A 243,793-nucleotide genomic window follows, 5' to 3' on the forward strand; every position below is an offset into this window, starting at 1 on the left:
ATGATGTAACCAATTTAGAGAGGTTTTAAAAAATAGAGATGCCTTGCCCCCATGTGTCAACACCACCTACAAGATGAAGATGCAGGAGTTTAGGGGGAGTTTGACCATATGGATTTTCCAAACCCTCCAGGTGGTTCTGATCATTGGCCAGGTCTGGAATTTATTGGCGTAAGCAATGCATTGGTTCACCCTACAAATATAAAAGCAAACAAAAAGTCACAAAACTTCTGTTTTTTAAAAAGGCCCAACTTCTCCTTTCTAGGACACCAGATATAAAATAAATGATATAAAAACCTGTGCTTAAGGACTTCCAATACTTCAGTTTATAGTTGCCCTGGCTTGCTACCAGATTGCAAATTTTCTCTGTTTAGCAATAACTAAAAGGCATGCCAGTCTAGAAGCAAGATGAGGGGCAGAGCCCTCTCAGTAGATTCCAGATATCCAGGCCAAGCTTTTGCTTCCAAAGAACATTGCTGTCCCTCCTATATTTAGAATCAATTCCATCTTGGTTGTTCTCCAGGAACTGGGCAGTGGCCAAACATCAGTACTTCTTCAGATTTGGGAACGAATCTTGATTGTTTCTTCATAAGTCGCCATAGAGCTCAGATAGTCAACTGCAGCTCTTGGGGAGGATTGAAATGTGAACTCAGCTCACCACTCCCGGGCTATCTGGAAGCCAGAAAACTGTATTTACAGGTAAAGAGGTTTATATTAATGCTCTCCTCAGTGACCCACAGGCTAGAGTTGAAAATAAGCACCTTGTGTTTGATGGATGGTACCAGATTAGGTGGAGTTGCTAACAGCCCCCTCTGTGAGAACTAAACTCAATGTGACCCTTTCAGATTGGCCCTGACAAATTTTTAAAAGATGATTTATACCACAAATACAAGATGAGAAATGACTCATAAGAGCAACTGTGTGACAGTACACAATTAGTCAGCAATAGAGAAATGATTGGGAGAACACAAGAACACGATGCTGGAACGTTAATGAGGGAAAGATAAATAAAACTCCTGAATACTTTTCCCACATATGGTGTTGGGCAGGCCTTCACTGGAGAACATGCCTGTCCAGAATGGGCCGTCATCATTTGCGAACTCTATCTGAAAAAATAAACTGTGCCCTGAAAAATGCGGGTGGCTTATGAGATGGGAGGAATGTCTGGGGGGGAAATTTTAACTAATTGGAATTATTATTTTTTAATTGACTTTAGAGAGAGAGACGAAGGGAGGAGGGAAGAGAGAGAGAGAGAGAGAGAGAGAGTGAGATTTCTTGCTTCACTTATTTGTGTACTAATTGATCCTGACTGGGGATCAAACCCTCAGCCTTGGTGTATTGGGATACAGCCTTGGTGTATTGGGATACACTAACAAACTCAGGGCCCTAATTGGGATTATTTAAACTGCAGAGAAAAAAAAAACCACCTCAGAAACAACTGTCTTCACAGATTCATGGTGTGATGACAGAGTGCTGAATATCTTTTTTTTCTCTTCTGTAGAGGACACAACTGGAAACCAAGAGGTAAGTAGGTAATAATTCAGATTAAGCTAGGTCTAACGATGTGTTTGCTTGGGGCAGGCTCGTGTCCCGGGCACTTAGTGTGCAGGGCCTGGAGTACAGAGCGTGGACTCCGGAGCAGATTGCCTCGGGTTAATCCCAGCTCCCCCACTTACGCCCTGTGAGGCCTTGTGTGCGTTACTTACCCTCAAGCTGATTCCCCTGTCCCCATGTAAGTGAGAGGTCAATGGTGTCTGCCTCATAAGGTTATGGGGAGGAGAGTATGTGATGACGTGTGCAAAGCCCCAAGAAGTGTGTGGTTATTGGCTGATCACTAAAGATGGTAAAACTTCTGGAATGGGCTCCTGGGTGGGATCTTGAGTTTATTCCTAGATATTTAAAAGACTCAAATTTATGGTTCCATTTGTAGTTCTAATTGGAGTCAACTCATTCAATAACACACGATGTGTATGCTAACTATCTCACACAACATTGTAGTCATAATTTCAAAATTGCCTCATCCTATCACATTCATATGTCGGAAAATTATAAATCTTGTGCACCCAGCTGTGGCTGCCCTGCACACAGTATGTACATGCAATCACATGGATTGTGAGCCTGGATGTGGCTGATGAGAATATTTGCTCCTTCGCCATTTGATATTACAGAGACATTGTCAAACAATTTTCATAACTCACCATGGAATAGATTCATTCCTGAATTTTGTGTCAGTGTGCTCATTTCATTTGATTCAAATAAATTCCACTCAATTCAACTGACAGTTATTGAGTACTCCTGCTAGGCCCTTAGAAAGACAAATAACTCTTGTCCCCTGCCTTTAGTGGCCTCAAGGTGTAACAAGAAAAAACAAAAATAGCTCATTTTACTATCATGTGACAGATGACACATTTCAGGTGCAATTTGACATGGAAGCATAGAGCCTGGTTGATGATTTTTGCCTGGGAATCACCAAGAGCTCACAGAAGCCCAGACGCGTACATCACCCTGGAAGAAAGTGGGGAAGGCAGAGCGTTCCTTGAGGCGAAGCTGAGAGTAGGGAGTGACTCTGCGGGGTCCAGGGCCTGGCGTCAGTGTGGCGGAGTGAGGAGCATGGTGGTATAGGGAAGAGGAGGCACAGTGAGGGATGGGGCCATTGATTCCAGGGGCTGACAGTGTTGGGTGACTTCCTGGCGCTGCCAGAGCCCTATTCCAGCTCGATGTCTACTGTAGGCAATTGTGGGAAGGAACGAGGTGGTCTCTCCCAGCTCCTCTCCCGCCCTCCGTGTCGGCAAGAGAGTCGTGTCAGCTACAGGGACTCCATCTTCCCCAAGAGGAAAAATCCCACACTTCATAGTTGTCTTAGGGAAGTAATGCACCTCCTTATGTAGCAGGAAGGGTTGAACGGGCACTGGATTTAGAGTCATGTTCTAGGCCTGGGTTCCAGTTTCAGCTCTGCCACTTACGAGCTACGTTACTCTGGGTGGCTGCTCACTGGCGCTCAGTTTTTCTGGCCAAGGGCTTCATAGGCCCAGTTCAGAGGACCCTGGTAAGGATGAAATGAGAGATTGCATACGAAAGCAGCTAGCTTAGAGTAGAGGCTCCAATAATGTTTGAGGGGTTTATGTTATTGTTAGTATTATGATTTTGCCTAGGAGTGTTGGCATGGAGCTGTGACATCGCTAGGCGGACACGAACATGAAGCAGTATTGGAGGCAACAAGAAGTCAGAAGCCGTGGGTTTAAACTGCACCTCTGCCTTACAGAGAGATTTCAAAAGCACCACTGACAACTCAGTAAGAAACCTATGTATGTGTGTGTGGGTGGGGGGGGGGGGGGCGGGGGGGGAGTATCTATCTATTTTTAATAATTCTTAAACATCATCTAAATAGTAAAACAGTAAATGCCAGAACAAGATGTCCTATCTGTGAGCAATGGAATAGAAAGGACTCTTTCCTCCCATCCTGTGTCTAGAGATTCTGGTCTTATCCGCCCAAATCACAGACATATGTGAGAAGGAGGCACTCATCCCACTTTATGTCTCTGTTCCTAAATGCTGGAAGTGTGCAATACTCCACAAGTGCTGTGGGAGAGTTCAAGGGATCCCACCTCCTGAATGCTGCCGTGACGGTTTCCAAGACAGGAACAAGGAGGAGAAACGGTGAGCAGAGAGAACAAGGGCGGCCGGGAGGAGGACGCAGTGTCCCTGCAGATTCCGGCCCAGCGGCGGTTAAGGGCTCTCTTTTAATCTCTCTTTTGGCAGCAGAGAAGCAGAATTCTGTTTTTCTAAATAATCAGAAGCAGAATTCTGTTATAAATCACCCCCACCCCCGGGTTTACAGGGAAGGCAGCGCTGGCACCATTGACCAAGCACTCCCTACCCAGCAGGCTCGGGATCCCGAGGGGACAGAGTTGCCTGTGTGTTCCTGGGCACCAACTCTGGGCATAGCAAACGGCCTCGGCACCCCTGATGGGACGTCTCAACTTTCAGGGCCGAGCTGGGGAGAAGCAGCTGAGTGAGGAGTGTTCAGTGCTTTCCTATGGCACTAGGTCAAGGCTTTTTTCAAAGCAGCCAACAGATCGTCCTTTGTCCATTCTCGCTCAGTGCCACCCGAGGCCCCAGCAGCAATCGTTGGTGCCCGTCACGAGACACCGCACCCTCATCACATGCCTGTGTCAGTCTCTAAAATGAGCCACGACGAGCTGGCCCAGCGGCCCTGCCCCTGACCTCTGGCCAACAACTACTCTCCCCCCCTTCTCTTCTCTGGTGTCTGGTTTCACAGATGCCAAAAAACCCCACACCTCATTGATTCAGCGTGTGGGATCATCAGCGCTGAACAAACTGAAGTTTCCTCTGCAGTACCTTCAGGGAAATATGATAAATAAATGAACAAGTAAGAAGTTGTTAGAGGAAGGGGGTCATTTAACCCGATTAAAATAATGACTGTATTAAAAAGACTTTCAGTAGGGTTGATGTGTTAGTCCCTGGTGATTTTATTGCCCCCTAGATTTTATATTTTGGCCCATCTCCACTGAGAAAGATTATACATAAAAAAAAAAAAAGAAGGAAGGAAGAAAAAAAAGAGTTTATCTAAGTTAATGTTTTGTTTTTATTCTAAGTTAATTTAAACAGCCTGCCAGGCTCTGAAAGGAAGGTAGGTACAGATGGTGGTAAGTAGGCCAGTCATGTGCCTCCTTGGTAGTGCCAAAAGCTCTTTTAGAAACAGAACTATGTAGAAAGCCAGCAAGCAAAATGAAAAGACGTAACATTAAAGAAACAGTTATGTTCTGGACCTATTCTAGATACTGTAATAATTTTTTCATTTGCTTCTCATTGCACTCTCAAAAGTAGTCATGATCAGCCCAATGTTACAAATGGGGAAATTGAATCCTGTAGAGATTAACAAAGGTCACAGTTAGTGGCAGAACCTAATTTCAAATGCAGGTTTGGTTGACTCCAAAGTCCATGCTCTTTATTTTTTATTTTTTAAAGATTTTTTTATTGCATTTTAGAGAGAGAGGAAGGGAGAGGGGGATAGAGAAAAACATCGATGTGAGACTGAAACATCAATTTGCAGCGTCCTGCGTGCTCCCTACTGGGGATCGAGCATGTGCCCTGATTAGGAATCAAACCGGCAACCTTTTGGTGCATGGGACTATACCCAGCCAACTGAGCCACACCGGCCAGGGTGAGGTCTTTTTTATTTTAAAGATCATGCACTATACCCTAGTCAGGGCACATGACCAGGTTTTGGGCCCAATACCTACTAGGAGGCCTACAGGAGACAACCGATCAATGTTTGCTCTCACATCGATGCTTCTTTCTCTCTCTCCCTCTCCCTTCCTCTCTTCTCTAAAAAAATAAATTAAAAAATATATATCTCTAGTTGACAATACATTAAAAGAATCGGTATGTTAGAAGGTTTCAGTGTGTATCAGAATACTTTCAATTAAAACATTTAAGTAAAGTTAAAATGGAATAATAAAAAATACTAAATTAATGCAATAGAATGCAGGAAAAGAGAAAAAATGAACAAAGAAAAGATGTGACAAATGGAAAACAACTAGCAAGAATCTAGATTTAAATGCAACATATCAATAATTATGTTAAATTTAAATAGTCTAAACTGCTCCTAGTAGTAAAAGGCAGAGGTGATCAGATTTAATAAAAAATTAGACCCAACTATATACTGCCTATTAAAGAACACTTTAAATATAAAGACACAAATAAATTAAGAGTAAAAGGATAGAGCCCTGCCCTCGTAGCTCAGTTGGTTAGAGTGTTGACTTGTTAAGTCAAGGTTACGAGTTTGATCCCCAGTCAGGACACATACAAGAATCAACAAATGAATGCATAAATAAGTGAACAACAAGTCAATGTTTCTATCTCTCTCTCCCCATCCCCCCTGCCTCCCTTGCTCTGTCTCTCTAAAAAAAAATTAATAAATAAAAATTAAAAACAAGAGGATGGAGATAAATCATGGAGATAAATAAAACTAGAAGCATAAATTGTGCTAATAATAATAAAAATAATGCCAGAATAGAATCCAAAACCAAGGAATATTAGGGATAAAGAGATACATTACATAATAAAAGAAAAATTTTTATTAACAAGACATAGCAATTCTAAATGTATATATACCTAATAACAGAGCTTCAAAATATCTAAGATAAAAACTGATAGAAATGTAAGGAGAAATAAGAACTGAAAGAGAAATTCATTATTACAGTTGGAAATTTCAACATTCATCTAGCTGTAGCAAGATAAAACACATAGACAAAGCTGTCAGGAAAATAGTAACAACAGAGAAGACCCAAATAGCACTATTAACTAACTTTACCTAATTGACTCACCAGTAGATACCCATTTTTTTCAAAGACACACAAAATATGCCCCACTATAATCTGGACCATAAAATAAACCTTAGCAAACTTAAAAGAATTGAAATGAAATTATGTTTTCTAGACACAATGAAATTAAACTGAAAATCCATATGAATGAAAAACAAAGATATCTGGAAATCCCTTCATGTTTGGAAATTAAACAACACATTTCTAAATAGCCTATGGGTCAAAGTAGAAATCACAAGGGAAATTAGAAAATATTTTGAATTGAATGAAATAGTCTAAAATGCTGACATTTTGCAAAGTCCATCTGCTCTGAATTAGTGCGGTTTGTCTGCAGGTTATAAGGCAACGTGCCACTGGGGCAACTTTATTGAAATACAGGAGCAAGCACACTGCGCTCGCATCAGTCTCTGAAATGAAGAGCAGATGTGTACTGTGTGGGGAGCACCTTCCTCTCCTTCTCCCCTCTCCCTGCTGCCCAGGCTCTGCCTGCGTTTCAAATCACAAAGTAGACACGGACACAAGTGTCTTTACTCCAGACTCCAGACTCGTGTTGAGCATTTCTGGGAGAACATCTTGCCCATGATACAGCACTGTGCAGTGTGGATGACAAAGGGGTTCTACAGAAAGTGACCTCACAGGGTGATTTGATCATGGATTCCTAACTGGGCAGGTCTTGGTGGGTCGTCATGCACCAGGCATATAACTTCTTTAGTAAGGGGTTTATCTTTGCCATGTCCATTGTTTCTGTGCATCTAGGTTAACACACCCTTTTAATGTCTCTATGAAGATCTCCCCTCCTCAGTCACCTGGATGGTGTGGCTCAGTGGTTGAGCATCAACCTATGAACCAGGAGGTCATGGTTCCATTCTTGGTCAAGGCACATGCCCAGTGTGGGGCATGCAGGAGGCAGCCAATTGATGATTCTATCGTACCATTGATGTTTCTGTCTTTCCCTCTCCCGTCCTTTCTGAAATCAATATATATATATATATATATATATATATATATATATATATATATATAATTTTTTTCAAAAGACCCCTCAATCAAAATGACCCTCAAGAGAGCGTGTAATCTTGTTAACTATCCTGTAATCCAATCCCTGACTTGCTTTCTTCCACCTCCATGTAACATTCCTATGATCCCTCCTTAATTCCAGATGCAATATAGAAGCTGAAAACTGCCATCTAGGAAGTATTTTTCTCAGTCTGCTGAGATCTTGCTTCCAGGTATATCCTGTTTGGCTCAAATAAAATTTTATAAAAATTCTCTGCATGTTTGGATGTTCTTACCTCAACAGCAATGAACCAAGAGCTGGGAGGTTCTCTCTTCAGTGACCAGGAGTTAGCTGTCTTACTGGGTTTAAACACCTTCAAATATAGCACCAACCATATGGCTTGTCCTATTGCGAACTTCTGAAGAAAGTCAGAGGCCTGCATGAAATTCATTCCACCATCATGGGAGAGACAGCTAGAAAACAGGAAAAGCCAACTGAGGTATGGGAATGTATAGATTACATGCTATTACTAGTAATTATAACATTATGTACTGCTTACTCTGTCTCGGGCATTAACTCTTTAAACCCTGCAGTAACCCTATGAGAGGTCCATTCTGCAGAGAAGAGATTGAGGTGAAGCAAGTTAAATAAATTGCTTAGGGTCCCACAAACAGCAAGTGACAGAGCTGGGATTCCATCCAGGCTGTCTGCTCTGGCAACTGAATGGCTCTAAAGGCTTCATATTGAAGTACATGGTCTCAATTAGTCCCCACAAGGACCCCTGAGGGAGGCCTCATAATCAAATGGGGAAATGGATGCTAGAGGCATGCCAGTGCCTGGACAGAGGATCTCACAGGCCCAGAGAGGTTAAATGACCCAGCCCCTGGTCATTAAGCTGTTGGTGACAGATCTCAAGCTCGGACTCAGACCGTCTAACCCACAGGCCACTGCCCTTTGCTCCACACAATGCCGCTCCCTTACCTGGTGCCCCAAGGAAACCACTCATGTTTTTTACTTTCCAAAGCACCAGTATGACCAGCTGTAGATGCAGGTATGGATATAATGAACAGAGCAGAGATAGTATTTCTGGCGCACAGTTCCAAGAGCTGTGTGGTATCAGGGAGAGGGAAGGGACTGGGAATTACTGGCCTGTGTGGGCCCATATAATATGGCTCTGTTTATGGAGGCCCAGTTAACACATATGAGCTGTGTGACCTTAAGCAAGTTACTTAACCTCTCTGAGCCTCTATTTCCTTATCTAAAAAATTGGGTTAATAATGCTAACAACCTCAAGGAGCCACTGTAAATACTAAATATTAGAGACAATAAAGCACCTAAGGCAGTGCCTGGTACACTGGGAATGCCAAGGCAGTGTTGGCACACATTTCCTAAGGATCGCTCCTTGAGTCTGCCTAGGAAGTAATTCCTTGAGTGTACACTCCTATAGCTATAACCTCTGGGTGAAAAAAGAAACCAAGTCATGTTTTTCTCTTCCCTTCTTTACTCACTTGAGAATGATGGTTTCTACCGTGTCTTCCCCAGGTGCTCACCTGCCTGGGACTTTGAGACAGTTGCCTGTCAGCACCTGCCTCATAGTCCAGGTCAGAGCTTCTCTTTGCTTTTAGCACACACCTAGCATTTAGGAAATTCCTTTCTGGATCCAGAGAGGGTGTGTCTAACCGTGCATTTTTTCTGAAGTTCAGAAATGGGAGGATTCCATCAGAATGCTTTGTAGGCCCAGCTGGCGTGGCTCAGTGGTTGAGCATCAATCTATGAACCAGGAGTCACAGTTCAATTCCCGGTCAGGGCACATGCCTGGGTTGTGGTCTTAATCCCCAGTTTGGGGCATGCAGGATGCAGCCGATCAATGATTCCCTCTTATCATTGATGTTTCTCTCTTTCCCTCTCCTTTCCTCTCTGAAATCAAGAAAGATTCTTTTAAAAAAGAGAATGCTTTGTAGAATACACACACACACACACACACACACACACACACACACACACACTCATTTATTTAGCAGAGGGAACAAGGATGCCTGAAAGAAGATTGCTTTTTGCTTCCTGGTGTTGTATGTTCAGTTTCTGCTAGAGAGGGTTAGGACTCCAAACACCTGGCCTATTGCTTCATGGAGTGTATAGTACCAGGAAGGACTCTATTTTGGAGGACACTCTCACAGCTGGCATCCCAATGGCCATCTTCCATTTTGAGATCCAAAATGATGGGACCACAACTTCTTCCTCTTGGATACCTCCCACTCCCATAGCTCCTCTACGCGAAGCCGCCCAATGACTATGTTTACTGAATCAGGTCATTTTTATTCAGTTGATTTAGCTGGGCAAAGGGAAAAGAGCCATGTCTTGATGTCAGCACCAAGAGAAGGGGCAGGGACCATGACCCCAAACGTCTCACAGGCTCAGAAACCTCTGCAGGCTCCTGTGAAGTCCTTGGAGAGAGAGCATAACTGGCCAAACCGCTGGCTGGTCCAGATGGGAGCACATGCTTCCTCACCTTCCTGCCCTCAGTGCCTGTACATCCAGGGGATCCATTCTCATTCGGCTGGTTCTGCCACCGCAGCACGTCCATGGCTTGGATTCTGTTCAAAGAGAACTAGCCATTCTGGTTAAGACCTGGCCCATCTTGCTCAAACGGTCTTCACAATGACTCACTTTATGTTTGCAGACCATGCTCTTTACCCTTAATCTAACTTCCCCACACCAAGAAGAGAGCTGAAGAAGCTTGGCATCCCTGTGCCTTCTAGACCTGCCACCCACCACAGGAAGTGGATGTGGTCCTGAGAAACCAGGCTGGCCCTGCCCACAACACACAATTCCTGGGTTTACTATCGGGACGGTCCGAGCCAGAGCCAAAGCTCTTGCACTTGTAGGAGCCAGGACATAATCCCCCGTCCTCTCTTCCAAAACAAACCCAGGGAGCCTTTGTTCTCTGCGCTGATTTCTTTGATGAGGTTTCCCAGTGACTGATGGATGACTCTGTTCCCTCACCTTGGCCTCTAATTACTGCCCACACTTGCTGCCATGTGTTGTGGTTTCTGAGCTAGGAATGGAAGTGCACTTGGGTGTTTTATCATCGCTTTGGAGCACAGGCCTAGAAAAGCACAGTGTTCCCTGTAATTTCCACTCCTTTCTGCTCAGCCTTGGGTTTTGCTGAAACAGCACATACGGCAAAGACTAGACAAGGTGTGGGTCCCTCCCCGAAGTTCCAGCTACCTCCCTGTCTTATCAGGAGTGAAATCAAATGAGGGAGCAAGTTTCTGTCATTAATCAGCAATTAATCAGCAAGGAAGTACAAACTTACCACACATCACATGTCAAGACACAGGGGCCGAGGGAGTTCCCAGTGGTAGAAGCATACCCTCTGCCCCAAGGAGCTTGCCTTGTGGACTGTGCACTCACACACATTCTCCACGCAGACCCACGTGGCCAGTAATGAGCAGGTCCGTTCTCAACCCAGGAGCAGACACAAAGGCAACACAAGGTGAATTTGTTGCATATTCAGTGACTGTTCGTCACACTCAGAGCAGCTTGAGGTCACCGTGGACTAGAGGACTCAGGGAAAGGGACCTAGAAGAGGAGCTATTTGAACTGAATCTAAAAAATAAGGAAGAGTAAGGGGAGTAAAGAAGAAAACAGTACTCTACTCTGCATAAAAGTTAGCGTGAACCCAGCACCTGCAGGGACCCATGCTGTGGTCCCCTTTTCCTTTGAACTTCTTCCAGACTTTTTCCTTCAGCTGCTTTAACCGAGTAAGAGAATCCTGGTAGACTGCAGGCCTACCCCTAAATAAAGAAATCATCAAGATCCCTGAAGGTGAAGCTCCAAAATTCAGCTTCCCCATGCCCACCTCAAGTTGCCCAATGTGTATGTGTGTGTGTATATATATATATTGAAGTAAAAATCACTAATTAAGAAGCTTACCCGACTGGTGTGGCTCAGCAGTTGAGCATCGACCTATGAACCAGGAGAATACGGTTCGATTCCCAGTCAGGGCACATGCCTGGGTTGCAGGCTCGATCCCTGTGCAGAGGGCAGCCGATCAATGATTCTCTCTCATCATTGATGTTTCTATCTCTCCCTCTCCCTTCCTCTCTGAAATCAAGAAAAATATTTATTTTTTTAAAAAAAAAGAAGCAGAAGGGTGTGGGGAAGAGGGAGTTGAGGGAAACGCCACAGGTTGCCCAAGGCTAGTGGGGATGAAAGGGGAGAGACCCCAGAAAAAGCAGCTGAAGAAGGCTGAAGGTCAGTGCCAAGACTTGTGTCGGGTGAAGAGGTCGGACAGCCCGACAGCTGTTTGTCTTGTAGGTGTGGGTAGAGGCAACTGGAAGGAAAGAGCCGAGGGCTCTTTCATAAGGAAAATACCAGGAAAGACATGTATGGTGAGCTCTGTGACCTTGGGTACCTGGAGGGTCTCAAAGCATTCCCCTGCACTTTACCTAGGGTACCCCAGTCACTGCCAACTGGAGACAGCTCTTGCCTCAGCTCCTGGCTTCCCCACCCTGCATTCCCCTGCAGCACTTTCTCCCCTTGATTCCTGTGCTAACAACAGCCCAGGGAGTGTCCTGGGCCTGCCCAGGCTCTTCCCGTGGTCAGAACCAGGGAGGAGGAGGAAGCCCAGCACCTGGGAACAGTGAACTCAGAGGAGGATGCCAGGATGGAACTGTGCCTGAGATGGGGGCCTGGGGCTGTCCACCTGCCTGGGAGCTGGGAGTTTTTGAGTCTGAGTGTGGGAGAAGCTTTTTATTGGTATCCATGTACTCATTCATCAGGATTGCACTCTAAGAGTGCGTGTCTGCTCTTCACCATATTTCCCTAGTAAGAGGCATTGGAACAGCACTTCCAGGAGGAGGTCCATGAAGGTTTTGTCAATGAAAAGAGAACTTAAGCCCCAGGAGGGCAGGAGGGTCTGTTGTTTTGCTTGCTGCTGTATCTCAGTGCTTGCCACATCATAGGCACTAAATAAATATGTGTTCATTGAGTGAATGAATGAAGCATTTAAAAATTACTTGATCAAGGCTGGAAGCTTTTTTAAAAATTGCAATATGGCCCTAGCCGGTTTGGTTCAGTGGATAGAGTGTCAGCCTATGGACTGAGGGTCCTGGAGTCGATTCCAGTCAAGGGCACATACTCCAGTTGCACCTGGGTTGCAGGCTCAATCCCGGCCCAGGTTGGGGCAAAATATCCTTGGATGAAGATTAACGTCGTCCCCGCCCCCCCTCCCATATGTGCAATCTGGGTAAAGCCAGGGCAAAAACTTTGCAGACCCTGACTTCACGATCCATCCATCTATCCGTCCATTTACGGAGCACCTACTCCATGCCAGGCTCAGTAATATATGTTTGAGATACAAAAATGAATAAGATACAATCTCTGTCTTCAAGAGGGTCACAGGAGACTTAACAAATTAAAAGCCAAAAAACACCACTCCAGTTGGGCAGGATCAGAGAAGAGGTCTAGAGAAGGGGGAAAAAGCATGGGACCTGGCCTCAGAGAGAGGGTTTTAAGATTTCCTCTCCATTTCAGTGTCCGCATCTGTAACTGGAGGACACTAATTGTTTCTATTCACTATATGGTTGTTGGGAGGATAAAACGAGCTGAAGCATGACGTTGCTGGGCACAGGGCATGTGGTAACACAGAGCACAGGCGGGACCCAAAGGAAGAGCATGAGTTTCACATGGGAGGTGGGGCTAGGCTACGTCGTCCAGGATGAGTGCATGTTGGCCAAGAGAGCAGAGAGGAGGGTTGAGTTAGATGGGATGATGATAAGAATGATATCAGTCCTTCTAGGTCCAGCTGATGAAGGGCCTGAGGAGGACATTGAGAGAATGCTTAAAGCAAGAGCAGGGATCACACATCACATCACCCCACACTCGACCACTGGAGGGGCCTGCTCTTCCCCACAGTGTCATCTTTGCACGTAGGACCCTCCAAGGTACTGCGCTGACCTCCAGGACGTGCTCCAGCTGCAAGCCCAAGCACACAGACGACACCCACACAGTTCAGGTGCGGGTGACCCTTGCGAGCTGTCAGTCTGCAGGAAGGAAGGGCCAAAGACCACCGAACACTGCCCTGGTGCCAGGCTCTGTTCCAGGGGTCCTCAAACTACGGCCCGCGGGCCAAATGCGGCCCGCCGAAAACATTTATCCGGCCCGCCGGGAGTTTTTGCCGCCGCTGTGTGCATAGGAATTTGTTCATAGTTTTTTTTAAAACTATAGTCCGGCCCTCCAACGGTCTGAGGGACAGTGAACTGGCCCCCTGTTTAAAAAGTTTGAGGACCCCTGCCCTGTTCTAAGCACGTCATTAACTGGTTTCACCCTCCCAACAGGCCAAGGAAGTAGGTGCTTCATTTGCCCCGTTTAACAAGTGGAAAAACAGGGATGTAGAGAGGTTAAGTAATGTGCCTGAGGTCATCCAGCTGGAAGCGGCGGAGGTGGAGGTAGGCTTCACACCTCGCAGTCTGGGCCGGAGCGGGAGCTCTTAGGCACCACTGTTAGAAGCATGATGAGTCTCAGTCTTTACAGTTTATATAGGTGTAAAAACCAGTGAAGTGTGCTTTGTTGGGAATATTGGAGACCTACAGACAGCTGAGCCTTTTCACTTCTAGGGCCCTGGAGACTGAAAATCGGAAGGCTGTCTGGAAATCTGGGGATTTGTGAGTCCTTTGAAGTCCATCCATAGACCCATTACAGGCCTGTGAACTTGAAGTTAATGGGTCCAGGATTTCCAGTTTGGGGTGGAGATGGGGCAGGGGCGGGAGGTGGGTTTGCTGGAGAGGAGCAAGCAGGAGGCCGACAGGTTTTGAGTCAGAACCAGGTTCAGCTGAGCCAGGGCGCCGTGCTGCTCAGGACGCCGACTGCTTGCCGCCCAGCACAGAGCTTCAGAGACTAGAGCACTCCTTCAAACTCTGAATCATCCCTGGCTATTTCTTTACATATTTTTACAAGAAGAGAAGGCTTTACTTGGAATGATTTGCCGACATATTATAAATCAAGAGGCATACAAAACGGACTTAAAAGGCTAAGAAACTGACGGAGACCCAGGAGCCATAAAAATAAATGATTTCCAATGTTCCCACACCAGGCATGTAAACTCAACTCCAGAGAAGAGAATAAATGAAATCAATTCACTTTTCAAGAGGTTACAGATCGAGCTAAGATAATGCCCAGCTATTTTCTCTAAACATTGAACCAAGGCAATATATGAACAGGATTAAAAAGTAAAAAATTTGGTCCTAGCCGGTTTGGCTCAGTGGATAGAGCGTCAGCCTGCAAACTAAAAGGTCCCGGGTTCGATTCCAGTCAAGGGCACATGCCTGGGTTGTGGGCTTGATCCCTAGTGGGGGACTTGCAGGAGGCAGCCGATCCATGATTCTCTCTCATCGTGGATGTTTCTCTCTCTCTCTCTCCCTCTTCCTTCCTCTCTGAAATCAATAAAAATATATTTAAAAAACAAAAACAAAAACAAAACCCCACAAATGTATTATTAAAAAATAAAAAAGTGCCCTAACCGGTTTGGCTCAGTGAATAGAGCGTTGGCCTGCGGACTGAAAGGTCCCAGGTTCGATTCCTGTCAAGGGCATGTACCTTGGTTGCGAGCACATCTCCAGTAGGAGGTGTGCAGGAGGCAGCTGATCGATGTTTCTCTCTCATTGATGTTTCTAACTCTCTATCCCTCTCCCTTCCTCTCTGTAAAAAATCAATAAAATTAAAAAGTAAAAAATTAGGAAAATCCAGCAATGAAAAGGAATAGCTGCATCTCTCCCCACCTTGAGTCCCAAACTCTAAAGGTTCTGTTTTCACCCCTCTTGGAGCTACCACCTTACCTCTGAATATGCTTGACTTCTGTTGTTCTTCTCTCCTAGCAAGGATTTAGATTATGTCACCACCCTGATGACATCCTCTCTCATTTCTTTCTAGTTAAATTACTGTTTTCCACTCTGTAACACTGAAAAATATATACATAAATCCCTCTGTCTTGCGCATTCAACTTCTGACCATCTCTCTTGGTCCCCTACTTTACAGATGAGAAAATGGAGGCCTGAAAAGATCTTCGCTTGCCCAAGACCACACAGATGGTAAATGGTGGAGTCGGGAACAAACCCAGGTCAGCCCCCAAGCCCGGCTATGAGTGCTGTGGTCCCGGAAATACTTTTCTCTGGCACCTATCACCGAAGTGGGGTCACCTGCTATTTTTACACCCGTTACTATGCAACGGGAGCCGTCTGTCCGAGGACTCAGCTCTGTGGCTGGGTGAAATGCCGTGTTAGCTCTCGGAGGAGGGGTGTTTACAGAGTGGACTGCACGCTGTGATTGGTCCTGGAGGTCCGGGCCCCTTCGCGTTCCCTCGTTCTCTGGCTGCAGGAAAGCAGGATTAGAAGAGCTAGTCGGGGTATTTGATGGTAATAGGGATTGTTAGGTAGAAGCCAGCCGGGAGGTTCCCTGTTCAGCGCTGTTATTGAATATTGGCAAAAGAGAACACGCGCATTGAGGTCAGTAGCTATTTGCTTAGTGTCCCGCCCCAGATCTGGGAACGGGTGGTGGTTTTACTGGTGCCACTCTTCTTGGGTGGCTCCCTCTTCTGTGGAGCTGTGGCGGAATGAGTTAGTTTTCATCGCTCCTTGATGGTTTCAATCCCATATCAGACACGGGCACACCCAGTACAAGTTGTTTCTCAAGCCTTTTCAGTTGATCCACCTCTATCAGAACGAAGAACCCAAGGCTCACGCCTGCATGTAATGGTGTGTTGGTAAATACTTAACAACTGGTTCTCCTTGGGGTGGGGGTGGGGGTGGGGCGCTGATGTGTGGCCTTGGCCAATTTGCAGGCTGTAAATCTTCCCACCCGAGTAGATTCCAAGCTACCAGCTGACTTCCCTGAACATAGAATTGGGAAGAGATGCAGAGTAGCAATTGGTTATAAAGCATTTCCACCCTACAGCTGTAGTATATATAAATAATCTCAAAAGCACAGATATTAGCAAAATCATTAGGAAGTGATTATTCTTGAGTTTATTTATTACTTTTTAAAAAACATTTAATTGGTCGGATCATACATTTTTATCATTTAATATTTAATAGCTAGAGGCCTGGTGCACGTAATTCATGCATGGGAGGGGGGGGGTCCCCTCAGCCCAGCCTGCACCCTCTCCAATCCAGGACCCTTTGGGGGATGTCCGACTGCCAGTTTAGGCACGATCCCTAAATCGGCAGTCGGACATTCCTCTCACAATCTGGGACTGCTGGCTCCTAACTGCTCACCTGCCTGCCTGCCTGATCGCCCCCAACTGCCTCCCTCCCACCCCCCACTGGCCTGGTCACCCCCAACTGCCACCCCCCTGCCGGCCTGGTTGCCCCACACAGCCTGCTGTTCAGCCGTTTGGTTGTCCCTCACTAACCCCCCTGCCAGCCTGGTCTCCCCATGCAGCCTACTGTTTAGTCATTTGATCGTCCCTCACTAACCACCCCCTGCCTGGTCGCCCCACACAGCCTGCTGTTCGGTCGTTACTCTGACAGACAATTTGCATATTCCTCTATTGTTAGTATAGATAGCCGTGTTTAATGACAGGCTCACAAAATTCCTGAAGATTCAACAGCCAGCACTTGGGAACATGTATAAACCAGCTCAAGCGTGCCACTGTCCCTCAGACAGCTTAGGAATGTTACGGACTGAAGGGTCTGTTTGCCTGAGTGCGTCAAAGCCCAGTAGGACACGGGCAGGAGCTTGTAGCAAAGAGAGTAAGGGTTTATTTTTAGGAAGTGGCCCATGCCCAAAGACGGGTTAGCTAATGCTCAAAGACATGGCTCCCCGAAGGCTTCCAGGATGGGCTATACAGGGGAAGATCATTAATTATGGAGACTGAGGGAGGGAGAGTCGTGGTCAGGGCCATGGTGTCTACTGATTGGTCAGCACTGGGCAGGGGATCATTGGTCATTGCAGCTGGTCCTGAGGCAGCCATGGCGTAGCATCAGTCTGATTTCACTGCTTTTCTGGGCCTGGAGCTGAAACACAACTGAGGCCTAGATGTTAATCTCTGGTTTGACTGAAACTCTGTCTCTGAGGTCGACAGACCTGAGGCTTTTAGGTCGACAGACCTAAGATTATTTAATGCTGATCAGAATCTCACTGTCCTGAGAGTTTAATGATTGAGGGAGTGGCCAGGGAGAAGGAGGCAGGCGAGTCAGGGTGCTGGATGAGGCCAGTTTGAATCAAAAGGAGAGAAGGTCATATTAAAGAAAAGTATTCCCTGGCCAGTGTGGCTCAGTTGGTTGGAGTGTTGTCCCATAAACCAAAAGGTGGAGGGTTAGATTCCCAGCCAGGACACATACCCAGGTTGCCGGTTTGATCCCTGGTCAGGCGCGTGAGGGAAGCAACCAATCAATATTTCTCTCTCACATCGATGTAATAAAATAAAATAAAATAATTTCTACAAGGCTACAGGAACCCACGACCTTGACTAAAGCAAGGAGTGAGAAGGCTGGGCTCTATTATAACACTATGATATCATCATAAGTGTCCCATGAAATCATAAACCTTATCCATGAGGGTGGGCTCTGGCCACACACAGAGCAGGCCTGGGAAGGCTAAAATGTGGGAGGTTTGAGTAGAGCCGGGCTAAACTGAAATCTTTTTCATTATACTCAGATGTGCAAAATAGGGCAGTGCTTTTCGTAACTATTCTTTCTTTAATCTTCCTCTAGTCTAAGGTCTGAAATTGAGGGTATTTATCTCTCTCTTGCAGGTAGGAATATTAGGGGAGGTCTTAGGGGAGGGTCTTAATAGAATATTCATCAGTTTTCCAAGTGTGCTCTTCCAGGGTCTTGGTCTCCCCTGATTGGTCATTAGTCAATGCAACTGGTCCTGAGGCAGCCATGGTATTCCTCTAGGGAGGAAAGGTCAGGGGGCCCAAACCTCAAGACCAGCGATATGCTCGGAGAGGAAAGGTAATGCGGGGGGAGGTCCTTGTTTTCCAAGTTTTGCCCCTTGCAAGGCACCAGGGGCTTTCTACCCTGGTGGCCTTCTGTACCTGTTCTACTCATGTCTAACTGCCCATTACAGTATGGCCTCATTTTGTAACTAATTATATGTGCAGCCATCTATTTCCAAAAAAGGTCACATTCTGAGGTCCTTAGGGGTGTGATATTGTGATTTATAATAAAAAATAATATATTTAGTTTTTATACTGTTTCTGGCACAAAGCTTCTAAAACCGTTGGAATTTCCTGAATGGTGACAGCTATAGGGTGTCTTTTGTCATGTTAATAAGGTGACTTGGGGAGAACCAAGATGGCGGCATAGGTTAACGCCGGAGTTTGCTGCTTTGAACAACTACTTCAAAAGTGAAACCAAAAAACGGAAGGGACATCACCCAGAACCACAGGAACGCTGGCTGAGTGGAAGTCCTACAACTAGGAGGAAAGAGAAACGCATACGGACACTCAGAGGAGGCGCAGTGCTGAAGTCAAATTTTGAGGTGCGGAGTGCGCGGAGGCTGGCGGCGGAGGGCTCGGTTGGCATTTTCAATCGGGAGGGAGTCGCAGACTCTGAGCTCCAGATCCGGGCGAGTCTTTAGGGACCCAGACTCAAACGGGAGAAGCGGGACTGTCTGGCTTCGGTCAGAGCGAGTGCAGCTTTCTCTCCGAGCTTTGCAGCGGGTGCTGGGACTCAGAGAGGCAGAGCCCCTGGGGACAGGACTGAGAGCCGCCATAACTGCTCTCTCCGGCCCACCCTGTTGATCCTGTGTGACCCGCCCCGCCCAAGCCCTGCACAGAGGCTTTTGCTGGATAGCCTCAGGCAAAGTCTAGATTAGCACCTCCCTAGAGGACAGAAGTTCTCTCACTGCTGACACAGCTGATTCTCATAGCCACTTGGCCTGGAGGTCAAACCCTCCCTGGAATTAGCTACAACAATCAAGATTTAACTATAAGACTTCGAACAGAGACCACTAGGGGGTGCACCAAGGAAGCATAACAAAATGCGGAGACAAAGAAACAGGACAAAATTGTCAATGGAAGATATAGAGTTCAGAACCACACTTTTAAGGTCTCTCAAGAACTGTTTAGAAGCCGCCGATAAACTTAATGAGATCTACAAGAAAACTAATAAGACCCTCGATCTTGTATTGGGGAACCAACTAGAAATTAAGCATACACGGACTGAAATAACGAATATTATACAGACTCCCGACAGCAGACCAGAGGAGCGCAAGAATCAAGTCAATGATTTGAAATGCGAGGAAGCAAAAAACACCCAACCGGAAAAGCAAAATGAAAAAAGAATCCAAAACTGCGAGGATAGTGTAAGGAGCCTCTGGGACAGCTTCAAGCGTACCAACATAAGAATTATAGGGGTGCCAGAAGATGAGAGAGAGCAAGATATTGAAAACCTATTTGAAGAAATAATGACAGAAAACTTCCCCCACCTGGTGAAAGAAATGGACTTACAGGTCCAAGAAGCACGGAGAACCCCAAACAAAAGGAATCCAAAGAGGACCACACCAAGACACATCATAATTAAAATGCCAAGAGCAAAAGATAAAGAGAGAATCTTAAAAACAGCAAGAGAAAGAAACTCAGTTACCTACAAGGGAATACCCATACGACTGTCAGCTGATTTCTCAACACAAACTTTGCAGGCCAGAAGGGAGTGGCAAGAAATATTCAAAGTGATGAATACCAAGAACCTACAACCAAGATTACTTTATCCAGCAAAGCTATCATTCAGAATTGAAGGTCAGATAAAGAGCTTCACAGATAAGGAAAAGCTAAAGGAGTTCATCACCACCAAACCAGGATTATATGAAATGCTGAAAGGTATCCTTTAAGAAGAGGAAGAGGAAGAAAAAGGTAAAGATACAAATTATGAACAACAAATATGCATCTATCAACAAGTGAATCTAAGAATCAAGTGAATAAATAATCTGATGAACAGAATGAACTGTTGATTATAATAGAATCAGGGACATAGAAAGGGAATGGACTGACTATTCCTGGGGGGGAAAGGGGTGTGGGAGATGCGGGAAGAGACTGGACAAAAATCGTGCACCTATGGATGAGGACAGTGGGTGGGGAGTGAGGGCGGAGGGTGGGGCGGAAACTGGGAGGAGGGGAGTTATGGGGGGAAAAAAAGAGGAACAAATGTAATAATCTGAACAATAAAGATTTAATTAAATAAAAAATAAAAAAAATAAAAAAAAAAAATAAGGTGACTTGGACCCCTAACCTAAGGATAGGGGTTGGTTGCCTGCAGAGCCAACCATGTGATAAGAGGGTTGGAACTTTCAGTCCCAAATCCCCACCACTGGGTAGGGGAGAGTGTCCAGAGGTTGAATCATCCCCAATGGCCGATGATTTAACCAACCACACCTAAGTAATGAAGCCTCCATGAAACCCCAAAAGACCGGGCTCGAAGAGCTTCCTGGTTGGTGACATCTGGGGACAGTGGTATCTCAGAGAGGGCCTGGAAGCTCTGTGCCCTTTCCCCATATCTTGGTCCATGCATCTCTTCCATCTGTTGGAAATAGTTCTGAGTTATATCTTTTCATAATCAATGGGTGATCTAGTGAGTAAAATGTTTCTCTGGGTTCTGTGTGCTACTCTGGCAAATTAATGGAACCCAAGAACAAAGTATTGGACCCGCAGATCTATAGCAGGTGAGTCAGAAGCACAGTTGATAACCTGGGCTTGCAATTAGCATCTGGAGGGGGGTGGGGAGCAGTTTTGTAGAACTGAGCCCTTAACCCAGTGGTTCTCAACCTTGGCTGCACATTAGAATCACCTGGGAATCTTTTTAAAATCTTGATTTCTGGGCCTCATCCTCCAGAAATTCTGTTTCTTTGTTACCAATGATGAGGCCCAGAAATCAGGATTTTAAAAAGATTCCCAGGTGATTCTAATGTGCAGCCAAGGTTGAGAACCACTGAGTTAAATGGTAGGATACCCAGCTGGTGTCAGAGAATTGCTTGATGGTGTGTGGTAAAACCTCTCTCCCCACATTGAAATTGGGTGCAGAAGTCTTATTAAGGGGCTAGGAATTCAACATGAATCCTGGAGAGACACAATGAAACCCATAATAAATAGTACGAGGTTGTAGAAGCACCGAGTGGAAAGGGATATGTGTGTGTCCTCATGAGGGTGGGAGCCTGCGAGCTGTCCTCCTGGCCCTCACTGGAGAGCGGCTGGGTTCTGAACGCCCAGTGCCTGCCAAGGGCTCACTCAGGTGAGGCTAGTGGTCTCACCTGCCTCTTTTGGCTCCTGCCTTGGTAGCCCCTCTGGTCATTTGGTTCTCACATTTGTGGCCTCTCATCCTTCCTCAACTTTGTATAACCTCCTGGTTCTGAGTATGTACTCAGCCCCCTTGGAGGACTGGTTCCCTTGGCGGCTGCTGCCCTTCCCTGGCTGCCCTCCTGGGGCGCTGTGAGACCACCAGGTAGCCCACCAGTCTCCAACCACCTTCAGCCTGGGCAGCCCTTGTTGGATATGGACCTTCCCTCAGGTGCCAGGGGAAAGGAGTAGCCTCACTGCTCTGGGAGTCTCTCACCAAGCGCAAGCGGGGAGTGGGACAGGATCCCCTGGCTATTTGCCTCTCTGTCTTTCCTCTCCCCCGCTTGCCCACTAGAGGTGCTATTCCATGGTCGGCAAACTGCGGCTCGAGAGCCACATGCGGCTCTTTGGCCCCTTGAGTGTGGCTCTTCCTAAGCCTTAGGAGTACCCTCATTAAGTTAATAACAATGTACCTACCTATATAGTTTAAGTTTAAAAAATTTGGCGCTCAAAAGAAATTTCAGTCGTCGTACTGTTGATATTTGGCTCTGTTGACCAATGAGTTTGCCGACCCCTGCATGAGTGGTTACTTGCTATCTCTCCCTGCAATTTGTGGTAAAAGTCAGCCTAGGGACCTCTAAGCAATGCTTTTGATAGTTAAAGGGAGCGTTTGGAAGTTAGGGGTGGGCGGGAATCTCTCCTAAAACACAGCGGGCTTTCAAAATCTGTGGTCTCCATTTTTGAATCATGCATCCCCAGAAGTAAAAAAAACTGAATATGTACATGGATACTTGATATACAAGAACATCATATACAGGGTGGGGCAAAAGTAGGTGTACAGTTGTGAGTATGTGAAACAGTTTACCCATGTATTATTAATTATTAATTATCGTATCATTTTCCATACAAACAACTGTATACCTACTTTTGCCCCACTCCTGTATATATAGTCTTAGAATTCTATACATTTAATACTGTATAATGCAATACATGCTTTATCAAACATACATCAAAAAATAGACATTTAGCCGAGACCGGTTTGGCTCAGTGGATGGAGCGTCGGCCTGCGGACTGAGGGGTCCCGGGTTCGATTCCGGTCAGGGGCATGTGCCTGGGTTGCGGGCACATCCCCAGTGGGAGATGTGCAGGAGGCGGCTGATCGATGTTTCTCTCTCATCGATGTTTCTGGCTCTCTACCTCTCTCCCTTCCTCTCTGTGAAAGGTCAATAAAATATATTTAAAAAAAAAAAAAAAAAAAAAAAAAAAAAAAAAAAAAAAAAAATAGACATTTAGCCTAGCCGGTTCGGCTCAGTGGATAGAGCGTCGACCTATGGACTGAAGGGTCCCAGGTTTGATTCCAGTCAAGGCCATGTACCTTGGTAGCGGCACATCCCCAGTGGGAGGTGTGTGGGAGGCAGCTGATCGATGTTTCTCTCTCATCGATGTTTCTAACTCTCTATCCCTCTCCCTTCCTCTCTGTAAAAAATCAATAAAATATATTTTTAAAAATAAATAAAGAGGAGGTTCCCTTTGTTTGGAATGACCTTTAGAAAAATAGACATTTAAAGGCTAAGATAAAAATGAAAATAGAAGTGCTAATATTTTCTTCCTGCACCCCAGAGAGTTGTCTTGGGAGCACCCCACTTTGTTTTCTTTTTTTCAAGCCATAAGGGAGAGTTTATTTAGAAAGTTACAGAGGTAGGAAAATGAGCCAGCTGGGAGTGGATAAGAAACAGGTTACCGAGGTGGGAAAAGTGAGCCAGCTGGGTGTGGATAAGGAAACAAGTTACCGAGGCAATAGAAGGGCCCTTGGAGCTTAGGAGAAAGAGAGAAAGGCGAATTAATGCATCTGGGGGGAAGGAAAGGAGGAAGGGAAAGGTGCTCCTGAAAGGGAGGGCTCACCTAGCACACCCCACTTTGGAGGCCAATTCACTTCTGTTGTCTTGCAAGGAATTTAAAAAAAAAAAAAAAAAAAGAGTTTGGCGGCCAGAGTTGAGCAATAACCTGGTTGCTCTCATTGGAGTCTTCCTTTCCCTGCAGCATGGAAACCTGTTAGGTGGGTGGAGAGCCACAGACTATGATGATTTAAGTGGAAAGAAAGACACACCAGTTTAATATATAGACGTCCTCGGGTTATGTCAGACTCGACCGTATGTCGTTTCATGGTTAGTCGCCATCTCCCATTTATTTATAAAAATAAAAAGTTCTGTCATTTTGACATATGTACCTATGTGCTTTATGTTTTTTATTATTTATTTTCCACAAGTAAAGGTCAGGAATTGTTATCTTTCTTTTAAATATCTTTTACTGTTTCACTTCATTACTGCTGTGTATGTGCTCCATGTGAGTGACGAAGGTGCTTATGTAGGTGGGTTCTGACTTACGGCAAAAATCATGTTACGTCGCGCTGTAGGAATGGATCTCCGACGTAGCCCGAGGACCTACTGTACATTCAAAAGTACATGAGAACTGTGCCATGGGCTGCTCTGATCTCCAAGGCCGGAGAGCCAAAACAAGCTGCCTCTTGGTGGCCCACAACATTCCCTGTGTCATCACTTGAAGACCGAGGGGGGAAGGCTGTCCCCTACCCTCCCTGGGGCTACGGGACAGCTAGGGCATCTGTCAGCAGGAGCATGTGAGCACCAAACTGTGCCAATATGTCGGGGTGGGAGCCGCCAGGAGGTGGATGTGGAGCAAGGTGAGAAAAACCAAGTCCTATGTGCTGGGAATGAAAAGGACAGGGAGTCCGACGCAGGGCTTAGCTGTGATGACTCTGTCCCAGAGGCTGACCAAATCCTCCTTTTGCATAGAGTATCCAATTGCATGGAAGTCCCCCAGTCAGGATGCCAGTCCTGATTGTAGAGGCAGAAATAGAAACTCCTCCTAAGGCTAGCATTTCTCACATGGGCACATTGAGAACCCAGGAAGTCAGGGGAATAGATTGTACAAGTGCTGTCCTGCCTTTCAGTGAAGACCTAGGTAGGCAGCCCTGGACGACTTGGCTCAGTGGTTAGAGTGGGAGGCAACCAATTGGCGTGTCTCTCTCACACTGATGTTTCTTTCTGTCTCTCCCTCTCCCTTCCACTCTCTCTAAAAATCAATGGAAAAATATCCTCTGGTGAGGATTAACAAGATAATAATAAATTGAGAAATAAAAACAAAATTTCTAGGACTGTTGAGCTATCTAATTAACCTTAAACTTAATTTAGCTTTTGTATATAAAAATGTTTAACACCGTCATTAGGGAAATGACCAAAGAGTTTCTTACCGTTTCTAGCTATACTGTCACAGCACCAGCGCCCCTGAAGTGGCCACTCTCCACTTCCACAGTATTTATACCCCCGTGTGGTGTCCCTCGCACTACATTTACATGTGTAGTAGGAAGCTCTTGAAAACGCGACCATTTTAAAAATCAGAAGTGCCTCCCCAGTCCGGAGACTTCAGGCTGTGTAACAGATGGTAGAAAGAAATATTTATATGAAGCCTGTTGAGTGGGAGGGAAGACACTTCTCACTGTTGCTTGGAGTTGAACCTGCAGTTGCTGCCTATCGGACCTGCAGGCACAAACCTGGGAAGGCTCTGTGAGCCGGGCCAGGTCCCCCTCACAGCAGACAGCCGCCACCTTCGGTTACTAGTCTGGGCACCAGGGTTCTTCTCAGCCAGCCTCCCTCCCTCACAGTCTCCTCCAGGAAATGCGCTTGGTTCTCCCAGGAGAATCACAGCTGAAAATGACAGCCGAATGGCTGGCGCTGGCTCACAGAGCCGGCAGCAGGCAGGCGGGTGAGGGAGGGGTGCTGGGACAGGCGGTGACGCTGAGGATTGGAAATCATCTTCCCTGGGTGTTTCTGAGAGGACAGATCCATGGGGAGCATCACAGAGAGTGGCTTGGGGAGCGAAGGGCAACGGGTGACCTGAGGAGAAGGGAGGTACCTCCTCTTACCACTACCTTTTTTACAGAAGCCTCTCCTGCTTATTTTTAGTAAAAGGTTTCAAAAATAAAAAGCAGAAAAAGGCACATGTTTAAAAAGTATGACACAAGCAAGTGATATGGTCTTTCTGCCCCCACAGATTTGTCTTCAGGTCTCCTCCCGGGCTCTCCATGCAGACCCTGGTGGGCTCTGGCTGCGAGGGAAACACTGCCACCTGCTGGGCCTTTGAGAATGTTAGCGGACCCTGCCGGTCAAATCCAGCCCCGTGCCCCCCATGTCTGTCAGCACCTCAGCCCCTAGAGCTGGCTTTTCCAGTGGCTCCCGGGAGGAATTACTCAACTGGCCAGAATATAGAGAAAATCAGCTAGGCTTTTTTTAAACCTTTAAGAGAACTGTATTAAATTAAAATTCCAATGCTTGCTTCCTGAAATGACCTAATTTGCCCTACATATATATCACCTCCACGACCAAATAGCTTTGGATTAGATCAGAAAAAATGATCCTTTTCCTAGCTTTACCTTTACCAGCTGTGGCACATGGGGGGGGGGGGGGCTCAATTTAATAATTATCTATCCCATAGTTTTGTGATAAGGATTTAAAAATCTGGCACATAGTAGGTGCTTAATAAATAGTGGAGCTTACTGTTTTTTAAACATGTATTTTTATTGATTTCAGAGAGGAAGGGAGAGGGAGAGCGATAGAAACATCAGTGATGAAAGAGAATCAGCATGCCCCACGCCGGGAATCCTGGTTCATAGGTCGCCGCTCAACCACTGAGCCACGCCAGCTGGGCGGGTCTTACTATTTTTAATTTGGTTCTAAAATTCTATGAAACCTGGAAAAGTGGTAACATATTAACCCAGTACTTTTGTCAGAGAATGTTTTTCAGATGAACTTTGTTCTCTTCGGCTAAGGTCCAGTCCTAAGTGAAACACAGGTCATGGGAATATTCCCTACCCGCTCTGTTATTTCAAGGTTACCCTGCTGCACCAACCTGGGTTTTCCCGGAAAAACAAACAAAAAAACAACAACCACAAAACAAAACACTCCCCAACACACATGCACACTAGGAATTCTACCAGAATGTGCCCAGAACTACAGTTGACACAGTGGACGGGGGGAAAGGCAGTAAGTAATTTTTTTTTCTTGGGCCCTTGCCGTCTGCTTTGCCTTTGGCACTTCCATCCCCTATTTCTGGCCTTAGAATTTTAACTGAAATCACTGATGAAAGTTCCGAGGTGATTCAGCAGAACATTGTGGGGGGTGGGGGAGGCTTAGAAATATGCTGAAGCAAAGTAAAACAAAACAAAAATAGAAAGGTCATCCAAGGAAAAGTCCTTAGATTGTGGGTAGGGGTGAGGAGTGGGAAAAGGGGCTGTGAGAAGTGAGAAGGTCTTCTGTTAGGAAACTCTTAGCTAAACATCGCTAAGACACTGAGAGAGAAGAACAGAGGAGGGGAAAGAGAGAATAAAGTTCCTAGAGGTGACAAATGACTTCTTGAACCCAGTCCTCCTTCCACAAAGCCTTCCTACTCTCCCTTCCCCCTCTCTGCTAGACTTGGGCTGGGGGTGTGCAGCATGACCAGATGTGGCTCCTCTGTAGGGAAACATGGGCCGCCCAGGCCGGCGTGGCTCAGTGGTTCAGTGTCATCCTGCACAACAAAAGGTTTCAGGTTCAGTTCTGTCAGGGCTCATGCCCAGGCTGGGGGTTTTCAGGGAGTGTTTGGGAGGCAGCTGATCCATGTTGCTCTCTCACATCTACGATCCTTTCTCTCTCTTTCCCTCCTCCTCTTTCTCTCCCTCCCTTCTACTCTCTGAAAAGCAATGGGAAAAAACATCGTTAGGTGAGGATTGAAAAAAGAAAAAAGAAAAACCAATCTTGAGTAAGAATAAAGTTAGAAGATGTAAATTACTAATTTTTAAGCTATCATAATTAAAATTATGTGGTCTCCATGAATGGGTAGACAAATAGACCAAAATAATAGAATAGAGTCCTCAAATAGACCCACATGTATATAATCGTCTCAATTACAACAAAGGTATAACGCAATACAGCAGCGAAAGGGGGTCTTTTCAGTAAATGGTGCTGACCCATTGGATATTCCAATGGAAAAACCTTGACACCTACATCATGCCAAACACAAAAATTACAGCAAAACCATAGGCCTCCATGTGAAAGGGAAAACAATCAAGCTTCCAAAAGATAGCAAAAGAAACATAGACTGTCTCCATGATTTGGGGATAGATAAAGATGTCTTTAACAAAAAGCACTACCCTATAGTAAAAAAGATTGGTACTCCACATTTTATTAAAATTTAAAACTATCCGATACAATAAAGAGGGAATATGCAAATTGACTATCACTCTGCCACAAAGATGGCGGCGCCCACAGCCAAGTTCCTGTAAGGAGCCTCAACGAGCAATCAGCAGGGACCTGAGGCTGTGCCCCCTCCCTTCACCCCTGTGGGGCTTAACAGGGGACCTCAGGTCATGCCCCTGCCCCAGCGCTGGGCTGGGCAACCTGAGGGTGCACTGGGGGATCTGAGGCTGCGCCCCCCACCTGGCGGGGCTTGACAAGGGTGGGGCCGGCCGGGTCTGGATCTCACCCAATGGGGGTGGGGCCGGCTGGGTCTGGGTCTTGCGTGATTTTGAGACACCACAGGTGTGTGGGGACTTAACTCTGGGTCCCACAGCGCACCCCAGACTCTGAAAGGAGGAAGATTTTCATATACATTTTACTAATTTTCTTTCATCTCTGACACTTCTATTATAGAGAAAGGGCAAATAGTAATATTAAAATATTTTTTCTACTGTGGTACATCTACACGATGGAATACTATGCTGCTCTAAAAAGGAAGGAACTCTTACCATTTGCAACGTCATGGATGGAACTGGAGAGCATTATGCTAAGTGAAATAAGCCAGTCAATGAAGGAAAAATACCACATGATCTCACTCATTCATGGATAATAGAGACCATTATAAACTTTTGAACAATAATAGATACAGAGGCAGAGCTGCCTCAAACAGATTGTCAAACTGCAGCAGGAAGGCCGGGGAGGGTTGCGGGGCAGGAGGTAGGGGGGTAAGAGATCAACTAAAGGACTTGTATGCATGCATAGAAGCATAACCAGTGGACATAAGACATTGGGGGATAGGGGAGGCTAGGGGACTGTCTAGGGCGGGGGGATAAAATGGACACATATGTAATACCCTTTGTAATACTTTAAGCAATAAAAAAAAAAAAAAAAAAATCTGATTCAAGTAGGAAACAAAGGATGAAAAAAAAGAGAGACGCTCCTCAAAAGCTGATCTCCATAAAAATGTTTTGTTTCCTGGTACTTTAAAAAAAAAAAAAAAAAATATTTTTTCTAATTAAAAGGGGTTTTAATGTGCATGAATTTTTGTGCACCAGGCCACTAGTTTTTTATAAAATAGCACCATGAAGGCAGTGAAAAGACAAGCCACAGAGTGTGAGAATACAATTGCAGTCCATATGACTGATAAAGAATTCATATCTGAAATAAGAAAAAGACAGACTACCCAAAAGAGAAGTAGGCCGAAGACGAACAGGAAATTCTCAAAAGAGAATAAATACCCAGGTGTCCAATGAGCCTTTAGAAAGACGCCAGCTTTTGCAGGTGCCTTTGTCATCTGCTAAAGGGTCTTGGAAAACAAGGGTCGAGGGCTTTTCTCTCCTCCGTAGACCTGCTGCCCTCAGTTTGAAATGACATATGTGCTCAGTCTTCACATTCAGGGCAGTTTTTCCAGTGAGATGTATGTAATTCCTTTCCTCTAATGGCATGTTCCATTATCTTCTCTCTGTCTCATAATTATCTATGTTTAAGAGAATTTATGGAGCCTGATGAATAGCTTAACATTTTTTTTTTTGTTTGAGCTCCCAGATGTTCAGACCCGCTTCCAGCTTGTAGTTGACATTCCCAGCCCTTCACCAGAGCTGTCTGGTAATTTTCTAACCCTCCCCGGGACATTCCTATTTCCTGCTGAGAAACAAGAAAACAACAGTGTGTCCCAAAGGATGGTATGCGTGAGCCCTGAGGCTGGAATCTCCATTTTAGGAAAGTGTTTACAAGGCTCTGAAGCTCTGAAAGGAAATGGGCCTGTGAGTCTCCTGAAAATCCCGGATAAAGAATATGAGAGCCTACCCTAAGGATTTGCTACAGGTTTTTGCTGCATTCCTCAGAAGTGCGGGCTGTTTAGGAAGTTCATTTTGATTGTAAAATATATCAAAGAGAAAGTGTATGGAACAGATCTGATAAAAAGAGAAAAATAAAGGAAGTGAGGGAGAAAAGAAGAGAGGTTAAGGGCAAATAGTTCTCTTTACTTGCAAAAAGATCTCTTCAATGTAATTGAATTTTTTATTAAGAAAGTATTCAAACATATAAAAAATAGAGGCAATAGTGTCATGAACCATCACATACCTGCCATCCAACGTCAACAATTGTCAACATTTTGCCAGTCTTTTTCACCTATCTGTTCTTCTTTGTTTGGTCTGGAGCTGGGATTGGCACTTTACGCCCCATGAGCTAAATCCAGCTTGCCTCCTGTTTTTGTAAATAAAGTTTTATTGGAACACAGCCACACTCATTCACTTACGTATTATCTATACCTGGTTCCATACAAAGCTGAGTAGTTGTGACTAAAATTTTATAGCCAGAGGAAGCCTAAAATATTTGCTATGTGGCCTTTTACAGAAAAAGTTGCCCGTCCCAACACTAGAGTATTTTAAAGCAAATACTAGACATCATATAATTTCATCTGTAAATGCTTCAATATGAATCTCTAACAGATAAGAGCTCTATTAAAGCCATATTCATCACAGAATGATTGTATCTAACAAAATTAATAACATCTTAATTTCATGTATCTCCCAATCTGTGTTTAAAATTCCTCTACTATCAAAAAAAGAACTCTTGCCCTAACCGATTTGACTCAGTGGATAGAGCATCAGCCTGCGGACTCAAGGGTCCCGGGTTTGATTCCGCTCAAGGGCACGTACCTTGGTTGCAGGTTCCCCTGCCCTGGTCAGGTGCATGCAGGAGCAACCAATTGATGTATCTCTCTCACATCAATGTTTCTCTCTGTCTCTCCCTCTCCCACTCACTCTCTAAAAAAAAAAAAACCATGGAAAAATATCCTCGGGTGAGAATTAAAAAAAAAAAAAAGACTTTTTTACAGTTGGTGTTCTCATATCATGATCTAAATAAGGTTCACACATTGCATTTGCTTAGTACGTCTCTTCAGTGTTCCCTTGCCGCCCCCCTCCCATCCCCCCACACTTTCTTTTGATGACATTTATTTGTTGAAGAAACCAGATAATCTGTCCTGTAGAATCCCCACCTTCTGGATATGGCTGTTTGCAGCCTCACAGTGTCATTTCACATGGCCACCGTGCATCTGTTAGTCTGGGCCACAGGAGGTGACGTGGAACTCCTTGCCCTCCCGCGAAGGTGTGTGGAGAGATGTGGCTGAGCAGTCGGCCTACCAGACCCGGTGCTGCCACTCTGGGGCGAGGAGGAATGTCCGTTTTAGCTACATTTAAGTCTCTTGTAAGTCCTCTTAACTCCGTGGAAGCTTATGTTGCACAAGGGGTGAGAGAAAATCATATAATAGTTGTACCATCCGTAGAGTGATAAAAGTAAGAAACAGAATGCTACCTAGAATGATTCACCATTTATACAAATTCAAAGTACAAAACAAATAAAAACGACTCCGCCTACTGGACGCGGGCCCAGGCCTTCCCAGGACCTATAGCGAACCCAAGGAGGCAGGGACGGAAGAGACCACTGATGAAGAAGGGAAAGGCCAAGCCCCAGACAGTAGGCAGGGCACTGAGCCTTGTAGCGGATCGCCCTGAACTGGAGAGAACGGTTAACTCAGCCCTGCACCAAACAATCAACCGGCCAGGAGGGACTCTTGTCCTTAAGAGAGACTAGGCTGTACGATTGCCAAGAAAAGCCAAGTGCTCATTTTGGAGTGATTTGCCAGGGTTGTTTTTAAGTGGTGAGCAGATCTATCACCCCTCTAGCTGGTGAGGAGACTGAACTGAAATGGACCCCCACTATGTGGCCACCCTGTCCCTCTAGAGCAGTGGTTCTCAACCTTCTGGCCCTTTAAATACGGTTCCTCATGTTGTGACCCAACCATAAAATGATTTTCATTGCTACTTCATAACTGTAATGTTGCTACTGTTATGAATCGTAATGTAAATATCTGATATGCAGGATGGTCTTAGGCGACCCCTGTGAAAGGGTCGTTCAACCGCCAAAGGGGTCGCAACATTAGGAAGGTTGAGAACCGCTGCTCTAGAGTGACAATGGCTCAGCAGAGTGGCCTTCCCTAGCAGGGAGCAAGACCTCAGAAGAGACCTCAGTAACACAGGGCAGGGCACAGTTTCCAGGGGAGGTATAGGAGCTCTGGACCAGGGGATGCGGAAGAGGCAGCTACCTGGAAAGAGGGGAGTTTGGACTACAAAGACAGCAGTTGGGAGAGAAAGCAACCCCACAGGACAACCTTCTCTTGAAGGCCTAGGTCTGCAACTGTTATGGATTGAATTGAATCCCTCCCCCCGACCCCCATCCCCCCCAAAAAAGATATATTTGAGTCCTAACCCCTAGTACCTCAGAATACGACCTGATTTGGAGATAGGGCCTTTACAGAGGTAAGCAAGTTAATAATATAAGGTCACTGGGAAGGGCCCGAATCCCCAATGCCTAGTGTCCTTATGAAAAGAGGAAATTAGAGACATTCACAGGGAGAACACCATGTGAAACTTGTCGTATTGCCAAAGGCCAAGCCACTAGGAGAAAAGCCTGGAACAGACCGTTCCCTAGAGCCTTTGGGGGAGCAAAGGTCCTGCTGACACCTTGATCTCGGACTTCTAGCCTCCAGACTTGTGACGCGAGAAATGTCTGCTGTTCTAAGCCACCCAGTTTGTGGTGCTTTGTGACCACAGCTCTAGGAAACCACCCCAGCAACACTTTCCTTGTGTTATGTGAGGGGGTGACAACGTGTACAGTCAGACCCTCTGGTCCTTCCATGGGGCCCTCCTCTTAGATGAACCCCCGGACTGTCCACAGAAGACCACATCTTGGCAGCCGGAGGAAGACAGGCCAGGCAGTCTGCTTGGCCAGAGGCACAGCCCCGGGGGGGAAACAGGAAGCTGCGGTATCTCAAAAACCATGAGCAGTGCCCAGGGAGAGGCAGCAGAACAGCACCAGGGAGATCACAGACACATGTGAGCCCCGGGCCCCTCCTCCCAACTCACAAACACACGTTTTCTTTCCCTGCAGAGGCGGGAGGAATAGCTAAACTTACAGATCGCAGGCCCAGGTCTCGCTTCAGCAGAAGAGACTAGAGCAGTGAAATCCAGCGCTGCCCGTGCTGTGTCCCCGCCTGTGCCCCATGGGCTGAGGTGTCCCGGGAGCTCAGGCTGAGGTGGCCTGGGAAGCTCAGGCACCTGCGTAACCGCAGGGAAGCCAGGCCACCTGGGAGCCAGTGTTTTCATTATCTGCGGGGACATAACAAATCACCCCTAAAACGTAGAGATTGAAAAAGTATAGTAGATGTTTGTTATAACACACAGGGCAGGAACTGGGGAGTGGCTGAGCTGAGGGTTCTGGCCTGGGGATCTCTCATGAGGTTGCGGCAAGCTGTCAGCCAGGCTGCGGGGTCCACTTCGAAGGAGGCTCACTCACGTTGGGTGTTGGCTGCTGCCTGGGGCCTGGGTTCTCGCCCACACGGACTTCTCTGGAGGGCTGCTGAGTGTGCTCTCGGCGTGGCAGCTGACTTACTTGCGAGCGACCGGTCCCACGGAGCGAGGTAGAGCTGCACTGTCTTCCAGGTTACAGGCTCAGAGGGTCTGCTCTTTCCGTTCCGCGTTATCCTTCTGTTACACAGTTCCTTCTGTTCAGTGTGGGAGGGCCGGCGCGGCGTGCATTCCGGGAAGCAAAGGCTCATTGGGGCCTTCACGGAAACTGGCTACGACACGTCTCAGCATGGCTATATCCAAAGGAAGCACGTTTCACATCCAAAAGCTCCAAAAAGCAACCGGAGTCTATACTGACGTCCCTGGAAGAGGCCAGGGAGAAGGAATTACATTGCAGGGTGCCCAGCGAAGGTTCTAAAGTTCCTCTCCGCTCGTCTGTTTCCCCAAAGTCACACTCATCACAGCAACTGCTCTCCAAAATCTCTCTTCTTCTAAACGTGCTCGAATCTCCCCATCTCTCCTGTCATCCCGTCACAACCCCAGGTACATAGATCAAGTTTCTCCTCTTGCCCTGGCCCATGGGGCTCAGTGGATAGAGTGTCGGCCTGCGGACTGAAGGGTCCCGGGTTCGATCCTCAGTAGGGGGTGTGCAGGGAGCAGCCGATCAATGATTCTCTCTCATCATTGATGTTTCTATCTCTCCCTCCCTTCCTCTCTGAAATCAATTAAAAAAAAAAAGTCTCTCCTCTTTACCTTGGAGCCCCAGGCACCAGGAAGGCAGGCATAGACACTTTGAGTGAGACACATAGAATGGAGGAAGGGGGGAGGTAGGGACGAATATGTTAACATTTTGTGTCTGTATCACATTTATGTCCTGAGCACCAGTGTCTAGAACAGGGGTCCTCAAACTACGGCCTGCGGGCCACATGCGGCCCACCGAAAACATTGATCCGGCCCGCCGGGTGTTTTTGCTGCCGCTGCCTGTCCTGCTTAGCAGCCGACTCGTCCCAGGCCCGCAGTGCGCATGTGTGGAATGTCGGAGGGACAGTGAACTGGCCCCCTGTTTAAAAAGTTTGAGGACCTCTGGTCTAGAACATAGTAGGTGTTCAATAAACGTTGAATTAGCAGATGGAGGCATTAAACAGATTCTAAAGGAAAATGCTGGTGTTCGGTGGTAATACTATAGCAACAGGTTTCCATATGGGAAACAAAAGTGAGACGATACCTACTATCTTGTTTTAAAAGGTTCATGATAAGGTCGTGATGTTGCCACTTTTCCATGTATGTACGCTTTGTGTGTGCTCTTCTGAATAAGCCTCTTGAAAGTGGGGTCTGTGTTTTATTCATCATCATGTCTTCAAAGACTGACAATGCCTGGGTTGGGGCAGGAAAGAGTTTTTTATTGAACACTTACAACATATGCCAGGCACTTCTCTAGGGCCGATATGTGTATTAACTCACTTGATTCTCATGGAAACTTAACGAGGCAGGTTATAGTATTATCATTCCCATTTTTCAGATGAGAAAATGAGGCACAAAGGATTCAACTTACGGAGGGCACAAAGCAAGAGCTGGGATTTGGACCAGGGTGGTCTTGTCAGTCTGCAACCACCTTTTCTACCACATCCACAGACTTGGTGGAATTGAATTAAAGTCCAGTGAGGAGATCTATCGGACTTCTTGCGGGGAAAGCCTGTACATTTATACCAGGCACATCTAGAGAAACACGGAGGAAGTCTTGGAAACCACCAGTGCGCTCTAAGGTGACTCATGGAGGGAAGAGAGGAAGTTGGTTTAGAGAAGGATGACATGTATCTGAAACATCAATGAACACACAGAGGATTTATTAGGGCAGTGAAAATACATTGCCATATGCTATAATGATGGCTACCTGTCATTATACCTTTATCTAAACCACAGAATGGACTTTGGGTGCTAATGAGATGTCAACGCAGGCTCATCGCTTGTAACAAAAGCACCGCTCTGGTGGGGAGTGCGGGTAGCGGGAGGCTGGGCACGTGCTGGGCGGGGGGATCTATAACAAATCTCAATACCTTTCTCTTACTTTTGCTGTGAACCTAAAACTGCTCTAAGAAAATAATTATCAGCAAGAAAAAACGAAAATCATGAACACAGAGAATGCCAAGCAGCTTTGTTCACGTTAACATCAAAACAGAAACCCGGCCGGAGCGGGCCTTTCCACCCGTCCCCCACCTGCTGTGACCGTGGCCGGGTGACTGACTGAGTGGGTCCATCAAAGGTGCGATAGCTCCGGTCACCACAAAGCTCTGGGATGTCGGATTGTGTTTATTCTCATCTGGATGTCAATGTTTGAGGGACATTGAAAAAATCACCATGGAAACCAGGAAGCAACACTTCTATTTGGGGCACCCACTAATGGAAAGTTGTATAAAGTCAGTGACACAGCGTATGCTCCAGCCATGGGTCTTGCAGCATCTCTCCCAGGTTAGGCAGCTAATGTCCACGTCGTTTAGCACCACTTAAGCGTACTTTTTGCCTTCAGGATTTTGCAACTACATAACAGTTGGAGAAGTTGAAAGGAATGAGACCACAATGGTTTCCCGAACAAGTAAAGAGAGTGCACTGCTGAGGCAAAGGCAAGAAGAGCTATGGGGAAGGGAGGCGGGTGGCACAGGGAGGATCCAGGCTGGTGTCGGGAGGCGTGGGTTTGAATTTCAGTTCTGCCATGGACACACTCTGTCTTTCCACGGGGCACTTAACCTCTCTGAGTCTTACTTTTCTCCTCTGGAAGGTGAGAGGGTTGCCCTAGATAATCAATCCTTAAGGACCCGCCCAGGGGGAGGTCCGAAGCCACAGGACCGCGGTGGGTGCGGTGAAGGTTATGGTGCCAACACCCACAGGGTTAACACACGCAGTGAACCCCACGTGCAGTGTCGGCTTGCAGAGGCAGCTCGCACCCTCGCAGACGTGGAATCATCTGCAAAGGAAGCCTCCTCCGAACATGCTCGCAGCAGGTAGAAGTGGGGGTGGGGTGGAGGACGGGGAGACGGGAGCTTGTCTCTGATGGGCGGATCCACCTGCCCCAGCACTGACCAGGTTTCCCTTTGCCCCAATTCCATGAGCCCTTTATTCCCCTTTATTGTGTGTATTTTTTCTAAACACCTAAATCCTTTCGTGGATTGAAGTGGGGTAGAAAATCTTTGAGCCCTTTGGATGATGGTATTTTCTCCCATTATTCTTTTGTTTTCCCAACCATTTTTTTTCTTGCCTCCGATTTTCCTTTCCTCTCTTATATCAGCTTCATTTTTTTTCTTACCCAACATCCAGCTCTTTGGTCTTCCAGCTATTTGAGAACACACCTGTGGGGTCTTACCCTCCTCTTCAAATGGCTTGTTGAATAATTCCTTCCAGCCACTCAACTTCTCTCCTTAAGGGGGGTCCTACAAACCAACCTGTTCTGTCCTAATTACGTTTCCAGAGGTATTGCTCCCCTCATAGACCAGGTGAGGCCCTGCCCGGCTGGCCCACTGGTCAGAGTGGGGTTTGTCGATCTGGACAGAATTCCAGGCTCTGGACATGACTCCAAGTCCTTGGTTAAAAGTCCCTCTCTGTTTACCAGTCATGAGACTAATTGATGTCGTGTGCCTTCTAATATGATGCCGTGAAAAGAGCACACGTCATTTTTGTGGTATGCCTGCCCACAACACATAAATCATGAAGAAACATGAGACAAACTCAAATTGAGGGGCATGCTGTCATGTATCTGGCCTGTGCGCTTTAAAAAACATCAGTCATGCCCTGGCCGGGCATGCGTCATGCTGTTCAATTGGTTAGAGCGTCGTCCCCAGAAGCCAAGGTTTCGGGTTTGATCCCCAGTCCGGGCACATACAAGAATCAACCAATGAATGCATAAATAAGTGGAACAATAAATTGATGTCTCTCTCCCTCTCTAAAATTAATAAATAATTTTTGTAAATGTTAGTGTCCTAAAAGAGAAACTCTCTAGATGGAAAGAGACTACAGGGACATGATAACTGAATGCGGCCGTGATCCTGGCTTGGATGCTGGATCTATAAGTGACGTAATTGGGACAATCAGTGAAATTTGAGGTCTGTGGAATAGATGATATTATCGAATGAGTGTCAACTTCCAGGTTGTCATGGTCATGCACAGTTGTATAGGGGCATACCATACTACTTGAAAAATACGCACTCAAATATGAAGTGGAGAACAGTCCCTCTGCCTTTAAATGCAGGATGTCAGTAAAGAGGGTAAGAGGATGAGCTTTGGAATCCAATATACCTGCCTTGCAGCCCAGTCCAAGTCTCAGTTTTCTTATCTGTAAAGTGAAGCTAAACTGCCCACTACAAAGGGCATTTTAAGAATTTGATGACAGCATAAGGAATATAGTCAATAATCCTACCTAATAAAAGGCTAATATGCAAATTGTCCCCTTGGGAGTTCGACCAGGAAACCGGGAGTTCTACTGCTCGCTATGATGTGCGCTGACCACTAGAGGGTGGTGTGGAACAAAGGCAGGCCCCGGCCATCAGCCGGAAGGCCCCAATCGGCCCTGATCGCAGGCCAGGCCTAGGGACCCTACCCGTGCACAAAATTTTTGTGCACTGGGCCTCTAGTATTGTCATAACCATGTATGGTGTCACATGGGTCCTAGACTTATCGGAGGGAACACTGTAACTTGTATAAATGCCGAATCACTCTGCTGTACATGTGAAACTAATTAATATTGAATGTTAACTGTAATTGAGACAATTTTTTAAAGACTTTGATGAGATAGTGTTTTCAAGAGCTTAGCCTGGTGCCTGGCACTGGCAAGCCCTCTGTTGCCCACACGTGTTTCAAGAGGGGGGTCAGTTTTCATTGTACTAAACACTGGCTGCGTGGCTGGGACCCTCCCAGAGTCTCTCCTGGCAGCTCTGCTTTGGGAATAGATCACCATCATCGTGGGCATGGCTGTCTTTGGGACTAGCCCCCGGTCAGAATTTTCTTTGGCCTGAATTCAGATTCCCAAGTTCAAGTGTCCAAGTCTGAAGGAAAGCTCCCAGCAGGAGCCTTGCTCGGTGACGACCCGGGCTTCCTGTTCCTGTGGCGGAGCGCTGGGGACTAGCTTCTATCTCTTCCTGGACAGCCTGGGGCTTGATTGGGTTTCCTCTTGGCCTCCGGAGGGCTTGACTCTGCATCCGGAGGGGGCCCATCTACACCTCCTCCTTCCAGAAGACTTGGAAAGCTGCCAGTTCCTCCTGGCCAGTGGCTTCTTCGTCAAAGCTAGCCACCAGTTTCTCTTACATGTGGGCAGTGTGGATCAGAGGTGCAGGTGGGAGGCCAGGCCCTGAGGGCCCAGGTGTGTAACCACAGGGAAGGGGATGTGGCATCTTAGAGGGTGTCGTTTGGGCTCTCCTCTGCCTCATCGCCTAAAGCGCCTGTTCAGGAAATCACTGAGGACGGGTGTATCACTCGATTAGGGAGGGTGTGTTCATTTTCCACAGATTTGACAGCAACGCCTTCATTGCAATTTAAATCTTCGCCGTCCTTCACCATCTTTATAGGCCTCACCCATCTTGGTCTTTCAATTACAGAATCATTTCCATTAAAAAAATGTGAAAGAACTCTTGCGGCAAAATTACATAACCATTTACAATCTCCAGGTCTCTGCTGGTTTGGAATTCAGACCAAACCCAGTGAGGACGTCTAAGGCTTTAGATGGCAGATGTTGCTGATGTTGAAGGTTGGAGTCATTCAAAGGCTCCTTCACTCACATGTCTGGTGATTAACCCAGGCCACCCACTAGGGGCTTCACTGGTGGGAACATCCCAGGTGGCTTCTCCATGTGGCTTGGGCTTCCTCAAAACATGGTGGCTTCTTTCCAAAGGCAAGTACCTAACGAAAAAGAGAGCGCAGAGTGAAGGCTGTACTGCCTTTGATGACCTAGTGTAACTACATACGTATATACAGTTGCAAAGAGATTTATTTTTAGGAATTAGCTCATGAGAATATGGACATGGAAACTTGTACACAAATGTTAGTAGCAGTATTATTCATCAGAGCCAAAAAATAGAAACAACCCAAATGTCCAGCCACTTATGCATGGATGAATAAAATGTAGGACATCCATACAATGGAATATTACTCAGCAATAAGAAGGAATGAAGTACTGACACATGCTACAATATGGAAGAGCCGTGAAGACATTAGGCTAAGTGAAATAAGCCAGATACAAAATGGCAGATATTACATGATTTCTCTTATATGAAACTAGAGGCCCGGTGCATGAAATTCGTGCACTAGGGGGAGAAGTTCCTCAGTCCAGCATACACCTTCTCCAATCCGGGACCCCTCGGCGGATGTCTGACTGACAGTTTAGGCCCCATCCCTCTTGCAATCCGGGACCACTGGCTCCTAACCACTTGCCTGCCTACTGGCTTGATCGCTGCCTAACCACTCCCCTGCCAGCCTCATGGCCCCCAAATGCCCTCCCCTACTGGCCTCATGGCCCCCAACTGCCCTCCCCAGCCAGCCTCGTGGCCCCTAACTGCCTCTGCCTTGGCCCCCACCACCGTGGCTTTGTCTGGAAGGAAGTCAGATGGTCAGATGATGTCCGGTCTCCTGGTCTAATTAGCATATTACCCTTTTATTAGTATAGATGTCCAGAGCAGGCTACTCCATATAAAGACAGAAGGTAGGTTAGAGGTTGCTAGAGTCTCAGGGGAGGAAGTAATGGGGAGTGACTTCTAATGGGATTTCTTTTTGTCACAATGGAAATGCTTTGCAATTAGCAGCGAGTGGTGATGGTTGCAGCACATAGGAATATATACTTTAAAACATTGAGTTGGAAACTGGTGAATTTTGTTATGTGAATTATATCTCAATTTTTTAAAAATACTGACCTATTCATCCCTGGAAAAGGTGCAGGTTCAGAGGACTCTGGATCAACTCCAGGTCTTTCTGGATTTTCCTGCTGGCCATGGTTCGTGAGAAAAGTCGGCCTCTAGAGACTGCGGAGCTGGCTCTGTGTGTGAGAAAGGGGCGTGGCTGTGACTTCTCATCTGTGACTGTGCCCGCTCCCGGCTCCGTGCTGGGTACGGTCAGTTGCTGACATTTTAATTAACTTCAGGAGAGGATGTTGGAGAGGGAGGCTTCCACCCTTTTCACTTGGAACCGATTTCTGAGGTGTGTTAGATTCATCACAGTGTCCTGGGTAGCGAGGCCCAGTCCACCATCCTACTCGTTAAGAGAACAGGGGCAGGTGGCAAGTACTGGAGCTGGAATTTTATCACAGGCTTCGGAAGGTTACTCAGAGGTGAAAGCAAACCAGCCGGTGTTATCTGGGCCGTGGTTTAGAGCTGTCCCGGATCCAGAGAAATGTGCTCTGTCTGTAGCTGAGACCCTGGCGGGACGGGCGTCAGGAGGGGTGACACACTCCACTCATGAGTACACAGGGCGCCCTCGTCAGTCTGGTTGAACAGCGGGGCATTTTCAGGGTTTGTCCTTGCAGACATTTGTCCTCGGCATGAGAAGGGGAGGACGGGCCCTTTACCAGGTTATCTTGAGAAGCAAGGAGATCCAGAGAAACGCTGATTTGGAAAAGGGAGAAACCGTGCTTGCAGGAGAGACGTGGCTACAACCAGGGCTGCTCTGATGCTTTGCTCTCACCATCAGGTCCTGGCTCTTGAAGGTCAGGATAGACCCACAGTTACACAGGTTGTTTTTGTTTTATTGATTTGAGAGAGAGAGAGAGAGAGAGAGAGATTTGTTGTTCCCATTTGTGCATTCATTGGTTGATTCTTGTATACGCCCTGTCGGGGGATCAAACCCGCAACCTTGGCGTACTGGGACGGTGCTCTAACCAACTGAGCTCCCTGACTGTTCTTTCCAGTAATAGACATTTTGCTCTTTCTGGCCAATCTTTCCAGCAGCTTGTTTGCTGCTGCCCTGCAGTGCCTGGGTGTTTTTGTGGATTTTGTTTTTGTTTCATTTTAGTAGAAACAGGAGCTCATTACAAGGGCAGTAATTATTCACTCTCCAACTGCAATCAACCGAAGTGTCCAGCAGGGCCACACTCTGCCCTCCTAGGCCCCGCTGGTCGGGGTAATTTCTGTGAGGGCGTCTGTGAGGCCTTGGTCTGCTCTGGGCCCCTCATCCTGTAGCCTCAAGCCCAGGGGGCCACACCCTCCGGTGGCAGATGAGGAAACCAAGCAGAGAATGGGTAACCTGCCCAAAGTTGCACAGCTAATGAGCAACAGAGCTAGGGTTTGAAGACTGGTCCGTCTGGTTCCAGAGTGAGTTCAGGATTTCAGAAGCCCTCGTCGTTCTGGTTTCTCGAGAGCTTTCCTTTTCTAAACCAGCTTCACTTTCCCCAGGGCCGTTGTGTGAACAGGAAGTGGACTTCACACTCCACACTCCAGTGAAAAGAAGGGTCCTACAGGGAGGCTGTGAACACAGATGACAGGGACACGTGGGACCCCAGGAGGGACCCCGGGCTGCTCCTGGCAGTGTGGTGAGCAGGGTAGCAGGAGGGGGGTCTGTGCCTCTAAGCAGGCCACCTAAGGCTTCCCTGTGGCCTCTTGACAGGAGGTTGGGGTGTGGCAGAGACAGAAAGGGACCCAGGAATCTGGGAGCAAGAGGCAAACTTGAAGAGTATTCACCCTCTCGTTACAGACGGGGAACCTGAGGCCTGGGAGAGTAAGTGAAGTATGCCCTGTCTGCAAGCACAACCTGGATCTCCTGGCTTCCACACCTTTTGGAAAATGGGCCACTTTCTAAACTAGGAGCCCAAGGCCCTGAGAGGTGATGTAATTGACCACGGACAGGGACCCATCCTCGACTCGCACGGGTCCGCCACCTGCTGAAGTGGCAGTGGGCTGTGGATGGCAGGTATTCTGCACACACTTGTAGGATGAATGAGTCATGTGCATCTGTGTTTCCCAAACTTGCCTGATCGTAAGAATCATCTGGGGCATGTGTTTAACGTGAGCGCTTCAGTCCTGCCCTTGATACTGTTCTCACTGCTGGTGCAAAACAAAACGCAAAAAAAACCCCACCAGGTCTCACCAACTTTCCATGAACTAAAGGGTGTTCCTTTTTAGTTTTGTTTCTGGCAGGCCTGGACCTGCCCAGATTTTGAGCGCTTTTTAACCACTGCCTCCCTCCCTGTATTCTCAGTGTAGACGGCGTCCTCTAGGGGGCAGAAATGAGCCACTTGTTCTGTATTTGGGCTGAGGCATCAGACTTCTCCAGGACTTGAAGGAGAAAACTCCCAAAGGTAGCTGGAAAGGAAGCAGATCTTAAACACACACGCCTTTCTCACTAGACTGAAATGTGATCTAGAATCCTCTAAGGGGCAGAATACTGGTTCAGACAGACCCAGGTCCATGGCTCTAATGCACAGCATGGTAACTGTAGTTCACAACACTGTGTTGTATATTGGAAATTTGCTTAGAGAGAGGACCTGCAATGTTCTCACCACACACACACACTGGTAACTATGTGAGGTGATGGATGTATTAACTAACCTTATTGTGGTAATATTTTTATAATATATATGTCTATCAAAGTATCGTGTGTATACCTTAAATTTCCACAACGTTATTTCTCAATTATGTCTTAATAAAGCTGGGGGGGTGGGGGGGATGGGACACAAAATAACAGACCCAAGTTCACACCCAGAGTCCGTCTTTGCGACCCCTGCTGGCTCGTTCAATTCATCAAGCCTCAGTTTCCTGTTCTGTAAAATGGAAATAATAATAATACCCGCTTAACAAGATTGTTGTGGGCCTTACATCATAATTGCGAAAACATGCTTGCTGTTATTATTACCTCAGCGTTTGCTGGGGCCCTCCAAACAGCACAAGAATATCAAGTCTGCAGGGAAGGTGGGCTCTACCTTCTTCAATGGTTGGCGAAAGCTCTAAAGAGGCGTCAGCCCATCCTTTTCCAGGCTCTGTCCTAGGATGACATTTCACATCCTGGAGACCAATAATATGAACAACACAGAGGCCACATTGGATGGAAGGAAACGTGTTGGCTTCCGTAACAACATTAACCCCACTTCCTCCAAGGCCGACCCCGGCTGGCTGCCGGGAGATGCGCAGCATGGGAAGGGCGGCTGATCTCTTGGCTCCCGTCCGCCAGGAGTCACCTTCCCTGGGAGATTTCTCCCTCATCTCACTGGTGCCATCAAGGCTAAGGAAGGCTGCACCCCTTCCCCACCCCAGGGAGAATTTCGCCATCACTGCCAACCTTGGAGGACCTGAGTTTGATTTTACTGAGGGTATCAGTAAGTTTCTTTCCCTTGAGACTTGGGGACTCTCTTCTCTTTAGCTTTACCTAGAGTAGCGTGAGATTTCAGAATCCTTAGACCCTAACCAGTCATCATCATCATAGCAGCTCCATGTTTTTTGAGCCCTTCCCATGGCCCAAGTACCTATGAATTCTCTCCTTCCATCTATAACCCAGTGGGTTAGTTCCCATGAACACCTTCATTTTACAGATGGAGAAACTGAGGCACTGGGCGGTCAGGTCACTAGCTCAAAGCCTCATGGGTGGTCAGCGAAGGAGCTGGGGACGAAAACCCGGCAGTCGGCCTCCAGAGCTGAACTCCAAGTCACTTGGCTGTGAAAGGAGTTGAGTAAACACAGACGCGGCCTTCCCACCCCTCCTTTCCGTTTGTAGTGATAAAGCCTAAGGTCTCTGATAATACCAGCTTCATCAAAAAGATTGACTGCAGGCTCCCTCCGGCTGGCCCCCGAGGCAGGCCAAGATGTCAGTGACACAGGGAGGAGTCTTATGCGGGGAGAGAGCTAGCCTCCCACAGCCTGGCCCTTAACTCTCTCCCACCCGCTTCCCGCTTCCGCCATCCTCGCCCACAGCAGGGCCCCTCCCTGCTTGAGACACAGGGAGATGCTCAGTTCTGGGCACAGTCCTTTGCAAAGGCTCAGGCAGAGGAAGAAGGCGGGGGCTGCTCCTGGAGGTGCAGTCAGCTTGCCCCTGGCTGCCACAGGCGGGAAGAGACACCTCGGAGCCCTGCCCTCAGCACCAGGGCCGTTCTCTCTTGTCTCACCTTTTCACCTCCTTATTTCTGCACTAGTGCGAAGGCACCACCCACGGGCATGTGAAGACACCGTCCCTGCCCTGGAGACTCAGAATCTGGCCATGGCAGTGAGGTGAGAGGGAAACTCAGTGCTGAGGTTTCTGGCTTGTTTCTCTGTGAGAGAGGAAAACCCCAACTGTCAACAAACCCCAAACCCATCAACCAGATGATGCTGGGAGGCTGCTCGGCAGCCGGTCTGCCTCTGTGGCTAATGAGGTCACACGACAGCCTGGGCCCAGAAACGGAGGTGACAGGAACAGAGGATGAGAAGGAGAGGAGGGAGCCTGGGAAGAGGGGTGCTTGGAGCTCAAAGGGCATGAGGCCTGTGTGCATGGGCTCCCAGGGTCCCAGGCTGCTGGGCCTGGCAGGGCCAGGAGGTGAGGAGGACAGAGGGAAGGGAGGAGGGAGGATGTGAAGAGAGGGCTTCTGGGTCCCAAGAGGCGGAAAGAAACAATTTGGAAAGAAAAGCAAATGTTCCAGAGGACCCACGAGATTAGGATGTTACATATCCAGACCCGCTGACCCCGGGGGAGGCTCGCCTGGGCCCCTGTCCCTCACAGGAGTGGAACGGTGGGGAGGCGGCCGGGGCTGCGTGACCGGATTTGTCCCTATGAAGCCATTTGCAGAAGAGGCGGAGTGGGGGAGCAGCAGGGAGCAAAGACAGTTAAGGAGAGATGTTTAAAGGTTTAGTACAAAAGGCTACATTCTGGAAAAGGCAAAACCACTGAGGAAGAAATCAGGTCAGTAGTTGCCAGGAGCTGTAGAGGGGCACGAGGCCTGGACCTGGCCTGTATTTTCAATAAGGTGACGATCACAAACCTGTACACACTTGTCAAAACTTGCTGAGATGTATACTTTAGAAGGTTGGATTTTACTGTAGATAAGTCGTGCCTCATTAGCCTGACTTAAAAATAAGTTGGTGGGAGTGCCAAAAGTTACATATTACAACTTAGCTGCGGAAGACAAAGAAAAGACAAAAATTCCGCCTCTTGCCCTGCCAGGCAGCTCTGTCGGTTGGAGCATCGTCCCAATAGGCCAAAGTTGTGGGTTCGATCTCCGGTCAGGGCACATGCCAGAATCAACCAATGAGGCATAAATACGGGGAACAACAAATCAATGTTTCTCTTTATATATATCCCTCTCTTTCTTAAAAAAAAAAAATCAATAAATAACTTTTAAAAATTCAGCCTCTGAATATTTTAGAACAAATATAAACTTCTTCATAATTCTCATTCCCATTAATATTAAGAGGAAGACTTTAAACTTGCCAATTAAAGGAAAACTAGTGTTTTCCACTTTAACATAGTTTTATTAAAGTTGTTCAGTCTCTTTTGAATAAATATTCAGTCCAAGTCCTGCCTGGACTATTACCTGCTCTCTGGGTGTACCTCCTCTTGGTTCCCCCCTCTCCCCCCCACCGCCATGTACAAGTCTGGGGCAGTGGGAGAGGGAGGTTGGCCTGGGTGCTGGACCCTGTGCTGTCCTCTGGTCCGAGGTGGCCTCTCAGCGATGTTCTTCACCCGCCCGCTCTGCTGGCATTGTGGTTGAAGTCCTGGCTGGTGGGGCCAATGGTTCACCGGGTTCATTTGTCCTGTCTCAGCCCTGCGGGTTCTGTAGATGCAAATGTGCACCTGTTCGATGTTTCCGTATATCTTCTGTTCTCTAAGGTCAGTCCACAGGCTCTTGACCCTCAACCTCCTTCTGCCTTCCCTGGTGGCTCTGTGACTTCCAGGTTGTTCCTGGGCCACACTCAAGCCAAAGAGAATGGGGGTGGGTGGGGTGAGGGCCAGGGGACCTCTGCAGTCCCTCTCCCAGGCTGAACATGCCATGCAGGTGTCCACTTCGCTGCAGCTGCCCCAGGTGGTCTTATGGGCACACCACCTGGGGACTGTCCCAGGGCTGCAAGTGAGGAGTGGGGCGCAGCTCTTCCTGTTTCTGGCGTGCTCTCAACCTCTGTGCCAGCTGTCAACTTCTCGCAGCGCCATTAAGGTGGGGTGTGGTGGGAGAGCACTGGCTGGGCCTCCCCAGCCCCTCCCTGTCTCCCTCCAGATACCAGAGAGTTTGTACTTCCTCTTTCTGTTTCAGAGACTGCCTTTCTGCCCTGTTTTCCTTCCTCCCCACCCTATCGATTTTGTTCTAGATGGTATCCATCTCTCTCCTTCCCTGGGACAACAAGCCCCATGGTGCCAGCAGTGAGAGGAGATAGCTCACTGAGAATGAAAATACCTCGGAAAGTGTTTCAGAACAGCATCGTCATTACAGCAGGATTTTAGAATAAGGCAGTCATTTCCCAGGGAGTGTTTTGCTGGCATATGAAGGGACTGTCTTTCAAATGATACAAGTTTTCTCAAAATGATGGAATGCCCATCCACTCAGATACACTACACGCACTCCATTATCTTTCCCAAGTTTGCCTCACTATCTTTTTCCCCAAGCTTCTTCCTCTTGTGTTTCTAATCTACCCAGGCACCTAAGTCAGCAGTTGAGACTTCTAGACTGGACATAAAATATCCAGTCTGTGCATCCTTCTTCCTTAAAACTGGAAGAATTCTGGTCTCTCTCCCCGCTCCCATCCCCACGGCTGCTGCCGCCTTAGTTCCGGCCCTTGCATTTCTCCCCTGGGTTATTGGAATGGTTTTCTGATCGGTCTTTCTACCCCCACACTTGTTGCTGGCTTTCCTCTGCCATCCTCCTTGCCACTGGCATGATCTCCCCAAACACACATCGTACTGTGTATTCCTCGGCTTAAAATCCTTCTGTGGGGTCCCCGTGCCTCGATGACCTGGCCCCCGACCATTTCTCACGTCTCGTCTCCTCCTGTGTGCCTTTGCACATTCTGTTCCCTATGGCTGGAAGATCCCCACTCTCCTTCTTATGTGACATTCAGCTCCAAGATTTCCTCCCTCCCTGAAGCCTTTCTTGTCCCTCCAAGCAAGAACTCTATGCTGAAGTCATCATGGTGCCGGCTTGCCTCTCTTAGGACACTGACCACACAGAATTGTAGAACAATGCTAGGCTGAGAGCTCCTTGGGACCGGTGATACCACCATAATACTGTTTCCCCAGCACGTAGCACAGTGCCTGGCCCATAGCACATAGCACAGTGCCGGTCGATGATGAGCTTCAGCCCTAGCGTGGGAAGAGATCTTGAAGGTCGTCGGGTTCAATGTTTGCATTTCCGGAAGAGTCTCAGAGAAGTCAAGTCCCTAGGCTTACCTCCCACAGCTTAGACCTGCCTCAGGTTCAGGGCTCTTTCCACCTACCATCTTTCCACCACTCTGCAGGGCCTCTAGACACAGGGGAGGGGAGGGCAGAGGGGGGGCCCAGGCCGTGGGCAGTGGTCGGTGAGAAAACACCAGAGGGAAAAAAAAAAACCTTAACTCAGGGCCTGGGATAACTTATTCTCAAGCAGGAAAATGGGTCAGCCCCACAAAGGGTTTTTGTAAAACCCTCTCACCTGTGCAATTGGAGAGATGCACACAGTGTCAGCGTGAGCAGCTGGCACCTGAAGTTACAATCACGATGCTGTGGAGACTTAAGCAGGAGGCTTGCTTGTTCACTATCAATTTGTTTGAGGCGCAGACAATTTAGCCCGATTACGCCACCATCACCACAGGCCTTGTATGGCTTTATTTCCTTAAAAACAGAATCAGTATTTTACAATTTTTAAAAAGCAGCCATCTTTTCTAAGCCCTTACCTTGCTTCCTCCTGTAGTCTCAGTGTGGGGTGATGGAGGAGCGTGAGCTTTGGGGCGCCTGACCCAGATTGAATGGGGTCTGCGGCTTACTTACAGCATGACCTAGGACAAGTCACTGAACCGCTCTGTGTCTCAGCGGTTACATTTGTAAAAACAGAGGTCATGCCCTGGCCGGTTTGGCTCAGTGGATAGAGCGTCGGCCTGCGGACTCAGGGGTCCCAGGTTCGATTCTGGTCGGGGGCATGTGCCTTTGTTGCGGGCACATCCCCAGTGGGGAGTGTGCAGGAGGCGGCTGGTCGATGTTTCTCTCTCATCAGTGTTTCTAGCTCTCATTCCCTTTCCTTCCTCTCTGTAAAAAATCAATAAAATGTATTAAAAACAAACAAACAAACAAAAACAACCAGAGGTCATGCTGGTCTGCCCATGGTTGTCATGGGTGGGAAAGACGGCACCAGGGAAGCAGCCAGCAGAGTGATGAAGGCTGGCCCTGCAGCCAGGGAGCCTGGGTTCGACTTCCCCTTCAGCCCCTCTCAAGGTGTGACCTCAGACATAGTCCTTCTCCCTGAGTAGCTGAGTATTGCTAGTGTCCAACGTGGCACTTGGACAGGGCCTGGCATGTAGGAGGCACCACCTAAGTGTAAGCTAGTGAAACGCTGAGCACTATGCCAGGCAGTTAATACACAGGGTTCCTGTCTCCTCTCCGTCCCAGAGAGCCCAGCCTGCGCATCTGTGTGGTGGATGCCCATGACCTACCGCCCTCCTGAATCAGCTCAGGATGAATCTGGAGGGACCCCCCCCCCACTTTCCTCTGTTGAGCCAGTGACAAATGGACTCTATCTGTTGGTCACTGGAGTCACCCTACATTTGGAGCCTGTCTCCCACCCCCAGGCTTTGCACATCAGCAATAACAAGGGCAAGCCGTGCCTCGGGCGGCCCCTCTGCTCCCAGGCCCAGGGCGTGCGTCTCCTGCTGGGCTGGTCTCGGTGCTTTATTCAGCACTGCGGCCTGGGCCCTGGTCACCGAAACCTCCCTGCGGCCTGTTAGGACCTGTTGTTCTTGGGTTTATTAGTCTCGGCTCACTTGCTAGACTCTCAGCACTGCATGCCAACCCCTGTGACCGTCCCCATTCAGACACATCCCCAGGTTCTGAGAAGAAAGCTCGGCCCCAGCCCTGGCCATATTCTGGGAGCAGGTGGAAGGAAGCGGGTGGGGTAGGGCCAGACCCTGAGAAGAGCAGGAGCCTGACTCCTGCTCCTGCTGGGAAGGTGAAGCAAAGACAGCAAAGGTCGGCAGGTCCTGCGTCTGAGTCTCTTAGAATCCCCTCGGCCCCGTGACAGCTCTGGGCCCAGGATCCTAGAGACTGAGGAGACCCGAGAACTCCTCCAGGCCCTCTCTTGCCTCAGCCTGACGCAAGCGGCCACACTCCGGCATCCCAGACGGCTGGTCCCCCAGGCCCTGCGTCAGTGAATGAATGCGCTCTGTCTGATGCTCACTCCCTTTCCACCTGCTCCCATGGCACTAAGCCCCTCCACTGGCTGCAAATGTGGCCTCTGGGACTTTGACCCAGTGCTCCTGGTCCCTCTTTCAGGTACTAGGGGGTTTGAACAGTCATCCCACCCCCTCCACACAAGCACACACACCCTCCTCCACTTCTCCAGGCTAAACACCCTCATGGTTCCTCATATAACATGATTTCTAGGCCCCCTCCCCATTCTGCCTGCTATCACTGGATTTTTTTTCTGTCCACAGAGAAGCAACTGTAACCATAACAATGACTCCAGCAAATATTTAGGGATCTATTGTGGGGTGGGCACCTCACCAGGTGCAGGAGGGGGAGGGGCACAGGGCTATCACACCTGGTCTCTGTCCTCAGGCTGCTGACCACAGAGGTGAGAGGGAGACAACTTACCCTCATATTCACAGGCGATGGCGGCCAGCTGCCATATACCTAAGTATTAAAAGTTTAAGAGTTAGGGGAATAATAGCTAAAGGACAGAAAGTTTCTTTTAGAGGTGATGAAAATGTCCTAAAAATGGGTACTGTGAAGGCTGCATATAATCTGTGAACACACTGAATTGTGCACTTTAAATGGATGAATTGCATGGTAGGTGACTTACATCTCAATAACGTTGTTTAAGATTTGAAAAGTTTGCTAAAAGACATTCCATCTCCTACCTAAGAAAAGTATCCCATCATAAGGAACCTGCAGGGCCAGGTGTGAAGTTCTCAGAGTCCTTGGAGTTCTGCACGGGAATGTGGCCGCGCAGGGAGAGCTGGTCTGGCCCTCACAGCTCCCCACACCCACGCTCCCACCCCAGCTCTGTCCTGCACCCCGAGAAGCCTTGTGAGCACGCCTCACAGGTTCCAGCTCCATCCACAGCCCCCGCCAGCACCCTGACGGCGAGGGGTGTGCACACTGGTAGTGGGTCTACCCTTGGATGGTCAGGCTCAGAGGAGACACCATCCCAGGCCCTGGTGGAGGAGGAGCCTCAGCCAGGGAACTCCGGAGCGCGGGGCGCGCGGGGCAGCGCTCTCCCACAGAACATCCGAGAAGCCGGAAAAAGCCTCCTATGGCATTGGGCACTTGGAATGTGGCTTTGGCACCTGAGGAACTGAATTTTTGATTAAGTAACATTTAAATTCAAATTGCCACATGTGGCTAGTGACAGCATAGGTCTAGAAAGTGGAGGGGAGGGTCTGACTTCGTCCTAGGAGGAGGGGGTGAACCAGAGGAGGATCAAGTGGGGCTCCCAGGTCTCAGGAAGATCCTGGAAAGGGAAATGAGGTTTGTTCTCAGAGGGAAACTGCCATATAAGGCAGCATGTTCCTGTCCAGCCGAGCTGAGCTCTCCAGATCCCGGAGGAGGGAGAGGCAGATGGCTGGGGCTGGGGGAGGGGGAGTGACTGGAGGGCACCCCACACAAGTCCTCCTGAGGTATCTGAGCGGCCGGGTTTCACAGAGGAGGCTTGCTTTGGTAGCTCAGGCCTGCGGGTCTTGGCAGAGGGAGACGGCCCGGTTATTTTTTCTGCCGAGGCCATGTGAACGGGCAGGCCGTGCACATAGTTTCCATGGCAAGATCTGGCTATAAAGCCCTGTGTGTCTGGGAGGGAGGGACAAGGAGAGGCCCTGGTCCTGGCCTCAGTCAGAACTGGGCACAGGCCCAGGAGGCACATTCCCTCCGGATTCCTGCAGGGTCCTGGGCCGTGAGGACGGGCGGGCAGGGCGTGCCTGGCTGGCCCAGCCTTTGGGAGCTCATTTGGTGGCTGATTGGGGTGAGGGTGTCGGCTCCCCCCGGAAGCCTGGACTGAGGTAGAGGAAGAACTGGGCCGGGGCGAGGTGAGGCGAGGCACAGAGAGCACAGGATGCGGATTCACCGGGAGGCAAAGCCACGGCGGGCCAAGGAGGGCCTCCTTGTCTGCACTTGGCCACCAGCTCCCACCTGCAAAACAAGCTGCCTCAGGCTGGCTGGCGCCCCGGCTCCAGGAGGAAATGGAACAGGTTCGTTCACTGGAGAAAGGATGTCTCTAAGGAAAAGATGCCACTTGGCCAGCAGAGAAAGGTACTCAGTGAACCTGCCTAGAGTCGCTCTGGGCCCGTGATCCTGTGCCATGTCCTCCTGGGCTCGGCAGGTGGAAGCCAGGGATGCAGAGCACAGGCTAATACTTATTCATCAACTACTAAGCACCAGGCTCTGTGCCAAGCGTTTTGCACGTTTCATCTCATTTGGAACAATACAGATTGATAATCATTGTAATAGCAAACAGTTCTTGAGTGTCTACCAAGGGACCAGACATCGGTCCGTTTAATTCTCATCACCCCGCTCCCCCGCTCCCCCCCTGCCCCCCGTCTAGGGGGTGAAGGAACTATGCTTTGTGGATAATTTTGCCCCAAGGCACTCAGCCAGGAAATGGTCTAGACAGAATTTGAACCCGCATTCTGACCCCACACTCCCTGCTCTTAACCATCAAGTTCAGACAGACGTCCTGGCTGTAGGTTTTCTGAGGCTCTTCCCCCAGGGCCTGGGAAATGGACCCTCAGCTCTGAATTATTCAAATTTCCCCAAAGCTCCTGCTTCCTGTCTCTACCCTGGCTCCCCTGGGGTCTCGGAGCCTGTGGTCTCAGAGGGGCTCTGTCCTCAAGAGTGGCTGTCCCTTCGCCTGCTCTGAGTTCGTTGAGTGGCTGTCCCTTCCCCGGCTCTGAGTTTGTTGTGACGTGTGGGGTGGCAGCCCCAGGCCAGGAGGTTGCCCAAGACAATCCTGCCTTTCTGAGAGGCGAGCTGAGCCTCCAGCCACAGGCCAAGGCCAGCGCACACAATGCCCTCTGTCTCCGCCAGGGCAGAAAGGCGCATTATTGTGGTCGGGTGACTCGGCCCTGCTGGGGTGAGGTTTGCGGCCTGCACATCCCCCACAGGGTGCTGCCCAGAGGCTGGGTGGGACGGTGAGGGGCACCAGGGCCTGGGAGTCCCTTCCTTGGAAGCACCTGCCTTGCCTCGCATATCAGACTTGTCCCCTCACCTCCTGTCCACCCATACGTCTCTCTCTGGATCCACACCTCACACTGCTGAGCCTTCGAAAGCTCTCATTTAAGTTATTCTGGAAAGCATTCTGGAAAGCACACGGTACTGTGCCTGATACATCGGGCTCTCCCCAAGCGTGACTTTCCTTCCGTTTTCCTTTTCTGGTTTCTCATGTTTGGATTTTTTATAAGTTGGAGATAATTCTGTTATCAGAAATTTTGACAGAGACCCCGAAAACAAGTGAGTTCTCTTTAAAAATATATATATTTTTATTGATTTCAGAGAGGAAGGGAGAGGAAAAGAGAGATTGAAACATCAGTGATGAGAGAAAATCATTGATCAGTTGCCTCCTGCACACCCCATATTGGGGGATCGAGCCCTTGACTGGAATCTAACCTGGAACCCTCAGTCTGCAGGCTGATGCTCTATCCAGTGGGCTAAACCAGCGAGGGCACAAGTATGTTCTTAGCAGCAGTAACAGCTACAGTTTACTAAGCCTTAGTATGTGCCAGGCACCTGGCCAACCCAGATCCTCACAGCAGCCCCGGGAGGGGGTGCCCTTTCTAGTCCCATGTGAAATGTAAGAAATGGAGGCTCAGAGGATTTGAGTGTCTCACCCGGGATGGCGAAGCCAGTACCCGGTGCAGCTGGGCGTCAAACTCAGTCCTTTTTCTTTCTTTTTTCATGTCACTTTTTATTATTGTTATTTTTTGTTTGTTTAAAATATTTTTATGTGCAATATTATTTTATATTAGTTTCAGGTGTATAGCGTAGTGTTAGATAATCATATACTTTACAAAGTGTACCCTCCCCCCCTCCCCCGATATTTCCAGTACCCACCTGGCACCACACATAGTTATGACAACAGTATTGACTATGTTCCCTGTGCTGTGTTTCCATCCCCGTCAACTCTAATGACCTTATTTGAATTTGGTCATCTGCAAAGGTCTTATTTCCAAATAAAGTCACATTTACAGGTTCTGAGGGTTAGGACTTCAACAACTCTTTTTTTGGGGGGTGCAAATTCAGTCCTGACTGAGTTCAAGTTCTCCTGCTTGACTGTTGTGTCCCGGTGCCTGGTTAGTTTCCCAGGGCTGCCCCAACAAAGTACCCAAAACTGGGTGGCCTAGAACAACAGGCATCTACTGTTTCACAGTTCTGGAGGCTTGAAGTCCAAGATCAAGGCATCGATAGGGCTGGTTCCTCTTGAAGGCCGTGAGGGCAGGATCCGCCCAGGCCTCTCGCCCGGCTTCTGGTAGTTTGCTGGCAATCTTCATGTGGTCCTTCCTGTGTGCGTGTCTGCCTCTGTGTCCAAATTTCCCCTGATTATTAGGACACCCATTGTGTTGAATTAGGTCATAAGGATTTGAGTGTCTCACCCGGGATGGCGAAGCCAGTACCCGGTGCAGCTGGGAGTCAAACTCAGTCCTTTTTCATTTTTTTTCATGTCACTTTTTATTATTGTTATTTTTTGTTTGTTTAAAACATGTTTATGTTCAGTATTATTTTATATTAGTTTCAGGTGTATCGCGTAGTGTTAGATAATCATATACTTTACAAAGTGCACCCCCCCCCCCCCCGATATTTCCAGTACCCACCTGGCACCACACATAGTTATGACAACAGTATTGACTATGTTCCCTGTGCTGTGTTTCCATCCCCGTCAACTCTAATGACCTTATTTGAATTTGATCACCTGCAAAGGTCTTATTTCCAAATAAAGTCACATTTACAGGTTCTGAGGGTTAGGACTTCAACAACTCTTTTTTGGGGGGTTGGGGGGCGCACAATTCATCCCACAAAAACACCCTTCCCTGCTTAACATTCTGGTGGCCCAGGGTTTCTTAGGAGTATTGAGAGGAGATAACGCTTCCTTCAGCTCCCAGGGTAAGAAAATCCCTTTTCAGGACCTCTTTCATTTGCTCACATGATACACACACACACACACACACACACACAGCTATGGTCAGGACAGAGGCTGGACTGCCCCATTAACATCTGGACCCCATGGAGACAGTGGCACATCTGGTCCAGGTGAGGCATGGAGGGTGCCAGGCGCTCCACCAGGAAGAGGAACAGCCCGCAGTGCAGACACAGCCCTCTGAGCACAGCAGTTTGCACACAGCCACACTGACTGTTCTTAAAACACCCCATTTCCCTTGCCGTCCCTGTGTCCTTCCCAGATGCATCCTTCTCCACCGCCCTTTCAGCCCCAGTCCTCTCTGCAGTCTGAGTGAGGTGGGGGCAGGGGCCTGTGGGTCTATCTCTGGCATTTGGGGCAGGAGGACTATTTATGGAGCATGGGAGTGGGTGTGTGTGGGTGAGGGGGGTGGGGGGGAGCAGCTTGCCAGCTGCAATGTGGACTCTTCCATCTGTACCTGCATCAACACCCAGGTTATCCCGCCTGGTTAGTTACCGCTTCTGCTGGGTCTCACCTACCATAGCAAGTCCCCACTCACCTGGTGTAGGCAGGGCCAGGGAAAGGGAATGTGTGTGTGTGATTCGGGGCTTCCTAAGCCCCTGGCCTGAGGAATAAGGGCCTGAGGACTTTCAGCCCCCACGCACCATGGTCTTCTAGCTGCCTGGCCAGCCACAGCCCCAGGTCTTCTATCCTGGCTTCCCCTCCCAGCTCCACCCCTACCTGTCCCAGTCTCCTCTTCCCACTCCTGTACCCCACCCCAGGGCCTCCTGGTCAACTTTCTGTCTCCTTAGCTTCTTGCCCACCTCCGTGATTGGTTTTCTCCATGTCAGGCCTCCCGGGCCTCAGTGCATACACTCATACACATGTTACACAGTTACACACACACATGCTCACACACAACCGCATACACATGTTCACACACACTTTACAGACTCACAAATATTCACATAACCACGCTTTACACACATATTCACATATACCCACACCCTTTATAAGTCATAGTCACATGCTCACACACTTTCACAGAGGCTTATACACTCATAACGATAATACTGACACACACACACACACACACACACACACACACACACACACACACACGGCCTCATACAGGCTCCCAGAACCTCCCTGACCAGGGCACTGCTGTGCCTAACAGGGACTTCCTTGAGTCGGCTCCTTGCTGGGCTTATAAATCGGGCCCCTGGGATAAAGCACCCATTGGTCTTGCTGGGAGAATGAAAGCTGAGACAGAGGGGCCTCAGAGAGAGCTGGGGGCGGGGGGTGGGGGCGGGGGGGGCAGGAAGCCTGCCTGACCACTTCATGGTTGTGTGAGCTGAGGCACTTGCCTTATTTCGCCCAAGCTCATTTTCTTATTTGGAAAATGGGGGTATGTTACCCATTTCACGGAGCTGTGCTAACACTAGATAACAGATTTGAAAGATATAGCCTGGCATCAAAGGGGCAGTTATTATTTATTTCAAAATTCAATTGTTAAATTAAGTAACAGTCACATGACTCATAACTCAAAAGGCAGAAAAGGGTATACGGAGAGGTCTCCCTCCTCCCTATGCCCACCACTACCCTCCTTCCCACCACCAGGGTTACCAGAGTCTTACATTTTTTTCAGAGAGATTTTTACATACATGAATAACTATATATGCATGTACTATTTTTCTCCCTTTTTGCCACAGGTACCATGTACTGTCCATGCTGCTCTGTGCTTTACTTTTCTCACTTAATGTGCCTTGGAGGGTGCTCCAAATCAGCGCATTAAGGGCTTCCTCGCTCCTCTAGAGCTGCTTTGAATTCCATTACACGGAGGCACCCACATGGGTGGGACATGCAGGTTGTTTCCAGTCTTCTGCTATTTCAAACCAAGACGCAGTGGAAAATCTTGTACAGACATATTTCCCACGGGTGTGAACATGGCCATGAATACTGTAAAGGTTGCAAAATGGACACCAAAAGCTGCTTTTCCTGGCACATGGGCCACTCTTCCTCTTCCATAGGCACCCACTTCTTCTTTTTTTTAAAATATATTTTATTGATTTTTTACAGAGAGGAAGGGAGAGAGATAGAGAGTTAGAAACATCGATGAGAGAGAAACATCAATCAGCTGCCTCCTGCACACCCCCTACTGGGGATGTGCCCGCAACCCAGGTACATGCCCTTGACCGGAATCGAACCTGGGACCTTTCAGTCCGCAGGCCGGTGCTCTATCCACTGAGCCAAACTGGTTTCGGCAAGGCACCCACTTCTACAACCTCGGGCTGCGAGAAGTCCGATGGGCAAGACCACACCTACTGGAGGGCACCAGTGCCCTACACCAACCCAAGAGACCGGGCTGTGGCTGAAGAGACAACCCTTTGCGCTTCCATTGGATTCAGTCCACGGGGGATGAGCCAGCACTGCCTGCATGTGGAAGGACAGTGACGAATAAGTTGGAGACGTGCTGAGGAGAAGGGCGTTTGCCAACCAAAGAGCACAGTGCTCATGCGCTCGCCTGTTGCTGCATGTAGTCAACAGGCAGTCACCGGACACACGTGACCCGCCACGCACTGCGCGGGGAGGAGGACCCAGTGCAGTCAAGCCAGGGCAGGCCCGGCCCTCATGGAGCCTGCAGTCATATGGTGGAGACGGACACAGAGCAAATAATGCACAAATGGTTATCTCTCTACCTGTCGCCTCCTTTCCTCACACACTCTGGGCAGGTGAGGGCCTGGGGTCTGGGTTGGGGTGGCGGATGCTGCTGATGCCGACCACCAGCCTCACGGCCTTGGAGAAGTGCTTTGGTCACGAGTGACCATGGGAGTCATACAGTGAGGAAAGCTTAGCTGCCACCCACTCCCCTTCCAGGCAGGGCTGGCCTGGGCCACGGCAGCTGCCTTGGGCCCGTCCTTATGAGAACCAAAGCTGGCTCACCCTTCCTGCCACACGGGAAAGCAGCCATCTGATAACACGGGGTTGCACCCAGGTGTCAGCCACTTAATGGGTGGCCCTCCCAGGACGACTTGAATATCAGATGACACATGGGGAGGGTTTTGCTTAATGCAAAGGAGTGAATTCTCAATTATAGAGGCTGCCCAGGTGGGAAGATTTTATTTGGATGGATCACAGGGGGCCTTCCCGTATTAGCAACAGTTTTACTTTATTTAGGAAGGTATTTCCCCAAATCTGCCCTGATTTTATTTATTTTTATTTTTGAGAGAGAGAGAGAGGGAGAGAGAGAGAGAGGGAGATCACTTTGCTGTTCCACGTACTTATGCATTCATTGGTTAATCTGCAACTTGGTGTATTGGGATGACGCTCTAACCAACTGAGCTCCCCGGGCCCAGCAGATCCCTTTCAGGCTGCAGGCTGTGGGTGGAGCCCTGTCACTCCTGCTGGCTGGCCTGGATGGCTTCCCACTGTGTTAGGTGACAGATTGTTCTTGGACAGGAAATCATTTAAGTTCAGCTTTTCCTCTGATGATCCGGGAGGCACTCAGTCAACACATGTGGAACTGAAATCCCACGGGACCTGGTCACTCACAGACCTTTGAGCTGGGGTCCTCAGGCACAGCGTGAGATACTTCCCACGGTGACGGGGGAGTGTGGGATATGGGATCTCCAAAATCACGGGGTTGGCGGGGGCGGGGGTGCTCCTCATTGGGCTACGGGGAGGCGTGGAAGTTACTTCCTTCCTCACTGTACTGTGGCTTTGGGGACACCTGGTAGCCTCAGATGCCCCTGTGTGAGGTCCTCTTCAGAGGCCGCGGCTCTCAGAGGGAGAGGCTGGGTGCTGACAGTTGCCAGCGTTCGGGCAGCTGAGGTCTGTGTTTAGGAAGGAGGTTGACCCCAGGGGTCTTCCCTGCTTCCCATTCTACACCATCTGCCTTTCCTGATGTAGACGGTTGATGGGGACACTCCATTCCAATTTATCCTGTCTCCCCCCCCCCCCCCGCCCCCCAAGCCCGGAGATGGTGGAGGAAGGATGTTCTCTAAGGCTCGGTGTCTAACACAGAGCCACCAACCACACGTGGCTATTGGAATGGAAATTCAATGAAATAAAATTAAGCCCTGACCGGTTTGGCTCAGTGGATAGAGCAACGGCCTGCAGACTGAAGGGTCCCGGGTTCGATTCCGGTCAAGGGCATGTGCCTTGGTTGCGGGCACATCCCCAGTAGGAGGTGTGCAGGAGGCAGCTGATCGATGTTTCTCTCTCATCGATGTTTCTAACTCTCTATCTCTCTCTCTTCCTCTCTGTAAGAAATCAATAAAATATGTTTAAAAAAAGAAATAAAATTAAAACTTCAGTTCCTCCATCGCACTAGCCACATTGCAAGTTCCCAGGAGCCACAGGTGGCCAGTGGCTCCTGCGGTGGACACTGCGGTCTAGAAGATTCCCACCATCACAGGAAGGTCAGTCGGATGGCACTGCCCTCAGCCCCCTCTCTCTTCTTTATGATTCCTATCTGGAGAGACTGGAAGCTGCTGCTCCCTAGTCTGGGACCCCAGACTGTGCTGCCGACTGAGAATTCAAAAGCAGAGCCTGAGCAAAGTGGAAATAAACGCCTCAGTCCTCACTCAATGTTGAGTCCAGGACGGCCTTGGGCTCAGAAGTCTTGCTTTTCCTGAGGTTGCCACCCACCGTCCTGAAGCTGCCACCCCACCCTTTCAGGGAGCTGAGCCTGCAGCAGGGGTTCTGTTCTGCTCACCACCAAATCCACTGCACGCATTTTTCAGGGGGTCCCAGCCTCACCTGGTCTTCCGATCCAGATCTCTCTCCTAAAACAGCACATCTCCTTGGATGTTTCTCCGGTTACTAACCCTGCTGCAGGGTCCTGGAGAGAGAGAGCTGTTGCCTGTACACAGGCTCTCTTGGCCATTAGTCGTTTGCCTGTGAAAAGAGGCTGGCCGTTAGGGGTGGGAAGAAGTGGGGACGGACGTGTCTATCTGGGAAGACTGAAACAGAGGATGAGGCTTCTAGAATAGGGCAGCACGGCCTTCCCGCCTTCCCCGGGGCATTTAAAGCCTTCACTGCTTAAACTGGTTTGTATTGACGCTCTCTGTCACGCGCAATCAACAGAATCTTAACTAATATAGAGCCATTCGGTCTGAATGTTTGGGAGGGGAAAGCCTCTGTTTGAAGACCAAGTTCCAGTCATGCTAAGACACCTGCAAGGAATGACGCGCCTGGAAAGAGACACGAACCAGAGGCTCACAAACACCAGAGACCCGCCCTCCCAGCGCTGTTTTCTGCTTCTGCTATTCCCCCTCCTCTTCAGCTCTCCCAAAGTCTCCCACTCTCTCAAGACCCTGTTAGATGGGGGCGGGGGGAGGTGGGCAAAGGGGGTGGGGGAGGGAGATACCTACAATAATGTCAAAATTAAAAATTTTAATTAAAAGTAAAAGACCCTGTTAGATCCTAGCTCCTCCAAGAAGTCTTCCCTGACCACCCCAGCCTCTACCCTCTGGCTTTCAGTACTTATTATATTACCCAAGGACGAAAAACATCTAATATCATGTCTGCTTTCATTGTTTGGAATGGCTCGTTATATATTTGCAGTTGGAATGGGATCTGATGCTTTTGTGTCCCTGACAGGAGCCGGCATAATGCCTGGCACAAAACAGAACCTCAGTGGATGTGTGTGGGTTAGAAACCTGTGGAAACCAGTGTGACACTCAGGTCCCCCTGCAGCTCCTCTCAGTGGGAAGTGAGCGCTCGATGTCAGTGTCGGGGATGCATTCCTCTAGCCAAGTACCTGGTCTCTGACCAAAGGACTCTGTTTCACATCAGGAGGGAGGAGGGAGGAAGAGGAGGGACAGGGGAAGAGTGTGGAGAAGAGGTGAGAATGTCGACCTTTGCCTGATGGCTGAGGCCTGCAGGAAGCTTTTGTGGGTCACCCAGGAGAGTGGAGGAGAGAAGTGGCGCTGTGTCTCAGGCTTCTTCCAACTCCCCAGGGGAAGAGTGGGCGTGGGGTGAGGACAGGCTCAGGTCTGAACCAGCTCCTCTGTGGAAATACCTTCAGAGCTGGCTCAAGAGCCACATGGGAGAAACTAGCGTCCTCACGCCACGGTCACACCTCACTCTCAGTCCATTTCAATGCAGCTAGAGTTGTACTTTCCACCAGACTTGGGTCAGAATGGTATTCGGCTATTTGCCAAACATACTCCCCCAGCCTTGAAAGCCCAGGATTTGCCAGCATTGAAGCTGTTATAATAATTTAAAGGCCTTTTGAGTGATGAGAAGATATTTGACATAAGCACATATCCTCATTCTTTGAAAGCCAACATTATTTGAATATATGCATTCTTGAGTCATACATCATGAGGGAGAGAATCTCTTTCCTCCCTTCAGGTGTGATCATTGTCACATCTGAGAGCAAAAGAAAACTATTCAGTTAGGTCCTCAGCTGTTCTCTGCTTGTCTTCTGGCTTCTCTCTTTTTCATTTGGTTATACATTTCCCTCATGGGGGCAAGGCCACCTCTCACGTCGTCCAAAAACCAGGACACTCAATAAGTGACTACTGGATGAACAGATGGATGGATGGATAAATACTCAGTAAATTCCTACTTAGACAAATAACGACAAAACCCTGTATTAGGGTTCTGCAGAGCAACAGAACCAATAGGGTATCTGTATGCCTACCTATCTATTTAATCTTATTTTATATTTATTATTATGAGGTATTGACTCATATGGTTATGGAGGCTGAGCAGTCCCATGATCTGCCATATGTAAGCTGGAGACCCAGGAGAGCCTGGGGTGCAGTTCGAGGGCCGGAGAGCCACAGAGCCATGTGGCAGATTCCAGGCTGAGTCTGAGGCCTCAGACCCAGGGTGCTACGGGCAGCAGAAAACTGACATCACAGCTCGGTCAGACCAATTTTCCCTCCACCTTTTGGTTCTATGCAGGCCCTCGATGGATTGGGGAGGGCCATTGGCTTCACTCAGTCTACCAATTAAATGCTAATCTTTCCTGGAGACACCCTCACAGACACACCCCAAATTTAACTAGATATCTGGGCGTCCGGTGATCCAGTCAAGTTGACACATAAAAGTAACTATCACAAACCCTAACACTTATTAAGCATTGACTGTATCCCAGGCACGTGCTGCTTTACTGATATTATCTCAGCAAATGTGTGTGTGTGAAAATTACCTAGAGAGAAATATTCTAATACTAGGTGACTTCTAGGGCCTCCTCCAGTTAGAAGATTCATTGGCATGGTGAGGCATTAGCGAAACTAGGATGTTGAGGTGGGGCTTGGGAACTTAACACTTGGAAGCAGAAATAAAAACTTTTGTTACTCGTTACCTCTTTCTGCGGACTAGGAGCTGTGCTAAGTACCTTTCAAATATTTTCTCACGTATTCCTGAGTAATACCCTATGAGATAGGTACTATTACTTACCCCAATTCAAATGAGGAAACTGAGGCACAGAGCGATTAAATGGCTTCCCTAGCATTCAGGTGTGTTGACTCAAAAGCCTGTGCTCTTAGCAGCTCCCTGCTTCCAGGGGCACTGCAAAGCCCTCTGGCCAGGATGGAGGGCCTTGCCTTTCCACAGGGGTGCAGGCGAGCTGGGGGAGGGCGCGGGAGCATTGCCAGGGAAACAGCGGCTGTGAGGAGGGGTGGCACCCCTGGCATCTGTGGCTGAGGAAGGTTCTGGAGGCAACTCTACAGGAGTCTCTGAGCCAGCAGGAGGCCAACGCCCACTCCTTTCAGCAGCACTTGGTAAACCACAGCTTTGCTCCCTCCGTGTCTCCCAGGGGCAGGCGGGACAGGATGTTCTGAGTTCTAGCAGCAGGACTATTTCTTGGGAACTATGATTCGGACTCAAAAGTCTGTGGTTGCTAGGCAAAGGCCCTGCCTTACCTTTTATAGCTGTCTGGCTGAAATGTCACAAATATTTACAGACTTGCTTTTTTCCTCTCTCATCAGCTTTGTGACCCTGAACACATTCTCCCTTGTGTGGTAGGCAGTTAGGCAGGAGCAGAGCTAGGATGATGGGCCAGGTACAGAGGTCACCAGGCAGAAAAGCTCCAGGTGTCTGGCCAAGGACAATGGTAGGGTGGCACCTCGCCCCCACGGGGCCTTTCCCCGCTTAGCAGCATATGGTTGGTCATGCGATTTGGACCCTCTGACCTTTCTTTCCTAGAGATAACATCTAGGCCTCAGTTACATTTCAGATCCAGGCCCAGAAAAGCGGCAAAACCAGACAAGCGATACCACCAGTGACACCAACACTGACCTCGGGACCAGCTGCATTGAATAATGACCCCTGACCTGGTGCTGACCAACCAATCAGTGGAGACCTGGACACACCAGGAAAGCTGCTGAATATTCTATTGCGACCTTCCCCTGGGACTTCCCCTAAAATCTCACCCTTAAAATCCTTAGGATTTGGACCCAAGGCAATCTCCCTCCTGGGAACACACCCAAGCCTTTCCCTTTCCTCTTCTCCCTCTCCTCCTCTCCCCTCCCCTTCCCTTTTCTCTCCCCTCCCTTCCCCCTCCTCCAGTTTCCTTATTACCTTCCTCACTCCCAAGCTCCGAGGACCCTTCCTTTACCTCTATAACTTGTTTTCTAAACCCATTTCTTCAACAAATTACTTCTTCCTCTGTGGTCTTAACGTAAAAAACATTCAAACCTATAAAGAATTTTTGTGAGTTTATTTGAGCCAAACTGTCCAAAATTGCCGGGAAGCAACATTGGGATTGGGATAGTGCTCCAGAGAACGGCGGTTTCTCATCTATTTGTATACGTTGCAATCAAAGGAGGGGGTTTAGGTGGGTTACATGAAATCCATTGGTGATAGACTAGAGAGGTGGGAGAAAGCAAAGCCAGGAAACCTCTGCGACTGGATAAGAAGTAAAATGATAGACACATTCTTAGGTGGGTGCAGGAACAATTAACATGATAATGAAGGAATTTGTGGTATCTGTCCTGGTGCGCAGGCACATTAGGTTGTGCCCCAAGGGGTCCAGAAATAGGGAAGTTACAAGTTACCCAGACATTTCAAGGATATGTTATCATAGATGCAAAAAGACAGATAAGCTCAGTTAAGGTAAAGGTTGACCTTGTCAGTGAAGATACCGGCCTAGGTATCTTCCCACCATACCTGCCCACCATAACTGCTTTAGTTAAAGTTTAATTTCAGACCATCTCTGTGGTTACTTTAGGTGTTTGAGTTTGAAAGACTCCCTTTCGTCCATAATGGTTTTCCAAATAAATGTGCTCTTATAGATTGAGTCTATAAGATTTTTTTCCTAGCTGGAACTCAAGTGCCGAGATTGCTGAACCCCAGGTTCAGTTCTGACCCCAGGGGTCTCACACCTGGTGCCATTCAGGCTGCCTACAACACTTTTCTTCCTATTATTCTATTTACCAGCCCCAGGAACAAACTTGTGAGCCCATAAGACTTTCTGGTGAGTTGCAAAACAATTCACACTGGCTTGGTTGGGCAGAGTGGGGTGGGAATATTTCTTGGGTTTGATTTGGTTAAGTTGCTCTCACTTCCTCTGCTCAGGTCTATCTGCTCCTAGGAATCTGGGATGGGGAATTTTGGTGGCCGGATGCTGGGTAAGAGCACGAGTTCAGGCTGCAGAGGGCCTGCACATGTCTCGAGTTTGCCGTTAAAGAGCCACATGACCTGGGACATGTGACTTGGCCTCTCTGAGACTTGATGTTCTTCTCATCTGTAAAATGGGAGAGAACTGTTAATTGCTTCAAAGGATTGGTGAGGGTGAGCCAGGCTAGTAAGACAGGACAAGCAGAATAGGGACACTGAGACAGTTAAGCAGTTTGCAGCCATCTAGTAAATCCTATCTCCCCTAAACTAGGGGCACTTAAGAGTAAATGGTTTGCACTTCTCCCCAACCAGAGGGTAAATAGCGTAAATCACCCTATGCAGGGAGACAGATAACAGAAATCCAATTAATGCTATTTGCCAACCACACCCAAGCACAGAGGAAGTTAAAAGAATTGCATTGGTACATGAGCATAAAGCTGATGAATTTCCTGTTGATCCTCCTCTAAGACTTCTCTTAAATGCCCAGCCTTTAAACACCCTGAAAAGGAAGGTCAAGGTGCACTATCTCTGCTCTCCCTCCAGTATACCCTCACCTTTCTCCTTCCCATCCCCCTCTCCTTCCCTCACAAGCATGCATCTCCTAAACCAGTGATGGGGAACCTATGACACGGGTGTCAGAGGTGACACGTGAACTCATTTTTTTGGTTGATTTTTCTTTGTTAAATGGCATTTAAATATATAAAATAAATATAAAAAATATAAGTCTTTGTTTTACTATGGTTGCAAATATCAAAAAATTTCTATATGTGACACGGCACCAGAGTTAAGTTAGGGTTTTTCAAAATGCTGACATGCCGAGCTCAAAAGGTTCGCCATCACTGTCCTAAACTCTAAGGGGCCCCACCAGGCTTGCTACCAGGGCAGCGATGGGCCTGGGCAGCTTGTCCTGGGCAAGTCCCCTGACCCAGTCCCCAAGGCCCCCTTTCCTTTGACTTTTTTTTGTTTGTTTCACTTATTTATGCATTCATTGGTTGCTTCTTGTATGTGCCCTGACTGGGAATCAAACCAACAACTTTGGACAATGCTCTAACCAACTGAGCTGCCCGGCCAGGGCCTTCTGTGGCTTCTTAGTGACCTAAAGCAGACCAGCCTAGGCCCATTTCCTCACCTAGTTATTCTGTAGGCCTTCCTTGTTTCACTGTCCCCAGCTTTAAAAAAAAGTTGTTTTTTAAATATCCTCATTGGAGGACATTTTTCCATTGATTTTAGAGAGAGTTGAAGGGAGGGAGGAGGAGGAGGAGGATGAGAGAGAGAAACGATGTGAGAGACATAAGGATTGTTTGCCTCCTCCACTCACGCAGGCTGGGGTTGAGCCTGCAACTGAGGCACATCCCTTGACCCTTCGGTCCATGGACTGATGCTCTAACTACTGAGCCAAACTGGTTAGGGCTCACTGTCCCCAGCTTTAATAAATGTCCTCTAAAATTCACCTGGACTTGTCTGGCTAGTGTGGCTCAATAGCTGAGTGTGAACCTATGAACCAGTAGGTCACAGTTCAATTCCCCGTCTGGGCAGATGCCCGGATTGCGGGCTTGATCCCCAGTAGGAGGTGTGCAGGAGGCAGCCTATCGATGATTCTCATTATTGATGTTTCTCTCTCTCCTTCTCTGAAATCAATAAAAATAAAACAAAAATAAAGTAAAATTCACCTGGACTCATGTTGTGAAATTTTTCCTGCACCAAGTCAAGAATCTACACTATCCGGTTGGCCCTAAGCAGACCCACTAGGGCCAGGTCCCCTTTCTGGTAACAGGAGGATGGAGTGAGAACGCTGATGGAGCACTTAGCTGTCCCCATAATCTGCCTGGCAGGACAACCGCAGGCCTGGGATAAGGGTACTTGGATCATAGCATCGGGGGTTATGAACACAGGCTTTCCTCTCTAGGCAAGCTTGGAGATGAAAAGAGAGCTTGTTGTAGCTGAAAGGTCCAATTTGGGGTTTCTTAAGATGGTAGAATCCAAGGTTTCTAAGATTGCAAGAGACGCTGGGATTCCTCTAAGACGGGGAGGAAGGCAGTTACATAGCAAAAGAGTGAAAAAGGAGTGAACCCGGCGACCTCCACAAAGCACCACACATGGGGAGATGTGAGGTTTTGATGGGAGTGCCTGGCAGCCAAGAATAGGAGGGGACTGGTGGGGTGTGTGAGCCTGCTCACTGCTCAGGTAAACAGTTAACCCCATTCACCTTGGGTCAATTCCTCATTCCCCCTGGAGGGGATGCTAGTGACTTCAGAAACTAGACGGACTTGGTCCCAGTTGCCCTAATCTGGTTACAGCCAACCCATGTTTCCTCTAGGGTCTGGCACAGAAACCAAAGGAAGGGTCTGCAGATCTGGGCCCCGCTGGTTCCTTGGCACAGCTGCTCTGTCCTCTTCCCCGACGACGAGATAGAGAAGTCAGGGCTGGGAACCCGTGGGCCCCAGTTAGGAAGAAAACATCAACAATCGAAATTACAGCCTGGAAGAACTGCCTCGTCTGCAAGTAACTGGGCAATTACCTCCCATTAAGCTCTCGTTAATTTGTTTTCTGAGGGTTACAGTACAGTCCTGGGTGGGTGTACCCACCCTGCTGATCACCAAGGTGTTGAAGAAGATTAAGTCTTTCAAATGAATCATGGTGGAACTCTTCCATCTGGTTAACTATAATAGCCGTACTTATCCAGCAGTATGAGCCAGGCCCTTTTATCTTTGGAGCCGTGGGAGGGATTGCAGGGTTTTTATTTTGAGTCCTGTTTCAGGGGAGGAAGAGGAAGCACCAGGAGGGGAAAAGAGACACAAGGCAGAATTCAGGCCAGTGTTTTTCAAAGTGTGGTCTGTGGCTGGATCTCTCTTGCCTATGAATCACTTACTATTAAACAGGCAGAGTCCTGAGTCAGAAACTTTCCAGGTGATTCTTACAAATACTCGTGTCTGAAAATCTCAGGTAGAAGTGGAAAGCCTCCTGACATTGGGATATTACTGACAGTGATAAATGAGGTACACAGGCAACATCATTTCAGCCCATAATTTCTAAACCCACCCCAGAAGATCTTTCACGTTACCATTAAGCTGGGTAAAGCTGAACTGTTTCATGTCACACTTCATCCATCTACTAGTACAGCTGGTGGTGCAAACAGAAAAAATGTCCGGCCCAAAGGCTAGAAGTCAGAGATGAAAAAGCTTATTTCATCGTCTCAAAGGCTGACGTCTTAGTTTCAACTTCCTGCTCTCAGGTGTTGTAAATGCTGATACACCGTCCCTTTATCTTCTGATAACGAAGGTGAACATAAGTGATCTCCAGAAATGGTTCACACGTGGTTCCCAGGTTCTTGAAAAACCACAAGTGATTGGCAAAGGTTTCTGTTACAGACAAAAACTCAAACAAACAGCTCATTTCCTTCAAGGGCTCCTCAGGCAGTGGCTGGCAGCCTGAATGCAGTAAGGAGGGAAGTCTTCCCTTCCCTCCTCCCACATCTTCTTCCCCTTTCTGATGTCAGATTTTTCTGACACTATGGAGTCCAAACTGGGAGAAAAAAGCTATTGATAAGGAATGGGACTCCCACCCTCACCCCACCTCTGAGGTCAGTGCCCTCTCAGAGTTGGTTACAGACATTTCATTTTATTCATTTCAGAAAGCCCGGGGGCCACAAGGCTCTGAATCAATATCTTGTAAGGCATACATTACATTGAACTTCGTTCAGTGTGCTCCGGGGAAATGCAGACTTGGGTTCTGATAGGATTCTGTTTACAAGTAGACTGGGTAACTCTGGAACAGGTGGGAGTGACCCACACATTTTTACCTTTTTTTTTTAAAGAAATAATCTTTTTTTAATTTTTTTTTTTTTTTTTTTTTTTAGAGAGAGGAAGGGAGAGAGAGAATGAGAGAAGAAGAGAATGAGAAAGAGAAACATAGATGCGAGAGAAACCTCGATCAGTTGCCTCCCACAGGTGCCCCCTGGGGCATCAAACCTGAAACCTGCGTATGTGCTCTGACCGGGAATTGAACCCATAGCCTTTTCATTGTATGGGATGATGCTCCAACCAACTGAGCCACACTTCCTAAAAAAATAACAGATTTATTGAGATATATTTTACATACCACACAATTCATCCATTAGCATAGTCAATATTTTTAGTATTGTATTACTCCTAAAAGAAACCCCAAACCTGTTAGCAGTCATTCCCCTTTTCTTTCAAACTCCCCAGCTGTAATCTTTTTGTTAAGATTTGCCTGTTCTGGACAGTTCATAAATGGGATCAGTCAGACATGTGCAGTCCTTTGTGACTGGCTTCTTTCACTTAGCATAACCTCTTTAAAGTTCACCTATGTTGTAGTAGGAATCAGCACTTCATTCCTCTAATGACTGAATAATAGTCCATTGTATGGATATACATTCTGTTTATCAGCTGAAGGACATTTGGCTTGTTTCTACCTTTTGGCTATTATGAATAACGCTACTATGAACATTCATGTATAAGGTTTTGTGTGGGCAGATGTTTTATTTTTCTTCTTTTTTTAAAAATATATTTTATTGATTTTTTACAGAGAGGAAGGGAGAGGAATAGAGAGTTAGAAACATCAATGAGAGAGAAACATCGATCAGCTGCCTCCTGCACACTCCCCACTGGGGATGTGCCCGCAACCAAGGTACATGCCCTTGACAGGAATCGAACCGGGACCCTTGAGTCTGCAGTCCTATGCTCTATCCACTGAGCCAAACCGGCCAGGGCTATTTTTCTTCTTTTAATATATTTTTACTAGAGGCCCGGTGCACAAAAATTTGTGCACTCGGGTGGGTCCCTCAGCCCGGCCTGTGCCCTCTCACAGTCTGGGGCCCCACGGGGGCCCCTTCCCCTGGCTGCTGGCACCAGTTTTCCTCCAGTGCCTGGAACCCAGGCCTTCACTCTTTGCTGGGAGGGGCCGGCGCGGCGGGTGAGGGGCTTTGCTCCTCGCTCACCGCACGTGGGCCCTGGGGGCGGCAGAGGCCGGGGCAGCAGGCTTCCCTCTTTGCTCTTTGCTCGCCACGCCGGCCTTTGCTCGCTGCTCCTGCCCGGGGCCAGCTGGCTTCGCTCTGTTGCTTGGCATCTACGTATGCAAATTAACAGCCATCTTTGTTGGCAGTTAATTTGAGTATCGCCCTGATTAGCCAATGGGAAGCATGGCGAAGGTACGGTCAATTACCCTTTTTGTCTTTTATTAGATAGGATTGATTTCAGAGAGGAAGAGGGAGAGATAGAAACATCAATGATGAGAATCATTGATCAGCTGCCTCCTTAGTTGGGGATTGAGCCCGAAACCTGGGCATGTGCCCTTGACTGGAATTGAACCTGGGACCCTTCAGTTTGCAGGCGGATGCTCTATCCACTGATCCAAACCAGCTAGGGCCTGGACAGATGTTTTTATTTCTCTTGTGCAAATACCTAGGAGTGGAATTGCTGGGTTGTATGTCTAACCTTTTCAGGAACTGCCAAGCTGTTTTCCAAAGTTCATTCATCATCGGTGTATGAGAGTTCTAATTTCCTCATGTTCTCATTAACCATTATTATGTTTTTGTTTTAACCATCCTAAAGGATTTGAAGTGATATTTCATTGTTTTTTTTAAATATGCATTTTCATAGAGGCTAATGATGCTGAACATGTTTTCATGTACTTATTGGCCATTTGTATATCTTCTTTGGAGAAATGTCTATTCAGATCCTTTGCCCATTTTTAAATTGGGTTATTTGCCTTTTTATTATTGAGTTGTAGGAATTCTTGACATGTTTTAAATAAAGTCTCTTATTAGATACTAGAGTCCCAGTGCACAAAATCCATGCACAGGGGGAGTCCCCTCAGCCCAGCTGGCACCCTCTCCTATCTGGGACCCCTTGGGGGATTCCGACTGCCAACTGGCAGTCAGACATCCCTCTCACAATCCTGGACTGCTGGCTCCTAACTGTTCACCTGCTTGCCTGCCTGCCTGCCTGCCTGCTCGCCCCTCACGGGCCCCCTGCCGGCCTGGTCGCCCCACGCAGCCTGCTGTTCCCTTGTCCGTCCCGTTTTTCAGTCCTGACGGCCTCTGGTTTTTTATATATTAGGGTATGATTTGCAAAACATTTTCCCCATTCTTTGCTATCCTGATATGTCCTTTGAGGCATAAAGGTTTTAAATGCTGATGATGTTCAGTTTTGTTGCTTGGGCTCACGCTTTGAGAAACATTGCTAAATCACAATTGACAGGAAATCTCCAAGTGTGGGACTTCGTTTCCCCACCCCAGCCAGCTGAGGCTCCTTCTCTGGGCTGGATGCAGAGTCCCAGGGGACCTTCACCATGTTTACATCTCCTCCCACTCCTGAGGTCTACCACAATAGAGCAGCTGAAATGACAGTTTGCAAATGTCCTTTATTGTGAAAACTCAATGGCCTTTGTCTCTGGAATTTGAAATTTTGATGCACATGTTGGCAGCCAAGAGCTTGGAAGGAGGAGGGGAAGGGCCCCGAGAAGAAACCACGCCATTGATTTCCATAGTGAGTCATTTCTACTCTATGTTGTCTTGGTTTTTCTCACCCATAAAGTGGGGGAAATACCTCCATCTCCCCATGTCAGTGGGGGTACTATGAAGAAGAACTCTTTGAGATCTTGGATTAAAGGCGTCACTGAGGCACGAGGTATTATTATAACAATAAATTATTTAATAGCAGGGAGAGTGAAGCTACTAAAGCAAGAATGGATAGGGGCAGGAAGGAGAGAGGCTGTGAGTTGTGGATGGAGGAGCTGCAGCCTACAGCTCCTGGGTCCAGAGACAGGTTTTTATTCTTAGAGGTGAGACTGTAGGTTTCTCCCAAATGGTTTGCGTTATTTCATTTGATTCAGCATTGCTTTACTGAGTGCTTCTGTAAGAAAACATGACACTCTTTTTTGGAAATAAACTCGATGTATATATACATTAAAACCATTAAAAACAATGCAAGACATTATAATCAAATGCTGAATTGAATATAATGAGTATCAAAAAGAAGACTAGACGGTGAAGAGCAGTGGTCCCGTTATGCATCCCAGGCCTGGCACACTCGTGTGTGATCTTGGCTCCTCAGTTTCTTCTCTTTCTGTGACTGCAACTGTTCACTTAAAAGGCTTAGAATAATGGCTGGCTAGCACACAGGAAGCACCCAATGTGGGATCTACCTGGGATTTCATCTTGCACTCCTTTTGTTGGTTACACAATCTTGGCCAAGTTGCTGGATCCCTCCCATCCTCAGTTATCCAATCTGTAAAATGGGCATACAGATAGTTACTGGCTCCCTAGGCGGCTGTGTAGACGACGGGAGACAATGTAAATCGCATAGTACCTACAAATGGTAAGCATTCGCTAAATGAGTTATTATTACAGTCATTAACACTATTTCCCGCCCCGGTGGAGGGGTAAGGGGTGCGCTCAACGATTAGCTGAATCATCAGCTTTCTCAGGAAGCTGGAATATGAGATGGGCAGGAAGGTACTGGTAGGATTCCGGTGAGCAGAGAAGAAAGCGGGATCCAAGAAGACGGAGGCCTGAGGACGGACTGCCGTCTGGAAGGCAGGGAAGGACCCGGCCTTCTCCAAGTGTCCTCCAGCCCGGAGCCCGGCCGGCTGCATCTGGTCGAGCCGTGGCGGCTGTTTACCTCCGAATCCCCGTCCACGTTCTCGACTCTCACCTTCCCCGTCGGCCGGTGCAGGCTCAGCAGGGCAGGCGCAGACCCTCCCTCCCTGAGGAATGTGGGTCCGCGTCCCGGGCCCGCGAGGCCCAGCGCATACCTCCTCCCCCGCAGGCAGGAGCCCCGCTGTCTTCACCTCACCCTCCGCCCGGATCCTGTTTCAAAGTCACCTGAAAGCCATTTCCTTCCGCGTCCGCCCCTCCCCTCCCAGTAAATCTGCTGGAGCTTGCTTGTACCTGGAGCAGCTTTTTTTTTTTTTTGGTCGGGGGGAGGCTTGTTTTGTTTTTAAGAATTCTCTAAGTACCGTTGACTATACACACTTGTCTACCCCCGGATCTCAACTATACCAGTGGTTCTGATCCCAGCGTCCCTTCCCTCCTTCTTAGGAACAGGTTTGAACGCCTAACCAGTAGGACCTCCTCCAGGCTCCCAGCCGGGCTTCTCCCCTCTAGCCGTGTGCTGGGACCGCATCTTTTATCCAGGACCTTTATTGCTGAATTATTTCGGGTTTTCAAATGTACGATCTTGCTCAAAACCCAGCCTGCCCCTGTCCCCTCCCCCCTCTCCGGTGTGTATCTTCCCATGCTACAAAACGGGGTCCTCTATTGCCGTAGGTTCTGCATCTCCCCCTCGGCCCCCCCAGTCTCGTGGTGGACTCCCTCCAAGCAATCGGCTTCATCTCTCGTCAGCTTCTCACAGGCTCGGATTTACATCAGGAAAGGGTCACGGGAACCGAGTTTCGGGGAGGAATTCAAGTCGTGCCTCTCGGACTCAGAAGAGCCGAGCGGACCAGCTCTGGTGGGTTCAGGACCCCCAAATCGGACCGCAACCGGAAGCCCCCTTTCCTGTGCGTGCCACGGGGGACGTTTTGGGGGGGGTCCGGAGCCCTCTCGGGAGGCGGTGATATCAGGTATGTGACACCAGGGTGACCCCACCACGTGCGTGTTTGCATCTTGGAGCCTGGAGGCTGCCCGGGAGCGGCCCGCGCGCTCGCCCACCTGCAGGCGGTGATCGCCCGCCGCGCGCGCTCCGCCGCAGCCTGCACCCCCGGCTCCCGCTCGCAGCGCCGCGAAGCTCCCCGGGCCCCCGCCGAGCCGCCAGTTGCTGGATTCCTGCAGCGGCCGAGCTCCACCCACTGGAAAAATTCCTGGGCCGCCCCTCCCTCTCCCCTCCCTCCCGCTGCAGCCCGCTCGGCCCCGACTTCCTGCCGGGCGCTGGGAGCCGCGCAGGCCGGAGTCCCCGGGGGCCGCCAGGGGCTGGCAGTGGGCGGGCGCGGCCGGCAGCCTCGGTTCCTTCCGCGAGCGGCGTTCAAACTCGCGCCCGCGTCGTCGCCGCACTGGGCAGCCTCGCGCGCCGGGCGTGCGGGACCCGGCGGACGGCCGCCGCTTGGTGAGTGTCCTTCGGCCGCCCCCTCTCCCTCTGCCGCTGCAGCCGGTGGAGTGGCAGTGCCCGGAGTCCCTCCGAGGTCCCCACTTTCCCGGGACACCCGCCCAGCCCCACGCGGGTGAGGACGCGGACTCGGTCGGCCTAGGGGGGCCCCGGGCTGCCTTGGCTCTTTCCAGGGCGACCCTCCCGGCTCAGGGCTGGAGCGCGGGAGGCTCTTGCAAGGAGACGTTTTCCGTCCTCCAGCCCCCACCCCGGAAACAAAAGGAGCGAACGCGCGCGGTGGCTCCGAGAGGCTCCGGATGAAGCCCGGGAAGCCCGCGAGGCTGCGCCCCCCTCCCCGCCCCCCTGCGCGCTCGGTCGCCCGAGGTGTGGTCCTTGCCCCGGACAGAGGGGGGGCGGCGGGGCGTTATCTCCCGGGAGGGACCCGAGCCGCCTCGTCCTGGGAGCCCGAGAGGCGCCAGCAGCCGGTTCCGGACTCCCAGGCTGGAGCTCCGGATAGTGCCACACGGTGCTGGCTCGTGGGAATCAGCTCATGCCCTGGTGGAGTGAGAGTAGGTGCCAGGAGTGGGGTGTTCGGAGCGGAAACCACCGTCTACCTCGACCTCACCCACCCCTGAAATCGGGTTGGCTCATTTGCTCCGTATTCGCAGCCCTTTGGGTTGGAAAGCTAGGATAAGGCGTGCACACTTGAAAATTTCAAGACGTTTTTCAGTAGCTGCGTTCACTCTTTGGAGCTGCTTTTGAAAACAAAAGGAAGAACGAAGTGGGAAATGTAATGGTGGGAGGCTGGAGAGGTGTGGCCTGGGGGGGGGGGGGACGGTGTTACTGGCAGTTGTTAGAGTTTCATCTCTGAGGTCACTCTAAACGGTCGGCAGACGAAGGAGACCGTGCCCTGCTCTGGGGCTCCCAGGAGGGGACCTGGACTGCAACACCCTACAGGGAACCCTGGACTGGGGTTCCCAGAGTCTCACCGGTCCTGCCTCTGCACGCAGCCCAATCACACTGACCTTGCTCAAGAAATAATAAGCAGGGAGAGTGGTCACAGCCTCAGTGGCTCCCTGCTGAGCAAATCACTCTGCTGGACGGGGAGTGGACTGCTGAGTGACTTCGCTGGGGTACCTCACCTCCACCATCCCCAGCAGAAAACCCGGGGAGTAAGAACCAGAGGAAGGTGTACCCCTTCCCTCTGTTATTCACCCCTTCCCTTCGGTCCTGGGACACCACATCTCCTTCCACACCTGCTGGTAACACTTTTGCTGCCCCCCTCCCCTTTTCAGGAGGGTTGGGCAATCCCTTGGCTCCCTGGGTATCTGATTCTGGGTATGGGGCAAACCAAGAAGCAGAGGGAGGGGTTTGTGTAAGAGCTTGGGGGCCTTTCTACTGCCTTTTATTAGAAGTGGCATAGGTCTCTCTCTCTCTCTCTCTCTCTCTCTCTCTCTCTCTCACACACACACACACACACACATCCAGAGCCCCATCACGGCAGGAATTCTTAGCTAAGGAAAAAAAAAAACACAAGTGGTTATAGCAGGAGGATGGAAAGAGCTCTAGCCTGGGAGTCCAGCACAGGATTTTGCTCGAGATTTAGTTCTGTCTCTACTGCATCCCATCAAAGACTGATAGAGTCTCTTGGGCTGGAAGGCATCTCTAATTGGCCTGTTCCATTGACATGAAGGCAGCAGAGCCCAGAGTTGGGAGGTGATTTGAGCCTGATCCCTGTTGGCCAAATAGGGACCAGCACTCAGGTTTCCTCACTCTTTCTAATTGTGATTTTCCCCACATGACTTGGGCAAGTCACATGTCTTTTTTACTCAGTTTCCACCTGGGGTGCTTGCCTGCTCTTCCTCATAGAGGCTGGGGTGAGAATCCAGTGAAGCCACACATGTGGCGAGTGCTCCATAAATTCCTGTACAAAATAAAGGGCTCCACTGTGGCTAAATGGGGCTCTTTCTAGAGCCTTATAATTTCCTGGGGTCGTCCCACATGTGCCACAAGGAAGGGTAGACACCAGAAGCCAACGGTGAAAGTTTACACCCTTGGCCTGTAGTATCTCATCTCCAGAGTAAACATTTGTTTCACCAAATCTCAGGGTCACTGTTTACACTGGAGGAGGCCAAAGGCCATGGCCTGGGAGATGACCAGAGTTGGAGGGGAAAAGGACTGTGCCCCCCCCCCCCCCCCTCAGAACCTTGTGAAGGCTCTGGCTCCAAGCCTGGAGTGTTGCTACAAGCCCAGGCTGGAGCTGACCTAGCAGGGTTAACTGTGGAGCCATCTAGCTATTTTCTCTTGTGTTGGGGGTGCAGGGGACTCTGCACTTTGGGAATGTGCTGCCTTTCCAGCTGCACTGAGGGCTGTTTTCAGCTCCTCGTTTGCCCCCCTCCCCCCATCCCAGGCTGCCCCTCTGGCCCAGGCGGCTGCTCTGGCCCGCCTCTCTGGCCAGCTGCAGGTCCGTAGGCCTTTGTTCCAGGCCCGCCCTCCCTGGCAGAAGCCCTCAGGCTGGGGCCTGGCAGCTGGAACTCACTCCTGTCAGCAGGAAGCCTCTACTGGAGTCGCAGAGGGCCTGGCAGACCCTCATTTCCTCCTGGGAGGCTCATGTTGGGGCCCCCAACTGGCCCCTGGCCAGATTCTCGCACTATCTTTTCTCACCCCCTTTCTTCCCCTGAATAGTTGGATCGTTCTCTTTTTCTTCCATACTCTTGCCTCTTAGTTCTGTTTTACAGCATTCATGTATTCATTCAACAGTTATTTATTTGGCACCTACTATATACGGATGCTAGACGCAGGAGACACAGTGCTGAACAAAATATGCAACGATCATTGACCTATGCAGTGGACTTCTAGTGGGGGAAGCTGACAGTAAGCCTGGTAAATAATTAAACTAGAAAGCATTGTAGCCCTGGCCAGTGTGGCTCAGTTGGCTGGAGAGTAGTCCTGTGTACAGAAGGGTTGCGGGGGAGGAGGAGTGGTCCATCACCAACCCCTGGGCAGCCGTGTGTAAGGGAGGCAACCAATTGATGTTTCTCTCTTACATCAGTGTTTCTCTCCCTCCCCCTTCCTTTCTCTCTAAAATCAACAAAAACATATCCTTGGGTGAGGATTAAAAAAAAAAAAAAGCATTTTAGTGATAAGCAGAAAAATATGATCGGGAAGGTGGATGTGAATTTAGATGATGTCTAAGATGGAGTGGCCTGGGAAGCAGCTGGAGGGAGGGATGTTTGAGAGAATGCCTGAAGGCGGTATTTCCCTTCATCTCTGACTTCCTTTTCTTGAAAACCTTCAAGCAACACACTGCGAACTCAGACGCACCTGTGTGCAGATCCCAGCTTGGCAGCCTGTTAGCCCTGTGGCGCTGAGCTCCTTTGTGCCTGTGTTTCTCACATGTAAAATGGAGTTAGTCATCATACTTACCACGTACGGTATTGTGAGAATGAACAAGAGATGATGGATGTTAAGTGCTTAGCAAAGCCTATCCAGGTGTTCAATAAATGACAGTCTTGTTATTTCTCAACAGAATCCTGCAGGGGTAGCCTAAGATATTTAATGCTAAAGACTGTAGATGAGGAGTTTTTTATTTCAATTATTAGGTGGGAATGGGGAATTCGAGGGAGATGAAAATAGAAATCCTAGTTAGTGCAGCTTTTTCTACAGGACCCTAGGCTCTGGGTGGGTGAAGATGTGCGGGGGAAGGTGGATGCTGTCTGCCCTGGCGACTGGCTGGGTTGGGGGCAGCTCTGATCCTCTCTTGCTCTGGAATTCCCTGTGTTTTCCACCAGGGACTGATTCACACCTTAATCTCTGGCTTCTCTACTCTGCCCCAGGCTGGAAAGGCTCGCAGCCCCTCTCCCAGTGTCTTGTAGATAAGTTTGATGGCGTGGGGGTTGGGGGTTGGGGGTTGGGGGTGAAGGGGGTGGGAAATGAGGGAGGGCTGCGGAAGAGCTGGGCAGAGGGAGGGCGGAACTGTTCTAGGGAGCCTGTGGAGGTGGTAGAGGATTGGGATGGAGGCTCAGAGGCAGCCTGGAAAAATGTTTTAAGAAGGTTCCACAGGGGCCAGAATGTAGAGTCACGGAATAGACAGACACTGTGAGATCTCAGCGTCTAGCTGCCCCCTGACTGCTCAGCGCTGCCCAGCTCCCACCCCGCTTCCACCTGCCAGCCCGAGGAGGTTCTACCCCTCCCAGCTGGAACCAGGACCTCAAAGGGAGGGGCCCATCGAAAAGACCGCTGTCACGGGCTGCTCACGGGCTGCGGTGAGCTGTTTCCTGGGGGCCCTGCCGGCTCCGGAAGTGGGGTGGTGGAGGGTGGGGCCCAAGGAAATGGTCATGGGCCAGACCACTCCCCTGGAGAGCCCGCTGCGCTCGCAGGCCAGCCAGGCGGGCCCTGCGGGGAAGGAACTTGTGCCCGGAGACCAGCTAAAGCTAGATATGATCTGACCTCAGAGGAAGTTGCAAAGAGGGCCCTGAACAGCCCCAGACAGTTTTGTCATAGACGAGAGAACAGTGGGCAGGGTCAGTTAACCTGTGATTGTACGGAGGTGTGTATGGAGATGCTGGCATTCTCTGGGGGTTAGCTGTCTGGATAAAGGCTGGTCTTGGCAACCGGTTTCTGCTGTGTTCATCTTATTTTGGTTAGAAGCTCTCTGAGGGCAGGAACGCTGCTTGACTCATCTTTGTTCTCCTGCAGACGGTAGAACAATAGAAAGGAATCAGGGCAGCTGAGCTTGCCCTGGGGTCCTGCCCTGAGGGATCTGGGCTTAGTGGTCTCAACTAGGCCAGCTTTTGCGCCAGGAAGTTGGGGGGGGGGGGGGCAGGGAGGAGAAGGATGGGGGGATGTCAAGCCCGGCCCCTATGGGCTGTTGCTATCTGGAAATGCAAGCTAAGGGAGAGAGGGTCTTTTGGAGCCCCTTTGCTGGCCTCTGGGGAGGGAGCTTTGGTTTAAGCTCAAAGAATGGATTTTCTGTTCTGTGCTGACCTGACTGTGGGGCTGAATACGGGACACGATGGTGGCTGTGCTGTGCATGAGCCTTTGGGAAACAGGTTGAGGAGGGTGGCTTTGATTATTGTTAGGGTCTGGTGGAGAGTGAGCGGATGCAAGAGTAGGGAAGTCAGTTTTACTGTGGTAATAGTATCCCAAGAGGAGAGGTGGGCTCTGCAGGTACTACCAGGCTTTGAGACTGTGTGTGTGTGTGTGTGTGTGTGTGTGTGTGTGTGTGTGTGAATCAGAGGTTCTTGAGCAATAGATGGCAAGTGTTTATTGAAAGGAAAAGGGAACCAGTATTCAAGCAGCCTCTATGCATCCTGCACATTGCTACATCCCCTGTGCTTGCTGGATTCCAATAGATGGTTTGTTGAATAATTAAAACCTTACTGTGTGATGAAACCTTAGGAATGAAAGACATTTTCACAGTCTTCACAGATGTTCTATTCCTGTCTGAAAGTGCCCAGGATAGAAGATTCTAAGAAGGTAACCTGTGGTCAGCCTGGAAAAGCGAAAGGGACCAGTCCTCCCACTCCTGCTGCATTTTGCCCCCAAGCAGACTGCAGGGTGTGCTTAATAGTTCTGAATATAGTTCATCCCATCACATGTCCCATAAAATGCATAACATCTCTCCTACCTTATTCAGGACTTGGCCACCCAGCAGCCATCCTTATCCGCATAAAGCCAGGTAGGTCTCAGGTCAGCCAGGACTCAAGTTACTACATTTCTTTCCACGTCAGCCCCCGCAGACCCTGTTTAACTTTTGTACATAAGCTGTGTCATCCTATTTCCAAGCCCACAGCTGAAAGGAAGCAGCAAAGGAGAGTGTAAAGAGAGGAAAAATGACCACAGTGCAACTAAGCGTTGAGAGTAAGTGTGGATGGAGATCAAAGGCTATAAAAAGGCAGTCCTAATAATGTCAGAGTCGGGAGTCATTTATTTAGGAGGAATGGCTTGGCACTCCTGGGCCCTTGTGGGAAATCCTCATTTTGATAATTGATGCGATGATGTGGATCGACCTTGAGAGTATCATGCTAAGTGAAATAAATCAGTCAGAAAAAGCTAAGAACCATAGGATTTCACTCATATGGGAGATATAAAACTGAAACTCAGACACAGACAACAGAATGGCGGTTACCAGAGGGGAAGAGGGTGAGGGAGTAGTAAAGGGTAAAGGGGGTCAAATATCTGGTGATGGAAGATGATTTGACTGGGTGGTGAGCACACAATGCCATATACAGATCGTGTGTCATGTACACTTGAAACATATAATCTTATTAACCAATGTCACCCAATAAATTTAATTTTAAAAAAAAGGTAATTGATGCTTTGCTGGTAATTGTGACCCTGAGTCATCAAGAAAAGGTTAAATTATATCCCTTGGTCCTGTTTAGGAAGGAGGTGGAGTGCATGTTTTTAAAAGATTCCCAATCAGATTGACTGACATTTTTTAAAATGTTGATATTGCCCGGCCTGTGTGGCTCAGTGGTTGAGCATTGAGGTATGAACCAGGAAGTCATGGTTCCTGGGCATATGCGCCAGTTTCAGGCTCAGTCCCCAGTAGGAGACAGCTGATCAATGATTCTCTCTCACCATTGATGTTTTTTCTCTCTCCCTCTCCCTTCCTCTCTGAAATCAATAAAAAAATATTTTAAAAAAGTTGAACCCTAGCTGATTTAGTTTAGTGGTTAGAGCATCTGCCTGCAGACTAAAGGGCCTCGAGTTCGATTCCTGGTCAAGGGCACGTACCACGGTGCAGGCTCCATCCCAGCTCTGGTCAGGGCACATGTGGGAGGCAACCAAGCAATGTGTCCCTTTCACATCTATGTTTCTTTCTCTTTGTCAACTTCCTCTCCTTTCTACTCTTTCTCGGCTGAGGATTAACAAAAAAATGTAAAAAATGTTGATACTTAGATAATAATATCACTAATCCTCTCAACAAGGTGAAATGAGTGGTGTTACCCCATCCACAGATAGGAAACTCAGAAGGTTCACTCCGCTAAGACTTGGGGGTGAGATGACCTTCTGAGAGACTCGCGTGCATGCTGGTAGCTTTAGGACCCTAGGCTTTTGAAACTCCCGACTTTCTTAAAAATGGGGCTTTTTGGACAGCTCTCTCCGCAGGGAGTCAAGGTCTCACTGTGTTAACAGTAGAGCCAGGCAGGGTCCACCTTAATTCAGCTCTACCCAGGCAGACTGCCAGTTAGCCCCAAAGGGCACTTGCCTGGGTGAAAACAAGAATGTTTTCAATACACTTACCCTTGCAGCACCTGCCTGGGTGCCACAGCCCTTTCTGAGGCCAGAGAATGACAGGGAGGAGCTGCCCTTCCACAGATCCCAGGCTTCTGTCCATTAGGAGCTCTGTTCCTTTATACTGCTGAAAGATGCTGTGCTGTGCAGTCTTGTTCTAGCCAGTATCCAGGGTGACGGGAGCTGCCCCATATGGGAACCCCTACCCCCATGTTCCCCCCATCCAAATCTGGCAAATGGTAATTTTATCAGGTCCACTGCTCTCATCTATTATTGAGATAGAATGTGACATACATTTGAAGCTTCCTTTGTTTTTCTCTCTAATCCCATTCTCTTCCCTCCCTCCCCAGAAGTAGCATTCTCCTGAATATGGTGTTTATCATTCCTATGCATATTTTCGTACTCTTTACTGTAATCTGTAAGTAATTAATATTTTGTGTTGCTTGAAATTTGATCTATACCATATTGAATGCATTCTTCTTGAACTTGCATTTTCTGGATTTATCCATGTTGATATATTTAAATCTAGGTTATTCATCTAACTGTATCTGTTGGTATGTATTGTACTAGTATAAGTACATCACAGTTACCTTATTAACCGACATTTAGGTTGTTTCCATCTCCACAGCACTATAAATAATACTGTATTGAACATTCACGTGCCCGTCTTCTCTGCTGTGTGTATCAGCAGTGGGATGACTGGGTCAAAGTTGTGCTTTTTAAGATACTGCTGACCACGTAATGCCCCCAAGTGATTCCTAACCAATTTATATTCTTACCAGAAAGATGAGAGCTCCTGTTTCACTGACATTTGGATTGCATCTTTTAACCTAGTAGACATGAAATGGTATTTTAAAATTATTTTATAAATTGGTCTTTAAGGTAAGCACTTTGATTACAGGAAGGGATGGTCACTTTTCCTGTTTATTGGCCAAGCATGTTTATTATTCTGTGAATCTTTGCACTTCACATTACGTTTTTTTTTAAAATCAGTTAATACATCCACGTGATTCAAAACTCCAAAGGGAATACAGTGAAAAATTTCCCATCCCTGCCCCCCACCTTACCATCTCTGCACCCCATTAGAGGTTCTTGTGTGCTTTTTCACTTTTAATTGCCATCATCTTTTGTTGATTTTTAGGAGTTAAAAATATGTTAAATAACTATCTTTTGCTGATGGTATTCATTACATATAGTTATGGATTGTCTTAACTTTATTAATGTCATTTTTCATAGGGAAGTTTTAATGTCAGATTTGCTAATCTTTTGTTTGTACTTTGTTTCTTGTTCAAGAAATTCTACTCTGAAAAAAAGAAATCCTACTCTGATTTAAAATTTTTTTTTGTTTTATTTTTCCATCACCATTTATCCCCTCTATGCCCTCTTTGATTTCTAAGAAATGTTTTTTCTTAAAAAAATTTTTTTTGTTTCTACTCTGATTTTGTAAATCTGTATTTTAATGTTTTGTTTTATAAATTTAAGTTTTGCTTCCCATACTTAATTTTGAAAATGTTTTTATTGATTTCAGAGAGAGAAAGGGAGAGGGATAGAGATAGAAACATCTGCGAGAAACATTGATGGGCATGGCATGCCCCCTACTGGGGATCGAGCTCCCTGACCAGGAATCGAACCTGTGACCTCCAGGTGCATGGCACAACACCCTCAACCAACTGAGCCACAGGGCCGGGCCCACACTCAGATTCTAAATTCACCTGGAATGTATGTGTGTGGCTATATATATTTATATGTTTTTATTGATTTTTTAGGGGAAGAGAGAGAGAGAGAGAGAGACACCTTGATTGGCTGCCTCCTGCATCCATCCTGAGTGGGATCAAACCCGCAACCTGGTGTGTGCCCTGACCGGGAGTTGAACCTGGAAACCTTTTGGTGGACAGGGCGACACTCAACCAACGGAGCCGCACCAGCCAGGGCCTTTTTTTTTTTTTTTAAATATGACACGGGTTCTCAACTTTGGTTATACATTAAACCTCACGAGGAGCTTTTAAAAAATGTACCGATGCCTCACCTCAGATCTGACCAATAAAATAAAAATATTTTGGGGTGGGATCCAGGCAGGATTATGAAACACGTCTGGGGTGATTTTTATGGTCAGCCACGGGTGAGAACCACTCAGCCTTATAAGATGGAACTGATTTTATTTATTTTCCAGAGGAATGGCCAATTTTCCCAGTACTAGTTATTGAATAGTCTAAAGTTCCCTTCCTCTCTGAAATCAATAAAAATAAAATAAAATTCACCTGGACTGATGTTGTGACATTTTTCCTGCACAAAGTCAAGAACCTGCACACTACCAGCTGGCCCTGGGCAGACCCACTAGGGCCAGGCCCCCTTTCTGGTAACAGGATGACGGAGTGAGAACGCTGATGGAGCTATTTGTCTACTTTTTTGTGGCCTTCCCAACTGGAGCATTAGCTCCGTGATAGCAAGGATTTGCCTTATTCATTGCTATGTGCTCAGCACCTGGCATGTGGTTTAGAGTGCCAATAAACATGAGTGAGTGTGAGCAGTCCTGTTTCAGACAGGAAGTCAGCTTAGTCCGAGTTCTGCAGCTGCAGGCAGCAGAGAAGAGGTGAACAGTTTGGCTCTCATTCCCAAACCTTTCTCAGCCTCCACTGGGAATGTCTTTTTCTCCCATCATAGGGACCCAGAAAATACCATTCATCTGGCGTGTGTTACCGCAGCCGCCAAAATCAGTACTAGGAATTTGAATGCCGGAAGCCCTGGGGGAAAACGGGGTACAGTAGCCCAGGGAGATCTGGTCCTCCTTACCTTTAAGAGGCTGTAATTGAGTTAAGTAGACAGGGCACTCACGGAAAACAAGATACCCGCCACTCACTGAGCCGCTGTACAGATTAGTGCTCCCCTGTGAGAGCTTACAGGTGAGAAAGGTGGTCTTGTGCCTGCTCCCGGTCATCTTTCTTTTCCTTGAAGGTGTACACTTGACTGAACTGGGGTCAAGTCAGTGTACAGGTAAGCCCTGGCTGCCTGCAAACCTCAGTCCACTCCCAGGAGACCAAAAGTCTTCATACAGCTCAAGTTGGGGGACAAAAAGGGGGCCATGATGGCTGACCATTGTCCCAGGTCATCTTACGTGGTGACATAAGTGGTTTGCGGAGGCATCTATGGGTGACATCCTGGGTGATCCTGTTTTGGCGTCTTTCTAAGGTTGCCTCACAGTGTAGGAACATGTTCTGAGCAAAGTGTTATTAGTAACAGCAAAAGTGCCCCAGGGCATTCCCACAAGGGGGCTGCGGGATGGCACCTTCCTATACCATCCCTAAGGGACCTGGTGTTGGGGAATGAATTTCCCTCTGACCTCCCTGTCCAGTCCTGGGTAAGGGAGCAGGTAGCTCTGGATCACAGGGCTGCTGTGAGGAGATTGTATAGAGAATGTGTTTAGTGCAATGCCTGGTACATCCAAACAAAATACTAGTTGGTATTATTCCAGTCTGGCATCTTGGGAGCCACTTGTGCCTCAGTTTCTTAATCTGTAAACCTGATGCTCACCTGCCCCTCTCCTCTGCCCTGGCTGTTGATAAAGACGGAAGGGTTAATATCCTCAGGCTTTGAGGGCTGGGGTGGGGGAGGAGCCGCATAAATGGAGTATTATTGTGCTGGTGAATGAGCTGGCTTTGTTCGCCGCCCTCTGTACTTGACTTCCTGCAGTTAGTGTCCCCGCAGTTTAAATTGCTGGAGATATTTGCATGGCCTCCGCAGTGTGGTGCTCACCTGCCTGGCTCTGGCCTGGGTCCCCAGCCAGTGGGGCCTGCTGAATTGGAGTGGGAAGCTGCATTTCCTCTGTGAGGGGCCTCCCAGGCATCAGGAATGATAGAAATGCAGAAAGTATGACCCACACGCAGAACTGGTTCTGAATAGAACATTTATTGGTGAGGTTTTGCGGGAGGCGCAGGCGCTTTAATTCCCCAGGCTGTTGGTGGCAGCTCTCTGCTCGCCCCAGGCCTGTTAACTGCTCCTCTGCCAGTGGGAGAATGCCGCTCCCTGGTCCCACACGGCCCTCCCGGTGCTCAGATGGGAGCCCTTTTGAGAAAAGCAGTAGGTACCCAGCTGGGGCCAGGCCAGGGGGGCGAGTGGGGTGTGGTCAGGACTCTGTCAACGCCAAGCTTCCAAGCCTTGCCAGGCGTCCCCCCCGCCTCCCCCACCCCCACCCCGGTGAAACCTGGCCAGCTACAGGCTTTGGGGCAGAAGGTAGGTTTCTCCTTTGGGGGCTCAGAAACTGAGGCCCTCACAGGTACAGGGGTAGGACAGACAGCTGGGCCTTTTCATCCTGCCTGGCTGCTGCTTGTGGATTTGTCCATCCTGGCTGGGTAAGTGCACGGCAGGCCTGTGTCCTTTGGAGGTGACTGCAGATGATTCTGGTGGGGGCCTTTGGAGGCCTGCTGCTCTCTGAGCATTCAGAGTTGGGTGGTTAGAGGAGGGGGCCTTCCTAGAGTGACCCAGCGCTCGCACGCAGGCACTCACGCACTGGGAAAAGCAGAGTTAATCTCCCTCTTCTTCCTGGAGTTTCCTTTTCCCAGAATCCACAGAGCGTGGTTATTAGAAAATCAACAGTGGCAGGTGGAGCAGGTGAAAGGCAATTCTCCCCCGCCCTGTCTTGTCCGTGATGGACGGACGCCACCAGGCAGGGGCAGTCCTCGCCACTCTGGGGCAGGTGGCCATGCCAGTGCCCCCCACTTCTGGAGGGAGCTCTGGGCTGCGGGAGCAGGGGGGTTGGAGGCAGAGCCTGACTTGGCTGTGCCTTTCAACCTTGAATCAAGGTCTTGCTTTTCCAGAAGCAGGACTCTGGGCCAAGCCACTCTGTGCCGTGTGTAACCCTCGCCCAGAACCGGGGTTTGGGGACAGCTGCCCTCCTGTCCAGCTGTGTAACCCCTCAGCTGAGGGAGAAAGCTCCTCTCCTCCCACTTGGGAACTGGTTGGATGAGTTTTCTGGGCCTCCCTGGTGAGGCCCCTTAGAAGGAAAGGCAGGGACCTGGGGGTGGGGGTGGGGGTGGGGGTGGGGCAGGTGCTAGTGGGGAGTGGGGCCCTCCTGGGCTCTGGGTCAGGGATCCCTGAGGGGAAGTGCGTGGTCTGCTGTCTGAAGGACTGGCTGCCATTGAGAATTGACCGTTGTACGTGAGTCTGTCAGGTCTGCTTGGGAAATCCATGTTCCTATGTTTTCTGGGTCAGGCACCAGGCCCAAGGTCAGCGTCCAGGACAAGAATGGGTGTTCCTTGGGGCTCTTCTCTTGCTGAAGTGTCTGAGGGACGGGGAAGGGCAGGGCTGGTTTGACGGACCGAAGCCACAAAAGGGGGCTGCGCACATTGATACACTTTTCTGGATGCTGATGCTTGGAAATGGAGAGGAAGCGTCCTGCTGGCGGCTGTGCCCCCTGAATCTAACTTGCTTGGGGAGGGAAAGTGAGGATTTGGGCAAGGGAATCCCTCACATGCAAGGGGTACCTGGCCCCTCCCCCAGCCGTGGGGGGAGCCCCTGGCCTGAAATTTCCATGGGAAATTCCCTTCCGGGTAAGCCCTGTCTCAGTTTTCTAGAGGAGGTGTTCTCGTCCTGCTTTTAGAGGCACTTAATTAATTCTCAGGTCGCTTCATAGCTTCACATGTGTTTGGGGCTTGTCCCTTTCCTCTTCACGGGGGTTGGAACATGTCTCATTCTTTCTCCTGGGGCTCTTTCTCCTCCTCTAAGCTGTCAAAAGAGTCAGCACCTTTTCGGGCCTCCGGGTTCTTGAACACTCCGGTTATCTGGACTCCTGCTGCCATAGCCCCACATGGCGGTTTCTCACACCTCGTCTCCTAGAGCCCCATCTCCACCTGTCTCGGTAGTTGTTCCTCCAGGCCTGGCTCACGTGTGTCCTTTTCCTAAAGCCATTGCCCATTCCTTCCGTCTGTCCTGGGCCTGCCTTTCAGCCTGGCCTCTCGCTGCCAGCGGCCCAGGTCCTTGGGTGGTCCGGGGTCTTTAGGGACTCAACTGTCCCAGGCTGCTGTCTTGCATCGAATGCCCTCAGAGCTCTTCACCTGGCAAAAGCTTACTCACCATCCAAGACTCAGCTAAAATGCCCCCTCCTCCTTTAAGTGGGCCCCGCCCCTCAAGTGGTACTTCTGTACCAGCATTCAATGCACTGCTTTGTGGATCATCTATTACGTGGCTGTTTTTCCTTCTGGAATTCGGTTCCTCAGAGACAGGGACAACATCTTATTTACTTCAGTGTCCCCAGGGCCCTGCAGGCATCATACTCAGGAGTGTTGCCCCAAACTGGAGGCAATCTGGGATTCCCATACTGCCCACGACACCACTCTCTTCCTCCTGTTATTGATGCACGTGCCTTGTTTCGCTGATAAACATCAGCTCTGGGGAGCGGGTTCTGTGTGTGGTTTATTTTTGTTCCTCCCACAAGGCTGCCACGATGTCTTTGTGCAAAGTGGGTGCTTGACAATACTTGTCCAGTGACTTCTGAAGCTACTTCGGTAGGAAGGGCAGTCCTGTCATCCCGAAAGAGGGCAGGCACTGGGGCAGAACCCCTGCCTTGCTCCTTCTATCCAGCTAGTTAGAGCAGAGCGAGGACTGGTTCGAGAGATGCTGGCTGGAGCCCCTGGGCTTATTCGTACACATCCTGCTGCTTCCCCCTGTTTGATATTCCCTGGGACTTAGAAAATGGGTGAGTGAACACCAGGGCTTTGCATCTTTTTGTCTTACGTCCTGGCTCTCTCCGCATGTCCACCATGAAGCTGGTTTTTGTCTTTTCTTTAAAACCCAAGGATCAGTGTCAAGGACCACTTATTTGTGATCTTGCTACCTCCCATTACCTTAAATTCTGCTCCTACTCAGGCCTGTTCTCCATGCCTCTGTCCCTCTCCAGCTCTGAGCAGGACATGCCGTCTCTCCCTGTGGAACCCTGAGGATTGCGTCTTGCCCGCCACAGGGAGGGCTCGGAATTATTTATACTTCATCTTCTGGTTTGACCTTCCGTTGGGCATGGATGTTAGACTGTTTTCCTTTCCAGCTGAATTGCTTTATATTTGCCCTTTTAAGAGCTTGGGCCAGATGGATGCTGGGATCATAGATGATGGATGGTCAGTGGGGAGGGTTAGGCCATGTTGGCTCATCAAGTTTAACAAATATCTTTGTTATTAATTTGAGATGTGGTTCAACATTTTAGGTGCAAATCAGAAAAATCTTGTCCTGGTTGCTTGTGGAACAAATAATAATTTAGCTATCATTATCATCATTGCTACCATTTGTGGTGGCCTTTCTCTGTCAGATGTCGTACAAATAGCTTTGCTTGTATCATCTCAATCTTGGAGATCAGCCAGGTTGGTGGTATTATTATTATTATTATTATTATTTTAAATATACTTTTATTGATTTCAGAGAGGAAGGGAGGGAGAGAGAGATAGAAACATCGATGAGAGAGAATCACTGATTGATTGGCTGCCTCCTGCACACCCCCTACTGGGGATCGAGCCTGCAACTGGGCCTGTGCCCTTGACTGGAATCGAACCCAGGACCCTTCAGACCGCAGGCCGACGCTCTATCCACTGAGCCAAACCAGCCAGGGCCAGGTTGGTATTATTGCTCATTTTGCAGAGGAGGCACTTGAAGCTTGGCCAGATCAGGTGACTTGCCCAAGGCCGCACGCAGCCCGTGAAGCGGAGGAGCTGGGGCTTAAGCCAGGTCTGCCTGACTCCAAAGCCTGTAGATCCATTTAGTGCATCGAACCTCTGGGCTCTGTGGGCTTGCTTGTGTATTCTCTCTTCCTCTGCTGAGAACTCTGGGGACCCAGCGGGGCCCCTCTGTTCCCACTCGGTGCCAGCTGAGATTCTCCAGATGCAGTAGTAAATGCTGCAGCTCTTGAAGGTGTGGCTCCTGTTTCCTCTTCAACCCCACCCCAGCCTAGAGGCCTCGAACCTGGCAGCCCCTGCGGCGGGAAAGGGGCAGCAAGATGGCTAACTGGCAGGGCTGGGTCCCTGGATTTGCTGATAAGGAGCAGTGGTCCTATGAGCCTTTTTGACCTCGAGGTGAGAGGGGTGGGCCTCTGGGCACATTGGCTCTGTGATTTCTAGCACCGGATTGGGCCACTCCATCTTCTGGGATGTGGTGTCATTTCCCTGCTTGATGACAGGTAGTGCTGGCAGCCAAGTTGGCCTACCCTGGCTGTGAGCAATATCAATTTCTAATCAACAGCAATTGCTCTCAATTGCCTTTAGCACACGTCTACGAGAAACGTCCTGCTGGCCTAGAGGGACCTTATGGCAGTTCCTTCTCCAAACTCCAAAGGTCCCATGGGGACTTCCCCCGCCGCCCAGTTTCTTGTGGCTGGTGTGTGGCACGGCAGGGCAGCTGTCCTGCTCTAGTCCTCCGCCTGGGGCAGGTAGGCCGGGACTGGCGGGGTGAATGGGCAGTCACCACCCTGGGTGCCTCTTGGCTGATCAGAAACTCGCTGGCAGTGACTAATGTGGAAACCCATTAGTCAAGGAGGAACCGGCTCAGATCTTGACGTTGACCACTGTTGACTGCTCACCTGACTGAGGGAGTGGTGAGAGGTGCTCCGAGCACACTCCCGCAGTCCTTCCAGCGAGCAGGTATGGAGCACCTCATGTGTGCATTGCCTGCTGGGGGTGAGGGGAGAATAAGGGAGAGAAGGCCCAGCTCACGGGGTTTTTTACTATTTAGTCCAGAAGAAAAGCTTACATATGTGAGACCAGGAGGACCAGTGTTTTAAGCGATACTCGGGGCCATTAGAATGGAAAGAAGTGTTTGGTGACCGTGTCCTCTGGTTGCTGTCAGAGCTCCACAAACTCAGCGGCTTAAAACATTTACTTGCAGTTCTGGGGGTCAGAGGTTAGCCTGTGCTCCTTCTGGAGGCTCCAGGGGAGAACGTCTCCTTGTCCTTTCCAGCTTCTGGAGGCTGCCTAGGTCCTTTGACTTGTGGTCCCTTTCCTCCCTGTCAAAGCCAGAAGCGTCTTCCCATCTGTCACTGTGTCCCTCTGCTTTTGTTGTCACATCAGTGTGAGTTCCGCGGGATTACAGGGGGCCCACCCAGATCACCTAGGACAGGGGTTCTCAACCTTCCTAATGCCGTGACCCTTTAATACAGTTTCTCATGTTGTGGTGACCCCCAACCATAAAATTATTTTTGTTGCTAACTTCATAACTGTAATTTTGCTACTGTTATGAACCGTAATGTAAATATCTGGTATGCAGGATGTATTTTCATTGTTACAAATTGAACATAATTAAAGCATAGTGATTAATCACAGAAATAATATGTAATTATATACGTGTTTTCCAATGGTCTTAGGCGACCCCTGTGAAAGGGTCATTCGACCCCCAAAGGGGTCTCGACCCACAGGTTGAGAGCCGCTGACCTAGGATAACCTCCCTTCCCCAGGTCCTTAACCTGAGCCCATCTGCAGTCTCTTTTGCCATGTAAGCTAGCGCCCAGGTTCCTTAAATCTGGGGATTAGGATGTGATAGTCCTACAATCGGGTGTGCGCTGGAGGGGTTGGAAATGGTTGAGGAGGCCTTTCTGAGGAGGTGGTTTGACCAGGTCTGTGTAGAGAGGAGGGTCTGGGACGCAGTCCAGGTCTGAGGAAGAACAGGAGCCGTGAGTGAATGGGGCTGTGGGCTGGTGGGAACGGTGAGGTGTGGGCCAGCGAGCCTCCCACAGAAACGGCGCTTTCCTCTCCTCCCAAGGCCAGGCTGAGGGAGTTTTCTGGACTTGGTTTAGGCCCAGACTTCCTCCCGGATCCACTGGAGAGGGCCCGTTGGGAGTCACGGTCCTTTCCCTCCCGCAGCTGCAGTCCTGCTCGCAAGACCCAGCCGCACTTGGTGGCCCGCTGCTGTGCTGGGCGGTGGGAAACGGAATTCATGAGGGAAAATGAGCCTGAGCCAGCTGGCCAGGGTTTGGGGGGCCCAGAAACGCTGGTCACACTGGCCGCACAGCCTCCAACAGTCGCCTTGGGCACATTCCCTCCCCCGGGAGCCTTCCCTTGTCTGTGCTTAGGGTGCGAGGCCCCTGAGTCTCCTGGGAGGCAGGAGGGGCCAGCGTGAGGAAACTGCTGGTGAAAGGGGCCCAGAGCCGGCCCCTCTCGGGTCCTCCTGGGGAAAGCCTGGGGTGTCTGCAGGGTGGCTCCTGCCGGGTGACCTCACTCAGCTCTGCCCAGGGAGAAGTGCCTGAGTGGGGGCCAGAGTTGGGGAGCAGCGTGGCGCTGGCTGTGCCAAGCTGTGGGCGGGAGCCCAGCGGAGGTCTCTGTGGAGGCTCATATTGCTTCTGCCCTGGAAATGGTGTTTGGAAAAGGTGTGACTTTTCTCTCCTGGTTCCTTCTGGCACCTTCTCTGAGGAGATCCTGACAGTGGAGTGGGGGGTGGTCCTGGGAGGTCAGAGGCTGGCTGGCTGCCTGGGCTGGGAGGAGCTTTAGAATGTCGTGGAAGACACAAGGCAGCTGGCAGTCCCGGAGGAAGGACTTGGCCCGTGTGACCTCCTTCCCTTTCCCCCACTTTGGCCCGGGGACTTTGGAGCGGTTGCCTTTTGGGGGAGCCCCCTTGCTCCTTTCCTGCCTCCAGAGCGGGCGTGGTGTGTTCTGCTTCTACTTCTTGGGTGTGGGGTGAGAGGATGACATCAGCTTCCTCCGCACCTGGACCCAGCCTCCCTGATCGGGAGTGTGTTCTGGGGCGCCTCCAGAGCGCCGGCCTGCTCGGAGGGTTCACCAGCAGGCGCCCCTTCTTCCCTCTCCTGCCTTCTCAGCCCACTGGCGGGGAGACAGGGCCAGCAGGGAGTGTTGCTGAGTCCTGGGAATTAAGCAGAGGTTCTCTGGAAGGTGGGTGCCCCTGTGAGACCATTTTTTTTTCTGAAGTTGGCTGGGGGGAGCTGTGTCCTGTTGCTTCAGTGACAAGAGCCCTAAGGACAGAACATGGGGGGAGGGCTGTTGTGGGTTTTGGGTGATGTCATTTTCGGGGTGTGGGTCGGATGCGGGGCATGGCGCCCAGGCGCAGTGGGGAGGAGGATGGGCACTTGCACTTGCAGCTGCGTGGGAATCCTGGGGGCCTGCCTGCTGCCTGCCTCCTGGCTGGGGATGTTCAGGGAAGATCGTCTGGAGGCAGATGACCTTACAGGTGTAGCTTATATTTAGATTTAGAGAAAGTTTAAACAAACGGGAAAAAAACACAAACCAGATCTCCCGTCCTCTCTTGCCCCCAGGCTCTTGACGGTGTATGTCTGAGCAGCTCCTTGGGCCCTTGCGAAGGAAAGATCTGCCCATCGGAGTGGCTCCGTTGGCTGAGCATTGTCTTGGGCACCAAAAGGTTGCAGGTTCGATTCCTGGTCAGGGCACCCAAAGAGAAAGGTCTTTTGTGACCTTGTCAGAGAGGGCGTCACAGGCCTGGTGTTTGAAATATCAGTTTTCTAGAAGACTGATTTGCTGATTGATGACTGAGTGGATTGAATCATGTTGAGAGATGGCAGCGGTCACGGCTGGGAAACAGGTGGAGGAATTGGGGACCTGGTGCCATGGGATGCAGTGGCCGCGGGCATCTGGCTGCCGCCTGCCTGTCGCCTCCTCTCGGCTCCCACTTCTCCAGCAGACAGGGTCTTCAAGATGAGTTGGAAGACCTGAGTTCTAATCTTGGCTTTGGGGTGAATCTTACAATATGAGGTGATGCTCAGTGAAGAAGGAGAAAAGGTTGGCTCTGCCCAGGGGCATGTGGGCAGCTACTCTCTGTGAGTCTGAAGGACACACAGGGCTGGTTGGGAACAGGCATTTAGGACCAGATTGCACTCAAATTGAGTGTGATGTTGTAAGGTCCCAAGACCCCCGGTGAGTCCGATGGAGGGGGCGACGACCCCAAGTCAAATGCAGAGACCGAAGCTTGATGCAAAAGAGTGGTCTGTCTTTACACAACCCGATCCCAGGAGGAGATAAGATAGCTATGCTATGACCAGACCAGACCACCAGAGCTTACGGGAAAGGTCAGTTAAAACACAGGAGGAGGGGGGTTTTCTCTTTGATCTTACATTAACCAGGGCTTACTGGAAAAGTTAGTTAAGAGGGGGAAGGGAGGTTTCAGCGGCCTTACAATGTCTCTTTCAGGTCACTATCAAGTGGTGTCTACTCTCAGTCCGCACCGGACTGTGCCTTGTTTGCTCTCATTTCCCCCTTCACTCTTCATCTCTCCCTTGCTGCGTCTCTACATTCTTTTCCAGCCCTCCTACGCAGGAGAGAGAGCCCTGTGATCCTGGGTCTCCTGGTCACTACCCAGCTTTCCTCATCACCCAAGGCATTCACCGTCTGACCTCATGACCGTGTGCGTTTTCCCTTCACTGTGACCTGCCATCCTCTGCCTTGGAATCTGTAGCTTATTATGTTGTTCTAACAGGAGGGTAAATGGTCACAGAGTAGCAGGTCTAGGAATAGCCATAAGGAATCTTAACACTCAGCCTTTTACCTCCATGGGGCCTTTGTGGGGTAAATGAACATCAGGTTAAAAGACTCCGTGGTTTATGCTGAGGTAAAGCCATGGCGCCCAGGGCTGTGACTCATCCTTGCTTGTGGTCCTGGCTGGTATGAAATCCATTAGGGAGACAGGAGAGCATGAACACTGGAGCTGAGTTCAAATCCAGGCTCTACCACATGCTACTTCTGTGGCCTCAGTTTCTGCATCTGTAAAATGGGGATAATAGCTGTATCTACCTCTAGAGTTTTTACGAGATGTCATTGGCTTGTTAGGTCTATAGCGCTTAGAACGTTTTAGCTGTTAGGCTTGGTTTTAGTCCCAGAGGATTTGGGCAGGGGCATTACTTTGAAAATGTGAGCTGGGCTTGCAAGCAGATGGCTATGTTTAATCAAAGAAAGTTGCTTCAAGTAGGAAGGGCACTTTAGTTTCCGAGCTCCAAGTGTGCATGGGGTACCGAAAGGGTGTCCTCAGAAGGCATCCTTTAGAGATAAATGTCCCTGAGAGCGTGTGGGGGCGGGGGGGGGGGGGGGAGCGTTAGTGGGGATTGGACCTGGCCAGCTGTGAAATCCATTTGGGACTTGGGCCTTTTTCCATTTAGCATCCCCCTAGGGGCTGACTGACCCCAGGTCTGATCTGGGAAAGGTCTTAGGCCATAAGTCCCTGCCCCATGGTTTCAGCTGGGACTGATGGGGGAGGGGGGAAGGTGGGGTGTGCAGGCCTGTGCATTCTGCAGTGTGCTTTGAGGACAGCAGAGGCCCGCAGGGCTGGGGGTTAGGGCTGGGGCGGAGCATGGGTCTTCCTCTTTGTGCTGAGATAACATGGTATTGCCCTGCGGCTGGTTCTGTAGAAAGGCCTGGCTGGTTCATTCTGAAGGCTCTTTGAAGAGGGAGGAAGAGGCAGCCGTGCTGCATTCCCAAGGGGCTTTCCTCCTGATGCTCAATTCCACCCGGGTGATCCTGTTAATTAACCTTTTGTTGCGCCTGAAGGGAGGGAGGATGCAGGGTTCGCCCGAGTGCTGCCACCCGTCCTCATCTGCAGAACGGGAGGCTCACATGGAGCAAAACACCCCAGCTGAGGCGCAGGGACAGAGCCCTGTTTGAGGGTCCATGCTCCTTGCTGAGCTGGCGTGGATGACAGGTAGGTCTCGATGCTCCTGACGTAGCTCAGTAGACACAGTTTGTTCATCATCATTTGCCAGATCGCCCTTAAGGCCCCCGCCCTTAGGTCACTTACAGTCTAGGATTAAGGTCTGAAGCTGCTCACAGCCCCATGCAGTGAGTGGTAGAGTAGGTCTAACTCTGGGTGCTGAAGGATTATGCAGGAGGTGCCCCAGGCTTGCCTTCTGGGAAGGTTTCTAGGGGCCCCAGGCTTGCCTTCTGGGGAGGTTTCTAGGGGCCCCAGGCTTGCCTTCTGGGGAGGTTTCTAGGGGCAGGCGGTGGTGGCTTCTGATCGGAACCTGAGGGTTGGATCTAAGTGAAGTGGTTGGGTTCAGTATATCATGGGAGGATGGGGAGGAAATAATGTCCAAGCATAGAGAACATTTACAAAAGCCGGAGCCTGGGGTGTTGGCGTAGGTTGGGGCAGAGGCACAGAAAACCAGGGGGCAAAATCATAGTTATCGGAGTGATGGCAACTTCTAGATCCTTCTCCTCATAGCTGTGGTCTGTGATCTGGTAGCTTCTGAGACCTAGAACTGGGGGCGGAAGGCTGTGGGCCAGTGGAGGTGGGAGGGATGCTCTGGAACCGTTTCCTGTGTACTTTCTGGGAAGGAGTGTGAGTGAGCGCTGGTCCTCTGGGGTGGAGGTGGAGTGTCTGTCCTTCTCCAAGGCCACGGCCCCTCCCCTGATTCGCTGCTTCGGGCAGGCCTACCTGTGAGTCTGCCACCATCTGCTCAGGGAATAAAGTCCACCCGAGGCTGTGTTTGCCTCATCTGGGAGCAGCTTCCTGCTTGCTGTGCTGCCCTGGCTGAGCTGAGGTGAGCTGGGCCCGGGGAGCGTGGGAGACTCACCGGTGGCTCAGCCCTGGGGAATTTCCTGTCCCTGGGAGCCAGGGTGAGTCAGGGGCTTGTACCAGGTTCTGGGCCTGGGGTCAGGGGTCATGTGGGCTCAGCCTTTGTGCCATCTCCTCTGCCTTCTCTGTCAGTATCTGGAAGTTTCCAGGTTCATGGTGTAGCCACTGGTGCCCCAAGATTTTGGAACCTTGGGGAGACTGTTCCCCTCGGGCGTGCCTGGTCCTCTTAGATTTTAAGAGCCAAGTCTTTGCCTGCCTTTGTCCAGTGACCCCAGCACAGGCCCTGACAGGTGGGCACTTGGGAAGTGCTCTTAGACAGCCAGCATTAGCATCACTGTTTTGACAGTTTATGGAGCCCTTGCCCTGTGCCAGGTGGTCAGAGCCTGGAGGACACAACACTTGGGCAGATGGTGAGGAGCCGAGGGCTGAGAGGCCAGGTGCTTGGGATTCCCTCAGAGGGCACCCCGCCGTGGCTCTGGCCGAGGTGTCCTCTCTGCTCTTCTGGGGCCTCGGGTTTCCGAGCCCTTATTGTCCGGGTGTGGCCCACCTGTCTTCCACCCTGGAAAGGTGGAGGTGGAGCTGTTGGAGTCGGGAGGGAATGTTATGGGGCATCCCTACCAGTGGTTCTCAACCACTTAATACAGTTTAAGCCCTTTAATACAGTTCCTCATGTGGTGACCCAACCATAAAATTATTTTCGTTGCTACTTCATAACTGTAATGTTGCTACTGTTATGAGTCATAATGTAAATATCTGATATGCAGGATGGTCTTAGGCAACCCCTGTGAAAGTGTTGTTCGACCGCCAAAGGGGTCGCGACCCACAGGTTGAGAAACCGCTGCTAGAGATGCTCATAGGGTCTGGGGGAAGGGACTTCCTGGGGATTCCAAGTTGCTGTTTGTTTGTTTTTTTTAATGTTTTTATTTCAGAGAGGAAGGGAGAGAGAGAGATAGAAACATCAATGATGAGAGGAAATCATTGATCGACTGCCTCCTGCACACCCCCTATTGGGGATCAAGCCCGCAACCTGGGCATGTGCCCTTGACCGGAATCGAACCCAGGGCCCTTCAGTCCGCAGGCCGACACTCTATCTGGCTAGGGCTAGTTGCTGTTTTTAAAATTGTGGTAAAACTGTTCTTAAAATAAAATAGTATTTGCATTTTAACCACTTTTATTAAGTGGCCTTAAGTCCATTCATATTGTTGTGTCCATCACCACCAGTCCACCCGCGGGACTTTTTATTATCTTGCAAAACTGAAACTCTGTATCCAACAAACAACAACTACCCCAGCCGCCCCCTCCCTCCCTGGCAGCCCCCCTGCTGCTTTCTGTTTCTGTGAGGACTCAGAGTTTGACACTTTGTCTGCCCTGCCCAGAATCTCCCCGGAGTGCCCTCGCCAGGCAGCGATGCCAGGATGCCCGTCTCTACCTCCCTCCACCAGGAGAGCAGCCAGGAGCGGCCCGTGAGCCTGACCTCCACCGCGAGCCTGACCTCCACCGCGTCCTCGTCGGGCTCCTCCCGGGACAGCCGAGGCACCATGGAGGAGCCCAGCGGCCCTGAGGCCTTAACCAAGAACGGGGCAGGTTCCCCGCGTGGCAGGCACGCCCCCAACAGCAACAACAACTCCAGCACCCGGCCTAACAAGAAGGGACCCCTGTCCCCATTCAACAGCCGGGCAGCCGCGGCGCCTGCGCACAAGCTCAGCTACTTGGGCCGGGTGGTGCGGGAAATCGTGGAAACGGAGCGCATGTACGTGCAGGACCTGCGCAGCATCGTGGAGGTAAGGAGCGGGGGGCGCCGGCCTCCTCTCGGGCTGGCCTTGCAGCCCAGCTCTGGCGCATAAACCTGCGGCCACCCGGAAGGACAGTTCTCCCCGACTCGTTTATCCTGGAGGTCTGCCTCCCCGGGACAGGTGGGGAAGCCGATCCTCTCCGCCCTGACGGCTGAGGCTCACACTGCCATGTGACGGGGTCAGCCACTTGCTCCGCCAGCAGAACTCACTGTGGGTCCCCAGGGAGTAGACACCCTTGACGAGGAGGGAAGGGACTCTGGTGCTCCATGGAGACAGACCCCGCCTGTCTGCTCCTGGATCCCTGTTTGCTCTGTTGTTCCCTAGCTGTGGGGTCTCAGGCACTGGGGTAGGGTAGCCCCTGAGGTTCCTCATTGGTAAAATGAAGATCCATGCACCTGTGCAGGTGAAGTGTGCACACTGTGCCTCACACAGGAGGAGGTGGCTGCCGCTGCGGAAGCCGCCTGCGGAGGGAGGAGTATTGGTTTCGCACGGCTGCTGTAACAAATTACCACAGACCCAGCGACTTAGGACGCAGCCATTTCTTCTGTCTCTCTCTGAGCAGGAGGCCAGAAGTTAGAACCCAGATGTTGGTGGGGTGGTTCCTTCTGGCGGCTCTGAGGGGCTGCCTTCCAGGCCTCCTCCTGCTCCTGGTGGTTGCTGGCCTTCCTCCTGTGCCGTGGCCTGTGGCTGCATTACCGCCATCTCTGCCTCGTCTTCACGTTGCCTTCTTCTCCGCCTCTGTGGTTCTCTCCTATAAGGACACCGGTCATTGGACTTAGGACCCACTCTAAATCCAGAGCGATGTCGTCTTGAGATCCTTAACTAGTCGCATCTACAAAAACGCTGTTTCCAAATAAGTTCATGTTCTGAAGTTCCATGTGGATATTAATTTTTGGGTGCAACTATCCAACCCAGTCTAGTAGGTGATGCCTGTGAACTCGCGCTATAGCTGTAAAACGAGGCATGGAAGTGAGGTGTGGCTGGGGGCACAGGCTTGTGCGGGAGGGGCTGGGTTCTGATGCCTCTCTCCCTGCAGGACTACCTCTTGAAGATCATCGACACCCCCGGGCTGCTGCAGCCAGAACAAGTCAGCGCCCTCTTTGGGAACATAGAAAGCATCTATGCACTGAACAGGTATGAGTGGGTCCGACGTACACCCGGTCCTGCCTGTGAGGCCTGTTTCGGGGCCTAGAAAGGAGTCCTGGGTGTTCTGGGCGGTGGCGTGTGGGCCCAGGGCCTGATCTCTGAGGATGGGAGGGACGGTCCGTCCCTATACAGAAGTATAGCTGCTCCCTGCAGGGAGAGGACCTGTGGGACCATGTGTCCTGGGCCCTTGTGCTTGCTGGGTTCAGCCTGGGCCACGCCCCCTCAGGGGACTGCTAGACCCTTGCCCTGATACGCTCCCCTCTAGCTCTCTGTGGCCCCTTTGTCCCTCTCATTTTTGTCTCCCACTTGCGCATCTCTTAGTTTCTTCTCCATCTTCTTACCCCATGGGAAGTCCGGGCTCCCTGGAGGTGATCTGACCCTTTGCAGGGGTGGGGGACGTCCGGCCCGTGGTCCATATAAGGCTCGAGAAATCATTTGGTCTGGCCCTGCCAAGGCATTAGGGGTGAGCTAATTAAATGTTTGACCAAGTATAGTAGGATAATTTTATTTATTTTAATATATTTTTATTGATTTCCGAGGGGAAGGGAGAGGGAGAGAGAGAGAGAGAAACATCAGTGATGAGAGAGAATCATTGATCGGCTGCCTCCTGCATGCCCTACTGGGGATGGAGCCCACAACCCGGGCATGTGCCCTTGACCAGAATCAAACCCGGAACCCTTCAGTCTGAAGACCCACACTCCATCCACTGAGCCACACCGGATAGGGCATAGCAGGCTAATTTTAAAGTTGATAAATTTGTATGACCCACAAATGATGTTATAAATATCCAAATGGTCCTGGGCAGAAGAAAGGTTCCCCACCCCTGCTTTAGGGGAATGCATAGGTCAGGCAAGATGTGGTGGGGGAGGCCGAACAAGGCCTGGTGAGGGCTGCTTCAGGGCAGAGGGGCTCCTTGAGGATCCAGAGTGTGCTGCCTGGGCCCACAGATGCCCCAGGGAAGGGCACTGGTCAGGAGGCGCAGAGCTGGCGGGTCAGTGTTGGCAGTTCAGCAGGCACCTTGCCCCAGGCCCTTTAAGATGGGCAGGGAGACTTCCTGCTGTGCCAGCCGGAGAAGTCTGGGAGGGAGACCGAGGCCGGATTGTGGGGGGTTGGGAAGAGGGGAGATCCCAGGGGGAAGCGGCAGGGGGAGCACCCTCTCTAGGGTTTCCTATAGAACAAGGGGTGCTGGGGTCTCACCCTGTTCTCTCCTTTTGAGCCGGGGGCCTCGGTTCTTTTACGCCCCCCCCCCCCCCCCCCCCCCCCCCCCCGCTCTTCTTTCTCCTTTAATCTCTGCTTTTGTGTATTTGACTCCTCCTGCCTGCAGAGGAGCCGTGTCCTCTCCCGAGGTGGGTACTGTTGTCCCTTCTTCCTCTTGCCGAGCATGTGGGTGTCCCTTGCTCCCCACCTCTGCAGTGTTGCTGGGTGCTTTCTTGTTGCTGCCCTGGGCAGGGCTCACTTCGAGGGCAGAAGTCCTCACTCCGGCATGGCTCCGGCTGGCTGTGTATCTGGGCAGGAGGTTGGGGAGGGGCATGGTGTGTTGGTGGACGTGGAGGCTGCGAGTGGTCCGGGATCTGATGACTACTCTCCCCCACCCAGCCAGCTCCTCAGAGACCTGGACAACTGCAATAGCGACCCTGTGGCTGTGGCCAGCTGCTTTGTGGAAAGGGTGAGAAGGGCTGGCTGCTTGCCTCTTGTCCTCTTCCATGGGGGCTCAGTGGGACAGCGATGCCTGCCTTCTTGGGTGCCCCTCTCTAGGGGAAGTGCCAGGTGTCCTGTCTGGAATGGGGAGGGTGTTCTTGGGTGGAGCCAAGGGTTGCTGGGTGGGTGGCATCTCCCAGACAGATGGGTACAAAGATGGGCCTGCAGAGGCTCCGGGAAAGGGCACAGGGAGCAGGGGAGCAGGGCATGTGTTGGGCACACCTGGTTTACAGTCCAATGGGGGTTTCCCTGAAGTCACTCTTTCTGGTTTCTCCATAGAGTCAAGAGTTTGATATCTACACCCAGTACTGCAACAACTACCCCAAGTGAGTCATTGGGGTGGGGAGGGGTGGCTGACCCCTTTGGTGAGTCTGGGGCACCCCACCTCCCATCCAGGCCTTCCCAGGTGGTGACCGCCCCTTCCCCACTCCAGCTCAGTGGCCGCCCTGACCGAGTGCATGCGGGACAAGCAGCAGGCCAAGTTCTTCCGGGACCGGCAGGCGCTGCTGCAGCACTCGCTGCCCTTGGGCTCCTACCTGCTGAAGCCCGTCCAGCGCATCCTCAAGTACCACCTGCTGCTCCAGGTAACCCAGGCCCTGAGGACCGGGCGGCTGGGGGAGGGGCAGGACCCTTGAGTGTGGGCTGCCTAAGCCCCTGTGTCCCGCGCAGGAAATTGCCAAACATTTTGATGAAGAAGAGGACGGCTTCGAGGTGGTGGAGGACGCCATTGACACCATGACCTGCGTGGCCTGGTACATCAACGATATGAAGAGGAGGCACGAGCACGCGGTCCGGCTCCAGGTGCTCCGGGCTGGTGACTGCAGGGACATGCAAGGGTGGTCGGGGGTGGGGGGGCGTGGGGCCGCCCTGCTGGGGTGAGCTGAGGGGTGGCGTCCGTGTGGGGCAGGCTCCTCTAGGGGACCCAGCACTGGTTGGGTTTTCAGGAGCTCCTTGGAGTCCCAGGGGGTCCCCAGGAAGGTCATGAGAAGCCTGACCCTTTGGGTGGGGGCTTCTGGGCTGCAGGAGATTCAGTCGCTGCTCATCAACTGGAAGGGGCCCGACCTGACCATCTATGGGGAGCTGGTCCTGGAGGGCACATTCCGCCTGCACCGCGTGCGGAACGAGAAGACCTTCTTCCTCTTCGACAAAGCGCTGCTCATCACCAAGAAGCGGGGCGACCACTTTGTCTACAAGGGTCACATCCCGGTAACCAGGCTGCCTCCACCTCCTCTGTCTGTCCCCTTTCCTCCTCACCGTCTTCACCCTCTTCATCGGCCCCCAGTCAGTGTGGGCGCAGCTCCATCCTTCTGCGATTACCCTCCCTCCCCAGCGGATCTCGAGGGACGAGGGCCCCCGGTCAGCTCCCCTTTCCCCTCCCTCGTTCTTGACTGCCCTCCCCCTCCTACCTAGTGCTCCTCCCTGATGCTGATCGAAAGCACCAGAGACTCCCTGTGCTTTACCGTCACCCACTACAAGCACAGCAAGCAGCAGTACAGCATCCAGGTGAGGGGTGGGCTGGGGGGCGGGCTGGGGCAGGCCCGCCTCCTCTGCTTGCTTAGCTGCAGGGGTCATTGTGGGCATCTCTCAGGCCCGAGCAGAGGCCCTCTTTCCACCTCGGCTGGAGCACGCCCATGTCGTGTGCCTTTGGCCCATGGTGACCCCTGGCTCCCTCTCTTGCCTCCGCCCAGGCCAAAACCGTGCAGGAGAAGCGGAACTGGACGCACCACATCAAGAGGCTCATCCTGGAGAACCACCACACCACCATCCCCCAGAAGGTGCGCTCCTGGGGTGCCCACCCCAGCTCCTGAGAGGGTGCGGGGAGCGGGTGTCCTTCAGAGCCAGCTGCGGGTTCATAAAGGCCCACCCTCTGGACATTGGCATCACTGAACAGCGGGGGTTAGTTCAGCAGATGCCTGGGGCCTCACAGAGCACTGTGGGGGGTCCTCGCTCACCAGTGGGGGGGTGTGCGTCAGGGGATGCACGGCACCTGGCAGGGTCCTAACCAGGTGGGTTTCTCCTCCAGGCCAAGGAAGCGATCTTGGAAATGGACTCCTATTGTGAGTGACCCTTTCTGCTGCTCTGCCCCAAATGGCACACCTTTCTCGGTCAGGCTGCGTCCCGGGGAAGCTTGGCCTGACTCTGAGATTCCAGGGGCCAGGGAGGACCGGGCGGCTCCCTTTGTCAGGGCCTGGGGGTCTCCTGTGAGCCAAAGCACACGGCACTGCTGACGGGCGGACTCCGTGCCGATGCCCCGGGTGGAAGTGGATGGAAGATGCAAGAGGGGGAGCTTTGGAGGCTTTTGGCCCCTGGAGTTAGGGTGGCAGCAGAGGGGTGGTCGGGTACGGTCAGCGTCAAGGCCAAGGCTGAGAGTGTCCCAGAGGCCTGATTGTCTCTCCTGGGTGCAGATCCCAACCGGTACCGCTACAGCCCAGAGCGCCTGAAGAAGGCCTGGTCCTCCCAGGATGAGGTGTCCACCCATGTGCGTCAGGCCCGCCGGCAGTCTGGTAAGGGGAGGGCTGTGTGGGCAGAGGCATCTTCCTGGGACCGTTTGCAGCAGCATTTGGGGCTGGCTCTCACCGCCAGAAATCCTGGGAAGGGCGTGTGTGTGTGTGTGTGTGTGTGTGTGTAGGGGTGTAGGTGTGTGTGTGTAGGTGTGTGTGTGTGTAGGTGTAGGGGTGTGTGTGTGTGTGTGTGTGTGTGTAGGTGTAGGTGTAGGTGTGTAGGGGTGTGTGTGTAGGTGTAGATCCTCTCCCTGTGCTGCCTCCACCGGGCACCTTTGGGCAGCCCACCTTTTCCAAGGCCCTAGGCATGCTGTTCACTCAGGCCTTGGCAGCCTTCTCGGCTCCCCTGCGATGGAAACCTCCCCTTCACCGCACCTGGGAGTCGGCCAGGAGTAACGGGCACATCACGGATGGCCCCGGCCCAGCCGCAGAACAGAGCAGAGGCAGGGCATGGGGAAAGCAAGGCAGACTTCAAGTGGCATCAAATCCAGACGGGAAATATTTGCTTTGGGTCTCGGGGGAAAGTTCCATTTCCCTCTCCCGGGTTTTCCATGACGGGGCTCGCTGCTGTGTACTTGAGTTTCTGGAGTGAATCGTCTACTGAGAAAGAGAAGACCTTGCTGTTATCCTTAGCTCGCCTGGTGTTTTCCACATGTTTCCACTCGCCCTTCCGTTTGAGGCCGAGGGACCGATCGGCTTCAGTCGGTACTGCCAAACTTACTCGCGTGGTGAGAGAGCCCTGGGGGGAGAGACTCGGGTGTGACTGGCGTGGATCTTCGCGGTGCATTGGGCTTCGATTGGCCATGGCCCGCGAGCTCTCTGAATAACTGTGGATTGATGCGTGAACCGCGTGATCTCAGGAAGCTGTTGTGGTTTCATTTTGTTTGCTCCCAGTGGACCTTGAACCCTAGGCGAACCTGTCATGGTTGCAGAATTTGACGGTGCCGTATGTCCGTATGTTGAAAGCCCCACATCGGCCGTGTTAACTTCGTCAGTCTCTGGCCCTCTCTGTGTCCTCACCTTCCTTCTGTCATCCTCTTCCTGTCGCTCTGGCATTCCCCTGTGACCTGCCACAGCTCTGTATTGGGAGCTCTGGCACACGGGCGTGTTTGGTGAGTGACGGTGGAGGTGGTGGTGGCAGTAGTAAGTCCACCTGTCGCATCCGCACGGCAGCTATCAAGACAGCAGGAAATGAGCCATTTTAGAGCCTGAGTTTCCACGTGGCTGAGAGTTTCGCTTGGAAACTCGAGAAGAGCTGGGTATTGTTTGTGTGCTTGTTTTGGGCTTTAGCTTTGACCAATATCAGAGAGAGGCATCTTTCTAAAAACATGCTTCATACTCCGGAGCCTTTAAAATAGAGGATGCTGGCCAGAGTTGAACTTCTCCCTTTCTGAAGTTGTGCAATGGCATCACTGTGGTGTGTGGACTGCTAGATTCTCCAGGGCCCCCGGGGGTGGGAGGGGGGAGAGGTCGTGGTTGCCATAGAGACAGCCTCTGTTGTGTCCATCTTTACACTGACGAGTGTTTGCTCTGATCTGTCTTGGTGTGCTTGCCTGCAGTATTCCTTCCCCTTCAGTCTGTTCGAAATCAGTCTGTTGAACTTGAGAGGAGGAGTGTGTGAAGCAGGCCAGGCAGTAGCTGAGGAGGGAGGACGGGAGGGCCTGCTCTTGGCCAGCCGTTCTGCCTGCCGCTGGGCCCTTTCTGCTTCCTCCTTCGAGGGAGCTGAGATGGGCAGGTAAATAACATTGATGGATAAGTCAGGTGCTACTGTCATTTTTGGTCACTTATTAAATACTAGAGGCCCAGTGCATGAATTCGTGCATGGGTAGGATCCCTCTTCTGGCCGCCGATCGGGGGCCATCTTGCCCATTCCCAATCAGGGCCGATTGGGGCCAGCCGGCTGGAGGAGGGGCCGCAGGAGGTTGGCCAGTCGCAGGAGTCTGGCTATAGGAGCACACTGACCTCCCGGCCAGCCGGGGGGGCGGGGGGAGGAGGGACAGCAGGAGTTTGGCCAGCCATAGGAGGTTGGCTGTGGGAGCAGGTATCATAGTGACCAGTCAACGGTCGTTTGATCGACCAGTCATAATGGTCGCTTAGGCTTTTATATAGATAGATTCTTGATTATAAGCTCTAAAATGAAGAAGTTGAGTGTTTGATGAAAACAGTTGGATGTTGACGGCTATTGTGCAGATGGTGTGTGCACCTGCGCACACACACCTCTCAGTAGACTTTCCTTCTGGTTGCAAGTTTACTGTGGGCCTCTCATGCAATGCCAGCTGGGCAAGGACAGTGTGGGCTCTGGCCAAGGCTCTCTCGGGAGGTCCCTTGTGCCTGCCTGTCTCAGGTCTGTCCCCAGAAAGGCTGGAGTACAAGCTGGTGCCCCACCAGCCTAATGCCTGTGTTTTGTATCCTGTCCCCAGAGCCCGGTCAGCCCCTGCACAGCCGGGCAACACTCCCCAGCCAGCCGCGAGGCTTCATGGTGCCAGGCCTCATGGGCCGTAGAAAGTCGGGTGCGACCTCTGCTTTCCAGTGGGTGCTAGGAGAGGGCTTGGCCTGGGCTGCAGCTAAGGTGCTGACGTGCTCATTGCGGGGAAGGTGGGGCTTGAGTGGAGCCATGGGCCTCCAGAGATCTGGCTGGAGATACGCCTCGTTGGTCTGAAGGGGCGGTGTGGGGCTGTGGCTCCTTGGGTCAGCTGTGCTAATTCAGGGGGTTGGGGCAGTGCTGCTCTTGGGGGCTGGCGGTCATGGCAGAGGTCCCAGGGCTGATGGGAGTGGCTCTGCCTCCCCGAGGGACAGGTGTGAAGCCGCCTCCTTTAGGCCCTAGGGCTGGGGGTTGGGGGTAAGCCTGAGTGGACTTTGAGCTGGTGATGGGCTGGTGGCGCTGTGGCTTGGGAGCAGGGCCAGGCACAGCTGTTTCCAGGCTGCGCTGACTGCCCATTCGCTTTCCTCTGCAGAGCCAACCAAACACCTGCTCCGGCAACTCAGCGAGAAAGGTGAGTGTGAGGGGTGAGCAGCCATTCAGGTGAGCTGTAGGGTAGGGGCAGGAAGGGACGTCGGTAACCGTCTGGGTGGGGGTGTTGAGGACAGTTTAGAGGGGACTCTGTCTCTGTTCCTCCCTGGAAGTGGGCCTTTTGCCAGTTGCCCTCTATGGAGGGGGGTTGAGCCCCCCCCCCCGCCCCCATTCCTTTCACTGTCCTCGGGTAACAGCAGGAGCAAGTGACTCTCACAGACCTGCACTGCTGTGCACCCCACCCCACCCCTGCTCTTGTTCTGTCAGTCATTCCTTTGGAAGGTGAGGGTTTGGGGAATAGGAGCCCCAGAGAGGTCTGCTCGGCCTCTGGCCCTATAAAGAGGCTCTTTCTCCTGTCCACCCATCCCCTCTCCCTCCCCTCGCCATGTGCTGGGACTCTGTGGTGGTGGCAGCAACCAGAGCGGCCAGAGCAGCAGGAATGAAGGTAAGGCTGTGGGCAGAGGGGCCTGGCTAGGTCGAGAGGGGTGGGACTGCCCAGGTCAGCCCCTGGCCCCTTCAGCTCTCATCGTCTCCGTTCATTTGACAAATACCTACCAAGCACCTCCTATGTACCAGGCTCTGTCATGAGGGCCACAGAGATGAATGAGCCATGGCCCGTGCCCCAGGGACCCTTCTGTACCCTTTCCTGGAGAGCCACCCTGGTGGTGGCCTGCCCAGCCTGGATCCTCTCTCATTCTTTCCTCTCTCCGGGGCAGGCAGGCCTCTCTGGGGCTTTGAGTCCCTAACCAGGCCCCATTCCTGGCTTTCCCAGGTCCCAGCTTCCTACCATGAGAAACCTGCCCCCTCCTCTTCCCCACCCCATCTGATCACCCCCACCCCTACCCCCCGCTCCCCCTCTGGTCCTCTCTGGGCTCCAGTGGAGACCAGGGGTTGGTATCTAGATGTGGATTTATGTATAAAGCCTCCTCACCCCCAGCCACCAGTAGGAGGAGGAGTGTTGCCCAGGGCTGGTCACGAGGAGTCTTTGCTCTGAACAGCATGCGGGCAGCGCTGGCACTCTCCTGGACTGTGGGCAGCCCTCCCGTACTCGGGGCCTGCAGCCGGAGCCTGAAGGGGCTGCCCGGGAGGAGCAGGAGGAGGAGGAGGAGGTGGTGGAGGAGGACGAGGAGGAGCAGCAGGCGTTTCAGGTCACTCTGGAGGACCTGGCAGGGCATGAAGGCAGCAAGAAGGGGTCTGGGCCAGAGCCCCCAGGCTCAGAGGAAGAGGAGGAGGAGGAGGAGGAGGAGGAGGAGGAGAGCCTGGCAGTGGCGGAGCAGGTAGCCGACTTTGCCAGCTCCCTGCTGGCCGCCCTCCACTGCTGGCACTATCGGGCCAACGCTTTACTTTTCTCCCGGGGTGCTATGGTGAGGTGTCTCTTTGATCTCCCCTCCTCCTTGCATGTTCCCTGGCATGTGCAAGCCCATGCCCATCCTAGAGTCCCCTGCCCTGCCCTCTCCACCCCTCTGTCCTTCCTTTACTTCTGCCCTCAGCACTTCTTAACCCCTCACTCACTGTCACACCCTGGTGAGCCCCTGGCATGCACTGTTCCAGTCCTGGGCGTGGACTAGCATACCACCCAACGCGCGCATGACTAACGGGGTGGGGGGGGGGGAGGGGGGGGGGGAGGGAGGAAGGCAACACACAGCAGGGCTGGAAGGGTCGGGAGGGTGGGGCTTTTCTGAGGCCGCATGCCTGGCAGGGACCAGTTCACGTTGACTGTGGAGTGGCTCCGGTCCAGGGCTGGCTCTCAGCAAAGCCCAGCCCCCTAGGCTCAGGAGGTGCTGCCTGAGTTGGGATGCAGAAGGGACCGGCTCCCAATTGTCCCGGGACCTGACGGCTGCCCTCTTGCTGCAGGGGAAGGGGCGCAGGGAGTCTGAAGGCCCCAAGAGCTGCAGGCGGCCCAGCGGCCGGTCTCCCACCTGTGCCGAGAAGCGCATGAGCTTCGAGTCCATTTCTTCCCTGCCTGAGGTGAGGGGCCGGCAGGCGGGAGGGGGGTAGTGCAGAGGTGTCTGCAGGCGGGGCTTCCAGGCATGGGCTCTCCCATAGGGCCCATGGGGACAGGACTCCCGCCCCTTCAGGAAACCTGTCTGGTCTGTGGGTGCCTGGTTTGGTGAGCAGACTGCCCTTTTCCATGAATCAGAAAAGGTGCCTGTGCCTTTGGGCAGATGTGATCCCTTGCCCAGAGGGGCACAGTCAGCAGAAGTGACCAAATTTTAGATCCCCTTGGCCAGGCCTCCTTGTGTAGGGCATACGGCCCTGTCCCTGCCAGGGGTCCAGACACTTAAATCATACCTGTGCCCACCTGGGCGACAGGGTAGCATATTGACGTCCACTCGGTACTTCCTACATGTCTGATGTTTATTTCCTCTGTCTGTCCCCTGCAACAGCTAAGAAAGGTTGGGTGATGTGCCTGGCGTGGAGGGGCACGCTGAGACCAGACGGGGGTCTGTGACTCAGAAGCCCACGCTCTGTTTCCCACCACCCCATGCTGTCTGGGGTTGTCTAGAACGGAGTCCTTTGCTTCCCCTAAGTTATAAAGATTTGTTCATGAGGCCTAGACCCCGGGGTGGGCCTCACCTGGATGACACTGGATGAGAGCCTAGAGTGGTGCTATGCAATGATAATACGATGCTAGCCACACATCATTTTATTTTTTTAAAATATGTTTTTATTGATTTTAGGGGGGGGGGGGCGAGAGAGAGAGAGAAACATCAATTGGCTGCCTCCCGTACAGACCCTGACCAGGGACTGAACCTGCAACCCGGGCACGTGCCCAGACTGGGAATTGAACTGGCAACTTTTTGGTGCACAGGACAATGCTCAACAATGGAGCCACACCGGCCAGGGCCGCGTGTAATTTTAAATGGTCCGGTAATCACATTAAAAAGTCATTTAACTGCCTTGGCTGGGTTGCTCAGTTGTGTCCCCCCCCCCCCCCCCCAAAATCAATTTTAAAAAATCATTTAATCCAGCATGTCCCAACTACTGTCATTTCAATATGTAATCAATATAAAAAGCCATTGAGATGCTTTGTTTTTTTTGTATGAGGTGTTGGCAGTCTGGAGTGTATTTTACCTTTACAGCTGTTTTCAGTTTGGATTGGCCCCGTTTCAGGTGCTTGAAGGCACGTGGGGCTGGTGGCTGTTCTCGCTGGACAGTGCAGGCCTAGGTCTCGGGTTCTGCTCTGCAGATTCTGGACTGGATCAGTTCCTCAGACTATAGAGTGTTTTCTCTTAACTTCTCCCTACAGACCTCTCTGGAAAGCTGCCTGTTCTGGCCAGTTTTGTGGTTCAGATGACCTACAGGTTTATCAAATTTGCTTCCTTCCTTGCCCATCTGCCGGGCATATGCAGAGTCATCCACAGGAGCCATGTTCCCGTCTCGCCCTCTGGCAGGATTTCAGCATGTGGTCCTGTTGCGCCCCCCCCCCCCCCCCCTACCCTGGACCCTGAGCCGCACGGGAGGCCCTGGCCCCTCAGGGAAGTAGGCGTGGCCTCTCGTGTTGCTCAGGCCTGGGGTTTGCACCCAGGACAACTCCCGTTGGGGAGCGCCAGGGCTCAGGGAGCTGCTCCATTGGGCAGGGCGTGCTGGCCTGTGTGTGCCCCTCCGGCCCCTGTAGCTCCCAGACAGGCTGCTCAGGCTCACCGCTCTCCCCGTCTGCGCTCTGAGACTTTTCCTTGGCTTTGAGGACATGGGCCCAGCACCCCAGCTGCAGGGTCACCAAGGAACAGCCCCGCGTGCCTCTCCCTCAGACCTGTTGCCCCTTCAGCCCTAAACCCGCAGCCCCTGTCACTCGGCGTTGAGCAGTCGCGCTGTCCCTCATCCCCCGTCTCATGTGAGCTCTCTGTGCTGTCCCAGGTTGAGCCGGACCCCGAGCCTGGGGCAGAGCTGGAGGTGTTTGCTGCCGAGGAGGGTCCCAGCGCCGAGGAGATGCCCTCGGACACAGAGTCTCCGGAAGTCCTGGATGCCCATCAGGAGCCGCTGGGGCGGGGCCACCCGAGCGACATGGTGGACTTCGCGGTGGCCGAGAGCACCGAGGACATGAAGGCCTTGAGCAGCGAGGAGGAGGAGGAGGAGGAGGTAGAGGAAGAGGAGGAAGAGGAGGAGGAGGAAGAGGAGGAGGAGGAGGAAACGGGGGCTGCCCAGGAGCCCGAGAGCCTCCTGCCGCCCTCTGTGCTGGACCAGGCCAGTGTCATTGCCGAGCGGTTCGTCAGCAGCTTCTCCCGGCGGAGCAGCCTGGCCCTGGAGGACGGCAAGTCCACTGGCTTCGCGACCCCGAGGCTGACCAGCCGGAGCAGCAGTGTGCTCAGCCTGGAGGGCAGCGAGAAGGGCCTGGCCCGCTGTGGCAGCACCACGGACGCCCTCAGCGCTCAGCTCCCCCCCGAAGTGGACCTCAGTGTAGGGGTGGCCACAGACAGTGGCCCTTCTGTCAATGGGACGGAGCCCCCAGGCCCGGGCTGCTCGGCGGAGACCGACAGGTCCTCCTGCAAGAAGAAGGAATCCATGCTCTCCACCCGGGACCGGCTGCTGCTGGACAAAATTAAGAGCTACTACGAGAACGCAGAGCACCACGACGCGGGCTTCAGCGTCCGGCGCCGGGAGAGCCTCTCCTACATCCCCAAGGGCCTGGTGAGAAACTCCGTCTCCAGGTTCAACAACCTTCCCAAGCAGGACCCGGAGCCGGTGGCCCCATTGGGGCACAAGAGACAGGCGGGCTCCAGGCCGGCTTCCTGGGCCCTGTTTGACCTCCCAGGACCCGGCCAGGCGGGTGCCGGTGCTGGGGACCCAGCTCCTATCACAGACGCTGAGTTCCGCCCGTCTTCGGAAATCCTGAAGATCTGGGAGGGGATGGAGTCTTCCGGGGTGAGTCCTCGGAAGGGGCCGGGCCAAGGCCAGGCCAACGGCTTTGACCTGCATGAGCCGCTCTTCATCCTGGAGGAGCACGAGCTGGGAGCCATCACCGAAGAGTCGGTCGCTGCCTCCCCGGAGAGCGCCTCCCCTACCGGGCGGCCCAGCCCAGCCCACCTGGCCCGGGAGCTGAAGGAGCTGGTGAAGGAGCTGAGCAGTGGCTCCCAGGGAGAGCTGGCGGCCCCGCTGCACCCCTGCATAGTGCAGCTCTCCCACATGATGGACGGCCACATGAGCGAGAAGGTCAAGAACAAGGTCTACCAGCTGGCCCGCCAGTACAGCCTCCGCATCAAGAGCAAAATGGGGACGGCCAGGCCGCCACTGCCGTGGGAAGACGCAGCACCCACCGTTCCCCACCTGCAGGAGGAGGCTGGAGGGCCCTCGGGTGGCAAAGGTATGAGGGCGTTGGAGGTGGGCCCCTCCTACAAGTTTGGGGCAGAAGAACCTTCTAGGAGCCACTTGGCTTTTGGGAGAAAGTGACCCCTAAAGGACCTCTGCCAAAGAGAGGGCTGGACCTCACACTGAGGGCCGGGGGGAGCTCTGGCACCTGGTCTAACGCCCCGAGGGCTGTGTGCTACCCTGGTGGAGCCCTTCCTCTGCCCCCCAGCCCTTCCACTGCCTCCCCAGCCCTTCCTCTGCCCCCCAGCCCTTCATCTGCCCCCCAGCCCTTCCACTGCCTCCCCAGCCCTTCCTCTGCCCCCCAGCCCTTCCACTGCCTCCCCAGCCCTTCCACTGCCTCCCCAGCCCTTCCTCTGCACCCCCAGCCCTTCCTCTGCACCCCCAGCCCTTCCTCTGCCCCCCAGCCCTTCCACTGCCTCCCCAGCCCTTCCACTGCCTCCCCAGCCCTTCCACTGCCTCCCCAGCCCTTCCTCTGCCCCCCAGCCCTTCATCTGCCCCCCAGCCCTTCCACTGCCTCCCCAGCCCTTCCTCTGCACCCCCAGCCCTTCCTCTGCACCCCCAGCCCTTCCTCTGCCCTCCCCAGCCCTTCCTCTGCCCCCCAGCCCTTCCACTGCCTCCCTAGCCCTTCCTCTGCCCCCCAGCCCTTCCACTGCCTCCCCAGCCCTTCCTCTGCCCCCCAGCCCTTCCACTGCCTCCCCAGCCCTTCCACTGCCTCCCCAGCCCTTCCTCTGCACCCCCAGCCCTTCCTCTGCACCCCAGCCCTTCCTCTGCACCCCCAGCCCTTCCTCTGCACCCTCAGCCCTTCCTCTGCCCCCCAGCCCTTCATCTGCCCCCCAGCCCTTCCTCTGCACCCCCAGCCCTTCCTCTGCCCCCCAGCCCTTCCACTGCCTCCCCAGCCCTTCCTCTGCCCCCCAGCCCTTCCACTACCTCCCCAACCCTTCCTCTGCACCCCCAGCCCTTCCTCTGCCCCCCAGCCCTTCCACTGCCTCCCCACCCCTTCCACTGCCTCCCCACCCCTTCCACTGCCTCCCCAGCCCTTCCTCTGCACCCTCAGCCCTTCCTCTGCACCCCCAGCCCTTCCTCTGCACCCTCAGCCCTTCCTCTGCACCCTCGGCCCTTCCTCTGCACCCTCGGCCCTTCCTCTGCACCCTCGGCCCTTCCACTGCTTCCCCAGCCCTTCCTCTGCACCCCCAGCTCTTCCTCTGCACCCTCAGCCCTTCCTCTGCCTCCCCAGCCCTTCCTCTGCCCCCCAGCCCTTCCACTGCCTCCCCAGCCCTTCCTCTGCCCCCCAGCCCTTCCACTCCCTCCCCAACCCTTCATCTGCACCCCCAGCCCTTCCTCTGCCCCCCCTGCCCTTCATCTGCCTCCCCAGCCCTTCCTCTGCCCCCCAGCCCTTCCTCTGCCCCCCAGCCCTTCATCTGCCCCCCAGCCCTTCCACTGCCTCCCCAGCCCTTCCTCTGCCCCCCAGCCCTTCCACTACCTCCCCAGCCCTTCCTCTACCCCCTCAGCCCTTCTTCAGCCCCCAGCCCTTCCTCTGCACCCTCAGCCCTTCCTCTGTACCCCCTGCCCTTCCTCTGCCCCCCAGCCCTTCCACTACCTCCCCAACCCTTCCTCTGCACCCCCAGCCCTTCCTCTGCCCCCCAGCCCTTCCACTGCCTCCCCAGCCCTTCCTCTGCCCCCCAGCCCTTCCACTACCTCCCCAGCCCTTCCTCTGCACCCCCAGCCCTTCCTCTACCCCCCAGCCCTCCCCCAGCCCTCCCTCTGCCCTCCCTAGCCCTCCCGTGGAGCAGGGCCTCTGGAGGAAATATGGCCGTGCCCCTCTCAGCGCCCCCTTTTTCCAGGAGAGCAGGAGCTCTCATCTTTCTTCCTTTGACTCTTGATCCTTGCCCACTGCCTTTTCTTTATTCTTCCTATTTCCCTTTGATAAAGGGGCCGCGCATGGTCAATGAGATTTCTCTTCCATCATCACACCCAAACCCCGCCAACCAGCCTTGCCCAGAGTGTGCTGAGGGCAGTCCAGAGGCCGCCCTTCCCGCCCCCTCCGCCCAGCGGTTCAGGCACCTCTCTCTCCTCACAGGCAGGCGAAGGCCGGTGTTGTCCCTCGACCAGGAGCAGCTGCTGGCCCAGGAGCACCGCCTGTCCCGGCCTGGCTCTGCCGGGGAGACGTCGCCGCGGTGCTCCTCCTTCAGCCCCCCGGCGGCCACCTCGAGGACCACTTCCCCGGGGGCCCGGCCCTCCAGCCGCAGCCCCCTCAGCCCCTTGGACACTGAGACTTTCAACTGGCCCGACGTCCGCGAGCTCTGCTCCAAGTACGCCTCCCAGGACGAGGCGGCCCAGGCCCAGGGTGGCCGGCCCCGAGGCCTCCCTGTCAGCCGGAGCTGCTCGGTGCCCAACATGGTGGAGCCGCCGCCGGCGGGCAGGCTGGGCCGCTGCCGCAGCCTGAGGGCCAGGAGGGGCCGGGGGGGCCCCGCAGCCGCCCAGCCCCAGCCTCCCGGGGGGCTGCCCAGCAGCTGGCCGCACGGAGAGGAGGACCTGCACGTCACCGCGGATGTCGCCCTGGAGAACAACCGGAGGGTGATCGTCTTGGAGAAGGGGCCCCTGCCTGGCCCCGCTGCGGGACCCGGCTCACCAGCAGCCGTGCGGGCGCAGGGCCAGGATCTGCAGGCGTCTGCAGAGAACTGGCCGAAGGAAGAGGATCCCGGGGACCCAGTGGACCCGAGCCAGCAAGGCCGAGTGAGAAACCTGAGGGAGAGATTCCAGGCCTTGAACTCTATAGGTTGACTCTTGAGTTGGGGAGAGAGGAGCTGGGGGATGGCTCCTTCCAGGAGACTCGCCCCGGGCCTCCCGAAAGGCCGGCCGGCCGGGAAGACTGCGCTGGCGCACTCAGCCAGTGCCTTCACCTGCGGTGACCGCCCTGCACTGCCCGGCCTCACAGTGGTCTTCCCCCAGGCCCGTGTGGCCACTTCCCTTGTAGCCTCTTCCCTTGTATATAGTTCTTCTCTGATAAGAAGCCAAATATTTAAGCTCCCCTCTTCCCGGGAGAGCATGCCCCGCTCAGGCCTCCAGTGTGGGCTGGCCACGGCTAGACGGAGGAGATGGGCGCAGGTGGCGGGAGAGGCTCTGCTCTTGGGCTGTGCCTTTCCTTGGCATCCAGGCCGGAATGAGGCCCATAATTTATTGCTTTCCGTTCTGTGGTGTGTCTGTGTGAGTGCGTGTTTTCTCCGCTGTTGGTTCCCCTCCCACGAAGAATGGAACGGAATCAGTTCAGGTACTTTTGTGGGTTGTCTTGCTGACCCTGTGGATGTCGCTAATGTATACACATTTCATTATCTGCCAATGGTGCAATAACCACTGCTGACCAACCGACCTGTGTGGCCTCTTTCCTGGGCCTGCTGGGGTGGGAGAGTTGATCTGGCGGGGGTGTCTTAGGGGAGGCGGGCGTGGGGGTGACTTACTGGGCCTGGCTGGGGTGGGAGAGTTGATCTGGCGGGGGTGTCTTAGGGGAGGCGGGCGTGGGGGTGACTTCCTGGGCCTGGCTGGGGTGGGAGAGTTGATCTGGTGGGGGTGTCTTAGGGGAGGTGGGAAGTGGGGGTGACTTACTGGGCCTGGCTGGGGTGGGAGAGTTGATCTGGCGGGGGTGTCTTAGGGGAGGCAGGCGTGGGGGTTGTAGCTTTACGTTCACTCATCCACTGTCCGTGCTCACGAAGCACAGGGACCAGGTCCCCATGGGGGCGGTTGGGGCAGCGGGATGTGTGGGAAGGGCCTGTTCTCGGCCGCTCTGCTCCCACAGACTTCTCTGTCCAGCCCCAGCTTGGCAACCTGTCTTGGGGGCAGGGGCCTCATGCCAGCCTTGAGCTCTTTTCCTCAAGGACCAAAGCTGGACTAAAGGAAGTAAGGGCGGGGTGGGGGGAGTGTTGTGGGGGAGGGTGGTGAACGGGACATTTTTCTAGTGGGCAGTTTTCCACTGTCTGGTGCCCTTTACCCTCTCTCCCCCTCATTCCCAGGAGACATCCTAGGAGGCGGGGATTCTGAACCCGGAGCCTAGAAATGTCTCCAGGCGGCTTGGAACACTGGGTGAGGAGTGCAGGTGCATGTTTATGGGCTGCATCCTTAGTCTTCATCTCTCCTCAAAGTGTCTGATTCAGAAGGGCTAAGAATGCCTCCCTCTTTCTAGTTGGGTTTTCTGCCCTTGGTCCATGGTGGACCTGCCTTGTTCTGCCCTGTTCCTTCTGTCTGGGGCCTGGGAGTGTCCCAACTAACCAGTTTTTCGAGATACGAGCCGTCTCGGCCGACTTTTTGCTTTGAGTTGCGAGCTAAAATTCGGGTTACGAGCCAGCTTCAGATACCCCACCGCTAGTTGGCGCAGCAAACGTCACAGTGAACGCCACATCAGCCCAGCATCACATGTCTCACTCGTTCACTTTAAGATTTGACATACGAGTAATTTGAGTTACGAGCTCTGTCACGGAACGAATTAAACTCGTAAGTCAAGGCCCCACTGTAGGGGGTTGCGGGGCCCAGGTGGTAGAACTGTCCTGAGGGTCCCCACAGGTCTGCTGGTTCAGGGCCTCACGAGTCGTCTGCCTTCGGGGGACAGACTCAATCTACAGGTGGATGCTCAGAGTCTGCTGAGGCTGGCAGAGCCGACGGGCCAGAGATGCCCATGTTCTTCCCGCTGCCGTGTTCTGCGGCCACTTCCTGCCACTGAGGAGAGGGCCGGCTTCTCCCAGGCAAGCCTTGGGTCATGACATTGAGTAGCCACAAACCTAACGGAGCGAGAGCCAGGGGACCCGGGTATTGGTCCTAGCCCTGCCGTTCGCCTAGCCGGGCCACCTCAACTCTTGCTTTTCCCTCATCTGTAAACGAAGGAGGTGGATGATTCGCTGCTTCTCAAACTCCCTGCCTCAGACGCTTCAGCGGGTGGGGCCTGGGAAGTTGTAGTGAGTACTTTCCCCGGGAGATTCTCACACAAGCATCTGGATGCGTCTGGGAACCTTGGGCCAGCTCAGTGGTTCTCCCCGGCTGCCCATTAGAATCATCAGTGGAGTCTTTTGAAAAAATGGCTATGCCTGCATGTAGGGAGCGGCTATAGGGTTAAGCCTCGGACTGACCTGTTGGCAAAGCCACAAACAAGTCCCAGCTTAGAGGGCACAGCTCTCTCAGCATAATTAGGCTTGACCTATGACTCTCCCTAGATCCTATCTGGGTAGCTAATGGGCTGTGGGAGGTGCAGCAAGTGTTGCCAAAACAAGTGAAACTCACAAGGACACTGTAACTGTGGTGACCACTACCTTGTTTACCTCTGGCTATAAAATAAAGGCTCAGCTTGCTGTCTGGCTCTCTGTGGCCTCAGCCAGGCACAGGAGGTCCACCTAGACCCCGCTTATTCTCTTGTCTGTCTTTTTTCTTTTCTTTTTTTAAAATATATATTTTATTGATTTTTTACAGAGAGGAAGGGAGAGGGATAGAGAGTTAGAAACATCGATGAGAGAGAGACATCGATCAGCTGCCTCCTGCGCACCCCCTACTGGGGATGTGCCCGCAACCAAGGTACATGCCCTTGACCGGAATCGAACCTGGGACCCTTAAGTCCGCAGGCCGACGCTCTATCCACTGATCCAAACCGGTTAGGGCTTGTCTGTCTTTTCTAAATACTTTGCTGCCCCCCCTTCAGGCTCACCGAACCCTTGGCTGTGCTGGCACGGCACACCTACATTCCACCCCCGCCCGGGGCAGAAGAGGCCTGGCGATTCTGGCGATTCTGATGTCCAGCCAGGACCTCTGTCCTGAGCTCTGGGGAAAGGCCTACAGCAGGCCCTTAGATGGTTGGATGCATGGCCAACTGAGCTTGAATCAGGGTCCCGGGTGAGGCAGGACGTGGGTGCAGGTAGAGTTGGCCCGTAAGACTCAGAGACAAGCCAGAGAGTCTGGCTTGGAAACGGCTCCCTCCTTCCTTGCTTGCTCAACCAGCCTTCCTTGGCCCAGGGCAAAGGGAGGCAAGGCTTGTCAAATATGAAATGGAGAGAAATGTGGAGCATTATTGATTTATTAGAAAAACTAGTAAATGGGTTTCCTCTGTTTGGTGGAAGCACGTTTGAGCAGGTAGAGGACGAGGCCCAGTAGGCCCCAGGTTGCGTGGTCTGTGCCCAACAGGGTTGCAAAGTCCTCTGTAGCTGCCTCCTCCGCTACGTCCTCCCTGAGCTTGCGTGTCCAAGGGACCAAGCCGCATGGCCCTTGGGCTCTCTGCCCCTCCCACTGAAGGGAGGAGGGGATCCAGGACCAGCCTCCGGGACCCTTGTTGCCCTCCAATAGGCAGGAAGGAAGTGCTGTGGACGGGAGCCTCCGACAGGCCTCCTGTGATGGGTGCTAGTGGGGGAGGGAAGCCTAAGGATCATCCATCCCCACTCAGCCAGAGTCCGTGGAGGCCAGGGGGTGAAGGGGCAGGAGGACCACCCGGCCATGCCCAGAGGGAGCTTCCTCAACTGCCCTGGGAGGAAGCCTGGTGTGCTGGTGTGGACTGGAGCTGTGTCGACCTAGTTTGGGAATTCTGTTAAAAGACTGCAGAGTAGAAAATGGAAGGAGGACAAAAAAACCCAAAACTACCACAATTGCCTTGCAGGGCACCAGGGGCTTCGCCTCCATGTGGCACAGTCTCCCAAAGCTGGGTGCCTGCACTGTCAGCCCAGTTGGTGGAGGGTCTTGGGGCCTGTGTGGTGGAGGGATGTGGGAGCTGGCACTAGGCGGCGGGTCGCATGCAGCTGGCTACCCTTGACCGTCGGGGACCTGGCTGGTTGGGTCCGCGTGCTTCCTTTGGGGCCTTTTCATTCTTGGGGCTGAGATTCCTCGCTCAGGTGCTACTTTGGCACGCGTGGAGGGGGGGCCCTTGTCCCTGGGCTCCCTCAAGACTGGCCTGGGAAACAGTGGAGGGAGACTTGCCAGCACCTGCTCTTCAGCAAGGAACGCGCTCTGCCCAGAGCAGGACATGCCCTCAGATGTACCAGAGGCCTTCTTTCTTGCCAGGTGAGTGTGGTTACCTCACTGACTCCTGCCTTGGTTTCCCCAGGCGTAGAAAGAGGCTAGTGAGTGGTCTATACTACGCTCCCTGTAGGCACAAAGAGGGCTGCAGGGTTAAGTGTACAGAGGCCACATGAAGGCCCTGGCTGCAGGGCGGGACCACCTGATCCAGGGATGTCAGGCTCCCATCGGAGAACCTCCCTCCCACGGTTCTTGTCCGCTGAGGTCCACTTCATCTTGACGTAGTGGTCTTGATCCCCGAGGTGTGCAGAGTTGTCCCGGAAGACTCAGGCTAAGTGCTAAGTGTTCCTGGGAAGGCCAGATGCCCATCCCCGGGTTTCTACCTGGCCTCACCCACTGCCGGAAGAATCTAAGGCTCCTTTTGGGGAGGGTGATGGAAGCAGCAGCGGCAGCCGTAGGGCCTCGTATGGTCTCCCCAGGGGAAATGGGCACTGCCACCAGCTCCACCCCTCTGCGGGACTGAGCCCGTTAAGACACTGGGCTGGAGCTGCGTTGCTTTCGAAGCGCGGCAGGGACATCCCTGTGGACCCAGCCCCCTTCCCTCGGGATGTCAACCTCGGCCGCCTGGGAAGGCCGTCCCTGTGCATCTAGGTTACAGGACCCCTTTAGCTGTGCTTGGGGATGGGGTGACATTTGGTGACTTCTGCACCCGTGTGACTCCCCCAAGACCCAAGGCCAGGGCCTTCAGAGAAGCTGAGCAAGGGGTGCCCCACCTTCATGGCTCTGGCCCCAGCATTTGTCCAGCTGTCCATGGGTTGTGTGGTGAGGGTGGTAACCCCCAGGTGAGGCCAGGCTTGCCATCCCAGGGTGGTAGGTCATACATGAACTTGGCTGCCTATCAGCCGGTAACCTCGGGTGGGACCAGCTATATAGACAGTGCACATTGGGCATTTGGCTTTGGGCTGCTTGACTCCAGGTGCTGGGCTGTCCATCTGGTATCTGGGGACTGTACTGTCTCGAAGGGGGCCTGGGTCTGAGTTGATATTGCTGGTTCAGCTGCTACTGGGAGAGGTCCCAGCGCGGAGAGGCAGCGCCTTAGGCAGTGTCAGGACGTGTCTACCTCCCTCAGGTCTGAGCGCTAGCCCTAAGCTTCAACGGAAGGTCTAGATTCTAGACTCTGGAAGGACCGCTGCAGAGCTTCCTGGCCCTTCTGCCACCTGTGGTGGTGGCAAAGAGTGCTGGAAGCAGCGGGAGGCCCCTTGCCCTTGGGACCCACAGACCTTGGACGGGGGAAGGGATGTGGTGGCCCCTGAGGTGAGAGTCCCAGTTCTGAGGAAGCCCAGCGGGGAGCAGGGCCATCATGTCCCTCAGGCCCCAGCAGCCCCTTTCCCTGTGGGCCTACCTGGAGGCTCCTTCCTCGTGCCCGGGGGTGGGTCAGGTATTCCCAGTGTCCTCTTCCCTTTCTCTGGTTTGGACCAAGTGGGGGGTGAGCCCATGCAAGATCTGCTTTGGGAGTGGGAGCATCTGAGGACCCATTAGCCTCCTGCTCTAGCTTGTATGGGGCTGGGGGCTGGTGCATCCTCAACATAGGGTGGGAGGAGGGCGTGTGCCTGGGAGACCGTATCCTACCCCCAGGCCCCGAGGCCCAGCGAGGCTGGGAGCCTGTGTCCCTGGAGCCGCTCTGCAGATGGTGGGGGAGCAGGCGTCGGGCAGGTGAAGGCAGCTATTGCAGTGCAGCGTGGGCCCGGGAGCCCCGCCCGGCCACTAGGAGCAGGCGGGCAGCAGGCAGCGAGCAGCCGGGCGGGAGGAGGGCTGTGGCCAAGGTCAAGGCTGAGGATGCCCCAGCCTGTCCTGGGCCGTGGAGGGAGGCACTGCGGCACCCGCAGCCCGGCCCCACCTGTGGGGCGCCGCAAGAGGCTACTTCTTTTTGGGGAAGAAGCTGAATCTCTTTTCCTTGTCTTTCTTGCCAAGGCTGGTGTCAGGGCCGGTGACGGAGGGCAGCGGCAGGCTCTGGGCCTTGACGCGGATACTCTGGGACTCGTTGATGGCGGTGCTCACGCCCTGCAGCCAGGACAGCATCTCCTCCTGTAGGGCGGGAGGGTCAGGCCTCACACCTCCCCAAAGGACGGGAGGGAGGCCTTGGGACTGCCGCTTCTGAGGGAGCCTTCTCCATGTGCCCCTGTGTCCCAGGGGCTGGGCTAGGCTGCCCTGCACTTACCTCGTCCTTGCCATGGAAGAGCCACTCGCTGCCATTGCTCAACCTAGGAGGACAAAGGGTTTCCTGTCCTGGGCCACCTCTGGAGCCCCTGCCCGGGCAGAGGGCTGGCTCTGATGCCACAGCCCCTCTCAGGCGCACAGCACCCGAGAGAGAGAAGAATCTGGGCCCTCAGCCTTTTTGATTTGAACAATCCCTGTGGGGCAACTCAGGCATGGAGCTGGCCCCAGGTAGAGGCCCCTGTCCAGCCACTCCTGCCAGTCACACCACCAGGGGAGGGCGGTGGACAGGAGGCCTCACCTCAGTTTGAAGACGTGCTTCTTCTTCTTGTAGTTGGCAGCAATCTCGCAGATGGCATGCCTCAGGGCCAGGGGCTCCTCCCCGTGGTAGGGCACCCCCAGGGCCAGGTTCTTGGCGTCCTTGTAGAAGGTCAGCTCGCTGTTCCTGAGCACACAGTACAGGTGGTTCCAGGACCTGCAACGATGCAGACGGCCAGGTCACCCCCGTCCTGGTCCACGGCTCGACAGGTCCTAGAGCTGCCCCTGGTTTTGATGACACCATTTTTGCCCTGATAAATAGTAATACATTTTCTTGGAAGTAAAAGTCATCTCCATGTAATTTCATTTCCAAGAGTTAACTATTGTTAACATTTCATGTATTTCTAGTCTTTTATTCTATTCACATGTTTTTCTGCTCACATACCCAGGTGGACAAAAGTAGGTTTACAGTTGTGAGTATATGCAACAGAGTTTATTCTTTTTTTTTTTCTTTTTTCTTTTTTTTAAATTTATTGCTTAAAGTATTACAAAGGGTATTACATATGTGTCCATTTTATCCCCCGGCCCTAGACAGTCCCCTAGCCTCCCCTATCCTCCAGTGTCTTATGTCCATTGGTTATGCTTATATGCATGCATACAAGTCCTTTATTTGATCTCTTACCCCCCTACCTCCTGCCCCCCAACCCTCCCCGGCCTTCCGGCTGCAGTTTGACAATCAGTTTGAGGCAGCTCTGCCTCCAGAGTTTATTCTTGTATTATTAATTGTATTTATTTGTATTACCACTGTAAACCTACTTTTGCCCCCCCGTATATAGCTAAAATTGGATTATACTATATATCCACTTTTATGTCCTGCATTTATGCTTAATGTTATATCATGAGGACATCCTCAAGTCCTTAAATATCTCTTGAAAGTAATTTTGAATAGCTGTATGATATCCCATCACAGGTATATAAATAACCCCTTTATTGGTGGACCAGGGGGGTAAACATTCTTGTGCATAAACCTTTGCCGATAACGTTGGTCTTACCTTGAGATACGTTTTTAACAGAATCGTCGAGTCTGAGACCAGCAGCGTACACTTTGCACAGCACCTCCCCGTCCACGAGCACACTGGATTCTCAGTACAGAGCCGTGACGTGCTCAGCGCGGGGTTTTGTTTGGTGGTTGCTGTTATTTTTTTGTTTTGTTTGCTGTTACTTTTTGTTTTGTTGATATATGCCCAGCAAACTGTACTAGCACTTGTACAAGAAACGTATTTGTGCAAATCAAGGCTCGTCTCAGCTGGTGTGCTGGGTGACAACCGCGAGCTCGTAGCTGCTGTGGGCTAACAGAGCTCCTCCATGAGAAAGGGGGAACATGTTGCCATTTCAGAGATGAACTCTGAGAAACCTTAAGCTCCTCTTCCTTCTTCCCCGTCCTCCTTTGCCTCCTCCTCATTCTTGCTTCTCCCTCCCTCCCTCTTGGAGGGCAGGAAGGTGGAACACTAGTAGGGCACGCAGGGAGGAAGGGCAGGGAGGTCGGAGAGAGAAGGTGACCTGTACCGGGCTGGCTGCAGAGCCAGTTCACCGAGCCCAGCTTCCTGACGCCCAGCTTCAGGCTCTCCTCCAGCCCCTCACCACCACCTTTGAGTTGTAGCCCAAGGAAGGCAGCTGCTAAGAAGGGTCTGGGTCTGGGAATAAAATCCTGCCTGGAACAAACGGTTTAATCTGAGCTTCTGTTTCCCCATCTGGAAGATGGAAACCTCAATATCACAGGGCAGTCAGGAAGATTCCATCAGCCCTAACATCATGCCTGGTACGCAGTAGGAGCTCGATAAACGCTACTTTCCACCTTCCTGGTGTACTCTCCACATAGGCAGTACACCTCTTCAGGCAGTGGAGTCCCCGAATTCATTTCTGGAACTTGCATTAGCTTTGGCGTCCCCAGAACAGACTCTGTGTGCTGCCGGCTGGTCCTGGGACATGGCTGGCTTCGACCTCCTTGCCACCCAGTCCCTGGGACCCTGAACAGCGGCCTGAAGGTGGAGGCCCAGAGTCCTTAAAGAGGCATCTCTGGGTAGCAGAACAAACCCAAGGGCGTGACTGCCTCCAGGTCAGGAAAGGACACAGCTTTTGAAGGAATTCCTCAAGGTCATGGAGTCGCTGCATCTACGCCGACCCCACTCTCCTGTATTATAGCTGGGGAAACAAGCCCCGATTGGTAAGAAGTGGGACTTGGTCAAGGATATGCTGTCAGTGCCAAGACTGACCTACCCCGCCCTGGGATCAGAGTAACGGCACTGGTGGTCTCTATGCTGCTCCAGGCCTGGTCTCCGCATCAAAGAGGCATGTTATCATCATCATCTTACAAAGGGGGAAACGAACTTAGGCTGAGTAACTTGCACAAGGTCACAGCATTTGAACTTGGGACCAGAACTGAAGGCAGGCTTTCCCATCATGCCAGGTGTCAGAGGGGCGCCCAGGAACACTCACAGCCAGAGGTAGAGGGCACCCTCTCCCCCAGCACAGAACTATGTTGCCCAGGCTCCCCTCCCACCGCAGCCTCTTCTCCACCCACCTGTTGGATGCCTTCTTGTTGGGCCCCTCCAGGTCATGCTTGCGGCCCAGGTAGCCCTCCATCTGCACGCTGTGCCCGTGGTCCTGCTGGGCCGGCAGCGTGATGGGCTCGTCACCCTCGCTCAGAGGTGTGTCCAGGACCTTGAGAGGCTCTGTGGCGGGCCTCTCATCCCCGCCGGATTTCTCCTCCTGCTCTTCCTTCTGCGGCCCCGGTGGGGGTGGCGGCTGCAGGTCCTGGGGCCACTGTCTCTCTTCTTCCCCCTGCTCAGGGGCACATGGGGGGAGCACACCTTGCTGGGGTTCTGCCCGGGGACGGCTGCTCAGCAGAACTGGGAAGCCAGCAGGCCCCCACCGGAGCCCGGTTCCCTTCTGCTGTGCCCCTCCTGGCCTCCCTGGCTCTGCACCTGCTGTGGGTACCAGCTGGCCTGCTTCCCTAGTCTCTGCCCACGTCTCTGGCTCCATTCCCACCCCCCATCTGACATCAACAGGAGGTTCTTAGAGTGAGCCGAAGGGGCCCCATGGTTCTCTCATCTGGGGGGTTGCGACCCTGCTGGCCAAGCCGGCTCACCACCTGCCCCAGGCCCTACCCTGCCCTGTCACGTGCTCTAACTCCAGCCGAGTTCTCCGTGGGCTCTGGCAAGATTTCCTATGAAGGGCTGCTGTTAGGCAGGGTTGAAAAACACGTGCATAAGATGTTGAAGGGGAACTCTTCTGTTAACCTTCCCCTTGTGTCTAAAACCTCAAAGTGAGGGCGCCAGGCCCTATGTGTCCCCCACGCCCTTAAAAAGGGAGAACCCAGCCTAGTTGGCCCTGCTCCTGCCATTTGATGGGGCAGCGGTTCCCAAGCCTGGATGCCTTTGACATAAAACTCACCTTGAGAACGCGAATGCAAGAGGCCCGGACCCTGCCTTTACGCTGCTGCTTTAGCCTGGAGCGGGTCAGCGCATCGGGCTTCCTTCACAAGCCTTTCATGCATGCTAATGTCGGAGGGCGGATGTCGCCTGTAAGGAGTCCCTGCCCTGGGGAAGGACTGGCTTTGCCTCCCTGCACCTCCCCGTGGAGGGCGGGTGCTCCCGGCTGCCCACGCTGAGTGAAGGGCCTCCAGTGGAGCCACGCGCTGTGTCAGGTGCCCATGAGAGGGGAAGTAGCCCTCCCATTCCCCAGCTGGGCACCTCCTTATGCAGAAGCCTTGTTGATCTGCCCTGTGCCTGCTGCAGGAGGAGAAAGCGGGCAGGCCAGATGGGTGGCTCGCCTACATGTCCAATGAGCACCAAGGAAGGCAGCCCAGCTCAAAGCCATCCGGCCAGAACCTTGTCTCAAAGGCCTGACTGCGGAGACCCTGCAGCGCCAGGTGGGAAGGCCTTGAAGGCCGCCACGCAGCCGTGTCTGAACACCCAAAGGACCAAGGGCATCGACAGCCCAGGAGCTCCCCAGGAGGTAGTGATGAGATGGATCCCTTTTCTACTCCTTACTCCAACCACTGAAGATGCGTCGAGGCCCAGAAGAGCAGACCCCTGCTCCCCACTGTAGCTCCTACAAAAGACACAGTCAAATGCGAAAGAGAGAGATGGAGGATGGGAGGATGTGGGCACTGTCTTGGACACCGGATTGAAGCTTTAACTGAAATAGGTTGGGTAGACGAAAAGTGACCAAGGTCTGCCTGAGATAGCGCTAAGGAATGGAAAGGGAGGCTCAACGGCCATGTTCAAAGGCAGTGCTTGGAAGAAAGATGAAGCTGGTCATGTTTATAGTCCATAAAGCGAGGGCTGTTCAATAAACAGGTATAAGTTGGGGTTCCACTAAGATCTTACTTAAAGAAAGGATAACATGACTAGAAAAGATCGAAAACCACTATCCTAGTCAAATACCTTCAATTTATGAGAAAATCTTTGCTCAGAGAGGTTAAGTGACTTATCCAAGATCACACAGCTTACAAATATTGGAGGCAATTAAGAACGTGCATTCCAGAACTGGACGGACCTGAGTTTCTATCACATCTGTAGGGCTCTCATCCTTTGCTGTCTTAGAACCCCCTGAGAGTTGTGGCCAGGCCACCCTCATTTTCATGCATTTGCACAATTTGCACCTTCAAGAGCACAATGAGCCAGCATTGCCCACAAGGATCTGGAGGCCCAAAGCCTGGGTGTCCCCTAGCACAGAGGAAAGGCAAGAGTAACAGGAGGAGGGCTGGAGCCTGGGTTTGGGGTCCTCCTGGGAACCCCATCAGGCCAACCCTCTGATCTGGTGTAAGGTTTGGGAGGTGGACAGTATTGCAGAGTGAAGCCTTTTCATCCCTTTCCTCTCCACCTGGCCGTGCTGCTCCTCCCCGCACCTGCCCTGGGGTCTCGGGAAGATGGCATGGCAGACATTGGGTGGGGAGCCCGTAGACTCTCACAGCCATGCCTGACCCTCGCCCAGCCTTCCCCTCCTGGGACTGGTCTTACTGGAGGCCTGTGCGTCCACATTTTCTTCCTACACTTTCACTTCCATTCTCCTTCCTTTTGGGAACTGTCCTCTGAAAATAAAGATGCATTTCCCCAGGACTGCTTTCCAACGTAACCACCTCTCTCTGCTTCCTCCCAGTGAGCGCCCGGCCCATTCCCTGGCAGGGGCATCCAGAGACCAAGGCCCCTGTGATCAAAAGTTAACCGGCTGGGTCATGGGTTGGCTTCGGAAAAGGGGCGTTTCCAACGATTTCTTAAGTGCTCTGGACTGTCCCCATGGAGAGATTTAAAGTGCACCCTGTCCTCTCTGTCCCCACCGCCAAGGCCTGAGGAGAAGGCCCAGGGCTGATGGCTTCTCTTCCCCTGGCTGGGGGAGGGGACACCGATGAGAAAGACGGTGGCATGGTTTGGGCAGACAGGCTTTCCTGCCCCAGGTTCCAGGGGTGACTATGCTTTGTGCCATCTTAGAAGAGGGAGTCGGGAAAGAGGGGAGGAGGTGAGTTCTGCGGCCTCTGCAACCAGGCCATAGGGATCCTGCCTTGCCCAATAGGTGGAGGGGTCTGAGGACAGCAGAGCACCAAAAGGGGGGGCTGGCTGAGGAGCGGGGCCCAGAGCTGGGGGCTCCTTGGCTATAGAGACAGGCAGTTTCTGCCAAAAGGCCCTGCATAGGTGAGGTGGTCTGGTTCCTGTCTGTCCTCCATTCTATAGGCAGAAGGCCTGCTGCGCTAGCCCTCAGGCCATTGGGAGGGTGCACGGATTAGACCTACACTGCTAAGCGGTACCCAGCCTAGAGACGGCACCCAGAGGAGCTGGGGACACGGAGGGGGAAGGGCCAGCTGCTTGGAGTTTCTGGGGGTCAGGCTGGGCTGGCTGGTGAGTCTTAGGCCATACGTGGGAGTGAGAGCATGAGGGAGAATGGCCTGGGGGTGAGGGCTGGAATAAGGGAGGTGCTGCCTGCAGCATGGAGCCGGGTTCTCTGGTGGGCAGGGGTGGGGGAGATGTGTGAGAGGCGGGCATGCGCACTGGCTGCTGGGGTCATGATGCCAGGGTAGGACTGGGGACATCTGCTATTGGCTGCTGGTTGGGGGACATGAGAGGATAGAAGGGCACAGACAGGAGCCTTTTATAGGATCGTAAACAGGGAGAGGCCCCGGCCACTGATGGAGGTGGGTGAGGGGGGGATGGCCACCTCAGAATCTTGTAAGCTCAACTTTTTAGGGTCCTGCCTTGCTAGGAAGCTGGCTTGGCGGGGGTGCGGGCAGAGGGTTGAGAGTCTCCTCCCCAAAGGAGCTTCAAGAAAGGGAGGTTATGGGCACATTGCTTCTCAAGAGTGGAAGGTGTCCTTCCAGGCTCAGCCAGCAGGTGGCGGGAGGACAGCACACAGACTAGCTCCCAGGAGGAAAATAACCTGGTTTGTGAACACAGGAAATTGTGGAGGTTCTAGAAGATGCTCAGTGAACCCAGGTACACTAACAAGCAAAGCAGCACAAGTGAGGAGCTTCTCTCGAGAGGAGATGCTGATAAGCGAGGGCCAGGGCATAAGGGTGCGTCACAGAAAGCGAATGCTCCGCCTTAGCCGTCCGATGGTCCTGCCTATGTCACCGCAAGGACTGGGCTCAGGGTGTGTGTGTAGTGGGCCTCGAGGGAGGGGCACGCCGGGAAGGTTCGGGAGGGCTTAGGCAATGGATGTTAGAATTCATAGGGAGGGAGTTTCTTTTAAGAGATGAAAGGCTGCCCTAACTGGTTTGGCTCAGTGGATAGAGTGTCGGCCTGCAGACTCAAGGGTCCCAGGTTCGATTCCAGTCAAGGGCATGTATCTTGGTTGCGGGCACATACCCGGTGGGAGGTGTGCAGGAGGCAGCTGATTAATGTTTCTCTCTCATCGATGTTTCTCTCTATCCCTATCCCTTCCTCCCTATAAAAAATCAATAAAATATATTTTAAAAAAAAGAGATGAAAGGCTACGGTGAGGGATGGAGGAAAAAAATGAAGACTTAACTAATCACCTACCAGATGCCAGATGTTCTACCTGTACCCTCTCTTCCCATCCTCACACCCTCTCTGCAAGGCAGGTATCCTCACCACACCGATTTCAGAGGAGGGACCCAGGCCTGGGGTGGGGAATGAATAACTTGCCCACAGCCTCACATCTAGTGAGCAGAAGGTTGAGATGCAGACCTGCTGCGGGGGGCGGGGGGGTGGGGGCGGGGGGGGCACTATTGCTAGAGGGAAGTACCTGTCTGATGGTTCACAGCCCACATGGGCAGCTCGGTTCTGTAAGACATGTGGCTGGCCAGCTGAGGCAGCGGATCACATCAGAACCACACTGGAAGGGGCCAGAAGCGAGGCTTGGAGCCAGACAAGACCTATTGCTAATGCGGTAGGAAACCACATACCCCTGGGGAACTGCAGGGGTGTGTGTGGGGGGAGGGAGCTGGCCACTTACACCGGAGTTTTACCCTCCACCGGCACCTGGCACCTGACATCGAGGCTCTCCTCTGGGTGAGGGGCTGTTGGCAGGCAGGCTGTCCACAGTTGTTCACAAGGAAAGAAAAAGGGATGGTCTGTTGAGTTGAGAGCAGTCAGAGATGAAGAGATGGCCACTTAGAGTGATCAGAGACAAAAGTCTAAAGAGAAGTTGTTGAATAGGGGAAGAGGGTGAGGAGCTGAGGCTGGGCCAGGCAGTGAGGGTCCCCCGGTTGGTGGTGGGGATGGTGAGGGGCTCCCATGAGAAGTGGGGTGGTGGGGAGCAAAGCGGATCAACATGTGCTCCTGGGGCCAGCTGTCTGAGATGCCAACTGGGGGTCCAGGGAAGACAACAGGAGGGAACAAGAGCAGAAGGCCCCTAGGTAAAGTGAGGGCGATGGAGAGGGGAGTGTGCAGGGTCCCCTTGGACGGACGTGGGGGCGGGGGGAGACCTGGCCCACTGGCGGCATCTGGGCCAGAGGAGAGCGAGGCTTCATGGGGAGCTGTCTTCATCATTCCCACCAGGGTGTGGGCTCTTCGGGCCCTGCCCTGGAGAGCAGGGCTTGCTGGGTCAGCATCAGAAAGACTAAACAGATGACTCGCCCATCCAGCTCCACCACCGTCGAGCAGGCAGCTTCCAACCCGACTCTGAGCTGAGGCCGCCCTGAGCCCACCAGTATTTGGGATGCTCTGAGACACAGCTTGGAAGAAAGAACTCGGGAGGGGCCTTTGGAACAGTGTGGCCAGAAAGATCCCGTCTGAACACAGCACAAAAGCTGGGCACACCCAGCAGTGAGCAGCTGTCCAGCAAGAGCCCAGAGCGAGCTTCTCTGGGGAGGCTGGAGTACCAGGGCCCGGGGCCAGAGAGCAGGCAGACACACCCCTGCCTCGCTGACTCAGGCATCCTGGGGAGGCAAGGACACGCCCAAGTTTAGGGGAAATGGGGTTCTTTCCAGGCTGGTCTGCTCATTATGAGCAAACACAAGATTTGCATTCACTGCAAAATGCGAAGCAGCAGCTCAGTTGGGCCTCGCAGGGGGAGGGGAGGAGGGATGGGGAAGCTTGCTCAGGCAAGAAGAAACAGCTGCTGCCTCCACACCCACATCCCTCCCAGGACGTCAGAGCCTGGGCTCTGGCTGCTGATGAAAGTGCCAGGCTGCCTGGGGGAGTTGCACAGGTTGCCAAGGGGGTGGCAGCGCTGGAGCCAGCCAGGCACTGGCTGAAAGGTGTCCTGTCTCCCAGAAGTGTGGGGAGGGCTGCAACCCAGTGCCCATCCAGCCCCAGGCACCGTCGCTTGCATTCTCCTGCTGGCTACTCTTCTGAAGCCACAGCGATCACAGAAGGAGAGCCAGGATCCTAGTCTCAATGCCCATGCTCATCCCAGTCCTCGGGAAGCCAGCTGCAGGCAGCCTGGGGTCCCGGTGAGAGTGCCATCTGAGTGCTTGGGGGAGGGCGTTTTCTGTGACAACCTCCTGCGGGGCCTGGTAATGACTCACACTGGGCAGCTGCTCTCCTGCGGGCCTGGCGCCCTCGAGTCCTGAACCACAGACCGCATCTGTCCAGGCCTGACTGTCCCAAACCATGAACCCCGAGGACACTGTTTTGTGTCACAGCCCCTAAGAGCACCTTTCAGGCATGTGACCTGTCGCAGCAGCCTGGCTGGGAGTTCCCAGAGCAGCCCCCTTCCCACCAGGCCAGGAACAAAGCCAGGGCGCAGCCAGGAGACATCCAGGGCTGCTGGCCGGGGCCTAGAGTAACTCAGATTCTCTGCGATATCGCTTCTGTCCCGTGAAACCAACACAACATCTCAACGTCAGCATCTCACTCGGATGTCAAGGAGGATTCCGAGGCTCCAGAGCCCGGGAGATGAGGACCCTAGCAGGACCCCAGCCCTTCCCAGGGCCACACGCAGGTGCAGGGAAACATGTAAGGTGAGGGTATTGGGGTGAGTGCGCCCCAGGCACAGAGAGGAAGGGGGCCCCCTCTAGCACCCAGGAGGAGAGGCAAAGGTACTGGCTGTGTCAGGAACTGAGATCCAGCTCTGCCTCTTCCCCAAACAGGGACAGAGGCAAACACCCCAGCCCTTTGCCTCGTCCTTCCCATCTCCAGCCTCACACTCACCAGCACCTGACAAGTGGGAAAACCACTCTCCCGCCCCTCCCTTTATTCAGCACACTGATGACACTCAGGAATTTTCTGTAATCCTGCGGAGGGCTTTATAAGGGCAAGGAGACCCGGGAAGACGAGGCGGCTTCTCTAAATCATGCCGGGAGGTTCCCGAAGAACTCGGGGCGAGAGCCCAGCGTCCTGACCTCCACCCCGGAGTTGGCCTGCTGTCATATCTGCTTCTTCTGCTTGGCCTCACACACACTTACTTACCTGCTTACCTTATGAATGAATCCGTTTTTACCAGAATATGCTCTAATGGGGAAAGGTGAGGGGCGAGGGAGGTGATGCACCACACAGCGATGTGTTTGAAGGAAATAGCGATGCAGGGAATGGCACTCGGAGCCTGCGTGTCCATGCGTGTGTGTGCACACCAGGAAGGGGAGGGCCGGGTGGGGCCGGCAGGGTGGCCGCCTGTGGTGTGCAGCAGTCTAGACGGGCTCAGGTGCCTGGTCTGCTCCCGTCTGTTCCCCCAAGCAGGAAGCCGCATGCACCAGTGATGGGTCTCACAGGAAGCGACACGCGTGGGTCTATTCTATAGGGCACCGACACCAGACCACACACACGGGACAGCAGCCAGCCACCACGCCCAGGCCCACCGAGAGAAGGCCCAGTAGACAGCCGCCTTCCTGGGAGAGGCCTTCGTGTCTGCAAAGGGCTCCCAGCCTGCGTGAGACCCGTTAGGTTTTCTTCTCATATCAGAGACCAACGGGGGAGCACACCTCCCTCGGAATTTCGTGGATCCTCATGGAAACTCAACGCAGGCTGAGACAGGACGGCAGCAGGAAGTGTTCCCAGGAGGCCTCGGACCTGGCTTTTACGGAGTCGCCACTGGTTTCTTCCTGGTGCCGGGCACAGGCCCATTTTCCTGGCTGGAGGGCGGGCTCTCTGAGAGGGTCTCAAGGGTGGGCCCACTCTTCCTTCCAGAGAGACTCAGGTCCAAGCAGGTTTTATTCCCCCGAACCCAATGACCTCCCGATGCTGGATGGAGGCGGCTGACACACATGTAATTACATTTGCACAGACGTACGTGACACAGACAATGGGTGGAGTCATTCAGGAGGTCACAAGGAGCCCGCAGACCGGGGACACCACTGCACACAGACACAGGGGGATGCACAGCCGAAGCGCGGGTGGTGCAGGAGATGGAGGGGGGGGCAGTCCCAGCCCCTGTGTCCACAGTCCGTGCCAGCCCCCAGCGTTGGCGCTCCTTCCGGCGGGGGCTGTCACTGGGAGAAAGGGGCTGGGGCGCAGTCCACCAGAGACTCCCACAGGCCACGATGGGAGCTTGAGAGGGAACTTCTGGGAGAGACCCAGCAGCGGGAGCCCAGCAGTGCCCTCTACTGGACACAAAGGGCTGGTGCAGCTCAGGAAGAGAGGCCTCCGACTAGGCTGGAGGCGGAGAGGGGGCTGTGTGTGTGTGTGTGTGTGTGTGTGTGTGTGTCACAGGAATGTGTGCTGAAGGGCTGAAGTCTGGACCTGACAGGGATTCTGCACAGGAAACAATCACTGTGTGTGCATTTTTTTCTGGGGTGGTTGGTGTGCCAGAAATTTTCACCTAGAATACCAATTTCCCTAAACCCCCAAAGGTTCAGGCAAGCTCACTGGGGCACCTGTAGAGGCAGGGTTCATGCAGAGAGAAGCCATGCAAGGCACATGCTGAGATTTTGCTTTCTTTTCAGCCGCTCCCCAGGGCATTTCCCCCAAACCTGGGTTACAGACTCACAGGCCTCCTGCACCGACCCCCTGGGTCCTTTTAGCTAAGGGACCTCTTCCAGGCAAGGTCCTGAGCCATATGCTCAGGCGACTGGCAGCTGGTGGGTCTTAGTCCCCTCCTGCTCCTCCCCTTAGCCACACACGCTCCTTTTCCACAAGTGGGGGGACTGGCCCTGTGACCCAGAAGCCCTGGGGCTCTCCCCATGCTCACAGGGCTCCTTCAAGTCTGTTCTTGCCCCAGAACCAGCTCCACATCCAAACTCATTGACCAACCGGCCTCAGACCAGGAACGTGCAATGGGGCAGGGGGCTGTGCCTGGGGAGGAAGGGGACTCTAGAGGGGCGGGCGCCCTGAAACGTGTGGCTGTGGCGGGCACCCCTGGGCTGTCTATTTGTGGATGTGTGTGTATGTGTGTGGTGAGACACTGTGTTAAGGATGGAGTGAGGGGGAAAAAGGACCGTGTATGGAAATGAGTCATCCCTGTATACACTGTTTTCCCTGATGTAGATGGTGATGTATTTATACAAGAAAATTTATTAGACTAGGTAAAACCAAACTAATGGAGTCATGTCAGTGGGCTAACATGTCAGTTTCTTCTGGGTCGAGGGGAGGAGGGGAGTCAGTCTAGGAATTGAGAAAACCTAAGTGGAAATGCAGACTGGTCTGAAGGAGGAGTCTGGGGGTGCGGTGGCCGTGCCTGCCCTCGACTTCCGCCCCGGCCCCAGCCGAGCCTAGTAGGGATGAGCAGGTTCTGGCAGCAACGACTCCCAGGAACTAGACAAGTGGGACAGGAAACTGACCGGGGACGTTCTCTCCGTGGCCGCTCGGTGGGGACCTCGGGGACCCTCCCCAGCTGTCTCGCCTTCCTCCTCTTGAGGCCTACGAAGAAGACACAGCCTCTCCTCAGAAACAAGCACCTCTGAGGCCAGCGCCTACCCCAGGCCTGGCTCTCCGGCCCTCCTCCCGGAGCTCATGCCAAGTACCTCCCCATCCAGGCCTCCCAGCAGCCTGGCAGGTGCTTAGCAAGTTGTTGCTTCATCTGCCTTAACTCGCTGCTCCCACCGGCTCTGCCTGCAGCAGGTCTCCAGCCACCCCTGACTTGGGGGTTAGCCACAGCTCCTCTCTGCCCACAAGCTCCAGACACTTCCGATTTCTCTAACTAGTGGCCCAGGTGTGAGAGGTCACAGGTGTATTTTTTAAACCTCAGGGGGGCCCAGCTGATGTAGCTCAGTGGTTGAGCATTGAACTATGAACCAGGAGGTCACGGTTCAATTCAAGGTCAGGGTACATGCCTGGATTGTGGGCTCGGTCCCCAGTGTGGGGCATGCAAGAGGTAGCCGTTCAATGATTCTCTCTCATCATTGATATTTCTCTCTCTCTCTCTCTCTCTCTCTCTCTCTCTCTCTCTCTCTCTCTCTCTCCCTCTCCCTTCCTCTCTGAAATGAATGAAAATATATTAAAAAAGATCAGGGGGCTGTTTCTGATTAAAAATACTCTCCCTTCTCCTCCCCCTCGCAGAGTGCTCCAGCGAAGCCCACCACCCAGCCCTCCCCGTACTTACCCAGTCTCCTCCACGGGGGTCTCTGGGATCTGGCGTTCTTTTAGCTCAAGCTGGGGGAGGAAAAGGCCAAGGGGGTCAGAGCAGCCAAGGAGCGGAGACTACTCTCAGACCCCTTTCTCTAATGGGCTCCCTGTACCCACCACACCCTGGCATATGTTCCTTCTGGGTTACCCCCTCTTGTCTTCGGGTTCAAAAGTCAGTCCTCTCTACTGCTTCCTTCCTACTCCCTGCCTTGCCAGCCTTTCACCCTGTCCTTAGTGTCCAACAACAGCTAAGAGCTCTTGACCTGAGGTACCCTCCAGGCGTGGCCGCCCACACCCAGCCCGGCTCACCGTGGTGGGCTTCTCCAGGGCCGCGAAGCGCTCTGCCCAGCTGGCCGTGGACTTCTCGAAAGCCTCGTGCCTCTTGATGAGCTTCTCCACACTGTCCACCGTGTGTCCGAAGTCCCGGCTGGCCAGGTAGGGCTCCTGGGCGATCAGCCACGCCTCAGCCACGGAGGCATCCCGAGAGAACTGGCACACTTCCAGCACTGCCACGGAGAGCGAGACACAGGCCCCACGGGGCCCAGGGGGCCGTCAGCACCAGCGGCCGCTCCTGGGGACCTCGGGGACCCACACGGAGTTGGCAGTCAGGCATGAGGCCCGCATGCGTGCCCGTGACTACGGACACCCTGTGCAGGGGTGACCTGCCGAGACCACTCCTTCCCTGCGCCAGGCCCCTACCTCATTTCCATCAGTAGTGATGCTTTAAAAACCCATCAGTGAGAACCACGGCTGCCAAGTGACAGCAGCTCAGCAGCTCCGGCGTTGAGCATCTGCCCTCCGGGGGTCAGTGCGTGTCATAGCTACTGGCCAGTTGGCCGTTTGCTTTGGCTTTTATATATATAGATTGGGTGTTACTGCTGTAAAGAAAAGTTATTGAGCCCGGCCGGCGTGGCTCAGGGGCTGAGCATCGACCTATGAACCAGGAGGTCACGGTTCGACTCCTGGTCAGGGCACATGTCCGATTGCGGGCTTGATTCCCAGCGTGGGGCATGCAGGAGGCAGCCGATCCATGATTCTCTCTCATCATTGATGTTTCTCTCTCCCTCTCCCTCCTGTCTCTGAAATCAGTAAAAAAATACAGTGGGGCCTTGACTTACGAGTGTCCCGACTAACGAGTTTTTTGAGATACCAGCTGTCTCTCGGCCGATTTCTTGCATTGAGTTGATAGAGTAATTTGAGTTAACGAGCTCCTTAACGAGCTCGGTCTCGGAACGAATTAAACTCGTAAGGCAAGGCCCCACTGTATACATATTTAAAAAATTAAATAAAACAGCATTGTTGGTGTGCAAAAAAACCCAAAAAAACCCCCCCAAAAAACAAAAAACCCATCAGTGAGAACAAACTCCATTTTGAAAACAAGATGTAGTCTAGACATCTCCCTTTGAGGAGCTCTGCTCTGCCCTGAACAGCCTCTCCCCAGCCCTCGGCTGTCCCACAGAATCGTGCATGAAGAGCCAGGGGACCCGTCCAGGGCTTCCTGGCTCATGGGGCCCGCCTGAGTGGTGGGATTTCTCCACCTTCCTAGTCTCCACAGTTCCTTCTGTGCCCAACATGCCTCAGATCAAACATCTGGGATGCACTAGGGCAGTGATGGCGAACCTCTGACACGCGAACTCATTTTTTTGGTTGATTTTTCTTTGTTAAATGGCATTTAAATATATAAAATAAATATAAAAATATAAATCTTTGTTTTACTATGGTTGCAAATATCAAAAAATTTCTATATGTGACACGGCACCAGAGTGAAGTCAGGGTTTTTCAAAATGCTGACACGCCGAGCTCAAAAGGTTCGCCATCACTGCGCTAGGGCCAGTTACTTCAACTCTCCAAGGATCCCAGCGGCTGGCTCCAGCAGCATGGCCCTCTGAGGGGCTCCCAGAGGCCTGGGCAATGGAGCTTTGAGGATGAGTGTGTTGTGTGGGGGGGCTGCTCTCAGCAGTGGTGACATCACCCTCCTGCCCCGCCCAGCAGGCCTGGCCCCTCCCCTCCAGGTCCCCTGGCTCCCGGGCAGCACTCACACATGCTGAGCCGCTCCCAGCGGGCCTCCCACTTCTCATTCATCTCTTTCCTCCTGGACATCACCTGCTGCAGTTTCTCCCTGATCTGCGGGGAGGGAGAGAGAACAGCTCAGGCTCTGGTAACCCTGCCCCCTGTGTGAGTCGGTGCACAGAGATCCCGCAGAGACCGCTGGGCTTGGTCACACAGACCTGGCTTCGAGTCTTGGTCCAGCCACTGGCTGGCTGTGCTTCCTTGGGCAAGTTACTTAACCTCCCTGAGGCACCTCACCTAGGAAGCGGGTGTTGCCAACTGCAAAGCCTGCACACATGTCAGCAACAGGTGGGTTATTAACCTGCTCTCTCTACCAAGCAGCCAGCCCCTGAGTGGGTGTGGGGGGGCTCTCACACCAATGCTCCAGGGAGGAAGGAAGATGAGTCTTGCCAGGAAGCTGTCTGGTCCAGCGAGAGTGGGGCAAGGACAGAGAAGGCTGGCTGTCCCACCGCCCCCCTCACCTCCTCGGAGGCCTGGTGCTCCCGCTGCAGCAGGGACTCGCCGAGCTCCAGGCAGGCGTTGAAGTTCTTGCTGCGGGTTTCGATCTCCGCCCTGATGCCCTGGTGATACTTCATGAGCAGTTCCACTGAGGAGACGTCCCTGGGGGGTGGGGGCGGGGGCGAGGGGAGGAGGAGGACAGGGGCAGGGGAGAGAGTCGAGGAAGGAGGAAACGGAGGTGGCTCTGGTCAGCCTGATGCCAAGTCCTGCTCAGAGGGGCCGCCCTCACCTGCCTGGGGTCTGAGCCCCCCTCTCCCCCCACAGGAACACTGGTGCTGACTGATGCCCTGGTGTCTCCCAATGGCCAGTGGCCAGGGCCTGGGAGGGGCCTGGGACCCCGGAGGAGGCCTGGGGGTGCTATTTGACGATAACAAGGTATGAAGCTCTGATGCAGGCCACCACGAAGCAGCCTGAACAGCGTGTGCTCAGTGACAGCAGCCAGGCAGGAAAGACCACACATTATATAATTCCATTTATGAAAAAAGTCTAGAGACAGAAAACAGGTTAGGGGCTGCCAGGGGCTCCAATAGGGGGGATGGGGAGTGATGACGGCTGGGGGCACATGGTTTCTTTTTGGGATGATAAAAATCTAAACTTATGCCCTGACTGGTTTGGCTCAGTGGATAGAGCATCGGCCTGCAGACTTGAAGGGTCTCAGGTTCGATTCTGGTCAAGGGCTCGTGCCCGGCGTTGTGGGCTCTGGTTCCCAGTAGGGGGCGTGAAGGAGGGCAGGACTGTCCCTCCCAGGGCATCACTGTCCCTCCCAGGGCAGGACTGTCCCTCCCAGGGCATCACTGTCCCTCCAAGGGCATCACTGTGTCTCCAGGGCAGAGCCTCAGTGCAGCCTCTGAGACAATAAAGCCCGGAGTGGGCTGCCTTGGGGACGCCCCCTCACCTGGGCCTCTCCTGGGTCTCGATCTGCCGGATGATGCTCTCCATCCAGGAGAGGAGGTCGCGGGCCATGCTGAAGAAACGGAACTTGTCCGCCGTGTCCACCAGCTGGGTGCGGCGCCCGGCACAGGCATCAAGCAGTGCCTGCCACGCAGCAGACACCTCCCGCTCCTTGTCCTGGATGGCGTCCGCCTTTTCCCCAGCGTACGCCATCTGCAGGCGGGTGGCCACGTCCTGGAACTGCTGTACCTGCGATCAGGCAAACCTGGACATTGTCCCCGAGAAAGATGCATCGCCTGCCTCCTCCCTGCCTCCCCCTCGCCAGGCACCTCGCCAAAGCTCCTGCTTTGGCAGCTCTGCTGAGGCAATGCCCCTCCCACCCCCCATGGGTGCTCCTCATCCAAGGGGAGCGAGAAGGACTCTATGCCCTTTGATCTCCTCAGAGATATGATCATAAGAATAACTATGTGCCAGGAGCTTCTAAACACTTTAATTTATTGCTCCCTTCATTTTTACAACAGCCCCATGACAGAGGACTAGGGAACAGGCCTGTCATTCCTGTTTTGGAGACGAGGAAACTGAGGTACAGGGCGGGGGGCTAAGTGATGGGCCTGAGTCACTCACAGGAGCAGACAGGGCAGCTCGGGGTGGGGTGAGCTCCCACATCCCTGCTCACAACCTGCACGCTGCCTCACCAGACCCCTGTGCGAGGCCGGCCCGGGCAGTGCAGCCTCATCCTCAGAAGTCAGCGGGACTCTACCTGCCTCAGGGGCTCTGGCGCCCCTCCAGTTGGAGGACAAATGCCTAGGACGCCCCGCTCTGGGTGAACCAGAGGCCTGAGCCTGCTGGGTCGGTGCAGGACTGCACAGCAGCCCATCTCTCCTGCCACGGGAGGCCCAGCAAGTCCCCAACAGCCGGGCCCTCGCCCTGCACGTTCTATCACACTGAACTCTATAGAACCCACAGACATTGGCAGTGCCTCGGGGGGTACCCCAATGATGGGAGGAGGGGGGTCTAGACAGATTTGGGGGCTCTTCCAGGTCCCATGTGGAAAGGCCGAACAGCCCAGGGCTGAGGGCAGTCTGTAGTCAGACCGCAGGGTCTGCATCCTGGCTCCACTGCTAATCGCATGTTCCGACACCGCGCCTGCCCTTGCTAAGCCTGGTCCTCATCTATAAAATGCAGGGAGCATCATACCATCCTCAGAGGGTGGCTCTGGGGACCCAGCCAACCCACGTATAACGTAGAACAGCGCCCGGTGCTAGGAGAGCGTTGTGTATGTGTCTGCTAATGATGCTTAATACTCTGCACAACCAGAGAAATCGTATTTTAAGGTATTTTGTGCGCTGGGTTTTTTGTAAAGATTCAGTTTGAAGACTAGAAGCTGAACATCTGAAAGCCACTGCTCCTGCCTCCCTGCCCTGAGCGGCTGCTTTCTCAGGAGGGGAAGTCCCCTGCGGAGGCAGGAGAGGAACTGACCCTGGGGCCCCAGGAACTGGCCATGGGGAAGACGGGAAGGCAGGTCCTGGAACCTGCGGGGGACAGTGAGGGACAGAGGCACCTGCACGCCCAGGAGGTGGAGCTCCCGCTCGAAGGCCGTGTGCACCCGGTGGAAGGACTCGGCGGTGCTGGCGTCCAGCCCCACGTCCTCGGGCAGCTCGCGGTGCTTCTCGTCGATGAGGCCCAGGATCTCGGTGCCCGTGTAGAAGTAGCGGTGCAGGTCGTAGGAGGCGGCCAGCAGCTGCATGCGCGTGTCGATGAGCTCCAGCAGGTCCGCCCACATCTCGTTCAGCCCGTCCTTCCACTCGGCGATGGTGGCCGCCTCTCCGTGGCCCGCGTCGATGAGCCGCTCGATAATGGCATTCACATTGTCCACCCGCTCCTGTCCGATGGCCCCAGTCTCCCGAGCAAAGTCCCGGAATTTGTCCCGGAGCAGCTGGGCAGGGGTAGAGAGAAATGTGGTTATTGCCCAGCCGGTGTGGCTCAGTGGTCGAGTATCAACCTCTGAACCAGGAGGTCAGGGTTCAATTCCTGGTCAGGGCATGTGCCCAGGTTGCAGGCTCAATCCCCAGTAGAGAGTATGCAGGAAGCAGCTGATCAATGATTCTCTCTCATCAGTGATGTTTCTCTCTCCCCTTCTCCTTTCCTCTCTGAAATCAATAAAAATGTATTTAAAGATATATTTTTAAAAAATAAATGTGGCTGTCAGGGCTCAGGGATGGGTGGTGTCCTCACACTGGCGGCAGACTTTCCCAGGTGGGGACTTGGGCCACCTGGCGCCGCTCTCACACCTTCCTCAGAGCCCACTGCTGGGCCTGCACCCTGGGCAGCACTTTGCAATGGGCGGGTGTGCGTGTGTGTCTGGAACGAGGGCTCCTGAATTAGAGGAAGACGAAGAAAGCGGTCCGTGAGCACTCACAGTCACGTGGTCAAAGTCTTGCCCCATTTCTGGGGACGAGGCCACCAGCTCCTTCTCGGCGATCCACTGCTCCAAGTCGTCGGCCTCCCTCTTCAGCTGGAACAGGTGGTACATGTTCTCCAGCTTCCGCTTGCGCTCCTCGGCCATGTCCTTCAGCCCTGCATACTGCTTGTCCACTTGCCCTTGAAGCCTGATGATCTGCTCCCTGGAATTCAAAACAGAAAGTGCTCAGAGACGGCGACAGAAAACCCAGAGCAGCCAGCTCCGGGGGGCACGACCTACTCCCCCAGCCCGGCGACAGGGACAGGCGGGGAAACGTGGCTAGGAGCAATGGCAGCGACTTCTGGGAGGAGCTGGGGAGAGAAGGAACCATCCCTCAGCCATGATGCTCCAGGGGATGACAGAACGGTGTCCCCCTCGAGGTGGATGCTTCCCCCACTGCCCTGCGCTCAGGGAAGTCCAGAGAGACCAGTGCGAATGGGGCCGTTGCCATTACTCCTCCAGGCAGGCTGGTGGGTGAGGCCGCCTGAGCGGCTGCAGTCGCAGCAGGAGAGCAGCGTGCAGTACCAGCGGCCCATCCTTGGGCTCCCTGGGAGATGCTGAGGGGGCCGCTGAGGACCCACAGCTGTGGATGCCCTAAAGGCAGCTGAGGACAGGGCCATGACGGGGGCAGCCTGTGTGAGGCCCATGGGCTCCCATTCATGTAGAACCCCGAGGTGGGTACAGGTCTTCCACCTTCACCCCGCTATGACAGTCTTGCTGAGAGACTGTGACATCCTGAAGTGCCTTGTGGACCATAAAGAGAAGAGCAAGGCTAGTCTTCAGGGCCTCCTGGGAGAGTCTAACTCGTCAAAAGGCTGGCGCTCTCAGTTTCCCCAGAGGGTGGCTTTGCTGTCCTGTTTTCTGATCTCTTTGCAAACCAGACCTTAGTCAGCCCAGTTTGAAGTTACCCACACAAAACCAAGGCATGGAATGGAACCGGGCCAATCGGCGGTCCAGAAAGCAGTTTTCTCAAACCCGCATTTTTCAGGAAAACGGTTCCCGTTTTCCCACGGGGTCTGAAGGGATCCTGGTGGGTGGGAGCCCGGGGCTGACACCCCAGTTGCTGCACGCACCCCTCGGGGTGGCCCGCCGCGAGCAGGCCCTGGGCCCGGCCGGCCAGCTGCTTGATGTTCCGCCCATACTCCTCCACCGCGCGCTGCTGCCGCAAGTGCCGCTTCAGCATCACGATGGCGCCTTCTTCGTCCTAGGAGGCGGACAGCATGAGCACAGGGAGCGGGCGGCCCGGTCACAGCCCAGCTCCTGCAGGTGCCCCAGGTGGGGGAGAGCCAGGTTCACGGACACCCACGGGGAACTGCGCCCTCCTTTCCTGCTACTCATTTCCCAGCAATGCCCACCCCCCACCTGCCTCCCCAGTCTGATCGCTACCCTTCCAGGCCCAGCTCCACCTTTCTGTTCCGTGAAAACTTCCTCTATCCCTCCAGCGTTTAGAGCCCCCCCACCTCACCTCTCACCCCTCCCACAGCTGTTCACCAGCACAGAACCCATGGTACCCAAAAGGTGAAGGACCCTTGGGTTGGAGCAAATCTAAGTTGGCCGATGGGGTGCCCGGCTGCCGTATGTGCTCTGTAGAGGCTGGGCATCCTGAGAAGGAGGGCTCCTCGTACAGCCTTTCCCTGACTTCATGCCTCACGTACTTGATTTACAAGTTCCCCACTGACTGCACCGCCCCCCCCCCCCCCCCCCCCCCCGCCCAGCTCCCCTTCGCTCTTCCTCTCGGCCTTACACCCAGCCTGGCACCCCTAGCCTAGCCCACCTTCGGGGTCTCGTCTGAGATGACATAGAGCTCCTGCTCGCTGATCCAGGCCTCAGCCTCGCCCGCGTCCAGGTAGTACTGCTGGGCCTCGCTGGCATCCCGCAGGCGCCGCAGCCGCCCGGCCGCTGCCTCCCGCAGCGTGTCCCACGAGCTCTGCAGGTGGCCCAGGCGCTCCTCAATGTCCCCGCAGTCGATCTCGGCCTCCTCCACGAGCCGCTGGCCTCGCTGCAGCACATCCTCCACCCGGGGCGCGTGGCCCAGGATCTCGTTCTGCAGCGTCTGTGGTCAGAGGGGAAGGGCTCAGAGCAGGGGCCCTCCCACCGTGCAGGTGAGGGCCAGCCTGCAGCAGGCTGCCCAGGTGGCACCCTGGCACCTCTCACCCCCTCCCGCTCGGGGAAGCCAGAGCAGAATGGGTGGTGCCATAAAGCTGCCCGTGCCCACAAGCCAGGCCCAGTGCGAGGCACTTCACATCATTCTCCTTTCACCCTCAGTCTTCGGAGATAAGCGCGCAGACACTGGCACAGAGCAGAGGAGTGACTTGTGCGCAGCAAATGGCAGAGCTGGGATTTGAACATGGCTCTCCCTGACCCCAAGAGTGCTCTTGACTGCCCCCTCTTCTCCCTCTGTTTTAGCAGAGCTTCGTTTCTTAGTTGTACGGGACAGAGGAAAGAAACACCATCTTTAAATGGCCTTTTGATATCTTATTCTAAGAGCTTCCACGCCTATAAAACTACAGTTGACAGGTGCTCCTTGTAAGAGTTCAGGGTTTTCTTTTTGTTTTTTCCCCATTTCTATTTCTCAAATCTCTTGTGAGCTCTGTATTATTTTCATGTCTGAATCTTTCATCACCAGAATGGCATTTTCCTCCCACTCTGGGCATTGGGTCACCGTTTTCTTCAGGGGGCCATGACCCAGGTGCCACTCACGTTCTGGTCCTAGAGGCCTGAGCCTGGGTGCTTCTCAGCCCCTTCCACCTCATCTCCTCTCTTTCTACAACTGCCTGTGGCCTTTAAAACCATTTGGAGGGCGGGGGCAAAAGTAGGACGTGCGGGCAGTACAGTCACTGTCAGTATGTCAACTACATAGAACCAGCAACATCTACACGTCACCTAACTCTCTGAAATGCATTTTTTACATTCTCCCGTGGTCTGTGCAACTGTATTCAAACTACCCATGGGGTAAGCTCCGTTTGCCTCTACTTGCCCTGAGATCCTATGACCTTGGCAAGGGACCCCAAAAGGTCTCTCAGCCTCTCTCTCTCTCTCTCTCTCTCTCTCTCTCTCTCTCTCTCTCTCTCTCTCTCTCTCTCGATTGCTTTCTAGGCTCCTGTGCAGTGTGCTGACTTGTGATGTTTTCTTCCCTGACTTCATTCATTCAAAACATATTTATTAAGTTATTTCCTATGTACCAGACCCTGTTTTAGGGACAATGTGGACACAAAACCCCTGTCCTCATTAAGCTTACACTCTGTAGAGGAATAGATGGTAAGCAGGTAAATAAATGAGTAAATGCAGATAATGGTGCTCTGAGGAAAATACATGAGATGTGGTGGTTGGTACTTGAGCTGGGGGGGTCTGGCAGGGCCTTTCTGAGGTGACAGCTGAGTGAGACATGAGTGGTCAGTGGGAGCCCCCACACAGAGACCTGGGGGATGAATGCTGCTGGCAAGAGGGAGGAGCACGTGCTAAGCCCCTGGGGTGGAGGCGAGCCTGGGCTGTCCGAAGGCCAGAGAGAGGCCAGGAAAGCTAGAGTACCGTGAAGGAGGGAGGAAGTGATGAGAGATGAGAGGCAGGTAGGAGCCAGATCAGATGGGACAGTGGTTGTTGATCCTGGTTGCACATTGAATAATCTGGGAAAAGACACAGCCAGGGCCCCAACCCCAGAGAGCCTAATTCATTGCTCTGAGGTGGGACCTTTGCCTTCGCAGGTTTAAAAAATTCTCCAGGCGACTCCAATGTGCAGCCAGAGTTGGAAGCCATTCATGTGGCACCTTGTGGGATTTGTTCAGTTGTAGCGGATAGCCACGGGAGCAGCGGTTCTCAAAGTGGGGTCCCAGAGCAGCAGCAGAACCCAGAATCTTGACAGAGATGGAAATTACCAGGCTCTACTCCCAGTGTGACTGAGTAGAGCTGGCCAGGAGCCTGGTCAGCTATGTGCAAACCAACCCTCCGGGCGAGTCTGGTGCACACTGAGGTTTGAGAACCGCTGCAATAGAGGGGATGATGACATGGGGTTGGAGCCTTCGCCAGGCTTAGCCTAAAACAGTCTGCACTGGGCGGCCATGCTCGCCCTCTGGCTCAGAGAACTCTATTTATACTTGCCCTTTTCCTAAAATAGTAACCTTCAGCCAGGCGAGATGACCATCTTTTGGCAACAACACTTACTGGACAGGGTCAAAAGTCTTCAGTGTGAGGAGGACTACCACCAGCTCATTTTACAGTTGAGGAAACTGAGGCCCCAAGGATCCTGTCCTCTACCAGCCTCCTTCCTGTAAGTGGAGGTTGTGATGCTGACCCCCACCCTGCCGCCTTCCAGCCCAGGTCCCTTCGTGCGGCCACGGGAGCCTTGGTGGTCAGAGCATGTCAACTAGAAGCAAAGGGTCTGAGGGAGCTGTTAGGGACCTCCTCTGAGAGTCAGGCCCTGGCACAGCTGCTGGGCTCTGCGAGTCGATGCCGGCGGCTGTTACTTTGGGGAAAGAAGTACTGTCTGCTGTGAGCCTCCTTCCCAAGGAGCTGCAGTGCCGACTGGCCCTCTGGGACACCGAGTCCCCAGGCTCTCCTTGCTTAGGGCCTTGCTGCCCCCACTTCTTGACTCAAAGAGCAGCCCAGGAAGGAGGAAGGACTCTCTGTAGTCGGACGACTAGGCCAGAGGCAACCTCTCCTCCACCCAGAGCTGTGGAGACCAAAGGCAGGGGGAGGGCGGATGACAATCACGCCACCCTCGCCAGACAGAGGCACCAGAGCCAGGGCAGCTGGCCTTGGAACTACATGACGACTCTGATACAAGAGGAAGTGTGGCACCTCTCACTTCCAGGAGTCTGACTACAGTACGACAGAGCAGAACGCCAATGCAGGTCTGCTCCATGTAGAGGCTTCCTAATGGGATTTGAGCTCCGTAAGTCCTCGTGTCCAGAGAAGTGGGGCCTTCTCACCCCGAGGACACCCAACAGGCCGAGCTCAGCCCTGGAAGAGGGGGAGCAACCAGGAGCCATGGGCCTCCTCTCAGGGAGGCCATGGGCTACAGAAGCTGTAAATCACACTAACCCCCAGGCCAGAGCATCTGGGCCCTGCATTCACCGTGCCCTGATGGGTCTGAATGGCCCCAAATCTTGAAGCATCTAAATACTCCCCCACCCTGCCCGCCTGTGGTCCTCCCAGAATTCTGCCATCACCAAAGTTGTTCTTTTTAGGGGTCTGGGGACCCCATAGCTACTAACAAGACTAACAATCTGCTGTAGCTGGCCTTCTGCAGGGCAGGATGGGCAGGGCAGGGGCAGGGCAGGTCGGGTGGGATTGACAAGGTAAGGTGGTACTCACCTGGTTCTTCTTCATGAACAGCTGCACAGTTTGCAGATTAATGCCGTAGTCGGACGACTGGGCCAGAGGCAACCTCTCTTCCACCCATAGCTGCGGAGACCAAAGGCAGAGGGATGGCTGATGGCAATCCCGCCACCCTTTCCCGAGCACTCGCCGCGATCAGATAGGGCTCTGCTGCATGTCTGCCCGGTTCTTCCCAACCTCGTATCAGGAACCGCTTTTGCCCCCATTTTACAGACAGGGACATTTTGACATTTTGAATTGAGGTTCCAAATAACTATTTCCTGGTCACACGGGGGGAAGGTAATGTAGCTGGGTCGGGAACCCAAGTCTGTTTGGCCCCTAAGTCCATGGGTGAACTACCATTCAAAAGCACTGGCTTTCCTTTTACATCTAATGCAATCACCACAGCAATCCTGAGAGAAGGGGGTGAGATGACCGGACGGCTGCTGCTGAGAACTGCCCTGGGCAGCAGCCAGCTGACCTGACGGCAGCGGCTGCCTCGGCGGCTGGGGCTTGGGATTGGGGGTTGTGGCCCACGCACCGTCTCGTCCTCTAAGTCACGGCTGATCTGCAGCTTGGCTCTGGATGATTCCAGCTGCTTCTTCCTCTTCCCCAGGGGCTCCAGGAGGTCCAGGAACCGCTTCTCGATGCTCATGTCAGCACCCCCCTCTTCCTCGTCCAGTGAGGGCATCTGGGCGAACAGCTCTCCCAACTCCTCCTTCCGCACATTCACTTGGTCCTCCACGCGCTGGGACACAAGGGGACAGTGTTGGCACCGGCCCTGGCACCTGGGCAGCCACTCCCTCTTCTCCATCACGCATATCCCACCCATCCTTAGGGGCCCAGTCTGAGCTCAGCCTCTCCCAGCAAGTCTCCCTGGGTGCCCATTCTTCTTCCCCTCCCCGGACACCTGTATTTGACTTCTCAGGCCTGCTTTTACTAACCCGTTTTGGATCCTTGTCTTACCCACTGCAAAGGGGTAGCAGACGGGTGATGACCAGGAGGCATTTTGCACGATAAAGACAAGCCCGGTTAAGAGGAACTGGCTTTCAGGTTTCGGGTTTGCTCCCCAAGATCCCTTCTCTTCCAACACTCCCAGTCTACAACCCGCACACGTGCCTTCAGCTTAGCCAACATCCGGTTGACACTGGTCAGGTCCTTGCCTGGGTCGTCTGACCGCAGCTGGTCCTCCATGGCGCTGATCCACTTGTTGAGGTCGGCATGGGTCTTCGAGCGCAGGTCGGAGCTCCTGGCGGCGGAGAGCTGCTGGGCCTTCTCCTTCGTGGTGGCCTGCAGCTCATCCCAGAGTCGGTGCAAAGCCTCTAGCCTCTGGGACACCAGGGCTGCAAACTGGGGCTTCTCCTCCATCAGCTGCTTTCCTTCCTGTGTGGGAGGGAGGCGAGCTTACCGTCCAGTCTTGGAGCAGCCCTGCTCCAGATGGTTGCAAAGGTAAGGGGGGGGGGGGGGGGGCGGCGCCAGTGAAGCAAGGGATCTGGCTAGAACTTGGTGAGGCCCAAATGAAACACTGCACCCCCTGCGTTATTTGCAGTCGAAGGCGGGACAGGGGGAGCCGTGTTTTGGGCAAATGGCTCAGGCGATTGCAGTAGGGAGAGCTGCAGACAAGGGTCAGCTGGTATGTACTAAAATTTTTTGTTTTAATTAAAGAAAAAAGAAGATTCAGGATCCATCCAGGTACCAGCAGCCTGTGAGTTCCACCCTCTCGAGATCGCCTCCCCTGAGGCTGTGCACTAACTAACCTTCGGTGGGATCTTTCAGTTACTGACTTTTTCTCACCAGGTTTTCACCTGCATAAATGTATCTTTTCTGGGTGGGCACAGTATGATACGACTTGGGCCTAGGAATACAGACCACTCATAACAGTCAATATTTATTAAGTGTTTAACAATCGCCAAGGACTATTCTAAGTGCTTTAATGCTCACAACTCCCTCAGGCAGGGAGCTGCTATTACCCTCGTTTTACAGAGGAAGAAACGGAGGTGCAAGGAGATTGAGTCAGACAGCCTGGCGTGGAGCCTGCACCTTAACTACTGCGGATACGGCCTGGGGTGGCCCCTAGGCCTGCTTTCCCCTGGTCGCCACCGCAGGAAAGAGCAAAGGTGCCTGCTTCCAAGATCTAACTCCAGCCACATTTTCCCCTTGGGCCCCGGAAAAACTCATTACAGAGGGCCCCTTGCGTCCCCATCTACAAGGGGTGCGAATGACCACTCCCCATGGTCTGCCTGTCCAAACGGTGAGGGTCAGAGGACTGCCCTGCTCATGTCACACAGTCCCCTGTGCTGGGCCGTGGTGAGGAGCACAGGAGGCAAACAGAGATAACCGCTATTTTGGCGCTGGATGCTGCAGCTCTGATGCAGGTGTCTTCAGTGTCCTGGACTGTCCCCAGACGCAGGTGACCCAGAGGAGGCACCCATCCTGACCAGCTTTAACAAGTCTGGATGTATCTGAAGGTTAAGTACTATTCAGAGAAGTTTTTTTTCACTCCCAGGTCCTCTGGTGTCCAGCAAGCTTCAGGACGGTGCCTACGCCTGGGTAAAGCCCATTCCGTAAGCACGCCCGAGCACTCGCGTTACTTACCGCATCGATGCTCTCCAGCCACCCCTCGTGGGAGGCCAGCTCTGCCATGAACGCCTGGTGCTTCAGCCATTTGTTGTGAAGGTTTCGTGCTTCATCATAGGAGACATCCTGAGATGTCAGCAGCTTGTCATTGATCCAGAGAGTGAGCTGTGGGCAGAAAAAGAGGGTCCAATCATCCCTGAGTGTACCTCTTTGGCCAGGGGCTCAGAGCAGGACCTGCTGCCCCCCTCTGGCTGCAGAAGGCGGCACAGTGAAGTACGGACATAGCAGAGTACCACTCTCCATCTCTGGATCCCTAACTCCCAGCACAGACAACTTGACCCACATTGTCTCGGGGATAAAATATGGACTCGGGAGGGTCTTCTACACCAGTGTGTGCAGGGTGACAACAGGGACATTTATGCTTCTCTCCATATATCCAGGACCTAGGACAGGGCCTGGCCTGTTGCAGGACTATTAACTGGATGGATAAATCCACCCTTTAGCAGTGCGGTAAGAATCATTAACAAACATAGAGGACATGTTATCAGAGGAAGAAGCCAAGTGCAGATTAACAATGAAGGAAGCCTGGCTGGTGTGGTTCAGTGGTTGAGTGTGGACCCATGAACCAAGAGGTCATGAGTTCGATTCTGGTCAGGGCTCATGCCCAGGTTGTGAGCTCAATCCCCAGTAGGGGGCGTGCAGGAGGCAGCTGATCAATGATTCTATTTCATCATTGATGTTTCTTTCTCTCTCTCTCTCTCCCTTCCTCCTTCTCTAAAAATAAATAAAAACACATACACACACACACACACACCATCTTTACAGCCCTGGCCGGATGGCTCAGTTGATTGAAGCATCATCCCATACACCAAAAGGTTTCGATTCCTGGTCAGGCACATACCTAGGTTGTGGGTTGGGGTGTGTGCAGGAGGCAACCGAACGATGTTCTTACATCGATGTTTCTCTCTCCCTTCCTCTCTCTCTGAACATCTATTTAAAAAAACATATCCTTGGGTGAGGATTAAAAAACACACACATCTTTGCAGATACTTTGAGAAATGAAAGTATTGTGGAACCAAAGATTCCTGAGGATGACCCACACTGTCCAGTACCAACTTCTCCCGAGGAACCCGACTCAGAGTGAGAGAGGATCCCTGTGGACCTCTGGGCTCTTTGCTCCCAGAAAGGGCTCTTCTGCAAAGCAGCCGGCCTCGCTGGGCCTCACCTCCTGGCAGTTCTGGAGGAAGTTCTGGAGCTCCAGGTTGTCTTTCAGAAGAACGGAGGCCTCCTGAGCCTTCTCGTTGTTCTTCCTGTGCCTGGATGGGAAGCCAGAAGCCGCAGTCACAACAGGGCTGAGTCTGGGGTCCCCATGCAACACCGCCAGCCCCCCCTGATTCAGCCCATCACCCTGGGGGCGGAGAGTACCTGTCCTCAATCGACTGCACCTTCTCCTTGATCTTGTCTGCGTAGAGGTTCCCCTCGGCCACCAGCTTGTTTCCAGAGTCCACAGGACTCAAGACCTTATCCTGGTTATTCTCCATAGATACCAGGAAATCCTCGAACTTCCGGATCCCAGCCTCTGCAGCTTCTAGGGAGTCTGGGGTTTCCAAGTGAGCCAGCGTGTATTCCTGTTGAAGCAAGTTTCCAGACGCGGCATGAAGACAACCTGAGGAGGCGGTGAGGGAACCTGCCAGGCCGGGGCGCCATGTGCAGCCATGCGGGTTATATAAAGCGTGAATGATGCCCCCCAGAGCTGTGCAAGGGAGCGGTTCCCCAGGCCTTGCTCCCCGCCCCTATCCTCACCCTGGGGTACCCACAGTGCCTAAAGCCATATGGAAAGGTAACCGCCCAGGGGGAAATGCACTTCCCTAGCACTGACCCAAGAACAGGCATACTTTGGGACTAGGGCTGAAAGGGGCACATAAGAAACAAAGAGGATTGTCTCCCTAATTAGTGGCTAAAGAGAGTCCCAGAAAAGCATAATTTGGTCGCTGAGCACCTGTAGCACATTTGGAGACTCACCAGTGCTGTTGCCCTGAGAGACCACCCCCCCACCCCGCCCCGCCCTGAATACCTCCCTACCTGGTTGCTGAGGATGGCTTCAGCCTGCTTGGCATCTTTCTGGAACTCCTGGAAGCCCAGGCACTGGGCGAGGAAGTGGCCGCGGCTCTCCCACATCCGGCGCAGGGCGTCCCAACCGGTTCCCAGGCCCTCCAGCCGCTGGCCCAGGAGCAGGTACTCGGGGTCCGTCTGGCCACGGAGTACTTTCTCCCCAGACGCCTTGACGCGCTCGTAGCTGTCCTGGTGCCCATCGATCTCGTCTTTGATGGCCGCATGCTGCTGCAGGAGCTGCTCGGCCTCGGGGAGGGACTCGGGCGTGTCCTCCGAGGCCACGGCCTTCTGGGCCATGGACAGCCAGCCCTGAAAGTCGTCCAGATCCTGCAGGAAGGCCTGCAGCTGGCTGGCTTCACCCAGCGAGGCCTCCTGGCCCTGCAGGGCTTGCTGCAAGCCCTGCCACAGCTCTTCCACATATGCCTGCCGTCGGCCAATGTCCTCCTTTAGTTCAGGGTGTGACTCCATCAGCCACCGCGACTCTCGCTCCAGGGCACCCACACGGGTCTGGATGGCAGCCACGTCGCGCTCCAGCCCCGACAGCTTCCGCTGGATGGCGATGACGCCCGTCAGGTCCCGGCCCAGGTCCTTGGTGGACTCCACTACCTTCGTCTTGTCCAGGATCCACTTGCTGGTCTCCTCACAGTCCACGCAGTAGTTGTGCACCCGGAGGGCCGAGCCCACTGCCTCCCGCCGGTCGGACACCATGGTCTGGAAGGCCTGCCACCTGCGAGGGGGACACAGCGACACCCTCTTCGGTGACTCTTCCCGCGGGACGTCCCTTCCCAGATTTCCCACCAGAGTCTCTCCCCAGAGACCTTGCACACTGAGAAAGTCATCAACCCACCAAACTGCAGTGCATAAGGAGCATTTATCCAATTTTACCCAAGACAACACAACGCCAATCAGGTCTGTCCATCGGCAGGAGGCAAAGCAGTGACGTGACTCCAGCCATAAGCGGAGGAACATGGCACTTAGCTGGGCTCCGTGTGCAGCTGGATTTCAGGCTAACATACAATTTCCCAGATCCACTGAAATACTGAAAATGACTAGGAAGCCCACATTATCAACCTGAAGAGTGCTGCGGGGCGTAGGGTCCCAGCTGCCCTAGTGCCATGGTTGGCAAACTGCAGCTCGCGAGCCACATGCGGCTTTTTGGCCCCTTGAGTGTGGCTCTTCCTAAGCCTTAGGAGTACCCTAATTACGTTAATAACAATGTACCTACCTACATAGTTTAAGTTTAAAAAATTTGGCTCTCAAAAGAAATTTCAGTCGTTGTACTGTTGATATTTGGCTCTGTTGACTGAGTTTGCCGACCACTGGCCTAGAGGAACCATGAAGAGGCCTGACCCTGTTCAAAGTGCCCAGGGCCTGAAGGCCACCTTGGCTCTAAAAGCAAAGAGGTGAAGAAGAAGGAGGAGGATTGGAGGGGATAAACTGGGATTATAATGAAAATGAAGGAGAACCAAGATGGCGGCATAGGTTAACGCCGGAGTTTGCTGCCCTAAACAACTACTTCAAAAGTGAAACTAAAAAACGGAACGGACATCACCCAGAACCACAGGAACGCTGGCTGAGTGGAAGTCCTACAACTAGGAGGAAAGAGAAACGCATACGGACACTCAGAGGAAGCACAGTGCTGAAGTCAAATTCTGAGGTGCGGAGTGCGTGGAGCGGGCTGGCGGCGGAGGGCGCGGTTGGCGTTTTCAATCGGGAGGGAGTCGCAGACTCTGAGCTCCAGATACAGGCGAGTCTTTAGGGACCCAGACTCAAACGGGAGAAGCGGGACTGTCTGGTTTCGGTCAGAGCGAGTGCAGCTTTCTCTCTGAGCTTTGCAGTGGGTGCTGGGACTCAGAGAGGCAGAGCCCCTGGGGACAGGACTGAGAGCCGCCATAACTGCTCTCTCCGGCCCACCCTATTGATCCTGTGCGACCCGCCCCGCCCAAGCCCTACACACAGGCATTTGCCAGATAGCCTCAGGCAAAGGCTAGATTAGCACCTCCCTAGAGGACAGAAGTTCTCTCACTGCAGACACAGCTGATCCTCATAGCCACTTGGCCTGGAGGTCAAATCCTCCCTGGTATTAGCTACAACAATCAAGGTTTAACTATAAGACTGCACACAAAGACCACTAGGGGGTGCACCAAGGAAGCATAACAAAATGCGGAGACAAAGAAACAGGACAAAATTGTCAATGGAAGATATAGAGTTCAGAACCACACTTTTAAGGTCTCTCAAGAACTGTTTAGAAGCCGCCGATAAACTTAATGAGATCTACAAGAAAACTAATGAGACCCTCGATGTTATATTGGGGAACCAACTAGAAATTAAGCATACACCGACTGAAATAAAGAATATTATACAGACTCCCGACAGCAGACCAGAGGAGCCCAAGGATCAAGTCAATGATTTGAAATGCGAGGAAGCAAAAAACACCCAACCGGAAAAGCAAAATGAAAAAAGAATCCAAAAATGCGAGGATAGTGTAAGGAGCCTCTGGGACAGCTTCAAGCGTACCAACATCAGAACTATAGGGGTGCCAGAAGATGAGAGAGAGCAAGATATTGAAAACCTATTTGAAGAAATAATGACAGAAAACTTCCCCCACCTGGTGAAAGAAATGGACTTACAGGTCCAAGAAGCGCGGAGAACCCCAAACAAAAGGAATCCAAAGAGGACCACACCAAGACACATCATAATTAAAATGCCAAGAGCAAAAGATAAAGAGAGAATCTTAAAAACAGCAAGAGAAAGAAACTCAGTTACCTACAAGGGAATACCCATACGACTGTCAGCTGATTTCTCAACAGAAACTTTGCAGGCCAGAAGGGAGTGGCAAGAAATATTCAAAGTGATGAATACCAAGAACCTACAACCAAGATTACTTTATCCAGCAAAGCTATCATTCAGAATTGAAGGTCAGATAAAGAGCTTCACAGATAAGGAAAAGCTAAAGGAGTTCATCACCACCAAACCAGGATTATATGAAATGCTGAAAGGTATCCTTTAAGAAGAGGAAGAGGAAGAAAAAGGTAAAGATACAAATTATGAACAACAAATATGCATCTATCAACAAGTGAATCTAAGAACCAAGTGAATAAATAATCTGATGAACAGAATGAACTGGTGATTATAATAGAATCAGGGACATAGAAAGGGAATGGACTGACGATTCTTGGGGGGAAAAGGGGTGTGGGAGATGCGGGAAGAGACTGGACAAAAATCGTGCACCTATGGATGAGGACAGTGGGTGGGGAGTGAGGGCGGAGGGTGGGGCGGGAACTGGGAGGAGGGGAGTTATGGGGGGGAAAAATAGAGGAACAAATGTAATAATCTGAACAATAAAGATTTAATTAAAAAAAAAAAGAAATAAAAAAAGAAAAGAAAATGAACAACATAATCTTAATCTTTAGGTGCAGTGCTGGAGTGAAACTGGGAAGTATGCAAAGATCTGGCAGATGGCCTGGGGCCTGGGGTGGGTCTGCAGTGCCTAATAAGCCTTTTTTAAAAAAAATCTATTTTTCCTGATTTCAGAGAAGAAGGAAGAGGGAGAGAGAGAAATAGAAACCTCAATGATGAGAGAGAATCATTGATCAGCTGCTTCCTGCATACCGGCTACTGGGGATCGAGCCCGCAATCCAGACATGTGCCCTGAATGGCAATCGAACCTTGACCTCCTGGTTCACAGGTTGATGCTCAACTACTGAGCCACGCCGGCCGGGCCAGCCACTTCACTTTTGATCACAGGTTCCAGCTCAATCTCTGGCCCTGGTTGGGGGTGCATATGGGAGGCAACCAATCGATGTGTCTCTCTCACGTGGATGTTTCTCTCTCTCTGTCTCTCCCCTTCCCTTCCACTTTCTCTAAAAATCAATGGAAAAATATCCCCAGGTGAAGATTAACAACAACAACAACAACAAAGAAGAGCAAAGAGTCATCCTCTTCCTCTGCATAAACCTCAGATTACAGAGACATCTCCTGAGCTAGTCTGCCTCTTTGGATGCTGAGGCAATCGGCCTGTTGTAGTGGCTCCTAAGAACCCCCCTCCCCTGTCTCCCCTGCCTCCCTTTGGGCCCCCAGGTATCCCCACTGTGCTGATCCTCTTCTTCCCTAACTGCACCTCCCCAATTGCCTCGGGCAGAACAAAGCTCAGAAACAAGTTCGGGGAAAGGGACAGAGGCCATGGGAAGGCGGGGACCACGCGGCAGTGTGTGTGCAGGGCCCGGGGTGACCAGCAGGACACGGGCCTGTGTCCCGAGGACTCCTGGGCCACTGTGCCTGCACGGAAAGCACCCCCTCTCCAAGGGCTCCTCAGGGCCCGTGTTTTGTTCTGAGCGTGAAGTGTGCTCAAGGCTTCCTGCTAATTCTCTTCCTTCAAGCCAGCCGCAAGATGAAGACGCACTTCGGTACAGGCAGCAGCTTTCCTTTATGGGCAGTACGTAAGAGCTCTCAGAAAGCATTTTCCCTGCCTACGAAATGTCCGGGGGACGTGGCATGAGTACACGTGGCCTGATTCTAGCCACGGCCTCTCAGAACGTCCCCCCTCACACAGGATCACCATCCCGACCCTCAGGCACAGTATGTACAGCCGCGTGAACACATCTCTCTCCCTCCCTGGCCGATCACCAAACAGCCCCTCCCTGCTGCTACCACAGGGCGCAAGCCTGGCAATGCAGAGCAGGCGATCTGCCCTTTGGGCCACATCCCAGGGGTGTGTCAGGTACAGGGTGATGCCCCAGCTCCACCCACACCTCACCTGGTGTTCAGGTGGTCCTGGTACTGCTTCACTTCCCCACTGCGTGGGTGACCACTCTCTACCAGGCTGTTGGCAGCGAGGTTCACGCCATCAATCTGAGTCATCAACGTCTTCATCTCCTGGTCCAGGATGTCAAACCTGATATGGACAGAGACAGCGAGGACTGGTGAGGCAGCAGCAGGCGCTGCATTGCCAGTGGCCACCCAGTCTCCACATATGTAGCTTTTGCTTTCTCCTTCCACCTCCTAAATACATTTGACCAGGTAAGGGGTGAGGCTGAACACACCCTATTTGGGGGTTCATGGGCCCAGTTTCGTGGGTTAGCATTTCTTGGACCAACCTAGGAGAGAGCTGGTTCCTTGCTATACCGGCCACCAGCTCAGCAGAGAGGCATAGGGCAAAAACAAAGTGATGGGAGGTTAACCCCCCCAGAGACCATCTCCCTCAACTGCCCCAGTTGCTGCTCTTGGACCCCAATTCCACTGCCTTGACACCTTGACCTGAAAGATACTCACCAGCCAGATGCCCTGGCCCTGAGTAGGAGAAGGGACAGCTGCTGGGGGGAGGGGAGCCATGTAGTATGAAAGCTGACCCTCCTGGGGCAAGAGCCCAGGTCCCTCCAGCCTCAGCGTGTTCCAGGGAGGCACCTCCCCCTCCTCCACTCCCGGGATTCTGTACTAGGATGCACGGATGCACACAGGCAGGCCTCCATGCTGGCGTGCCACAGAATCGGAACACCGGGAGTGGCAGTGGCAATGCAGACCAGTGGTTTGCCAGCTGGCCTCTGTGGCTTCTCTGGGTTCTGTGGCCTAGGGACAGCCACAGAGAGCCAGAGCTGGTGGACCCCAGCCGCTCACCCCCCTTAACCAGTCAGCTCTACTTTCCTCTGCGTTGCATGTCAGGGGTTCAGTACATAATTCATTTGAACACAGGCTGCTATAGCTAAACAGTACTTGAATAACTGGACTAGAATGAGCCCCTTTGTTTATTTTGAAGAAGGCCGCAGGGGTGAAGTACCCAAAGCCACAGAGACAGATTGGAAACCTGGCCTCACAGACAGACGTTGGCTGATTAGAGGCTGTCCCCCCCAACCCTACCTCCCGGCAGAGGGGGAGTGCATGCCCCAGGGTGAGGAGGCGGAAAGGCAGGAAGAGAGGCCGGGCCCTGACCTGTGCTGCACGACCTCCAGGTCCTCCAGCGTGTCTGGGATCTCCATCTGGGCCAGCCACTTCTCCTTCTCGCCCATCCACAGCTCACAGGCATCCGTCTCCCCAAACACCGTGTACAGGTCCAGGGCCTCCTGCAGCTTCTGCCGACGCAGGTCCGCCTGAGCCACCACTTGCTGGTAGAGGTCCCGGAGGGCCTGCAGCCGATTGGTCACATCCGGGGAATCCCGAAACTCTTGGGGGAAGCCCTGGGCCTGCCGTTCCAGATGCTCCATCACGGCCCGGCTCTCCTCCAGCTCCTCCAGGAAGTCCTTGTGCTTCTTCCCCAGGGCCCGCGTGGCCCCTTCATCCTGACCCACGTCTTCTCCGGAGAGCAGCTTGTGAGCATCCTGCAGCCAGGCCTTCAGGTCGTCCGCGTCGCCCTGGAACTGGAAGAAGTTCTCGGCATCCTGCAGGTTCTTTTTGCGGAAGGCGGCCAGCTCCTTCAGCTGGTCCCACTGGGCGGACACCTCCTTGATGCGGGCCTCGATCTGCGGGTGCCCGAACTGCTTGCGCGCGACCATGCCCTCTGCCTCCTGGAAGATCTGGCCCAGGTGGGCGTCCAGCCCGCGGAGCTCGTCCTCGAAGGCCTTGTGCTTGCGCTGCAGGATGAGCACGCTGGTCAGGTCCTTGCCGTAGTCCAGGGAGGAGTAGATCTGCTCCTTCTCCTTGATCCAGCTCTCGGCCTCGTCCATCTCCCAGAAGAACTTCCAGAGCCGCTTGGACTGCTCCAGCTGGGCCTTCCGCCCGGCTGCCATGTTGCTCAGCTCCTCGAAGCACTGCTCCAGGTGGCTGACGCGGTCCTGGATCACCTGGGGGTCACAAGGCTGGTACCCTGGGAGGCATGGGAGGAGGACAGATGAGAGGGGTGAGGGCTTCATTCATGGGCGAGCTCCAGATCAGCTGCCAGGCTAGACCCCCACGATCTGGAACCTGCCGTTTCACTGAGCTTTGGGGTTGGATGCAGGGGATCTCGGTTGCTCAGAGGGCAGGGCAGGTTCTTAATAATTAGTCCCAGTAAACTTTCAGGGATAAGGGAGGTTAAAAGTTGGGTCAACTCTCAGTAGAAATGTACTACGTGAAATTATTTTTTAAAAAGCTTAGACACAGAGAAAAGCATTTGAGATTTTGCTCTCTATCAGGTCAGTTTGGGCTTAAATACACTCTTATAAAAATTAAAAAAAAAAAAAGCTTACATACAAATTTCAAGATGATTCTTCAAGGACACAACAGGGTCTCCTATTTAAGATCCGAAGCTATAAACCTAAATGGTCTCTGCTGTAACTTGAACCAGCAGAGAGGATGAAGGACGGATGATGTCTCATTGGTGCTGATAAATACCTTCTAATCACGGATTACCAAAGCGGTTGCCTGGTCTGGAGAGTTTTGCTATCCCTCAGGCTTCTTTCTTGCACCGTTAGCTAACGAAGGAGGCGGAATTCTAAAGCTAAGGAGATTTATCCAAGCTGGGGTGCCAGAGAGCTGAGCCAGAGGGTGGGGCCCTGGCTTCGAGGGAGACGTCCAGATTCTCACCTTTCCCCTCGGTGAACTGCAGGGTGGCCGTGTTGATGGCCTTCACTTTGTCTCCTTGGATGGCGATGTCAGCCTCCATCAGCTTGTGCTTCTGTAGCAAGTCCTCAACTTCCAACAAGTGCTTCCCGAACTCAGCGGATAAGAGGTGAGCCTGGCAGAGAGGACGGGTGGAGGGAATGAGGAGAGTGCAGAGATCTACACGCCAGGAGCAGAGACCCCACCAGAGGGGCGGGGGTCCAGGGGCTGGGGGGGGTCTGTGCAGTTGGAAAACAGCTGCTGCTTGGCATGGAAGGGGCTCCAGGGCAGGGGTTCCTACTGGGGGTGCCCATCGGAGTCATTCCTGGACAGCCATGCATGAACCCCCTCACTAGATCTCCTGCATTTGCCCAGGTTTGAGGCCTGGGCAGGTGTATTTTTATTTTTATTTTTTAAATGTATTTTTATTGTTTTCAGAGAGGAAGGGAGAGGGAGAGAGAGAGAAACATCAATGATGAGAATCATGGATCAGCTGCCTCCCGCATGCTCCCTACTGGGGATCGAGCTCACAACCCGGGCATGTGCCCTTGACTGGAATCGAACCCGGGACCCTCAGTCCCCAGGCCGATGCTCTATCCACTGAGTGAAACCAGCGAGGGTGAGGCATGTGTATTTTAGAAAGTTCTATGGTCACGCTGAGGTGTATGTGGGTTGAGAGCACTGTGGTGGAGGGAGGGGGGATTCAGACTTCCTGGTTGCCCCTTTGCGGGCAGATCTGGATGCTCCAGGCTCCTCATCAACCCTTGTCTCTGTAGACCCTGCAGGTTGGTGCCTGTGCTATTATGAGCCCAAGATTTCTCGATCATGGGGACAGAGTGGACCTGGGCTGCTGACTTTCCGGAGCAGAGTGGGCCAAGCAGTGGACAGGCAGATGCAGCCAGACACGGTGTTGCAACCGCTTCTCCATTCTGATTCTGGGATGTGGTTGGTTGGGAGGCGTCTAGGGAAGCATGTGCTAACTGCAGGGTGGGCACTGAGGCCCAAGGGGGGTGCTGGAGGTGGGGGATGGGCAGCCCGGGCCCACCTTGATCTCGTCCATCCAGTCGATGCTGTGCAGCATGTCCTGGAAGAGCTTCTGCAGCGCCAGGGTCGTCTCGAGTCTCTGGCGCCGGGACGCCAGCAGCTCCTGCAGGTAGCTCCACAGGCGCAGGATGTTGTCCTTGCGGGCCGTGATGCGCTTCTGGTCGTGGTAGTTCTCCTTCTCCAGCTCCTGGGCCAGGTCCTCCAGAGCCCGCACCCGCTCCTCGTAGGCAGCCGTGTCAGTCTCGATGGCCTCGTGCTTCTTCTTGGCGGCCTCCACGGCTGCCAGGTCGTACCCGAAGTTATCCTGCCCACAGAGAGAAACACAGGCCGCTCAGTCGGGCTCCTCCCCAAATGCAGAGAAAACCGCCGGTCCCTGCGGAACAAGGGCTGGGGGGAAAGGGCATTCCCAAGGCTGGGTTCTGCCACCTTTCCCAGCCACCTTATCAGAGCCAAGTCCCGGTGACTAACTGTCTCACAAGAACCTTTACAAGAAACTCGAGATTTCACTCCCTGTGCCATACCTGTGGGTGTGCTGTGCGTAGCGTACATTACGAACAGCCCTTCTTGGCCCCCGCACTCACCACCTGCCCCATTCTGGCAGGAAGGGGCTCCGACTCAGAACCATGCAGCTGTGAACAGCTGGTTCCGGGGTGCGCACACTCTCCAGTTCTCTCGGGACACCTGCTTTCCCCTTTCTGGGTGGAATTTAATTTGTTCCCAAGCTCCGAGTGAGCAGGGACAGAGACTGTCACGGACAGTCAGCCTGGAGTCCTTTTTTAGCCAGTGAAATAGGACCTGGCCCTAGAAGCCAGAGCCCAAAGGGACGTCCACCACACACAAGATGCGCTGTTTTTACCCCGCCCCCAGAGGACCACTGCCTAACGTGCACTCCAGCCCTGGCTTTAGTTGATGACAGGTTCAGGGGCCATTTTTGGAGTTGTGAGGCTCTTTCCCTAAAAATGAGACTTTAAGTCCTGCAGGCTCCTTCCTCCGAGGTGAATCTTGATCCACCCAGTCCTGGGGAGCAGGGCTGCCAGGCCTCGGAGAGGCTTATCCATGGCCACGGAGAGGTTTACCCATGACCATGGAGGTGCCAGCTTGGGCTCCAGCCCCGCTGACTGCTGGGGGCTCTGGAAGTGCGTCCTCCGTTACCTGGGCCACCAGGCGCTGGTTCTCATTGAGCCACGTCTCTCTCATGGCGGCCTTGCGGTCAAAGCGCCGGGCCAGCTGCTCCAGCTTTTCCTGCCGGATGAGCTCGTTTCTCAGGGCCAGCTCCCGCCGGTACTCGGCTTCCTCCAGGCTCTCCCAGGCCTGCAGTGGGGACAGAGCAGGATTCTTGGGGCACAAGAGGAACACCTGGATTTGGGGGTTCCATCTCTTTTGCCCAACACTGAGTGGTTTCAGGAATATAGGCTCCCAGGGGACGTTATCTGTACTGAATTCAGGAATGTCTGGGCCCACCGGAGATCAGGGAGCCCTGGGTATGAGCTCTCAGATCCCCCTTCCCCTAAACCTGCCTGGGACTTGACCCAGTATAATGTTACTTGTCTCTGTGGCTGCGCTGTAAATGGCTACTAGTAAATGGCTACCTCCGTTCTATTAGAATTTCTAGGGGGTATTAAGCATCTAAACCTTGGAAATATTAGAAGGTGTTTCCCTTCTGTTATAAGTAGCTAATATTCCATATTTAAAGAAATCCAATGTTCAACAGAGACGAGATTATAATAACTGACTCCAAAAATGGCTTCTGAGCATCTGATCAGGGGCTGAATTGATGGATGGACCATGGGTGGAGCTGACCTCTTAGAATTAGGTTCACAGCACCCAAAAGAGCCAGCCTATGTAGTTATTAACACCATGGAAAGTGGCTTGGTTTAGCCCCAGTGACCCCTCCCTGAGCCCTCCCTGAGAACTCAGTCACTCACTAGTAACGCGTAATGGGAATCACTACTGTACCCGGTTGATGTCAGACACTAGCTTCCCGTCGTGGGGCGTGTACACTTTCTGATTGTTGGCTCTCATCCGGGACTGGATGGTAAAAAGTAAGACTTCCAGATTCCCCTTCTCCTGAAACCTGCCGAGAAAACAGAGGTAGAGAGACACATGTGGAGATCCCACAGCCAACCTGTGTGAAGTTAGCATGGAACCCTGGTAAACTGGAGCTGGGCTAGCAAAGCATATTTCCTTAAAAAACAAAAAGTGAAAAGGATCTATAGGTGCACGTATCTGTTAAAACATCTATCATATGCACCAACTGAGATCTAACGGTTACAACCCAAACTGGAGAAAACACAAGAGCTACCACAGCGTTTGCTTAGCATTTGCTCCCCTCGGGGAATGGCTACCTGGCGTAGCCTGGGAGTTCCTATAGCTATGGAGTTTCACCAATCCATAAAAAGAAACTCTCCCCTATTCATAAATGAGGAAGGCTTCTGATTAGCTCTTTAGTCAGTTTTTATTGAGTCAGTAGGTCCTCAGAGGCAGCGGCATCCACAGAAGAACATATTGCATTGAAAGCAGCGTTCACCTGAGTCCTACTGAGCTGGCTCTCCCAGAGGCCAGCTGCTCCCAAGCGGGGAGGACAGGCTGGGTTCTGGGAGGATTTTAGGTATCGGAGATGAGACCTGGCAGCAGGATGAGGACTGGAACTAAGGTCCAGGCTCCAGGTAACTGGGTACTTTCCTATTTCTGCATGTATGCAAGCACCTACCCACTTCTACATCCTCCACCTGGCAGTGGAGGATCAGCTGTATGCAGGGTCTGCACGCTGAGGCCAGCCTCATAGGTCTGACTGCTCACAGGCACTTCATGAGGGCTGTGGCCCTGAGCGCCATCTACACAGCCCAGAGATATCACCCCTGTGTGCAGAGCCTGGCAGACCCACAGGGGATGTTATCTGTATTGAGTTCAGGACTTTCAGAGTGGCTTAGTGTCAAACCAGAAATCAGATACTTGTTTATAGTACATTCTAGATTCTGTGTCTCACCTTTCCCTGTTTGAGAGTCATGAATGAAGAGCGTGGAAGATGAGAGGAGGAGGAACCGGCAGAGGGTACCCCTGAGGAGTTAGAATCTGTTTCCAGAGAGCTGGGCAAGCTAACAGAAGGGGAGCAGGAATGCATGGTGTCTGTGTGTGCCTGCTTTCATGTGTGTGCACGTATGCACATGAGCCTGGATGGTTGTGTGTATCTGTGCATACGTGCACCCACCCAGGCCCTGAACATGCTGGGGAGAAACGGAAGTCCCGAGAGGCGGGCTCAGAGCTCTGCTGATGGGCAGTGACAGAGGGGAGAGAACAAGAAGAATGCACTTGGTGATCAACAAGGCCCCACACAGAGGGCTCTGAGGCTTGGAATGCAGAGGTCATCACCTCAAAATAAACACGAAGCTCAGTGCACAGACCAGAAAGGCACTCTCCAGCGCAGGCTCTTTGAAGAGACCGGGAAGCCTGAGATTTCACTGCTGCTCCCCCGTGGGGATCTGGGAAACTACTTTTTTGGCTACGAGTCAGGGGTCACTCCTCAATGCCCATTTCCTACAGGCTGATGGCTTGGGAGCAGGGAGGCCAGGACTGGATGAAGGAGGTGACAGAGATGCAGCTCTCTAGAATATGCCTCCCATGTACACATCTCAAGGCCCAGAGCCTGGCTCTGACTTTAGGCAGCTGGTTCTCAGCCCCTGATGCCCACCCTCCCTCCCAAGTGCCAGGACTTTACTTGGGCGGCTTCTCCACGGTGCGGTAGGTGCTGAAGGCCTGTAGCTGCTGCTGGACGCCGGTCAGGGAGTTGGCAAATTTGCGGCTGTTCAGGACTGTGATGGTCTGCTCGATCCAGGTGAGCAGGTCTGAGGCCAGTCCGCTGTACTTTTCAATCATCTTCTCTGTCTCAATGGCATGGTCGATCACCTAGGGAATCGCCTTATTACTCCTCCTCATCAGAAGAGCAATGGTGCTTCAGTGAGGACCACAGGCGAGGTGGTCCTTTTTCTCTCTGCCCTGGAGCAGCCCATGTTGGGCTATTCTCTGGGGCCAGGGCTGTGGCTCAGGCAGAGGAATGGCCTGGAAGTGCACCGGCAACCTCAGCAGGCAGCTGGCCCTGCTGGGGTTCAGGAGTTCCCAACTCTTCCCCTAACCCTACGTAAGAGTGGTCAGCTCCCTGTGCTAGGACATCAGCCACTAGAGGGGCCAAAATCTTGTTCGTTTTCAATGCACATTAGGAATGGAGGGCTTCCAGGCACTGTCTTTGCTAAGCACCAGGCACACACAGATGAATGAGGAATGGTGTCCACCCTCAAGCAGCTGAGGACCCAGCAGGGGAGAGGAATCTGGCATGAGGGTCTGCACAGTGGGGTGGCTTCCTGGTATACCATGGAGCCTAAGAGGCCTGAACCTACGAGAAACCAACAAATGAAAGAAAGCCTGTTTTGCTCCTGTGGGAATATTCATGAGACGTGGGTCTGCAGGTGGAAGATGGGCTCAGAGTTGCAGGCTAGGACGCCTTTCAGGACAGACTGCCAACCTGCGTTGGAATTCAGCATGGGAGCCATTACTTTGGCTTCAGAGGAAGTTGGTGGGGGTGACCTGCCCCCCACTCCCCTCCCCTAACTGCAGCTGGAGCCCAGGCACAAAGCTCTTGGCATGGGAAGGCAGCATCCCAGCCAAGGCCTGGATGGCAAATGCGGGGACACTGGTCACGAGACACTCGGTACCTTGCCGATGCGCTTGCCCTCCACCGCCAGCACCTTCATCTTGGAGAAGTAGTGGTAAAATGCCACCACGTAGGTGATAATGGATTTCTCATCAGGGTTTTCTGTGAAGACATCTGCAAGGGGAAAGGGTGCTCTCAGGGCTGACCCGGAAGCCGGAAAGGTCAGGCTGAGAGCGTTTATCTTCGTGTTTCTCCAGCATGAAGTTCAACTACAGGCACCGAGTGGCAAGCAGCAGGAAGAGTAATGGTCCGGAGATTTTAGAGAGGATGGACCATAAGTTATGAAAAAAAGAAGGACCCAAAGGCCAGATGAGGTGCCAGGAACCAACTGGAGCTGAAGGGCAGGCCCCAAACAGAGTCCTGGCCTGGCTGCCCTCCCCTCGCTATGCCCATGGCTTGCCCAGCACCTGGCCTAGACCCCTCCAGGTGCCCTGTCAGTCTGGCACTCCCTCCGGCATAAGAAACACCATCTCCCACCCGTACAGTTACGACTGGAGTGGGAACTGCTCACCTTCAGGGTCGAGGAGCGGTATAATGCCCAGCTGACGTTCGGCCACATCAAATGCATGCTCCAGGTTGTGTCGGGCGTTGGAGTCTTTCAGTTTATCAAAGTCGATCAGGTCAGGCCTGCGGACGAAGCCAGACCGTCAGTGGCCACGGCATCCCCACCAACAGGGCAGCCCTGGCAGGGTGCAAAGATGCTGGCAGATGGAGGGAGGTGATGCAGGGAGGTGATGTGAAGACCCTGGCAGATGGAGGGAGGGGGACGGGCAGGAAAAGTGGGAGGAGGATTTGGGAGTGAGGCAGGGACAGCTGTGAGCACCGGCACATGGGAAGGCAGCAGAGGGAAGTTAAGGGAGGCCGGGCTGCGGAGGGTGAGAGGAGGACCAGCAGAGGTGACATTCCCGTGAAGCTTGAACAGCAACCTACATGCTGAGTGCAATGTGTCCCAACACCTTCAGGGGAACTGCCCCTCCCCACAGCCCCTCTGCCCTCTTACCGGTGCTTGTGTATCAGGGCATTAAAGGCCAGGCCATCCTTCCAGCTGGAGGTGAAGTTGGTGACATTGACGTGGGGGTAGCTGCATCCAAAAGAAACATTAAGATTCTTTTCGGGTCCCAGACAAATGTATGGACTTAGGGGCCAATACACAGGAGAGGAATGGACCTGTCTCTCCTCAAGCTGCTTCAACATGAGGGCAGCCGTGAAGCCTCACAGAGGCTCCCCCATAACGTGGGCCCCAAAGACTCATACACCCAACAGAGCCCCCAGTCCAGCCCACACAGCTGTGGAAAGGAACCCTGTGTTCCCGGTCCCAAAGAATCAGGTCAGGATAGACTGTGCATCCACTACTCTGAAGCTGCTATAGTTCTGGGTGATGGTGTCATGTCCCTTGGGGACGGCAGTGCTAAGGGATGCAGGTGGGTGGAGAATGTGGCGGCAGCTGGCTCCCAGGGCATACCCTGCCGTCTTCATCTGACACCATAACAGCAACGCATCCTTGGCCGAGCGCGTCTCACGACCTTCCGGACCTTCCGGAACAACAATGTCCTGAATCTGAGGATGAAGGAACCAGAGGGAGAGGAGTTAGATTTGCAACTGGCTCATGCCTTCCTGCTCTCCATGGGGGGCTCCTTCCCTCTTTCCTCCTCCCTGGCCATCCGTCTGGCAGCAACACCACAGCCTGAGGCCTGGGTCCCAGTGGCCTGTTTCCCTGCCTCAGTCAGCGTCAACAACACACAGGGGCAGTGACGAGATGGCTCTAACTTGATAACTCTGATGGGATGCGGAGAATAAACACGACACCGGGTTCCTCCCCAGGAGGGACATGCCCTGCAAGGCCAGGAGCAGCACTAATGCTGAAGGTACTGGATTTGGATCAGGAGCTTCTCTTGCCTTTTCGTTCTACCCAGTCCTGAAGTCCTTACTGTTTAATCGCACCCCCGCCAACCCTCCCCGCCCCCCCCCCCGCCCCCGCATGGTAAGATGGGACACCGGAGAGCACTTGGCCGGGCTCTTCAGTCTGAGAGCTGTGTGCTGTACCTTCCTCTTCCCTCCCTTCCCTCCTCTGACGAGGCTCTTTCTGTCCCCAAACCAGCAGGTGGACGGTCCTGCTTCCTTCCCTCGAGCTTTCTACATTTCCTTATAAATAACAAACCTTGAAGTTCAGGGCGGGAAGAGAGAAGTTTCTAATTGAAACACATAAAAGCAGATCTTCTGCACTGTTTTTGCAGTTTCTGAATCAAACTATGTCAAAACTCGTAAAGTTACACATATGGGGGGAAGGGGACAAAAAGCAGATCTTCTAGACCAGCGGTTCTCAACCTGTGGGTCGAGACCCCTTTGGGGGTCGAACAACCCTTTCACAGGGGTCGCCTAAGACCATCGGAAAACACATATATAATTACATATTGTCTTTGTGATTAATCACTATGCTTTAATTATGTTCAATTTGTAGCAATGAAATTGGGGGTCACCACAACATGAGGAACTGTATTAAAGGGTCGCAGCATTAGGAAGGTTGAGAACCACTGCAGACAGACCTCAGCGCAGCCACTAATCCTCCCTCCTCCCTTACAGGGCCAGGCTGCTGACTGACAGCCTGCCCGGAGCTTCAACAGTTTGACGATGCAGAGGAGAGTCACTCCTTCCCACAGGACGGGTTTCTAGCCTCCCCAGAGTGTACACACACACACACTCCCTCTTTATTCACCATTTTATAAGATTCCCAGACCTGCCTGGCTCGGAGAGGCTCCCTCCACGCCCCCTGCCCTCTGGGAACCCACCTGGAAGCGAAGGATGATGGTCCAGATGAGGCCCAGGACCAGGCGGTGGTTGCCGTCCACGATGTCGTGGGAGCCCATGTTCTCCAGGTGCACACGCTGCTCCTTGAGGAACTGCAGGGCCTTGTCCACGTTCTCCAGGCAGTGGATGCGCATCTTCCCCTTCGTGGGCTTTGGCTGGGGGACAGCAGTGGCCCGTGGGCATGGAGGGACCTCACAGTGGCCGCAGAGGTGGCCGCAGCCTGCACCAGCTCCTACCTTCAGCAGCCACCCTCCACCCTCCTGGCTCAACTCCAACTCCCACACTCACGCCTTGACACTTTCCAACCCCATTCTTTTAGCAAAGTTCAGAGGTTCCCTCCCTCAAACACCCTGCAATCAGGCTGCATCAGTACTGAGCCTGGGGCTAAACCAAGCCTTCTGGATGGGTGATAAATGGTATTCAAACCCAATAAGTAACCGGTAGTTGAGCACTTATTGGGTATGTGCCAAGCACAGTGATAAGGACTATTTACTGCCAGTTGGTGATAAGAGTGGCTTTCAGTTTGGTGACTGATAATGGGTCTATCCCACCATCCAACCTCCTCCCTCCTCACCCCCCAATGGCCCCAGCCAAAATTCAAGGGGACCACCATTGATGGGTAACCTCATCATCTGAAGGGTTCCCAGGGGGTAATTCTCACTAGTGGGCTTTTAATGCAGGGTAAGAGGCAGAACTTAGCCTGGAGTTGAAAAGGCAGCAGAAGAATATGGTACCTTTTCACCAGACCCCAAGGATCTTAGATCACTTCATTAGGCACAGGTGTTATGTCCCTAGTTTTACACTCGGGGAAACAAAGCAAAGAAGGTCAGGCGTGATAGGCCCAAGGTCACAATGAAAGTAACTGAGGAAAACACGGACCTAAATCTGGTTCTCCCTCGGGGGCAACATTACTGCTGGTGGGTTACAACCGAGAGGGCCCGTATAGACTTCCATGCATAAGAGCAATGGAACACACAAGACAGCATCTTCCACACTTTCCCTTGGTTCCAAGAAGGATGCACAATTCTCCAGCTGGGTAATGGGAAGCCATCAGTCCATGTATCTCTCCCTGAGCACGGAGGTTGAGCGTGGCCATTGCAGACCAGCCACAGATGCCCAGATCCCAAGTGGAGAAAGTCAAGAGCTCCACACGGCTTCCTGGAGAAGCATGAAGGCTGGCAGAGGCCAGAGGAGGCCAGACATTCTGAGAACAGGTCAGAGAACCTAGCCAGCCACAGGGACACCGCACCTCATTAAGTATGAAAACCTCCCAAAAGAATAGGGAGAAACCTGGAAGGCCAGGGGAACTGGAGAGGCCCCCAGACCATATCTTTCCTGAAGGGGGATGGCCCCAGCCACAGGCCCCCGGCACAGCAAGGAGCGTTACCAGCATCTCTCCAGAGAGCACCTCCAGCAGCTTGATGAGCATCTGTCCATCCCGCAGGTCCTTGTAGAGGTCGGTGATGCGACAGGACTTGCGGGCCAGGTGCGAGTTCACCCATTTCGTGAAGGTCTTCTTCTGAACAACTTCTCGCTCATCTGTGTGGGGAGAAGAGTCCTAGGTTAGGTTCCCGAGGTGGGCAAGGTCAAGGGGCAATGGCATGGAGTCAAAGGGTTTTCTCTGAAACTCAGAGTCCCCCATCTCTGGCAAAGGAGGTTGATGTATCTATTCCACACCCTTCCTGGAAGCATTTGTGATCAGAGCATAGCCTTTTGGTAACACAGGCCCACGTGCTGTGACAGGGCCAATGAAGAGATAACTCCCACTACCCTATTCCATGCACAGTATCAAGACACCCGTCCTTCATCCATCTGTTTTTTTGTGCCAGTCAGAATGTTCTGTACCACCGTGCCAGTGAGCTTAGACTTCAATGCCAGCTTCACCAATCCAACTATTCAGCAAATATTCCCTCTGCTAGAATCGTCTCTTGACCTCTCCCTCACCCCACTCTTTCCCCTAAATCCTATTCATCCTTTAGGCATCACCCTGGCGGTATAAGATTTTTCTCCTTAAAGTTTCTTCTGACCCTTCACCTAGGTCAGGTCTCCCCTTGTGTGCCTTGACCCTCGCGTTTGCATTTCTCATTTATGTTTTGCTTCACACCTGTACTAATTTAAAGTCTGTCTTGCAGGCTTCTTGAGCCCAGGGAAGTCTGTCTTGCTCACCTCTATCTCCCCAAGGCTTGATGCCCGACACAGTGGCTACCCCATAGCTGTATTGTGGCTGAATGTACGGACACGGATTCAGCTCCTGCTGGTGCAGGCCTGTGCCAGCCTGATCACACATGAAGGGAAAACAAACTGTCTGTCTTCGAGGAGCTCCGGGGAGGGAGGAAAGAATGATGAACAAGGAGACAGGGAGACCATGTGCAATCTATGATCCGAGTGGAGTTGGGGATAATAGAGGCGTGGCCGGGGGGCTCCCCACGACTATTTCTCTCACACCCAGAATGGCAGGCAGGGGTTCTCCACCTTCAGACCCGGGAGCTGACATGACATCCCCAATCCTAAGTCAGCATCAGCCAAACCAGGCTTCTGGCCCACACCGTAGCAGTGCAGGCGGATGCCTCTCAGCACCTCTGCAAAGCCTGGCGAGCTGTCCAGTTAGGGCTGGGAAGCTTGACGAAGATGCTGGAGGAGGGCAGAAGGCTGGGCTAGGAGAAAGACTGGGGGAGGGTGAAAGAGAGAGAAGAGTGGTAGAAAAACAGAAACAAGGGGGGAGAAGAGAGGAAGAGGAGTGAACCTCCATCTGTTTGCTTTAGTGAACTGTTTGTGGTAACCGGCTTCTGGGCACTTTGGCCGAAGACTCCAGGCGGGAGCTGACTTGGCAGTGTGGCTGGGCCCGGGGCCCTGGAGGATCCCCAGGGTCAGTCGCAGCCAGGAGGGAATGTCAGCGCCTCAGGAGCAGGCTCACTGTTGTCTGCTCAACTGAGCCCCAACTGTGGGAAGGCTGGCTTCTTAAATTATTAAATATCTATCTAACAACAAAAAGAGAAGTCCAGTCAGCACCCCCTCGAGGGTACAATCCTGGCGGTTCCCGAGGCTCACAGCATCAAATTCCTTCCCCCTGTGTGGCTATTTTAGTGTTAGGAGCTCAGGTCCTTTATTCATTCACCCAGCAGATGTTTACTGTATACCCATCAGGTGCCAGGCTCTGGGTGGAGATGGGGAGTTCAAGGACAGGAAGGAGGGCTCCTATTCTGAGTCAGACATATTCTATTATAAATATGACGAGCGCTGGAATCGTACATGGAGAATTCAACGGCAGCCATCTAAATAAGACTTCCAAGAAAAGAAAATACTACAGCTAAATACACAAATCTTATGTAAATAAAACACTGAAGTGGCATTCATTCATTCTAGGACATTGGGCAAAGTTTCAGAGGGAAAAGACCCCTTACTCGTTTGTTGGCAGCGAATTAAACCACTTTCCTGATTTCAAGGACTGCTTCAGTAAAATACAACTAAAGTTTTGATGACGTAATTAACGGAAAGCAGTTACATTTATTCTGGGACATGTCTGGATCCAACAGAGTCTGCCGCAGTCCCACGGGAGCTGTTCCCCCAAACCCGTATCTGTTCTTTATTTAAAAAAATAGGTTTTTATTGATTTTAAAGAGAGAGGAAAAGGAGAGAGAGATAGAAACATCAATGAGAAGGAAACATCAACATCGATCAGCTACCTCCTGCATGCCCCCTGCTGGAGATCGAGCCTGCAACCCGGGCATGTGCCCTGATGGGGGATGGAACCAGCAACCTCCTGGTGCATAGGTTGATGGTCAACCACTGAGCCACACCGGCCGGACAACCCAGATCTGTCCTTTAAGAGACCAGCTCTTCCAATCAGTTGTGGAGCTTTTGACCAAGGGGCTGAACTTTTTAGCCCCTTTAGAGGTGAGTTACTAAAAACACTAAAGTCCTAGTCCTGGTGTGGCTCAGTGGTTGGGCTTCCTCCTGGGTACCAAAAAGGTTGCTGGTTCGATTCCCAGTCAGAGCACATGCCTGGGTTTCGGGCTCAATCCCCGGAAGGGGGTGTGCAGGAGGCAGCCGATCGATGTTCCACTCTCACATCAATGTTTCTCTCTCTCTCTCTCTCACTTCCTCTCTCTAAAAATCAGTAAGAAATAAAAACACTGAAGTCCTTTCTTCTCTCACTTTCTCTGTCTTTAAGAATCCAAAACTTTCACTACATGGTTGCTAAGACCCATTCCCCTGTGCCTAGCAAAGTGTAACAAAGTATGCCTAGCTGGGTGTGTGGGCTTTAATTCTAGGCTGCTGGGTTGGCCCATAAATCAGTGCGATGCCCCCGGTCTTCAGCACACGAACGATACCTCCTGGCCCTCCAAATATGGGAGGTGCAGGTTTAGAGCTCAGGCAGGCACCCGGGGTCCAGGCCTCCGTTTTCTTGAAGGCTGGGGTGAAGCTGCCTGGAATCCCCAGCACCTGAAACATGTGGTGTGGAGACATGGGAGCGATTCTGAGAAGCCATGTTGGCCACAGGAGAGAAAAGGCCCAGGGGTGGGGATTAATTTCCATTAGCTCGTTGGCTCCGGCTGCTCCACATTGGAACACTCAGCACATTCTCCCAGCAGGAGCCTTCCAAGTGCAGGAGAGGCTGTGGCTGGGAGCCAGCTGGGCTGGGAACCCGGGTGGTTCCGAAAGGCCCAGGAGGCGGCCGTGCATTGGGCCTGGTGTCCCCAGGGGGCTTGGGCTGCTCTGCAGGGACCTGCTGTGGAAAGGAGGCCTCAGCCAGGCCTGTCAGCACAGGCCTTATTTCTAGAGCCCTAACCCTGCCAGCACAGGAAAGGAGACAAGCCTGCCAGCATGGCCTGACTCGGATCCACTCGTGCCTCTGCTGCCATCCAGTCCAGGGCCTCTCCGTTCCCATTTGTGTCTCTCCCTTTCTTTCCCAGGCTGTGGCCATCCTCATTCCTGCCTACATGTCAGGCCTTCCCCAGAAAACTCTGACCAAGGAGCTAGAATTACTGTCTGGGCATCGTGGCTGGGTGGTCTTTCCTTTATATCCCCTTCAAAGGTTTAGTTTGAGCCCTGGCCAGGGTGGCTCAATTGGCTGGGCATCATCCCATGCACCGAAAGGTTGCCAGTTCAATTCCCAGTCAGGGCACATGCCCAGGTTGCAGGCTCGATCTCTGGCAGGGGTGTGCAGAATGTTTTCCTCTCTCTTTCCCTCTCCCTTCTTCTCTCTCTAAAAATCAATAAAAACATTTAATTAAAAAAAAAAAAAAAAGGTTTGCATGGCTGGTGTGGCTCAGTGGTTGAGCACCGACCTATGAACCAGGAGATCTCAGTTCGATTCCCAGTCAGGGCACATGCCCAGATTGTGGGCTTGCTCCCCAGTATGGGGAGTGCAGGAGCCAGCCAATCAATGATTCTCTCTCATCACTGATGTTTCTATCTCTCTCTCTCCCTCTCCCTTCCTCTCTGAAATCAATAAAAATATATTAAAAAATAAAAAGGTTTAGTCTGAGACCAAAACTCAAATACTTATCCAATAATATGTGAGTTCATACATGGAAAGTGCTTAAAACAGTACCTGGCCTACAGAAAGCTTGCTGTCATGTTAACTATCATCGTCAGCATCACTACTATTACTATTACTATTAATTACTATTACTATTATTACATGCAGGCCCATCCTAAATGCTGCAGGGAGCATGAGGCAGGCTCACTCTCCCCAAGGGCCTCACAGGCTAGCTGAGGAAATAAGACACAAATCCACAAAAGTTAATTTTGCAACCACACAAGAGATAAAGGGCAGTTCACTTTAATAACACAGAAGCTGCCACCAGGTAATATTGGATTGGTTACCAGATAAATGGCACAGACAATAAATGGTTGGGGTCAAAGAGGAAAGAGGTCGTTTCTAATTGGAGTCATCAAGGGGCGTGGGGAGGAGCTCAGGAAGAAAACCCGCTTTGGACAGGCAGAGGAGGAGGGGAGCAGGGAGGCGGGATGCGCCCACAGAGGCAGAAAAGGACAGCGCTCACTCGAGGGGATACTGAGTAGCTACAGGTAGGAAGAAAGCATGTCGAAAACTAGATGTGGCTTTAAACTAGATGTGGAAAGCCTTGAATAAAAGGCTAAGCAGTTTAGATTTCATTCTAGAGGCAAAAGGAACCACTGAAGACGCGGCAGGATTATTTTCTGAAATATTAATTTGTAGGGCTTCCCAATGATAGTAAACAGACAAAGTGTTTCAGCTTAAATTTAAAAAGAAGTGTACAGAATGACAGATCTCAGAGGGAAGGGGGTAGAGGGGATGGGATGAAATTAACCAAAGAACATATATGCATATATGCATAGCTCATGGACACAGACCATAGAGTAGGGAAGGCCGGGGCCTGGGTGGAGGGGGGTACAAAGGGGAGGAAAATGGGGAATAGCTATAATATTGTCAACAATAAATAAATTAAAAAAAAAAAAAGGATTCTGAGGCACACAAAAGGTTTGAATAAGTAGAAAAGCATGCCCAGTTCTCAAATAGGAAAACCCAATATCACCAAAATATCAGTTTACCCTAACTTACCTATATGCTTAATATTATTTTAAATCTATTTAAATTATGTAACTTAAATTTAGGCCAACTAGAGAAACTGTAAGAAAATTCATTCGGAAAAGCAACTAAAAATAGCTACAAAAATTTTTTAAAAAAAGAAAGGTAATAAAGGGTGAACAATTTTCTCAGGTATCTTTTCTATCAAATATTAAATCACAGAATAAAGTTATAATAATAAAACCGTAGTGCTAGTGTATGAATAGATATAGACACATAAAAATACTCCCAAGTACACATATGCAGTTCCTATCTGATAAAGGTGGCATTTCAAATAAGGAGAAAGACAGGTCACCGGGCAAAGGGTGTTGGCAAAACTAGATAGTCATCCAAGAAAAATTAAATTAAAAAAAAATATATATATATATTTTATTGATTTTTTTACAGAGAGGAGGAGAGAGGGATAGAGAGTTAGAAACATCGATGAGAGAGAAACATTGATCAGCTGCCTCCTGCACACTACCCACTGGGGATGTGCCCGCAACCAAGGTGCATGCCCTTGACCGGAATTGAATCTGGGACCCTTCAGTCTGCAGGCTGACGCTCAATCCACTGAGCCAAACCGGTTCGGGTGGAAAAATTAAATTTATACCTCATACTTCAGGATACATTTCATTTGGGTAAAAAATTTAAATGTATAAAATGAAACCATAAACTACCAAACTTAATGTTTTTTGTTGTTGTTTTTTAAAATAACCTTTGTTTAGGGAATATGACACAAAATCCAAAAGCCAAAAAGTAAAAGACCTACAATTCAACTATGTTAAAAACATTTTTGTGTGGGATAACATATTATAGCAAAATCAAACAAAGGAGGAAAGACGTCAAACAAATCAAACAAAGGAGGAAGATATCACAAAGGGCTAATGACCTAGTACGTAAAGAGCACCTACAAATTAATAAGGGAAAAGACCAATAATCCAACAGCAAAATGTACATAGGGATGTGAACAAAGAATTAATAGAGAAAAACCACAAAAGCCTCTTAATTGTGTAGGAAGGTATCCAAACTACTCATAATAGATGTGCAAATTAAAAGTATATATAATATACACACACACAAGTCTAATACATGGTCCTTAACTAGTTTGAACAAATAAATCATAAAAGACATTTTGAGATAACTGGGAAAATTTGAATATTAAGTGGGTATTAGATTATCTTGGGGAATTATTGTTAATTTTATTAGATATATTAATGGTGTTTTGGTTAGTTGAAAAATGTTCTTGTTTTTCAGAGATATACACTAGAGTATTAGTGGTAAAATGTCATGATGATCTTCAATTTACTTTAAAAATACTTCAATCCCCCAAATGAATAGCAAATATGGAAAAATATTACCAGTTGTTAAATCTAGGTGATAATTTATTCTACTTTTATCTCTTTTTGTTGTTGTTGTTAATCCTCACCTGAGGATATTTTCCCATTGATTTTTAAGGAGAGTGGAAGAGGGAAAGACAGAGAGAAACATCGATGTGAGAGAAACGTTGATTGGTTGTCTCTTGTATGAGCCCCGACCAGGCCCTGGGCTGGGGAGGAGCCTGCAACCAAGGCATGTGCCCTTGACCTGAACTGAACCTGGGACCCTTTGGTCCACAGGCCGACACTCTATCCACTGTGCTAAACTGACTAGGGTTCTATTTTTTTGTATGTTTGAAATTTTTCATACTAAAAGTCAAAAAGTAAAGTGAAAGTATACCAAGATACCATGTTTCACTTATCAAATGGGCAAAGATCAAAAGGTGTGAAAAAATACCAGTTTGGCAAGGAGGGGGGTGGGTGGGAAGTATTCATATGTTGCTGGAGAGGGCAGAAAAGGCAATTTGGCAAGACTGATCAGAATTACACATGCACATAGTTTTGAACCCAGTAATTCCACTTCTAGGAATTTATCCTAGAGATAAAGTTATACATTTGGGAAATAACCTACATACATAACAAGGATATTCATTGCAATTTTTGAAATAGAACAAGATTGAAAACAACCTAAATGTCCACCAAAGGGGGCTGGTTAACTTAAAATTGTATGTCTAGCCCTGGCCACTGTGGCTCAGCTGGTTGGAGCATCATCCTATACACTGAAAGGTTTCAGGTTCAATTACTGGTCAGGGCACATGTGGGAGGCAACTGATCGATGTTTCTTTCTCACATCAATGTTTCTCTCTCCCCCTCTCCCCTCCTCTTATAAAAACAAATGATATGTCCATACAATGGAATACTATATAGCTATAGAAAAGAATGAGGAGGCTATTTATCTATTAATATAAAACAATCTTCAAGATATATTGGGTGGAGCCCAGCCAGCATGGCTCAGTGGTTGAGCATTGACCAATGAACCAGGAGTTAATGGTTCAGTTTCCAGTCAGGGCACATTCCCAGGTTGCGGGCTCACTCCCCAGTTGGGGCTGTGTAGGAGGCAGCTGATTGATGTTTCTCTTTCATTGATGTTTCTCTCTCATCGATGTTTCCATCTTTCTATTCCTCTCCTTTCCTCTCTTTATAAAATCAGTAAAAACATATTTTTAAAAAAGTTATTGGACGATGATTCTAACTGCCCTGTGTAAATGGGATCGGACAGGGGAGAGGCCGGAGCCAGGGAAACCAGCTCTTAGGTGGCTGCAGAAGTCTCTTGTGAGGTGACATGGCCCACTGACAAATGAACTGTGGAAATGAAATGACAGGAGCTGATTTGAACAATAACACAGAACACAGGTCAACTGGCCCAGCAGGCGACAGAATTCAGAGACCGTAAGACAGAATTAAAAATGAGTTCAGGGTTTTGATCAAAGAGGCTCAAAAAGCTGGTGGTGGGAGGAAAAATGGGAAGCCGGGTCTCAGGTAAGGCACCGAGGAGGGGAGAATGCAGGTCTGAAGGTCATCCAAGAGGCCCGGTATGCACTGTGATGACTTTAAAACCCTGTGATTTTCGTCCTGTCCTGCCACTTCCCGCTGTATGACCTCCCTCATCGATGAAAGGGCACAGTCACAGTTCCCGCGGCCTCCTTCCGAGTGCCTGAGGGTCAGCCAGATCATCTGGGTAACAGGCACCGAGAACACGGAGCAGCTGAGCAAACACTGAGCACTGTTATTGGGCGCGCAGGTGGCGGCTGCATGGAAACACTGCGCTCGCTGGGACTGCGGGGCACAGAGGTCGAGATGCCCAGGATTCAGCCTCAGCCTCAGCCTCAGCCCAGCTTTTAGCGAACAGAGAGAATTTCTGGAGAACCCACTGATTTGCTAGAAAGGATCGATTCGCTTTCCCAGGCCAGGAAGCAGAGCTCCACAGTTCAGGGTGAAGAGGCGTGCGTGCGGTCAGCAGGTCAGCGCTGCTCCGCAGGCGACTTCTCCACAGGCCGCCAGAGTTGGGAAGGCCTGAGCGGCATCTGGTTCCAGCCCCTCGCTTTCCAGTGAGGAGACAGAAGCCCCGAGGAGCCAAGGTTACTGAGTGAGGGGAAGCCCATGACAGCAGCAGGAGGACAGAAGAAGCACTTTGCTGGGACGGACCGTTTCCTCTTCCACACGGCCACCAAGCTGGCTCACACTGCCACCTTCTTCCTGGACCACTGTGCCTCCTCCCCACAACCTGTTCTCCCACTGAGGTCAGAGTGACCTTTAAAACCCCTAATGCAGTGGTGCTCAACCGTGGCTGCACATTAGAATCACCTGGGAATCTTTTTAAAATCCTGATTTCTGGGCCTCATCCTCCGGAAATTGTTTCTTTGTTATGGGGTGGGGCCACAACATTAGTAACAAAGAAACAGAATTTCCGGAGGATGAGGCCCAAAAATCAGGATTTTAAAAAGATTCCCAGGTGATTCTAATGTGCAGCCAAGGTTGAGAACCACTGCCCTAATGTAACCATGTCGATCCCTGTGAAAGCAGGTTGATGGGCTTCGAGCAGCTCCATCCCTCCAAGCTCCCCTGAAGGCCAGGGCTCCAGTTCTGAGAGTCCAGAGCTCTCCCTGCTAATGGCTCCCACCCTGTGATCCTGCAACCCTGCCATTCCTGTGCAAATGACCCCCACTTTAAATTCCTCAGCCACTCCTTTTTCAGAGAGGGAGAGAGATAGAAACATCAATGATGAGAGATAATCACTGATTCTCCTGCACAAGGGGGATCGAGCCCACAACCCGGGCATGTGCCCCGACCGTGTGGGAAGCCACCCATTGCCCATACTATCATGAGAGTGCACCAAGGAACGCGGAAGGCTGATGGACCTTGGGTGTTAGCAGGGCTAACACCAAGCACCATTGTTCTGTTGAGATAGTGGTGACTCGAAGCAATTTCCTGACCTAATAGCCTCAAAGTAAATGTTTACTGAACCTTACTGAGCTCTACTGATCTTTATTGACCGTAGATGGTCTGTCTGCTATGCTTTACTGAGGGCAAGATGTGTATCTAAAATTGAATGAAACGCGGATAAGGCCAGGTTTCAGTGTGCCTCTCCAAGAGAGAGGTCTCCACCTGGCCCTCCATGGCTTCTAAATTCATATTTCTTGTATAGTATTTTCATTTGTGCATCGGCCCCTCCTTCAGATCCTAAACCCTTGCTGCAAAGGTTGTGGCCCGGCTGGGAACTGAACCGTGGTTGATGCTCAACCACTGAGCCACGCCAGTTGGCTACTACTTCCTGCCCGGACCCTGAAGACAGCCATAGCCTATAAGGGCCCCTGCATTGTGGCTCCTGCCTGCCCCTCCTATCTCTACCCACTATTCCCCTCATGTTCAAACAAGCTCCTACTCATCCTTGGATGACTTATCAGCTATAGGTTATGCTATAAACTCACAGTTCTCAGTAAACGTTCATTGCATTATCATGACTTGTCATTATGCACATGTCTGTAGGTCTATAAGCACATGTGATGATTTTATCTACTTCCTTCTCATTAGACTGTACAATGAGATTCCTTGGTTGATCTAGTTTCCAGAGTCTGAAGGCCAAAGGGTTTGGAGGCAAAATGCTCCCAGAGATTTGGCTGCAACCAAGCCTCCCTGCCATTCTCTCTCAGTTACACGATTAAAAGGGAAAATGAACAATTGCTACAGATGCTCTGAAAACACCACCTCTTTGGCCAAGCAGCATGCACGGGGCCCATTGCAGGGGGTGAGGGGAGTGGGTGCTGGCTGCTCCCAGAAGCCGTGAGCACAGCCAAGGCCTGGAGCCAGAGCCTGCCCTTGGGAATGGAGCCGACAGCCCACAGGAATGTCCCAAAGATGGAGGAGGCTATTAGCATGGCTCACTCACTGCACCGCATGGGGAGGGAAAAGAGTCTTATTATTAACCTCGGTGTATTAATATTTGATCAAGCGTCTCCACGATGATAGTCATCCAGAGAAAGGGAGCCTTTGTTCTGACAGCTCTTATCAAGAGGGGAGAGGGGCCACGGGAGAGGTGTCATGTGCTGGGCAGGACCACACAGTGCAGGTGGCGCACTGGTCTCGCTTGCAGGGTTGTCTGCACAGGTACCTGAAGGTTTATCTGCACAGTGGCCTATCGAGGGGAAGGAGGGAAACTCACAATGGCTGACCTCCAAGAGGAAGCTGCTGAGCCAATTTCCTTCCTTCTGACAGTAGTACACTGAAATGATGGTTAATAATTTTAGATATTTCCGTGAATAGTATATTTTCTCAAAATATAGTCTCTAAATGAAACTCCATTTCACGTTTTGAAATCTGACAAGAAAACACTTTAAAAAGACCTCTCACTAATGACACCCTCTCTGTTCTCACATGTAGCGTAAGAGAGACATAAGGACCAGAAACACCGGGTGCCTTGGTCGCCAGCAGCTGCATCCGAATTTATCGACTTCACGGGCTGCCAAGAAGCTGCTGGTCCCCACCACCTGCCACCACAGTGTGGGCAAGCCCTGCCCTCTAAAATAAGTCACTCACCCTCTGGACATGAAACTACTCTCAGGCAACCCGGGCTCATGTCATCCTGGTACAAGTGGGGAAAGGAGTTCAGGGAGGGGCTAAGCATCATCTTTTGCCACCAAAGTCAGGAAGGAACCCAACGACGCTCTCCAGAAAGTTCCTGGGGAGCCAAGGTGGGTGGGCAGGGAGCAGCAGGGTCTGAGAACCACGGTCCTAAGGCTCTGAGGGAACACCTGTCAATCACAGAACTTGACCTTGGGGTCTGGGCACAATGGGTCTGGAAGGTGTTCAAGGTTCAAAGTGGCAGCAACTCCATGACTCAGAGCACAGGACGCAGCTTGCAGTGCACCTGCTGTCCTGCGTTCTCTGAATTGTCCTCGACCAACCTCGCCACTCGGCCTCGTCTCATTTCTAGTAAAAAGGCCACAAAGAGAGAATGCAGCAAGGAAGCACATCTCTAGTTTGAAGCATCACTTGGGTTCCAATTTTGAGTGGGCTACACAAGTTGGTGCACTTTGTTGGAAAAGGGGAGCTCTGTGTCGTTTGTCCCTCAGTAATTGTTCAACAGGCCGAAGAGGAGGAGGAAGGGCGTGTCTGGCCCTCCTTCTTACAGGCCTTCGCAGGCGGCCCTGGGCTGCAACCTTCCAGAGGCCTCTGTGCACCATGGAGCTGGGATGCCAAGCTGTGTGCAAGTGTGAGGCAGGGGGAGCAGGAGGGAGGAAGGAGAGGGAGGGGAGGGAGGTTGGTGCACAGGGTTTCTCTTTTTGGGCGCCTTTCTGTGGCACTGCTCCTCTCCTAGCTGGGCCACGTCTGCCCTGAGCCACTGGGGTACACAACCAGGTGTGAGGAGGTGTGCAGGCAGGCGGAGGCCTCCCCTGGGATGAGGAGAGAGCGCACAGAGGGCGGGCATTCTGGCTGGGAAATTCCCTTGCAGCCTGCAGTGCTCCTTCCCTCCTCCAGGTGCCACAAATGTTTACCAAATGGCTGCCAGTATGAAAAGGGGAGGGACAGGCAGGGGGTGTGACAATGAGATGACTCTAGGAGGCACTGAGAGCTTTTCTACTGTAGCACTAAGGCTGGAACCTTTTGGAGGGATAGGAATTTGGCCTGTTCAGCTGCTCCCTTCCTCTAACCTTTCAAAGCAGATCCAAAGAGTGGCCTGTCTGGGAAGGTGCCACAACCATCAAAGCAGAGGACAGCTCCCTGTTCAGGAAGAAACCTCATAGCCACTCACCACAGAACCTCAAAAAGTGCTGCCAGCTTTAGAAGCTGACATTGAGAGCTAACATCTGCCCAGGGAACCTACTGGGCAAATATTCCTGCTGGGCTCCAAGGCCTCCCCTTGGCATTGCCAAGGTCAAATCCATCTTCTCCCAGGAGCCTTCTGCAGCCTGTTCCATCCCACTTTCCTGACCCCATCTCACTTCCACTTTAGCCAGGCTGATCCGCAGTTTCGAATCCAGAGTAATTCATTCTGGAGAGGTCAATGTGGTGGTTTCCACACCGAGTAGCCAGATGGCTCATTAATTCTGGCCCAGGGAGGGAGAGCTGGGGATGATCAGGGAGGCAGAAGAGGGGCTGCTTCCTTTGGGGCTGAGAGGAAGTTAACTGAGAGGCAGGAAAGATGGAGTCCGGTTAACCAAATGCAAGTCTTCCAGCTACAGGTCACTAAGTAGAGACGGACTCACAGGAGGTGCTATACCAGGAAGAGCACTTAACAAGCTCATCCTCTGGTTCCTTGGGCCGATGGAAGAGACACACAGCTGGGATCCTGGTTGGCTGGCCTTACGGAGAAAGCTCTCGCAGCACGAGGTTTCATCCTCAGGGGCACTGGGTCTCTGGGGACGAAGCCGAGCGCTCCAAACACAAGCGTCAGCCTCATTTCCCCAGTCCCTCGTTCTTTTGTCCAAACCCAGGCCTTCTAAGAAAAAAGAGGGTTAAGAGGGAAGAAACTGACCCTGGAGCAGGCCAAGGTCACTGGGCCGATGAATGAATTAATGATCTTGAATGTCTGAAGTTGGTAGAAGAGAAAGGACAGAAAGATACTAAGATTTCCTATAAATACTTTCATTTGCCTAGTATTTTATTATTAATAAGAAGCTTTCATAAACTTCCTCTTATTTGATATTCACAGCCTTGGCAAAGTACTGCTGTCCTGATCTTATGAAACAGGAAATGGATCCAGCCGTCCTCCGTAGCAGTAGCATTAGAGGTGGAACCAGGGCTTGGATCTGGAACTTGTGACATTTACCCAGGACCTTCAATTTCAGAAAGAAAAGGCCAGGCCAACCTTGCCACATATACCCACAAAGCAGATCACCACCATCTTATAAGAAACACAGAACCAAGCACCTTCCTTGCCCTGCGACTCTTAGGCGTGGGGGTGGCCGAGCAACACACTGAAATGATGGGAACCACAGGTAGCTTCTGCTGCCTGAGCCTCTTTGGAAAGACTGACCCCTGCCTATTCTGCCCAGGCAGCTCCAAAGACAGTACTGAAGAGAAAAATGTCAACAAGTTAAAACTGGGGAGATTGACATTTCCTTTCTCTGCTCTGCCTACCCACCTGAATGGGTCCATTGGCCATTCTACTTTGGACCTTCTCAAAACTTTAGCTTCTCCCAAATTCACTCAGAGTGGACTCTTAGGTTTTTGTTTTAAAAAATCTTGAATGGACCCCAAACTTCCATGATTACTTGTTAACCAGATGTTCTCTTCTTTTCTCTCTCTCTTTTTTAAAAAATATATTTTATTGATTTTTTTACAGAGAGGAAGGGAGAGAGATAGAGAGTTAGAAACATCGATGGGAGAGAAACATCGATCAGCCGCCTCCTGCACATCTCCTACTGGGGATGTGCCCGCAACCCAGGTACATGCCCTTGACCGGAATTGAACCTGGGACCTTTCAGTCCTCAGGCTGATGCTCTATCCACTGAGCCAAACCGGTTTCGGCTCCTCTTTTCTCTTTTTAAAAAGAAATATATTTTTATTGATTTCAGAGAGGAAGGGAGAGGGAGAGAGAGAGAGAAACATCAATGATGAGAAAGAATCATTGATTGGCTGCCTCCGGTGCGCACCCTACTGGGGATCGAGCCCACAACCCGGGCATGTGCCCTGACCAGGAATCGAACCATAACCTGGTTCATAGGTTGACTGAGCCATGCCAGCCAGCTGAATTGTTAAGGTCCATGCAACTCTGCACACCATGGTTCCTCTCTCCCAGGTAGGACATTCAGGTTCTATGGGAGATAGGTGAGGAACAGGCCAGGCTGGCGGAGACTCTTTCCTGATCAACACATTTCCACTAGTTTCCCCGGCTGCTCATCAGACCTGGCTATACCTATAGGCCAAGTGGACAAACTCATAGCCTATCTGCCTGTCAGAGTCATGTGCACCCTTCAGTCCCGGCCCAAGCCACTTCCTCCACAAACAGGTCCTTGATTCTTTCTGCAGCTCTTCCTTTGCTCTTTCATTGCTATTTAATTAGGTGTCTTTCCTACGGTTCTTCTCTAATTCTATCGTGCTAATTAATTATGATCATCATTCATTTTCCCTAATAGATCAGAAACTCCTTAGAGACAGATACTATGTAGAATTCATCTCTGTGCTTCCCCCTCCACTCTCATGTCTGGCCAGGGGCTTAGCTCTGCATGTAGTAGGAGTTCAATAGATAGTTGTTAAAATGGAATTTGCCTTAGTTTCTTAAAAAACAGGGTGTATGTGAAGTGGATAAAATGGTCCCCGCACGAAAGACAGTCCCACTCCTCAAAGGTCCTATGTCAAACCTTACAGAATATGGTACCCCTCTCCCTCCAGCCACACCACCAGGGTCACTGCAGCCAGATCAGCCAGCACGAGATATAAAGAAGGCACAACCAGACCGGCAAAGGCAAGGGTTCTGAGTTTGGTTATATAAAGAGGTTAACATTACATAAGCAAAAGCAAGGGGCTGGTGCTCTTATATGTCCGCAAGGAAAACCAAGGAAGGATTTTGTGAGGGAGGGGTGGTGAAGAGGCAGTGAAGGAAAAAGAAAGGGAGTTTCCTGCCAAGAACAAGGACACAAAGGGGGATAGCCAAGACCTGAATGGATTCCCCACCAGGACAAGAGAACGAGACACCACCCATTCCTTGTATGGGGACACACAGACACTCCTGAGGGGAAAGGTCATTATGGTCTCAGAGGGGCCTAGGGCCCTGCTTCTGCCTCAAGGTCAGCTTATGCCCCAAGGGCTGTGGGAGCAGAGGGAGGGAAGTTGGAAGAGTACTAGCATGAAAGTCAGATAAAGCCATGAGCAGTAGGGGTGGTGGGAGATTCCATCCAGAAAGTACCTGTGGGAAAGTCTTATCCGTCTTACAAGGCAGAAGATGGGAACCAGCAATGAGGGAGGGAAACAAGTCAGATTTGGGCCCATCACTGGTAGAGCAGGTGAAACAGTCCACCCCTACACCACCCCATAAAACTCAAGCTCTTTCACTGGCCAAGGACAGAGGTTCAGAATATAGCTCCCCTGGGCCAGGCTCCAGGGAGGCAGTGTGCACAGGGGTTGTTGGGGGGGGGGGGGGGGCAGAGTGGTAAGGGGAAGGAATCTTAAGAATCAGAACTCAGCCAGCAAGGGGAGGAAATCTATTCTGAACCTGCTAAGTAAAAATCTAATTTAATTCCAGTTTCAGGATAAGAGGTTTAGTCCAGAAAATCCTCCTTTCCGAGGCAGTGTGGGAGGATGTTATCTGTTCTCAATTTTCTATCAAATCGCTCTTTCCCTTCGGGACCACAGAGGGGATGCGGTAGTTCCTCCATCCAGGCCCAGGCAGGAGACTGCGGTCCATACGGAGGCCCCCCCACACCTCTGCCCGGCTGTCCATCCCCTCGGACACTTCTTTGCCCAGACTTTCTCTTACTTCTGACTGTGGCCACAGGTCATCCAAGACACAGGCAGAGGGCAGGGCCCACTGGCACCCTCTCCCGCCTGGGAGGAAGTGCAGGACACGTGGAACAGAGGCTGCCTGAGCCTGTGCTCTCTCCCCAGGAGGCCCAGCCTCTCTGAGCCACGCAACCACGTCTCCATCACCGCCCTGCCAGGGCTCACGTCAACGCACACAGAGGATTCACCACAGACAAGGAGGCGAGTGAACCTCCCCTACCCCCCATAGCCCCAAACGGTACCTGCCAAGGCCTTGATCCGGGACCTCTCAAAGAGCCTGGCCGAGCTGTTGTCATTATCCAGCTCATCATCCGGGGCATCCCAGCGGGCATTGATCCGGCTGTACGGTGGCTGGTTGGCTACGTTTTCAAACTCCGTGGCTGATGTCATGTCAGCAGGCTCTCAGCAGCTACACCTGCCTCAGTCTTCATGGAAGAGTCCCTGGGGGGGACAACAACACAGTCAGGGGCTAGCTCTCACCCCCTTGGACTTTTTCTCAGGGGAAACTTATTTGGAGCATCCAACAGGAGTAGATCCTTGTGGGAGCAGCACGCAGTGCCATCTGCCTGGCCATGCTTCCTACCCGGGTCTCTGGCTCCTTGGATATAAAATATTGCAGCAGCAGCAGCAGCAACAGTAACAGCGGCAGTGCCGGCGGGGACAGAGAGCTGATGCAGCAAGGGTCAGGATGGCCAGCAGGTGGAGACATCAGTCGCAGCAAGCCCGCTTCCTCCAAACCCACCGCCACTGCTGCGGAGCCTGAGGCTAGCGGGACAGGCTGGGCCTGGGCCAGGACCCAGCCTGGGGTGGGGGAAGAGGAGAAGAGGGGAGAAGCTGGAGGTTGCCTGAAGCTGACTCAAACATGAACCAGTGGGAAGAGGGATGAATGTGAGCTTCTGGATGCCATTGGTGTCAGCAGCCCTGGCAGCTGTGCTGGGGGAGGTTTACTCCTCCCAGAGGCTGCCCAAGAGTTCTTTCCCAGCTGCAAATATTCAGAAAGCTGAGCTCTGGTTTTGCCTTCTCTGAAGTGCAACCAGGTGCTCAGACAAGGTCTCCTGTTGAATCCCAGGACAGAACAAGGAGCCCATATGAGCCTGCTGTTCTATCAAAGCCATCAGCATGATGGTGGGGTGGTGGTGAGGGGATCCCATGGACAATGGAGCTGTGTGTGTTCATCTATGCAATCAGCATGGTCATCAGGAGCCCTGGGTATTCATTCATTCATTCATTCATTCATTCATTCATTCATGAATTCAAATATGTACCAAATATGAGGTGGCAGGCACTATACTAGACAATTATGAGCAAGACAGAAAGGGCCCTGTCCTCATGGACCTTATATTCAGGCAGCAAGACAGATGATTAAATAAGCAATTACAATGAGTGTGATGGGTGCCAGCCACCATTGGGAAAGAACGGGAAAGGTGGGGGACTCGTGGAAGCACTGGGTGTCAGGGGAGGAGAAGTTTAAGCTGATTCCTAAAGGAAGCTTGGAGGCACTAGTGAAGGGGTATATGGAAAGGGACGAGTCTCAACAAAGGGAAGAAGGAGCAGGAGCAGTTCTGAAAGTGAGGAAGAACATGGCAAAATTGGAAGCCGTGCCATGTAACTAGAGGGTGAGGGCCGGGTCAGGGAGGAAAGTGGGACAGGAAGCTAGAGGCACTAGGCTAGGTCCTGAATGTCTGAGGCCTTTGGAAAATGATTAGCTTTCCTTTAGCCTTAATTTCCTCCCCTGTACTTGCTATTCGGTCATCTCCCCAGGGACCTTAAAGGACTCCAAGGTCAAGTCTGTAAGAGAGGACAAGGAGCCCAGAGCCTTCGAGTCCAAGAGAGCAAAGGGAGGCGGGTGGGGAGGCTGCAAGGCGGACAGATGACACGTGTCTACAACTAGTGAGCTGTCAGGTAAACCACTCCCTCCACGAATATATGCACCACACAAATACACACACATGCACTCATATTACAAACACAGACACACTCTCCAACATAGACACTCACCCACCCAAGCAGGCACGCATTTGAAGAAGAAGTGAAGCAAGCTCACCAATCCAATCATAACTGCAGGGCTAGAACCCTTGTTTTCCTGACAGATTCACTTCATAGCCTTTTTCTCACTGTGATTAATCAATCCCACCACATCCCTTTGAGGTGAGACATGAGCCAGAATTATCCACTCTAATTGCACAAGGGAGGAAACCACGCCTACTGCAATGAGGCCTCCCCAAGGTCATCTAGGGAATGACTGCCGTGGCTGGGACCACAGGTCAAGCTGCAGCCAGTTCACCCCCTCGGCCAGGCGGATCCTAAGGAAACAAGTAGGAAAAGAACATGGTACATGGGGACAGAGGGCATGCCCCAGCGTCCAGGACTTGACAAGGTGTTTGCTACTCAGGGAAGGGAAGGTGGAAGGTGGAAAAGCCAGTCATTACCCCAAACACACATGCCCTACGATGCCAGGCCTGTATCCAAGGAAAACCTACCATCTTCTTCAGATGCACACGCTACTTCCACGGCTGGCATTTCCCACCCAACTGGCTGGGCCAAGGGAGTTGGGAAGGATTCCCAACTCCACATGCCTTTCCCCACTTTCCTGCAGGGGCACTATAGCTGGCTCTGAGCGGGAGAGGGACTGACAGGCCCAGGGACCCAGTACCGAGAAGGCTGAGCTGCCAGATGCAAGAGGCAAGGTGAGATCAGATCCTGCGTGCAGGAGGTAACCGGACCCTGGCTCTCCTTGTCTTGGGCTATTTTTAAGAGTGGCCACGAGAGGCCCAGGCCACGGGGATGGGGGAGTGAGATTACCTTCGCCGTGGCTCCGTAAATAAGTCTGCCCCAGAAAGATGAGCCTGAGCAGGCAGCCCAGCGGCCCAGCATTCGAGACAAGATTGATGGCCCCGGTGCAGAAGAGCAGCCACTAGACAGCAATTCATCCTGCTTAAAATCGCCATGCCTCCTGCGACTGCGGCTCAGGGAAGGCAGCAGCAGGCAACGCTCTGCCCGGAACGTGAAAAAACACACGTGTGTCTAAATATATACGCCTAGAGTTTTCTTTCTTTGCTTTCGTATTTTCTAGGGTCAGGTCCCTGAAGACAAACACCAAGGAAAGAAGATTCAGAAACTAAAGGGAGGCCCTCTTCTTCCTGCACCCCACCCCCCACCCCCCACCCCGCTGTACCCACCCCAGTGGTCTGCCCAGATGGCATTCCATCAGAGCCAAGAAGGTGTGTGTGTGTGTGGCGGGGGGAGGGGGGGCATAGTGGCAACGGGAGAATCTTGGAGAATTTACGTGTGAGCAGCAGAAAATAAGAAAATAAAAAAACTACAGATGGTTATTCTAGAAAACCAAACCAAAACCATAGACACACACACACACACACACACACACACACACACACACACACCCCAACCACAAAACCTCGATGCCTGAAACCAAATTTAACCCAGTGTCACTCATGTCTATTTCCATTACTATCAAAATGTTCCTCTGAAGGCCTCGCAATAAAGAAGCCATCAGGATGGGAAAGAATAGCATATGTTGGGGGCTCATAGTGGGGATAACTAACCCAACGGGGAGTCATGGAAATGACATCTAAATTGATATCTGAGGGGAACATAGAGACGAGCTGAGCTGGTCACGTCTGGAAGGCTGTCAGTCATCTGGGGATCTAGAGTGGCCCTCTGAGTATGAAGGGCAGCAAGCACATGGCTAACAGTAGACCCCACGCTGTACCTCACTCCCCTGCCATGAAACCCAGGAAAAAAAGGCCTAAGGAGTAGTTCCTTGTTCAATCACTTCCCAATTCACCCCCAAGCTTCCAAGAAGTCCTCATAACCTGTCAGTATCTGGTCAGCATCTGGCCTGTGTCCACGAAAGCCCACCTTTCCCGCCCGTCTACCTGCCTGTCTAGCAGCTGGGCAAGCCTGTCTCTAAATGCAGAGTCCCTCACCCGGTGAGCTCTGCCAGCCTGGTCCCTGGTTATATCCTGGGCAGGATGGGTCCCTAGAAGACTTGCCCACAGCTCAGTACTGAAAAGCTCATCTGACTGCACGGGGCACTCACTGGCAGAAGGAGCGCCTGCTTGGTTAGATTTCACAACATCACTGACGAAACCCACAGCTCCACCCTTCCCACGTGTGCCCAGGAACCCATCCGCTTCTGAGATCAGGTGTTAGGCCTCAGAATCTCAACCTCCTGTGCTATGCCCAGTTAATCCCCGGGCGATTGGAACCCAAGAAGCGGCTGCAGTGGCAGCTGCTCTCAGCCGGCAGGGTGCTGCCGCAGCCCTAGCTAGAACTCATCTCGGCCCTCCCCACAGTGCTGAGCACAAGGGGATGGATATGCTTCTCCTCCCTGTCCCATCTCCTCTTCTCTGGGCCACACAAATGTGTGAAGCAACAAAGCCCAGTCTACTTCAGGCGTGGGAAACGGGGCGGCGGGGGAGGGGGTGTTGAAGGGGGAGGGATACAGGGTGATGCCGTTCTGCCTTATCAGGGTCACAGGTGGAGGCTGTTGCAATAGCTTGGACACCATCTTCCTTAAATAGAGAATTTAGACCCATTCTACCTGTGTTTTCTCTCTCGCTGTGAGGTCTGACCCCTTACCTGCTGTCTATTTTGTACTGCCCCCAAACCTGCTTTTTAAATATATTTTGGTACTATGACAACCCAGGTCAGGAGATTAAACCCTGAAGTTTCTTCAGTAACTTTTCTGCCAATGCCTTTGTAATGCACATTCACAGACACCTCAAATAGTCAAATATATAAGCACTCACTAAAACGGCATGAGAGAATGAAACAATGAATACTGAATAAATAAATAAAACCAGCAAGAGAGCCAGTGAGATGCCCAGTAGATTTCCAGAGTACTCTAAACCTACCTCCAGCCTTACCCTCCTCCCTACCCCCAAGCTCTAGTCTGGCACCTCCCTCCGTCTACCAGACATCTCTACCTAGAGATTACAGCTCAGTCTCAATATGGCTAAGACTGAGCACACGGCTCCCAGGACGGGAGAATAAGGGGGTTTCAAGACCATGGGTGACAGAGAGGCCAGGTAAGCACACCCCCTGTGGGTGACCTTTCCAGCAGATGGACATTACCTCCAGTGCCTGGACCAAGCCGCTTCCCCTCCCTCCCAGAGCACACTCTGCTTTTCTACTCCGTAGTTCCCATCCGACCTGCCTGGCTCCCAGGTCACCAGTGGCAGGATGTAGTTTGGGTTTCTTAAAGTCTCAAGATTCCTATCCACGGCTGCCACCATGAAGGATCCCCCTGCATTTGCAAGGTCCTGGTCATCCTAGCTCACTGCCATTTGGTAAGGCCTTACCCAGACCCTTCTGCTCCAGTTTCTGTCACCAGGCAGGGACTTCAGGCACACATGTCACAACTTGTCCCCTCCTCATGGAACTGGCTCTGGTTATGCTGCAGCTGCTGGGATGGGGATGAAGGGTGGGATCATGGCCCCAACAGTTCTTACAGATATTTGGCTGGGGAACAGGTGCAGCTCAGCTCTGATACAGGGATTGTCCCACTAGCCCTCTATCTTAATAGCACCTATCAGTGCCTCACGTTCTACACAGAGGCAAATGTCCGCTGGGAATGATTTGAGGAGACAGGAGAGGTGATATTCTTAACATACGTACATAGTTTTCAAAGACCAACCTCTACTGGGCTCAATATCTCCATTCACAGAAAGCTACTACAATCCCGTAACTTTTCTTCTCTCTCCCAACTCACTTCTTTCAAAGATAGACACTGACTCCACTCTCCAAGTAAGTAACAGTCTATGGTAGTTGAAGTGAAAATTGATGTCCAATTTCTCATCTTCCATGAAGACTTTTCCAGAATGCCCACTGTGACCTCTCTCTTCTCTGATGAAAACTGCACAGGGGGCCAGTGACATCTTAACATTGGAAGTGATCAAGAATAGATCAAAATAATCACTGAGATATTTTTAATGAAGTAACTGATTCAGAAAAGATCATGAAAAACAACAACTACTAGATAAGAGGTTGATGGGAGCTAAACAATAGAACCAAGTTCCCAACACTTGAATTCATTGATGAACCTTAGTATCACTAAGAGCAGAAGAGCTAGATATGGTGCGTCTCCTAATATGATGCAATACAAAGGACATTGAGATCAATGACATTCTTGCCAAAAAAAGGTGAACCTCAATCTGATCAAGTCTTTAGAGCTAACTTCCCATTTATAGGAATTATAGGAGATCAAGAGACAACTTAAATGACAACATAAGGAATCAAACAAATCCAGAATGTGGGACATTCTGCAGTCAACCGACTCCATTTCTTTGACAAGTCAATGGCATTAAAACACATACACACACACACACACACACACAGAGAGAAGCAGCAAACAGTAGGGACTGCTGTAGATCAAAAGAGATTTAGAAAATGTAATAGCTGAATGCTTTGTGTACCCTGTTTGGATCTTGAATCAAAAATAACTATCAAGAAACACTTGTGAGACAAACAGGTAAATCTGAATACAGCTTGGTCTAGGCACTGCTGGTGATGTCCACTTGCTGGAAAGGTCACCCACAGGTGGAATGCTGGGCCTCCCCCTGCCTAGACTATAGGTTCCTTGTAGGCAGCAGCCATGTGTGTCTTATTCATTTTTGTATGCCAGTGCCAAGCACTGGGCTTGGGACATATAGGTACTCAAATATTCTCCTCCTCCTAGAGACCTGAGCCCAAATTCTGGATTCTCTTTAAACCCCTCTGTCCCACCACACATCTTGATCCATGCACTGCCCATTCAGTTTTCTCACTTATGTGAAGTGAGCACTTATTTAATATTTACTCATCACTAAGGCCAGCCACTGTGGCTCTGTAAAGTGTCTTCCATTCATCATTCCTTTATGTTCTAAAGCTTCCACTTCACTCCAGGTTCTTACCGTTCCCCACCTGGACTTGTGTAATGGCCCATCTCTGTACATGCTCAGTCTCTTTGATCCACCCTCAGAGTGACACACTTCTGCTCCATGAGCTTTCAGCAACAGTGTCGCACAGTCTAATCCAAGGCCCTACACCATTCGGCGCTGAGCTCATGTTTTCTGTTACGCTAACTCTGCTCCAACCAGGAGGGTCCAAGTGTCCCCCATCCCCACTGTTGTGTCATGTGCTTCTACAACTTTGTGTCACATCCCATATGCTGAAATGTAGGTACCTCTCCTCTTTCCTTGCATTTTAAAATAAATACAATTTGCAAACATTTAGAAACACAATATTTAACATTTTCCTAGAATCTGAGTGAGATTGCCTCTCCTCCCCTATCCAACCTCATGGATCCTTCATTGCCTCTGTGGCCTAGTGAAGGGGGCAGTCAATCAAGATGGGCTCAGGGAAAGCTTGTGATGGTGATCTGTGCACTCACTCCCCTCCTCAGTCCCAACCTCCCCCAGTCTCATTGCTGTGCTGGGAGAGGCCTCCCCTCTGCCCATCCTTCCAATCCTGGCCGGAAGGTGAGTCTTGAGCTCTTCTCCCTTTCATCTTCGTCTTCATATGCTCACATCCTTCCTTTCTTACATGAAACTCCTCCTTGTCATCCTCCCTCTCCTCCTATTCAGAGTCAAACTTCTTGAAAAAATTACCAAGATAAAAACAGGCGATTTACAAAAAAGGAAGAGATACTCAGGTTGTTACCCAAGAGACTCAGAATAAAAAAGGAGACACCCAGGCAAACATCACCCAGCTGGATAATGCCAAGGTGTAGATGATGACATGCAGATGGGAGTGTGGACTGGCCTAGCCATTCTGGAGGGCAGCCTGCCAGTTCTCAGGCAGGTTACATATCTACAACTCTGTTTCCAGGCATACAGACCAAAGAAATTCTCACTCGGGTCTAAAAGGAGACATACACAAGGATGTTCACTGCAGCACTGATTGTGGTGGAGGAAGGTGGGTATACTAGTAACCTGGGTGTCCATCACTGGGGGACGGGTAGTAAAATGTGGCGAATGTACACATGGAGGGCACTAGGCAGCATTGGAGGATCTTAAAAACATAGAATAAGAAACAGAACGAGATCCATAACACACCACTGACATAATGTAAAAATACATGCATATAAAACAACATATAAGAACATATACAAACAAAAATAACTCTTAAAAACATGAAAATGGTTGCCTCTAGATAGGAGAGAGAGGAATAGAAAGGTAAATGGAAATACAAGGAAATCAACCAACCAACCAACCAACCAACCAACCAGGAGAGGGGCCTTGACTAGAAAATGACAATGAACTGAGAGGTATGATGGCTTACCTCTGCTGCTAAGGTAAAAATTTATGTACATTCATAAGAGCTTCCTCATTCCATACCAAACTCCTCAATTTATTGAAACCTGACTTCCCCCATTTCCTCATAAAATGATTCTCTCCAAAGGCTACTACTGACACTTCCTGTCCTTGTTGCTGAAAACAACAGATGGTTTTCAGGTCCTAGCTTGACTTCTCAGCAGCATTAAGCTCTGTTAGCCATTCCAACATTTCCTGAAATCACTTCCTTTGTCTTCCAGGGCATGCTCCTTGTTCTTTCAACTCTCTCTTCCTCCTTGGCCTGCCCTGTGGGCTACTTTTCCTCTACTGTCCCTTGAATGGTAAGTTTCTCCAGAGTCCTATCCTGGGCCCTCTCTACTTCTTCCTGTCTACACACCGTCCTTAGGCTCTCTACTTCACTCCCATGACCTGAATACCACCTCATGATAATGGCTTCCAAATCTGCCTCCTCAACTACCATCCATCATATCCGACTGCCTCTGAACATCCACCTGGCAGAGCCACAGGCCCCTCATATTCAATATGACCCCCAACTGAATCTATCACCATCCCTGTCCCACTCCTTCCTGCCATTATCACTGTCCACCAATATCCCAATGGCCTAAACCCAAACCTGAGGTCATGCCTACCCCTCTCCTTCTCTCACAGTATCTCACAACTCATCCCCCTCCATGTCTCTCAAATCTCGCGTCTCCGTCTCCACTGCTCCCTCACTTCTAGCCACCATCATTTTAAGTCTAGTGATTCCCTGCTGATTTCTTTGTATCCATACCCATGCTCCAGAAAGATCATCTTAGAATACAAATATGATACGGTCACTTCCATACTTTAATAGCTCTTCTCTATCTCAGAAGAAAGTTTAAAACCCTAATAAATCAGTCAAAGCTCTTCATGATCTACTGCCTACCTGAACACTTTTCAACCCAACCCTTCCTCCCGCCATAAAGAACTCTATTCAGTTTCCTGGCTCTCTCTGGTCGTGCTCTTCGCACATGCTGTCCCTTAAACCCAGAAAACCCTCTCTCCTTTTCAGAATAATTTCTTGTCCTTTAGAACTCATCTTCGTCTGCACTCCTTCAAACCCTTCCCCCATCTCACCACCATCCCCTGGGGCAGTGGGGTGCTTCTTTTAGGTTCCCATCACACTCAGTGCTCATTTTCATCAAAGTGTTTAACCACCTTGTAGGATAATAATCTATGTCTCTATCTTTTCCAATTGACTGTAAGATATGTGAAGCCAGGGACATCCTAATTCATTCTTTTTGTCCTAATTACCCAGCATAATGCTGTGTATGTGAAATGAGACTAAAAAATGTTGAACAAATGGAGAACTGAGAAATGCAGAGCCCTTAAGAAGCTAACAGTGGCTCCTGCAGAGAACACCCTACGTGGAGGCCAATTTGGAGGTCAGGGTGGCCAGGGGGCTAGAGACGGGGCACACAGCAGTAGTGCTGTGGATCAAGGCTGGGCATCGGTGCCTTGACATTGCCAACTGCTGCCCCTGCAGCTTCAACCACATGTTCCTGCCACCTCTTTCCTTTGGCTAGACTGGCAGCAGGGATGGGCAGAGGCAACAGAGCCCAAGCTCCTATAAATGTCTGCAAATCTTGAAGTCACTCAGAGCAGCTCTGATTCAGCCCATGCCTCAATTTCCTCACCCAAAACATCGAAGAAAGCAGCAGCTTCTCACCTAGACCTCTTCTAGTCAGGGAAGCCCTACCCCACTCAGTGGAGGATCTTTCTACATCTTATAATTCTTGTGTCATAGGAATGTCAGTCATAGAGTGGTATCTCTGCCACACAACCCAAAAGAGCTATTTTAAAAGTCCAATCTATACATAATATATAAATTATGGGTGCCAATTTAGTCATTCATGCTAGAGCTTTTAAAATAATTAGATTAGTGTTAATCTTTTCAAAGTTGCTCTGGCCCACAAGAACTCCTGAGGGAGCAGGTGCCGGCTAGAGGACTCCCCATGCCTGGCCAGAGCACATACACGATGCAGTGGGGCCATCCTGGACACAGACAAAGGCCTGGAAGACCCCTTTTCTGCCATGCACAGCTCCCCAGGCCTGCAGAGAGAGCTCCTCTCGGTCACCAGAGTCTCTTCAGCCCCTTTCCCTGGGCTCTGCTGATGGGGAAGCACCGGCTGCTGGTGCACGCAGTCACTCCGCTGGCCACAGTCCCCGGAAAAATATCTGGCTCCTATAGGACTGTGTAGCAGAGTCTGGAATTTACTAAGACCTTTATGTATATTGTCCCATTAATAAACACTCACATTCACAAACTGCTAGATATTATTATTGTTGTTATTTGCTGCTATTATTATTCCTGTTCTATCAAAACAGAAGAGCCGGGTTGAAATCCTAACTCCTGCACTTAATAGCTTTTTGTTCCACTATAAGTCACTTAACCCCTCTGTACCTCAGTTTCCCCAGATGAAACTGTGGGCTGGCCCCCCTTGTAGTTTAGGTATGGCTGTGTGACTAAATGAGCAGATTAAAGTGCATCACCTCAAGGTCTTAGCCATAAAAATATTCCCCATAATTCTCTTACCCTTTTCCCTAAATTCCTAGAATCTACATTATGGGGCCAAGATGGAACAAACCTGATTTCCTGGATAACTGTGGGGAGCAAAGTCTCAATTTATGCCCATTTACTCATATATGATGTGAGCAAGAAATAAAATTTTATTTTTTAATTCTTTATTAGAGCAGTTAGGGTATCCTAATTAAATACCCACCACTTACCACATAAAGCTGTTGTGGAGATTAAATAAAGTTATGTGAAAATGATGTATAATCTGAATAGAAACATATAGTCCTAAGGTATTGCTATCTATAAATATAAGGAGGAAATATGCAAATTAGGCTGGGACACCATAACAGGTCACGACCAGACAGGAGGAGGTTACCCACACAGGTGAGGCCCAGAGCGGAGACGGAGACAGAGACAGGGGGTCCGGGAGCCACCACACCCCAGCTCGGGCTGGCCGCCCGGAGCCGGAGCGGACACAGAAAGGGATGGGGGGCCAGCCCGCAGCCTCCGTGGCTGAGTGCAGGCCCGGAGAGGAGATGGCAGGCCCGTCTCCCGCGGAATCAGCGCGGGTCCCTCCTGGCTCCCGTGGGCACCCACGGCTCGCTTCCGCCTCCTTTGGAAGCCACACGTCCCCGTCCCACCCCCACCGCCCCGTGGAAGCAGTGCGGCTCCCTGCGGTTCCCGCCGGCTCCTGCAGAAGCGGCGGGCGGCCGGCCTACTGGGCGCAATATCGCACAACGGGCTACTAGTCTTCAAATAATAGACAGTATCTCTTGGTATTAGGTTTGAGGGTCTGTTTGATAAGCACACTCTCATAGTAAAAAGAAAAGTGTACAGTGGGTGGAGTCTATTGGCATTGCCCTGCTGCCCCTTCTGAAACTTTCCCTTTCACTCCTGCATCAAGCCTCTATGCTCTCCCAACCTCCCTTGATGCCAGGTTCCTCCACTGAGTTGAATGATCCAAGAGACACTCCTTCAGATCCACTCTGCAATCCCTTTTTTATTATTATTTTTTAAAATATATTTGTTATTGATTTCAGAGAGAAAGAGAGAGGGAGAGAGAGATAGAAACATCAATGATGAGAGAATCATTGATCAGCTGCCTCCTGCATGTCCCATACTGTGGATTGAGCCTGCAAACAGGCTTGTGCCCTTGCCCAGAATCGAACCTGGGACCATTCAGTCTGCAGGCCGATGCTCTATCCACTGAGCCAAACTGGCTAGGGCCCTTCTTTATTTTTTAAAAAATATGTTTTTATTGATTTTAAAGAGAGAGGAAGGGGGAGGGATAGAGAGAGAGAAACATCTACTGGCTGCCTCCTGTATGTCTGTCTCCCAATGGGGATCGAGCTGCAACCTAGGCATGTGCCTGACCGGGAATCGTACCAGCAACTTCTTGGTTCATGTGGCTCAACTACTGAGCCACATCAGCCAGGCCAACCCCTTCTTTAAATAAATTTGACTTTGATAACCTAATTCCTTCTCACTGTAAGCCCCTTAAAGGAATGCATGCCATTTTCACCTTGGAGGTCCTTGCATATGGTAGGTGCTCAATTAGTACATAGTAATAATTGGGTAGAACAAATGTGAGTATTTACCTTTCCAAGGGGCCAGAGTATCCCTTCCAGGAAACATATTAATAAGGGCTTTATGAAAATAGAATACCTTACTCAAAAGAAGGATATAAAAGAGGTAGTTTAGGAGCCAAACCAGGCCAAAGGGTGAGAAATGGTTAGTCAACCAGGCTACTCAGTACATTCAAATCATGCAAGGAAGGCAACTGTCTATTGCACCTCCAGGGAAAACCAGTTGTGCCTAAAGTCCCTGAAAAGTGTAGACCTAATTCAATATACAACTTGTGCTAGGAGGCTGACCCTGGGCAGGGAGAAGGAGCTATCCAAGGTTAAAGAACGTGGTGATAAGGATGTCAGAATGAAACCCGTATTTCCTGCCTTCTAGAGTTATCCTTAGACCTCTGAGCCTCACTGCTGACCTGGCCATCCCCAAGGGCTTTGATGAGTTTGCCAACCTCTAGGGCCCTTGTAAAATTTGCTAGAATCTTGTAAAATTTGAGTACAGAATCAAGAATGCATTCACAAGCAGGTTGCCACTATTTATTCATTAATTCAACAACATTTTATTGAATAGCATCCCAAAAACCCATGAAATACTTATGTATAAATATAATAAAATACATGTAAAATCTATAGGCTGGAAACTACAAAACTTTGATGAAAGAAATGAAAAATCTAAATAGAGAGCTATATCATGCTAATGGATTGGAAAATTAAATATTATTAAGATGTTGCCCTAGCTGGTTTGGCTCAGTGGATAGAGCATTGGCCTGCAGACCAAAGGGTCCCAGGTTTGATTCCAGTCAAGGGCACATACCTTGGTTGCAGGCTCTTCCCCGATCCTGGTCCTGGTCAGGAAGGAGGCAACCAATTGATGTGTTTCTCTCACATCAATGTTTCTCTCTGTCTTTCCCTCTCTCTTCCACTCTCCCTAAAAATCAATGGGAAAATATCCTCAGATGAGGATTAACAACAACAACAAAAAAGATGTCAATTTTCCCCAAACCAATCTACAAATTCAGTGCAATGCCAATAAAAATCCCCACAAGATTTAAAAATATAAATCCACAAGCTGATTCTAAAATTTGTATGTCAAAGCAAATAGAATAGTAAAACTATTTTGAAAAAAAAAAACCAAAACAAAACTGGAAGGCTTACATTACCTGATATCAAGACTTACCATAAAGCTACAGTCATCAAGATAACATAGTATGGGAAAAGGACAGATATATAGATAAAAGGAATAGAATAAAGTCCAGAAATAGACTGTACACACACACAAATAGACTAATAGAATATATACAAATGACTTTCAACCAAGGTGCAAAACCAATTTAATGAAGAATAGCCTTTTCAACAAATGGTGCTGAACAACTGGACATAATATAAAAAAGAAAATAAACCTTGACCCATATTTCACACTATATACAGAAATTAACTCAAAATAAATGTAAAACCTGTAATTATAAAGCTTCTAGAAAAAATAAAACAGGAGAAAAATCTTAGTGATGTTAAGCAAAATATTTTAGATAGTACACCAAAAATATGATCCATAAAAGATCAGGTAGCATAAAAGAAAAATTTGATAAATTTGGCCACCTAAAGTAAAGATGTCTGCTCTTCAAAAGACATTGTTGAGAGAATAAAAATAGACAGACTGGAAGAAAATACTTGCAAAACATGTATCTAAAGAACTTGGATCCTGACTATATAAAGTACTCTCAAAACTCACTGATCAGCCCTGACCGGTTTGGCTCAGTGGATAGAGCGCTGGCCTGTGGACTGAAAGTTCCCAGGTTCAATTCCGGTCAAAGGCATGTACCTTGGTTGCGGGCACATCCCCAGTGGGGAGTGTGCAGGAGGCAGCTGATCGATGTTTCTCTCTCATCGATGTTTCTAACTCTCTATCCCTCTCCCTTCCTCTCTGTAAAAAATCAATAAAATATATACAAAAACAAACAAACAAACAAAAAACTCACTGATCAGATAACAAGACCTCAAATTAAAAAGAGCAAAAGATTTATACAAATATTTCATTTAAGTGCCGAAACCGGTTTGGCTCAGTGGATAGAGCGTCGGCCTGCGGACTGAAAGGTCCCAGGTTCGATTCCGGTCAAGGGCATGTACCTGGGTTGCGGGCATATCCCCAGTAGGAGATGTGCAGGAGGCAGCTGATCGATGTTTCTCTCTCATCGATGTTTCTAACTCTCTATCTCTCTCCCTTCCTCTCTGTAAAAAATCAATAAAATAAAATAAATAAAAAAAGCTGTATGAGTTATAAGATACAAAATCAAGATACATAAATCTGTTGCATTTATATATACTAACTAGAAGCTCAATGCATGTGCAAGAATAGGCCTTCCTTCCCCCGGCTGCCAACACCAGCTTCCCTCTGGCACCCGGGACCTGGGCTTGCCTCCAGCCGCCAGCAGGCACCTAAGACCCAGGCTTCCCCTGGCAGGCACCGGGGACCCTCACAGCCCTGGCTTCATCTGGAAGGTTGTCTGGAAGGATGTCCGGAAGGATGTCCAGTCTAATTAGCATATTATGCTTTTATTATTATAGACAACAAACTATCAGAAGAGAAATTAAGAAAACAATCCCATTTACCATTTCAACAAAAAGAAAAAAATTATCTAGGAATAAATTTAACCAACGTGGTTGAAAGACCTATACACTGAAAACTATAAGACAAAAACTATTAATGAAAAAAATTGAAGATAACACAAATAAATAGAAAGATATTCCATGCTCATGGAATAAAAGAATTAATATTGTTAAAATGTCCATACTATCCAATGCAATCTACAGATTCAATGTACTTTCTACCAAAATTCCAGTGGCATTTTTCACAGAAATAGAACAAACAATCCTACAGTTTATATGGAACCACAAAAGACCCTGCACAGCCAAAGTAATCTTGAGAAGGAAGAACAAAGCCAGAGGTATCACACTCCCTGATTTCAAACTATATTCAAAGATATAGTAAGCAAAACAGCCTGCTGTTAGCATAAAAACAGACATATGGATCAGTGGAACAGAATAGCGACTCCAGGAATAAATCCAAGCATCTATGGCCAGCTAATTTACAACAAAGGAGCCAAGAATATACATGGGAAAAGGACAGTCTCTTCAATGAATGGTATTAGACAGCTATATGCAAAAGAATGAAACTACACCACTATCTTACACCATACACAAAAATTAACTCAAAATAGGTTAAAGACATAAATATAAGACCTGAAACCATAAAACTCCTAGAAGAAAACATAAATGGTAGACTCCTTAGCATCAGTCTTTAGTGATAATTTTGACATCAAAAGCAAAGGCATCAAAAGCAAAGGCAACAAAAGCAAAAAAATACATACATCAAACTATAAAGTTTCTGCATAGCAAAGAAAACCATCAAAAAAAATGAAAAGGCAACCTACTGAAAAGGAGAAAATATTTGTAAATCATATATCTGATGAGGGGTTAATATCTAAAACATATAAAAAATAAAACTCGGTAGCAAAAAAACCCCTCAATAACAAATAATATGACTAAAAAATGGACAGAAGATCTAAGTTCACATTTTTCCAAAGAAAATATACAGGTACATGAAAACAGGTACATGAAAAGGTACTCAGCATCACTAATCATCTGGGAAACCCAAATCAAAACCACAATGATATATCACCTCACACCCATTAGAATGGCTATTACAAAAAATACAAGATATACTAGTAAGTGTTGGATGTCGAGAAAAAGGAACCCTTGTGCAATGATGGTGGGAATGTAAATTGGTGCAGCCACTCTGGAAAACAATATGGAGGCTCCTCAAAAAATTTAAAAAAGAATTACCATATGATCCAGCAATTCCATTTTTGGGTATTTATCCAAAGAAAACACTAACTTGGAAACATATATACACCCTCATGCTCATTGCAACCTTATTTACAAAATCCAAGATATGGAAACTAGTTAAGTGTGCAACAATAAATGAAAGGATAAAGAAAATGTGAGGTATATAGATATATAATGGAATATTATCTATAATAATAAAAGCATAATATGCTAATTAGATGACCTTCCGGACGAAGCCACGGGATCAAGGGATCCAGGCAGCTGCCGTGGTGCAAAGGCCTACTCTTGCATGAATTTTGTGTATCGGGCCTCTAGTTCAACTATAAAAAGAATAAAATCGCCGAAACCAGTTTGGCTCAGTGGATAGAGTGTCGGCCTGCGGACTGAAAGGTCCCAGGTTCGATTCCGGTCAAGGGCATGTACCTTGGTTGCGAGCACATCCCCAGTAGAAGATGTGCAGGAGGCAGCTGATCCATGTTTCTCTCTCATCGATGTTTCTAACTCTCTATTCCTCTCCCTTCCTCTCTGTAAAAAAAATCAATAAAATATATTAAAAAAAAAAGAATAAAATCTTTACATATGCACCAATATGGGTAGACCTTGAGGGCATTAGGATAAGTGAAATAAGTCAGAGAAAGACAAATAAGGTATTACCTCATTTATATGTGAAATCTAAAACAAAACAAAAAACAAGATCATAGATATAGAGGACAGATTGGTAGTTGACAGAGGCAGGAGGAGGAGGGGCAAACTGGGTGAAGGGAGACAAAAGGTACAAACTTCCAGTTATAAAACAAATAAGTCATGGGGATGTAATGTACAGCATGGTGACTACAGTTAACGCTGTACTGCATATTTGAAAGTTGCTAAGAGAGTAAATCTTTTTAATTCTCACCTGAGGATATGTGGTTGGTTTATTATTACTAGAGGCCCGGTGCATGAAAATTCATGCACTGGAGTGGGGAGTCCCTCAGCCTGGTCTGCCCCCACTCACAGTCCAGGAGCTCTCAGGGGTGGGAGGCGACCCAGTGATCAGGGGAAAGTGACTCCCCTTCACATCTCTGCTGCTGCCACTGCCGGTAGCACAAGCCTCAGCTGGCCCTGGTTACCTGAGCCTTGAGCAGCCCTGGGCGGCTGGGCAGCCACCATCTGAGGCTTGCCTGCACCTCGGGCCAGCCCTGGGCAGCTGGGCAGCCACCATCTGAGGCTTGCCTGCACCTCGGGCCGGCCCTGGGCAGTTGGGCAGCTGACATCTGAGGCTTGCCTGTGCCTCGGGCTGGCCCTGGGCAGCTGGGGGTCTGAGGGGACTGGGGGACTCTGGAGGCAGCTGCACGCCTGCCGCCCCAGCGGGGCTGAGGGGACTGGGCACTGCCATCTTGTGGCTGTGGGCGCCACCATCTTTGAGGGTGGGGCAGTCAATTAGCATATTCCCTCATTGGCTGTGGGTGCCACCATCTTTGAGGGTGGGGCAGCAATGAACATATTCCCTCCTTATTGGCTGTGGGTGCCGCCATCTTTGCGATGGCATGAGGGTCAATTAGCATATTCCCTCTCTATTAGATAGGATTATTAGAGGCCTGGTGCATGAAATTTGTGCATGGTGGTGGGGGGGGTTCCCTCAGCCTGGCCTGCGCCCTCTTGCAGTCTGGGACCCCTAGGGGGATGTCTGCCTGCCGGCTTAGGCCTGATCCTCAGGATAGGGTCTAACCTGGCAGGCGGACATCCCTCTCACAGTCCAGGGCTCTTGCAGTCCAGGACCCCTCACTCCTTACAGCCCGCCTGCAGTGGAGGTGGGAGAGGCTCCTGGCACCACTGCTGTGCTCGTCAGCCATGAGTCCAGCTTGTGGCTGAGCAGCACTCCCCCTGTGGGAGTGCAATGACCACCAGGGGGCAGCTCCTGATTGAGCGTCTGCCCCCTGGTGGTCAGTGCGCATGATAGTGACCAATCGTTCTGCTGTTCTGTCAATTTCTATATTAAGTTTTTATTATATAGGACTGATTTTAGAGAGAGAGGAAGGGAGAGGAAGAGAGAGAGAAACATCAATCGATTGCATCCCATACATATCCCAACTGGGGATTGAATTCACAACCTTTCAGTGTATGGGATGATGCTCCAACCAAGTGAGTTACACCAGCCAGGGCAAGAGAGAGTAAACCTTAAAAGTTCTTATCACAAGAAAAAAGTCTGTAATTATGTATGGTGACGAATGTTAAGTAGACTTAACATTGTGGTGATCATTTTGCAATATATAAAATACTGAATCATTATGTTGTATACCTGAAACTAATATGTTATATGTCAAAATTCAATTTAAAAATATATGGATGGCAAATAAGCACATGAAAAGATGCTCAATTTCATTTGTCATTAGAGAAATGCAAATTAAAACCATAATAAGATACAACTACACACCTATTAGAATGGCTTAAGAAAAACTAACAATAACAAATGCTGATCAGGTTACAGAACAACTAGAACTCTCAAGCATTGCTGGTCCAAATGCAAAAATTGTACAACCACTTTGGAACACAGTTTCTTATAAAATTAAACACAAACTTACCATATGACCCAATAATCCTACTCCTAAGTATTTTTTTCCCTAGAGAAATAAAAACTTAGGGTAACACAAAAACCTCAATGCAAATGTTTATAGCAGCTTTATTCGTATGACCAAAAATTGGAAACAACCTAAGTGTTCATTTACTGATGAACAGATAAACTAACTGTGGTATATCCACACAGGGAAATACTCAGTGGTAAAAAAGAATTTACATACATACAACATGAGTGAATCACAAAATGCATTATGCTAAGCTAAAGAAGCTAAACTCAAAAGGCTATATACCATATGCTTCAATTTATGTGACATCCTGGAAAAGGCAAAACTGTAAGAACAGAAAATAAATCAATGGTTGTAGGTGCTAGAGTTGCGGGAAGGGGCTGACAATAAAGGTGTACGAGGACATTTTTGGGGGGTGATTGTGGTGGTGGTGATTCTCTGTATGCATTTGTCAAAACCTACAGAAATATAGACCGGTGAGTAAATTTTACCTCAATAGATCTGAAACAAAATATTAAAACTAAAAACAAATAAAAAGACTAAAAGCATGTACTTCTTGAGCACCTACTATGAGACAGACTTATTGTTATTCACTGCTCTGATAATAATGACGTAGAATAATTACTACGACTTATTTTATTTTTTAATATATTTTTATTGATATCAGAGAGGAAGGAAGAGGGAGAGAAACATTAATGATAAGAGAGAATCATTGATCGGCTGCCTCCTGCACCCCTGCCCTCCCCCCCCCCCCCCCACACACACAGGGGATCAAGCCCGCAACCTGGGCACATGTCCTGACCAGGAATTGAGCCCTGATCTCCTGATTCATAGGTCAACACTCAATCTCTGACCCACACTAGCTGGGCACTATAACTTATTTTAAAATAATGAGAGAGTTTTCTCAACAAAGGTACTTTAATGCTGTATATATAAGGATGATATAAGCAGGGATTCTGCACTCAGGTTGCCTAAGCCATGGATATAAGTATGATACAATAAGATACAATTGTGTAAGTGTCGAAGGAGACGTATAAAGAAAATGCCATGGGATTTCAGAGGCAGAGAGAATACTGAAAGCTGGAGAAACCAGAGAAATCTTCATGGAAGAGATGGCATGTGAGTTATGATTTCATTGTCCACATAAACAATGTTTTATCAGCAAGTTTTCTCATGCACTTTTAAAAAAATCTAATAACCCTGTGAGACAGGTGAGGGAGGGACTATTGATCTCAGTTTCAGATCGACTAAGAACTTAAGAGATCAAGTTCCTTGCTCACCATTTGGGCAGCAAAGCCAAAGTTGAACTCAGGTCTTCTGAAAGGGCGGTTCATCCTCTGCTCCATGGTACACCCACCCAGAAGGAAAGTTCTCCTTATATAACATAGAGAGAGAGACTGCTAACAGCCCATTTCTACCTCAGGATCTTTCCAAGAGAATGGGCTACTTCTTGCCGGTCTGGCCATGAATTTGAAATTTTTAAATCTTTCCTGCAGATGGAAATGAGAGCCAGCAGAGTGGACATTTTTTTTTATAGCGTTTGTTTAAATTCACAGTGTAAAGGTCTCAACGTATCTTTTATAAATACTATAAAAAGCAAAAGACAGGAAAGTTACAAGGATAATATTGACTGCCTCAAATGTATACAACCCTGAAATTGTTTAAAATGCACCCTTGACCTTGGAGGGCAAATTAAGGAAGCTGTACTCACTCTTGGAGGGGATCAGCTCCCCAAAAGAACTCCAAGGCTATTCCAAGAAGCCTCCTTGTGACCTGCAGGAAAACACCTGCTCACACACCTCACTTGGCTGAGCTGGACCCACAGAGCCCTTTCCTCTTCACTCCTTCAGGCACATGGGAGTTCACCTGGCACACACGGAACTCCGTGCTGTGGGGCTTGTCTCCGTGCTAACCACCAGGCTAAAGATCACCTTCTGTAGGGAAGAAACGTATTACCTAGGAGATGATAGGACCTCTACATTTCGCTGCAATCTCCATCCTTTTTTTTCTCCCTCTTTTAAAAAATATATATATTTTTTTATTGATTTCAGAGAAGGGAGAGGGAGAGAGAGATAGAAACATCAGTGATGAGAGAGAATCACTGACTGGCTGCCTCCTGCACACCCTCCACTGGGGATGGAGCCTGCAACCCAGACATGTACCCTGACCTGGAATTGAACCATGACCTCCTGGTTCATAGGTCGGCGCTCAATCACTGAGCCACACTGGCCAGGCAAACTCCATACTTTTTGTTCACTGCTGACTTAAATAAGATGATGCCTTTATGAACACCGATTTATTTATTTTTTTTAAAGAATTTTTTTAAAAATATATTTTATTGATTTTTTACAGAGAGAAAGGAAGAGAGACAGAGAGCCAGAAACATCGATGAGAGAGAAACATCGATCAGCTGCCTCCTGCACATCTCCCACTGGGAATGTGCCCGCAACCCAGGTACACACCCTTGACCGGAATCGAACCTGGGACCTCTCAGTCCGCAGGCCGACACTCTATCCACTGAGCCAAACCGGTTTCGGCTGAACACCGATTTAATCAAGCAAATATTCATAGTGGATACTATGAATGTGCTCAGAATGAGACGGTCCTTTCCTCAGGCGCTTACAGTCAGGCAGGTAATTTAAATGTTCCTCATCGGCACAACTGGAGAAACTGTTTTCTCCTTTCTGCGTCCCAGGTTTCTCACCTGGATCAGAGAGAGGGAATTTCTCCAGCTATTAGGAGGTTGTCATCACACATTTATTGAGGGCTTACCTTGCGCCAGGAAACAGACTTTACAAACACCATCGCATGGAATCCTCAGGACAACCCCGTGAGGCAGCCGCTCTCATTATCCCCATTTTATTGGTGAGGAAACCGAGGCCCACAGGGTCCCGTGATTTGCCACAGTCCGTCAGCCAGTCACTGACAGAGCCAGGGTTCAAACCCAGGCGATCTGCCTGTGAGGCCCTGCCCTTGACCACTGTGATCACAGTCCCGCCTGACCCAAGCCCTCTGCAGGAAGGAACGCGGAGATCAAAGGCACAGGATGCTTATAAACAGCTTTTAAATCATCTGAGACAGATTCCGCCACATCCAGGCAACAAGAACATCAAGAAAGGCAACAGGAAAGAAAGATGATCTATGCTGCGAGGCCAAAGAGGCCCTTTTGGGTCACAGTTAATCCAGCCCCGAGATTGCAGAACACAAGCACACCGGGTCTCCAGCGCGCAGCAGACCCACGTTTCCTGTGAGATCTCCAAGCTCCTTTTCCCCACAAATCGTCACAGACATAGACAGAGAAGACAGGAAAGCCAGGAGGAGTCGCTTTCCCGCTACGCACAAGGGGCAGAGCCAGGAGGGAAATGTTTCTGTCAACCCCCGGCTCCCCTCCTCAAGCCCCACTCTATTTTTAAGGTTCCTCTTTAACACGGCACGCATCGGTCTATTTACAGGAGAAGGGAAACCCCAACCTGCGGAACTGGAAGAGGCTTTCGTGCCGAAACTTTCCCAAGGTGCTGCCGTTCGATAACACTCTCCTCCTATCTGTCCGCGAGCGCGGCAAATGTTATCATCTGAAAGCACCCGGGCCAGGGTACCCCCAGTTCTGAGCACTGTACATGGGCTACCCAGAAGCTCCCCCTGGACAGCACGTCAGCGCCTCACCCCGCGATCAGGCTGAGCTGCTGGCTAAGTGACTGCACCACATTCCTCTCTTGATGTGACCTGACTCCAAATAGCTTGGCGAGGGCAAGGGGCAGCAGGAGCTGCCAAGAGCCTGTCGTTCCCGGGGAGGTGTGTGTGCGTGGCCGGGGTGGTGGACACATCAGCCAGGGTAGGTCATCTGAAAGGTATGGAGAAGTGAGTGGCATTGCTAAAATCGCCTGTAAGCAAAAAGCTTGTCACGCCTCCACGTTCCCGGGTTCGTGGGGGCAACACCTCTCCATTCAGCAAGGGCTGGAGCCAACCTCCAGAAAGAACAGGAGTGAAGCACGCAGGGGATTTCGTGCCAGAAACAGACTGAGGTGGCTTTGATCTGGGGAAGTGAACCAGGCAGTATAGCCCAGTGGTTAGGGGCATCCAGTGTTAAACTGCCCTGGAATGTGTTCAGACGTAGCCATTCACTAGCTGTGTGGCCTTGGGCCATTTACTTCAACTCTTCTAGCCTCCATTTCTTCATCTATAAAGCAGAGTTAATAATAGTCATCACCTCACAGCACTGCTGTTTGGATCAAATGAGATTATATATTTAGAGTCCTCAGCAGAGTGCCTGGCACGGAGTAGGGCCCTGAATGTGTGGGTCGCTCACACCGCACAGTCAGCTGCTGCCTCCACAACTCAGAGCGAACCGTTAGCCTCTCTGTGCCTTAGTTGCTTCAGTGATTAAACAGCAACTATTCCCCCCGCTGCTTGTGGCACTTAAAAGCTGAGGGGCTTTTTACTTGTCAGAAATGTTACCCAGTGTTTCCACGGCATCCACACAGATGCCGGGCATCTTGCCCCTGTTGCGTATCTGTGTGGGTCCTCTCTACGTTGAATGACAGGCGTTTTATTGGAACAAGCAGCCTATACGTCTGCACTTCTCAAGGCTCCCACGGTGCCTGGAGCAGACCTGAGGAAGCAACATCTCCCCTGACGCCAAGTGCATCTCCAGGAGAGATGCTGGGGGAAGGATGCAGAGCCGTTGCGCTGTTGCTGCCCGAGGTTTGTCACGTGACTCCTTCCTTCCCTCCAAAGGAGGGAGAAGAAAGGTGGTTTTACCCCACTGGGGCGAGAAAACAAATCAGTGTCCGAATGTTTGCCACAATTCTCCACAACAAACAAAGCAGTGACTTCCTTGCTCTCTCACTTCTACTTGGCCACAGCCCATGACAATCCTTAGCTTCTCATGATGGAAGAAAAGGGACAGCAGGGACAGTCCACTGAGAGTTAGTATGGGCACCAGGCTTCCTCCACTGGCTGCCTTCTTGGGATAAAGGCCCCCAGCTGTTAAGCAACCTGAGGAGCGGGCTCTGCAGGCTGCAGAGCAGGGAGCACTGTCTGGCTCACCTCAGCGGCTCCCCTGCCAGGGCCCGCCGGCAAGCTCCGAGAATACCGACGTTCATCTTCTCTTAGCATCCGCTCGTGTCCCTGACCCGAACTATTCTACCACCTCTGCCACCTCCACCACCACCAGCCTCCCTCCCAGAACAATGACCATTATTAATCTGGTGTGTTTCCTTTCCACCTAATATGCTTTGATTGTTTTCAATTATAAAAGTGACATAGGCCAGGCCTTTAGAAAATCCCAATAACAACAAAAAAGAAAATCCCCCCCAAAACGGCTGCAGTTGAAATCCAACAAAAGCAGAGCGTGCCCGCCCTCAAAACGGCACAGCCACGCTGAGCGGAGAATCCTCACGGGAATATGTGGCCGCTACGCTCGCCAAGAGATGCTGAGCAGGAGTCCCAGGATGAACGGATGGGCCAGAAAAGCCAGCCTTCCTCTGTTCTTACAGCTGCCCTTGATTATGAGTGAATGAAGGCCCTCCGTTGTGAACTGTCCACACTATTGCCGTCCACACCTCCTCCCCGCTCTCCCGGCAGCCAGGCTGCTGGCTACTCCTCGGTGAAAGGGTCAGGTCCCAATACTCAACAGGAATTTGTATCTCCAACGGCAGACATTTGTGGACCATCCCAGAAAACAGCTATAGAACAATCATGGCTAGCAAGACCCGAGACCCTGGGAGGCTCTCTGTAAGTGGCGTGCATAGCTCCTTTCGTTATCAATACACTCCTAGGAATGCTCCCCACTTTCTCCATTTTATAAAGGAAGACACAGGCTTACAGAAGTTAAGAGAGGCCGGGGTGGAGTGTGACATGTGCCAGCTTGGCACTGGTCTGACAGCAGGACTTTTGGATGAATTGCCGCTGATGATAAATTTCCACGTATGAACAGTCCAGTAATTCACATTAAAATTCAGCAGGGCTTCAACTGAAAAGAAACTCGAAGATGCTAGGGCTCCCCACAAACTTCTACTATTTGTAAAAGTCAGATTTACGATTCTTCTCCCCCATTTCTACCCAAAATAGCCAAACATTTCCAAGATCCATCTAAACCACATCCCAGGGGTCCTGTCTGATTGAAGACCTCTCTTTGGTGTTTAGAAAGTGGGCTGCTGTTCCCTTGTGATCACAGCATATTCCTTCAGATGGAGGGGAGGCTGCTGTCCCCAATAGGCCTGAGCATTGCAGGGCACCAACCCAACCAGACAAAAGACCCATATAATACTCTACATAAAATACTCCCTTGTTAAAGAGAAAGACAGAAAGATAGATCTAGAACACAAGCAAAACCCTGGGAAATGAAAGATCCAAAGTAACCTGTAACCAAACCAGCCCAGACCGTGTGTATGAAACAGACTCCTCCTAAGCCCCCACCCATTATCTGGGCCTGGCAGAACCGGCCCGCTCCCCGCTCTTATCTCTCTTTGTGCCCTACACAGTCTGCTACACCCACTGCATGTGGACGTCCTTATCAGAAAATAGCCACTGAACAAGCGTCTGCCTTTGAACAGAAGCAGCTCTTTAGCCCGCCAAATGTCGATAAGTCTGCGCATGCCTATTGGTGCACAAATTACGAACACATACATACAGCTCACGCACACAGGGCGGGCACCGACTGCAGGGCAGGAGGAGTGAGTGCCTTTGGGAACAGCCAGCCTATTTACAAGCTGTAGTCTTGGCCCTTCAACTAACATACCTGCCACTCCCCTCTCCTCTCTGCCAACTAGAAAAGGAGGAGAACACAACTTGCTGCTCTGTGAATGAAAATGCATCCATTCCGCAGATATTTTTCTGAGCACTGTGCTCTCAAATTTAAGTTTTTACCAAACTTCAGATTCTAGAGATGAAGATGAAAAGGTTGTCCTGTAGTCCCCTGTGTGACACTAGTATTAGGGGACAGCAGGATTACCTGGTTTTCAGACTTGCCAAAATATAACCGTCCTTGACAGTATGAACTCATCATTGTTTAGGGGTCAGCGCTTCCCCACGTGTGCAGCCAACATCGTGAAATGACCTCTGCAAGAAGCTCGTCTACTCTCTTTATCTTTGAGTCAAATTATTTTGACTCTTCTTAAAGTTTACCACTTTGGTTTTTAATGTGTCTGTGTTGTTTGTTAAGTATATTTTGTGGTCAGGCAATTTTGGACCAATATTGATTTTTTAAAAAAAATATATTCTGAATTCCATGCATAAAGTAGATCAAGGAGCCGAGATAAAATGGTAATGGCTTCATGGTGCTTAAAAGATTGAAACCACACTGTAAAGCACTGTTGCAGCCACAGCCTAAAGCACCGAGGGAAACACTAGCTGCCACACTCCTGTATCGCCTGCTGTGATCGGAATGAAAGCAGAGAACTGTTACTCCTGACTTGTGGTGAGTAACCTGATTATATGCACCAGGATGGCTGGAATTCCCTTCTCTCTACACAGAGAAGCCGGATCTCAACAACAGAACAAAGCCTACCTGGTAACTAAAACCCTGCCCTCGGAGTGGAGTGGGGAGTGGACCTCCTTCTCCCTAGACCCATGGAAGGGTCAGGAAACATTAGGGATGGGGGAGAGGGAGCTGTAAAGCCCCTTAAAGCTGTATCCCAAAGGCTATGTGTGCAAGGGATAGCGGGCATCACACTTGGCAGAGCATGCTTGGCTCAAGGGGGTCTGTCTAGACCAGTGGTTCTCAACCTTGGCTGCACATTGGAATCACCTGGGGATCTTTTTAAAATCCTGATTTCTGGGCCTCATCCTCCGGAAATTCTGTTTCTTTGTTACTAGTGTTGTGGCCCCACCCCATAACAAAGAAACAGAATTTCCGGAGGATGAGGCCCAGAAATGAGGATTTTTAAAAGATTCCCAGGTGATTCTAATGTGCAGCCAAGGTTGAGAACCACTGGTCTAGACAATGAACAGCTGCAGAAAGTCTGTGCAGGGACAGAGGGGGTGGGGACCTTGCAAGGGCAGCTGAATGCACAGGTTGTACTTGTAGCTGGATGAAAGCACAAGGCAGATAATTGTGTGCACCTGTGTTGTGGCAGCTGATGAATTCAATTAATATTTATTGTCCACCTGCAGGGCGCATGGCCGAATACTATGGGGAAAGAAAGGCAGTATCTCTTGCCTTCAAGGAACTCACGATCTCGTTACAATAAGACAGTGACAGGGAGATGATAGTTGAGTATACTCAGGCACATATGAACCATAGACAGGCACGGCTTGTTTAAATTTGGTCTAAACATATGTCAGGAATGGCCTTTATCTCTCTGATCCTCCACATTCTTGGATGCTTACAGCAAGAAAGAAGTCAACTCAACAATCAGATTCCAATCTGCTCTAGGGTTTTGCTGATAAGGTGAAAAGGAGCACCAAGAGCTCTGGCCGTGGCCTGAGCAGAAAAACTGTGTGTTTGGAGAGAGAAGCACTGGCCCAAAGCATGGATGTCAAAGTCCAGGGTGGTCTGCAGCCAGCCACTAAGATATCGGGAACCAATCAACCACCCGTAGCACCTCCATCCTCATGTTTCTTAATCGCCCTAAAAGCCACTTGTCAATGTGTAGAATCACCTCCGGGTGTGATTTCCTAAATCTTTCACAAGCTTTGCAGTCTCAACCACAGCCAGTGTTTGGACGGGCATCCAGTCCTCAAGGCTCCAGAAAATTAAAACAGAATTTCACTAGGAAACAGTGATCCAATAGGCCTGCGAAGAGAGCCTGACTTGGCTGCTGGTCTTCTCTCCTAAAATACATCAAAGCCCAAAATCCTGGCCACCTGAGGTGTGTGTGTTCCAGCCATATGAAGGAGATCATATCTGCAGACAGCCCTCTCCCAAGTACAGTACAGAGTCTCGCTAAGAGGACCCTAATGTGGGCATCGAGGGAAGACTCCCAACCTGTGTTCAATGGGCCCTGGAGGTGGGTGGATGAGCACAGGCAAAAGCCCATTCATCTATCCTTCAGATACCTTGCCAGGTTGGCTACAGCTCCATCAAGCCACACTGGCTTTGAATCAGAACATTAACTCAGAAGTGGAAATCCGGGTCTGGGAGAAACCACCAAACCCTTAATTCAAAACAGCAAGCAGGGCTCAAGAGAGTTTGTGATAGAGCATTTACTTCCCTGAGACGAGGAGCCAGCTGGGGGAAAATGCTGACCTGTTATATTCCCTTCTTTTTCTGGCCAGATTCTAAATAAGCCACATGAAACTCATTACAGGCCATGTCACCCTCTGCTGTCACGCCAGCCAGCACAGACCAGCTCCTGAAACGGGAGCAGAGGGAGGCACATCTCCACGTCCCCCACAGTCTCGGCCAGGTGATCACACCATCCTTTACCGTGGAAGCGCTTCCAGTCCTCTCATCTGTGTCCCCTTATTTACACTGATCTTGATATTTAAGGCCACCCCTAAATATCTTCTGAGAATAGAGGTGTCCGTGACCTTCTTTGATAATCTCTTCTGGTAACTCATTACAGCACATTTATAAGTTTTATGTTTTGCCTTTATTCTTTTATTGCACTTAAATCTACTTTAACAAAGACCCACACACAGCTAAACGATGGTTCCTTCTATTTTTCCTTCGATACAAAGACAGAAATCTGATTTTGGGCACACACTTAAAGAAGTCACACTCCCTCTTGCTCTTTAATATCACAATCCAAATACCTTCAGCCTTTTATTATGGAACCCATTTCAAAGTCACAAGAATTTCCTTTGCTCTGATTAACACCTCTCCCAATTTCCCTCATTTCTCTAGGCCAGCAGTTCTCAACCAGTGGGTCGCGACCCTTTCGGCGGTCGAACGACCCTTTCACAGGGGTCGCCTAAGACCATCCTGCATATCAGGTATTTACATTACGATTCGTAACAGTAGCAACATTACAGTTATGAAGTAGCAACGAAAATAATTTTATGGTTGGGTCACAACATGAGGAACTGTATTTAAAGGGCCAGAAGGTTTAGAACCACTGCTCTAGGCGATCTCAAAGAGACTCAGTCCTGTCCAACGAGCTGGCCAGATGTTGAGCGGATGACCTCCTTGCTCCTCTCCTGCTGATGGCAACATTCTCAATATTGTTAGTACATCACTTAGTCATTTGCAGTTCATGGTTTAAATAGGTAGCTAAGACTACGGCACAATAAATCTACTCTCCATACATCACTATCGTTAACAAGTCAATCATGTGTATTACAGTTATGAATTGTAACAACTGCAAGACACCTCAAAAAATTAGCCAGTCCATCTCACAAATTAGCCACTCGCCCACCAACACGCACAGAATCTAACTGCCTTTACTTTATTTACTACTTTCCAACCTATGAGGCATCAAGGCAGCTTTGGGTTTAATTATAGCTGACAGGGTAACTCAACACTTTTGAAAATACATTTTGAAATTAGAAAAATGAAAAAATAAATAAGGAGGGGCTAGTTGTAAAATAGCCTCATAATACTCACGACATGTCATCATGTTGATTTTAAAAAAATCAATTAACGTTTAATGAGCACCTACTATGTTCATGCACCATGCTGGCACTGTGAAGGATAAACCACTACATTGCTCCCAATCTAGTTTAAAAGACAATCTGTGGATCATAAATCCTTATCTACAACAATTCTGAGATTCAAAAAGTTCTGAAAGCATAAAGATATTTGTAATTCATTTGGTGGCGAAGTCTGCCCTGAACTGAGGTTAGGATAAATTTATAGTCCTCCTTCGTGTAAATATAAGTTTTGCTGCAAAAATAATAACATGCTTGATTATAGGATGCTGCTCCAAACACTTTATATTTCTAAATCTAAAAAATTATAAACACACAATTTCCTAATGGCTTCAAAATAAATTGGCCATGAACTTGAAAGTTGACACAAAAAAAGAAACAACACAACTCAAAGTTACTCCGTCCATTGAGTGAAGAATTAGGCGAAGAGTGGATTACCCCGTTACTCTCTGTTTTCAATACCTCTAAAAATCGACTCTGTAAGTGATAAATGGGTGTCACAGCAATATTTAAAGTAACTTAGTCTCTTGAAAAAAGACAGGGGCAATGGCAACAATAGATTTGGAAATGTTGGCCCCATTTTATTAAAACTTAGACATATGAACCAAACTCAATCCAGACAAAGCAATATCTGTGCATCTTCTCTTTAAGAGCGAAGCTTTGCATTTTCACCTACAGGTGGAATCTCTCGCAGGTCATTCTCCAGCTCCAATGTCAGGGATGCCCATCTTAGTCACTAAGATTAGGGCCAATCCGCGTTAAAGTCACCCTCGGAGTAAAGCAGGACATTTGCTGTCTTCCTTAACTGAAATTCACTGTTGTCACTATTGCAATCAGGAGGCCTGGAAGAGGGGCTATTAATCCATCTCAGGCCACAGGGCTTTTCCACTCAAAGACAAAGATTAGCATAACCTGGGGTTTTGGGAGCATTCCCACTGCTCATGGCAGGGCCTGAAGCTACAGTTGGGTTATTACTCTAGACCAGGAGAAATCAAACGACAACTCCCAGCCTGTTTTTATACAGCCCAAGAGCTAGGAGTAGATTCAACATTTGTAAGGACTGTAAAACAAACAAACGAGAATATGTGACAGCGATCGTATGTGGTGCACAATGTCAAGAATATTTACGGCCAATTTTTGCTATTTACAGAAAAAGGCTGCCTACCCCCACTTTCTCACTGGCGAAGAAGGGGGGAGAAGGATTAATGTCTGAATGCCCATCAAACATCAGACACCACGTCTGACCGCACATGGTGGCAGGATAAGGGCCTGCCCAGCCCACACCCACACACAACTGTGGAAGGCTCTTTGGAATCCCACCTTGGGACTTTCCAGCAGGATTTTAGAACGAATGGATTCAACCTTAGATTTATTTTTTTTAAAAGCCCACTTTTTCTCACAGTTCATTTCCCCCATCACACCAATGCAGACACATCAGCAAACATGATCAGGTTTCAGGTCTCTCCGCAGGGCCCACTCACAAGCCACCTGCCTTCAGAGCCCAGCAGCCTGAGCTGAAGCACTCAGGTCCCCTCCCCAGTAAAGATCCCCACTGTCGGGAGACACCAAACAGGTGGACCAGCAGCCCTTCATACTGTCTTCTCATTCTTTATGTTACCTGTGTGGACATGGAAGGAAATGAAGCTATTTTATGGGGACCCCCGCCTTCCTTCTTCTCGATGGCTGACTTCCTCAACAATGGCACAGTTCTTTCTGCTCTCGCTCCCCCTTTCCTTTCCTCCGGTCAAACTCTGTTCTGAGGGACTGGTGATGGCCAGAGTTTAATGTGTTCCTACCCTCGTTCAACAGGGTGAGAGTCAGAGGACCTGATGATGAAATGTGGCCTTTGAGACATTGGAGCTAGAAGACATATTAAACACAGGACTAAGCTGGCCCCAATCTGTCCGTCTTTCTGTCTACCTGTCCTAATCTTCATGAACCTGGCACACTTCCCTGGCAATAACTTACTTCCCCCAGAAACGTCAGAGAGACCCTGGACCCGTGGTCGGCAAACTGCGGCTCTTTGGCCCCTTGAGTGTGATTCTTCCTAAGCTTTAGGAGTACCCTAATTAAGTTAATAACAATGTACTTACCTATATAGTTTAAGTTTAAAAAATTTGGCTCTCAAAAGAAATTTCAATCGTTGTACTGTTGATATTTGGCTCTGTTGACTGAGTTTGCTGACCCCTGCCCTGGACTGAATACGGCTCTTTCTCCCTTCCCCAGAGAAGTCCAGCTCTGGACTCCCTACGTCAGTTATGGCTCTGCTGGTCTTGTAGAATTTCTACCAGCTGGGCCAGGCCCAGAAAGCCACATGGGTGAGAGGAAGCCTCCTCAGATTACCCCCCAGCCCATCCTCCAGGATGCTGGGAGGCTCAATCCCTGCTCCAGGCCAAGGCCTGGCCCTTCATTAGGGGGAAAACTGAGACACTTGGTATTATTTCCTGGTGAACAAAATAATGGCACTACCTCAGCCAGAAACTTCCCTACAAATGAGCTCTCTGTGCACGGGAGAGGCTGGCAGAGGGCGGCTGATGCCCCTCTATGGGCCTGGCTCCCTGACCACCCCTTTCAGGAAGTGGCGCCTGAATGAGATCATCCTTGGGGCCCTTGCCCTTACTTTACGGCAGCTCGCCAGAGAGCAGGCGTCGCTCACAACCCTGTGGTCAAATGACAGCAGGGATGCCTGGAACCAGTTAGCTCCGTGGAAAAGAAGAGCAGCCCTGATGCTTCAGTGGCCAGCCAAGCGCTTCCCCACCAGCAGACGCTTGGAGGAGTGATGAACAAAACAAAAAGCAGCAACAGCTTGCGGGGGGGGGGGGGGGGTGGGGGGGGCGGGGGGCACGGGGGGGGAAGAGAGAAGGAAAGAAGTGGGGGACAGAGATAGAGAGAGAGAACACGTGCCTAGAATAAGAAAAGTCTGGATAGTTCAACAGGGGGTCACCCTTATAGAGACCCTGGCCCAATAGGGGTCACCCACATAGAGACCCTGGAAATGCATATTAATCACTCTGCCTTAAGAAATATGAAAATAACACTCTGAAAAGTTATTCTTTATGGTTTGGGGAGACAAAGAGATGGATTGGATTAGATAAAATATTTCTATTTGACAGCTGTGGAGAGCGGCTACAGCGTTTGGACAGGTTCAAGCCTCGGACTAATGAGAGGGCACGGTCCTCTCGTGGCAAAGCCAATGTAAGTCCCAGCTTGGAGGGCAAAGCCCTCCCAGCACAATTATAGCCAAAGGCTATGGTTGTGAGCTTGACCTTATGGTCCGAACCTGTGGCCCCAGGTGGCTAAGCGATGTAGGCTGCAGGAGGTGCAGCAAGTGCTGCCAAAACAAAGCCCGATAGAGTTCAGGTGCATGTAACTGAGTAGATTCGAAACCCACGAGAACATTATAAACATCTTGACCACGCCCTTGATTTGCCTCCTGGGATCTGACTATAAAATGAAGACTCAGCTTACAGGCTGTGGCACTGTCTCTCCATCACCTAGCCCCAGCTTTACTCTCTTGTCTGTCTTCTTTAATCCTTCACCGCCCCCACCCCCTCAGGTTCACCCCTGGCCGTGCTGAGCGCCACACAGACATCCCTTGTATTCTAACACTATGTAATTGGCTGAAGAGAAACCTGAGCTCTTCTTAATAAGTGGCCTCCAAACGTGAATTTTCCACACAATTTTTCCTGCAGCCACTGGGACCACAACACACACACACACACACACACACACACACACACACACACACACACCAGAGAGAGAAACCAGAGGACTGTGGTGAGTGTCTGAGAGCCACAGGGAAGGGAGGGATAGCTCTCTCACCACCACTCTGGCCTTGACGGCCTTCTCGGAGGGGACTGTGTGGCCACTGCCTCCTTTCAGCATGCGGCCATGCAGGAGTGGAACAGGACCCTGGTAGGGCACCTGGGCGGTGACGCTGAGGCTGGGGTGCTGGGCAGAGCTGCGGAAGCACTGGCTGAAACCCAGGCTCTGGCCTGAGAGTGAGGCCTGGCAGATGGCAAGGACACACACAGCCCAGCTGGCCTCGGAGCCTCCGTGCCTGGTTTAGGGGAGGGAAGAAAAGGGAAGCAATGTGCTGAGGCTGGGGTCTGGAGCTCCCATGGGCGTAAGGAAGCAAATATAGTAAAGCCCAGAAAACTGTCTCCCAGGCCTCCTGCTCCAGGATGTTGTTGTCTTAGAAGGCGGCTCACCTCCTGAGAGAGGGGCTTCCTGATGTTCACCTTACAAGGTCCTGCCAAGAGCCCTTCCTGAACCTCCTCACCGGGACCATCCAGGGCTGTCACCTAAGAGGGAGGACCCGGCGGGAAGGAGGCGCGCACAGCCAAGTCCTTCCCCTCAGCATCAGACTACCCAACTTTCTCAGCCCAGCTGACCTGCCTCTGAGCCACCTGCTAAGGGAGCTCAGCATGACACCCTCAAGAGGTTTTGCCAAGTTCAGCGAGGGAGCAAGAGCTGCTGGGTTTTGAAAAGAAAATTCAGTTGTGGTAATGACTTTGAGGGACTCTAGGCAAGCCATTTCTCTTACTCACAAAGGCTTCTGTCACTTGAAAAGGAAGAGACCCTACTAGCCAACCTGCCCCCAAGAGGATGAGCAGGAGAAAATGCTGCCCAGAGAATGTCTTGGGTTTTCTAATCCTTTCATCTTGGGCAATGAAAGGTTTCCAGGGTTTAGTTCAAACCATCACAAAAGAAAGGGGCTCTGCCTAAAGGGCAGGAGTCCTCAAGAATTCATTCCCTGGTGGGTAACAGAGGAGGGACAACTGCCCCCAAGTGTGGCAAAGCCACTGCGGGGAGGCCGCACGATCGCTGACACCAGAAAAGGGCAGGCTGTAGTGGTTGCTGATGTGCTCTGGGACCCTGGACAAGTTCACCACCGCTGTGTGCAAGGAACAAAGTTCTTAGTTTTCCTTTGGAAGAATTTGAGTTCGTGTTATAATTTCCTTATCATTTGTCCATGTGGTCCAGTGCATCACCAGGAGGAATTAGCACCAGAAATAAGTAACTCCAAGATGCAGAGTATGAAACCCCAAAAGGCAGCATCACCACCACCATAACATGGGACAAATCCTCAGACGAACTGGGAAAGTCTTTGCTTAGAAACCCTTTGGTGCACATTTATGTCAATAAATCAAACCTCAAAGAGCGTCCCTCAACTCAGCTGCTGGACCTCAGAGAGCAAAAGAAACCAGACTCGGAGAACAATCTGGGATAAATGGGAATAGCTATTTTTTTGGAAAATACAAATTATTTCTAGCACAGGGGACTTCACAGGGACATCTAAATTCTTGTCCTAAATTTTTGTTTTATTAATTATTTTATTTACCGCTGCCAGGAACAGGAGAACCATTAGTTGGCAAAAATATTTATGTTCAAAATTTTACATTAATACAGGATCCATTTCTAACAGAACCTTGAATGCATTGATTCTTTGACCCCCTTATAAGACCTAATGAGACTGGCTAAAAATGAACAAGTTTGCTAACAAAAAACCAAGCAATAATGACAGGAAGTAGCTATCATTTTTGGTCACCTACCATGTGCCAGTCATCTGACACATTTTTATCCAGTCCATAGCATAATCCTATCTGCAAGGTAGGTATCCTTACTCCCCATTTTACTGAAGAAGAAAACGAAGATCGAAAAGATTAAGTTACCTGCTGAGGTCACACAGGTAGTAAGTGTTGGACTATGAATGCGAAGCCAGGTCAGACGGTAGCCAAAGCATGGCACTCTCTGCCACAGCACAGGGCAGGAGTTTCCACTAGAAACGAAGTGGCCTCGCAAGGAATGGAAATTTACTATCACAGGACAGTGAACAGAGGGTGAGGATCCGTACCAGGTGAAGTCGGGTGAAGGAGCAGCTGTGTCAGGCTTGATGTGAATTTAAGTCCTTTCAAGGGTAGGGTAGGTGACTTGGGAAGCAATAGTTGTAATCTATTTGCAGATGAGGCTGCAGCAGAAGCCTGCAGATGCTAACGAGGGCACCATCTAGAGAAACTGGAAACTTGAGCAGGGGATCAACCGAGATCAAAGTCAGGAGCAGTGGGAGGCCCTTCTGGGGGAGGAGGGGAAGGCCCATGGAGCCTGGATACTCAGGGGTGACTAGAAGAGAGGGGAATTAGAGCGGAAGCTGCAACTGGACACCAAGTTAGCAAGAGGAAGGAAGGAGGGGGGAGAGAGGAAGCAAGGGAAGGTAAAAAGCAAAACAAATGGCAATATAATTCAGTGTGAGTATACTTCATAATAAAAGGTCAGTGCCAGGCCCTGCCTGGGAGGAAGGACAGGGGCCCCTCTGGGCGGCAGGGGAGGTCTCTCCCTATTCTTGCTGTTAGGAGAGAATGGGAAGGGTCGTGGAGATCAGACTTCCGCTCCCCCATGGAACATGACCTTGTTTTACTAGCCCCCTGAGCTTGAACAGACCACCGCCCCTGGTAGCTTAACACCAATTCCATATTACTGGTTAGAGAAAAAGAAAACAAAAACACACAAAAATAAAAACGACCTAATTTAGCCTCACTTAAAAATTAGTTAAATAAAGTATGGTTTCTTCCAAACAATGGAAGAATTTTAAATGAAGACAATCTACAGGTAGGTATGTGTGGAAAGATGACCTTGTGTCATCTTTAACAATGTAAACTGTTAAATCACATTCATAATATAAGTATTATGTAAAAGTAAATAGCAACCATTTATTTTATTAGAACTATATGTGTTTTTAATAATTTAGAAGAAGCCCAGCTGGCATAGCTCAGTGGTTGAGCATTGACCTGTGAACCAGGAGGTCACAGTTTGATTCCTGGTCAGGGCACATACCCAGGTTGCGGGCTTGATCCTTGGTCGATGATTCTCTCTCATCACTGATGTTTCTATGTCTCTCTCTCTCTCCCTTCTTCTCTGAAATAAAAAATATATAGAAAAAAATAATAATTTGGAAGAAAACGCATCGAATTATAGTGAATGAATAGCTAGGGCAGCGATTTTCAAATGGTGTGCCACAAGAATTTTTAAAACATGCAGTATCTGACTATTTAGTGAGGGGCACTGACCTCTTTTTCCTTAGATTGTCAAATTTAAAAAATGATAAGAGTTGCCCTGGCCAGTGTGGCTCAGCTGGTTGGGTGTCCTCCCGTGCAACAAAAGGTTGTTGGTTTGATTCCTGGTAGGGATCATGCAGGAGGCAGAGAATTGATGTTCCATTCTCACATCAATGTTTCACTCTCTCCCGCTCCCTTCCTCTCTCTCTAAAAATCAATTTAAAAAAATGACAACAACCAACATGTTAACTGTCTAGTGCAGTGATGGTGAACGTTTTGAGCTTGGCGTGTCAGCATTTTGAAAAACCCTAACTTAACTCTGGTGCCGTGTCACATATAGAAATTTTTTGATATTTGCAACCATAGTAAAACAAAGATTTATATTTTTGATATTTATTTTATATATTTAAATACCATTTAACAAAGAAAAATCAACCAAAAAAATGAGTTCGCGTGTCACCTCTGACACGCATGTCATAGGTACGCCATCACTGGTCTAGTGCAAATGAGTCAAAATTACACCTATTTTTTTTTTTTTTTTGGTCAGTTTGGCACAAAGTGTATCCTTTTTGGTGTGCCGCAGAACTTACAGTAATTAGTTTATGTGTGCCATGATATGAAAAAGGTTGAAAATCACTGATCTTGGGGGTTGAAAGGTGGATGATGAGAATTTTAATTTTCTGTGGTCTTTATTTCAGCAATATTTTATGTTAGTAAAGCTTTGTATTACATTTGTAAATAAAAAGGAAAAGAAAAAGAAAAAATATTAAGTGTCCCTAAAAAGACTGTGAGTAAAAAGTTGTCTTGCACCTCATCTCAATGACAAAAGGTAAAATTGTTAAAAACACAAGCCAGATACATCCCACTGAATAAAATACGTCATACTCCTCGAGTCAAGAGAATTATAGCAAATGTGGCCTGACCCTGGGCTTCTGTCCTTCCCTAAAATAGAGTTGGGGATGGCAGGAGCTAGACTTCCTAGCAAAGGACCCACTTGTTCATTGGGATGAAGGAAATCCCCCAGTGACACGAACCAAGCAAAGAAAGTGCATTCACACCCAGAGAGCTTTCAGGAAACAAGATCCTGTCTTATCACCATCAACAAGGAGACTCATCTTTCACCAACTCATTGAATGAGCCCCTTTGTTTCCCCTAAAGGATCATCATATGTTCTTTCCCCGCTGCTACAGAAAGCCCAGGTGCCCCAGAATTCGGCACTGAGAGGCAGAGGAGGAGTCCCAAGACAAACTTCCTCGTCCACGTTTTCAAGTGGAACAGGAGCGGAGATGGCAGGGCACCGAGAAAGGGGCGGGGCAGGCAGGTAGGTGCAGGAGTGTGAGCTCAAGAAGGTTTACTTTATAACAAGGCTTTCCATCTTACTTGTGTGTGCCACATACATCACATGTCCCCCAACAGATCATTAAAAAAGGAAAGAGGAAGGATGGAGCCTTCCTGCTTCAGGATGCTGTGGGACAGGAGCGGTGAGTCCATCAGTGTGTTGACAAATACACACTGACCATCGTTCTCTATGCCAGGCGCTACTCAAAGAGTCAACATAATAAAGTCCCTGTCCTTCAGGAATGCAGAATCGCTTCAAGCCTCGGAGACATGTGGGGTGCTACTGTGTGATACCCATCACGGGGCCTGTATGCAGCAGAGGCTTGACAACTGTTCACAGACTTACACTGTTCATCTATGTCAGGGCACAGGTGTGACGGTGTTGACTGGCTACCCCAGTACCTGTCACTTTCCAGCCTCCCAGAGGCTTCCCCCAGCCACAATCCTTTCTCATCTCTTCTTACCTTCTCGTCCCAACTTCCTTTCTAAGAGTTCCCCACCCTCTCAGCCCATAACTCACATTCTCTACCACACAAAACTTGCCTTGACCTGACTCAAACCATCCTTTCCCCATCTAGATCTCAGAAAAGCAGTCTGTATTCACTGCCTTCTCCTCACCACAGAGCCACTCTAATTCCTGATCACTGAGTTTCGACCCTGCACTAAAACTGCTTTCTTGGGGTCACTTGAGCCTCTTACAAAGCAAATGGCCTCCTCCCAGCCATTACTCTCTTCCCTCTCCAGCATTAGGTACTATTAACCACCCTTTTCTCAAAGCTGATTTCCATGGCCTTAGATTCCTGGTTCTTCATCCACCATCCATCCATCATGTAAGATGTTACATTGCACTCTCATTCTCTAGGTCCTCTTCCTCCACCCACCCCTTAAGTGTAGGCGTTACTCAAAGTGAAAGTCTGTTCTCCTCCCTCATGGGATCCTCTCCCCTTTCTGTGCCGACTGAGGACCGTCAATGATGCCCCAGATTTGCTACAGCAGCTCCACGGAAACTTCCTACTGAACGTGGTCAACACTGAGCTCTTTCTTTACACCTCCTCCCACTCTCAAAACTGCTCCTTCTTTTAAGACTTAAATCTCAGTGAATTAGCAACACCAACCTCCCAGATACCCGAGCTATAAATCTCTAAGTCATATTCAACAGTTCTCCTTCTCCTTCCCCTCTGTGCCACTGGGCACAGTGCACCTACAAGTGAATTTTAAGGACCTGCACAAATATTTAAAGATGTGAACAAAATTTATTAGCACCAAAGTATAAAATTAAGACTGTAGAATCAAATCCTATATAATAAAAGACTAATATGCAAATTGTCCCCTTGACCAAGAGTTCAACTGGGAGTTTGACCAGGAATTCGACCAGGGGGAGGGGCCAGCCCGCCAACTACCCGCGGCCTCTCCCCCTGGCCAGCCGGACCCCACCTGTGCACAAATTTGTGCACTGGGCCTCTAGTTTTAAAATAATTCCAAGCTCTGGTCAATGTGGCTAAGTGGTTAAAGCATCAGCCCACACACTGAAGGGTCCCCAGTTTGATTCCTGGTCAAGGGCACATACCTGGGTTGCAGCAGAGGAAGAGTGTGGGAGGCAACCAATCTATGTGTCTCTCTCACACTGATGTTTCTCTCTCTCTCTCTCTCTCTCTCTCTCTCTCTCTCTTCCTCTATCTCTTCCACACATCACCCCCCTCCTACGTCACCCTTCCTCTCTCTCTGAAAAGCAATGGAAAAAATATCCTCAGGTGAGGATTAACTATATATCTCCAAAATCCCTTCAAATACCTTTGACAGCAAAAACATTATATTTAAAGTAGGATACTGGTAAATTTTAATACATTTGGTCCTTTATGTAACAGGGCCCTCACAGGCCAACTACCTCACACAGAAAGTCCAGATAATTTGATTTCTCAGAATCTATTAGATTCACCTCCTCCCTTCCATTCCCACTGTCTGGTTTAAACCCCCTTCAGCCCTTCATCATATTCCTGCAGGATGTCCTAAAACACAGCTGATAGCATATCACTCTCCCGTTCAAAAATGTTGATAATGCCCCTAGGACCTGCAATTAAACTACACCCTTTTTATGCGGCATTCGGGCCGGCCACAACCTCGCGCCAACTGCTTCTTGGGCCCCTCATCAATACATGCTCCTGCTCTTCCTCTGCTGCAGCCACACCAGACTCATCCTGTCCCACAGGCCCCCATGTGCCCATGGAATGCCCATTCCCTAATCAGCCAGTGGAACTTGTACCTGTCTCAAGGGTCAGTTTAAAAGGCCATTCCTCAGGGAAAGCTACCTTCCCAGGGTGCCCAGCCCAAACCAGTCTTCGCTTCCTGGAGGCCGTGGAGCAGTTTCCACAAATGCACTTGCCTTGACCGCCTTGTGCTACACTCAGACTCACGTGTGGCTGTCCCCATCACAAAACCACAAAGCCTCTCAAGAGCGGTATCCCAGCCAATCACCTGTGCGCTTCCCACACAGCCAGCACAGGGCAGCCAATAATGCGTCCGGGCCTGGCCGGCATGGCTCAGTGGGGGAGCACTGACCTATGAACGCTCCAGGTTTGATTCCCAGTCTGGACACATGCCCGGGTTGCAGGCTCGATCCCCAGTGTGGGGCATGCAGGAGGCAACCGATCAATGATTCTCTCATCATTGATGTTTTTCTCTCTCTCTCTCTCTCCCTCTCCCCTCCACTCTGAAATCAATAAAAATATATTTAAAAAAAAACAAAACAAGACACCACCACCAAAAAAAAAAAAAAAAGATTGCAGCCTGAAGGGCAGCCACCTCCTGCCCCTCCTCTCCACATCAGTCTGTCTCTGCTCCACTGCTACATGGTCCTCCATGCCATTGCTGTGTGTACAGTGGACCCCTGAGCCAGGCCTAAACCAAGAAAACTTGAAAGCTCTGAAAAATGCTTCACTTCAGACCCACCGTAACTATTCCTCCGATGTCCTAGGTTTCAGATGGTGAGAAAGAGCATAGGCTTCAGGGTCAAGCAGGTCTGGGTTCAAACCTGGAGTCTGGCATTTCATTGGCTGTGACTTTAAGCAAAGTTGGCTTGACAAGCCTCAACCTCCTCCTCAGTGAAATGGGAATTATATCTAACTCAATGGACTGCTGTGAGAGGTAAATGAGTTTAGGCACTTCAAGTCCCAAGCTTGGCAGCTGGCATATGACAGGCCGGAAGGAGCGGCAGGAAACAGAAGGAGAGGCTCAGATTTCTCAAACCATATGACCTTGTCAGAAGTCATTCCCCTCCCTAGATGCTCATTAAAGCAGGAATTCTTACACTGGCATCGTGATTTCAGGACTCAAACTTCATGGTGCTGCTTATATGTCCCATGCAGCTGTTAAGAATGAAAGAGGTCAAGCTCTTCGTCCTGATATAGAAAGACGTTGAAGTGTTTCATCATTAAGCGAAAAGGGCAAGTTGTAGTACAGTGTCAGAAATAAATAGCCACAACATACATGCACAAACATATGTATGATATATATATAGACACACACACATACATATACCGACAAATACTTACATACCTATATCTATATGTATATGTTTACATGTACTCAGAAAATCTCTAGAGGGATACATGGGAATTGTTAATGGTGGTTACCAACGATAATGATCTAGGAGTATCATTTACATTCTTCTGTATGGCTTGAATTATTTTTGCCATGGGTATGTCTTCATGTTATAATTTTTTAAAACCTGTTTTTAAAAGTTGTAGGAGAAGGCAGAGGAGTGGGAGAAGGAGGGAGAAAGGACAGGGTCATAGATCCAGAGGCCTGGGTTCCACTTAGAGTCCTGCAACTAACTCTGTAACCTCAGGCAAATCACCTCCCCCTGTGGATCTCTCTTACTGTAAATTAGGGGCGTTGAACCAGACATCCTTCCAAGATTTCTAGGTTATTAGATGATGTCTGCAAGGTGCTCTGAGTACATTTTATCCATAGGATACCTCTCTCTCTCTCTCTCTCTCTCTCTCTCTCTCTCTCTCTCTCTCTCTCTGTGTTTTGATGCTTTAAGCATCAGGTTTTTAAAAAGGAAAATATATACGCTATTTCATTTTGACCTTCACATTTCAAGGAGAAAGCACTCCCATCGTCTTACTGACAGAGAAACCAAGCAGGGACTGTAATGATCCCTGGCTCACCAGATACACCCTGCTCACCAGACTGCCGTTTGCAAAGAATTATGATGCCAGGAGTTTTATAGCTCCCAGTTCATTCCGTGCCTCTTCTGCAGAGGAGGTACAAGGCTTATGCAAAACAAGCAGAAGGCACTCTTTGCTGGAAACAGGGCGAGATGTAAAGTGACTTCCTCTGGGCCAGAGCATAAACAAAGCTCACTCCCAGTGCATTGAGGAAGTGAGCACTGAACCCTTGGGATCGACTCCGAATTCCTCTCCCCACCTGGACTGAAAGCTTCACCTTGAAGATGCATTTCGCTGCAGTTGTTTTCTGAGCCTTTTCTGGGTCAGAAGCAGGGAGAGGCGCTAAACCGAGGCTGCCGATGGAGTTGCTACATTGAGGGCACAGTACCAAGTTACCTGCTCCACTACACACTCACCCAGCTCACCCAGCGACTGGCCAGTAGGGTATTTTTCCAGTCTCCTGGGCAAAGTGGCTTCACACAGCTTTGAGTGCAGACAACCTCATTTGTCCTCATAGGTGTGAGTCTCCTCCTTGCAGAGGGTCCTGACTTCCTACCCCAGAACAGTTTGCTTTGGTTCTACCATAGCATCTCACTCTCTATGCCTGTAAACAACTCCAACCTTCTGCTAACTTCCCACACTGAGGGACCCTCCTGCTTCAGACTTTAAGTTGAATGTCTGGACATTAAGATTTCCCAACAGTGGCAGAAGCATGTAGGATGCACATACCCACCTTGTAGAGAGAGGCAGAGCCTGACCACTGACCCTAAGAAGAGCCTAGCTTTTAAATAAAAAAATCCCAGCCTTAGCCAGTTTGGCTCAGTGGATAGTACATCGGCCTGTGGACTGAAGGGTCCCAGGTTCAATTCTGGTCAGGGGCACATGCCCCAGTTGTGGGCTCAATCCCCAATAGGGGGCATGCAGGAGGCAGCTGATCAATGATTCTCTCTCATCATTTATGATTCTATCTCTCCCTCCCTCTCCCTTCCTCTCTGAAACCAATAAAAAATATTAAAAAAAAAAAAGAAAATCCCAGATCAGAGCACAGCTAAATACTGCAAAGTAAACCAACCCTGAAAATAAAAGGGACTGTTCACTCAGAAAGTGTGCAGCCAGACCACGAGCGAGCCAGTGCTCAGGCTGCTGTACTCTCTGCTGTGGTGCCTAGGCATCCGTGAGGCGGCAAAACCATCACTGGCATCTGTTGCATTCTAGACCTTGCAGAAGCTGCTCCCAGACCCCACTCTCACCGCCAGCCCGGTATCAAGTTGGCTGTCTGTTGTCAGCTTACCACTGGCCTTGTTGTGCCCCTGAGGACTCACTGGGGCCTTCAGTTGTCTTGGCTGAATCCCTCTGCACAAGGCCTAACACTGTCCTCTGCCCTTCTTTATCCCAAGCACATCTTGCCAAGACCTTCTGAGTGCCTTCCGTCCATAGTTCATCGCAGACCCCTCCACATGTTTACAAAGGCCTAGCAGCTCCACTCCACGCCTTCAGAGCTAAATACCAGCTCCCATCAATCACCACGCACAGAACACAGCAGCAGGAGAGAGCAGTTAGATCGCAGTGGGAGTGTATCCCTGACAGAGAGTTCTGTTGAAAGAAACAAAACACGCCCAAAGGCCTGAGCAAGCAATATTCTGGTGAGTCCAGCCACTGGTGAGAAACTTTCTGTCCGGGTGAGGCAAAAATGAGGGCAGGACAAACCAACTAATAAGCGCTGTAATGGTTCCCAAGGCACTTTCTACTTTGACATGCCGTAAGCACAGACTAAAAGGGCTCAAAAAAAAAAAAAAAAAATCAAGAAAGAAAGAAACCTCTATAGAGGAATTTTTGGTGTCCCTTCTCAATTCTTTACCATTATAAAACAGATCTATGGTCTGAAACACCCACTCAAAGAGCCGTTCACAGCTGCATTCTGAGGGTCAGCCTCAGACAGTCACTGAAAAATGAGGTGGGAGGGACTGTATTCTGGATGAATAACCGACTGTTTCCAGCAATAGGCATACTCTGATGAAGTAGTTAAAATCAGCTGTTACTTTTCCCTTCGATAAATGGAAAGCAATTGGGGAATATCGAGATGGGGAGATAACCTCCACTCAGGTGGAAAGCATTCCTCTTCACTCCTGTCCACGCCCCGTCAACAGTGAGAGCCTTCCTCAACCCTTCTTCATAATCTCCTATCGTCAAAACTGGGGGGATTGTTTTCAGCGCTGAATATGCTGGAAACTTCCCCTGTCGCCCAATTCAACTGGCATTTCCTGAGCACCGCACATTAGCCAAACACTGAGTTAGACACCAATGTCCTTTCTTCAAGGAACTCATACTCCAGAGCAGTGATGGCGAACCTATGACATGCGTGTCAGAGGTGACACACGAACTCATTTTTTTGGTTGATTTTTCTTTGTTAAATGGCATTTAAATATATAAAATAGATATCAAAAATCTTTGTTTTGCTATGGTTGCAAATATCAAAAAATTTCCTTATGTGACACGGCACCAGAGTTAAGTTAGGGTTTTCAAAATGCTGACATGCCGAGCTCAAAAGGTTCGCCATCACTGCTCGAGTCAGACCTGAACACGACCAACAAGGGGACAATGTGCAAGTGACAGCTTAAGAACTCAGAGGAGAGAGTGGGCACCTCCCTGGGACAGAGAAGAGGGAAAGCACCAGGGGGTTCTGTTTGAGCAGGGCCTTTGGGATACACGTATAAGAGTTCACGGCCGAGGAAAGGGAGCAAGATATTCCAGGCCTAGAAAAGAGTACAGGCAATGTCATGCAGGCATGGAAATGTACCCCAAACAAGCCTCCAATAGTCACAGGGCAAGTGGAGAGGGGATGAAACTGGGGAGGGAGGTTGAAACCAACTGTGAAGGTCACTGTCTGCCTGTTTAAACTTTATTTTGGGGAAATGGGGAACCATGAAGGGTTTTAAAGCAGTTGAATGACTCAGTCAGGCTCATGTTTCCAAAAATACTTCTGAGGTCAGGGTGTGTGATAGGTTAGGAAGGTAGAGACTGGAGGCCAATTATTCAAACATAAGAAGAGGAAAAGTGGACATTGAAAGGAAGGAACTAATTTGAAAAGTTTAGAGAAAAAAAATGAACAGGAGTTGGCAGCCAACTGGGTGTGGAAGTGTGAAAAGAAGGAAAACCAAAAAGGTTGCTGAGGTTCTTACTTGGGAGGATGGAGACAAGATGAACTAAGCTTGAAAACAGGCAGAGGAGCAGGGTTAGGGGTAAAGGAGGGAGCCAGGAGGTCCTTACTGTTGCTACATGGTGAGTTTGAGACCTCTTGCTACAACCAAATGAAGGCAGCTGACAGACAGCTATAAAGCAGATCTGGAACTGCGGGGGAGATTGGAGCTGAACATAAGAATTTAGATGCATTGGCAACCCCAACAAATGAAGAAAAAAAACAAACGAAAGGAAGCAATGGTGTCTTAGCCAGTGTGGCTCAGTGAATAGAGCATCCGTCTGTGTGCAGGAGGTAACCAATCAATAATATCTCTCTCACATTGATGTTTCTCTCTTTCTGTCTCTCCCGCTCCCTTCCACTCTCTCTATAAACCAATAGAAAAAATATCCTCTGGTGAGGATTAACAAAAAAGAAACACACAAAAAAGAAGCAATGGTGAGAAAAGTAGGAGAGAAAAAGGAGAGCGCAGGTCCGAGAAGCCAAGGGAGGGCATAGTTTCAAAGTAAGAGAACGGTTAACGAAGTCAAATATTTCAGAGAAGGTAGGAGTTGGGTCTGGAGGGCGGCCATCGCATTTGGCAACACCAGCCCTTTCTGAAGCAGTATGTACAGCAGCACGGAGAGCTGCCTTAGGACAGTGAGTATACTATGCAGTGCTAATTAGCACCTTCATCCTCAGATGTCAAAGAACGATGTCGGAAGTCAAGTTCAGGACATTAATTATTTATTAACAACTAATGAGGGGATTTTAGTCTATTAGGTTAAATCATTGCAAAGAAAAAACAACATAAACAAGTATACAACTAATTGCCCTTATAATTTCAGATCATTAAAAATGCAAGATCAAAGGGAAAAAAATCTCTTAGAATTAAGAGCCATAATTGTTGACCTCCACCCAAATATGGTGGGTGCGGTGATTCTAAGCAAGCACTCTAGAATAAATACACCAGGGTTCAAGTCCAGCTTTGATCTTCTAGTTGTGTAATCTTGAGTAAATAAACTTCTCTAATCCCTGCTTTTTTATCTGTCAAATTAGCATAATAATAGAAATAACAAAGACATATAAAAGCTCTCAACACAGTGCCTAACCCACAATAAATGTTGACTTATTATAGTAACAACTTATTATAATGCTTCATTTCCAAGATATATAAACTAAATTACATATAATCTATTTATTTTTTTAGTCAATAACTACTTTTGAGCCACTCCCTTCTATGAACCAACCATGGCTCTAGATGCTGGGCATGACAGAGAGAGAAACAGAGACAGAGAGAGAAAGACCCAGTTCCCTATCACAAGAAGCATGGTCTAACACCGTAGAAGGCAAGTTGACAATTAGAAAACAATAGGATCTATGCTGAACAAAGTATTGAGACGGGTACCCTACCCGGGTGGCTCAGTTTATTAGAGCATCGTCCCATACACCAAAAGGTTGCAGGTTTGATTCCCGGTCAGGGCACATAGATCTAGGTTGAGGGTTTGATTCCCAGTTGGGGCATGTACAGGAGGCAGTCAACCAATAGATGTTTCTCTCTTTCCGCCTTCCTCTCTAAAATCAATAAAAACATATCCTTGGGCAAGAATTTAAAAAAAAAACAAAAACTTCCCTTAAAAAAAAATGAGAAAGGTGCTGCAAACATACATAGGAGGAAGCATTCAGAGCTCCCTCAGTCCTGGCGAGGGAGAGGGGCTGTCAGGCAAGGCTACAAACATGAGCCAACACTTACATTAAGGTACCGTACCATCACACACACACACACACACACACACACACACACCCTCTGAAAAAGTGTCAGAGGAGGAGGAAATTCTTTGCCCAAGGGCAAACAGCAAGAAAAAAGAAGCTGGAAGCAATCCAGGCTCTTGTCATTCAGCTCAAGGAGATAGCTTGGCTGAAATATATCATCACATAATATTTACACCTTTCCCCACCTGAGTGTGGGCTACATGCTCTTCAAAGCAAATTAAACATCTCCTTCCTGTCCTCTAAAAGTCTAAAACTTCAAAATAGGCAAACTAACATAAGAACTTTGATGACAAACTATCCCCAGATGGTAGTGTTCTCAACAATTCTGAAGTTCAGTTTGGTCCCCAAGGTGAGGATGTTAATAGATTTTGCCCTTCTTTTCGGAGATGTCAAACACCAGGGAGGAATATTAAAACTGCATGGATTGGGTTCTCAAAAAATTAAAAATAGAATTACCATATGATCCAGCAATATACTGGAGTATATACCCCAAAGAAGTGAAAGCAGGGTATTAAAGAGATATTGGTATACCCATCTTTATAGCAGCATTACTCATAATAGCCACAGTGTGTCTGCCAATGGATGAATGGATAAACAACAAAATAAGGTATGTGCAGTGTGCATAGGAATTTGTTCATAGTTTTTTTTAAAACTATAGTCCGGCCCTCCAACGGTCTGAGGGACAGTGAACTGGCCCCCTGTTTAAAAAGTTTGAGGACCCCTGGTCTAATGGGTACAGAATTTGAGTTTTGGAAGAGGTTCCAGAGATGGATGATGATGATGGCTATACAACAACGTGCATGAATTTATGCCACTGAACACTTAAAAATAATGAATATGGCAAATTTTTGTTATATATTTATCATAACTTAAAACAATAAAAATTTTTAAACTTCATGGTTGCCATGCCCATTAAATAACTGTTCTTGGTCATCTAGGGGCAAATGAAAATACCTTGTTTCTGACATTAAATGCAATGCCATATGAAGAGTGGATGTGAGCATGAGACCAGACACATTAGAAAGCTCTTAATCCAAAAGAGCAGCGTCCAGGTACCATTCTCTGGAAATGGACACCTACATAACCCACTAAGAAGGTGGCTTTGTTGGCAACCGTCATCTGACAATTTTTAATGAAGATAATCCCCACGTACCAGCACCACCCTATTAGGGGATGACTGCCAAAGTACACATTCCAAAAATTACTAATTGAACTTCTATTTGTAAAAGCATTAGGCAGAGCTTTATGTAAGGCTCACAACTAATATTCATAAGTCAGTTTGTGCCTTTGAGAGCCATCTGGTTGAGCAAATAATAGATGAACACAAGAAAAGTTAAATAATAATCAGGAAAGAAGTCTATGATAATGTTCAGTTAAGTAGAACATGTATAGCCCTTTAACACATTTGGAGAAGGGAGAGATTACTGGGGCTGGAGTGTTCCAGGAAGATTGATAGAAACCACTCCAACTCTGAAAGAAATGTTCAGGACTCAGTAAGTGGAAGCAGACAAACCTGGTTCAAGTAGAGGGTTTATGATGGAAAGGAGGAAAAGACAGGGTAGAAAAAGAGATAGGAGCCAGATTATGATGGCTCTTAAAAGTCAACTTTATGACTTTGGATTTCCATCTCTACCCGGAGGGAAACCAACAGAGGCTGAGAAGGGATGTTATATGATATACACAGTGTTCCAGTACAAGATGGCTTTGGAGAAGAAAACCCTTCATGGACAAAAAGGCCACCTAAGTTTATAGCTGAGGGCTACTAAGTCTCAAAAATGAAAACAAACATGTGCTTTGGCGAGGTTAAAACTATGACTTTGAAATGTGTCAGGCCATATGCTGACATCTGCGTTGAATTTTTCTTGAAGGACGTGCAGGAAACTGTGGACATTGGTAACTTCTTAGGAGTCGGGTGGAGGTGGGGGAAGGAAGACTTACTTTTCATTTTATATCCTTGTACATGGATACACTTAATCATGTGCAAGAATTCATTTTATAATTTAAGAAGTTTTTAAAAATATGACAACTGAAAGTGTTAAATAGTGTTTGGGCTCTAACCAGCAAATTCAAAACATTTCTAATTATAAGTGAAATATAGTTCAACCTTATTTGTAATATATCTTAATCTCTGTCACGTAGTGAGATGTTGTGAGAATGACCTAAAAGTAACAGTACAGAGCACATAGAACTAACTGCACATCTAAGACTTTACTTCAAAACAAACATGTTCTGAGTCACCCACAATAAAATGCCTCCTTTTGGGTGTATTTAAATGAAAAATCTGCCTGAGTCTATTTCAAATCGACCCCTCAATGAAAAAAAAAAAATCAGAAATAATATCCCATAGTACCTTTGACAAGACATATTCCTGGCTCAGTTAAATGGCTTTTTCATTCTTTTAGTCGCTCAGACCAAAACCAATTGGGTCATCTTTGACTTATCCTTTTTCTCTCATGCTCTATATCAGGGGTCCTCAAACTTTTTAAACAGGGGGCCAGTTCACTGTCCCTCAGACCGTTGGAGGGCCGGACTATAGTTTAAAAAAAACAAACTATGAACAAATTCCTATGCACACTGCACATATCTTATTTTGAAGTAAAAAAACAAAACGGGAACAAATACAATATTTGTATTTGCATGTGGCCCGTGGGCCGTAGTTTGAGGACCCCTGCTCTATATCCTTATCCCATCAACTCTACCTTAAAAAATCTAACCAGAAGCCAGCTGCATCTCACCACCCCACCACCAGCAGCCTGGTCCATCATCTCTAACCTGGACCACTAAAGTAGCTTTCATTCCACTCCCTGCTTCCACCCTTGTCTCCTCCGGTCAATCTTCCACAGGTCAGTCAGAAAGATCCTCATAAAATACAAATCTGAACAAGTCCCTCCCCTGCCCACAACTTCCAGTGGCTTCCTATTGCATGGCTAAAACCCAAAGTCCTTGCAAGGCTGCAAGGCTGCATGATCCAGACCCCATTTCCTCTCCAACATCAACTCCTGCACTCCCCACTTCTCCCCTCACTTGAGTCACACTGGCTTCCTGACCACTCCTGGGACAGAGCAGTGGCCCAGCCTCAGGGCCTAGGAACTCAACCTGAATCTCTTCTCCAAACATCCCTCTCCCCCACGCCCCTTGCTTCATGTGGGTCTCTGCTTGTGTGAAAACTTATCAGAGAGGCTCTTCCCATCAATCCTACTACCTCAAATAGTAGAACTACCTCTCCTTCACTTCACACTGCTTTATTTTTCTTTATATCACCTGAAATAATGTTACATAGGCACGTGTTTGTTGTTGTTTAGTACCTGTCTCCTCAACTAGAACATGAGCTCCATGATGTCAGACTTGCTTTTTTGTCGTGTACACTGGGCCCAGACTATGTCTGGCAAATAAATGAGAGTTTAATAAATAGTTGTTGAAGACTAAAGTAAGTACAAATCAAGGTAATCAAGATCATGAGACAAAAAGAGATTTTTAAAGCCCATAATGAGACATGAGCATAACAATGCCCAGTAAATTTGGGATAAGGTCATGAAAAGCTGAAACATCATTGACAGGTATACACCCATCATTTATCTGTGGCACTCTGGGAATCCATGTGCATGCTTGTCATTAATTCACTGCTTTGAGACATCATCTGTGTACATTCTGGAGGGCCATTCTTGAAGTTTTGAGGCTAAAGAGTAAATACTGTAACACGTTTCTCCTCCCTCTTTCCAGAACCAATGAACTCAGACTGAAAGTTCTGCTGAAGCAAGCAAGCACTGTCCCAACCAGGAAGCCTAGAATATTCAGTTACTCTATTGAGGAGATCTGGACAAAGCCCCAGCCTTGGAATTAGGAAACTGGGTCAAAGTCAGGTTCTGCCCTCATCTACCAGAGGGACCTTGGGATAATCATTATACATTTCCAATCCTGTTTCCTAGACTATAAAGTAGGAATGATGAGATCTTTCTTGCTTTTTCATGTGGGCATTATAAAGTAAAATAAGATACGCATATACAAAGGCATCCTGAAAACGGAGTGGACTATACATCACCTTGTGCTAGCCAATTTCTAGTTCTCATGTCCTTCACTGCCACTGGTGAAGTTTGTTTAAACAAGGGTCTGACAAGGTCTTGCCTCTGCTCAGCCTTCATTGATTTAAACTTGAACTTTCAATGTTCTTCACAGACTGAACCAGATGATCTTTCCAGTCACATCTCCAGCCCCTTCCTAGGCTAAACCTTTCATAGACACATGGGGCCTACTCCTCACTCCCTAATCTAATCATGCTCTAGTCTAGTGCATGTCTGTTCGGGGCTAAATGCCTCAGACCTCATCCCCGTCCATCCTCCCTTCTTCCATTAGAAAACCCTAGAACTGGAAAGGCCTGAGAGAGTCTTTTGAAAAACATTCAAAAAGAGCAAACATTGGGCACCTACTGTGTGTAGTACGCTGTTCTGTGCTGAGGACACAGAAAGGAATCAGATAGAGACCTGCCGGTCTGGTGACTTATAACTCAGAGTCAGTATTATAAAAGGCCTCTTCTTACTCTTTCACCCTGAGAAAATATGATGGAAGGTAAAATTAACTGACCACTCCTAGGGGGCTTCTGGACACAGGTAGGAACTGAGCAGAAGGACAGAATGAGGCTAGGGACGGCTTTCTAGTCCTTTCAAATATCCTTTGTTTTATTTGAAGTATTATGAATTCTCAAACGAGACACACCCATATTTAAGTCTGGTACAAATGGAAATTATTTTCAACATATTTCCTTTCAGGGTTATCCAAGTTTCTGCTCCTTTTTATGATGGTGGAAACTTCTAAACTGACTATAATTCAAAGCAATTATTGTTCCTTAGCTGTCAAGGTGCCCTGTGATTCTTTTCATAAATATCCTGGATGATCTGAGCCAAGTTCAATGGAAAGTCTACTTTTTCTAGCCCTGTGCCTTTTCACTGGCTAAATTTATAGCATTCAAATGAAAAGAAGAAAGGAAGGCCCACTTTTGCCCCCACTGCTAACACGATATCTGTCTGGGTTCTAATTGCCCTTGTAATTATACCCCTGGCCAGGTCTGTACAGGTATGGTATGGAAATTAAACATTATGGCAAAGCCTGAAAAGGCCTCATGAGGTAGGAAAAAGACAGCTTCATAAGATTTCCAGCCACAGGAAGAAGAGAAAAAGCAAAGGTGGTCTGAAAATGTCATAAGCTAGCCAGACAATCCACTGAGGAAGCATTTTCTGTCTATGACTGCCTCTAACACTGTGAGCTGTAAGGCTGGGATCCCCTGGTGGTTTGATATTCAGCTAAGGCTGGCTGAAAATGGAAGAATTGGCTCTTTTGGATGTGAATTAAGAAATAAGCACAGCTACAAAAGGAAACATGCTATGACATTTTCTAAATATTTACCAAGGGGAGTTGACAATTCAATGAGTGGAGCCAGATCTGACAGTGAATTCTCCTGACTGCCTCCTACACCTTCCCTCCATCACCATTTCTATCTCCAAAACCATGTGACCGCTGCCTTTTGGGGTTGTCAGAGCAAAGCATTTGCTACATTTACAGCCCACTTTTGCAGGGCTTCCTTTCTTCTTCTCATTTGATAAACGCAGCCAATGGTACCCAGTGACTCCTGGCACACAGACCGCTGCCTTTACTCTTCTTCCCCAGACTCCTGATCTAGGAGTAACCAGAGAGCTGTCCGTAAAAAACTGAGTCAATGCAATCTATTTTTAAGACAAAATACTTCTTTTTTACAGCAATACGTAGCTAGTAATATCCGTATGGTTTCGAAAGCCACATCCATGAACTTCCCTGCCAGTCCTCATTATAAAATCAAATTTCCCATCAACCCACACAGCACAGTCTTTTTCACTCTTGATCTTCGCAAGTCAATGTATAAATATTAACCTCTGCAGGTCTGAGATGATAAAAAAGATTATGGATAATGAAGAGATATACTTTTTATCACTTTAAACCTCCCACTGCTCATATGTCCTACCTTCTCGGATATTGGGTAGAGGGTAAAATTTTGTGTTTGATTTTGATTTAATTGACTGAGTTTAGATTAAACAGGTATTTGATAGTCCCAATAATTCCCTAAAGTCCTTTCTTTCCCCCACAGCCCCAGAAATGCTACATAATTATTGGTCTTGAGCTTTGTACCATCTCAAGATAGCAATGTGCATACGTATTGTGTAAAAATACAGACCTCTGTGAACCTAACAGGCAAGGTGGAGATTGTGGGACAGTTTAGAATTTAATGTCCACCTATCTCCAACACGGTTCTTATTTTTATTATTTTTTTTAAATATTTTTATTGATTTCAGAGAGGAAGGGAGAGGGAGAGAGAGAGAGAAACATCAATGATGAGAGAGAATCATTAATCTGCTGCCTCCTGCATGCACCCTACTGGGGATTGAGCCCACAATCCAGGCATGTGCCCTTCACCAGAATGGAACCTGGGACCCTTCAGTCCACAGACCTCCATCCACTGAGCCAAACCAGCTAAGGCTCCAACACAGTTTTTAAAGATTTCACTAAGATGAAAGCACTGAATTTTACAATGTATTCTCTCACAATCTCCCCCAAAGGAAAAACAACAACACTTCCAGTGGGTTGATAAGGCAGAACTTCAGGAAATCAACTCAATTTTGGCCTTGAGAGAGAGAGACAGAGAAGAAATGGGAAGAATGGAAAGTCTAGAAGGCATGTACCATAACTGCACATAAATAACCAGGTAAACCTCTCACCTTTAAGCAAGTGACTACACGAGTAGAAGGCGGGACTCAGTGACCTCCAAGTCCCTTCCCACTCCAATAGCGTTTGTCTCATGAATTTTTTATAGTCATCCTCTGTCCTATCACACTGTCCTCATGCATCATCAAGCCCTCCTGGCCACTTCCAGGGCTGAAAGGAAAATCTGTTTTCAAAAAAAATCCATGCTTTGACTACTGCCAAAATTACAGTTCTGTCCTTGAAACAATGACCTGAATGTAACGGGCAAGGTGACACACCTCTGAGCAAGTAAGTGTCCAATACCATCTTCAGGTAATATTCTAAAAAAAAACTTCTGATATCAGCGGAATTATTAGCCAAGGTCTTGAGAGTGAATGCTTGTGAAGCTAACAACCAATCCTACCACCAAATCTCTCCAACTTGTACTTCTGTATCCGCTGCCGAATGTCCAACTTTAAAAAGAGGGCGGAACCAAACAGCTGAGTTTGACTCCTGACCCCACCTCTGCTCAGCTGTGTGATGTGAAGCAAATTATTTAATCTCCTTCAACCTGTTTCCTCACTTGTAAAATGCTGATACTGCACTATGAACTACCTTGCAGAGTTACTGTGACAATGAATGGGATAACAGAAAGAAAACTCTGAGCATTCATTTACCATTCATTCATTCTCTCACTCACTCAACAAAGGCTAACCCAGTGTCCAGGAACCAGGCTAAGCACTGGTACATAAAAGATGGGGGCGGGGCGGGGGGGGGGAGCTGTTATTCTTTTTATTGACCAAAAACAGTTTGCTTCCGTAACTGTGGCAGAACCGTCAGATGTTGCCTTTAATTCAAAACTTTCGTTCACACCTGGTTTGCCTAAAATAGTCCTTTTTTAGTTTGTCAGATGTGATCCCAGGTGGGAGTCTGCCTCCTGCCCTATCTTTACCCCAAGGCCAATCTTCTAGCAGGTGTTGTGCTGGAGGACACCATCAGAACACTTGGAAGAAGCAACAACCAGAGCAAAAGGCGGTATCTCAGCTCTCGGCTGGGCAAGCCACTCAGGAAAACCTGATACGCCTGTGCCACAAAGCCCGCCCTGGATGCCTGGGAGTTCTCAGGTGCTTTCAGTTCCACTAGCAGACTCCCGAGAGCCCTCCGAGAACTGGGGATTAAGAGAACTGGCTCCTCCCCAATCATTGTGTCTGAGCCCCTGATAAAGCTAAGAGCAACAGCTAAGGGGTCTAAAGGCTACCTTTTCCTGATGTAGGGTTTACGGCTTTCAGCTGTGCTTTACTCGAGTTTGATCAAGTTCTGTGTACACCACCCACCTCTGAGGAGTCACCTGGCTTCAGGGCTGGTGGGCTCTTCTTCCATGTGAGCCTGCTATTCCTTTCCCTAACGGGCCCACAGCCTCCGGGCAAGGACAACCCTAGCCATGCTGCGTGCTGGGTGTTCAGTACACTTAATTTTTTGCACGTACAGAAAAAGAGTTTAAGCCGAAACCGGTTTGGCTCAGTGGATAGAGCGTCGGCCTGAGGACTGAAGGGTCCCAGGTTCGATACCGGTCAAGGGCATGTACCTGGGTTGCGGGCATATCCCCAGTAGGAGATGTGCAGGAGGCAGCTGATCGATGTTTCTCCCTCATCGATGTTTCTAACTCTCTATCTCTCTCCCTTCCTCTCTGTAAAAAATCAATAAAATATATTTTAAAAAAAAAAAGAAAAGAAAAAGAGTTTAAGATATTCTGGAACTCAGGGCTCCTAGCAAAAGAGTAAAGTCTCGACCTGGAATAGGAAATGACCTGCCTCAGGGCATGGGGGTGGGAGGTGGTCAAAGAGGGAATTCTTGAGTAAAATTCAGAGCCATCTGTGAAGCTAAGGGTGGGTGAGGGGATAATTTAGAGGTGCCTACAATTTTGATTTGCAGACGCCATTCATTCAGGAGCCACCTGAATCACTTTCCTCAGAAACTTAAGTATAGATCATGCCTATCTCAAGGCTGTGGATTTTGCATGGCTGCCTCTTACCGGGAGATGACACCCTAGCCTCCTGTCACGGGAGTTCTCGGTACAAAATACTGTCACTAGATTACACACACACACACACACACACACACACACACACACATCTGATGCATCTAACATAAACAACAACAACAAAACAGTGGCTTCTCTTTCATTTTCCTTCAGCGAGTTAAGCTTCTTATTAACTCCTGCTCACTGAAAACAGTGGTTTGGATATTAATAGGCTGTAAATCAAGGCCCTGCCTGGCGCTTGTTGTCACGGAAACGGTACCCAAGCCCACGGCTACTTCCCTACCCTTGGAAGTCTGGGCGAGTTGGTGGGAGTCGGGAGTGTTTTAAAACTCCTGTTATTTCCCCCACTTTCTGCTATTTCTCAGGGCCAAGTTGTTGGAGAAAGAGGGTCTGGAGAGGCGGCGAGAGTAGACTGGACCATAGCAGCTTGCAGGAGCCAAACTCTCTGTGGGAGGAAGGGTAACCTGGCCACTCTCTCCGCGCCGTTCTCCGCGCCGTTCCCCGCGCCAGGGAGCCGCCCCCCTCCGCCGCCCAGCCCTGAACTCCCTGCCTGGGCGCTGGGCTGCCCCGGGAGCGCAAAGCCAAGTTCCCCAGAAGAGAATCCGAGCAGCCCCAGGGCTGAGAAATCCGGCTACGGAGGCAGAGAGGGCAGCGGGAAGGTCGGACAGGCTAGGGACAGAACTCTCTTTGCCCCCAAGCCGGAGTCCTGGGGGAGGCAGCCAGGGACCAGAACGTGCACCCCCCTCACCGCCCTCCCAGTGCCCCCGGGCGACGCTCCAGGATCTGCTTCTCCAAAGCAAGCGCCCAGCTCGCCAAGCGCCTCCCGAAGCCCACGCGGATTCCCGCGCCCCGGGGAGTTCGTTGCCGCAGCCGTCAGGGCCTCTCGGGCCCCGTGCCGCCCCCAAGCCCGGCACCCAGGCTGGGCCCCCGCCCGGTCTCCAGAGCCCCGCGCGTCAAGCGCCCCCTGGGCCCAGCGCCTCCTCTGCGCTCGCGCCGCGCGCCCCAGCCTCGCGCATCCGCACCCGCACCCGCACCCAACCCCCTCGAACTGCCGGGCCCTCCCGGGACTCACCTGCGTCGGGGCTGTAGCTGCGGCCAGACCGAGCCCGGGGGCGACAGCGGCGGCGGCGGCGGCGCAGGGGGAGGAGGGCAGCGCGGGGCTCCTGGCACAGCGGCCGCCGGGCGCCTGGTGCTGCCGAGCCGTGGACCCGCCCAGAGATATAAATAACATTATCTGAGGAGGGACATTCCTGCCGGGGGACATCGCTGCTGCCGGGACCAGATAGTCCCGCGGCGGGGGCGGCGAGGCGGGGCCGCAGCCTCCCGCAGCGCCAGGCCCAGCCCCCAGGTCCCCACCCACTCCCGCACCTGCCAATCAGCCGCCGCGCCCCGGGGCACCTGCCCTGCCTCCGCCCGGCTCCCGGGGCGGGCCTCTGCCTCCCGGCGGGTAGCCCGGGCCCAAGACGCCAGTCGTCCGAGCCGCCGCAGCGCCTCTTAGTTGCTCACCTCCCCAAACCGCGCGCTACCCGAGCCCCCGGCGGCGGGGAAAAGGGTTTGACTCTGCAGCTCCGGCCTAATTCGTGCGCCGGGAGCCCTGAGTGGCTAGCCTGGCCCCGAAGATGAGCTCCCCAGCCTTTCCCGCCCTGCGTCCCCACGGTATACAGTCAGGTGTTATTTGCCAAAAGACACGCTTAGGCCGTAGGGTGGGCGAGGCGGGCGCCGGGGCAGTGCGCCCCCGTTGCGGCGGGTTTGGGAGGAACAGGTCGTTCTGGGGGGTGGCGTGTTTGCTCGCTACGCGCCGGGCTTCTTCCACGGTGGTCCGAGCAGACGCTGGGAGGACAGGGGTGGGCGCTGGGTCAGAAGCCCCCACTCCCAGCCTGTCCCTGTCTGCCAACCTGGTGAGGTCTGGGCGGACCCGGCAAAGCTGGCGGGGCGCAGCCCGCAGTCCCATGGCGCTTGTACATTGCAGGGACTGGAATCAACAGGCAAGCTGCCACACAGACCCACCCGCACCTCCTGGCCGGCCCCCAGGCTCCAGGCGAGACTCCAGGTCTTCCTCACTGTACGCCTGGGTGGTGTGGGATGCAGCAGGCCAAGGAAACACTAGAACCAGTGATGCCAGAGGAAAGACAAGGCACAGCCGAGTCACCTCTGGAGAAACTCACGGAAGAACATGGGCAGCTTGTAAGGCAGTCCATCTTCGTGACTTTCTAGCGATACTAAGTCATTGACCAATAAGGGTTGGTGGTCCTCCTCCTCCACCCCCTGCGAGGCTCCTCACGGGTCCTCAGCCCAGGTATGATGGAGATGGCAGTGGAGGTTAAAGGGCATAGATGCAGAGAAGAGTTTTAACTTTGACTGATCCTGCCTGGTATTCTTGACAACCGAACAGTCTTACTCCCGAGATGTTTGCTTGGGAGTATAATTATGCTGTTTTCCAGGATTCACCAGGAAAAGGATGTTTAATTGCCAGATGTGCATGCTTAGATTATATATTGAGCATTAGCAAAGATATTTCACTTCCGGCTGCAGCCACACTTCTTGAGAGTGGGCATTTAGACACTGAGATGTGCTAAGTGGAGGAAACTCCACAGTTATTGCAAAGCCACAGAACTCTGCACCGCACTCCCTGTTGTCTTGGTCTTTATTAAGCTCAATTTCCCAAGAGATACTAGTAATGTAGGGAAGATAAAAGAGTATTTGTGGTCATCCATTAGATTAGCAGTGATTCCCCCATTTCTGATAACAGTTAAGAACACGTTTGTTTATTACTGAGTTAGAAACAGAAAGGTCTTTTTCATTTAAAAAACAAAGAACCAAGAAAAACAGCCAACTTCAAAAGCTCAGATGATCGTATATCTCAAGTAGAAATCCTTGATCTACTTTTGAAATTTTTTCTTTCAAAGGAGAGAAATGATGTTTATGTGTTTAGAAGCCTGGTGTGAAATAACATAAAATAAATTCATGATTCCCTAGGTTTGCAACTCCACAGCTCCATAATCATATACCTCATGAAACAGATCATTCCTTTGCTATAGATTTGTGGCACTGAACTGAAAAGATTTCTTCATAGCCTAAAATTTATAATTTTTAACTATGAGAAAAAAATAGTATGATAAAAGGAACGATTCAGTGGACAGATTACTCCAGGATTTTACAAACCAGCTCAGCTGCTTTCGTTATCTCCACTTCAGCTAAAAGCTAAATAATTCAATACAACCTCATTTACTACAGAGCCTGTTTCCCTGACAGCATCCCAAAGTGCTTTACAGCTAATAGAGTTACAGTGAAATGATAAATCGGAACTGAGAGAGTTTAGGTGTCCATGCATACCTTGTTTTATTGTGCGTTGCCTTATTGTGCTTCACAGATATTGTGTGTTTTACAAACTGAAGGCAATACCCTCCACCAGCAAAATGATTACAACTCTCTTTATTTTGATACTTGCTTTTTATGGTGGTCTGGAACCGAACCTACAATATCTCTGAGGTGTGCCTGTACAGAGGAAAAGGGCATTGTCAGGTGCGGGTGGGAGAGGGGATGTTAGATCCCAGGAAGTGGGAATTAGAAATGAGGGAGAGTCAAGTAGAAAGGAAGGAAAAGCTGATAGAAGGGGTGATAATTGAGATCATTGTTGTGGGCAACAGGGATTGATTCTGCAGAAACTTCCTGAGGAGAGTATAGAATACCTTCTGGAGTGTGGGAGATTGTCAAAGGGCTGCCTCCTCTGACCACCACCCAAGATTGCTAACAGGCAATTTGCAGCTTTGGAAGAGTTCTGAGCCAGAAGGAAGGCGTGTTCTGAAAATAGATGCTGTCAGCCAGGAAGTCTACCCAGCTCCAGCTAAAATCAATAGGTGAGGCCAACAAGATGTAAGTCAAGTCACTAGAGGAATCTGATACAAGAAGGAACATTCACTTTTTATCTATTTCTATATTCTCGGAATTTTTCACATTGAGCTTATATTATTTGATCATAGAGATAATAAGAAAAATAATAGGTAGAGATTGGATCAAGATGGTGGATTGAACACATGGTTTTACCTTCTCTTCTCAGTTGGTTGTGCATCATCCCATGCACCCCAAAGGTTGCCTGTTGCTTGTTGCCTGGGGTTGGGGCTTGATCCCCAGTAGGGGGCGTGCAGGAGGCAGCCGATGGATGGATAGTCCCCCTTCACATCTATGTTTCTCTCTCTCTTCCTCTCTCTTTAAAAAGCTCAGAATTGAGAAAAACGGTGATCAATTTTCCAAGAATTTTCAGGAAATCCCGAAAAATAGGAGAGGCGGGATCTGATCCAAAGAGAAACAAAATCAGGGGAACCAGGACAGGTTCAGAAGGAATAGTTTTAGGCAAGTTCCAAGAAAGAGTCCAATGATCAAGAGGAGAAAAGGGCCCTGGAATGACTCACTGAAGCCTCCTCTCCCCTGTGGGCATTAAGTATCAGAACTTTGCCTCTGGGAATAAGAAGTTAGTGGAGATCCTGGGGCCAGAAGGGCAGAGCCCATGTGTCTCCTAACCCCTAAAAATGGGAGGGAACCCTCACTCTTCCTGCAAAGCATGTTGAGCCCTTCCTTTACAGCCCCTGAAGAGAGGCTATAATTAAACAGAACGGCCAGGCAAAAGCATTCTCAAATAAGAGATGAGTGAACAATTAAAATCAGCAAAGATTTTGGGGCGGGGGGGGGGGGGGGGTGGGGGGGAACAGTACCATGAAAAAGAAACACCAAACTCAACGAACAGAAGTAATATCAGAGGAAACTAAGTTAATAAAGGAAACAGAAGATAAAATTAAAATGAATTTAAATGTTATTCAGCAAGACTTGAAAGGATATTCAATCTACAACAAATAATCAGTGAGAGATCATAGAAACTAAAAAGCAATTTTCTAAAATTGGAATTTCATTAGCTGATAAGCAGAACAGACCAAGTTGAAGAGCAGATTAGTAGAAGCACACATTCTCCCCAAACAGAGAGCAAAAGACCAGGAGATGGACAGTTCATGAGAATTTTTTCATGATTGAAAGCCATGGAGGCAAGATCCGCAAGGTCCAATATCTATCTTATAAAAGTTACAAAGGGAAAGGAGGGAGAATAGAAGGGGATAATAAGGAGAAACTAGAATAAAATTACTCAGAGTCGAAGAAAAATATAAATTTTCAGATTATAAAATCCTGGGTTTAGAGCAAGATGAAGATTTTAATATACAGTTGACAGTTTTATATAAAGCTTAAGGTTTATTATTTTATTTATAAAATCTAAGGACTCAAATAAAATTAAATCATAAGCCAAAACTATAATAAACTAGATTAACTTTTTGTGACTTGAATTAATTCTAAAAAGTTATTTTTACTGAATCATAGAACCAAATTTGTTTGAAATAAATTTAAAAACAACTTTCACTTTAGAAATGAACATATATATAAGAAAGCTCCTTAAAAGAGAAAGGCAAAAAAAATGAACTTGAACTTACCTGATTTTTGACCCATTCAACCCCCTGCTAACAATAATGGAGAAATCAAGAACTTAGGGTAATATGCAGAAAAATAGTGCCTACAGCAGGGGTGGGCAACCCCTGGCACACGTGCCAAACATGGCACGCCAGTAACTTTTGCTGGCACGCGAAATCCTCTCTTATAATCTTCCATTTACAATTTTTTTCTTAATATCGACTTTTTTATTTTTCAGATAAATTCAGTGTAGGTGCACCTTAGATAAATACATAATTTTACATAATAAGTTATCTTAAAGACCATAGACATGGATTGACGAGAGAGGGGAAGAGCAATTTCTATGCCTCTGCCTTAACTCTCCCTGCCTTCCTAGATCCGACCAGTGTTTTGGTTTCAGCCTCAGACGCAAGGGGTTTTCGTTGACAAGACAACCGCCTCACCTACTTATTCAAAATTTCACTCTATAAAAATGAAACCTTCTCTCTCGCTTTGCCCACCGGTACTAACAAAAGGGGAATAAATTTCTATGTTTCTCTTGATTTGCGAAATTCAGAGAACTGGAAGAGACAGCAAAATTCATGAGGTTTCCAGACAGCATGAAACTGGAGGAACTAAACTTACAAATGTTTTCATGGATAGACATGGCTGACTTTGAAATGCAGTTGATTGAATTTCAGAGTAGCTCAATTTGGAAGCAGAAATT

General features: G+C 50.6%; 2 protein-coding genes across 12 annotated transcripts; one reads left to right on the plus strand and one right to left on the minus strand.

Annotated features, from left to right (window-relative positions):
* The first annotated feature begins 72,982 nt into the window (after window positions 1-72,982).
* On the plus strand, window positions 72,983-113,644 carry PLEKHG3 (pleckstrin homology and RhoGEF domain containing G3). 10 transcript variants are annotated; one of them, XM_036309797.1, is made up of 19 exons: window positions 72,983-73,109; window positions 96,200-96,604; window positions 97,653-97,750; window positions 99,359-99,428; window positions 99,740-99,786; window positions 99,894-100,044; window positions 100,130-100,261; window positions 100,484-100,666; window positions 100,871-100,963; window positions 101,149-101,235; window positions 101,484-101,517; window positions 101,866-101,964; window positions 104,382-104,471; window positions 104,916-104,954; window positions 105,385-105,416; window positions 105,970-106,335; window positions 106,826-106,939; window positions 108,830-110,273; window positions 112,356-113,644. In XM_036309797.1, exons 2-19 carry the CDS (start codon window positions 96,239-96,241, stop codon window positions 113,057-113,059), a joined length of 4,149 nt encoding a protein of 1,382 aa, XP_036165690.1. In that variant the 5' UTR covers window positions 72,983-73,109; window positions 96,200-96,238; the 3' UTR covers window positions 113,060-113,644. The 10 variants fall into 10 exon arrangements, with proteins under 10 accessions (XP_036165690.1, XP_036165719.1, XP_036165768.1 ...); XM_036309826.1 differs by having other exon boundaries at window positions 105,970-106,248; XM_036309875.1 differs by lacking the exon at window positions 112,356-113,644 and adding an exon at window positions 112,208-112,349.
* Window positions 113,645-116,308: 2,664 nt separating this feature from the next.
* On the minus strand, window positions 116,309-238,851 carry SPTB (spectrin beta, erythrocytic). Of its 2 annotated transcripts, XM_036309885.1 has the most exons (37): window positions 233,318-234,479; window positions 223,081-223,171; window positions 182,279-182,477; window positions 166,054-166,205; window positions 164,648-164,821; window positions 163,324-163,418; window positions 162,862-162,942; window positions 162,373-162,488; window positions 161,863-161,975; window positions 160,872-161,059; window positions 159,113-159,230; window positions 158,309-158,467; window positions 157,158-157,460; window positions 156,098-156,248; window positions 154,529-155,399; window positions 153,360-153,497; window positions 148,574-149,330; window positions 147,917-148,119; window positions 147,717-147,807; window positions 146,510-146,656; window positions 145,034-145,297; window positions 144,456-144,662; window positions 143,912-144,001; window positions 140,376-140,654; window positions 139,675-139,805; window positions 138,560-138,764; window positions 137,702-138,076; window positions 136,145-136,389; window positions 135,213-135,351; window positions 134,721-134,805; window positions 132,991-133,187; window positions 132,659-132,708; window positions 131,898-131,976; window positions 122,307-122,566; window positions 119,769-119,942; window positions 119,472-119,514; window positions 116,309-119,338 (listed from the first exon to the last, which is right to left on the minus strand). In XM_036309885.1, exons 3-37 carry the CDS (start codon window positions 182,424-182,426, stop codon window positions 119,171-119,173), a joined length of 6,996 nt encoding a protein of 2,331 aa, XP_036165778.1. In that variant the 5' UTR covers window positions 182,427-182,477; window positions 223,081-223,171; window positions 233,318-234,479; the 3' UTR covers window positions 116,309-119,170. The 2 variants fall into 2 exon arrangements, with proteins under 2 accessions (XP_036165778.1, XP_036165786.1); XM_036309893.1 differs by lacking the exons at window positions 223,081-223,171; window positions 233,318-234,479 and adding an exon at window positions 238,712-238,851.
* Between the last annotated feature and the right edge of the window lie 4,942 nt (window positions 238,852-243,793).

The sequence above is a fragment of the Myotis myotis genome, unplaced genomic scaffold (assembly GCF_014108235.1).
Source record: "Myotis myotis isolate mMyoMyo1 unplaced genomic scaffold, mMyoMyo1.p scaffold_m19_p_1, whole genome shotgun sequence".
In the NCBI taxonomy this organism is placed as follows: Eukaryota; Metazoa; Chordata; class Mammalia; order Chiroptera; family Vespertilionidae; genus Myotis; species Myotis myotis.

Bases quoted from the DNA above. Each gene is read 5' to 3' on its own strand.
- SPTB (XM_036309893.1), bottom strand. From the start codon at position 182,426: ATGACATCAGCCACGGAGTTTGAAAACGTAGCCAACCAGCCACCGTAC. The intron at 159,231-160,871 runs GTAAAGTCCTGG...TTTTCTCGGCAG, and splicing joins ACCGTGGAGAAGCCGCCCAA to GTTTCAGGAGAAGGGGAATC. The intron at 138,765-139,674 runs GTGCGTGCAGCA...TTTGAATTCCAG, and splicing joins GCGGCGGGCCACCCCGAGGG to GGAGCAGATCATCAGGCTTC.
- PLEKHG3 (XM_036309797.1), top strand. From the start codon at position 96,239: ATGCCCGTCTCTACCTCCCTCCACCAGGAGAGCAGCCAGGAGCGGCCC. The intron at 100,667-100,870 runs GTAACCAGGCTG...CCTCCTACCTAG, and splicing joins TCTACAAGGGTCACATCCCG to TGCTCCTCCCTGATGCTGAT. The intron at 106,940-108,829 runs GTGAGGGGCCGG...GTGCTGTCCCAG, and splicing joins CCATTTCTTCCCTGCCTGAG to GTTGAGCCGGACCCCGAGCC.